The 243,793-nt window shown below is 36.0% G+C and overlaps 3 protein-coding genes across 6 annotated transcripts; 2 read left to right on the top strand and 1 right to left on the bottom strand.

Moving 5' to 3' along the window:
- The first annotated feature begins 292 nt into the window (after window positions 1–292).
- On the top strand, window positions 293–35,874 carry ERGIC2 (ERGIC and golgi 2). 2 transcript variants are annotated; one of them, XM_081311168.1, is made up of 14 exons: window positions 293–406; window positions 10,112–10,254; window positions 11,565–11,619; window positions 13,547–13,593; window positions 14,911–14,981; window positions 16,979–17,019; window positions 20,320–20,421; window positions 21,613–21,708; window positions 26,292–26,347; window positions 27,232–27,330; window positions 30,026–30,123; window positions 33,297–33,459; window positions 35,105–35,187; window positions 35,362–35,874. In XM_081311168.1, exons 2-14 carry the CDS (start codon window positions 10,149–10,151, stop codon window positions 35,422–35,424), a joined length of 1,080 nt encoding a protein of 359 aa, XP_081167294.1. In that variant the 5' UTR covers window positions 293–406; window positions 10,112–10,148; the 3' UTR covers window positions 35,425–35,874. The 2 variants fall into 2 exon arrangements, with proteins under 2 accessions (XP_081167294.1, XP_081167293.1); XM_081311167.1 differs by having other exon boundaries at window positions 11,511–11,619.
- Window positions 35,875–36,508: 634 nt separating this feature from the next.
- Window positions 36,509–191,714, bottom strand: FAR2 (fatty acyl-CoA reductase 2). 3 transcript variants are annotated; one of them, XM_081311165.1, is made up of 15 exons: window positions 191,564–191,714; window positions 157,284–157,620; window positions 147,670–147,827; window positions 146,712–146,848; window positions 84,745–84,973; window positions 74,189–74,364; window positions 70,963–71,142; window positions 60,105–60,282; window positions 57,616–57,660; window positions 55,679–55,797; window positions 54,879–54,946; window positions 51,588–51,759; window positions 48,227–48,356; window positions 43,223–43,350; window positions 36,509–42,360 (listed from the first exon to the last, which is right to left on the bottom strand). In XM_081311165.1, exons 5-15 carry the CDS (start codon window positions 84,931–84,933, stop codon window positions 42,198–42,200), a joined length of 1,548 nt encoding a protein of 515 aa, XP_081167291.1. In that variant the 5' UTR covers window positions 84,934–84,973; window positions 146,712–146,848; window positions 147,670–147,827; window positions 157,284–157,620; window positions 191,564–191,714; the 3' UTR covers window positions 36,509–42,197. The 3 variants fall into 3 exon arrangements, with proteins under 3 accessions (XP_081167291.1, XP_081167290.1, XP_081167292.1); XM_081311164.1 differs by lacking the exons at window positions 146,712–146,848; window positions 147,670–147,827; window positions 157,284–157,620 and having other exon boundaries at window positions 191,564–191,713; XM_081311166.1 differs by lacking the exons at window positions 146,712–146,848; window positions 147,670–147,827; window positions 157,284–157,620; window positions 191,564–191,714 and adding an exon at window positions 117,564–117,750.
- On the top strand, window positions 125,355–127,701 carry LOC308658329 (uncharacterized protein). The gene is made up of 2 exons (XM_081310884.1): window positions 125,355–126,127; window positions 127,639–127,701. Exons 1-2 carry the CDS (start codon window positions 125,825–125,827, stop codon window positions 127,681–127,683), a joined length of 348 nt encoding a protein of 115 aa, XP_081167010.1. The 5' UTR covers window positions 125,355–125,824; the 3' UTR covers window positions 127,684–127,701.
- Window positions 191,715–243,793: the final 52,079 nt, after the last annotated feature.

The following is a 243,793-nucleotide window of genomic DNA, read 5'->3' as shown; positions in this document are numbered from 1 at the left end:
AAAGACAAGGGACACAGACCACGCAGAGAATGGAATCCTACGCGTTAATATTGCTAGGGATAATCTGCGTCCAAAATTCTCACCAGAACTGAGGTCTGTTGCGTTCACTAGTGGAAACCAACCTCTCTTTTCCGGCAGGAGATTCCGGATTGGTCAAGCAATTACACCTAAAACGCGTCTCCGTCTCCTTTCAGTTTAGGCACGCCCCTTGCACCGTGACCACGCCTCTTGATTCACCAAACAATTCGTAAGCACAGGAATTATCGCGAGAACTCCACATGGTCTCCCTTCTGACGTTTTCAGTGGTGATAGTCGCTTTTGTTCTCGCGATATTTCCGGGTACACGGGAGCCCCGGCGGCCCGGGCTTCTGTGAAACATGGCGGTCGACTGGGACCGTAACACAAGGTAAAATACTGAAACCCCATTGCGTGGTGTTCCCTTGCTTGTTTCAGGGCCGCTTGGGCTTGAATGCGGTTAAGGAGACTGAGAGCTTGGCGTTAGTTTAGGTGCCTGTCTTCTTCTCTTTCTGGAGAGCAGGCCAGATCGAAGAGCCTCTCCACCTCTCCCGGGGGCGTTACTGGCAGGACCCTGGGCAGCGCTGTGACTAGGAGCTCCGCTCTCTCTGTTCCTGGTGTCTCCGAGCTTTCTTGCAGTTAGAAGTAGTTGCGGTGCTTCCTTGATAGCTCCAACCCTGACTCCTTGCTTCTCACAGTGCCAGGTGACTTCTTGCGTCCCCAGGCAAATAGGGTCCCGCTTCCTCAAAACCAGCTTCATAGTGTCCCTAGTTTCATAAGGTTTCTGGTTCCCTACTCTCAAATAAATACTACATTCTTGGTAGCACGGTACTCTTTTTAAGAAAGAAGGGTGTTTTAGCCACGCCTTCGCACGCAGCTTTGGAAAATGAGAAAGGGGCAGGACAAGGCAAGATGCTAGGGGAGACAGGTCCCAAAGCGTCTACTTTTCTCAATTCAAGAAACCTGGGAAGGTAAATTGTCCACTCGTGTAGAGAAAAGCAGTGGTTATCGTAATATAGAGTTGATCATTGTTTGAGATGAAAAAACACGTTTAAATAACTTTTACTTTTAGGATTTAGTGCCCTCAAAATTGAAGGTAAATTATGTTTGTTAAAATGTTGCAAGGCTGGCTTTCAGAAGCAATTAAAGATACAGTTAACAAAATTTTTCTTTTGTTTAAAATTATACCCTAGGGCTGGGGATGTGGCTCAAGCTGTAGCCCGCTCGCCTGGCATGCGTGCGGCCCGGGTTCGATCCTCAGAACCACATACCAACAAAGATGTTGTGTCCGCCGAGAACTAAAAAAAATAAATAAATATTAAAAATTCTCTCTCTCTCTCTCTCTCTCTCTCTCTCTCCTCTCTCACTCTCTCTTAAAAAAAAATAAAAATAAAAAATAAAATTATACCCTAGTATTTCAATTAATTGCTTAACCTGTTATATTGAATTTTACTGAAATTATAAAGACATGGGTCTAACATGTTCACTGAAGGACTAATTTGCCTAATTTGTTTATTGATATCTTTAAGTTAATGCAATTACTCCAGTATTCTTAGAAGAATAACATGAGAAACAGAAATTCCATTTTCCCCTTTTCTGTTTGATGGTAAACTTTAGAACATAACTGAGTATTGTCATAGCTTCATAGCACAAATTTTAAAAATATATCAAGTTTTCAAGATTTCTCGAAGGAAATCAATCTGGAACTAGGATAACAACGAATTAGTAAAAAACAAATTTTTCTGGGAGTTGATGACTGAAATGGAAGAAATGAAATTCACTTTTAATAGACATCACTTTTACCTTAGTCTATGCCCACTGTAAATTTTATTTAACAATTTTCCAGTGTTTATTTTATTTCTGTCTTTTAAATAATGGCTCATAGTGAGCCATTATTTAGCCTCTCTATGCCTTAGTTTCCTCCTAAGTAAAATGGGAATGATAATATACTTAATTCGTAAGGAGATTGTAGGATTAAATGTGTTAAAACAAAGCACTTAGACAATGCCTGCTATAGGGTTAACACCCGGAAAATGTTAACTCTTTGTTATTTTTTTATTTCCACTTTCTAACTTTTTTACTTGCAAATGTTACCTTGGTACTTAATCAAAATATAGACTGAGGAAGATACTTTTAAAAATTTCTTTCTGACTTCTCCAAATTGTCTAAACACTCTTCATTATATGTACATAATATGACCTTAAACTTTTCCAGTTACTTTCTTAAACTTCTTCTCTCTCAATTTCTAAGGCACAGATTATTCCTTTCTACTTCTTCATGTAGTTTTATTGCAGTCTAGGTTCCTGCTGCTTTTCTTGGTCTTAAAAGCATGCTTTTGCTTTTAAGAACATTCATTTTATTGTGAATATACTTATTGCATTGTTGACCTTCTTTCCTCGTTCTTAAGTTCCTTATACCTCCTTACTTTGATTTTGTATACTTTTTTAAAGTAGCTACTTTAGTGAAGCTGTTTTTTGTATTGATCTTCCTTTTATTGCCACTAGGTACTTCCATATTTCTGTTGCTGTGACTTTACAGTCACTTTTCCTCAGCTTTTATTCTATTAGTTTATATAGTTCTCTATGAGATTATCTACTTACTTCATATATTGTCCTACTTTCCTCTGAGTTTAGCATCTAAATCTCAAATATCTTGTTTTTCCTTTTTTTCCAATTAGAAAACATTGACTAAATGCCTCATTTTATCCTAACTAAAAATTATGAGGTAACCTCCCTACCTTTTGAAATAATTGTGTGTGTGTGTGTGTGTGTGTGTGTGTGTGTGTGTGTGTGCTGGGGATTGAACCTAGGGCCTTGTGCCTGCAAGGTAAGCACTCTACTAACTGAGCTATATCCCCAGCCCAGATGTAAAATTTTTGAGAGGATTCTGTAACATTGAGGCCTTTGCAAGTTTCTCACAGAACTAGTAAGTATGTAGATGACAATCTAGGTTTTTTTGGATTGAAACTTACATGTGTACCATCTTACTTGTCTTCCAAGTTAATCTTCTTATTACTGTGTACCATCTTACTTGTCTCCCAAGTACATCTTTTTATTACTAAGAAAGTTACTAGATTATTTGAATTATTTTGAAGTAAATAACTTTAAAGCATAATATTTAACTGGCATATCCACTGTAAAGAGAGACTAAGCTATTTATTTTATAAAATTGTTCTTACTGTATTCTAATACAGTATAGTCTAGTAATAAAAATTTGTAGATAGATTGTACTTTTATTTCTGAAACTCAATGGTAGCCTGGATAATATATCTCCTTTCTCATTTCTATTAATGGCTCATATTAGTTTTGGGTAGTAGTCTTTACAAACTACCATAAACTGAGATGCTTAAAGAAATTTATTCTCACACAATTTTGGAGGCTGGAAGTCTAAAATCAAGGAGTGGGTAGGGCCATGTTCCCTCTGAAGATTCTTGGAGAGTCTTTAATTGCCTCTTCCTAGTTTTAGGGCACTCCTTATAGACACCTTACTCTAATTTCTGTCTTTTTAATTTTAATTTTCTGTGTAATTTCTGTCTTTTTACATGGCATTCTCCCATGTGTATCTGTGTTTTTACATGTTCTTATAAGGGCATCAGTCTTTAGATTTTGAGTTACCCTAATCCAATATGATTCATTTTAACTAATTATATCTGCAAAGTCCCAATATCAAATTATGCACATTCACAGATAGCAGGGATTAGGATTTCAGCATCTTTTGGGGGGACACAGTTCTACTCACATGATGGACATATGTATTAACTAATTAAATATTTATCATTGTCAAATATATATTATAAATAGACATTGCCTTATAAAACTTGGATAGCAGACTGTCTCCTGTTTTGTTTGGAGAGGTAATGAAACTTGAGCAAACTATAAAAAGTTTCATGGATGCTGTGTTTTAATTTCGGCAAAGCATCTGGTATTTTGATTCAAATGAATACAATGATAAATTATAGGCTATATGACATTGCTTAAATTGAGTGTTGATAAAGTCTATTCTCATGTGAAAGGAAAATTTCTTATTATGCAATTCTTCAAAGTATTATCTTTATCTCAATGTCAGTGACTTCCTAGAGTTTGTTTTTGTATTGCTTTTTAATATACAAGATAGTTTAGGCAAGACAGCAAAGAAAATAGATGAGGTACTGGAGATGGTTAAGGTATAAATAACAGCACCAACCATTGGACAAAGAAGTCCAGTGTAATTACTCCTAAATTATTGGATTTTGATGACCAATACAAAAAAAGAAAAAAGCAGGGAGAAAGGCCTAGATTTGAGGACTGAGAATACATTTTACATTTTGCTAAATGAGGATATCAAAAAACAAAAAGACTCCTCTCCCTCTATATATACTTATGTATATATTTTTATGATTTTAGTGTATATATATATACACACACACACACACACACACCTCTCTTTACTTTTATCATTTCATAAAGGAAAAGGTATTTTGACACATAAAAAGGAAGACAATAATCCCAGATACCAAGGACAGATTTTAAAATTAAAAAAGTTTACCTTTTGAAAAATTTGCTATACTGTCCTTATGTTTTTCACTTAGGTAGAAATAACAAATTTTGTAACAGGATGGCGGCGACTTCTAAGAAGCATTTCTAAGTATATTTTTGAAAATGACCAAACTGAATAAAAAGGCAAATAGAGTGGGTATGGGAGCAATGGGATTGGGTAACTGGGAGGGATTCAAGGGTTTGAGAACACCAGTGAAAATGAAGAGCGTGAAGGATTATTTTTCATTCAGAGAGGAAAATAATATTTTGAATTTTAGAGGTGAAGCAATTGTAAGAGTTGAGAGGAGCCAAAACATGATCTTGCTTATGAGTGACTTTGTATAGATTAAATGCACTGGAATAGAAGAACAATTGAGTTTACATAGTAAAAAGATGTTATTGTGAATGAATGGCATAAGATCATGAGTTCAAAGGATATGATGGAATGGGGAAGAAGAGAAGCATATTGAATGACCAAGGTGCTAAAGTCATAAAGGAAACTATATAAACACTTGCAGATGTCAGTGGACCATGGCGGCATATAATGAAATAACAGCATATACTGTGGTTTGGAGCATAGATTTTGGGCCAAGCTGCTTGGGATCAAATCAATGTTATTACTGTCAGCTCTATGGGCTTGGGAAAATTATTCTACTGTTCTGGGCCTTAGTTCCTCACATCTAAATGAGAATGAGAATAGTATTATAGAAGATTAAATAAATGTAAAATACTTTTAATAATATCTAGCATGAAACATAAAAGTCACACTTTGTTGTATGGTGTTAACTTACCTTTTCAGCAAAAGGTAGACCTGAAAAGGGGAAAGAAAAGTGGTTGAGAAGTATGATAAAACACATTACTTCTTTATCCTGTGAGTCTATGAAATGAAGTGAAGGATTAGAAAGGAATTACCACCAGGAGAAAGTCAGGTTTTATAAAGAGAGTGGGTAAAAGGATTGATTTTAGAAAAACTAGAAGTTATTGAATAACTTGTTCATGTCAGAACAGTGACTTTATAGAGTGTTAAATACTAGAGGTAGAATGAATTTCTTGGAAGTAGGTTAGTGAATGAACATGAATGGGATGGGAAGATTTTCAGATTGGCAGGGCGCTTCATTCTAGAATGATAATAATGGAAAATAGTTTGGAGGAAGCCAGAGACTAGGTGGTAGCCAAATGGGGTATATAAGCTGAACTTTGAAGGGTAGAATACTGAATAGGTTGTGTGTGGTCTTAAAGGGTTTGTGAAATGAACCAGCTGCTTGCCATATTTTTATACTCACATATAATTTAAAAGAAAGCATTTACAAAGCTTATAAAAATATAACATAGAAACTTTTGGAAGTAAAATTTACTGTTTTATTCATTTGCTCAACAATGCTTTACCAACTATGTGCCACCCACTGGTCTAGGTGCTAGGGATACTGCAGTGTACAAAATTGAAAAATCCTCCTCCTATTGATCTTAGGTTTTTATTTATTTACTTATCTAAGTGTGACACTTGGTGATTTGAAATCTGTGTTAGTATTGGTGTTTCTCTGTTGAGAGCCACAGCTGAAGCGGCCCCAGCAAACTTCCAGCTGATTGGCTCCTCTGCAGTGATGCTCATTGGGCTGTTTCCCCATACGGGCCACCAAATGCCACAGTCTGGCTGGGCACAATTCATGAGCCACTTGTCAAGCAGAAACGAACTTTATTTTTAGAACACACAGCCACACCACATGAGCTCTTCAGGAATTCCCTCAGAGCCCAACTGCCACCACCGGCTTCTGGTGAGCCTCTCAACCCCCACTCCTCCCGCTCTTGAGGCTGATTGGCTGGGTTGCGTGGGCGGAGCCAAAAGAGTCCCCCAATGAGCAGCTCCGTGGTCTGAAAGGGCGGGGGAAACAGCCCAATGAGCATCACTGCAGAGGAGCCAATCAGCTGGAAGTTTGCTGGGGCCGCTGTGAGCCAATCAGCATTGGTGTTTCTTGGGAAGTTTCCTTCCTTCCCTCAATAAATATTTATTAAATAATTGCTGTGCTAAGCATTAGAGATACAAAGATCAAGTTAGACATGATTTCTGCCCTAGAAAATAGAAAATGAAACCAGTAATTAGAAATAGTGTGATAAAGGTATAGTGTTATAAGTACTCATAAATTTTGAGGGTTGCAGAAAGCTTTTCCCCCTCAATACAGAAATTTATAATAGACTGGAACTTGAGGAGTAAATAGTCAAATGAGAGTTGGGGAGGGAATAGAAAATATTTAGGGGAGAGAGAACAGCATATTTGAAAAGTATAATGTGATTTTTCTTGAAGCTGAAACTTGAACTGCTAGGAATTGAGTTTGAAGAAAGGTAATCAGGACTTGGATTTTGGAGGGATTTGTAAACTGTGTTAGGATAGAGTACATACTCTAAGTGCAATGGAACTTATCTAGGTATTTCAAGAGAAATATATGATCAAATTTATGTTTTAAAGGGGTAATTCATAGAGTATGGAGAATGAATTGAGGGGTTGAAGGTTAGAATTTGTTGAAGCAATGCACTAGATTGTAGCAGTTGGGACTAGGTTTCTACTTAGGAACTTCTCAGTGGACCCTCAAGAAGAGAGAATGGACCATTTTGAGAGAACTTTAGGAAAAGCCTAAGTCTAATGGTACCTGTTTCTAGCTTATGCAGTTGGATACATGGTGTTAATAATTAACTAGGAAGATATAGGAGAAACTGTTTTGATAGGATGAAATGATCATTTTTTGGAATTGCTGAGTCTGGGTTGTCTTTGGGATGTCTAAATGAAAGTGGAAGACAAGAAGATATATCTGTGCAGAGAGATTTGGGCTGACTGGAAAGATTTGGAGGATTCAACATGTAAATGGAAACTGAAGGAATAGGAAATTACTTTAGGAAAACGTGGAGGTTGGGAGGAAGGCCTAGTGTAGAGAATGCAAGAGGAAAATAGATCTGCAAAATTAGCCAAAGAGGTAAAATGAAAATCAGGAGTGCAGTATGGGTTGAGTATCCATTCTGAAGTGCTTGGAACCCAGAAGTGTTTCAGATTTCATGGTTTTTCTAATTTTGAAATACTTGGATGGTCTTTACCAGTAGAGCATCCAAAATACTCCAAAATCTGAAACTTTTAGAGTTGGCATGTCTGTGCTCAGAAGTCTTGAATTTCAGAGCATTTTTGATTTTTGGATTGGGTTCTCAATCTGTATCACTTAGGTCAAGGTAACTATTTCAAAAAGAAAAGAAGTTTTTCCCAGGTGACATTAGGTAAGAACTGAGATGTGTTCTTGGGCTTGGTACTAAGGAAGTTCTTAATGACCTTGCTGAGAGCAAATTTAGTTAAGAGTGGTGAATACTTTTCTGAAAAAGGGGGTTATCAAAGAGTCCCACAATCCATGGGCCACAGTTTTATAGATTCTCAAATGAAAAAAGTACATATATCCTATGAATCTTAACATATACTAAGTGAATCCCACCATTGTGTAAGGAAGTACTCATAATAGATGAATGGAGACAACTCATATGTTTGGTTAAAGATGTTGCCAGAAATCTATAGAGTTGGACTTGAGTTTAAGAAAGGGTTTTATTCTAAAGATAAAATTTGATTACTTTCTCAGAATAGAGCAAACTCAGGGGCATGACTTATGCCCAGCAGATACTCAAGAAGCTTAATTTACAAATAAATAAAAGTTTTATAATTGATATGGAGATTAGAAACTGCCATCTCTTGTTCACATCATCTATTTTACTAGATTTTGAAAAAAAATCATAATCTGAAGGTCACGTTGTAAGCAAGGAGTCAGCAATGGAAGTTGGATGTTTTTAAGAGTAAATGAAATTAAACTATTAATGCTTTCAACCCCACTTTACAGCAGTAACTCAGTGGTAGATTGGTCAAAAGTGTCCCTGGTTGGGGCTCTCTCTTTTGGGTGTCATTTGTGATAACTGCCAGTTTTTCTCCATGAATGCCCTTTCTGTGGCCTATTTATATATTAATTCTAGTCATTGGATTTCAGAACCAAAGTCTGTGTTCTAGAGATACTTTTTCTTACAGTAACTTCTTCAACCATCTAGAATTCATTCTGCTATTATGTGTTAATTTTACTAATACACCATTGATTTCTGGGAATTCTTTGTTATCACTTGTAGTATTAACACATGGATACAGCTGGCTGGGCATATCATGGGCTTCACATCCATGGATCAACAAACCTTGACTGAAAATATTCAGAGAAAAATAATATATTAACTGAAAATGTACAGACTTTTCTCCTTGTCAATGATCCTTAAGCAGTAATAGTACAACTATTTACCTAGCATATATATATTGTATTAGGTATTATTGATTATCTAGAGATTATTTAAGATATACAAGAGGAAGTGCTTGGGTTCTATGCAAGTACTACACTATTTTATATGAGGGACTTGAACATCTGAGGATTTTGTTATCTCCTGGGGACTCCTGGAACCAATCCCCCATGGATAGTGAGGGATGATGATATTATTAAAATTGCAGAATATCTAAGAATTAAGTTCTCATTTGTTTGACTTTATAACATTTTAGATATATATATCTATCTATATATATATATATATATATATATATACATTTAGATATAGTTGGCATATTGATCAAAAAGAATGGCAAGCAATCAAATTTTAAATAATATTTTATTTTAAAAGCAATTTTGAAACTTTGCAATTATGTAAAAAAATGAAAATCCTCTAATGATCTACTTTTAACATTTTTATGTATGGACTTAAGTTTGTTTCTTGTATCTTTTCTTGTCTCTTAAAATTAGAACCCCTAAGGCCTTTGAATCTTCTTAATGTATCATAAGTGTTTTCTTTTGTCATTAAATGTTTTCTTTTATGCTTTTTAGTAGTTATAGAGATTAAGACCAGTAATTTCACTATAATTTGTATAGTGGATACCCTGAGTTTAATTGTCTTGAATATTTCACACACAAAAATAATATAATAGCTCGGTGCAGTGGTTCATGCCTATAATCTCAGTTAACAAGTTCCGGGCCGGCCTCAGCAACTTAGCAAGACCCCATCTAGAATTAAAATAAAAAGGGCTGCAAATATACCTCAATGGTTGACTGCCCATGGATTCAGTCCCCAGTACCAAACAAAACAAAACACTATAAGAAATATTTTTGTAATCAAATTTTTGTTCTTAACCCAGATTCTTGCCTTAGGATCCATTTCTAATGAGGAATTCATTTAGTGAAAAAGGAAGTGATGACATTTATGTCCTTGTTAGCAATGTATGTCTGTCTTATTTCATTTTTATCCATTGCTGGGAATGTTTTATTTGTCAATTTAATAACAAAATCATTTTTATTTTGATTTGTATGTTTGAACATTACAGTGTGACTGAATTGTTTTTGTGCTATGTATTGTTTGTATATGTAAATTGCCCTTTATTAGTAGTTTTTTGTTAGGGTGGAGTGGGGAAAGGAATGGGTATGAGTATTATTTTCTCAAGGAAGGATAAGAACACTGAATTTCTAAGGACATCTTACCCTAAACTAAAAGAAACCTTTCATCATTTTATAGAATTCATTTAATTATTATTTATTTCTCAGCATGACTATATGAAGGAAGAGGAGGGTTTTCCTGAAGATGAGGCGACTGAATCGGAGAAAAACCTTAAATTTGGTGAAAGAGTTGGATGCCTTTCCAAAGGTTCCTGACAGCTATGTAGAGACTTCTGCCAGTGGGGGAACAGGTGAGTTTTAGTTCAAATAAAATTTCCTCAGTAAGTAGTTTCTGAGTGATTCAATCAAGAACATATAGAAATGTAGCCAAGAGGAAGAACTCATCAATGAATTGTGCAGTAACTTTGTAATTCGTTTGTCTGTCCTTGTGTCACTGTTGCCCTGGTTTTATTCTTGTTTATATTCTGTATAACATTGAACCAAATTCCACTCATACATTTAACATTGTCTGTTAATCAATAAATTAATGCATTTTTACTGTTTTGGTACTCTTCAGTTACGGTATTTACATTAACAAGATTTTAATATATAAATGGAAAAAAATTTCAAGAAATTATATAAGGATGTTGACACTGCCTCATTCCTATTTTGATTAAGTTAATATAAACATTGTAGAAATTTCTTAAATTTCACATTAGTGTTTGAGAGGCAGCATGAGGTAATGCTTAAGAACTTAAACTTTAAATCCAGACTTAAACTATCTGGATTAAGATCCCACCTCTGCTGCTTCCTATAAGGAAGTTACTCAAAACTAGTTTTATGAAGCAGGTATATCAGTATTTACTCACTAGGGTTAATGTATCGAATAACTTACTATGTATTATGCTTAGAGTAGTGGCTTACACAGATAGAAGGGTTTGTTAAATAAAATAGTAAGAACTGTAAGAATAATATGACTTTAATAATGTTACTATTTATTTTTCCATGAAGAGGTAATGAAATAACATATTTCACATATGACTCTATTTTATTGAAAAAAATGTGTAATAAAATGCTTAATATTTCTAATCTCTTATGATTTAAGTTTTGTTAATGAAAGTAATACATTTTTTGTTGTAAATTGGGCTATTTGCATAGATGCATTTTTTTTTAAACACTGAGGGGAATATTTTCAAATTTGGCCAGTAAGGATGCTTATTTTCATCATTTATTATATCTCACAGTGCTATATGTAACAAAATAGTTTATGTCTTGTAAAATTATAGCAAACCTATTTAGTGAGAGATGCCCTTAAAATTAGAGCAGAAAATTGCTTTCTCAGTATTCAGTTGTCTGTGTTCATATTTGTGCTTATTAAATTTTCATTTTAAATTGTTTTAGAAAAAATATATAGTAAACATTTTGAAGAAAAAATTTTTATAGTATTTATTTAAATGGAAATCATGTTAGACACATTTTTATATTGCTACTTTTAATCTCACTTAAAATAGTTTACTGTTGTGTATTTTTAAATTTTTTTTTAATTTGGTGGTATTATATTTCTCAGTTTCTCTAATAGCATTTACCACTATGGCTTTATTAACAATAATGGAATTCTCAGTGTATCAAGATACGTGGATGAAGTATGAATATGAAGTTGACAAGGATTTTTCTAGGTAACTGTTTTCTTTTTGAAATACTTTTAGATTAAAGTTATTTTAAAAGTGGATCTTTTGAAAAAATGTCTAACCTTTTATATTTGGTTTTAGTTTTGAAGAAATGGTCCTGAAAAATTCTTACTAATTACATGCATTAAATTGAAACATTTAGAATCATTTAGATACTGGTCTCTGATTAATTTGTACTTGTATACAAATTAGGAGAACATATGTTTTTCCTTAGATGTAAATAGCTGTGAGAATTGTTTGAAACTCTATTCTTTATACTTTGAAATATCTTACTGACATATATGGACTGAAACATAAATTGTGTATACTTATAACTTCTATGAATTATATCTAAGATAAATTTTGATATGTAGATTTACTTTTTAACCTTTGAAAACATAGTACTGTAGGAGATAAAATATACTTTTATCATTTATTTGGATTTTTTTTGGATTGCATATAACATATTTATAATATTAAGAGTACACTAGAGAAGAAGACACATTTAGTTCTCCATTTAAATTCCAGCTCTGTTATTCACGAGCTTTGTGACTTTAGGAAGTCACTAAATCTGTATCTGCATGTACTTCAGTTTTCTAATCGGTAAAAAAGAATAACATTTATTGTATCTTTCTCATGGAATTTATAATTAGGTCAACATATATAAATTGTTGTATAACCTTGACCAATTCATACAATTGACTACTTTTGGACCTGTTTCTGCATCTGTAACATGAGTTACTATTCTAGATGCCATTAGTTTTCAGGACTTTTTTTTATTGTTATTTTGTTTATTTATAGCATAAATTAAACCATTTTTATTTTCCAAATGTAGTCTAGATTAAGCATGTTATCAGTGTAGTAGGGGCACCCCAGAATCTGCTTATGTGGCCTCCTCCTCTGGTTCCTACAGTTTTTCCTGGAACTAAGCCTCAAACTTATTTTGAGCACAGTTTGAACTATAGACAACTTTAAGACACTATGAAGTTTTAAAATTTGTAATCCCTATTGAGATTAGATGAAAATTATTAGCAATAAAGTTTTTATAGGAAATGAAGGATTGAATTTGATGGTCTCATTCTACTATTTATATTGCTTAATTAATTTTTGTATTGTAAATTGATTCAAACTAATCATTTGAAAATAATCAAACCTTTTAAAAGGCCATACAAAACTTTAAGCATCAGATGTTTGTTTTCTGATAATTTGATTATATTTATCCTGAGTTATGCAGACCCAGTATGCCACTTTAGTAGTTATGTGATTTTATGCCAACATTAATGCTACTTTGAGTACTGGTGGTTTGTTAGAAAAAAGTTAATTGGAAGCCATTAACTTTATAGTTTCATGATATAGGATAAAAAAGAGGGCTGAGGTTGTAGTCCAGTGGTAGAACGCCTGCCTAGCATACGTGAGGCACTGGGTTAGATTCTCAGCACTGCATATAGATAACTAAAATAAAGACCCATTGACAACTAAAAAAATATTTTTTAAAAAGAAGAGAATATTTGTATATTACATTATACAAATATTATATTATATTACATTCGTAATACATGATGTAGGTAGAGGAAAAAAAACAGTATACTTAATTCTTAATTTTTGGTGTTTATATTCTTAAAGGAATATTGTATCCAAAGTTTATATAAACAGAGGTTAAAACTTTGGATTACTTATTGTTATCATCTATTATGGTAGAGTTGCTATTATCATTATCTGAGCAATTGTGTTAAAAATCTGAACTCAAGTTTTTGGATTAATCAAAATAGAACTTTTATTTTTAAAGTGCCTTTGTTTTGGCCATAAGAAATGCAATCTAAGTTCTAATTGATATATTTTTCTCTGTTTGAAATCCAGGTTTTTCATAATTGATTTATACTTTTGATATTTTGTTGATTAACTAATAGATACTAACATTTACTTTTTTGTCTTTTAGCAAATTGAGAATCAACATAGATATTACTGTTGCCATGAAGTGTCAATGTAAGTACATCTTAACCTGATGAATCTCTATGTAGTTTATGGCTCCATCAATTGCCAGTAGAAATTAAAAGCTATTCATTATATTGTAATCTTGTTTTTCCTTTATGAAATTAAACATTTTATTGTGATTTTATTTAATAATGAAAATAGTTTCACCTCGGTTTGTATTCATTATATTTCATCTTCATAAAGAGATTTAATTCACATAGTATAATTAAAATGAAGAAAATTGGAGGGAAGTTTTATCAGAATTCTAGAATAGACATTCTTTCTTGTTTGAAGTAACAGGTTCTGTACTCACATTCCACAAACATATCCTGTTTCACCATTTTAATTTGTCACATTTGCTATACTTTTATTCATATATTTTAAAATAGAAATTCAGTTCATTTAAGGGAATAGTGATGTTTACGATTTTTTTTCTGGCTTTCTGTATTGTCAGAAGTGGAAAAATACTAGTATGTCAGATAATGTTTGAATTTGTAGTGCTCTCGAAAATGAGGCTGCTTTTATATGAAAATGGTCTTTTAAGTTATTGCTTAAAAACGTGGAACCCAAGAAATCATTAGTTTAGATAAAATTGTTTAGTGTGAAATAGTCTTATCCAATGTAACAGATTAGTTTCTGGAAGATTTTATCTCAGAACAACTTTAAATCTCTTTTCCAGGGCTGGGGTTGTGGCTCAGTGGTAGAGCGCTTCCCTAGCAAGTGTGAGACACTGGGTTCGATCCTCAGCACCACATAAAAATAAATAAATAAAATAAAGGTATTGTGTTCATCTACAACTAAAAAAAAATATAGTAAAAAAAAATCTTTTTTCCGTTTATTTTTCCTTATGTTAGTAATTTTAAGAAATAAGGAAATACTTTATATCCCCAATTTTGAGTTATATAGTAATCTTTTCAAAATAAGGTTTTCTGTTTCTTGACTTTTTAAAGATTTCACAGCTTTAAGATTCCTTTTAATCTTGAAAATTAATTCTTAGTTAATATTTTGTTCAGCAGCCATTTATTACTTGTGATGAGGTTCTTGATGATTTTTGCAAAGCTTTTTAATTCAGTTAATAGTTATGTTATTTACCATGCACATCTTTGTCATCTACTTTTCTGAGCAAGAAATAAAAAAATCATTTTTCAGTTTTGGAATAATATCCACAAAAGCTACATTAATGGTACTATTTTAACTTTTGAACAAATAAACACTATAGGAAAGTGATAAGTGAGTTTTCTGTTAGTCATTTTAATTTGTTTATATCTGATGTCATTTGGCTCTGAGCATAGAATGTAAAAACTTCTAATTTTTTTCTTTTTAATGCAGATGTTGGAGCAGATGTATTGGATTTAGCAGAAACAATGGTTGCATCTGCAGATGGTCTAGTTTATGAACCAGTAAGTTTAATTCATGTAATTTTTGAAGTATACAGTTTGAGGAATTATACACTTGAAGACCAGTTTGACATTTGCTTTTAGTTTTCTCTGAGTTTTTAATGTAATTTTCCTTATTACATAGGTAATCCATATTTGTGCAAAATTTAGGTGGAGGGCAGGAGAGAAAAGTCTAATGTCAAAGACTTGGCATAGCCATCGTTAACATTTAGGAATGAGCCTCTAAAATCTGTTTTATGTTTAAACTTTTTTATATTTTTTGTTAATGCTTCCTAATAGTTTCCTTGTATCTTTGCTTTTAGTTGCCATAGTGATAAAATTTTCTGCTTTTTCTCTAATAATTTAGAAACTTTTATGTCCTATTCTACTTGTACAAAATTTTAGTCTTTAAAAATACTTGAGCTGAATTTCTCTTATTATCAGGAATGAAGCATTATCTAAGAGAAATTTCATAGGCATGTATTAATTCATACCTCATTTTCACTTCTCAAGCCTTAGGAAATGCTAACATTCTCTTAATATCTTCAAAGCACAGTTGTGCAAAACTATAATTGGTTTATCAGCAGACACATTATGGGGATAGGTACAGTGATAACAAGACCTAATCAGGATTAGCCCTAAAGAAGCTTCTGAGAAAAGGGATGCAATTGTCAACTACTTTGTAGTTGCTGACTGCCTTTTGGTGTTGTGGTACTTGTGTTTACATATGTATTCTACTCTTGAATTCTTTTTTGTTCACTCACCACTGGCACTTGTGAACCCTTCTTTAAGGAAAATTGCAAAATGATAACTCAAAGTGGTAAATAGAGGAAGACTTAAAGTAACTGAATGGAATTTTGATTGCTGAATTCATATTAGTTTTGTTTTTGTTTTTTTTTTATAGCAGCAAAACATGTACTTTTGGTGTACACTCTTTTAAGTAGAAATTTGTATAGAAAAGTGAATTTGTTATTGCTACTCTTTCCCTTTCTTCCTGACCTCTGTTTTCCTGCTGATACAATTGACTTTTTAGTAATTTTTACATGAAGCTATATACCTTTCAGTTCAGCGGATACTGTTACAACATATTGAGCTATCTGGAAATATTAATCCAAATGATTAGACACTTTAACATTTGCAAAAATGTTTTATACTATTGTAAGAATAGTTTTTAAAAAAAAAAAAATTTTTTTTTTTGGTACTGGGGATTGAACTCAGGGTCCCTCAACCTCTGAGCCACATCCCCAGCCCTAATTTATATTTTTATTTAGTGATGGGGTCTCACTGAGTTACTTAGTGCCTTGCTTTTGCTGAGACTGGCTTTGAACTCACAATCCTCCTGCCTTAGTCTCCTGAGCCTCTGAGATTATAGGCATTAGCCACCAGGCTGGCTAGTTTTTCAATTTTAATAATGTTTCATTGCTTTTAATTTTTACCATTCCTTTTTTTTTTTTGTCTTTTTTATTTTTGTCTCTCATTTTGTAGAGGGACTTGAGATTTCTTTTTTTGGCAAAAATATAGGGGATGATTTACAGACTATCATGAATTTCTGTGCCAGTCATGGAGGAAGCTATTTGGCCTGCAAATGCAGATTTGGCTGAGGAGAGAATTCTTATTGCCTCCTAGCAAGAATATGGGCTTTGAATCCTCGAATTTTACACTTAAGCTATATGCCTTCCCACTCACCACCGTAGTTGTTAGTGTCATCCTGCCGTGATTTAAATGATTTAAGTCCTAAAATACCATTTTATATCCTGATAGATTGACTATTTATATCTGTCAATAAAAACAGATAACTTTAACAGGAACCTATTTGTGATTAGTAAGTTTTATTCTATTTTTGAATAGAATTACATTAAAATTTTATAATTTGACTTATAGAAGATTAAATATAAATCATGAATACCTGTTTTTACTAACACTCTAAATTTATGTTTCTTACTCAGAGAATTTTTAAAAATTGTGTTAGAAAAACCAAGAATATTTGGCAATGCCAGTAATTATGTTTTCTTTTATTTCAGGTAATATTTGATCTTTCACCACAGCAAAAAGAGTGGCAGAGGTAATAAGTGAACAAAGTATTATTCTTCATAGAAATCTATATCATGTTTTGGTATTGTAGAGTGCTCTGTATGCATTTTTATCAGGATTTACTATATAATTGCTTCCAGAATTTTAGTATTAAAAATTATATTCACTAAACATCTGTGAACCTAATTCTTTGTGTACTTGTGTTAGTTTGTGTGTGGAAAATTCCTAGATATTATATTGAACATTTTCATAGGTGGTGGGACATATCCTCACAAAATATTTTGCTTATACTTCAAAGTTATATGAGAATATTTATTTCTGTACAATCTCATCGAAAATGGATAATAGACTTTTTAAAAAATGTTTGCCAGTTTAATGGATCAAAATTGGTATTGTATTGGTTTTAATTAACATTTTTTTATGAATCAATTGAATATCTTTGTGATTTTTTTTTCCACCTAGTATTTCTTTTTTATGAAACTACTTGGTTATGGTTTATGCCTATTTTACTTGGTTGGGTTTTTTTTTTTTTTTTCCCTTAAAAAGGTGTTACATAGTTTAAGATTACTGCAAAGGAAGTTTTTTAAGCCATTTTGTTTTTTAGTCTCCCAAAGTATGTTTCAAGGGTATTTCTTTTTTAATTTCTTATTTCATCATTTGGAGGAATTTTAATATGAAAATTGAAATTGAATGTGGTTGAACAAAAGCAGTAACTATTAGATGTCTTAAGGTTTCTAGTGTTCTTAGTGAAAAGCTATCCAGAAATGAAATATTTCACTTTTATCCAGGCATATTAAAATGAGATGACTCCTTTCACCTGGAATTTTATTTATTTTTAAGATTAGTAATAAGTGGAAGAAGAGATTGTTTTTATAAAGATGATAGAGTTTTTTCTTCATGGTTTTCTACATACTTTTCTATGTAGAATATAGGCTTTATTGATTGGTATAATCTAGGCAAAATTTACTTGAACACACACTTTATTGTCATCACTGTCTTTGGTCACTGCCTAGCATCAAAAGTTGATGTAGATCCACAAAAATGTGAAGCTGTCGATTTCTGCTGGGCTTGGATCCAAAGATATTAAGTCTTTAAATGTATGTATCTGAAGATGGGATTTTTTTGAAGCTTTTTAGATGATCATGTTTTGCTTCTAAACATATATTCTTTACTCTTTTTTTATTATTATTGGTTGTTCAAAACATTACAAAGCTCTTGATATATCATATTTCATGCATTTGATTCAAGTGGGTTATGAACTCCCATTTTTACCCCGTATACAGATCTTTACTTACTCTTGAATGGCCTAGAGATTTCCAAGACCTTATGTCTTCCAGAATAATGTACATATGAACTTGTTTTTTACCCTTATGTACCACATTTTATTTGTCCATTCATCTGTTGAAGGACATTTAGGTTAGTTCTATAGCTTAGCTGTTGTGAATTGGGCTGCTATAAACATTGATGTGCCAACTCTCTATATTATGCTTATTTTAAGTCCTTTGGTTATATGCTGAGGAGTGGGATAACTGGGTCAAATGGTGATTCCATTCCAAGTTTTCTGAGAAATCTCCATACTGCTTTCTATAATGGTTGCATCAATTTGCAGTCCCACTACCTTTTCCCCCACATCCTCACCAACATTTATTGTTATTTGTATTCTTGATAATTGCCATTCTGACTGGAGTGAGGTGAAATTTCAGTGTAGTTTTAATCTGAATTTCTCTAATTGCTAGAGATCTTGAGCATTTTTCATATATTTGTTGAACGATCATATTTCTTCTGTGAAGTATCTGTTCAGTTCTTCTCTAATTATTAGATTAGTTGTTTTTATAGTGTTAAGGTTTTTGAGTTCTTTGTATATCCTTCAGATTAATGTTCTATCTGAGGTGCAGGTGGCAAAGATCCTAAAATATTTAGGATCTCAATTATTCTCTTTTGTAAAAAAAAAAAAAAAAAATCAAACCCTGGTGATAGTCTTTCTGAATTTCTACTTTTTAAAGTCTGATTTAAAATTGTTTTTAAAAAATATCTATTTATTTATTAATTTTTGCATTACAATTCTTAATACACCATTAATATCATAGTTTATCATATTTCTAATTATATATAAGGTATCTTGACACCAAATTCACTTCTTCATACATATATTTTATATAGTGATGAGAGTCTCCTGATTTAAGATTTATTCTACACTAAATTTATAGTGTAAATATGAATTATTTTAAGTAGCCCTGTTATACCAGTATTTAGATGGGTGGTACATACATATTTTATCACCCACTTTCATTTCAAGAAAATGCTTATTTTATCATTTGGTGGAGTATGAATTATTATCAGATTTACATTTACATTTTTAAGTGCCTATGTTTATACATACCTTATTCAAGTTCAGTGATGCGCATGTGTGTGTATGTGTGTGTGTGTGTGTGTGTGTGTGTGTGTATGTATCAACAGACTTTTATTTTTTAGCATAGTTTTAAGTATACATTAGGGTTCACTCTTGATATTGTACATTCTGTAAGTTGACAGATGTATAATAAAACACATTGTGGAAGGAAAACTTCCACTGCCCTAAAAATTCCATTTTTAATTTTTATACTTGCTAAGTTTGAACTTTACTACAAATGACTTGGGATGTTAGTTATTTAAAGATGTTAAAGGAGATTAAAACCTAAGTATTTTTTTCTCAAATGAATGCTTTGCTTTCTATAATCCTATGCTTATATGTTGATATTACTTTTAAAATTATGTAGGAAGAAATATATTTTATTTAGAATGATCTTGTCATAGAATAAAGTTTAACTGTCTTGGGAAGGACACCAGGTAATATTTAAATGGTCTCATTATTTAGTTTGAAATGAAAAGTAGATGCTGGTGATGTGGGTTTATAGCCTAGTAATCTATCATTTCCAATTCCATCAAGTCTATTGTATGCCCTTATTTGTCTTGTTTTTTGTATCTGTGACACTTAATTCAATGCCTGACAAAAAGTTAAAATTTTGTAATTGTGGACATATGTATGAAAGATGAATTTAGATATTCAGGTAAGTAGAACTTTTTTGGTAATCCTGACTGCATGTTCATTATTGATGAAATCAGATGGATTTCTTAGTACTAGCTATTAGACCTCTAACTACCTCACCTCATTTTTCTTGGTTCCAAAGAAGTAAATAGAGGAAACTTTATATACTTTATTTTGGAATAAAATCTTGTATACTAAATATATATGGTTTAGCTAAGTCAGCTAACCATTGCTATTTTTGAATAACTATTGACTATCTTTGTTTACCTTACTATATTTCTAAATTATTATTTGTGTTTAATTTAGGATGCTGCAGCTGATTCAGAGTAGGCTGCAAGAAGAGCATTCACTTCAAGATGTGATATTTAAAAGTGCTTTTAAAAGTGCATCAACAGCACTTCCACCAAGGTGAGATGTGCATTTTAAATCTGCAAATTTCCTATACTTACTGTGAATTTAATTTGACAGTTTTACTATTGGTTTAGTTTTCTAAATCTTATTTTTTTTCTCAGAATGGAATAATTTTTACTCTGAAAATTTTTATTACTGATTATCATTATGAACCATTAATAATTCTATCATGAATTATTAATTATTAAAGATACACTGTTAAATATTAGTTTTTATTATTATGTATGCAGCCTGTAATTTTGATTAGGACTATTACAATATATTATTTCACTTTTATTTATTTACTTTATGTTATACCTTCATATAAAATTGTATTAGGGTCGGGCACAGTGGCACACACCTGTAATCCCAGCGACGCAGGAGAGTGATGAGAAGTCGAAGACAGTCTCAGCAACTTAGTGAGATCCTATCTGAAATAAAAAATAAAAAGGCTGGGGATGTGGCTCAGTGGTTAACCAGCCCTGGGTTCAATCCCTAGTACCTCCCCCTCGCCAAATTATTATTTTATTTATATATATATATATATATATATATATATATACACACACACACACACACACACACACACATATATGTATATATATATATTAAAATTAGGTTTTATGAACAAATTAATTGCAATTACTATTATGAGGATGCATAAATTTTGGTTAGGAACTTTGTTTACTTATTTTTCTTTTAAAGGTTAGAATAGCTGATATTAAGAAAAGTTATGATCATGAAAAGGATACTTTAAAAATATTCAGAGGTTTTACATTTTTTTAGGAAGAAATTGTTATTGTCTATTCAAAGTTCAAAAGGATTCCCTTTCCTTACCTTAGTTTTATTCCTGTTGTCCCCTTTCTCCCTCAGTGCCAGAAATATATGAAGAAAGTATATCTTTGGTAGGACTGTTTCTTTTGTTTTAATCTTCTGTCATTGAATTTAGTCCTCTGGTTAGATTTAAAGAAACATTTAATTTCAGGTTTGTGTAAACAGTAGACATGTAATAATTATGTATATATTTTTCTATTTTGTAGATGTATTGTTTTAACTTTGGAGACTTTAGGAAACTGCTATTTTTGACATTTAGGATATTATCTAGAAATTTATCTTTTTGGACTTTTATTCCTTCTATATGTAATTTTCTCACCACAGAATGATTAGCAAATGTATTTTAAGTAATCTTAATATATCTTATTTTAATAGGGAAGATGATTCATCACAGTCTCCAGATGCATGCAGAATTCGTGGTCATCTATATGTTAATAAAGTAGCAGGGAATTTTCACATAACTGTGGGCAAGTATGTTCTTTTCATTTACCAAAAATACTTTAGACAAGGTTGGAGCTTGGTTAAAAGTAATTTTTTTTTTCCCTAATAAGATAATATATAGCTAGCTAATAAAGGACTGCTTAAAATGTTGTGGGTCTATTTTTAATGTCTTGAGATTGTTTTGCAGGGCTTTATTTTCAGGACATAGAAGAATATACTAACTTTAAAAACTACCTCAGGACAAAAGTAAAAGTCATGTCATATTTTATATAGTAGAATAAATGAACTATTGGTATATACGAATTAAAACTTTCTGCTTGCTAAATTTTAGTACCCAGAGAACTCATATTTAGACATTTCATTAATTTGGTCATGTTGTTAAGGCTTTCATTTTGTTTAAAACCCTGTAGTATCCCTTACCAAAATTTAGTCCTTGACTAATTCTTTTTTTAATTTTTTTTAGTTTTAGTTGAACACAATACCTTTATTTTATTTATTTATTTTTATTTGGTGCTAAGGCTCAAACCCAGGGCCTAGCATGTGCTAGGCAAGTGCTCTACTGCTGAGCCACAACCTCAACCCCATAGTCCTTGACTAATTCTTGACAAATATTTTGATATAGTTAAAAGCCAGCAGTTTTCTGGAATAAAGTTAAATTAGGCAAAACTTAAGGAAAAATATCAGATCACACCTCTTATGAACTGCATTTAGCATAGAAGTTGTAGAATAATAAATTTTACATAATTTCTGAATGAATAAATAAATTTCCTCCCTCAGATTTTGTTATTTGTTTGCTATGGCCAGAACCCATTCTACCCATTCCAATATGTTATTCAGAACCTTAGAACTTCTTAATATCATAGAGGCAATGACTAAGCAATGACTATTAGTCATTGCCTAATAGTTGGCTCAAAGAAATTTAGAAGATTTTATTACACCTTTGCGTATATCCTAGTCCAATATGAAAACTTACACTCTCATGATGATAACATATATTTTCAATGAGAGAGGCCCCATGGAAAAGCATTTGGTTTGTATCTTATCAACTCAGTGGTGTCTTTATGTGAACACATTCCTAACTTTTTGGTCTTGGATTTGTCAAGTACACAACTGATCATTTTGAAAATTGTGTATTATCTCTCAAACATAGTGCCATTTCTAATTGTAATATAAGAGAGATTTATATTATGTATAATATAACATAATTTATAATATGTATTTCAGCATGCAAATGAATATACTAGAAAGTATAAGGAAGCAGGCAGATGTTTGCAACTTATACTAACAGATTGTGAAAGGTGTATTAGCATTTTTTGTCGATGAGATGTTGTTCTGGAATAATGAACAACTCTCTTTAATGTTGTGAACAAAACAGTATAATATTCACTCAGTTTCTTGGGAAATTTAGTGTATATTGAAATTCCTGCAAGTACTTTGTGAAACTAAATGGAATTAGGTTCTAGTCTAAGGTAATTATATATAGGTTTTTCAGGTATGTGAATGTCTCTTAAAGCATTTTAAAGTTAGGTAAGATGAAGAACAAAATTTTTTTTTAATTGATTTTCTTTGCAGTTTGTTTTGTTTTTCTGGCTGTTGTCCACAAATGCCAGTAGCAACCCCTTCCCAATAATTGTCACAATCAGAAATGCATCTCCCCAACCCCAATTTTCAGAATAACTTTTTCTCCACTGAAAGATCATTTGGGCTAGATTTCCTGTCTGATGGGGTAGAAATTACAGTGTCCAGGAAAGAAATAGGTAAATTGTTAGTTATCTAACTTCCCTAAGAAGAGCTTTAACAAGGGTCAGAGAACTGCTATCATGTACTTGGAATGATTTAATTTTATTTATCTATCTATCTATCTATCTATCTGTTTGTTTATTTATTTATTTATTTATTTATTTATTGTAGTTGGACACAATACCTTTATTTTAACATGGTGCTGAAGATCCAACCCAGTGCCTTGCACGTGCTTGGCGAGTGCTCTAGCACCAAGCCACAACCCCAGTCCTTTAATTTGATTTTTACCTTTTAATTTTTTAAAGGGAGATGTATATTTATGCTATTACTTTATAAATTTTTAAGTGTGTCTTAACAAAAATTTAAGAAGGAAATAAAAAAGAGGCATAATTTAAAATTGTTCTTTATTCCTCTCAGAATAAAATACTGGTTTGTGAGACTGTGTGAGAGAGAGAGACCATTGAAGTCAGATATGATGCTATAATGTGATTAATCAGAAATTTTCCTGTCTAAAAATTTGTTTAGAATTTTAGTAGGAATACTGTTAGAATGATATGCTTTGTGGGGATAGGAATAGCCTACAACAATAGACTTTGTTTTAATAGTAAATCTGAGGTAATATACATTACCCTGAACACACGGCACTTTACCAGACTAAACTATTAGTTATTTCAGTGCATAGGGAGTTGCTTTGTTGCACAAAATTTTAATTTTATTGGATGTTAACCTAACTCATTGAAACACAATGGTCAGAAAAATTAGAAAATAGAATATCTAGAAATTCTTCATAAAAATAAAATATGAAAGTGAGGTTGCAATTAAAGTAAGTTTCTGAGTGTCTCATCGGTTAGCCAAGGAAGGAAAGCTATGTACTGATAATTTAATGCAGCTGAAACAGTATATTCAGAGAAAATAAATTTGCTTTAGGTAATTAGCCTTCAGCAAGGAAAGTGCTATAGCAGTTGGACCTTCATAGCAGTAGCTAATAGTCAATTAAAAAAAAAAGGCAAGTGATTTTGAGTGGTTTTACTAAACAATTGATGAGTAGGTAGGAGTTACCAGTGGTGTTTGTTTTTTTATTTGAGAAGTCAATGTTGAGTTTAAAACAATTTAAAATTAGAATCTTTGATTAGTCTATGTGGAATAACTTAGGGAAGAATATTTTTAAAGGAATCAAGAAAGCACAAATTCAGTACAACATAAAGTGAAATCTGCTAAATGTGTTACAACTGATGATGTAAAAATAACATAATAGCAGGAAAAGATTTGCTTGAATACATTTTCAAATTGTGAAAATACAGACTTTTTTTTTTTTTTTTTTTGAGAGAGAGAGAGAGAATGAATCTTTCTTGTAGATGGACACAACACAATGCCTTTATTTTTATGTGGTGCTGAGAATCAAACCTGGATCCCGCCCATACTAGGCGAGTGTTCTACCACCGCTGAGCCACAATCCCAGCCCAAAAATACAGACTTTTTAAAAAGCTATAGTTATCCATTTTTCATCAGTATTTTACAGAAAATATTTAAATTTATCATGTATTTTTAACTGGTAGTGGTAAATTTAATTTGCTTTCATGGACTTAAATATTGTAATTTCCATGAATTTTTGTTAAAAATAAAAGCTGAATATTCTAACTTGCCCTACTACACAGGAATTTGATGGCTTAGCGAAGGTAAAATTTTATTCCTCTTTTTTTTTCTTAAGCTCATTACCAAGATGAAAATTTTTTTAGTGAGAAAATACCATCTACCACTATTACCAAACAGAGTAGCTTTGGAAATTTAGTTTTGTGCGTGCGCAGTAAGGTTACTTGATGAATTTAACCTAAAGTCATAAGGCAAAAACAGAGTTTATATATGAAGCTTATATTGTGGTAAAGGTTATTTTGATACAAATACTATTAAGTGATTTTTGAGTAATTTCTTTTGCTCTTAATGCTTTCACAGGTTGTGTTGTTAAAAGTTTAAATAGGAATTAGATTTCCATTCTTCTACTTGGATATATTTTCTTATCTCAAATTGTACTTCCAAAAGTGTTTTCAAGCACTTTTAAGTGCAAAGGAAATTTCTGTGTTTTAAAAATCCTTGTAACTATACAGTTGAATAAATTCTGCCTTAAATTATTAAGCTGTTATGTAATGAATGACATGCTTAAAAGCAAATACCCAGAATCTAATAAGTATTGCCGAAATACCTTCCAAGTAATGAATATGCCCAATTCAAACAAGTCATGGATTTATATTTTCAAATTTGAAATATGTAAGATTTCATTATAGATCATCATTAACAGATAAACATTTGTAATCAGTTTTGAAAATAGGAACACTAAGGAAAAAGTAGCTTCCCCGTTAAACACTTACATTACAAAAAAGTAGTACTAAGTTATTATTATTTTGAGTTTCAGCAATAAAAGTGTATGAGAATTTATATTCTATGTAATAGCTTTGATATTGTATCTTGGCCCACAGAGCCTAAAATATTTATTACCTTTTTCCTTACGGAAAAATGTTTGCCAACCCCAGTTCCTTATACTGCCAAGGTGATAAGACTTGTCTTCTTAATCATAAACCACATACATTCTTCTATTTGTACTACAAACAATTATGTAACCTGGGAGAGATCCACTTTCTAGTTTTAGTTAGTTTTATGTGTATATATATATATTTTTTTAAATTGTTTTTTTTTTTTTTTAGTTGTAGATGAACACGGTACCTTTATTTTATTTATTTATTTTTATGTGGTGCTGAGGGCTGAACCCAGTGCCTCACACATGCTAGGCAAGTGCTACACCAATGCGCTGTTACCCCAGCCCCTTAATTAGTTATATTTTTTTAAGTGTTATTACTTTAATTTTTTTTCCTTCCTTTCAGGGCCATTCCACATCCTCGAGGTCATGCACATTTAGCAGCACTTGTCAACCATGACTGTAAGTAGTTTCTGAAATTTTTTCAGTGTAGATGTCTTTGAAGAAAAAAGTGGAGTTTTTATTTGGTGTATGTTTTTGTTTGTTTTATTGCAGGTGCAAAGTAGGGTTTTGAAAGTAAGCTTTTTAAAAACAGATGTTCTTCAGAGGAGAAAATTAATTATTGAATTTTTTTACTCTAATCCATTTTTTGTCTTTAATCTGCTTTTACTTCAGTTTGCTAATAGCTCAGATACTTCTAAGGTTGGGAATGAAGGCCTAGATGTACTTTGTATCACTTTGTATGCAGTTCCACTAATTTTTATAGACAAGAGAATATATTTGAAGTTTAGTTCAATTTTTATATCTAAATGTGGCCATATTCATGTGTATGTATAAAGTTAGTTTGATATAATGATTGTGAGAAGAGTTACTTTTAAAGTCAGCTATAGACAACAAAATAAATTCTATAAAAATATAAGTTTAGTTACAGCAATGATGTATGTGAAAAGTATATATGATCAGCTTCATCATTTAGCCAGACGAACATCATCCCAATTCATGTAAAAACAGAATCTTGTAACTGTATAATTTATTGGATCAAGAAAGATGTAAATTTTTTTTGCTCTCAGGATTAAATGTAATACTGTTTCTTAGAATTTAATTTGCATGTAAATTATAAAACTTAAGACAGTTTTTTATCAGAATTTACTTTTACACATTTAATCCTGATGCATTTTCTCAACTTAATGTTGTTTTAAATAACGTATTATTATATTTGTAAAGTTTAGATATTTTCATTTGAGAATAGATAAAAATGTAAACCAATCTGTAACATGTATTTTTGAATAATATAACTTATCTACTTAGTTTTTGTTTTGTCTTTTTTTTTTTTTTTTGTCTCTTAGCTTACAACTTTTCTCACAGAATAGATCATTTGTCTTTTGGAGAACTTATTCCAGGAATTATTAATCCTTTAGATGGAACTGAAAAAATTACTATAGATCGTAAGTATTTATTAATTATTCTTGTAATTTACATGTAGGAAATGGCTTTTATAACCTTACTATTAGTATGTTTTTAATTATCCTTTTACCCCCTAGTAAAGATAATCTTTAAATGGCTGATGGATTATTTATGTAGAGAGAATTTGTCCTAGAATTGCACAAAATTTGAGTGTTAAAAAATAAGTTATAGTACAGAGCCAGGGTTGGTGGCACACACCTGTAATCTTAACTAAAGTCTGGGGTGTAGCTCACTGGTAGAGCATTTGCTTAGCATGCATGAGACCGTGGGTTCTATTCCCTGAATTGCAAAACAAATAATGTCATAGAACAGAATAAAGAAATTAGAGTTATGAGTAGGCAGGGGAAAGAGAATTTTAACAGTCAAAATATAGGAAAGGTTGATATGTTAATTGGGCATAAGTGCATTTTTCTATATTCACCAACAAAAAGACTTATTAATATAGTCAAAAGTACTACATTATAGGACAGATAACTTCTTTCAGTGTTTTTTTAAACATTGAATTTCAGTAAAAATATTAGTTTATTTTCCATGTTTTTCTGAAAATGTTTGATTGCCTTTTCTTTACTTATCTGGTCATAGTAAAAAATAAAGGTTGGGAAATAGCTCATCAACTGTACCTTTTAAGGACCTACCTTACACTTTTGGAGCACAGATAGTGTTATAATTGCACTAAATATTCCCATTCAAAACAAGCGAGGAAGGAGTGACACATGAGTCAGTGGTCTATAGCAGTTTTCTAATTCAGCTGGACAAATGTGACATTTCCCTGCTCTAGGAATGGAGATGTGCGTTGATTTTGTCCTATTCTGCTTCTAGGCAGGTTTCCCTAATTCCCCATGCTTTCTTCATTTCTCTTTGCTTTTTCCTCTGAAAAGTATTCCTACTTTCCCATATCTTTTTTGGCCGTATCTAAAGAGGGCATGGAGGATATCCCTTTCTTAGTAGCTAAACACCTCTCTCAGCCTACATCCAGTTTATATAAAAGTTGTGAATCCATAAGTTTTTAAATTTTTAGCTTAAACATGTATTTTCTTTTAATGCACACTCACAGACTTTGTTGGTCTTTAAGCGTATCATGTTTTCATTTAATTCTGTGTGCCAAAACTTACAGAATTCTTTGAGAAAAGCCTCATTTTATAAACTTAATTCTACAGAATTCGGGCTTATCAACCTTCCATGAAACATGCCTAAATTGCTCCAAATCAGTGAAGGGAAGTACATTCTGTTCTTGGTGAACTTGGGCAAAGGCAGGGAGGAAGAAGTGTACACAAACCATACTGTCTTCCATGACTCATATTTGCCTTGCGGGTTTATTTTGTTTGTAGTATTTTAAAATATGTTTAATTTATTACTACATTTGATTTTCTAAAGATCACATATGTAGATACCGATTCTTGGATTCTTTTTTAAAATAGTGCTTCTGGTATTACATGGGGATGAATAGATGTCCATTTTAAGTAGGATATGCTCTGTCCAGTTTGTGTCGTACCCTTCTTGAGAATTAAAATTGTGGTTAATTGACTTGTCTGAAACTGTAAACCTAGTAATTGGCAAAACACTGATTAAAACTCAGGTTACATTCCCACTAACTTTGCCTTATAGAAAGATTTGTTGAGGGTTCCTGTTACATAGTAATTTAACTCTTTATTTTTTACTACAATATGACCAGGTAAGTAAATATTTAGTTTTTTTTTAAAGTATTCTTGGGCTGCTCTCTATCACAATTATTGAGGTCTTTGTGAAAAGTGCATATTCCTGGTCATCTTATCCATTTAAATTAGAGTCTCTGGGGAAATGGCCAAGGATTGTGTGTGTGTGTGTGGGGGGGGGGGTGCTGGGGAATGAACTCACGCCTTGTGCATATGAGGCAAGCACTCTATCATCTGAGCTATATCCCCAGCCCTCAGGACTAGGATTTTTATTTTAAAGAAGCTATTCATCTGGTTCTTTAAAATTAATTTTAAATTACTATATTTATACATAGTTAGTTTTCAGAAGAAAATTACTATGCTGAGTGAAGTACATCTGTTTTCATTTGTACATAATGTGGCTTCATTGCTCATCTACAGACACACCTAATTTTTTAGAATATACCTAGAGAATGAAGATTACTTCATTACCAGTTTTACCAATTACTAAGTATTACCAATTACTGACAATGATGGAGCAGAATTTTAGAACTGAAAAGTTTAATAGATTTCTTACCTACTTCGTTATTTGGTATTTTTTGCTTGTATTAAACCTAGGCATGCCATAAAAATGACCCTCTTAATTTCACAGTAGTCATTTAGAAGTTTGTTAGTGTATCTTAAGATAAAAGGAGAAACTGAAAATTATGATGATTATACTATTGTAATTTTATTTTACTCATATTCCTGTACTACAAAGAAATGTTACCTTTATTTTTCCATGTTTCATATGAGAATGATAATGATTATAAGAGCTACCTAACTAAATCACTAGTTCATATTTTTTAACATTGTATGTTTGTGTATTGTGTGTGTATGTGTAAGAGAAAAAGAAAGAGCAAGAGAAAGAAAGTGCAACCATGAGTATATTTTCATTTTATTAGACATTAAATCAAATATAATATTAAATTTTAAGTTTAGAAGAAGGATATATCTGGTTCTATTGCTATCGGATTGATAAAAAAATAATTTGTTTTTATTTTAGACAACCAGATGTTCCAATATTTTATTACAGTTGTACCAACAAAACTACATACATATAAAATTTCAGCAGATACCCATCAGTTTTCTGTGACAGAAAGGGTAAGTTGATTCTGATTGGTAAAATTATTTTTAAATTTCTTTGTTAGTGTTTTATAGCCCCCCAGGTACAAGGTTCAAATTTAGTTGGTTTCTTTTCTCATTTTAAAATTTGTAGGAATTTTGAAATGAATTAACATTTTATTTTAAGCCGAAAATTTATCAGAAGTATTAGTATATTCTAGAGTGAGAACAGAAGTTTTTTAAAATCTGAAATGTTTCTATTCAATGAAAACTTTGAATCATTAAACTATGATGACATCACTTATTCATAATGTCTTTACTCTTTTTAACATGTTTACTTTTATAATATTTTTTCCTCTATATTGTTCTTAATTGGCCAGCAGATTTTCTGATGTCTTCGCTGTTTATTTACTTTTAATATTTTCTTTTAGTTGTAGATGGACACAATATCTTTATTTTATTTATTTATTTATTTTTATGTGGTCTGAGGATCAACCCCAGTGCCTCATATGTACTAGGCAAGCACTCTACCACTGAGCCCCAACTCAGCCTTCTGTTATTTATTTTTTAGTAAATGTTCCTACCATGGAACATATGTGGTTCTTATACATCAGATAGCAAATTTAGAGGGCTTGCCTCCTCTAAGTTAGTGCTTTGTAGTTATCTGATAAAGTGTTGTGGAACCTCAGAATAGTGTGGTTTTATAAATAAATACTGACAATGATGGAGCAGAATTTTAGAACTGAAAAGTTTAATAGATTTCTTACCTACTTTGTTATTTGTTTTTTGTGGAGCTGCATATAAAAATCAGGGCCTTGCACATGCTAAGCAAGTACTTTTACCATTGAGCTACATCTCCAACCCTTATTTTCTTGTTTTTATATTTAAGAATTGTAAACATTCTAATACTAACATCAAGAAGAATTGCAAGACAAAAAATAAGTGCTTTTTAAAATTTTCTTTTCTTCATTTGTAGTTTTCTTTTTGTATACTTGTAACTTATTATGACCAGGTTCTTAATAATTGTAGAATTTTCCATGTTCTGAAATTAGGTGGGTTTTTTTAGGGGTGAAATTTTGTGTCTAAGTTTTCAAGTGGCTCAGGGAGAAAAACCAAGTATATATAATTGTGTGTATTTGTTTATTTTTGTGTGTATATACAAACTAGGTAAAATGTATATAAGTATATATTGTGCTTTTCAATATTTCTGTAAGAATAGGGAGATATTTTTCACCGTAAGATTAACAAAACATCTGGAAGACACTATAAGCTTTGGAGAAAACAGACACATGTATTGCTATGGGAATGTAAAGTGTCATAGTTTCTGTAAAAAGAAGTTTAGCACTATCTGCACAATGATGTATGCATTTATCATTTGACCTAGCAAACCCTTTCCTAGTAACTCTTTTTCAAGATACAGTGAGAATAATACAAAAGTGTTGAGTGTAAAGGTTATTTATTGTATTGTTATTTATAATAATAAAGACTAGAAACAACCCAAGCTGTACATCTATATAATAGAAGAACATGTATCTTCAAAAGGGAAGAATGAAAAAGATCTCTATATACTGATATGAAATTATACCAGAATATATTTAAAAATAACAAATCCAAATAAAAAGTAAAAAAAATATAGCTGGGCACGGTAGTACCTGCTTATGATCCCAGCAGCTCCGGAGGCTGAGACAGAAGGATGGTGAGTTCAAACCCAGCCTCAGCAACAGCGAGGCACCGCGTAACTCATGAGACCCTGTGTCTACGTAAAATACAAAATAGGGTGGGAAACTGGCTCAGTGGTTGAGTGCCCTGGGTTCAATCCCTAGTACCCCACCCAAAAAATAGGTATATATTAGAATCTCAGAGCATTTAATATTTAGAGGGATGTGAATACTGATATGATGACCAAATTAGTTGTGTTTCACTTGAGAAAAGAAGTGATGAGTTGGTAAAGTGCAGGATTGAGGGGTAGGGAAAGAGGGCTGATCTTTGGTCTTAGAACCCAAAGTAAATCATTAGTCTTTTGTTACATGGACATCGCAGTCTCTAACATATCCATATATGTGGTAACTTCAACACGATATTGAGCATTTCAGAGCTTTAAGGTAAAGTCATTATTAAACATTTGATCAGTAGCTTGTAAGGTTCTGTTGTGCTAATAATAGGGGAAAGGGTTTTGTAATGCTCCACATAAAAATGTTTGAATTTATCTTGGTAAATAATTATATCACTTGTATTCCTAAAAGCATACAGTTTAGTTAAAACTTCTACAAACAGAATCTGGCACAAAAGTTATAACGACACACTATGGTAGCATAGTGTTTGGAGCCATAATAGAAAATTATTAGTTTCCAAACTTGAGTTTTGAAGTATAAGCAGGATGGAATGAAATAGTTTTTTTTTCCTTAATGTTTACACTGGTAGATTTGTGATTCTAGTGGCATTCCTTTTTGTTTGTTTGTTTGTTTAAATCCTTTTAAAACTGAAACAGTTGTTCAAATATTATCTTTCAACTTAGTGCATTGTCTTTTTTTCATGTTGTGTAGTTCAAAATGAACAGCAGAAACTGAAATTATTTGCTTTTTTAAATTTGATGACATAAATGACAGGAAAGAAATATGATTATTTTGTAAATTCCTAGCAGATAAATACTACAAAACTATATCAAAATATAAACTTAGTTCTTATTGTTTTGGTCAATGAGGAACATGCTATTCAGTTGTAAGCTCTTGGACTCAGTATAAAACTCAAATGTAAGCTGACCTATTTGAGAAAATAGGAAAGAATGAGCCAGGTGTGGTGGCACATGCCCGTAATCCCATCACCTCCAGAGGTTAAGACAGGAAGATCACAAATTTGAGGCCACCCTCAGCATTTTAGCAAGACCCTGGCTTAAAAGATAAAAGGCAGGGCTGGGGATATAGTTTGATGGTAAAACACCTCTACCCTCCACCCTGGGTTCAATCCCCAATACTGCAAAAAAAAAGAAAAACTATAAGAAAGAATAATTTTGATCTTTTGATAGTTTCAGAAGCTAACCACACAAAGAATACTGAATAACTGTGTCTGAAGAGTTTAATCTGGTAGGATAATTCATAAAGAATTTTGAATGTCTTGTATAGTAGAGTTGTACAACTTAATACTGTCGATATATGTTAACATTCAGGTAACAAATTTTGTTTCTCTCTTCCTCCTTTTCCTCCCCTTCCTTTTAGGAACGTATCATTAACCATGCTGCAGGCAGCCATGGAGTCTCTGGGATATTTATGAAATATGATCTCAGTTCTCTTATGGTGACAGTTACTGAGGAGCATATGCCATTCTGGCAGTTTTTTGTAAGACTTTGTGGTATTGTTGGAGGAATCTTTTCAACAACAGGTTAACAGTCATTTCTCTGTCTTAATTTCTAAAAAAGTGTCTATTAATTACACTTAAGATACTTCTCCTTAAAAGGGGCAATATACACATTCTTATGTTTTAATATTTGAAGAACTTTTTGTTTAATGTTAATTTCAAACCTCTAAAATTATATTGACTCACCATTAAGAGTAACTAATTTCACAGCATTCACTAATTGAAGGGATATTTGGTAAGCTACAAATATCCTGGGGGTTAACAGGAGACAGAACTAGAATTAAATCAGCACATTTTTTGGTGGTAGCCTTGAATGAGTCACCTACCTTTTCTGGAATTGTTTTCTCATCTGTGAAAATCACAATGAAAGATATAAGTTGTAAGTGTAGTATGGAGTTAAATGAGAAAATGCATAGAAATAGTCACTTAAGTTCAAATTTCCTTTTCATTTAAGCTTTATGCTGTGTAAAATCATATCTTATGCTATTTTCAACTTTGTAGTATGTGGGATTTTTTTCAATCAATAATGTTTTGATTTTTGGCCCCAAATTCTGAAATTCTTTTAAAGATCATTTGCAGAATTGTAATGATGAAAATTTGAGATTTAAGCATAATAGGTAAAGTAGAGAAAAAGTTCACTTCCTTTTTCATCTTTAGTTCCTGTTTGTATTACATGGAGTTGAATGGTTTATATACTTGAAATCTTTTTTTTTTTTTGATACTTGGGATTGAACCTTTGGGTGCTCACCCACTGAGCCACATTCCCAACCCTTTTTATATTTCTCATTTTGAGACAGGGTCCGGCTAAGTTGTTTAGGACCTTGCTAAGTTACTAAGGATGGCCTCAACCTTGTGATCATCCTGCCTTAGATTTCCAAGTCATCATTTTTTTTTTTTTTTTTTTGATACCCAGGATTGAACTAAGGGGCACTCAACCACTGAGCCACATCCCCAGTCTTATTTTATATTTTATTTAGAGACAGGGCCTCACTGAGTTGCCTAGCGCCTCTCTTTTGCTGAGGCTGGCTTTGAACTCCTGATCCTTCTGCCTCAGCCTCCTGAGCCGCGGGGATTACAGGTGTGCACCATTGCTCCCGGCAAGGCATCATATTCTTAAGCATATTTTTTTAAACAGATGAATTACTTTTCTATGTAATTCCTTGTTTTGTGTTTTATTTAAACGTGTTAATAATTTATTTTCAAAATTATAGGGGAAAACCTTGAAAAGATTATGTCAAGGTCATGAATTATATGGCCTTATGATTTTGAAAAAACATTAATTTGTTTTTAAATGTATAATTATCTTCTTATTTATTTATTTTTTTCTTTTTGGTACTGGGGATTGAACCCAGGGGTACTTAACCACTGAGCCACATCTTCAGCCCTTTTTATATTTTTTTAGAGACAGGGTCTTGCTAAGTTGCTTAGGGCCTCACTAAGTTACGACTGTTGGCTTTGAACTTGTGATCCTCCTGCCTCAGTGTCCTGAGCTGCTGGGGTTATAGGCATGCCCAACTGTGCCTTACTGTCTGTCTTAGTTTTTAACCATGAAAGAGAATAATACAAACAACTTTGTTTCCTTCCTTAATTTATTTCATTATAGTTGAGTTTTTTATTCATGTATAGCAATTTCAGAATAATTTAAAAACATAAACATTTTTTGTTACAGGCATGTTACATGGAATTGGAAAATTTATAGTTGAAATAATTTGCTGTCGTTTCAGACTTGGAGCCTATAAATCTGTCCATTCTGTAAGTGATATTATATACATGGTGTTGATCTCTGAATCATAATATCATTTCTAAATCTAAATAGTCACTTTTTGTGCCTAGAAAGAATTACCCAAAATACAGCTTTGTGTTTAGAGAAAATAGTATAAGGAATAAAACTAATGATTTGGTCTTTTTTCTCCCTTTTCCCTTTAGGTTCCCTTTGAGGATGGCCACACAGACAACCACTTACCTCTTTTAGAAAATAATACACATTAGCAACTCCTGAGGGAAGGAGATAAACTTTTTGCCTGAGACATAAAACCTTTTTTAATAATAAAATATTGTGCAATACATTCAAAGAAAAGAAAATATGAGTGAGAACCTGGAAACACACTTATTTTAAAAAAGAAAAAAAAAAAGGGAAAAAAAAACAACCCAAACTGAAATCCTGTGTATGTTGTGTCTGTTACAAATGTCCTAGAAGAAATTATGCAGCTAATCAGTGAATAAGTCCATCTGGAGTATTGGTTTGAAGATGACTCCTTCTGATACTTTCACAACAAATGGACAGTGTTGAACTCAAAACTTACTTCTTGGTAACAAAGCCTGAAGGAAGGAAATGAAACCACATCTAAAGGAAAAGGCATTGATAACTGCAAATGTTTGCGTCCTTTTGTTTTTAAGAGATATGATGTGAGAATAAAAATATGTAAAACATATGGAAAACTAGTCTAGACTTTAAAAAATTGTGATCAGTTCACAATGTTAATAAAGAAAACAGGGACTAGTCCCTATGTTATAGCCATATTAATGTTAAGCCATATTGACAAGACCATTTTATCCAGTATTTTGGTCTTATGAAAGTAACTGCTATTCTTTAATTCTTGACGTTTATAACCATTCAAGGTAGAATCTTAGAAGACTAAGGTGAAATCTCCCAAGGGCAGATATGTAAGTGGTATGATATGTAACAGAGATATCATTCACAAATTGTATAGTGGAGACTTTAGGGAAAAGAAAGCACATTCTTTTTTTAAGATGCTGTTCCTTAATCTGATCATTATTTATTCGTATATTTTGAGTGATGGGGGTGAGAAAGGAAAAGATCCACTTCTGATGACAAAAATTATTAGTTTGTTAATAATAAGAGGAAAACCGGAGTATTTTATACATGTGATAAATGGGGAGCAGGGTAAATTTAAATAAATTAGAAGTATGAAGCAAATTTTAAGTATGACAAGATAATGTCAGGTCTCAGAGGTGCCATATTGAACAATGTCCGTTAAACTAAAAGCTGGATTATGAAGGAAATATTTCATTCAGTATGTCCTGAATGTGATTGATTTGTGTTAGGTTAAGGTTGTTTTTTTTTTTTTCATAACCTTTTAAGGGTTGGTTTTAAATTTCTAGAATATAAAAGATTAAAATAATGAAAGGGAGCTATCACGTAGGTGCCATTAAAACCTATATTTTGAATATGCATGTCAACATCAGTTTTCTTTTTATAATACTTAATAAGAGTAGAAGAGTCATCAGTCATTTCCCAAAGTTTAAATCATTTAAGGAAATGGGGAAACAAGATTCCAGGTAGGTAATGAGACTAGCAGAAGATTTTAGTCCTTAACAAATAGACTTAAACAACTAGATTAAAAATGGTGGTTTTAGAGAGTGGTGGGTCACAAGTTATAGTTTTTCAAGTGAAAAAGTTTTAAAGATAAAAGCTGTTTTTCTTTTTTTAGAATCAGAATATTTTTTATTTTGGTTAGAAGTGGAATCAGTTAGTAGGAAGATAGACTTCCTTAAAAAGAGGGTAAACCATAGAGAAATCCAGGTCAAAACTATTTTGCAGTAAGGCTTATGTAGAATGATATTTTGGATAGTTTGCCTAAAATAACAGAAGCATCTTTGTTTAAAATATACAGGATCACAGAGACCTAATGTTAACTGATAAATATAAGTGACATGTTTTAAAAGATTTTTTTAATTGAAAGTCCAAATAATGAACAAGCCTTCTTTGTGTTTTTTATTTCTTCTATTATTATTTGCAACAAAGGTGGGCTAGAAACTAATACAACATTTCTCAAAAGGAGATTAATTGGAGAGAATTAGAATTTTTGCTACTGACTTTAGACTGGTTGTTGGTCTTCCTAACCTGCTTGTCAGAAAATTCAATCAACTTTTGAGGTTTTTTTTTTTTTCATTTTTTTTTTTTTAATGGGAGGAAAGTGCTGATTTAGGGTTACTCTCAGGATTATAGTTGTTAAATACCTTTTTAAAAGATTTTTAAAAATTATTTTGTATTTATATGATTTTTAACTATTTCCATGTTTTCTAAATACCACATTAAAATTTAAATGAAATTAATCTGTCCCATTAAAACTGACTATAAAGGAATTTCATTAGTTCAAAATTCTGCTTTGCCATACATCTTCAGAGTTAAGATTTTCATCTGAAACTTCAAATAGAGGCATATTTTTTGGCATTGAAAAAATTAAAATTCTGTCCAGCTCTTTGAATGATGAAGTATAACTATGTATTAAGATTCCTTAGGTGTTTTTGTCCTCCCCAAGTGTTTCACTTTCATCCTGGAAAGCACTTTTCTGACCTACCAGTCATGCAACTTTCTCTATCTGTGGGTCCCTCTAGCCCTGATATTCAACTTTATTACTTAGTCCAATCCTCCTTTTCATTGTGTATTCATAATCTATTATGTATATGTTCCAGCATACATATTTTAAAAGTCAGGGACCTCAAATTATTTGAAATGTAATTTTTTAAACTGTGTTTTCATATATTAGCTATGAGGAAGATTAAATATTTAGGTGAATAATTCACCTCTGCAGTATCTGTACACTTCAGAACTACCTCTTCAGAATAGCTTAGCTCAATATTAATCAGAATTATTATCTAATAATTATGTAATTCATAAAATTACTTCTGATTCTCAGATGATTAATATACATTATTCTCCTGCACATTTTTGATAGAAAGCATTGTATTTTTATAATAATTTACTGCCACAAAATTTATAATCTATAGTTTTAACTTTGGAATTCATAAAGAAATGATTAATATTTTAATATTGGAAGTAAAGATATATCATGCTTTTTAGTCTTACATAATTTAAGTACTGGATAGTAAATTTATATGTAACTCTTCTGCATCAAAATTCAGTTTATACTTGAGGTCAAGGTGTATTTTTTAACCATTCAAAAATTACTTAAACCTGGGATCTTTACAATCTTAGCATGCCATTTAACCTAGTACTTTCCCTTCTCTCTTGAATTCTAGCAAACCAAACGGAGTCAACCTTTTTCACCACCATCAAAATAAAAATGGTGGTAAACCATATGTTTACTGCCTTATGCTATAATGCCTATATTAATACTCAAGTATTCCCTTATTGTGATGATATGCTCAAAATATATATCCCCCCCCCTTTTTGAAATATTTCTTAATGATGAAATCACCTTACATTATTGAAAAAAACTGCCTTAGATTTTTAAAAAATTTTATCCCAGGAACAGAACAGGAAACAGTGTCTCAAGTGCAAACATTTGACCCTAAATAAAACTACAAATTATAAAACATTTTCTTTGTTTTTTCAATCTTAGAAAATTAAGATCATGTACCTACAAATAAACCTCAATTCCTTATATTTAAACCTTTTTTTCTCATAGATAAACTACATGAATATTTAAATATCACTTGGTTATATTTGCTTTTACTCTAGATGGAGCTAAACTGCTATGTTAAAAGTGGAAGAGTGACCAAAGTTGAGCTAATTCATATAGGTCTGTAAAAATTTGAGTACAGATAAGATTACAATTGATAAAATATAAAACATTTAAGTAATTTTGTTTTGCAACTCCAAATAATATTGGATGTTTAGCCAAAAGAATTAAGTTAACTCTTCCAAATAGTATAACTAATGCAATTTATGTAGTAATTTTAAAACTCAGAAGGCATAAGGAAAACTTACACATTAATGAAAATTTTTTACCTCAGCAACAGTTTACATAAATATGTAATGAATGTATTGCAAATTCTTTGTATTCTTTTTTCAGGTAGTTGTCACTTTAGTAACTACCTTTTTAGTTTTTAATTTTATTTATTTTGCAATGTTGGCAATCAAACCCAGGCCTCGGAATATGTTAGCCACTCCCTCTACCACTGAGTCATACCTGCCCCCAACCCCTAGCTTTAATTTCTTTAAGGTATTTTTTATAATTCATCCAAGTTGCCATACCTCACATCTCTCCTCTGATATTCAATTCAAGATTAAAATAAGTGTTTTAGAATAGGGATTCATTAAAATGTATATCAATAAAGATATTTCTGCTATTTAAACTCAATTTCAGTTAAGCTCCTTTGCTACAACAGTAGCTGTACTTCTAGGGGATTGCTGTCTCTCAAACCAATAACATCTTAAAACCAGCAAGTGCTACTCTTCATTTTGTTAGTTTATGGAAAATATTTTTTCAAAGTAACCTAGGCAGTGAGATTTTTAAAACTTTGTAGGCATATGGGACAAATATTACTTCTTATCATAAATAGTTGCTTATATATTTCCAGATATTAGAAGGACAGTTCTAGAAAAGTAGCCATTTAAAATTTGCATATGATTCCTGTTAATTTAAAAATTGGTGTTTCTGGAAAGTTTAGTTGATCTAATTTTTATATTCTTTGTGAGATAACATGCTCTGGCTATGAGATTATTTACCTTGGAATTTATTTAAATGGGATGTTAACTAGAAATTAGGTTAGCATAAAATTTCTGTGAAAAGTTTACTAAGTTGTGTACCCATTTTTAATTTTTTCTAGTATTTTATTCTAGTATCACTACTATATTAAGTATCATGTGGGTGTAGAATATAGGGATTACCAAACTTCCTTTTAAACATAGGTACTTTTACTTTTTATTTGCTCCCCAAAGTAGAAGATTCTTTCCTATTGCTCCGAATATATTAGACATTCAAGTTATTGTTAATTGGTCCTGATATGAACTACTTATAGGGATTCTCTGTCATGCAGGTACCTTTTACTGCTGAATCATCACAAGAGCACTCAGTATTCCTGTCATTTATCTGATGCCACTGATAAAACATTCATGTAAATGTAATCCTACAAAGGGTATCAGAAAAAAAGTGAAGTATTGTGTACCTGTATTTTTATATTCATCCTATAGATATTCCTGTGGTTTTATTTGTACAGAGTTCTTTGAAAGGTTATTTCTTTTTTCTGGGGTGGGGTGCAGAGTGGTGTTATGTGATGATCTGCTATCATCTGCAGTTAAATAAATACACAACACTAGAAGAGGAAGTTTTTAATTCAAAGTTTTATTTAATCAAAAGTCAAAATGTGAGTACTTGATCAGTGGAGTTACTGAATTGATGCAGCATACAATGATCAAAAGATAGTAAATGCTTAGAATTATTGTGTTTAAATCCAATCCATTGAACTTTATCTTGATTTCATATTTTTACTGTATCCATAGTTTGTATTACTGTAATTCAAAAGTATCATATAGACATCTCAAACTGGTGTTTTGTTTCAGAGCTGAGTTGTCTGCCATAGAAAGTAGTCCCTAGATCTTATGTCAAATTGGTAAAAATATTGCCCAGAAGAGTTTCCCCAAAATGCCCTTTATGATACTGCCGTAAGGCCTTATATATTTCAACTACCAGAATGTGCCTTTTTGAATATTACTAATTAATTATTTCAGAAGGTGAGCATAAATGTAACTGCTATTCTTTATTAACTTTTTCAACTAGTTGTGTGGTGATGATTACTTTTTAGATCCCAAAAGTCATATTTGAATAATATTGTTTTTAGCATGAAGAAAAGTAATCAACATGCACTCTCAAATATGAGAAAAGTTGGGATAACAGTTATGTGAGAGCATATAAAGATTTTACTAATTTGTATTATATAAAACATTTTAGGCAAAAAAAACCTCTCTAAACTTAATGAAATCCACTTTTCTGCTGTACATTGTACAGTCAACATTGTATAATTGAAATAATCAAGATACTAATAAATCCTCTGGTGATCACAGAAGAGTAATCTTCCCCACTTTATATAAGAAAACAAACTAGATTTTAAATTTTTATTTGAAATTTTGCTTTCATCAATGGCAAAGATGAGGTGACTGGGTTTTTAAGATTTTGGTCTAGGAATTTCCTTCCCCTTTAGCCACTCAAATAGATGCCTAATGAGTGCAATAAGCTTAAATATAAGGGCTTTGGCAATTTTAATCAATAAGCAGGAAACTCACAAGAAAAGATTATCCATAAAACTGGTGATTAAATAGTAGTTATCAAAATTTTATGAGATGTTATTATTAATGTTGACTTGAAAGCATAGTGAGACTCTCCAATGCAAATATGCTTAAGTCCTCATTCTATACACAATTATTTACACTTCTTGATTTTTTTTTTTTAGTTTTAAGAAGTGGATATAGTTAAGAAAAATGGTAAATGTGAACTCACTTTTCTGATTCTACTCCTTAACCAGGACTCTGTTACAGCATAGAAAAGAAGGAGAGCCACTCCAGTGAGGAATTGTTTAACTTACAGCATTTGTGAGGGTGTTGAGATGACAATTCCTCTACTTGTCTTGTGTTCAGACCTTTCTCCCAGTTACCCCAGTATGTTTCCAGGGTTAGTACTGCCTTAGCTTATTTTGGCTTCTCCATATGTTCTTCCTTGCTTATTGAGTTGAAATTAATCCTCTCAAAGAGAAAAGCTAAATAAGAAAAGTGGGAGCATTTTCACATTGAGTATACAAGAGCCTAGACTAGAGTGTTAGGAAATAATCTGGAAGTAATTTTTTCCTAAAATATGTATGGCTATAGTCTAGTTTGTGACTTTCCTTCTTTCATGGAAATAAAAATAGACAGTTAAGAAATAGTGATGAATATGTAACAACATATTTGACATATGTCAGCTTGGACATGTTCCTTGTTACTTCCTAATCTTGAGAACCACAGTTTACTGTTTTGAGAGGTATCCGAGAGGTTCCAGATAAAAGGTGAATGTTGAATGTTCTTAGATCTTTAGCGTTCTGGATGCCCTAAAGTAGGAGAGGAACTTATAACAGAAGCTCACAATGAAGAACCACATATTCCGGGCCATTTGAGATCTTGCAATGAGAAGGCACCAGATGATAAGAAAGAGGGCAGTATTAAAGAGGTAGTGAATATTTCGGAGCCTGGGGAAGAGACAGACATAACCAAAGTTAACATAGTACAAATACTCAACTGTGTGATCTTAAGCATAAATGTCTTTTCCTGGTTGTAATCAGCAAATATTAAGTAGAGTATGTGGCATGATTTGATGGCTTTTTGGTTTCTGTATCTTATTTCCACAACATTCTGAATAATCATTTCTCTAACTAGATTCTCTTTGCTCATCTCTATTTTTAAGCTATTTTACAAACATGACCAGTATAATCTTTCAAAAATATATTTGACTTTATTACCATATCATAAATCTTCACTGGTTCTTGTTTACCAGAGGATAAATTCTAAAGTTCTTGGCCTGCTTTTCAGATTTCCTTCCTGTTTATAATCTGCTTTTCCATTCTTATTATTTTCTGCATTGCTATTATTATTTGTACCTCCAGGATTATGGCTGAAAGAAATGTAAGGAAGTTGAAGGAACTGAAGAGTAGCTAAGTGATTTCTCTTGGATTACATATAATAATCAGATCTCTTGCCTTTGGAATTTTTTTTATATCACATTATGATAGGGTGTGGTAAAAGAAATAGAAACTTGAGTTTAAATCTGGCTCCTGTACTAAGGAGGTGTTACCACGGATAAGTTATTTGCCTCTTTGATCTTAAATACTTTCGTGATAAAAATGGGATAACGAAAATAATACCTGCCTCATAGGGGTGTAGTGAAGTCTAAATGAAGCAGTGTATTATTATAGGGCATAGTATGGAACACAGGACTTGCAGAAAGTGCTCAAGAAAAATTAATTCCTCCCTTTCCCTTCTCAAATTCTATCTGGTACAAAGTGACATACACAATAGATGCTCCATAAATATTACCTGAGTAATTATGCTTACCTTTTTAAGTGTTGCTTTGCTTCTGGGATCCCAGCCATATCTTCTTTCAATATGTATTTCTTAACTCCCAAAACATAATTTTCAATGTATTCTAGCCAGTTCAACTGGCTCACATCAAAATTGAATACCTGCAAGGCAAGAGAGATTATGCATTGCCAGAATTGCACAGCTGAATAGGCACTTTGTCCACTTGATGAAATTTCTTTTACATAAAGGAGTGACACTCAGTTATAAGAGACAGGTTGGACCCCCCCCCCCCACAAACCCTTTGATAATTTGGAGCTGTTACTCAAAAGAACTGATAATATAGAGCACCATTTACATAAGACTATTTAAACAGGGACCAAGCCAAAACAGTTGGCATTCAGGAAGTCTTGTGAGGAAAATTTAAAAGAACTGGTATTAAGTGTTATGGTTTTGAAATAAGATGTCCCTCCAGAGCTCTTGTGTTTCGACAGGAATATTCAGAGGGGAAGTAATTGGATTGTGAAAGCTGTAACCTAGCCAGTCCATCCTAGTTTGAACAAACTAGGTAGTAACTGTAGGCAAGAGAGACATAGTTGGGGGAGGTGGGACACTGTGACCCTGTCCCCTGCCCCCCTATGCTTCCTTTCTCTTTACCAGAAGCAGCTTCCCTTAGGAATGCCCTTCCCCCCATGAGACCTCTGAAAATGAGCTCCAAAATAACTTATTTAAGTTATTGTTGCCAGGTATTTTGATCACAGCAAAACAAAGCTAATACAATTTGGTGAAAGCTTATGATTGGCTTGGTATGCTTTTTCAAGTAAATGATGAATGATTATTATAAATATTAATGGGATGACATGTTAGTGACTGAAATATAACTTATATATCTTTCCCATACCTCTTAAATTTTAGCATTGTTCCCTTGGCCTACTATTCTTTCTTCCATTACTACTTCATTACATAGATGAGATTAAGTAACCCATTCCTTAAAGCTTTTTATATTTAAGAAGTTAGTGGTAAAAGAAAAGAGATGAAGGAAGATGGAGGGCAGAAGGAAAAGGAAGAGATTTATTTAGGGAGAGAGTGTTGCTACATAGAGATAGACACTGTAAATAACAATAAGGAAAGTTTAAAAAAGTTTTGCATCAAAGTGTATTTTCTATTTGGTTTGTTACTGAAAGCTAGTGTAAAGTTTTGAATTGCTTCCAACAGATTTTTATCTCTGCTCCATTTTGAAAGTAATGCTGTGGTGTGGCAGGATCATGAGGACCAGCTTCCTACAGACAGCCCTAGGATGGGTTGAGAAGGAAAACATCAGGTCATCCATGAGCCATCCATACATCTTTTCAAAATCTCCATAAAATGAGCTTAACTAGAAAAATAGAGGAAAAGAGCTTCAAATATAATAGATAATTTTGATTGAATATAAAGAATTTGGGGCAATAAAACAGCAGGAAGAGTGTCAGGAAGATTGTAGTAACTCTGGAAATATTTAAAGTGTTAGGTTCTTCTTGAGTGGTTTGAGTATGATCCTGTTGAAAAAAAGATTGCGTTAGATAATCACTGGTCTTCACACTGGGTAGATTTAATTTTGAAGGTTTTTATTTAGTATATTTGAGAAGAATGGCATGAAAAATGAACTTATGCTAGCATTAAAAAAAAAGTTCAATATTTTATAAATCTTAGCAAGTGGAGTTTCTTTAAGCAGTCTAGTCTTCCCCATAAGGAGCTTTCTCTTCCTTGGATGTATAGCAGTCTCAGATCACTTTTTGCTTAATAAAATCCTATTAGTAAAGAATTTTCCTCTGGGCAATGAAGCTGAGTTGCCTGATTAGATTTAACTGATTAAACTCCCATTGAGACCTCACTAGAAAGGACTTTAATCTTAACAGCAAAACATTTTAATTCAAATAAACGATGTTCCTGAAACAACAGCTGGCACAAGATGGGTATTCAGTAAGTACTGGCTGAATATATAAAAGAATTGCAGTTTAGTAAAATTAATGTTATTCTTTGTGTGTGTGTGTGTGTGTGTGTGTGTGTGTGTGTGTCGCTGGGGAGCAAAACTAGGGCTTTGTGCACTCTGCCACTGAATTACATCCCTAGCTCCTTAATATTAATTTTAAAAAAACAAATGTTCGGGCTGGGGATGTGGCTCAAGCAGTAGCATGTTCACCTGGCATGCACGGGGCACTGAGTTCAATCCTCAACACCACATAAAAATAGAATAAAAGATATTGTGTCCACCTTAAAAAAAACCTAAAAAGTAAAAAACCAAAGGTTTATTTTTGTTACATAGCATTTTTGTTTGTTATTTGATGTTTATATAAGGTTTCTATGAATATTACCAAATTAAACTTAGTTTCCTTTTTATTTTTAGACAACCTTTCCTTTTTTTCAACAGCCTTTAATGGAGGCATAGATTGTTCTAAATAAAAGGCATAAATTGTCAAGATCAAAAAACCAATCACAACTAAAAGTTGAGTTTATTGACTTTAAAATGGCCACAGGGGAGGCTGAGGCAGGGGGATCATAAGTTCAAAGTCAGCCTGGCAACTTAGTAAGACTGCCTCAAAAACAAATAAAAATTGCTGGGGATGTTGCTCAGTGGTACAGCACTTGCTTAGTGTGCACAAGGCATGCATAAATGAATGAATGAATGAATGAATGAATGAATGAATGAATGAATGAATGAATGAATGCCAGCTACCAGTTTCTGAAAATCTCTTGGGCTTTATGATTAGTGGTTTCCCTATATCTAGGATACAATAAAATTCTAAAGAAAATTAGTTTGACATCTTAAGGATTTAGTAGTTCTCTAGGGCTACTTAATCCTCATCTTTTATATGCAAATAAAAATGTTATATATTAATCACAGAAAACCATCTTAGACCTGGGAGGGAGGTGAGTAAATATTAATATCCTTAGTTAACATTATGAGCATTCAATGAACATTTATTTAATGAATGAACTCTTTGCTGATTTATTATCCATATTGCTTTTTGTTAATATTCTCCACTTTCACAGAGGAACATGATCAGAAATAACCTTTTCCCGGAGCTGTTACTATGTTTGCTTTAGAGATATTATCCATTATGTCTTAGAAAACCATGATAGGAAACCCTTTATAAACACTCGTTAGATATTAAATATAAGAGAGCTTTGCTTTAAACATTAGTATATTTTCACCTTTGGGACAAGGAATTTCATGTTCACTTTGTCACCAGAAAGCTCAAGAACAAATTCCCTGCCTCAAGAACAACTTCCCTAGCAACTTAGTAGGATCTAAAAACATTTTTGTTTTTTTCATTCTTAGCCATAACACTCTGACTTGTATTGGCTTGTATTTCAACTAGTTTGGTAGTTCATTTCATTTCTATTTTGTTCTTTTATTGTATGTATTAATTCAAGTTTTCACAAGCCTTTGTAAAATTTGAAGTGCTAACAAAGAGCACATGAGGTTAACAAGTTCCATAGCACTCCATAGACTTGTCCAGAAATTGAATTGCTTTGGGGCTGGGGTTGTACCTCAGTCAGTGGCAGAGAGCTTGCCTCACATGTGTGAGGCACTGGGTTCGATTCTCAGCACCACATATAAATAAAAAATAAATAAAGGTCCATCAACAACTAAAACAATATTTTAAAAAGAAGTTGAATTGCTTTCAACAGTAGTTCCATTATCACTTTGTTGAGTATGTTTGTGGTTATCACTAAATATTTATTCATTTATATAAATAGAGACTTTTATTTTTATACTGTTTCACACTACTGAGTTAGATTTCAGTGAAGTTCTAGTTCGGGATTTTTTATTCCATCAGCAAATCAAACTGAATTCCGAGCCACACTGGAATTCAGTAATTACATTTAGGATTATTACCTTTGTTAAAATATTTTGAGAGCATGGTCAAATCCACTGAAACTATTCCCATACACATTTTTAGTCATTTTAGGTTGAAACTTACTATTTCAATGCTGTCAAGTACAAAATAAATAGAAAACATTTTTAAAACAATTGTTTCTTAGGAGAAAATGCCAATCATTAGAGAGGAAGTAAAAACTTTTAAAAGTTTAGTTAAAACTTTAGTAATGTCATAAGGATATGCTCAGGGAAAATGAAACCTAGGACATGTACAAAGTACAAAAGACTTCTGCGTTTGTGAATTTTAGAATCTGCAGAGGTTTATCCTTTGTGGTTGTTAAGAAACTAAGGAAATAAGTGATGCTGATACCAAAAAGAGATGGCCTATCTTAAAAATTAGAATTGCATTGTGGAAGAAAAATATTGCAGGAAGGAACACTGAGTGTCAGAGATAGGGCCATACTGGTGGGGTGAAATTTAGATGAGATAGAATGCATAGTGTAGGGGTTAGTTTTATAAAGATAAGAACGGCTGGGCACGGTGGTGCCCATGTGTAATCCTGGCAGCTCAGGAGGCTGAGGCAGGAGGATTGCAAATTCAAAGCCAGCCTCAGCAACTTAGTGAGGCCCTAAGGAACTCAGCAAGACCTTGTCTCTAAATAAAATATAAAAAAGAGTTGAGGATGTGGGTCAGTGGTTGAATGCCCCTGTGTTTAATCCTCAGTACCAGGGAGAAAAAAAAAAAAAGAAAGGAACTGTAGCTGTGGAGATGCAGATCAATTTTAATTTGTCAAGTATAGTAGATGAAAGAGTTTATGAACAATAAAAATGAACAATAAAATCATTTTTTATTGACAGCATAGTACATAGGGGAAAGTCAGAGATAATGAGGGCTTGTGGTGAATATGACTGCTGAGGGTTGAAAAAAGAATTTCAGGATGGAAGTACAGTAGACGAAATACATCATTGCAGAGCAACAGTGGAAATCTAACTGAAGTCCAAGAACATAGGTTTCTTACCTCCATTAAACTTATTTCCTTTCACTGTGTCTGATTTTCTTAGGAAAAAAAATTATCTGTGTATATAACCAAAACTTCCTCCATTGACTGTATGAGTTGAATAATCCTAAATTCCAAATGAGTAAGATTCTCCTGTTGTCTGCACCAATGCTGTACTTACTCTCTGGTCCTCAGGACTCATCTCTGACATCAGCATTTCTGTATTGTATGTGCTCCATTCCCAACTCCGGTTGACGAAGTACTCCAGCATGGAAATAGTTCTTAAAAGCCGATCCATGAGCTTTGTCATCCTAAGGATGAGATCAATTAGAAGCAGATATCAGTGCACCACAGATGGCTACTATATTGGGATGACACTATATTGGGATGGATGACAAATTTCATTGAAGAAAAATCTTATCCCTCTTCTTTTTCTCCAATTCGTCATTAAAATTCTTAATCTTTTTTTTCTTCCATCTTAACTCTGTTGAATGAAGGAAAGGGAATGAATTTAAAGGAGATTCCTCTATCAGGCATTTTAATACCAAAGTCTTCTTTCTGCCATCTCTTTCCTAAGAGTAGCAAACTTACTTTTAACACAGCCTGCTATACCCCCCTAAGGACACACTGTTCATTTTTTGAATTCTGAGGGAGACAGTTGGAAAACTTATTTCTCTTTATTGTATGTTCTTGGATTTTTTTAAAATAAATAGTCTCTGAGATCTTAGTATATAACTCCTGGATAGAAGCATTGACCATATTAGCATCTGGGGAACTAAAGCATTTGCCAGTTGTAATGCAGACCTAAGGAGAAAAGAACCCACTCTTGATAACCTGAATTATGCACAGCACTGATACTTCTAAGAAATATTCTCTCTGCTATTTTGCATAATAGTATCTTTATGAATAAATATTTGCATTTTCATAAATAGGTAGCATAGACTTAAGACTGTGTCAAAGCCAATATTACAACTTAGTTTTGAACAACCTCCAAAAATCTCTGTGCAATCTCATAACCTTCTATCTCATCACTTGAGGTAATTTTCCAATTCCAATTCTTTGTGTGAATCTTCCAAGTTTAATACAATTAGCAAGAAACTTTCATATGTGTTATTATTTGATCCTCACAATACTACTACGAGGTCATCAACATTGATATTACTTATATTCACTTCATAGAAAGATTATGTTCAAAGTGACATTGCTAATACTCCAACTTAGTTCTTTGGATTATAAAGCATTTGATTTTTATCTTAATTAAACCAATCTTCATAATAGTGATTACTGTATTCAATGCAGTAATGAGTTATGGTGCTATTTTGGGGATTTGGTTTTATTTTTGGTTAAATTCTAAAGCCTGTGTACCCAATGACTCATGGGGTACTTCTCTCACTGTATTATGGAAAATTTCTTAAACAGAAGGTATATATCATTGTTCTTTGACTCAAATACCATAATAGAGTTCCATTTAACTGTAATTATATAAATCTCTGTCCCAACTCTGATACAATTGATGTGATTTTAATAGTTGCACTTTAATTCTAAAAAATAATAGTCATACATACAGTATTATCATTGTATATATAGGACTATATTGACCTAATGGTATTTATTTTTTTAGGAAAAAAAAGAATTTATCACTCTAAGGTAGAAAAGTTTTTCTTAATAGCTAAAATACAAAAATGGTAAAAGAAAAGAATGATTTATTTTACCTCATAAAAATTTAAAACATCTTCAGCAATAATAGAAATTATTATTCTAAACATTTTGATGTAAAGTCCTATAAAATAGATATGATCACTATCCTCTTTTTACAGAAGAGGAAGTTGGGACTTACAGAAATGAACTAATTTTAGGGCCTTTATGCCACAAAACAAAAGAACCCATTTCCCACCAAAATTACAGTTTGGTTTCTTGCAAACAAAACACATAAGGATTTTTATTGTCTTTTCCTCCTGTGTTTTTATTTTTTACATACTGAACTTTCTGCTATTTATCTAAGCCTTTTAACCCTGACTATTTTGAACGTTTTAGCATTTCTGCTGTAATTTTTTTTTTTACTTTTTATATTTAATAAGCCCCATTCAAGGGCTGAGGCTATAGCTCAGAGGCAGAGCATTTGCCTAGCATATGTGAGATACTGGGTTCAATCCCTAGAACTGCATAAAAAAATAAACAAACAAAATAAAGGCATGCTGTCCGTTTTTACCCCCACTCTCCCAACAAAAAAGCCCATTCAAATATTTCCCTTATAGTCACATGTCCTTATACTTCAGTAAAGAGCTGAGTTGTGAGCTCTAAATGGAGTCTCTGAAAATATGGACAAGCTACAGTGGCTAAGTTTGAGTCATTTGCTCTGTTAAAAAGGATGAAAATTAAGCACACTGAGAACCCCCTAACCCTAATAAAGGATAGTAAAGAAGCCAATACAGTTCATGGTCTAATTCTTGATCACAGGCTTGACTTGGTAATTATAATAATGATGACTTCTCATTACTCCAGTGAGACAAAGAGGTAAGGGATAAGTCCTCTGTCACACTGCTCATGGCTTAGCTTCAGTACACTTTGTTCCCCCTAATTCCTTCACAATTCACAATACTGGCAATTGAGACTCAGCGTTCTCTAAACCCTTCCTCTGACACTTCCTTTGAGACTATTCAAATTCTTCCCTTAGCTTCTCTTTCCTTGATTTTAAATTTGGGATGATGAGAATGTCTTCTCTGAGATGTGAGAGTGGAAATGGGATCATCATGATGCTGTCATCCTTCCCCCCAGAAGTGCCACACAGTAAGCTCTCAGAAATGATATTGTCGTCGTTACTGTGTATTTTAAAATGATTTACTTGAAACATTCCAGTGACAGAGTCTCCGTTGCTTTACTTTTAGTGTGGATGATGACTTGCTAAATTTATCAAGCAAGTTCTTATTTATTTATTTATTTTATTAGTTCTAATCAGTTTTACATGACAGTAGAAAGCTCTTCAATTCATCGTATACAAATGGAGCAGAATTTTTCACTTCTTGGGTTGTACGTGAAATAGAGTCACACCATTCGTGCAATCATACATGTACCTAGGGTAATGATGTCCATCTCCATTCCACCATCTTTTCCACCTCCTTGCTCCCTACCCCCCTCCCCTTTGTCCCATCCAAAGTTCCTCCACTCATCCCTTTTCCACCCACCCTGCCCCCATTATGGATTAGCATCTACTTATCAGAGAAAACATTCAGGCCCTGGGTTTTTGGGATTGGCTTATTTCATCAAGCAAGTTCTTTAACTTCCTTCATAATGGCAGGCAGGAGATTTTTAGGTTAGCAGTAGTTTATGGTTTCTCACTACTGCTGCCTTTTTGTCCCAAAAGTGTGTGTGTGTGTGTGTGTGTGTGTGTGTGTGAGAGAGAGAGAGAGAGAGAGAGAGAGAGAGAGAGAGAAAGAGATACATTCAGCATCCCCTTTGATCCTCAGCTGAAGCTGGGCTAGAGACTTTCAGGCCCTAATTTCCAGCGCAGTGACACTCTTAAAGCCATTTGCACAGCTGCTCACCTGGGCTCCCTTCCAGTGAGTCGCAGATAGAAGTCATAGATGATGGCAGGGGCCCGGTGGCTGACCGCATTCCAGCAGGAGGCTGTGAAGTAGTTGGTTGTGAAGTCAGCATTTGGCCTCCTGAATGCTCTCTCAAATGGGGCTTTTTCAAAAGTTGCCAAGACTTGTAATCCTGGCAAAAAAGGAGAGTTAGGTACTAAGTTTCCAAATATATAAACCCATTAAAGTGAAAGATGTTTACAAAATAATAAAGACTACGGATTTGCTGCAAAGAATCAAGAATCAAATTCTAACAAAAGTGAAGACTTTTATGTTGGGCAGATGGCCATCTACAAACTTAAACAATATGAATGGGTCAAGAATTGGCTCCTTTTCTTGAAATATTTACTCAAAACAAATACTTGGGGAACTAGAACTAGTTTGAGTCAATACAAGGAAGAGCTTCAATGTCAAGATTACTTCATCTCTTCTGAAAGAGAACCTAGGGACCACGTATTCCTTAGTTGAATTATTACTTGCAGAACCATCAGGACAGTTTCTTCCTTTCTTTCTTCTTTCTTTGGTGCTGGGGATTGGACCCAGAGGCACTTCAACACTGAGCTACACCCCAGCCCTTTTTATTTTTTATTTTGAGATAGGGTCTCACTAGGTTGTTTAGGGCCTCACTAAATTGCTGAGACTGGATTTGAACTTGCAATCCTCTTGCTTCCATCTCCTGAGTCACTAGGATTACAGACGTGTGCCACCACACTTGGCAGGAAAGTTTCTTAATGGGTTACAATTTCTCAAAGTTAAACTTTCTCAATAAAGAAAATATAAAGGTGGGATTCCCTTGCATTGGTTCACTTTAAATACTACAGTCTTACTTCTTTGGTATTCTACTTTGCTGGAAATATGTTAGATTTAATTTTCCACTATTGTCTCCAAGTTTTTTTTAATAAAAATCTTTTCATTTTACCTTATTATTTAGATTATACTTAGTTGAAAAACTTTGATGCACATTTGTCAATTCAATAGTTCTTCTCAAAAATATTCACTTAAATCCAATTTGAATTTATGTAGAGTTTTTCGAAGAATGTACCTAAGCTCATTATTCAATGATAATGAAGCTATCATTTATTATGGTAATGTGATTATTGCCTTTCTTCAAAAGATACCACCTAGAAATCTATATGAAAAATATACACCCTATACAGAAGGGAAAAATCGGGCCCATAGGCTTATTTACTTGAAAAAGAAAAATAAATAAAAAGGTCATACACATGTAGGATAATCTAATATTAACACCAACTTTCTAATCTACATATCCATATACATTTCCACTCAGATATATAATAAACATCCATAATTTTGTTTGTGTGTTTTGGTGCCAGGTATTGAACCCAGGGGCACTCAATCACATCCCCAGGTCCTTTTATTTTCTATTTTGAGACAGGGCCTCACTAAGTTGCTTAGGGCCTCACTAAGTTGCTGAGGCTGGCCTCCAACCTGTGATCTTCCTGCCTCCTGCCTTGGAAGAATTTTGATTGCTCTTATTTGAAACACAAATAAGTTTCAATTTAAATGTAAAATCAAATTAATCGGTAATAGTGTCCAGATATATTGTATTAAAAAGAATGCTAATACAGAGTCTTGGCACTGGGGGAAAAGGATGTTGTGACCAGCTGACGTCTGCCATGGTGTGAGGGGACGAGAGAAGGCACACATGCCAAGTATGTGTCATTCTTGGGAAGGCATTCTTCAAGTCAAGCCTATCATACAATAAGCCACAGCGTCTGGCTACTCTACAGTAATAATCTGGGACCACTCAATGGAATGTGTAGAGATAATGTCACTGATGGAACAGGGAAAGGGAGAGATGTATTAGTGAGGACTGAAGCATCCTTCAGGGTAGCTAAACCCACATTTCTTACCCTCTGCCATCATTAGATGTTTACATGTATTTCCATGGATTTTATTCATTGAATAGATCCAATCCCTTACATGTAGACCAATCAATAAAGTTTATTATGGGGCTTCTCACAGTGGATTTCCACACCATCAATACTCATATGGATGCTATTAAAAATATAGGTACCATGGGCTGGGGCTATAGATAAGTGGTAGAACATTTGCTTTGCACATGTGAGGCACTGGGTTTGATTCTCAGCTCTGCATATAATAAAGGTCCATTAACAACTAAAAAAAATTTTTAAATATAGCTACTATGACATTGTGACATTGCCTACGATCTTGTCCCAGGATCCAAGAAAACTGACGTTTTTTTTTAATCTCACAGAAATTCGTACCCATTTTTTTTTAAATTAGTTTTTAGTTGTGGTTGGACACAATAGCTTCATTTCATTTATTTTTTTGTGGTGCTAAGGATCGGAACCCAGGGCCTCCCAAATGCTAGGCCGGTGCTCTACCACTGAGCCACACCCCAGCCCTCATACTCATTTTTATGAGTTACTAGTGGAGTGGTTATTCTCACTGAAAAGGGTAAGATATGTTATTTGCACTGAAAGGGGTAAAAATGATTTAGATATTGTCTAAACAACTGTATATATGGTGTAAAGAGCTCTGATAATAGTAGGTAATTTTATTTTATTTTCACAGAAGTAATAACTTTGCAACTAGAATGGCACAACTGAGCACTCTGAATTAGAAATCAGATTCTAACCAATGAAATACATTTGATTTTTGCTTTTACTTTGTCTAGTATCTAAACAACAGCTAGATAGATGATATAAACTTTCAGACTTTCTTCAACATTAAAATTGAATCAATTTCAAGATATTTTCAGGATTACAGTTGCTGCACCCTCAAGAGAGGCAAGCTGCATAAACTAATGAGGAATATCATTGACTCAATAACAAAGGAATACTATTATTTGACTTTCCTATATTTTCTCAGTCACGGATTATTTTAAATTCCCAGCAATGCCCCAAGAGAGAAAGGCCTGTGTGGGTTTTTCTAGGAATTGCTTCAGCAGGAAAGAGTGTCTTATCCCTGACATTGTTTGTAATTGCCAACTTTTGCTAGGTTTTATTATTGTTTTTTAAATCTCTGTGGCCAACAGACCCCTTATTCCTTGGAATTGTGTTGGTGTTCCCACCGCTTACTTAGTACACCCCAGGATGTTCCAGAGAATGATGACATATTTCAAAATTGCAATCATTTTATCTCTTTATTAATTATTTTTATTATTTTTCTTTCTTCTCTTCCCTGACACATTTCATTGGTCTTGATTTTTTTCCCCCTCAAGCAAAGACTAGTAGTAATTATATAATTACATCTAGAGGCACTTACCCATTTTGCCCCAATTACAGGGATTGATAGTTCCTGACGTACAGTGGTAGATTAAGGTTGTCTTAGGTCTGGAAGATGAAATAAAAATTATATAACAACAAAATGCAGAACTGATGATACAAAGATAAGGGAAAAATCACATCAAGACAGGGTGCCTTAAAAATTCCCACGACTAAAGCAACCTATGCAATACTTTCATCTTTTGTTCTTTCTTTGGGTTAATACACAAAATGGAAGGTGACTAGGAAAATGTGTGTGTGTGTGTGTGTGTGTGTGTGTGTGTGTGTGTGTGTGTATGTGTGAGTGAGCTTGTGTGAGTGAGTGTGTGAACATGTGTTTGTGTGTGTGAAAGAGAGAGAGAGTGGTGTCAAATAGTTATGATATATTGTGGAGTACATGTGTCTGAGTTTACATAAAAATTTAATTCTGTGTATCCTTTACTAACAATACCAAATGTACAAGCAATCTATTTTTTTCTCCTTTGTATTCAGAAATTTCCCCACATTCTGTGGTCTGGACTTTTGGCATTTACCAAGAAACTGAGCAGTTCAGTGAAATATAAAATATGTTGTGATTTCATCAACATTTATATCTTTGCCATAAAAAAGAAAGCTATATTTTAGATGTCTGAATATAAAGTAAACATTTTTGGTTATCAAGAATTTCAGGACTAAGCTATTTAAAATGCGTATTACTTTATAATCAAAGGCACAACTTCTATAATAAGTGCCGTATTTTTCAAATGTGCCTAACATATTCACCCTCCTCATATCTTTGAGAGCCTGCTTAAGAGCCCATACCTGTGAACTGCAGTGTACCATCCTACCGCTAAGGTGAGATTGACAACTGTATCAACTGGAATTAAATCTGCCACAGCCATTGGGGTAGCTTTTATGGAACGAAGAAATCCTTTTCCAGCCTGCACAAGAAAACAAGTAAAATGATAACACAAATAAGACACATTAAGCCAGGACTTAAGTAGCAGATAGGACCAGCATATAAACACTAGTGCTGTTAGTCAAAATAGTTAACACTGATTCACTGCTTCTAAGTTATTGTCATGTTTGACCTCCCAGCCTATCCAACCTTCCCAGCCAAATTCATCTCAAGTGCCCACATCTCTGTGTGAGTGGTCCTTGGATTCCTTTTGGGTATAAAATTCCTTAAATTCATGAGAAATTAATATACTTAGTTAATTAACAAACACCACAAATAGTTTTTCATATAAAAATTAATTTGTAAGACATTTTAAGAATTTAGGTTTCCCAGATTTTCCACTGATATTTGTTTACCATTTCTTAAATGACTTTGGTTTCTGTTAGTCCTTATTCAATTACAAGCAAAAGCAGTCACTAAAATTAAAAAAAAAAAAAACATTTATCTGAAAAAAAATGAAAATGAAATTTTACCACTTAACAGAACAATTTTTTTTTGGCTTGGGAAAAGACACCACAATTATTTATTTTTTGTCCAATATTTTACTTCAACCCACAGATCATAGATGTTATATAGAAGCAATAATTAGAAATGTATTCATGTTTATAATTGATAGACTTCATGAAGTTGGTTTGCTTTACTTTGCACATTTCCAGCATTGATTTAAAATTATCAGCACTTTCTTATATTCCTAATTCTTTTTTTTTTTTTTTTTTGGTAACTAGTTCCCTTCCTTTAGATATAAGGAGGCAAGTGTTAGGAAAATTTTAGGAAATTTGAATAAATGTGCAGCTTTGCAATGTAATGAAACCCACTCTGGGCTCATGTTAAAATAATAATATTATGGGTGACCAAACATTCACCAACTAAATGGTAAGAAGGAAAGAGTTGAAGACAGATTGGGAACAGAAAGAGGAGCTGGTTGAAAATTTGGAACTCAGAAGGCAGTTCATTGTCACTATCTTTAAAAGTCGTACTTGATTCACTGTCTCATATTTATATTTTAATTCATGTTGGACTTAGTTTGAGGACTTGTTTGAAACATGTGATCCCTAATAAGATTTAAACTCGTTTAGATAACTGAATTGCTATTTAGTGCTCTGAAGAGCAAAGATGTAGTTCTGGTTCTAAAGTGTTTCGCTGTGAGCTGGGGAACACTGCACCTCAGCTGGGTCACTGTGAACTGCTGGGAGATGGACACCTGGACTAGCTGTGTTTCTCCTCTCCCAGGGGTTTGTGATTGAAAAAGCATTTCCCATGTTTGCCAGTTTTTACATTTGAAACATCTGCCACACCTTTTTGTATTAAAAAAAATAGTTACTGATACATATTTGTACATGTATATGCATAATATATTCTTTATATACACATACCCATAAAACTCTTGCATATTTTAAAGTCAATAATTCAATAATCTTTGAGGGTTAGGTTTTTACTGCATCCTCAATTTGCTGCACTAATTCAAGCCATTAATAAACAGCAGAGGAGGAAATATCCCCATCTGGTGGCAACTAAAGGAAAATTCTTGATGTTCAAAGGTTTTGCAAAATAAAACCCCTCAACAGTAATTGATGATGTCATATTACATGTTTTCCATATGATAAAATTCTCACGGAATGAAAGTGATTCCATATGGTCTCTAGTTTCCAATCAGTAAAACGGAGATACGTTGTTTCAATTATTAGTATAGTAAAATTTATGTTTTGGGATCAAAGAAGCTAAACCAGCACTAAGAATTTTGTTATTATTTCTCCACAACCTTTCAAGAAATTATACATAATTTCCCCTTCATTATACATACCGCAACAATGAGTCCACTAGGTCCATTTAGGTTATCAACCCAGCCCTAAAAAATAGAAGGTCTCTATTGGTTACATATTTCAGAAAATTGCTTTATCTTTGGAACATCTACAGTCTAATCTTAATACATATCAAAGAAGAACATCAAAACCCCAGCCAAAAGAATATTTTTTTTTATCTTTATAAATATTTATTTTTATTATTTAATTACTTGCTAGAATAACAAAAACCATCTGTGCTAATTGACCAGACCACCTTAAACATGCAACACTTTTCAATAGTTCTCAAACTATTTCAAATCCCATTCTTCGTTTGCAAAATTGATATTTAGAATTCAAGAGTCCCTTTAATCATTTTCTTCTGCTATAAATCCTCAACTTTTTCCTCAATTTAAATTTCAAAATTCAATTTTGAAGAGGTCATTGGGAGGAAATTTTTCCTTAAAAGACTTAAAATCTTATAGTCTCCTTTAAAAACTATTAAATTGTTGGCCTCTGTTAAATATGGGGGTACTTTTTTTTATAGGTAGTTAGTTTGGGGTATAAATAAAAACACACCCAACCAAAAGGTGTATCCTAAAATTAAAATATAGCATTTGGGTTTTCTTATTTGTAGCTCATCAAACCCTGCCCGTTTTTTGTTTGTTTGTTTTTTTGGCATCCAGTTCTCTGCAGTAGATGCATTTCTAGGCGCTTCAGAATAAAATAATGAAATTTAAATTCTGTGAACTTGCTAAATATGGGTTCTTGGAATCCTGGTGACCATTAATCGCTGGCACTTACAGAAACTTTAGAAACTCTTACCAAAAGAATATTTTAATTCAGTATTTCTAAGATTCCCCAAAAGATCAAAGCACTGGCAAAGCATTGACTACTTTCTACACTTTTTCTGATTCTGCAAGGATTAAAATGTTGCAGGTATTGATTTTTCTTTTTCTAAATATTTATATTGGTGCTTATAATTATATGCAATAGTGGAATGTGTTGTGGCATATTTGCACATGCACATAATTTGGTCAATTTTGTTCCCCACTACCTCCCTTTCTCTCTCCCTGCCTTCCATAATTCCCTTCCTCCACTCTATTAGACTCCCTTCTATTTTCATGAATTTCCTCTGCTTCTCCCCACTCCTCTCTCTCTAGCTCTGACATATAAGGGAGAATGCAACCCTGGTTTCCTGAGCCTGGTTTATATCACTTAAAATCATGCTTAAGTTCCATCCATTTTCTTGCAAATGACATGATTTGTTCTTTGTAGCTGAATAAAACTCTTTGTGTGTTTATACCACATTTGCTTTATCTATTCATCTGTTGATGGGCACTTAGACTGGTTCCATACTTGGCTATTGTGAACTGTGTTGCTGTGAACACAGGCATACATGTATTGCTACAGTATAACACTGATTTTCATAACAAGGAGGTATGGATGTTTTCCTGCAGTTTCATACTGTCTCATGAGCTAAACTGGACCTTGTCTTCATATAGTGATCCGCCAACCAGTTCATCAAACACAACTTTTTTTTTTCCTCATCTGAGGTTGGATTCTAAGCTATGTGAAAACATTTCAAACATGAACTGTAGGAATGACCCATTTCTTGGAAAAGTTTTAACAGCTTTGGAGTCCATACCACATATATATTTTTATGTGTTGGCCTGGTTGGAGGTGTTACAGGAAAGATTGTGCTTGGGAAGTAAGGGAGAAATGTCATTTTCCCAAGCCCTAAGCAAGTCAGTTTGACCTTATTATGTCTCTTTCTTTATCTGTAAAAATCAAAATGTGTGTTTATAATAGAGAGGGAAGAGGAAGAATCTAATATTTATTGATCTTTTTCTAGGACCAGGCATTACACAAAACACTACTCAAGCATTGCCTCACTTAATCAACTCTCCAAAGTGAGTCAAATCAACCATGATTTATAGATGAGACAATTCAAAAGTTTGCATTGCTAGTAGGTAATGGAACACCCAGCTCTGAAGCTTCAAAGAGTTTCTCTGAAGAAGATGATATAGTTAAAAGTAACTTTTGAAAGGATATAGCAATAGAGAGAGGTTAAAAAAATATTATTCTTAAACTGAGAAACCGTGGGCTTTGTGACTCCTTTTTACCTTGGAAATTGCAATACTACCCATTTGGCCATAAAGAACATTCTGACATATTGAAACCATAGTGGGAAAGCCAAGTAATGAAACTATCTCCCTGGAATTTTGAGACTAGAGTTAGTGAGAAGCAATTTAAGATCTCTACCCAACTCTTGGACAGTCAGAGTTAACTCCCAAAGGAGCCTCATGCTGGGTAAATCCTGACGCTAACATGGAATTTGCTGTAATAAAATGAACTTGTGTTTGATTTGCTGCACTCAGCTATATACACCCGGAGAAGGAGGAGGAGGGAAGGGTGGGGGAAAGGAGAATACAGGAAGGGGGAAGGGGAACATCAGAAAGAAATGGTGCTGTGGTTTGACAGCTGAACAGAGAATCCAGAGTGAGCTCACTGGGAAAGGCTCCTGCCAGGTGGCTCCCACGATGGAGGGCCGGATGATGGCCACGTTCAGGTTGCTGCCCTCTTCCTGCACTACCATCTCTCCCAAGGCCTTGGTGTAGGTGTAAGTATTAGGCCGACCGGCAATCAGCTTGGGAGTGATCTTATCAATGATAGCATCATCTAACCACCTGAAAGTAGAGAAAAAAAAATCTAGGAACATATGTTGCACAATAGACCAAAAGGAAAATGTGAGATACAATAAAAAATGCTTCCATCTTCTAGTTTGACTTGGGGAATTCAGAACAGTCACAGTATAGCAAGGATGAGTGTACCTGTTCCAGTCATGAATTACAGATGAGCTCTTCACTCTCTTCTAGCCTAGTCTTAGTGAAGTTCCACTTCCTCCCACCCAGATAGATAGATTAACAAATTAGACAGATATGCAATCTACTATTTATTACATATAACCTCACATTATCCTCACTTCTCCAATAGGTTCACAAAGACGGTCATTGAACACGTTTTTGAGTACCATTCATGTGCTAGCTGCCATATTCCTGGACTCAAAGCCTCCCTGATCCAGTGAACTTCGGTGGCAGCCCCACTCATTCAGTGTGGTCCACTGAAAACCTAGTGAACCAGACCAGAAGCCTTTCAAGATTTTACTCAATGCCTCAACAAACAAAGCAACTACATTTGGCAGACTTCTCATATGTTTAAGCAAATGTATAAAATGTATTTTCAAAAGTCTGTTTAGAGCCTAAGCAAATAACGTGATAATTATTTCTGGAGATCTCTGAACAGAACTCTGAGGTCTGTCAAGGGGAGTGATTATAGTACCCTGAAGCAGTGTCAGTAACAACTATTGAATATTCCTGCTTAAGAGGTGACAGGGGTTGTGAGTAACTGTGCCTTATAACGTCAGCCTCATCCTTTTGAAAACTATGGCAGAACCATTTTGATAATCCAAGTCTATCTACACTTCTCTATAAGATTAACAAAATTATTGTCAATTAAATATGTAATGCTTCTCTTAGCTAGATGACCTGTTACAGACCATAACCACACTAAAAAATCTTAACTGTTACTGCTTTGAGCACAGCACAAGTTCTTGAGTATTTAAAATCTGTTTGATGTTAAGACTGATTCACAATCACAGCTATGAATTTTAATCACTTTCATTTAACATTTTGGTGGAATGTAAAGATCATCTATAGTATTAATTGTCCTTGCTTTGCTTCTGTTAGTGCTCAGTGTTTTCTGTGTACTCAACTACCTTCTGATTTCAGTTGAATAGGGGAAGGTTGAGAAGTTCCTAGAACTAAAACAACTCCAAATACATACAGAAATAGAGATATTTCAACTATATGGACGCCTGGAATTTGGGAGAGAGTGGGGGATAATGCAGGTGCCTCTCTGTGTTTATAATGATACAGCCATCCTCTGGATGAGGGTGTGGCTCAGCAGCAGAGCTCTTGCCTCACATATGTGAGGCACTGGGTTTGATCCTCAGCACCACATAAAAATAAATAAACAAAATAAAGATACTGGGGGCTGGGGATGTGGCTCAAGCGGTAGCGCGCTCGCCTAGCGTGCGTGCGGCCCGGGTTCGATCCTCAGCACCACATACCAACAAAGATGTTGTGTCCGCCGAGAACTAAGAAAAAATAAATAAATATTAAAATTCTCTCTCTCTCTCTGTCCCCCCCCCTCTCTCTCACTCTCTCTTTAAAAAAAAAATAAAGATACTGAGTCCATGTATAACTAAAAATTTTAAAAAATAAACAGCCATCCTTTGGTATCTGAGGAGGATTTGTTCCAGGACCCTTGTAGATACCCCAATTCATGGATGCTAAAGTCTCTTATATAAAATGGTGTAGAATCTATATATAAACTATACACATTCTTTTGTATACTTCAAATCATCTTTAGATGGCTTATAATATATAGTACAATATGAATGCTATGTAAGTACTCGCTACACTATATTGTTCAGGGAATATTGTTTAGTGACAAGAAAATGTTCTTTACATGTTCAGTACAGACACAGCTTTTTCCCCAGACATTTCTGATTGGCAGTTGGTTGAATCTGAGCTTGAGGAACCCTCATCACAGAGGATACAGTGTCTAATCTCATTTGCAAGTGAAGAGTGAGTCTACTGACCTAAGATCACTCTCTCTCCTCTGCAAAAATATGCAGATTACAAAAACCAAGTTCAGAAGGGCCTAATTTCAATAAGTCTGTAAAGAAAAAGATTCTAAGGAAACACTAGAATCCAGCAACCACTGGGAGTCTGTGTCACAGAGCTGCTGTCAGTGATGTTAGAGTACCTGGAAAAGAGGACACAGTGGGCTTTACAAAGTTTGATGAGTAGCTTTACTTAGAAATACTGGCTTCAAAGATTTCTTAGGACACAAGTACAAAAGAACTTGTAGCATCCTGTGGATGGCCCACCTCTACTACTCTTAGCTCCACCTGTGTTCTGTTGGAGTCCCTCCATATTTACTTGTGAAAAGAGGCAACAGTTCCATCTGTTCTAAATTCTCAGGTTATCACCAGGACAAACAGAAATCTTCACAACTGCACTTAAAGCTATTTGATGAAACAAAACAAGTCAAGGAAACTAAGGCATTCTTATTTTAAAAAATGAAACAAGCATATATCTACATAGGTAACAGTGGTTTTAAGGTAGGTTTTCTAATCCCACCCAATGAGCCATCTATGTCTAGTCTAGTTGCTTCCCAGGTTCAGAGAAGATTAAAATGACATGTAGCACGTGGTTGAGTGGAGGCTCTTGTCAGGACCTACACTCAGTTCAACTCTGCTGCTACTGTTCTCCATTTGTTCTTAAAGCAGCCAATAAATCATCATGGAAGAAAATACTATATAAATCAAAGTACATTTCTGAAAGTATCCAAATGCTCTTCACTATACTCAAGGCAATATTTTAAACCCATGGGTCTCAATTCTAAACTTCTACTGCAAAAGAAGTGTGAAATTATTGAAAATTTTGGGAAGCAATATGTGTGTGTCTATATGCACATAAATGCACAATCTCTTCTAAATTATACTATCATTTTTGCTTTGAAACAGTGCTTCAACATCACGAAAACATTAATAATTTCATTACACACACACACACACACACACACACACACGTACTAACTGAATGAAAAAAACAAGAGAAATATATATTTCTCCTCTGATTTTCTAATGTAAATGCAGGGCAAGTCTAGAAGAATTTCAGGAAAAGCTTCCAGCAAAATCCATGGATGCACTGCTTCATGATAATGTTTGCTTCCTCATCCTCTAGTCCGGGTTATGTTCTTTCCTTGATTACAATTATCATGCTGTGTGTTTGCTTACATGGATAGTGAGTCCAGGTGAGCAGGGTTACACTGTGTTTGTGTCTAATTGCCTTTCTGCCCTAGATCTGGTAAATGGATGCTCTTCCATGTGGTGGTCTTGAGCAGCCAATTTATATACTGTATAAGGTTTTTGGAAACAGAGATGGATAAAGACAGGAGAGAGCAGCTGAACTCAGAAGGAGATCAGGTTGTAGGGAGAATGTGGGGGAACTGGCTTAAGAATAAATGCAAACATTTTATTTAGAAGAAGGGCATTTTTTAAAAAAATGTGAGATTGAACTCATTGAGCCACATCTCCAGCCCTTTCTTATATTTTATTTAGAGACAGGGTCTCTCTGAATTGCTTAGGGCCGCACTAAATTGCAGAGGCTGACTTTGATCTCTGATCTTCCTGCCTCCACCTCCCAAGCCACTGGGAATACAGTCATGCACCATCACACCTGGCTGAAGAGGGAATTTCTGAGCCTAAAGCCTGAAGCCTCTTTATTTACCTCCAGATATTTATTGAGGACTTATCTTGGTCCAAACCTGGACTGACTGAAAATTATTCTTGTTTGGTAGGAAACAATTTAACTGTTCCTATTTGCATTTAAAGTCTACACTATTAAAGTGTGCAAGATTTGCCTTTTTTGGCATCTAGATGCTTGGATGCCACCTTGAGGCCGTGTCTTCCTGAAAATAAAGGCACAAGTGCTAGAATTCATTTTTTACACTTCCCCTGAATAAATCACATTTTTCAGTGTTAACAACAGGTCGTTTAACACAAAGGCAAAATCTACTTTCCAATATCTGACCTTCTTTCAGGCTTCCCAAGAGGCTGTTAAGAGGGTCATTGCTAGTGGCTGCAGGCAGCTTTATGTCCCTGCTTCTCACGCACCACCCACCACACCTGTACACTTGCCCAGCTGACTGCCAGCAGCACTTGATCAAGAACTCCATTTCTTATTTATATGGATGATTAGCTGTGTCTTCTGGTGCCTGGGCAGCTTCAGAAATATGATTTTTAGCGGATGCAAATCTACCGGGAATTTTCATTCAATTTGAGCATGTAGAAATCAAAAGACAGCAGAGATGAGGAGAGCAGGCAAAAGAGGGTGCATGGATTGTTAGAATACAAATGACCCCCATTTCAAACAAAAACTGCTCAGTGAAAAATCTCTTTAAGGCCCTACTCCTCAAGCTTTCTAGCTCACAAATAAGAATTTCACAAGGCCACTGATAAGAATCTAGGTTCACAAATACTATCTTAGAACCACTAAGTCAATCTTCAAGGGCAAGAGTCTGATACTCTGTTTTTAGTAAACTCTAGAAATTCTTTTGTTAGGCAAAGTGGGGTACCACTGATTTAAAATTCCTTCACCACAAATATAAAGCATTAATTAATAATGATTTGAATACAGTGCTTCTTGGAGTAAACATTTCAACAGAATTGGGCTTTAAAAAATTAAATCCCTTGTATTAGAATGTAAGATGTGACAATCCTGCCTATTCTAATCTGGCTGCTCATTAGATATGTACCCCCATATGCAAAGCAGTGGCCATGCCCTATGGGGTCTTCCTTGCAAACAACATATACATGTTTTTTATGTCTGTTGCTGGACCCTAGTTCTAGTCTGTCACACCGCTCCATCTTAATGATGGGTTTTCCTACCTGTGGCTACTGCCTGTGCTAATCCACTGCCTTCCCTCCTCTCCCTAGACCATGATAATATTCTAAAGCCCACTTTAATCAAAGGCTTTTCTTGATTAAAACAAACAACAAACAACAAGTCGCGCGCATACACACACACACACACACACACACACACACACAGCTTCCCTTCAATGGATGCCCACTGCCTAAGAATTAAATACAATGTTTCTGCTTGGTATTCAAAATCTCCTGAGGGTAGCCCCAGCCTACCTTCCAATTTGATCCCTAACTGCCTCACTACACATAGCACACGTGCAGCTATGATAGACTTCTACCATTCCCCAAACATGCTTGGGGGTTTCTTGCTCCAGTTGCTCTGCCTGGTGTAAGTCCCCCACTTACTCATCCACACGGGGGCTCTCCTCTTCCAGGCCTATGTCACATGCTTGTCCTCAGACACTCTTTCTACCATCGCCTCAACTCCAGGAGACCTAGTATGTCCCATTTCTCCCACCACACCACATATGTAATTCTACCCACGTTCTATGTGTTGGATGCATGCTCCTTGAGGGCATAGTCTGTATCTTACAAGATCACCTGTAAGTCTCTGGCACCACCAGAAAGACCGTGGCCTTCAGGATCATGTGGCCGTGGGTCAAAAATTACATCTGCGATTTACCAATTGAGAGACTTTCAAAGTGTTACCTAGTCTGTCTGAGCTTTCTGCCCATTCCTTAGTATGGCAGTGACGACAAGATCAACCTGGCAATGCTCCATTGAGGAATTAAATGTCCGTGTCTTGTTCACATAGCTGCTTGGTAGTGGCTCATCTCCCTGCCTTCCCTTCCTAATGCATATTTACTAGTTTTATTGTGTACGTTAGCCAAAGCAGTCAGTATTGATGGATCCGTTATTAAGTTCCTAACTCTAGTTACTTCAGGTTTTTACACAAGTGCAAAAGCCTCTTTTTTTTTTTTTTTTTTTTTTTTTTTTTTTTTTTTACTTCTATGCTAGTTTCATTGAGATAGTTACCTTGACCTGAAAACTATGGAAAACACCAACCACAAAAGCCTATCTTTCCTAGTCAGTCATGTGCATTTTTAAAAAGAAACATTCTACTTAAGCTGTTATTCTGGAAAGCTCAGATTTCCCGGGCAATTCCTGATCCTTTATACACACAAGTTTCTAAAGGTAAATATCACGAAATATCTAGAAGCTGGTATAAAGGTAGAGTTGAGCTAGAATGGTGACACACGGTCCCACGACAATGTCTGCAGGGATAAGGGGCAGCAGAAAACAGCAGGCAAGAGGGCTAAGAAAACTAGTTGCTGGTCACTGACTAATGGCCCTGCCTGTCATGCTAATTAAAAGTATTACTAACTCCTAGTTAAGTTTTATTAAAAACATGTTTATACTGACATGCTGAAGTTCTTGTACTGACATGATCAAATTTCATTTTTCTGGAATGGTCCAGGACCAGAGTAATTCTGGAAGTTTCCAGAAAGGGGCTGAAGGAAGGGAGCTAAGGCTTCACAGTCCATCGCTGTTTTTTGGACAGTAAAAGGGGTGAATTGAGTGAGGAGGGACCTGAGATGGTGAAGGGTGGGGCAGGGTGGTAGGTGTGGGGGTTAGGCTCCCACCCCACTTCCCTTTCTTAAAAACCCTGAGCTCTGTCACTCTGGCTTAAACAATTGGGAAAGCTGTCGGAGGGGGAGAAAAATGCAAATTCTCTTTTATTTCCCAGAACTGGAAATAGAAACCTAAAAATTTTGGAGAATAATTTTCTTTTAACAATTACTAAGTAGAGAAGAAATCAGAGAGAAATTTCTTAAATCCCACTGAATCTGAATTTAGATGAATTAATATAGGTTGCACATCCCTAGTCCAGAAGTCTGACTATGAAATGCTCCAAAATCCAAAACTTTTTGAGTGCCAATATGATGCTACAAGTAGAAAATTTCTCACCTGAATTCATGTGGTAGGTTACAGTCAAAATGAAGACACACTAAATGTATTGTATAAAATTACCTTCAGGCTCTGTGTGTAAAATGTACATGAAACATAAATGAATGTTGTGTTTAGACTTGTGTCTGATCTCCAAGATAGCTCATAATGTAATTGTAAATATTCCAAAATCTGAAAAAAAATCTAAACTCCAAAAAAACTAGGATCCAAGTATTTTGGAGAAGAGATATTCCATCTATATTTACTCAGAATAACTTTGATGACATTTGTTATTCTAAAATTTCAAAATTTTCATGTAATATAGGAGTTGTTGAAACAGTCACACTGAAAGTTTTGTTGTTCAGGGGTTGCTAGGCTTCATTTAAAGTATTATTCAAAACTCACAGGTAGGTTTAATTAAAAGTGTAAGAAGAAAAAAAAAAGCAATCCAAAACAGGGTGAAGTATGGAAGTAGAGATATTTTACACATAACCTCCACATCCCAAATATTAGCTTGTTATGCAATATTGTCAATTCTTGCTTCTTTCTAAAAAACAAGAATCAGGGGCTGGGGATGTGGCTCAAGCGGTAGCGCGCTTGCCTGGCATGCGTGCGGCCTGGGTTTGATCCTCAGCACCACATTACAAACAAAGATGTTGTGTCCGCGAGAACTAAAAAATAAATATTAAACATTCTCTCATTCTCTCTTACTCACTCTCTCTCTCTCTCTCTCCTCTCTCACTCTCTCTTTAACAAAAAAAAAAAAAAAAAAAAAAAAAAAGAATCAGCCAGAACAGTGGGAACGATGATCATCTAATGCCATGGAAAGCTTTTCATTCATTCAGGAAATATTTGAGCCCCTACTATGTGATGGTACTGGAGGTGCAAAGAGCAACAAGAGAAACTCTCTTCCTCTGAGAAGCTCATTGTCTAGTGGAGAATATAGACAAGCAACCAGATGTTTGTAAATGACTGTGTTAATGGCAATGATAAGGAGGAGCCCTGGGTCCTATGTGAAAGAAGCCTCCGCCAGGGGGCGTCGGGGGAGAGCACTGGGGTGCCAGTAGGACTCACCAGGGAGGCAGAGAGGGAGCAGGCTCTAGGGACAGAACCATCACAGAGATGCCTACCTATCTCTATCTATCTATCTATCTATCTATCTATCTATCTATCTATCTATCTATCTTGCTGCATTAACTTTGGGCATCAAACTACACCTGCCTTTCTCCAACTATCCTGATAAACTTTGGACTCTGAAATATCCCTTTGCACCAGTGAAGCAAATCATCACTTATTAGCAACTTCAAGTAACCTCCAGATCCTTTAGATGACTTTCACTTTTCTTTGTCCTGGATATTTTTAAGTGACAGGTAAAAATATCTGTTCTCAGACCTGAAAGAGATAAAAATGTTTGCCCTGAGGGAATGAACTTTTGATTTAGCTAAAGTTTTTAAATATATATATATATATATATATATATATATATATATATATATACATACATATATATATATGTATATATATATATATTTGAACATAAGTACTGTATTGTATGAAGTTATAATGTGACAAATTCACTGTAAAATAGTCATTTTTCCCTGCTTTAATATTTTTTATGTAGAGTTTTTTAAAAAATGAGTTAAAGATGATAAAATGGAGAAGAATGAAGAAATGGAAAACAGAAATGGACTTATTTTGACACTGGGGCAGCATCCTAAGAAGAAAGTGGTTTCTGTCAGTTGGCAAGAGAAATTCTAGAGACTGCACAATACAGCAGTAAAGAGCCCATCTCAGATGAATATGTCAAGAGACTGTCACCTTCAGCCAGATCTTTGAGGAATTCCTATTCTTGATTAGTTCTTCTTTACTAAGCATTTGGCTACACTCTAGCACTGTAATTATTACTTTATATAACTTAACACATGATCGCAACTATAAGATAGACCCGTGTTACAAAAGAAGGAACTTGGATTCAGAGAACCAAGGAATTTGCTCAAAGTCACACAGCTACTATGTTAAGTTGAACTCATACAAGTCTGATTACAAAAAATTTTCTCCTGAACTTTTTATACTGTACATTATATTTCCTTTAGCTAGTGACAATACTGGTGTTATTAAGAAGTGAGAAATCACGTCTATGGTATTCCCAAGTATCTTATGCAGTGCTAAACTATTAAACAAAAGGTTTCTTTAAGAATTTTCTATCTCCTTTCCCCTTCAGCAGTATAATCCCTACCAGGGAATAAAGGAACTAGCAAGGACAGGAACATGTTTTTGTGTGTGTGTGTGTGTGTGGGGGGGATACCAGGGGTTGAACTCAGGGGCACTCAACCACTGAGCCATATCCCCAGCCCTATTTTGTATTTTATTTATAGACAGGGTCTCGCTGAGTTGCTTAGTGCCTCTCTAAATTGCTAAGGCTGGCTTTGAACTCATGATCCTCCTGTCTCAGCCTTCAGAGCCAATGGGATTACAGGCGTTCACCACCATGGCTGGCTTCAAGGATGTCCCACTTCATTCAATAATGAAAGATGATAAAGAATCAAATAGATATATGCCACATTTTTTTATCCATTCATCTACTTAAGGGCATCTAGATTGCCTCCATAGTTTAGCTATTGTGAATTTTGCTGCTATAAACATTGATGTGGTTGTGTCCCTGTAGTATGCTGTTTTTAAGTACTTTGGGTATAGACTGAGGAGAGGGGTAGATGGATCAAATGGTGGTTCCATTCCAAGATTTCCAAGGAATCTCCATACTGCTTTCCATATTGGCTGCACCAATCTGCAGCCCCACCAGCAATATATGAATGTACCTTTTCCCCACATCCTTGCCAACACTTACTGTTGTTTGTCTTCCTAATAGCTGCCATTCTGACTGGAGTGAGATGATATCTTAGAGTAGTTTTGATTTGCATTTCTCTAATTGCTAAAGATGATGAACATTTTTTCATATATTTGTTGATTCATTGTATATTCTCTTCTGTGAAGTGTTAGGTCCTTGGCCCATTTATTGATTGGGTTATTTGTTTTTCATGGTTGGAATTTTACTCAGCAATAAAAGAGAATAAAATCATGGCATTTGCAGACCTATCTACCCCTCTCCTCGGTCTATACCCAAAGTACTTAAAAACAGCATGCTACGAGGACACAGCCACATCAATGTTTATAGCAGCAAAATTCACATTTGCAGGTAAATGGATGATGCTGGAGAAGATAATGCTAAGTGAAGTTAGCCAATCCCAAAAAAACTAATGCCGAATGTTTTCTCTGATAAAAGGAGACAGATTCATAGTCTAGATGAATTCTAGATAGGGCAGTGCCACAGTCTGGCTGGGCACAAAATCATGAGCCACTCAAGCAGGAACAAACTTTATTTTTGAAACTGCCACCAATGCCCCATACGCGCCCGGGAAGATTGCTGATCCACACACGCGGCGTTCTCCCAAAACCCCAGAGGAAGTTCCTCCCCTGGAATTCCCTCCTACTGCACTTCCCCAACCAATGGGAACTCTCCAGGAGTCCCTAGCAGGCCGAGGTGAACAGCAGGAGTCCAATATCCATATGAATGCAAATCTTAACATAATCATATCATCTCCATGGCTAGCTGGCATCACGTCACCTTTCAACCAAAAATGCCATGCATCATATTACTTGGCTGTGGCTCTTAGCAGGGCAGGGGAGTGGGAGGGAAAGGGAAGAGGCAGGGGGTTAGCAAGGATGATGGAATGTGATAGACATCATTATCCAAAGTACATGTATGAAAACACGAATTGGTGTCAAGATACAACCAGAGATAGGAAAAATTTGTGCTGTATTATGTGTAATAAGAATTGTAGTACATTCGCTGTTATTTAATTTTTAAAAAATAAAATAAAAACAACCAGCCCACTCCTCAATCCCTTCCATTGACCCAACTTACTCCATGGATTGGATGATTTTTTTTGGCTCCACGGAGCACGGATAGATGACTTCGTCGATGTGCTTCAGGTTGCAGTTGGAATAGGCAGTAGAGATGTGTATGAAGGCTTCAAGCTTTGGCATCTGACTGGCGATATGCAAGAGCTGCTGGGTGGCAGTGACGTTAAGTTGCACAGCATGTCTGGAAAAGATTAAGCAGCAGGACACATGATGAATGACACAGCATCCCCCTGCTGTGATCGTGCCTACTCCAATAACTAGCATATCAACAAGGCAGCCATGGAGGACAAGGAGGGAAAGGATGGGTCATGGCTACAAGCTGAAGACACTGGTTGGTCCTGCTAATGCTGTGATTTGTTCCTTGAAGCACGGAACATGTTGTGCTTAGGGGTTACTTGGTTCTAATCAACCAGAAGGAAGATCATGATCCTCTGAATTCATAAATGGGCTTTTACAAGCAGCCATTAAAAGAACAAAAGTACATAAATTAAGATCTAATTCAAAAGGTTAGATTACAAATAAATTGTGGATTTTTTTAATGAATAATGTAAGTTGCTACTGTAAAGATCCAGGTCAGACATGAAAATTGACGTCAAAACCATAAATTGTAGCTAATAGAACACAAAGCTCTATAAACACAGTATGTGGTGATAGTGACATAGTCACTATCATAAAAAATAAAAAATCACTATCAGAAGCACATGGTTTATCTAATATCAGGAAACCTATTACTCTAATTTAACTCAAAGAGAAAACAACTATATAATCATTTATATATATTCTGAAAAGTCTTAAATTGACATTTAATATCTATTCTCTATTTAAAAAATTTACTAAAATGGAAATAAAATGATTAAACAATGTACATCTCAGTTTGCTGGTCAGTGTCCTGCTTAATGGTGAACAGGTGGGAACACTGCTTTAAGGGCTAGGAAGATGTCTATAATCACTCCTCGTACTTGATATTGTTGTGAAATCCCAGCCCTGCAGTTAGAGAGGAAAATAAAATCAATGAACAGATGTAAAGGTTTGAAAAGGCAGTCATAAAAAATCACTATCAGGTTATATAATGGCATATTTGGAAAACAAACAAAAAGAGCTTTTTTAGAAGATAATTCAATAAAATGTCCCCTTATAAAAATTATATAAAAAATCATTAGCTTTCCTATATATGAACAAAACTTAGAGACAACAATGTAAGAAAGGGACACATTCAAACTAGACATTTTTTATTAAATCAAATTAATCAGAAATAGATATATAAAGAAAAGGTTAACATATCATTAATGGGCTTGATTGCCAAACTCCTGTAATCCCAGTGATTTGGAGGCTGATTCAGGAGGATAGCAAGTGTGAGGTTAGTCTGGGCAACTCAAAATAAAAAGGGCTGGGGATGTAGCTCTGTGGCAGAGGGTCCCTGGGTTCAATCCCCAGTGCCACAAAACAAAACACAAAACTTAATTAATGAAGTAAATGAAAAGACTATTTTAAATAGGTGTTCTAAATTAATCTATATATTCAAGTTAGTGCTAATTAAACTCCCCCAAATTTTTTAAAAACTTGTAAAAGTTATTTTAAATGTAAACATGAAGTACAATCAATTGAAAATAGTCAGAAAATTCGATTTAAAAAGCTGTGCTCTGGGGTGCTGGGGATGTGGCTCAAGTGGTAGCCCACTCGCAGGGCACCAGGTTCGATCCTCGCACCACATAAAAAAATAAAATAAAGATATTGTGTCTGCCAAGAACTGAAAAATAAATATTGAAAAATTCTCTCTCTCTCTCTCTCTCTCTTTGAATAAAGTCTATCTTAAAAAAAAAGCTGTGCTCTGGAATACTTGCCCTAATATAATAAATATTACAGTAATTAAAACTGTGTGGTATTGGCAAAGAAAGCCTAAGAAAGATTCTAAGGAATTGAGCACAAGAGTTTCATTTCAATAGAATGTAAATAAATCATTTAATAAATATTGTTTAAGAGCTAACCATCTGGTAGAAAAAAAATAGCAACTCTACCTTCACATCTACATCATTTTTCCATTTGTAGATTTTTTTATTACTGTATATAGTTAAATTTTAAATGGATCTAATATCTAAATGCAAAAATAAAACTAAAAATACAATAGAAGAAATTATAAAAATTGTACAAATAATAAAGATGTAAAAGACAAATGAAAAATTGCTAAAATATTATGCTGAATTTTCCAGGAAACCTCAAAATTAAAAAGAAAAATGTTTCAGTAGAAAGCAGGAAAAAGAACATGAATAGGCATGTCACAAAGGAATAAAATGTCAATAAGCCTATAAAAATTGTCGAACTTTCCAATCATCAAAGAAATAAAAATCAAAACATACAATACCATATCTACTATCATAGTTGCAACATTAAAAAAATTAAGAAATCATATTTTGAGTATAAGAAACAAGCATTCATGTACACAGGAACAATGTTAGGTTTACACTACCTTTTGAAGAGGAATTAGTGTTATATGTAAAAATGTAAACTTTTCATAACCTGGAGACATCTAATATGTATCTGAAAATTCTACTTCTATAAATTTACTCCATAGAGAGTACACAAAGAGTTAAAAATAATCTATACACAAATATATAGACAAATATACATACTTATAAACAAAGATGTTCACTACAGAGTTGTTTATAATAATGAAAAATTAGAACAATTAGTTCATCAATACAGAACTGGTTGAGTATATTACATATACATACAATGGAATGTCATAATCATTACAAATTGTAACAACTTTTTTTTGTGGTACTGGGAATTGAACCTAGAGGCAATTTACCATTGAGATACACCTCCAGTCAAGGTCTCCTTAAATTGCCAGGTTGACCTTAAACTTGCAATACTCCTGCCTCAGTCTCCCAATTATAGAATATTTATTGAAAATGAAAGACATCCAAATTATAAGTAAATAGATTGCAAAATATCATTCTCAATAGGATGCCATATTTTTGTAAAGTTAAACATCATATAATAATAGATGTAAAAAGAAAAGTTGGACTGTATGTTCTCTACAATAGGTGGTTGTCTCTGGATGATGAGATTTTGGAGATTTGCTTATTTGTGTATATAATTTTTTCATCGAACAGCTGGGTTTTTTGTTATTTTTTTAAATATTTCTTACAGAAACCATAAAGAAACTTACATGCACATGTGTACATGCACACACACATGCAAGCCATGAGGGGGAAATGGGAAGGTACCTCAGTGGGTCGTCAAAGCGTACAGTGGCCGCGCAGTGGAAGATGATATTGACAGAGGACAGGAGTTCCTTCATGTCCTCTTTGCTGATGGCTAAGTCCTTCTGATTGAGATCTGCATAAATAGGTTTAATCTTCTCATGCACTTTTGGACAAACTTCTTTGACTTTCTCAAATAGCTGAAACATAAACATAAGTCAATAGACAAAGATCATCATCATCTTCATCACATCATTCTTGTTTGCACTGACTTGTTTTATTATAGTTCTCAAAAACTGGTTTTAGTCATAATGTTAACATCACCCAAGGAAGGTGTCTGCCTGCTCAAGAGCCATCTGTTTTCCTTCATGCAGTTCAGTTTAGCAAATTCCTGCTTCTCTTGAGAAATATTTGAAAAGTCAGTTCCATTACCAAGAAGGTGTGTACTTTGAGCTCTTCCTGGGGTGGAAGGAGTGACAGTAAGCAGTTATCATCCATGTCCTGCCTTGATCGTTCCCATTTCTGGCAGCTTCAAGTTTACATGTGGTAAAACTTTTAACTTTGGCTGGAAAAATAATTGTTTTCAGTGTAAAAATTACCAGCCTGTATCACAGCCTTTATAAATAACTAGAATAATTACCCAGGACTTGGTTAACTGGCTCAGATTAACAAGATGTCTTAGCAGCACAAACATGATTAGAAAATAAGAAACCCACCAAATTTGTAATGAGTGAAAAATCTTATGTAATCTTTTTCTAATATAAATAGCAGCTAATGTCTAGTAAGAGAATTACATGAGCTCAGGTACTTTGTGGGGGATTTTAACAAATTTTTTTAAAAAATTCTAGTTTTTTTATAAAGGGAAAAAAGTAGTAATTTTGGCTTTTATTACATTATCGAAATGGAACAGATTCTCTTCTTTCCCTTCTACACAGATTCTTAGATTAAATTGGTATTTTCCACTTTCTCAGAAACACAATTTTAATAAAAATGATCTTTCTTCTGACTTATTTTGATAAATGGGATTTTACTGTAGTATCTGAATGGCTAAATGTTTAGAACAGTTAAGAGTAGAGAAATTGGTCAGTGGTTTTTAAACATAATGTAGTAGTAACAGACACAGTCCTCTTCTCCCCTTTAACTCCCAACCTATGCTTTCATCTTGGTAGCAGGCTTCTCCCCTCCATTACAGATCTATCCCAGGATGGGTAATAAAAAATTGAATCAGGTCGTTAAAGAAATCACATCTCATTTGTATCAGGCAAGAGCAGGTTCAGAGACCATCCTGGGAACTCAGTGAGGATGACTAGGGAAAGGAGTCAAATCTGTATGCTGCCCTGGCTGGTTAACACACTTCTGTCTTTGAGCTAACATTTTTCTACACTGTAGAATCAGTCCTTTGGTGTTACTGCAATTCTGAAAATAATTTAAAAGTTAGGTCAATCCTCAGTGGGGTTTTTTGACATCCGGGATTGATAAGATTATTCAAGTATCCTAGGCACAATTTCAACAAAGACATCATTCTGGCTCTTCCAGAAAGATCTTTAATGGTTCCTTTAATCTTGATCAGCATACTAAATTTGTACTTTCATGGTCAAATGTTGACTGTATGAAAAACACATGTTGGATATTTTTGGATAAGTGCATGTGAAATTTGTACAATTTCTCTTTTTTGAAAAATTTGTAGAAAGCTCCTTTTGAGCCGACATCATAGATTTTATTCACTGGACATTTGTTTAAGGTTCTGTGAACTCCTTCAACTTTGGCTTGTGATGAATCCCTGCACTGGAGAAGGATCAAGAACTGGGTGAGGGATGGAGGTATCATATTTCTATAATGCTTTTAAAACAATGTAGAGACCTCGAACTTGGATTCTTAGTCAAGTAGTTATCCACATGACCTCACTTAGGAAGAATCACAGGCATCTACTTTCTGGGGATCATCGAAGGTAATTATTCATTTTCTAATCATGAAAGTTTTTCATTTTACAGAATCCCAGTCTTCAAATGTAACTATACTATTTAGTCCTAAAACACACCAAAAACTTGCTTAATATTTTTGTTTTTTGAAAAAAGGATAAGATACTTTCAAATTAAAGCAATCTCCGTGGAATATCTGGTGTTGCAAAGTGAAAGAGACTGTAACAGAATTTTTAATGTGCCAAGCACCAGCAAGCAAATCAATGGATTCTGTAAATTGGCTCTAATCCGAGAACAATTAAACACAAATAAGTACATGTACATCAAAGCAAAACCTCATTATGCTCAGTGTACAGCAAAATTTCAAAATGTTGGGATTGTGCTAGTTTGCAATTAATTCCCATAAAATGTAAAGGATTAATCTGGAATTTTTTATTGCTTCAGTGAGGACCATTTCTATAAGACCATAAAGCAGCATGATGTAGTAGTGTTATTGGCCTTTTCTTTGCAGGTGTTTAGTTCAAAGTGATTTTTTTTTTTTTAGTTCAAAGTTAATTTGTTTAAATGAATTGGTGTACCTCTTAGGGATTAATTTTATGCCTTTATGAACTGCTTAATAGTGATAACCTTGAAAGGACTCAAACCATTTCATAAAATGTTATGTTCGATGGTCTGAAACTGAATCATGTTCTGTGAATGGAGGTCACAGTGTGTAACTCTGCACAAGTCATTGTCCAAAGCTCCCCACTGTATTTCATAGATGATTTACTTCAGGGGAAACCAAGCGCTTATTGAGCAATTCACATTTTTCCAGAAAAGATGATGTGAAGAGTCCAGTGCAACCTGCCAAGCTTTGCCTGCTTATATAAATCCACTTCCTGGTGACATCATTCAAAAAACTCCTCCTCTTCTCCCAAACCTTGAATTTTGTCTGGCATTCTCAGAATTTGCACTGCAAAAATGGTACAATATAGTTGTAGACCTTCCCTTATCTAAAGACTATAGCTTAATGGGAAAGCCCAACTATTTCTGATATGCTCTCAATGAAAACTTTCTTTTTTTTTAAGAATCTGATCTCACAATCATTCTTAATTAACTATTAAGAGTGATGTAGTTAATTAAGAGTGAAGTTTTATTTTCCAGGTATGGATATTGTCTTCTTGATGTTATCTCAAGGAATTACTCAGAGTAGACTATTAGTGATTTAAGTGATTTATCCTAAATGAATAAATATGGGCCATCATTGTTGTAAAAAGAAACACCGTTAAGGCACTAAAAAACCTCAGAATTTCTTTGGACTTCACAGCTGAATGATTTATTTATAATTTATTATCTGTTACAGTGGCAAAGAGCCACTGGGTCTTTTGAAGTCAAGCCATATTGAAGATAGCAATATAGAAAAATCATCAATCTTATTTAGATTTGTTTTTCTTTAAATATTTATTTTTAGTTGTAGTTGGACACATACATTTATTTTATTTATTTATTTTTATGTAGTACTGAGGATCAAACTTAGTGCCTCGAACGTGCTAGGAGAGTGTGCTACCACTGAGCCACAACCCCAGCCCCCTAGATTTGTTTTTGATACAATGGAAAGCTGATTGGCTTATCATTAAGTGAGCACATTTTTCATAACTAAGACACTAAGCAGGCAGTACCTACAAACCCTGAGTACCTACAAATCGAAGAGCACTGGTCTGTGGTCAGTGAGCATGTTTACAAGAAAACACAGGAAATCTGCCATGGTTTCCTTAGAAGCTCTTTAGATTTTTTTAAAAAATATTTTTATTAGTTGCTGATGAACCTTTATTTTATTTATTTACTTACATGCAGTGCTGAGAATCGAACCCAGTGCCTCATATGTGCTAGATAAGAGCTCTACCACTGAACCACAACCCCAGCCTAGAAGCTCTTTAGATTTTGTGAAATATTAGAAGATAATTGGAAGATATTAGAAGATAATTGGAAGATATTAGAAGATAATTGGAGGATATTAGAAGATAATTAGAAGACAAATGCATGGAATCAAATTTCTAATAAAGTCAAATATTTAGCTCTGATAAACAATTTTGAAACTAAAAATGAACTGAACTTATTGGCTGTCATAATTTTGAAAAATTCATGACAGCTTTGTTGCCTTATTTACTTGCTTTTTAAAAAGACAGGTGTTTCATTTTCCCCACCATAACAGTATAATATGTTCATAGTAATTGTATTTGGAAAACTGGAAATAGATTACTGTTTTTATTTTTTTCACTATTAAAGAGAGTTCTTTTTCCCTTACCATAAAAGTAGTATGCTTATTATAATTGTAATTTGAAAATGCCAAAATATAAAATTAATCCAAGATTAATCTGAGCATTTAGGGTAATTAGTTGAGATTATAGTGAATATGGATATGCCTCCTTTTTTACACTGAACATATTGCAAGTATTTCCTCATGCCATTTACTATTTTATAAAACATGATTTTTAATTCAGGCCTACTAATCCAACACATGTATGTATTGTTGTTTGTTTAATCATTCCTCTGTTATAGAACATTCAGATTGGCTCCAGTTTTTGTTATTATAAATAATACTGAAATAAATATATTTGTATATTATTTGTGTGTTTCTGGTTGTTTTCTTAGAGTGCCACCTTAATTATCTTTGATAAAGTCCTCAAGAATTTATCATTAATTCAGATACTTCTCTCTCTATTGATGTCTCTTTAAGTGCTCAGAAAATACTTCAGAAACTTAGTCATAAGTATGAAAATGAATCCTCTTTTATTATTCTTGAGTCTCACTTCTGTGTGGCAAATGGATTTTTTTTTTAAAGTTTGTTTCCAAAGTATCTCATTCTTAATTGTCTCTCTTTGAAAGCAAGGAAACAGGAAGTGAGAGGTGGTGAAAGGAAAAGAATGAAGCAGATGTATGAATTTTGATAAATAGAACAGATGTCTTCTTGATCATATTTCCTGAGGACAAATTGGTAACATTTTTGTTGATTATATTTGAAAGAAAAATTTGCAAGCCTCCTATGCCTGACAACAGTATGTCTACCTACCTTTAGGAGCATTAGCGTACTTATGTTGAGTTAGAATTCACTCATTACTATGGATGACTGGGGAGAAATATTTTTTGAAAGCTATACTAAGGGGGCTGGGGCATGTGTGTGGCTCGGTAGTAGAGCACTTGCCTACCATGTACAAGGCTTGGGTTCAATCCAGCACCATGGGAGAAAAAGAAAGCACTACTCCAAGGACCTACTTAGAAATAAGTTATACTCAAATCACTGTGTTCATGTCAAAATAGTCAGTTAAATGGCATTTTATCTAAACCAGGCCTTAATTCATATTAAATACTCAATAAATATTTGCAGAGTCCAAAGCCTCCCCGGAGAAACTAACACAGATAGGAAAACTCTTCAGAATTAGAATGAACAGGAATGAGAATGGTACACCAGAAATGTAGTTTGATTGGACCCAGACAAGACCTCTGAGTAACCTCCACACATAATGTTGTGGAAGTAGATTTGTCTGAGACTAAAATTCGTAAGTGATGTGAAGGCAATGTCAGAGAAAATCTCTAACTCTTCTGAACTGCTTGACATGTTTCCAATCATCATGGGCTTCATTCTGGTGAGTATTGCAGTATGGTGGATTCTGTCTTATTTTATACTTTATTCAATTAGAGTTGGAGGAGGGGGCCAAAGTGCAGATTGGTTATTCCAAAAGTGGGCCGCTCCAATCAATTTTCCAATATAGGATTATTACTTAAGGGCATATACACATAAAAATTTCATTTCCTAGTAATTCTGTTTTATGCTTTCTTAATTTAACACTTGGTGAAAGTAAGAGTTTTAAGTGTGGCAAACATGACAATGTTTTTTCAAATGGAAAACCAATAGCACACTACCTACACCATTTTCTCTTTTTAATTAGATATCTAAGAACTTTTCAGGGTCATTACTCTCATGCGTTACTGTGATGGCCTCCACATTTGGCATAGTGATGACACTTAGTAAGTACTCGACCAATATTTGTTGAATGAACAAACTTAATGAATTTCATTTTTTTGCCAGTGTATAGATGATTGTGTACCTAACACACACTCCTTCTTCCTATCATCTCTTCATTAATCCATTCTCTCATGTCTTTCATGTGCAACAAGCTGTCATACTGTGTGCCTGAATCAGGAATTTCTTTTTACTTGGTTCTAGACCTAGGCTCAAGAAACAAATAACTTTAAACCTGAAAATTCCATTGGTTCCCACACTTACAGTTGCAGAATGAGTTGTGAAGGTGTGAAGACATGGAGACGAGTATATCCGACAGCCACTTCAGAGGTACAGTCAGTGGATAGGAGGCAAGGAAAGGCCTTCCAAAAGGTGAAGCCGTTGGCCACAAAAAAGTGATGGAAAAGAGGGTTCCTTCCAGAGAATAGATTTGGAGGCTATTTAAGGACCCTACTAACCCACAGGGAAAGGGAGCCTTCTCAATTCATGCCAAATAGGATCTCCTAATAGTTATAATCACTCTCTTACATGTTATTGAACACATTCAAATCTTCTGAGCTTTGTTGACACCATCTCTGAGTCTTCTTCTAGACACATGATTTTGAAGCATGTCCTTGTTATTGATCTCTCTCTCTCTTCTTTTTCTTGTAAGGCTTTTCAAAATCCTTACATATATATTTATTTCTTACAAAATGTCTATTTCACTGGACTATCATTGAGGTCAATCACCAAGTCTGTGTTATTTATCACTTTATCCCCACTTTTCCTCTGGCACAGGGCAAAGTGCTTGGCATGTACTTGGCTCTTGAAATATATTGGCCAGATTCACATGCTTGTTTGACTGCTTCTAGAAACTTTCTTTTCATTTTGAACTTCTATGCATCTCCTTTGTCTCTAGCTCAGCCGTGCATTCAGATTATTTTATAAAAACACATTTTACCTAATATGTTTATTTGTTCTGCATCAGAAGGTATTTTTCTGATTCCCTATGCCAGGAGTTGGCAAACTTCCATAAAGGGCTGCACAGTAAATACTCTCATCTTTGTGAGCCATATGATTTCAGTTTAATTTAACTAATTGAACTCACCACAGATCTCACATATATCTTTCCCATCCTCACCAGCATCACTTGAGTACATTATTATTATTATTATTATTATTATTATTATTATTATAAGAAATAATCTCACTGGCAGAGGACTAAATAAATAAATAAATCGGCCCTTAGTTGGAGTGCCATGCTATAAAAGCAGAACAAAATTCTCCCCCACATTTGACTAAAAATATGGAAAGCTAAGTCCTTCCTAGGGTCCAGGCACAATTCTAAGTGCCTTTCCAATATTAATTAATTTACATCTTACCATAATTCAAAAGACAATGACTATTATTGTTTCAATGTGGAACCTGAGGTTAGGATACATAAAGTCACATTGCTCAGTGGTGGAGAGTTGATGCCAACTCTGTCTGGCTTCAGGAACAATGTGCTACTCGGGATATTTATCTCCTGACACTACTGAAGATATTTATCTCTCTTCCACCTCTCAGAAAGTCTCGGTTATCATTATTATGCAGGTATTCTCCATTCTTCAGTAGCTACTGTGCTTTAGAAGATGATCTCATCTTCAGGGAAAGGCTGACTGACCTAGAGACACTCATCTCTGAACAGTGATTGTCTTACCTCAGAGGTTTCTGAACATATCAACCCATGGCACACCTCAGGTCACAGGGGTTAGCTAGAAATGGACATGCAACTCTGCCCTGACAGATGAGAGATGAGGGACAGTCACTGAGGTTTTCTAGAAAAGAAGCATCATCAATCTTGGGAGACCCAAGAGAAAGCCACCTCTTATCATTCAAAGATTGCCATATATGTATGTGTGAAGCCTGAAACCATGGCAACCATCTCATTCCTAAGGGCATCAAGCCACAACAAAGTGGCAGAGCTGAAGGCACAGATGGAGGCAGCCAGAGCCCTGGTTAAGTCACAGTTGCTCACCGCTCTAGTCTTGGACTTTTCATCATATAATCAATACTTTTGGTTTTTAGACCAATTTCAATTATTCAAGTCTTTCAGAATCTGGCCTCAGCATATTTCTTACATGTCTGCTCTGAGACTTCACTTGACTATGTAATTTTTGTCTTCAATTTTCTTTTTACCTCACCAACTAGTGGCACATGGTAAGCACTTCAATAAATTTCTGCATGCAAATCTGGATGACAATATAGTCTTACTCTACAAGATTCTCAATCATCTATAAAAATGCTATCTGATAAAACTAAGCCCTAAGCAGCTCAGTGGGACCCTGTCTCAAAATAAAAAAAAAAAAATAACAAGAACTGGGATGTAGCTCAGTAGTAAAATATCCCTGGGTTCAATCCCAAGTACCAGAAAACAAACAAACAAACAAATAAAAAATCTATATAATTTAAGAAACACAGTGTTAGCTTACTTGTCTTTATTTCAAATTTTCAGTTTCAAAGTAAATATGGGCAATAATACCTTGCATTTCACAGATGGCCAATAACTACTTGTTAGGTAATTCCTTATTTTCACAGAGCTTTATCTACAGGCAGTTGGCAATAACATCCTTATATTCTGAAGCATAATGATTCATGTAGTGGACAGTGTTGGGATACCAAGAAATGAAATCAAGTACATAATTCTTTTCATGGAAACTTTTTACACAGATTCCAGATAGTGCCAGTAAAGTGGTGCTTGTGTAACTAATAGCTTTTTTTTTTAATATTGTCAAGTGATAGATTCTGTTCTTGTTTCCATGCAGACATTATTATTCGTGGTAAATCACTATGTCTACATGCCCATGTCACATTGCTAATTGATAGTGCTGAGATTCAAACCCAGGTCAGCCTGACTTTGAAGCCCATTGTCTTCAGCACTATCTGATGATTACTGACAGTTCCCAGATTATGTGATGCACCTGATCTTGGGGACCCACTTTGAGGATCATTGTTTAGAAAAGGTAACAGCTGATAACAAACAGAGCAACAGTGGAAACAAGTGTGAGGATTTGCAAGGCAGTTTCAAGATGTTGTACCTAGCATAGCCAAGATTTCCAGAATAACACTAATGTTGCTGGGTTATCAAATACAGTGCTTTGAAAGGAGCAGCAAAAAAAAAAAAAAAAAAAAAAAGCTTGTGCTGACCACAAGACTGTCTGCCACAAGATTTCTCTAGAAATGCTTAGCTGGCAACAGAACTGAGTGAACTGATGAAGGGTATGTCCACTATGTGATGAAAATAAAGTCCATTGGGGAGATATATATATCTGAGTAAAGCTGTGAAAAGAGATCGGGAGTTTAGTCTAGGTTTTGTTTTTATGGCATATCACCTTTTTGGTCTATTCTTAAGAACCATTAGTTATGAAGGCAGTGTGGGTTAGGAGGCCTCATGGAGTCACACTGGGGCTTTTAAAGTCTGACTTGCTTATATACTAGGTGAGTGGATTTTGGTAAATTAATACATTAAGCCTTAGTGTCTCCATCTATAAAATGAGGATATTAATGGCTATTCATTCACAGCATTTTTGCAAAGATAAAGGAGGGATGGCATGAAAAAACCTTGGAACAGTATACAGTAGATGTTAGCTATTATTATTTGCACCACAGTGGACTCAGACCATGAGATAAGGAGAGAACTTCCCAGTTCACTGGATAATGGTTTATGCTGAAATCCTGTCCTGGTGCCAGCAAAGAAATTTGATCATCAGTGTTTCTGGGCCATCTATAATGTGCTGTGCTATTCAATATACAAATACATATATTGGTTAGATGTCAGTATTTGCACACACTGGAGATAATTTGAAAAACAAACCAAAAAAATTGTCAACAATTCTTTAAATCTTCCTTATGCATAACCCAGGTGATTCTGTAAATTCCAAAGGATACTATCAACCAGAGAGACATGTAAATTTTCTCATTTGATTCCTTGGTACATAATTGTTGTCATTTCTATTTTAAACATTGCAAATCTGAAGTTTACCAGGTAATTACAACAAATTGATAAGTCAGAATTTGCACTCAATTTACACTGCCTTGAAATTTAATATACATAACATATTTTTGGAGGAGAATGAGGGTTTGTTACCTATATGCTCATTCATAGGAACACAATATTTCATTTCCAAAGTTTTTGACTTAGAAGAATATATGAGATAATAGAAAATTTAAGTTTTCATAGATATAAGAGCTAAATCATTTATTGTTTGGATAATTGAAAGTACTATTGTCTGGCTACTTATTATCATATTTGCTTCATACATAAAAGAAGAGGACATCATTGAATATCCAACATTTGGGGAGTGGGGAAATCACCTCAAACTTAGATGAAAATCAGTGAAGAGTTCAGATGAACTTGTGACTGACAGATTTCAAGCCAGGAACATCCACTCTAGGAGTTTTAGTGTTTTGCCTATCAGTAATTTTCAGAATAAGATGATATCCTCACCGTCCTGGATGGAATCTAGCACTCTCTTCCCTCTTTTGGGAAAATATCACAGTCGGTTGCTATCTTAGTGTCTCCTTGTCTCTGCCTGCACAGATATTCTAACCCCACATGCAGTTTGGGGCTAGAAGGGAACACACAGGGAGTCACTGTGCCCTAAGGCATTGCCCACGCACAGGGATCTTCCCCTGAGGCATACCTTACTGTTGAGGATCTGGAAAACCCTTTGCTGCAGGGTTTGGCCAGCCTTGGGTCTCACAAGGATGTAGATGACTTTCAGGTCAGGGCTGGTGCGGAACAGCTTCTCCATGAGCACTTTGCCCAGGAAGCCTGTGGCCCCGGTGATGAGGATGGACTTGTTGTCATAGAAAGCTGCAATCATGGACATGATTCCTCTTTTTCTCTTTTAGAACACTGAAAAGGGGTTCCTAAAAAGGAAAAGAAATAGCAAAAGATTACCATTTTAGAAGTTCTAAAACTCAAACATCACTTAAAATATTTCCTCTGGTAGAGGAGCCCGGGGCTGGGGTTGTAGCTCAGTGGAAAAGCGCTTGTCTAGCATTCGTGAGGCACTGGGTTTCAATCCTCAGCATCACATAAAAAAGTAAATTAAGTTATAAAAAGTATTTTAAAAAGAAGAAAAAAACAGAAAAAAAGTCAACAAACTGCTTTCTCAACTCTGGTCAAGATCCCTATATTAGTAACTACTTAAGAATAATGATTTTTCATAGCCATAATTTATATTTTGAAGATGTTGGGGGCTATGTTCATAGGCAAAATTCTTCACATTCATGGGATTCGTTCATTCATGAATTTACACAAAAACTAATTTTGAGCACCAGCTATGCCTGATTCCATGCTAAATTCTGAAGATAAACAGAAATAACACATAAGATTTGCTTTCATTCTTGCAGGGGAGGCCTGTGACACAAGACAAATAAATTCATAAACAAGATAATTACAGACTGATACAAATGGTCTGAAGTAAATAAAACAGGGATTAATAAACCACCAATGCTATCCACTTAAGGAAATCTGCATTTCAAATCATATTACCTATATTCACAAAGTTATTATTTAAGCCTCTCTTTTAGATGGTTGATGTGAGAAACATTATTTTGTAAAACCCATATTGTGCCAACAGCAATTAATGATGTTTTTTGACATATTATAATCCACCCACTGATTTCTTAAGAATTTTGCACTTAGAAAAGATATTGAGTGTTCTTGCCTTCCTGGCTTGAAGCTCAGAAAAGTTGTGTCACCATGTTTAGAAGGCAGTAGAGTATCCTGGATTAGCATGTAAATTTCAGCAGGACTCCGAGAAATCAAATCCCAATTCTAACACCTATGAGAAATGTGGCCTCAGGCAAATTATTAAATTCTCTAATGCTTCAGTTTCCTCATCAAGAATATGGGGATTTTACAAAAAACTTCTCTTAATAGTTCCATGGTAAAGATGAAAATAAGTTAACTCATGGAAAACCCTTAGAAACACAATTGCCTATATCATGTACTCAGGAATTGTCTAATAGTATAGTCACTGGTTTCAAAAATTTCTTCTTAATGGTTTCTGCCTTTCTTTTGGACACTTATTTATTATGTATTTTATGTACAATCTTTTGGAAATAGATGACTTATAATTCAATCACTCATAAGAATCAAGTAAAGTATTGTCACCAAATGTGACTTCCTCTTACCTCTTCCTTTATATATCAAATGTTTAGGTAGCCTGATCCTTTAATACGGTAATCGGCATAAATGGTCATGGGTGGCAGGGAAATGCAGGTAGAAAACCGAAAATATACTGTTATTATATTTTTCTCCAAGACATAGTTTTGCAACACAGAATTTATAGTTTTAGAGAGAAAATAAGATATCTTTAATGAGACTACTTCTTTATGCTTTCTTTCTTTCTTCTTCTTCTTCTTCTTCTTCTTCTTCTTCTTCTTCTTCTTCTTCTTCTTCTTCTTCTTCTTCTTCTTCTTTTAATGAGTCTATTTCTTTGGTAAGAAAGAATGGTTCAATATGTCCCCAAATAAAAGAATTTGCCTCTTCTGTCTATAGTCCAAATACTTCTTAAACACAACAAAATCCATAGGAGAATACATTGAGGGCTTGAAAGGAAAAGAAAACATAATCCTAGCCCTCATCATGATGACGTGGTAGAGCAGTTGGGGCCATGATTCTAATCAATTCAAATGGTTCTGAAAAATGTCTAAGAGAATTCATTCTTTTATTTCTTATTTCCAATCTGAATATATGGGTTGATTCCTCAGAAACTCCTATACAAAGCTATCTGTAGTCCCATTCCCTACATTACAATTTTGCAACATTTAGGAGTTGTTAACACTCAATATAATTTGTTAAAAGTGAAATTAATTATTTCTAAAATTGAAATAATTTCACACTCAGTAATGGAGTGCATGCAATGCTAGGATGAGGACTGTGGTTAGAACAGCATACCCTGCCTTTTACACCTTAGACTACCAAGGCAGAGAGCAAAGGATACTTTCTTATGCCTCATGCTCATGATATGGCTTGGGAAAAGGACAAATCAAGATATTATCCTTCACAATCATCCTGAATAATTCAAGATATCTTATGTTTAAAAGAAAAAGAGAAGGGACTGATGGTATTCAGCCTGTGTATTTTTATTGAAGATCTACTATATGCCACACACTGTCTCAGCACTAGAATTAGCAATAAATGGGCCTTATATAACTTATCTTTGTTTTTTTAAAATTTCTGTTTTAGTTGACATATCCAGCTGGGATCCTTCATTTCTATTCTGGAGCATTTCTTTTCTCCTTATGATCATTAGTTTTATGATCAGAGTATAGAAAAATAATTTTCACTCTCCCTTTGGTAGTAAAACAGGACCAATCTCATTCCTAGAGAATAGATGTCAAAATATTGAACCATTATAGCTGTATCAAGTTACATATCTGTTGCAAGTTTCAATGTATGGGAACTTTTTTGGGGAAGGGTTCTTAAATTAAGAATTTTAATCCTAGGAATCCTGCATAAGGCCTGTTTCCAGTTCTGAGACAGTGCCTGGCATACAGTAGACAGATAACAAAAACACGCAGCCTGAATCCCATCACTCCCTTCTCTTTCAAACACTAGATATCTTGCATCATTCAGGATGATGGGGAGGGATAATATTCTGACTTAGGCATATCATAAGCCACTTGAGGAGACAAGTTTATCTAAATGTCTTGGTAATCCTTTGGGAAGAAATTTTTTTTTCTCCTTTAGTAAGTATTTACTGAAATTCTGCCATATATTAGGCCCTGTGTTAAATATTGAATTAATTCTACTGCATCTTAAATCCTCACACTCCAACATGAGTTATCTTGGATGTAAGAAAATAGCACTTGCATCCATCCCACATCCAAGTCACAGAACACAGTCATCTTTGAAACTTTCCTCTTTCATATTTTCCTAGAGCTAATCATGTCACTATGTTCCAAAAATTCTACCTCTTAATATGTATCAAGTTGTACCCTCCTCTCTATTTTTACATGGTTATTACAGGCCTCCATGCTTTTTCAATTTCTTATTCAATTAAAATAAACTGAAATGGTTTCTTTCTCTTCAGACTTGACTTTTTCTAGTCTAATGGCTTTTCAAGCCATTAGTGCATAAAATTTGTCTGGAGTACGTATGAAAAATGAAGATCTCCAGTTATCATCTCAAACTGACTCTGAAAGTTAGTCTTTTTTTTTTTAAGCACAGGAAGTGATTTTCCTGTAGGGTATGAAGGTCCACATTTGAGAGAGTCTGTCTCATTACTGATACGGTCCTCCTTTCCAAAAGCAAATGTTACCAGTCATTATCTTCATTGTTAGGAGAGAAATATTTTTATAAGGAAACAGGGCACTTTGCCTCTTGGATACCTTTCTCTTGGTTAGGGTTTTTCAACCTTGGTGCTGCTATTGATCAGATAAATCTTTATTGTGCAGGCTGACCAGTGCACTGTAGGAGGTTTAACAGCTTCGTTGTCCTCTAGGAAATAACTGCCACTCGGTTTCCCCTACCATCCAAGTGTAAAACCCAAAATGTACTCTAGACTTGGCTAAATGTGCCCTGGAGAGAAAATCACCCCCTTTCAGAGAGTCATTGTTCTAGAACTTTAAAATTTTTATATTGTATAATATTCAGCACATCCTTTTAAAAAGTTCAAGTTTAACGCTTAAAATTTTTGCTTGGTAGGCTAAATACAAATATGATCCATCATCAATACTTATTTTTCCTGTACTGAATAATTCACAGCTAATTACATGTGCCCAAACAGATTACATGTGGGTGGAAAATCTTGATAGTGTTCAAAGTGGAGAAGGAAGAATTTTCCAGAGAGAAGTCTTTTAACTTTAACCAAATTTTTAATTTAATTTTTAAATTTTAACTGAATTTTAAACACAGAAATTACTTCAATAATTATGCTATATTAAGGAAAATAATATACAAAATCATATTCAAACCTGTATAAAAACAATGTCCATTACAAATCTCCAGGATTTCATCAGTGGCAGAATTTGGAGGGGAATGCAATAAATAATAGTAGTTGTATAGTAGTGTGATAAGATTAAAGTTGAAGAGTGTTGTTTCATGTCTGTGATATCTTGTCATGATTTTAAGAAAGGTAATTTAATAATATATACTTTAAAAAGAAGTGTTTGGAAATTAGTGACAGTAATGTATAGTCTCCTCTTTTGCTATAGGTTATAGAAATGTAGAGAAATTTGCAAAACAAATTCCTTGGAGTAAGGTCTTCTGTGATTTTAAAAAGTGTGGCCCAACTGACATTATCTACTGTTAGGGGCTGAACTGTGTCTCCTAAAATTGAAGTTGAAGTCCTAACCCCAATGTGTTGGTATTCGGAGACAGGGAATTTGGAAGGTGATTAAGGTCAAGTGAGGACATGAGGGTAGAGCCCCAATCTGATAGAAGATGTCCTTATAAGAAGAGGAAGAATGATCAGGAGCTCTTTCCAAGCAGGTGCACAGGAAAAGACATAGGAAAAAACAGTCTGCAAACCAGGAAGCCAGGCCTCAGAAGAATCTGATTGTTCCAATGCCTTGATCCTGGACATCTATCCCCTGTAACTGTGAGATAATAAATGTTTGTTGTTTAAGTTGCCTGTGTTGTGGTATTTTACTAGGGTAGCCTGAGCTAACCAATGCATACAAAAATACACATCAACAGGAACTGTGTTAACTTTTGACTAGAGAGCAAAAATAACTCTTGACAATAATTCATATCAACTTTGAAATTCTGGAGTAAATATTTACAATGAATTAAATGCATTGGCCTCATTTTCCTATTTTATAACATAAAAGTACAATGTTGGTTCTGAGTTTTCAAACATTTGTGAAATGACAGACAGGTATTTTATGATGAACTACAGAGACCTCATTGATCTTAGGTCTTAAAAGTTTATGTCAGTCACATATCTGTTTGTCAAACAGTGGGGGGAAAAAGGTTTTCATCAGAAATATCTTTCTTTTTATTGCTTTAGTTTCCTGAGTACATCCTGAATTATGCAACTTAGCAGTGAACTTAGGTGCCTTTCACTGTGAGCTTAATTTTTAAAGTTTTTCTGGTAGAAAACTTGACACAATATTAACCTCCAGGATTACTTGTTGGCAGCTGTTGGGAATAGGCTTTACTAATTGGATTAGTGGTACTCCATAGTCAAGAAAAACCAATTTGGAAACAGTCCCAGCTGGGAAGGAAGGTCCAGGCTGGCTTCAAGAACACCAGATTTAGCAGTCACCTCAATACCTTCTTCCAATTTGTTTCTGTTAGCTTATTAGTAAGTCTTAAAAAAAAACACGTATAACTGAAGTGAAAAAGACATGACCCAAATCCATCATTTCAATATAATTGATTAAACACATGTGTTGAGTATCTATGTGTGCTACATACTGTTAGGTGTGAATAATGAATAGGCAAACATACTTGCTAATTAATTGGTAAGGCATTATAAAAGATGCAAAGTATTATTGTTTCTAGGAAATGAGTTTAACATCTATCTGCATATAAAGATTATAAAAGGATATTAATACAGCCACAATCAAATGTAAATCTTGATATGTCCTATTTCCTCTTGCTTTATAAATTGAGGCAGATTACAAATAAAAGAATAGTTGACATACTGACCCAATGAGAACAGAATAGAAACCCCACTGAGTGAATAGAAAGCCAATAGATTTTTTTCAGACTTTGCTTAGAGTAAGACTCTTTAAAAGAGATGACATAGATTATTGTTGTATTATAGTTCTCCAGAAAAGAAACCAACAGGGTGTGTGTGTGTGTGTGTGTGTGTGTGTGTGTGTGAGAGAGAGAGAGAGAGAGAGAGAGACTGAGTGTGTATAGGAATGGGAAAAGATAGAGAAAAAAAGGAGATTTTTAAGGAAAGATTTTAAGGAATTGGCTCACACAATTATAGAGGCTTGGCAACGTCAAAATCTTCAGGGTAGGCCAGCAAACTGGAGATCCAGGAAATATCTTCCGCAGGTAAGATTCAAAGGCTATCTGTTCTTCTTGCTCTAAGGACATATGTCTTTGTTCCTTTTCAATAGGCTAAATGAGATCTGCCCACATTGTGGAGTGTAGTCTGCTTTACTCAAAATCCACCAATTTAAATAGTAATCCCACAAAAAGTACCTTTATAACAACATCTGTGAATGTTTGACCAAATATCTGGGCACAATGGCTCAGTCAAGTTGACCCAAAAAATTAACCACAACAAGTCCACTCCTTGCCAAGTTGACAGCCAAATGCATCTCTTTTAACCATATATAAGCTCTAGTTAAAAACAATAACAATGTCATAATCTTACATGGGACAAAGTCCTGAATCTAAATTGCAATCTTTCCCCAAAAGAAGGTGCAAATTTCTTGGTTGGTGTTTACTTTTTTCCTTGATATTTCATGACATAAATACTAAGATGGAAATTAACAGTACTTAAATATTGCAATGGAAAGCCAATTCATTTATGTTACCTATGGGTATGAGAGAGGGAAGAAAACAGACATCTGTTATGCGTACACATGTTCTTAATAAAAGAAGGAAGAAACGCTCATGAAAATCACAGTCCACATCTCTGTCACAGATGGTATTTACACCTACCTACTGGTATTACCTATTCCCTGTTTCCTTTGTCTTCAACAGCCACCTCAGCTGGCCATGGTTCTTCACTTGGTGAGGTAATCTAAACCTTCCTGGAGGGTCTGGGCCACAGTGGTCCCGCCTTGTATTGGGTTTTGTTGTATTTTTCCATTGACCTGAATTGTAGGGTATGGTAATAGTAAGAGACATTCTTTCTGGGATCTCCTGTATTCCATGCTCTTTCTTACCTCTACTGTAGAGTGGCAATCCAATTTCCCTTTAGTAGTCAGTATCAACCACTCTACCGAGCACAATAATGCCCTTTTCTGCCTATTGATTTGGTCTTGAGGAATCTGAAGTGGGCAGGCAGCAGTCTTAGTTTCTAGGTTAGTGAATTTATTATTTTCTCTCTTGCTGGAAGTTCCCTCTGGAAGGAACACTTCTAGTCCAGAAGAGCATAAAGTCATAGGGAGAGGAAGCAAAAAGTTTGCTGGTGGGTCACTATGGGTAATAGTGAATGATGCCATTCTCGTGTCTATCCCTTGACCCTACACACAGGAGTCCTGTCTATGGGAGAAACAGCATTATATAATAGACATGGATTCAGAGTACACTCGGCCTTCTGGAGAACCTTGCTCCAGTGCTGCAAGGTATCACCACCTCACCGGTGCTAAAATTGAGTCTTTGATAGGCCATTCCACTGTTTTATCAAAGTAAATGCTTCAGGATGATAGGAGATATGGTAAGATCAGCGAATTTAGTGTTAACTGGCCACCTGCTCACTTTGCTATGAAGGGAATGATGGTAGTTAAGGTATCCCAGAAATCCATGGAGGTAGTCTTGGTAGGAGCATTCTGTGCAGGAAAAGCAAACTGGTACTGTGTATTCCAATAAGAACAAAACACTTCCCCTCTCATATAGAAGCAGTCCAATGTAATCAACCTGCTGCCAAATAGCCAGCTGATCACATGTGGAATGGTGCCATCAGGGACACAGTGTTAGTTTCTGCTACTGGAAGATTGGGTTCTTGGCAGAGGCTATCAGCCAGAATGGACTAAGTGAAAAATGTGTTCCAAATCTGAAGAGGCCCATAACATCTTGTGCCTCCTTTTTAATTTTAAAAGGGGCCAGATTTGACAACATGTATTCTTTATCTTAGAAGGAATACCTTAACCTGCCCCACACTGTTCCTTAGCCCATGCAAATCTTCATCTCTGCCACCATGGTCGGTTTGTTCTTCAGCTACTGGGCTATGACAGGAGTAGCGGGAGAAAGAGATGGACTGATATCCATTGAACAGGTCATCCTATTCACCGGACTATTAACATTTTCTGCTGAAGTCACTTTGGTTAGTAGTCATATGGGACACAAATATATTCATGTTTTTCATTCAGAAAAGTCTATCCATATACATTTTTCCCAAATTTTCTTGTCCCTATATTCATTCATATTCCTTCCAAGTGCTTGACCATCCAGTCAAATCATTGGCCATTTCTGGCCATTTATACATCCAAGCAAAATGAACAACCAGGTCCCCAAAGTTTGGCCTATTGGGGGAGGGCGAATTTTCCTTCATCATGTTCTTGAGGGGTGTGTTAGAAAGGGGCTGTATTGATGCAGCTGTTCACTTTTTGTGGTGTCTGCATATCATGTACCACTATCCATAACCAGGCCCACATATTTTATTCATGTCACCTAATCATAGGGTACTCCCCATGAAGCCATAGGTACAGACTGGAAGAGCGAATGCAGCATAGTAGGGTGGGGACCATGGGCATTTTTGTTACTTCTTTTTTATGTAAATTTTTTTATGTAACTTGTTCACGCCTTCAATTTCTGCTCCAGCTCAATCAAACATATACTACCTCCATTTAATAATGGAGCATTGTTACACAAACCCAACTTTATAGCTTGATGGGATAACACTCAGTTCATGATGGCCAGCTCAGGTCATAGTAACTTGGTGGCCCAGGGTTAAGTATTCAGTCTCTACTAAGGCTCATTAGCAGGCCAACATTTGTTGCTTAAAAAGTGAGTAGTTGTCTAAAGATGATAACAGGGCCTTGCTCCCAAATCCTAAGGATCTGCACTGTGATTAACCTACAGTGGACTTCCAGAGGTGTCAACCAGCATTCCTGTCTGCTGTGGACACTTCAAACACTATTATATCTGTTGGATCCTATGGGCCAAGTGGCAGAGTGACCTGCATAGCAGCTTTGACTTGTTGCAGAGTTTTCTCTTATTCTGGATCCCATTTATAACCAGCAGCTTTTGGGGTCACTGTATAAATGACCTGGAGGAACATACCCAAATGAAGACTGTAATCCAAATCTAAAGAGGCCCATTACATCTTGTGCCTGCTTTTTAGTTATAAGATGGGCTAAATTGAAAATTTATAGCCTTTTCCTTAGAAGGCATATCTTGACCTGTCCCACACCACTGAACCCGTAGAAATTCCACTGAGGTACAAAAGGCCTGAATTTTTGTCAGATTTCCTATTCTCTGACAGGCAAATGTCTTACAATTAATCCAGAGTGGTTGCCACTTCTTGCTTTCTAGGCCCACTTGTCAAAATGTCATCAATATAGCTGACCAGTGTGATACCTTGTGGAAGGAAAAGACAATCAAGATCCATGCAAATTAAATTGTGATATATGGCTGGAGAATTGATACTGCTGAGGTAGGGCATTGAAGATGAATTGGTCTTACTAAATGAAAGCAAACTGCTTCTGGTGATCATTAATAATAGGAATAGAGAAAACAGCAATTGTCAAATCAATAGCTGCATACCAGGTACCAGGAGGTGTGTTAATTTGCTCAAGCACTAAAGGAGCATCTGGTACAGGAGAAATAGTTAGGGTCCCTACTTGGTTAAGTCCATGATAATCCACTGTTGTTTTCTAAAATCCATCTCAAATGGGGATATGGTAAGGAACATAATGCCTGCATCCTTGATGGTGGCACTGATTTTCACAATCTCTCCAGATATGTGGTACTGCTTTTTGTTTAATATTTTTATAAACAGAAGTTATTCTAGTGACTTCCACCTGGCCTTTCCCTCCATAATGGCTCTTACCTTACAGGCTAGGGAACTCATGTGAGGATTCAACCATTTGTTGAGACTATTTACTCTAATTATCCATTCTGTAACTGGGGAAATGACCACAGAATGGGTTTTGGGGTCCCACCTGACAAAATGTGAGTAGGGCCTTGAGAAAACTCCATTGTTATCTGACCTCTATAGCCTCCTACTCTGACTAGAGAGTCATAGTGATATTCAGCTCTCCTGGAACTAATGTTAGTTCAGAGCTAGTGACCAAAGTCTGATTATTTCCTTTCCCTAAATGCATAGTTTCCTGGGTAAAAGATTATAAGTGACAGGGAAGCTGGAAGAACGATTAAGAGTATAAATTTTTGGCAGGGTCCTTCCTCAAGGGGATCTGGTCTCCCTTCTTTCAAGGGATTCTGGGTCTTCAGGCTGGCTCAAGTCTAGGAATTGATTAAGGGACTGTGACTCTCTGTTTTTTATGATTCAAACTAGATTTTTGCTCAGTTGATCAGGCACTTTTTTTTGCTTATACAGATCAAATAACATTTAGTAGATATCCCATCTATTTTGTTTATAGAAACATTATGACTAACTAGCCAATAGCATAGGTCTCTATAAGTCAGACTCTTCTGATTACTGCTTTGACTCTACTGTCCTAATTATGGTTAACTGCGTGCACCTTGCCTTTAGCAAGGTGTTTAAGTGATACCCCTTATTCTTGTTCTCCCATGGATCAACAGTCTTTTCAGTATATTGAGTTCAAGATATACCAGGATCCAATTACTTCCACTACATTTAGGTTGCCCAATTCAGTGGCAGCAATTGCCACTTTCAATTCTGTGCTACAGGAAGAGTTATCATAGGACTCTTCAAGGATGCTGAGGCTCCCTTCACAAATGTATCCCTGTGGCCCAGTCAAGTTTACATAAAATTAATTGCATTTTTCTCCTACCAAATTCACCATATGTAGGATTCCTCTAACGGTTTTAATAAACAAAATTTTTGCTTGATCCTTGGTTGCTAAAGGTAAAATATTTGTTGTAGGAAGAAAGTTTTATTAATTTTATTTGGAATTGTTTCTTTGGTTTGTTTTTCAATTGAATCGTTCATTACTGAAATAATTTTATCTTATTTAAATTATTCTACTTTAAGACTGCCTCAGCTTACATAATGAAATTAATTGTATGAGGTATAGTACAGACATGAAGAACACTGATCTAGGAACTAGAAAACCCCAACAGTAAATCTGATCTGTTGTTAACTGGTCACGTAACTCTGAATCTTGAATCCTGACAGCTCTGAGAGTAAAGTTTCCCTCTTTTTGAAGAACAACATTCTTCTTACTTTGCATAGGGGTTTTAATAATCAACCAGGACAGATGATTGCTCCACATAGTCATAGCAGTACATAAAGATGTCTTTTATATTCAGGATGTTACATGTTAAGACTATTAATTCTACTTTGACTCTGAATCCAAATACCTTGTGATTATGGGTTAGTATATTGAGGACACATCTTGTTAACTCTGAATAGCTCATATAACACTTGAAAGAGAGTCTATATTTTATACATCAGTCCTCACATGCTGGCTATATAGCATAGTACCAAGCAATGAAAAGTGGTGCAATAAATATTGTCAAGCCAATGAACAAATTAGTCAGGACTGATGATACAAAGAGTCAATAGATGGTTCACAAATACTAGTGGGCATTGAGTAATTTGAAGATCTTGTTTAAAATGCTCTTTACTAGACTCCATTTTCTGAGATTCTGATTTAGAAAGGCTGAGATTGGATCCAGAAAGATGCATTTCAATGAGCATGCCCATTGATTCAGATGTAAATGGTAAGGGGAAAGCTGGCATAAGGAATTTGATTCTCTTTTAATCCTAGATCATACCTTGCACCTTAGACTATATCCTCAATATATAATGGTCACTATGATTCCCCTTTTTTCCTAAGTAACGCATAGAATAATTGGCTTACTTGAAAATTCACATTCTAATACTAGTAGAATATAGATACACAGGAAGCAGCAGAGCTTGGCTCCATTTTAGCCAGAGCATAAGTTTTTAATGATCTCATGTTGCACTAAGGTAATTTTCATGGATGATGGAACTTTCTATGTATTTCCTCCAGGCATCAGAGCTCACATAAGTCCCCCCAAAATGCATGTATTGGAAGAGGTGAAATAGAGACTTGTCTTTTCACATAAATAAATAAAACTTCTAAAAATTATTTTCTCTGGGTTTCTGCTTTTCCATACTAAAACTTGAAACAAATAGTTACTTAAAATATTTTAAAAATATAATGAAAATGCATACAAAGATTATACAATAGCATAACAATGATTAATAAACATACTGTATTACTGTGGAATGAAAGGGATATATGTCAAAGCAGGCTAATTTCTTCTCACAAGATACAGTCATTTCCTTTGCTTCCCACATGGGATAAGAGATGTAGTCAGATTCATTCAAGTGGAATTTAGAAATAAAGTTTGAGATTTCTATTTCCTAGTCATAGATCTGTGCCTCAACCTTTTATTCAACCAAATAAACTAAAAACAAAATAGTTGGTATGTATGAAGACCTTTAACAAGGCCTTGATTAAAAAGAGATTGATTTAACATCATGAACTCAATATTCTGAAAAGACTATTGATCCATGAAAGAACAAGAACAATTGCTCTATCACTGAACAAATTATTGCTTGCATCCAAAGATTATACCGTTTATATAGAAGAACACACTGTTCTTTTGCACATACGTGAGTTACCAGAATTTGTTAATGTCAATGATTAGACATAGTATTTATTAACTATATCCAGTGAAAGACAAAATATCAGTCTCCTCATCTAGTGAGATTCCAAGAACTTAGTCATTGCCATATATTAATCGCTGTTCTTGAACCATGTAGGAACTTTAATTTTTTAAAAGGCTGTTATAATATATGCAAATCATTTATAATACATGCAAATTATTTATAAGCAGATCAATATAATTTGGTAAACTGGAAATCCTTATTTCTTAATGTAAGTTATTGATCATAACCAATGTCAATAAATTGACAGTATCCCAAGAAACATCTGAATAAATACTAATATAGTATTTGGAAATATGCACTTAGGCCTTTAGGAAGAACTAAGTTCTGAATTAAAGCTGATATTTCCCCTATTGAAATTCTCTCACTAGGACCTTGTTCCATGTCAAAAGAACATAAGCCACAATCACATTTATTTTTCTTTGAAGAGGGACAATGAATTCTATTAAAAAATCAACAAAGATTTTAGACATTTGTCTTTAAGAGAAGGTACTTACAGATCAGAGAAAATTACTTCGTATTTGTACTAAGCTGTGGGTGGGCAGTAGCTTTATAAAATGAAAAGGAAAATACAGGTTTTATACAACAAAGTACAAGCTGTCAGAAAGAAAGCCTATCAAAGCTACGTTTGGGACAACTTCTATGTCTAATGGTTTGATATTACTTGAACAAAGAACAAAAGCAATTGTTCTCTTTTTTGAGTTAGTATGTTATTTATATGTATATTAGCTCCATTTGAAACTCTCTTTTATAATGCTAATTAAGATAGACTATCCAGTCACATTTTTCATAGCATTACAAGTGAAATTGTAAAATCCATTTTCATTTTACCATGGACAGAGATAGACTATTTCTTACAATATTAAGCTTGACATTTTATAGTCTAACCTCTGCCATTTAGTTCTTAATCTGAACCCATCGATTCCGAATTTATAGTCCAATATAATTTATTATAACCTGTTTTGTATCTAGGGCAAACACGCGACATTTACTCATCAATCAAAAATGAATTTTGGCTTCTTTTTGATTATTATGTATCCCACCTTAAACTATTAGAAGACTGTTAAGAGAAAGAGAAAGGATTCTCAAGATAGATGAGATTCCTGCCTGTCTTCTAAGGCCTGCCGCCAATCAGGAAGAACATGAATGTATCATGACAATAAAAGGAAAAAGTTGGCAGATATGTGCATAAAGTTGTATAAAATATGATTTATATAAAGTAACATTACATATGTAGCAATCTAAATTATGAAAATATTAAAGTAACTTCATTCTGGAGTTCTAATCATACTTCTTATTCTAGTTTTAGAATAAGAAGTATGATTAGAGATGCAAAAATTGAAGGCATCTGAGATGGCAGTAGTGATTAAGCAAGGGGACAGGAGGAAGTGCAATGTGTATTCCAATTGCAAAGTATGACTTTAGAATAAGAAAATAACTCTTAAAAAGGAGGCAAGGAATCTCAACTAGAGGAACAGATGGAAACATATTGTACAAGCTTCAATGTCTAAAGAGGTAGAGTTCATAGGGAATGAAGATTTCTGACCAAGGGAAAGAGAACAATCAGAAGAGGCTGAGAATGGAAGAGGAAAAATCCTTTTGGATTTTGTTCAATGGTCCAGGCCAGGGCTAAAGAAGAGCTAAGCCAGGGGCAATTCTAGTGGTTCTTACATTGTTGTGGGAATCAGAACTAGAGGTCTCCAACTTTCACCCCACTGTGATTCTGTAGATCTGGAGGGGCTTACTCATTGGTTATTTGTGGAAAACACTAATATAATAAAAGGGATTCAGTTTCATTTTGATGCAAATGGATTTCCAGTTTTCCCAGCACCATTTGTTGAAGATGCTATCCTTCCTCCATTGCATGCTTTTAGCCCCTTTATCAAATATAAGATAGTTGTAGTTTTGTGGATTGGTGTCTGTGTCCTCTATTCTATACCATTCTAAACACCCGCCTGTTTTGGTACCAGTACCATGCTGTTTTTGTTACTATTGCTCTGTAGTATAGTTTGAAGTCTGGTATCGCTATACCGCCTGATTCACACTTCCTGCTTAGCATTGTTTTTGCTATTCTGGGTCTTTTATTTTTCCATATGAATTTCATGATTGCTTTATATATTTCTACAAGAAATGCCGTTGGGATTTTGATTGGCATTGCATTGAACTTATAGAGAACTTTTGGTAATATCACCATTTTGATGTTAGTTCTGCCTATCCATGAACAGGGTATATTTTTCCATCTTCTAAGATCTTCTTCTATATCTCTCTTTAGGGTTCTGTAGTTTTCATTGTATAAGTCTTTCAACTCTTTTGTTAGGTTGATTCCCAAGTATTTTATTTTATTTTTTTTGAGGATATTGTGAATGGAGTAGTTGTCCTCATTTCCATTTCAGAGGATTTGTCGCTGATATACAGGAATGCCTTTGATTTATGCGTGTTGATTTTATATCCTGCCACTTTGCTGAATTCATTTATTATCTCTACTAGATTCTTTGTAGACCCTTTTGGGTCTGCTAGGTATAGAATCATGTCATCTGCAAATAGTGATAACTTAAGTTCTTCTTTTCCTATTTTTATGCCTTTAATTTCTTTTGTCTGTCTAATTGCTCTTGCCAGTGTTTCGAGGACTATGTTGAACAGAAGTGGTGAGAGAGGGCATCCCTGTCTTGTTCCAGATTTTAGAGGGAATGCCTTCAATTTTTCTCCATTCAGAATGATGCTAGCCTGTGGCTTAGCATAGATTGCTTTTACTATGTTGAGGTATGATCCTGTTATCCCTAATTTTTCTAGAGTTTTGAACATAAAGGGATGCTGTACTTTGTCAAATGCTTTTTCTGCATCTATGGAGATGATCATATGGTTCTTATTTTTAAGTCTATTGATGTGGTGAATAACATTTATTGATTTCCGTATATTGAACCATCCTTGCATCCCAGGGATGAATCCTACTTGATCATGGTGTACAATTTTTTTGATATGTTTTTGAATCCGATTCGCCAGAATTTTATTGAGGATTTTTGCATCTAGGTTCATTAGAGATATTGGTCTGTAGTTTTCTTTCTTTGAAGTGTCTTTGTCTGGTTTAGGCATCAGGGTGATGTTGGCCTCATAGAATGAATTTGGAAGTTCTCCCTCTTTTTCTATTTCCTGAAATAGCTTGAAAAGTATTGGTATTAGTTCCTCTTTAAAGGTTTTGTAAAACTCTGCTGTATACCCATCCGGTCCTGGGCTTTTCTTAGTTGGTAGTCTTTTGATGGTTTCTTCTAGTTCCTCAATTGTTATTGGTTTGTTTAGGTTGTCTATATCCTCCTGACTCAATCTGGGCAGATCATATGACTTAAGAAATTTATCGATGCCTTCACTATCTTCTATTTTATTGGAGTATAAGGATTCAAAATAATTTCTGATTATCTTCTGTATTTCTGAAGTGTCTGTTGTGATATTGCCTTTTTCATCCCATATGCTCGTAATTTGAGTTCTCTCTCTTCTTCTCTTCGTTAGCATGGCTAAGGGTCTGTCGATTTTATTTATTTTTTCAAAGAACCAACTTTTAGTTTTGTCAATTTTTTCAATTGTTTCTTTTGTTTCGATTTCATTAATTTCAGCTCTGATTTTAATTATTTCTTGCCTTCTACTTCTTTTGCTGTTGTTTTGCTCTTCTTTTTCTAGGACTTTGAGATGAAGTATGAGATCATTTATTTGTTGGTTTTTTCTTTTTTTAAGGAATGAACTCCAAGCAATGAATTTTCCTCTTAGAACTGCTTTCAATGTGTCCCATAGATTCCGATATGTTGTGTCTGAGTTTTCATTTAACTCTAAGAATTTTTTAATTTACTCCTTGATGTCTTCGAAAACCCATTGATCATTCAGTAACCTATTGTTCATTCTCCAAGTGATGCATGATTTTTCCTTCCTTCTTTTATCATTGATTTTCAGTTTCATTCCATTATGATCAGATAAGATGCATGGTATTATCTCTACTCCTTTATATTGTCTAAGAGTTGCCCTGTGACATAATATATGATCTATTTTTGAGAAGGATCCATGTGCTGCTGAGAAAAAAGTGTAACTGCTTGATGTTGGGTGGTATATTCTATATATGTCAATTAAGTCTAGGTTGTTAATTGTGTTATTGAGTTCTATAGTTTCCTTATTCAACTTTCGTTTGGAAGATCTGTCCAGTGGTGAGAGAAGTGTGTTGAAGTCTCTCATGATTATTGTATGGTGGTCTATTAGACTCTTGAACTTGAGAAGAGTTTGCTTGATGAACATAGCTGCTCCATTGTTTGGGACATATATATTTATGATTGTTATGTCTTGTTGGTGTATGGTTCCCTTGAGCAGTATGTAGTGTCCCTCTTTATCCCTTTTGATTCACTTTGGCTTGAAATCTATTTTATTTGATATGAGTATGGACACTCCTGCTTGTTTCCACAGTCCATATGAGTGATATGATTTTTCCCAACCTTTCACCTTCAGTCTATGTATATCTTTTCCTATCAAATGCGTCTCCTGTAGGCAGCATATTGTTGGGTCTTGTTTTGTGATCCATTCAACTAGCCTGTGTCTCTTAATTTGTGAGTTTAAGCCATTAACATTTAGGGTTATTATTGAAATGTGGTTTGTTCTTCCAGCCATATTTGTTTATTAATGTTACTAAACCTGATTTGTTTTCTTCTTTGATTATTTTCCCCCCTTTATTGTCCTACCTCCCACTGTTGGTTTTCATTGTTATTTTCCATTTCCTCTTCTTGTAATGTTTTGCCAAGGATTTTTTGAAGAGATGGTTTTCTAGCTGCAAATTCTTTTAACTTTTGTTTATCGTGGAAGGTTTTAATTTCATCTTCTATCCTGAAGCTTAATTTCGCCGGATACACAATTCTTGGCTGGAACCCATTTTCTTTCAGTGTTTGAAATATGTGATTCCAGGATCTTCTAGCTTTCAGAGTCTGTGTTGAAAGATCAGCTGTTATCCTGATTGGTTTACCCCTAAATGTAATCTGCTTCCTTTCTCTTGTAGCTTTTAAAATTCTCTCCTTATTCTGTATGTTGGGCATCTTCATTATAATGTGTCTAGGTGTGGATCTCTTATGATTTTGCACATTTGGCGTCCTGTAGGCTTCTAGGATTTGGGATTCTGTCTCATTCTTCAAGTCTGGGAAGTTTTCTCATATTATTTCATTGAATAGATTGTTTATTCCTTTGGTTTGGACCTCCCTGCCTTCCTGTATCCCAATGACTCTTAAGTTTGGTCTCTTTATGTTATCCCATATCTCTTGGATGTTCTGCTCATGGTTTCTTAACTGTCTTGCTGAGCTGTCTATGTTCTTTTCAAGTTGAAATACTTTGTCTTCATTGTCTGATGTTCTATCTTCTAAGTGTTCTACTCTGCTGGTAGTATTCTCAATTGAGTTTTTAAGTTGGTTTATTGCTTCCTGCATTTCTAGGATTTCTATTTGTTTGTTTTTTATTACCTCTATCTCCCTGTATAATTGATCCTTTGCTTCTTGGATTTGTTTATGTAGTTCCTTGTAAAAGTGATCTTTCATTGTCTGATTTTGCTGTCTCATGTCTTCCTTGAGACTCCAGATCATCTGAAGCATGTATATCCTGAATTCTTTATCTGACATTCCATCTGTTACAGCTATTACCTCTTCTAAAGTTGAGTTGACCTGCATTGCTTGTGGTCCTTTCTTGCCTTGTCTTTTCATACTGCTCGCGTTTCTTTCTGCTTGGTAAAACTGTTATGTTTTTGAAATTTTCCCCCTATGTATTTATATTGCTCTTGTATAGTTGAAAAATCTCCCTTGCAGGGCGGGTAGTGGCTGTGCTCCTCCTCCAATTGGGGTGATCTGTCTATTACGCTGGCAGGCCGCTAGGCCTGCTCTGCCGGTTGGTCACAGGTCTGCCCACCCTGCGGACGCGGGTGGTGGCTCTGCTCTGGCCCCACACCAATTGTGGTGACGTGACTACCACGCCCACGGGTCGTTGGGCCTGATCCGGATGCGGGCGGCGGCTCTGCTCGGCCCCTACTCCAATTGGTGTGACGTGTCTACCACGCTGGCAGGCCTCTAGGCCTGTTCCGCTGGTGGGTCGCAGGTCTGCCTACCTTGCGGGCTCGGGCGGCAGCTCTGCTTGGCCCCCACTCCAAATGGGGCTACCTGACTGCCACTCCAGCGGGTCGCTGGGCCTTTTCCGGACACGGGCGGCGGCTCTGCTCCTCCCCCACTCTGACCAGTGTGACGTGTCTGTCTCGCCGGCCGGCCGCTGGGCCCGTTCCGCCTGTGGGCCGCTGGTTTGCCTACCTTGGGAGCTCGGGCGGCGGCTCTGCTCGGCCCCCACTCCAAATGGGGTGACTTGACTGCCACGCTGGTGGGTCGCTGGGCCTTTTCCGGGCACAGGCAGTGGCCCCGCTCAGCCCCCACTCCAATCGGTGCGACGTGTCCACCATGCTGGCAGGCCACCGGGCCTGTCCCGCCGGTGGGTCGCAGGTCTGCCTACCTTGCAGGCTCGGGCGGCGGCTCTGCTCAGCCCCTACTCCAAATGGGGTGACTTGACTACCACGCCATCGGGTTGTTGGACCTGATCCAGGCGTGGGCGGCTGCTCTCTTCGGCCCCAGCTGCAGTTGGGGTGACGTGATACCACGCCGGCGGGTCACTTGGCCTGTTCTGGGCGCAGGCGGCAGCTCCACTCTGCCCCTCTGGCCCCCACAGCATCCAGCAGGACCCAGACCGAGAAGCAGTTTCCGCGGGATCCCCAGCCCAGGGCCAAAGCAGCTCCGGGAGCCAGAACCCGGCCGCCCAGAGCTCGGTGCACGCTCTGCTGGGAGCAGGCTCCAAGAAGCAGTCTCCGCGGGTTCCCCAGCCCTGGACCAAAGCAGCTCCGGGAGCCAGAACCCGGCTGCTCAGAGCTCGGTGCACGCTCTGCTAGGGGCGAGCTCCAAGAAGCCGTCTCCGCGGGTTCTCTAGCCCTGAGCCTGAGCTATCTGTCTGCGAGACGCAGGCAAATAACAGCTTGAAATCATCTGTTCTGTAGCTGAATGAGCTGAGATCAGTAGAAAACAGGGATGATTACGTCAGCTCTCCAAGATGGTGGCCGCTGGCCTCCTCCGTGGACTGACCGGTGTGGAGAACAGAACTGGACCGCTTCCCTCCTCTGTCTCAAACCCAGAACTAAGCACTGAGCGCAGCCATTCCACCGCTGGCAGAAGCCCACAGAATCCGCAGTGCTGCACCTCCTCGCCGCCACCTCGCCGCTTCACAGCGCGCGCCGCAGACTCCGGCCGCGGGGCAATCCGCCAAACAAGCCGTGCGACCGTGACCGAGCCCCCGCCGCCGATCCTCATGCGATGAAAATCCCTCCACTAGATTCTGGAGCACCTCAATTTCGCTGGAAATTCCCAACAAGACAGCCTTCAGCTGTTTTAACTCGTCATTCTCCCACACAGTGACGCAGCACATGGGGGTGATGCACTCCCTTCGCCGCCATCTTCCTACCCAACATTTCTTTATTAGAAGTTCACAAGAGCATTATAACAACTAGACTTTAAATATACTGTGAAATTTCTAGTGCTTTAAAAGAAATGTACATGGTTGTCCATGATTAATGATGTAGTTCAGTTACCCTTTTCAGTGATGTCATCTCTGGATATAATTAATAAATACTGTGTCTGTGAGGAGCAAGAGAGCCTGAGGATGAGGGTGGATGACATCTCTGAGAGACTAAGAATGCTGATGAAAAAATGTGGGCTGTGGATGAAGAGGCAGAACGGTGAGGTCAAATTTTTAACTAAACAAAAAAATCCCATTCTGTGGTGTAGATTCTTTGTTACCCTGCACCAGAAAAATCTGCTGTGCATTCATGTTAGTGGTACTCTTGGGAAATGGAGTAGTATTCATCACTGGAAGCAGAAAGGAAAGAGAAATTGCGTCAAGGGTGAGCACATCAGCAGGGAAAGAAGAATCCTGAGAAATTCAGAAGGAGAGTGAGGCTAGACACCTGCCAGGGATCCTTGGAAATGTGGTTATAAATTAATGGATTGGGCCAGAGCTATGCTATGCGCACATCAACAATAAGGTCATGTTAACCAGATACCTGGTATAAAAATATCTGAAATTATGCTTTGTTTATGCAGTGGTAAAAGTGAACCTCATGCAGTATACTGTTGGAAGCTGGAGTCAGGGAGATGTGAACAATTTGTCTTTTGTATAGACGAAGAGTGATTTTGGAATCTCTTGAAATGATGGCAGAGGTGGAGTTGGGGCAATGGGGCAGAGGATACTGTCACAAACACAAGACACAAGTAACACTGAAGACAACAACTAATGCCAAGGGAAAACAATACATAAATTATGTTTCCATTTGAAAACAACAATATAAAACTATTTGCATGTTTCAGAGCAATCATAAATGAAATATTCAAAATATAACAGTAAAATCATCCCATGTCATTAACAAATAAGTCAAAGGGGATGTGTGATAGTCATCTTTTTAGGAGAATTCTTAAAACCTGAGTTCACAAGTATAAAGAATTCACCAATTTTTTAAATTATAAGCATATACCATTGAAGTGTAATGCTTCTTCTGGCTTTTCACAATTGAAGAGTTATGATAGCTTTGTTATGATGACTTTGGTGGGCATTTGTTTTGGAGCTTCTCAGACTCTCTTCCTCCCTCTACTAGTTTTCACCTCCATTGCGGGCAGCACTTCTCTTGCTTTGTGGAGCTCTCTATGAATATACTTTACACTTGGTGAAGGGATAGGATATTCAATTTTGATAAAGGTGCACAACAATACATATGGAGTTGATTCATCTAGCTGTGGCATGTTAGCCAGGTAACCTTGTCAATTAATGCTTGTCTTCTTGGTAGAAAAAGTAAGGCTTTGATAGCTCTTAGGACTTGGAAAAGCATTTAAATGTTCATTCTGAGACTGGTCCTTCAGCCATTTCTTTGACTCTATGGCTACCCACTTTACTTGCAAGAAATTTCCTATTCATCTAGGTAGGCAGAGTTCTGAGATGACTACCAATGCCCCAAGCCCTGTATAATCCCCTCTTCTTAAGAATAGACAGGGCCTGCAATTTGGGAATCAATACAATATGGAGAGTATGATGATATTTCTATGATTATTATCTCATTTGACAAAGGTGAGAGAATTTTACAGATATTATTAAGGTCCTTTATCAACTGACTTTATCTGTTTGGAAAGGGGGACCTGATCTTATAAGTTGTTCCCTTTAAAAAAGTGACTTTAAAACATTTTCTGAAGAAAAAGAGTTTTCTTTGAAAAAGTAAAGTTCCACGCATTCTACCACATGGAGTCTGTGAGATAATAATCACCTGATATTTTAAGCTAAAAAACTGTGGTTTATTTATTCTATACCAATAGAAAACTAGTAAAGTTGTCGTTGGTTTCTTTGGCTTTCAAAGAACTTTGATAAAATGCTGGGTCTTTTAAAAAAAATGTGTGCTAAAATCTGTGAATCCTATTTTAATCAATAAGCAGTTATATTTCTTTGGAATTAAATGTCACAAAATATGATGGTTTCTATTTACCTAAAGTTTAGCATGAGTGAAATGGTCCTCCCTTGCCGTGATCAGCTAAACTAGCTATTCTTGCCTATTTTTATCCCTGATCTTGTGCCCTTAAAAATTACTGAATACCCCAAAGAGGTTTTATGTGGTTATATCCACTGATATTTAGTATATTAGAAAACAAAACTAAAACATTTAAAAATTTCATTTGTCATTTAAAACCTACTAAATGTTAAAAGAAATAATATTTTTTAAAAAGTGCATATTTTTCCAAACTAAAAAATACATTTTTTAGAAGAATTGGCACTGATTTGCATATTTTCAAATATCTTGCATGTCTGCTTTAGAGAAAACAAATAGATTTTCATATCTGTTTCTGTATACAATCTGTCTCTCTATAATATTTTGGCTGAACATATAAGGAAAACCTGGCCTCCCATAGAGATTTAATTGGGAAAAGGGAGGAAATATTTAAAACATTTTTAGATAATTGTGGATGTTTCCTTTTGATATTCTTTCCAAAAATTAGTAAATTGTAGTTTCTTGAAGTTTAGTCTAATGTTCAATCTAAACTAATGAACTTTTCATAGTTTGCTACATTAAAATCTACTGGTCTGTTTGCTGTTTATATGGTCTTTTATTCATCCATAATTTTATACCATGCATTGGTAATTTGGAAAATAATGGCTCCCGAGTTATGCCAATCTTCCAACTGTTGACACATTTCATTATATAATATCATAAAAATCACATTTGGGAAGATCACCATGAATCTCACCAGAAGTCTTAAAATGATAGGATGCTGTCAAGCTCAATGGTGCCTGATACTAGTCTTCCAAAACTCTGATTTCCATTCAATAACTCAGTTTATCATTAACAAAATGCTTTCAGTTATTTTCCTTGGTGACAGATTCACCTAGTTTATTTTCAGAAAACATCTGCCAAATACCCAAGTCTGAATAATCACAGTTTGTCTGTCAGTCATTCTTTCAGGTAAACATGCTTTCTGTGCAAACCATCAGCTTGGTTCAGTTCCCCGCTGGGTCACACAACGTTTTTCTTCCACACCAGCATCCTACTGTTGTGTGCAGCAGGAGTGATTCCTGTGTACTTTGAATTACTAAAAATGCGTGCAAAAGTTGAAATATGCTATTGCTGATATTATTTCATTGAAAAGAGTGTGCATTCCTTTGATTTGTATCTCTGCACCTTCATCTATCCCAATAAATTTTAAATTTATTTATTTTTCTTCATGTTATCCCATAATTCTTGGAAGTTCTGTTCATGATTTCTTAACATTTTTTCTCTGTGGTCAACTCTGTTTTCAAGAGTATATATTTTGTCTTCATTGCCTGATGTTCTGTCTTCCAAGTGGTCTAGTCCATTGGTGTTGCTTTCTATTGAATTTTTAATTTGATTTATTGTTTCCTTCATTTCAAGGATTTCTGGTTTTTGTTTTTGTTGTTGTTATTGTTGTTGTTGTTATTTGTCTCTCCCTAAACAGTGAGGTACTGGAAACCTTCAGGAACACTATAAGTCCACAGGGTAGAAACTCTACTGCCTCCGATGCATACTGTTAGATGGGTAGACACACAAAGAACACTAAAAAGCAAGGGAAAAAATCACCCCAGGCAAACCAAGATAGAATCTATCAACACCACAATAACAGAACCCATCAACACCACAGTGGAAGAAATGTCAGAGGAGGAGTTTAGAATGTACATGGTTAAACTGATCTGTGATGATGTAAGGGAGCAAATACAGGTAGCAAAAAATCACTTTAATAAAGAGACAGCTTCTGAAATAGGCTGTTTCTAACAACTTCTTAAAGGACATTTTATTTCTTTTTCTTCCTTTCTTTCTTTCCTTCCTTCTTTCTTTCTTTCTTTTTTTTTTTTTTTAGAAAAACTCAGCATTTGACAAGGAATACAATGGCATTTTGGAGCCTCTGTGTCAATTCACATTTTGCCCCTCTGCCCTATTGTTTTTCATCATTAGTGCAAATATCAACCTAGTAAAAAAGGCAAATAACATATTAGCATTTTTATGAAAGTAGTTTTTGTCCAGTTGGCTCCTCAAAGGTCTGGAGACCTCCAGAGGTCCACAGAACAGCACTTGGGAACTGCTGATCCAAGCTGTTATATGGAGGGTCGATTCTAGCATTTAGCTCAAGGTAGGTTTAATAGTGTTTTTAATTTAATAGTGCTTTTCAGCTTGGGCTTAGAACTCTTTAGGTATTTCCAAGACAAAAGGCACTGACAGTAGTGTTCAAGAGCATGGGAATCCTTGTCTCTAACTTATTACAAAAATATGCAAAAATATGACAGGAAAGTTTTCTTCACATTTGAGATGGGAATCATGATCAGCAAGGATAAGAAATCTATTCTATCATGACAAATCTAACTAGTTTTAACTAAAGATGACAATATATCTTCAGTTTAATGTAGCTGGTGTTGCTCTGATTTTCCTGTTTCAAAAGTTTTGGGGGCCTTTTTAGTTTGTTGTCCCCAACCCAGAAACTAAGGCCCAAAGTTATAAAAAGGAACCAGCAGCCCTCCTTTTCTTAGCTATGTCCTAGTTCTTCTTTGGTTCAGGTTATACTTTGGTGCTTCAAGAGGTTAATGGCAATTCTTTCTGAAGGTTAAAGTTTTTGTTATAAAAGCATATCTGGGGCTGGGGTTGTGGCTCAGTGGTAGAGCGCTTGCCTAGAATGTGTTAGGCATTGGGTTCAATTCTTAGCACCACATACAAATAAACAAAATAAATGGCCATCAACAACTAAAAAATATTTTAAAAAAAGAATATCTGTTCTACTAGCCATGTCTTTCAACTGGCAGATTGATTCCATAAAAGTTTTCCTGTTTTTTAACTCAACCTAGAATTTAGTGAAATTATTTGAAGAGCAACATGGTATTGACTAGCAGTATTTTCTTTCCTGGCCAAAAAAAACAAAAAAACCATGACCTTTATCTCATTTGCTGCCATCTCTGGCTACAGTTTTTCCCCAGAGCTGGGCCCAGTCCCTAATACAACACAATGCTTTGTGCATTGTAGATGTCCATTATTGCCGGTGGAACTGACTGGGATGTGTGCCAGTGAAAAAATGATAACATATGGTGAAAAGTTCAGGCATGGGTTACAAGTTTATTGCAAGAGAAAATAATCCAACCATTGGTCAATGTGCCTTTGCTATAGGTTTCTTTTCTTGCCATAGCTTGAACTCCTCAGTGTATCTCTTTATTGACCACATGCTTCAGGATTCATTAGAGGAAATGGCTGAGTAATAGCCAATTTTCAAATGAAGGGAATGTGGAAAAACACCAAGAGGTATGTAAAGGTACATTTCCACAACACAAAGAGCTGCTAAATGGCATTCCCAGCATGTACTACAGTGAAATATGATGGGATTTTCTAATTGGCACTCAAAAAATGCCAACCATTGTTTGAAATGTCACTATGATTTGAATCTTTGCTTTCATTCTCGTCTGTTAATATTATCTAGTTTCTTTATGAATATCTTTCCTATTTCCTAAATATAATACCACTCATTCATTCAGGCATTCATTCAAGAAGTATTTATGGAGTGTCCATTATGTCACAGTCACAGGGTAATAGCAACAAAGAAGAAAGGTTGATTTCTGCCCTGCGGAAACAATGGTTACCGAAAGGGCTAAATGAATCAATGATTGCAAAAAATTTAGAACAATCTTTGGCACCTAGTGAACACATGTACAGGTTATTATTATTATTCAGTTCACATTCTGAGGGAGAAACATAAACTCAACAAGTTATTTTAATAAAATGTGAAAAGTGAATGAATAACTGAAGTGAATGAATAACTGAAGCACAGAAGATGAGTAATTTAAACAAGTGACAAATAATTGAAATACCTAGTAAGAGTTACAAAGACACCTTAGATGGAGGCTTAACAGATATTGAGGGTGGGGTCATGGAATAGTCCCCTGAGAAAAGAATATCTGAACTGCATCTGAAAGGATGAGGAGGCTCTGGGAAAAGAAGGGTGAGGTTATTCACACCTGGCTTCCGCACCCGCTACCGGAAACTGCATTTGTTTCCTCTGAGGGATAAGTGTACAACCTGAACTCTGTCCTTGACACTCTCCCAACCCCCTGGAGAGGTGTCTTTATTTTCTATTCATTATCACAGACCATTCTGTCATACCCATATTGCCTCTGAACTTTTGAAAATCTACATTCCAAAAGTCTCCATGTGTGCATCTAGCCAGGCCCAGTGTTCCTATAGTTCTCATAAACTCTTTTCTATTGCTGCACTTGTAGAATGTGTCATATTTGTGAGCTTCTTGATGGTGAGGATTATTTTTTTTTACATTTCCATAAGCCCAGTATTTGAAGATGCATGCAGTGTATGGTAGATGCATGATAAGAGTTGTTGAATGAACGAATGGATAAATACAGGTAAATCTCCTTGTACATGCATCAACCTTTTCAATAGAGGAAAAAACTGTCCCTCTTTGTATCTGAGGCTTACATCCACATTTACATTTGAATTTCATTCTACCCAGGCTTCTCAGAGAGCTACAGGATTGACCAACCATTTCATCACTTGCTTATAAATCTGCCCCTTTGAAAAGTCTATTTCCTTTCAGTTTTGGATTATCTCTCACAAGTTAATCCCTGCTGCTCAGACCTCACCCTTGAGTTTCGGACCACAGTAGCTACACAACCACTTCCTTGATATTTCCCCTGGGATCTCACAAAGGCACTTTAACCTTATAATTGATTCCCCTCAAGTCCTATTCTAGATTTTTCTGTCAAACGTGGATTAAATCAGTGGATTAAATCACTGTCCATCCTGTTGTACAAACCAGAAAGTCAACAATCGTCTTTGACACATCCTTCTTTTTCACTTCCATATCTACCCATTGTTGACTCTTGACATTCACCTCCTAAATATCTCCTTACTCCCTGATATTCATCTTAGCCTTTGTTTTTCTTCACAGTGCTTAAAGCCAGCTGACATGCCTGGTAATCTTAGAATAGTGATGCCTGTAATCCCAGTGGCTAGGGAGGCTAAGGCAGGAGGATCTTAAGTTCAAAGCCAGCCTCAGGAATTTAGCAATGCCCTAAATAACTTAGTGAGACCCTCTCTCAAAGTAAAAAATAAAAAAGGACTGAGGATGTGGCTCAGTGGCTAAGTGCCCTTGGGTTCAATCCCTGGTACCAAAACCAAAACCAACACATCAGCTGATGTGGTTTATATTTATTTGGTCATTTGTTTATGATCCATTTCTCCCTACACTAAGTCATAATCTCCATGTGGGTAGGGAATTCGTGGTGTTCACTGCTGTATCCTCAGGTATAAGAATAGTGCCTGAAGGTGTTGAATGACTGTGTGAAAAAAAACTGTTTGTTCCCTTCACCTGGAGTCCAGCCCATCTTTGATTTGGCAACTCCCAGTCCTCTCAAGTGTCAGTTTAATTGTCACTTCCACAGAGAAGACTTTCCTGACTGCCATATTCTAAGTGGCATTTAAGCTCTTTCCATGTACCTTTCCCTGTTAACACTTTTCACAATTGTGCTTTTATTCTTATTTATATGATATATTGATTACAATTGCTCCCCCCAGACTTTAAACACTATGAGAGTAGGTGCTGCAACTGCTTTTGCTTACACTATTTCTTCAGAATTTAATGCAGAGCCCAACACTTAGTAGATACTCAGTGAAGATTTCTTGAATGACTGACTGAATGAAGAAGTTTCTGACATATTTAATTCACCAACCAATTTCTTCTTGTTCCTCAGAGTTATTTTTCATTTTATTTCCTTTGAGTTGAGAGATGAAATTATCAGCAGGAGCATCATGAACTTAAAGAAGGATATAGCTAGGATAATGATTCCCATTTGGATCACCCACAGAGCTTGTTTAAAAATCAGATTTTCCAACCCTTACAATTCAGTTTTTCATATGGATCTATTAATAAATACCATATATGTTTCAGGAAGCTGATACCTTAATTTATTTTGTTTCTCCCTCATTAGAATAATTAAAAGCAGATTATAACTCCAAAGTATCCCAATTACCCTACAACAGGTCAACTGTAAATTGGAGATAAGCTTGCTATAATCAGTGGAGAATATAGGCTTCAAAATACATTATTTAATGGGGAAAATACTTTTAAAAGCAGCCATTGTTAACCTGCCTACAAAGAGTATCACAACTGTACAATTACAGAAAGGATATCATTGAGTTTCTGCACACCAAGGAAAAGAAATCTTTAATAGTCTTTGTATTTTCCTTCTGCCTGAGACATTCTCTTGATGATTTTCATCTGAATATGCAGAATACCAATCAGAGATGTTCACACTGGAAATTAATATCTACCTGAATCTGAGAAAAAAATTTGAATATATCATCATAAAACAATCAATTATATAACAACTTTTTCAAAGAAAATGTTCTTATATACTTCAGTATTAAAAATGACAGCTTGTTTAATATGTAATATTTTAAAGCAAATCTAGTTCTAAGATATGAAGTTCCATTTTCCAGAACAGAAAATAAAGGCAAAGACAGCATCTAATACTTTAAAACAAACAGTCCTATTTTTTCTTTCATTTGGAAACAAAAAAACAAACAAACAATATCAAAGCATGATGTAGGAGTATTAGAGTATTTTTCTGGGCAAAACCATAATAAATATAATGAATTTTGAAAAAAAAGCTACTTTTTAAAAGGAAAAAATGGAATTTTTTTTAGCTCAGTGAGGTATACTAATGAAATGTACACAAATTTTGGGTATTATTCTATTCTAATAGAACATAGTAGATTTTAATTTCCCTGTGAAACTACAAGGTACATAAAAATTCTTAGGAAAAGAATATTTTCCTGAAGTTAAGAGAATGCTGCTTTTTTAGATTTTTTTCCATGACTGATACTAAAATCTCTAATTTATTGTGGTTTTGAAAAATCAAAGATTAATAAGGCAATCTGCCTGCCTAAAACTGCCTGGAGACAATCAGTTGTAATATCCTTGCATAAAAGATAAAATGAAAAAAAAAATGGGTGACAGAAACTTTGGGGCAATTGATGTAAAACATGCAGAATGTGGTCAACAGAAAAGCAAATCATGAATGAGAAGGGACCTGCTTCTTTCTCATAAATTAAAAGTATCATTCCTTGCTTACTAATCCTAAGAAAGGTGAAAGAGAATGCATATTACAGAGAAAATAAGGAGCCATCCGATCAGGAATAGTGAATGGACCACTAGCCATTCACATGGACAAGGTCTTATTTCTTATTTAATATAATGTTTCTATTTCCTTTCATTTAAATCCCTTCTCAGAACTAATACCTTCTTTTAAACTTATCAATATAAATGCCTTCTATTTCCATCCAACAAAGGAGACAAACTGTTGACAAACACCAGAATTGAGAAATAGAATAATGATAGGCCATAAGGTACCCTGCAGAGATCTGAGTACCAACCCACTCTAAGAAGTCTCTCATTTATCTAAAAGATAGAAAAAAGGGCCTCCTTATAAAAGCAGAAAGTGACATTTTCTTTGAATTTTGTTTTGAAAGATATCAGTACAATAAGTTTTCAAAATGCATTGAGTATGTCCTGTGTTCCCTGAAAGATACCATCTCATAGTATTTTGATAGACATGATAGATCCTCCAGCTGGATATCTCCACCAACTTCCCAAATGGCACCATTTTTCTCTAGAAGAATTCAGTAGTGTTCTATACCATTATACAAAATTCCTAGTAAGAGGAATTTAGAGACTCCATACACATGCTACAAGCCAGGGTGGGACAGGGACTAAGGTGATTTCAAAGCAGAATAGAAAAAGCATGAAAAGTAGATACATATCCAAACTCTCTGATAGGAGAGACAGAGGGTTATAAAAATATCTGACCATTCCATAATATGAAATCAGAATTATTTGGGTTGGATTAGATTTTCATTTTGAAAGTAATTCACCATCATAAATAGGTTTACTATTCCAAAGTAATTTGGAATTGATTCCTGCCGCTTAAAACTTTTTGTTCCCCAGAGTATAAATATGCATATGAAGTTTTTTCTAATTAACTCCTTAGAGGTACTTTAGTAATAAAGATATTGCCCCAGGACTTTGTGAATCTTCACTGTTAAAAATGAAAAATACAACAGTTTAAATTCAAAGATAATTCCCAGATCCCGTTATTAAATTCATAAATAAATCAAGTACAGAGGTCTTAAATATGGGTTTGGGAACAAGACTTCTATTCCCCTTTCTCCTGATTCCTTTACTGTAAGCCAAATAACTCAGGGAGGAAACTGTATAATGAAACCACAGCAAATCTTCACCAAAAAGAATAATGAGAATCCCTAACATTTATTGACACTTATTACAATGGCCCGTGTACTATACAATTATTTTTTCATATAATCTTTACAATAGCTCTTTGAGGTAACAAATGAAAATGTTCAGCTCAGAGAGTTGAACTTGTGAAGTCCCAAGTTTTTAATTCTGCAAACATAATTACTTCAAAATTACCATAGTAGCATATTTGTTGCTTAATTTTTTTAATAGGTGTTCCATATCTAGGATGATGGGACAAATGGGTTAAGTGCCTTGTGTAAGTAGGAGAAAGTTCAACTCAGGAACTCAATCTCTGGAGCCATAAGGTTTCCTTTTATAAGAAGCTGCTGAGATGATCCTGGCTAAGCATTTCCTAGGATGAACAGCCTGCACTTTAACCTCCACACATTATTACTCAGTTTGGAAATAAGAGAAGCTGCAATCATTTTTGGAAATAAAACAATGTGAGGATTTGAGGTGACTGAAGGTGTACTAATGAAACTACTGTTGAGCAAATCTGTGATAGCCACAGTTAAAGGTGAGTACAATTGCCACCATTAACCTTTGCTGCTTGTTTGTCTTGGAATATCCACACCAGTATTTGTCCTACTGTCTCATTGGGTAGTCAGAAAGGCCAGGGATCTATGAGTCTTGATCTTTCCTTGAGATATATTCCTATAAGATATAGCATTATAGAAAATTCCACAGTCCTTTTAGCCGAGTTTCCCACTGGAAAAACGAGCATTATGTAAAAGTGCACTCCTGTGACTATCAAGTTCGATGGACAATCAAATAAACTGTAGCAACAGTAACAATAGCTTGCACATTTGTGCCAAGTCTTCTGCTGAGAACTTCACATGTTTTATCCCATTTGATCTTTTTTTAATATTTATTTTTTAATTGAGGATGGACACTATACCTTTATTTCACTTATTTATTTTTTTATGTGGTGCTGAGGACTGAACCCAGGGTGTTGCACATGTGAGGCAAGGGCTCTATCGCTAAGCCACAACCCCAACTCCCCCATTTGATCTTTATAACAAAACTAGAAGGCAGGTAGCATTAATACAGATTAGAAAACTGAGGCTCCAAGAAGTTAAGCAACTTGTCCAAAAGTCCTTGATTTACAAAATCAACTAGTTGTTTGTTAGTTCACATTATTTTCATGTTCCTTTGCTTTAAAAATAGGGCATAAAGCAATTAATACTCACTTGGCAACTCTTCTATATAATCAAACATCTTTCACGGTATTGCAATAATTTCACTCTGCAATTTAAATACACTATTAATACCTTTTAAAAATTACTGCTAAATCTAATAAGTCACTATTTCAGTATGTTAAGATTTGAGCATGCCCCATAAAGAAGCCAGATGAAGAAAAAAACAGATGAAATGTTCATGGAATGAAGGCCCTGTTCCAGTTCCACCATACTCAAAATATTTAGAATGATCAATCTTCTCAGTACTTTGGAGTTAATTAACAAAAAAGAAAGAAAAGAATCCTATTGTCATGCACAAGCTGGAATATATAATCTGAGCTCTGAGTATGAAAATTGTTTTTTAACTGATTTTTCTAGGCAAACTCAATAAAATGATCAAATGCAATTGAAATATCATATTCTTCCCGAGAGCTCTCAAGTTCCTTTCTACTTTAATCTATGTTTGAATCTCATATGAAAACTCTTAAGACTATAAATATGCACCAGCTGTGGCAAAGCAATACTTGATGATGCACATACAGCAGAATTGAATTTCAGAGACTGGAAACAACTATCCCCTCCGTGCCCTCCCTCTAGTCCCTCACCCCATAGGAAAGTTCAGCATTGCATGTCGTAGTCTGAGTGAACTTTTTCATCTTTTTAAAAATTCAAATGCGTAAATCAGTTGCAACAATTATTTGGTTTGGATTTCACAGCACGAGGTGAAACCAAGTATTCTCTTTTAACCAATGTAGAACACTGCAGATTTCTTGATTATACTTCACAGGAAATTAGACATTGATTTCTTGGTAAATGAGTTCTGCTGAGCTATGGTAGAGACCAAAGAAAAGTGTAAATGAGATGAAAAGACCAGTCTCTCACCCTGAAACTCATTCAGCTTGTTACTTCTATGAATACAGCTTTAGCAACATCTGAGTCTCTGCACATTGCTTGGTTTTTCTCTTACCTTTTCTTCTGATTTCTCTGACTGCGTATTTCTCTAAGACCAGAAGGTATGAAAAACAGCTGAGCAGAAAGTATGGCAGAATTTAAATCAAGTCTAATTAGCAATGAGACTGGCTCTCACAGCATCCCAAGACCAGCAGCTTTTCACCAGGGAGTTCCACAACCTTCAGAGGAAAGGTGCGTGGTGCTGTTATATTCCCTGGCCTGAGGTCCAGCTCACCCTGAACTGAACCTGGAAAGCTCTGTGGGCTGGGCTTCCCATGGACAACTGCCATGGTCCTTGTATTATGACATACAGACAGTGCCTTCTGGTCCTAAAGTGTTGTCATTGCAGATCAGCACACCGGAGTTTGAGAAACATTTATCTTTTTGGTCATCAGAAATTAAATATGCAGTCATTTCGTCAATTCACTCAGTCAGTAATTTAGCTGAGGACAAAAATTGCCCATGCCCTGCTCTGTGTTAAGTACTAGACTAGATTTAGGAAGGAAGGAGGTCTAAATGCAAAGAATGTGCCTAAAGGTATGGACTTCCACAACTCTAAGTCATTCTACATACCCTTCACTCACCTTCTGGTTCTATGTGTTTGTTCAGGGAGAACCAGGAAAAGAGATTTTATAGGTGCAGGCAGGCACAGTGGTAGAGAACATCCTTTCAATAGTCAGATTGCATAGGTTCTAATTGCAACCTTGACATATCTAACTTGGGTAACTTTGGACAAGCTTTGTAATGGCCATGTGCTTCTGTTTCTCTGTTGGCCCCAGGATGGATATAACAATAGCACTTCCACTAGAAGACTAGGTAGGATTGAGGGATTAATTTAGGTAATTGATTAGGGCAGGGACTAGCAAATAGTAAGTACAATATAAATATCACAAATATTTTCATCATCTTATGAGATTGATAAGATTTCCTATATTTCATGGAACAGATTGAGTGTGTGTGTGTGTGTGTGTGTGTGGTTTTGCTAAAAGATTTCATTTGAATAAGACAGCTTGTGTCAGTCATTTATAATAGTATTATAAATAATGATGAAGTTTATTTTCCAGGCCTAAATAAAAACCAGCACAGAACCTTTAGCACTCTTTAAAAAAATTATATTTTAGGTGTAGATAGACACAACATAATTTCTTTATTTTTATGTGGTGCTGAGGATCAAACCAGGGCCCCACCTGTAGCAGGCGAGCGCACTGCCCCTGAGCCACAATCCCAGCCCAGAACTGCTAGCACTCTTGATTGGCCCTTTTTAGTGGGTGAATCCAAGTTTAGAAAAATGAAAGATAAAAACTTTTTCTTTGAAAAACTTTAGTCAGCGTGATCTGAGACCTCTTCTGGGCTAGGCTTTGACCTTGCCCTACTGAGACCAGTTTTAGCAAAGAATCCTTATTAGCCAGTTTATAGAAAATCTTCCACACCTTTGATATCTCACATCCTCCTTCTTGTTATCTTAAACAACTTCCTCTTAGTAATTTTCCATCTTCTCCCCACAGCCTCTAAACCCCCATTTCCCCTTTTTGGTATTTGAAGTTGAGTTCAATATCTTTCCCATATTTCAGTAGTCTTCAATAAAGTCTTCTATGCTCTTTAAAAAAATCTGAATAATTGCTCTTTAATAATAAAAATACTAAAATATTCTTAAGATTGAAATATGATTAATTCTTTACATAGGGCAATGGGGAAACTTTTTTAAAGATTGGAAAAGTTTATGGTGCTCAGAGACAGATTTTTTTAGGACAGTAGGGTTCTGATTATGAAAACTGACGTATGAAAAAAGCAACCACAGAAAATTTAAAGTACTTCGATCATCTGTAATTGTACTATGCATTAAAAATAAAATTCTTAAAGTCAACTCAGTTTGACCCTAAAGCAAAATTGGTGGTAATAATAATGATAGATCACTCTTGCCCATACAGCATCATGCTTGGCTGCAGGATTAAATGGTGGAGAAAATTGGCTATGAGGTAGACCACTTAGCAGAAAAGGAAGCATCTGAAATAATATGACAAACTGGAAAGGCAAGAAATCAAATATGTGGCATACTTAAGCTAGTTAAATTTCAGCTCAGTTTAAATATGTATACTAGAATATGTATATTTATTAATTAATAAGTAGCTATGATATTTGTGTTAATTAATAAGTAGCTATGATATTTGTATTGAAAAATACAAATTGAAAAATAACCCCCTAGTTTTCAGGCTTTATCAATCAGATTCTAGAAACTGTAATTAGGAGGTGAGGGCTATTATAGAAAGAAAAAATTGATAAGTGGCAAAAATGTCCATTGGTATTAATGATCATAAATTTTTGTCACTTAATTTTTTACAGGCAAATCACTATAGATAGTCAAAAGTCCTTGGTTTTAAGTTCAAGTTGTAGATTTCTCCATACTAATGTCAAATTCACCCATTAAATTAATAGAGCAATGTCTCAAATCATTTATGAGAAACTTCACTTTCTCTCTAGTGTGGGAAGCCATTTCTGACACGTGATTGGGTGGCTCCCATTAAGGGTCTGAGGCGCTTTGGCTGTGTCGAAGCTTTCCCGGCCCTTTCCTGATGAGAGAGCCCATCCGTGTGGGGGTGTGCCTGACCACTGACCCCGGGGACCCAATCACTGACCCTGACCTTGGAGTGCAGCCCCCCCTCAACCTTCATTGGATGGAATTCTCCCCTGAATCTTTTGTTCCCCAATAAAAGGCTACTCCCAGGCGTGTTCACTCTCTCTCTCTCTCCTGCTAGCCCTGAGTAATCCTTGCACCCTGCTGGGCGGTTAGAAGAGGAAACCAGAGAAGGCAGCCATCTCGGACCTGGCAATATAAATAAGGTAACTGAGTCTGTGTGTTTTATTTCGATCTTATCTATCTAACTTTATGCCTAGAACCTCATTAATGAAACCATTGTGCAGGCCGCGTGGTGGAATTGGCGCCCAACGTGGGGCATTCTAGATTAGTTAGATTGAGTGGGAACGCACTATAAAGATAAGGATAAAAATAAAGATAAAGGAAGAGGTGACAAATTGGGTCACAAAAGTACCTGGAGATATTGAAGGAAAGAGACGTTAAATTAATTAAAATGGGAAATTCAACTTCTACGGATAAGGAAATGTATCTGACTATTTTAGACAGTATAATTAATCAGAAAGGAAAACAGATAAAGAAAACTCAGTTATTACAATTCTTAAAGATTGTAGATGAATATTGTCCTTGGTTTTGTGACCAACAGTCTCCAAATTTACTTACTTGGGAGAAATTAGGAAGAAAGTTACAGAGAGTCTGTCTTTCTAATGAACTACCTGGAGGCATAGAAAATATTCAGAAAACTTGGACGGCTCTAGAAGTTTGTCTTTTTGAATATATGGGCCAGAGTTCGTGGCCCCCTGAAGACCTTTTAAAAGGCATTTAAAGAGCTGTTAAGTCTATTCAAATGGAAAATCAGCCTGAGGCTAAGTTAATTCCCTTTCCCTTAAGCCGTTTAAAAACAAAGGCACTAGGGACCAAGCCAAAGGTTAAAAATGTGAACTTAAACTCGAAAGATCAGGCTAGCCCGCAGGCAGATTATATAGAGCAGCATCATACAGGATAAATATCCGTAACCTTAGAAAGTCCGGAAGAGGTAGACGATCTTCCTAGAGAGGAAAATACGGAAGAGATTCCTAGAGGGGCTCAGGGTTCTTCTCAACCACGTGGTTTAGAAACCCAAATTCAAAATGGCGATAGTGCAGAGTCCGACCAGGCTCACAGTCTGAGGAAGAAGAATCAGACGTTGAAATTCAGGACATAGAGAGAAATTTTAATAGGCTGCATTTAACACCGCCTGCCCAAGCTATTCAAATTCGACCGGTACCTGCTAAAAGGACAGAATTTAACAGGTATGCTGGATTAAAAATGACTTTTCTTACCCCAGTCCAGTGAGGTATTAAGAAGGCTCAGGAATTGGGAGAAGATACTAGTGGTTTTCACCTTTTTCCCATTTTTGAGCAAGTTAATGAGCAAGATCAGAGAGTTAGAGTTCATGCTGTAATCCCATTTAAAACCACTAAGGAACTAAAAAGTGCATGTGAGACGTATGGTCCAAATTCTCCTTTTGTACAGAGCCTGATAGAAAATATTTGCTCACAACCCCTTCCTCCTAGCGATTGGATTTCTTTAGCCAGATCTTGTCTGAGCGGGGGAGATTTCTTACTTTGGAGGACTTATTGGAGTGATTTTTGTACTGAACAGGCAGAAAAGAACAGAAGACAGGGCATAGAAATGCCAGTGGAGATGTTTCTAGGGACCGGAAATTTCGCTGATTTAGAAAGACAGTTAAATTATGATTTTGTAGTATACAATCAAATAACTGATTGTGCAAAATGTGCTTGGAGACAGATTGTCTCCAAGGACCAATCCAATTTAGTTCTTACCAAAATCAGACAGGGTGCCAATGAGACTTATTCAGATTTCGTAGCCCGATTGTATCAGGCTGCAAACAGGTCCATCGGGGACCCGGGAGCGAGCGAATTTATTGTTAGACAATTGGCTTTTGAAAACTCGAATAAATTTTGTCAGGATATTCTCCGGCTGCATCGTAAAAAAGGAACAGTTTCTGAGTATATTCGCCTGTGTTCTGACATAGACTCCACCCAGTTGCAGACGGTAGCATTAGCTGCGGCATTAAAAGAAACTTTGAGGCCACAGGATTTAAGACAAAAGTCCCGCGGGAGATGTTACGTTTGTGGGAAAAATAATCATTTTGCGCGCAAGTGTCGCATGCGCAATTTTAAGTTCAGGGCTCCATCTACTGATGATAATAGATATTGTAGGACTCAGGCCCACGCAGTGGATTCAGATGGCGCGGATCAGCCCGCCTTCTCGCTGCCGTCATTTCCTCCTAGCAGGAGGACAAAAAACTTCCGTTTGGCCCCTCCCCGGGCCGGGCAACAATACGGGGAATTTCAGGGGAGGTCGCACAGTGTGACATCACTGGCGCCGACCAGGACAGCCCGCGATTTTTACCGGGACAGGGACAGACATCACAGACAGTTTTCTTAAGACCTTCAAAAACAGTTGAATTAAATCCTGAAACAGGGCCAGAACAAATCCATACTGGGATTTTTGGGCCGCTTCCTGATAATACTATAGGTTTAATTTTGGGACGTAATAATTTAAAGGGAGCCATTGAGGTGATACCTGGTGTGATAGATTCAAAATTTAAAGGACAGTTAAATGTTACTGTAAAATCCAATTATGCCCTAAGGCTCACCCCAAAGGATACTTTTGCTCAATTAATATTACTGCCTTGTGTCTCAGAAAGGCACCTGCCGGTAGATTCAGTTTCTAAACCGCCGGACAGAGTATACTGGTCACAGTTAGTACGTCAAGAACGCCCTTTATTAAAACTTAGAATTAATAATAAAAATTTCCTAGGGATAATAGACACAGGGGCTGATATCTCTGTATTGTCTAGTAGATTCTGGCCTAGGAACTGGCCTTTGCATGTAGCACCAGCTAACCTAGAGGGAATAGGACAGGTGTCACAGCTTGCTCAAAGTGCCAACTATCTCTGTTGGGAAGATTCCGATGGGAACAGTGGAGTATTTAAGCCTTATGTATTAGAGTCTTTACCAGCTAACCTATGGGGAAGAGATATTTTAGCCAAAATGGGATTGTTATTAGTTACTCCAAACTCTATAAGGTCAGTTGAGGAAGTTAATCAGAGGTATTTTCCTGGAGATGATAAGGAGACCCTTCAGGAAGAGTATCTGCTTACAAGCCAGGCTCTGTGACAAAGATTAGTAAATGCTCCAAACCAAACTAGGGGCCCTGAGTACTTCCCCAATCCCTAAGACAGCTGAAAAAATCACCTGGCTCACAGAGGAGCCTATATGGATTTCTCAGTGGCCCATCTCAGGGGAAAAGCTTAAAATAATTCATAGATTAGTTGAGGAACAACTTCAGGCTGGTCATATTGAACCAACACTTAGTCCTTGGAACACACCTATTTTTGTTATTAAGAAAAAGTCAGGAAATTTGAGATTACTACAGGATTTAAGGGCGATAAATCATGCAATTCAGCCTATGGGATCATTACAGCCAGGACTTCCCTCCCCCACAGCCATCCCTTTAGATTATAGCTTGATGGTAATAGATTTAAAAGACTGTTTTTTCTCTATAAGGTTACATCCTGAAGATTGTGAAATATTTGCTTTCACTGTCCCAGCAATTAATTTTAAGAAACCTGTTAAAAGATATTGCTGGAAAGTACTTCCTCAGGGAATGCGTAATAGTCCTACACTGTGCCAAAAATACGTTGACTAGGCAATAGATCCCATAAGAAATAGCTTTCCTGATGCATATATTATTCATTTTATGGATGATATATTATTGGCTCATGCTAAGCCAGAAGTACTTTCAGAAATTTTTACTCAGTTAGAGACTTCACTTACAGCAATGGGTTTATGTATAGCTCCTCAAAAAATTCAAAATATCTTTTCAATATCTAGGTCAGATAATTCAAGGATGTACAATCCGTCCTCAAAATCTTCAGATAAGAGTTAAGGAGTTACATACCCTTAATGATTTTCGAAAACTATTAGGAGATATTAATTGGCTGAGGCCATCCTTAAAACTAACTACTTCTAAATTAAGTCATTTATTTCAGATATTACAAGGAAATCCTTCTCCAACCTCTCCACGTCAGCTAACCTTGGAGGCTAAAACAGCTTTAAGGAGAGTGGAAAATGCAATTAAAAATGCACAGATTACTAGAATAGATCCTAAAGAAATAGTGTATTTATTAATATTTCCAACTGCGCATACCCCAACAGGAGCCATATGGCAAAGATTAGGAGTTATTGAGTGGATTTATTTATCCCTCTCCCCTCAAAAAACATTAATTCCTTTTCATGATTCTATAGCTCAATTAGTAATTAAAGGTAGAACTAGGATTTTACAATTAATTGGATCTGAGCCTGATATCATAATTATTCCATTTTCTGTTCAACAGACTAATTGGCTTTTTCAAACTTCTAGCTCATGGCAGATAGCTTTTGCTGATTTTCCCGGCCAGATAGATAGCCATTATCCTCATGATAAGATTGTACAATTTGCATCATTAACGTCACTTATTTTTCCAAAGATTGTACATATTCATCCAATAGATGAAGCTTTATCGGTGTTCACGGATGGTTCCAATTCATGTAAAGCAGGTTTCTGTAGCTGTGTTCACACAGAAGTAATACAAATTTCTTATACTTCTGCCCAAAGAGCAGAGCTTCAAGCTCTGATTTGTGCCTTAGATTACTTTTCAAATGAGCCTATAAATATTTATTCTGACAGCTTATATGCAGTCGGAGTTACCAAAAATATTGAAACTTCAATTATTGGGTTTATTTAATCACAGGAGTTATTTGAATTATTTCATAATTTACAAAAGACAGTGCTAATGCGAAAGTACCCATGTTTCATAGGCCACACACGTGCCCATGCTAATCTTCCTGGACCTCTAGTTTCAGGTAATGACAAAATTGATAAGTTAGTAGCTTTTTGTCAACAGATGTCTTCGTATGACTGTGCACTAGCTTCCCATTCCTTGCATCATCAAAATGCTTCTAGCTTACGTAAAAAGTTTAAAATTACCAGAGAACAAGCTCGTCAGACTGTAAGCCAATGCCCTAAGTGTGTTATTCACACTACATCTCTGCCATCAGGGGTAAATCCCCGTGGATTAAAACCAAATCAAATATGGAAAATGGATGTAACTCATATTCCTCAATTTGGTAAACAATGTTATGTGCATGTCATAGTGGACACTTATTCTAGATTTATTTTTGCCACAGCACATACTAAGGAAAATACTCAACATGTAATTTCTCATTGCTTAGCAGCTTTTTCCATTTTAGGGTGCCCTATGCAGATTAAAACAGATAATGCTCCAGCTTACGTAAGCTCTTCTTTTCAACAATTTTGCCAAGAGTTTAAAATTAATCATAAAACAGGAATTCCTTATAACCCCCAAGGTCAAGCCATTGTGGAACGAGCTCATTTATCTATTAAGCTTCAATTACAAAAATTAAAAGGGGGGAATAGGATAGTGACTCCCCAAAATAGCCTTAATCATGCCTTGTTTGTTTTAAATTTTCTAAACTGTGACGCAGAAGGTCACACTGCTGCTGAGAGACAAATGTCTCCCTCAGTAACAGGCCCCTTAGGCAGAGTTTTGTGGAAAGATTTACAGACTGGTCAGTGGAAGGGTCCAGACCTGGTGATAATGTGGGGCAAAGGCCATGCTTGTATCTTCCCAGAAGGCTCTTTCCGTCCTATTTGGGTGCCTGAACGTGCTATCAGACATGGAGGAGATAGAACCCAGATTCAAGCGACTGAGGATCGACCCAGAGGAGCCACTACCCAGAAGGAGGAGATATCGGAAAAAGATGAAGAAAGACCAGATTGAACCAGCCGAAAAGCTGATTTCATGGGAAGACGTGAAGAAGCTAACAACCCAGGCTTCCCGAATACTTCGACGCCTAGGAAAGAACAGGACCCCAGTCTTGATGGTAGCAACAGTAATTGCCCTACTGGGCTGTCAGGTAAAGGGGAATCAAGTAGACACTTATTGGACATATTTCCCAGATCCACCCCTGGTACACCCAGCTGTGTGGACTGGAGAATCTATTCCAGTATTTACTAATGACTCATTCATGATGGGAGGATTTACAGATACTCATATTACTCCCAATCATGTGACTAGATTTAATTATTCTGGCTACAGTGCCCAATTACCTTTGTGTTGGTCACATGATAAACATGCTGGCTGTCTGAAAGTATCATTCGAAGAAAAGACAGCGATTGGTAGACCTAGACTGACAAATAATTCTATTTATGGGGACTTAAAACCTAATACTAGATCAGTAATTAAGATGGGACTTTCCATAACAAGCCAGTCATTTCTCTAAAACCTCCACCGATACCCCACTGTCCAAATAGTTCTATAATTGAGATCAGCACCTTTCCTAAATGGATGGATTGTGTAAATACCTTTCCTGTACAACATAAGGTGTCTAAAGATAGTGGGTATATTTTAGACTGGTCTCCAAAAATTGATGAGACAATTACGAAGAAATTCTGCTATGACACCTACAGGATTTTTTAGTAATATTTTGACTTATAGTGAAGGAGGTGTTCAAAAAGATATTTGGCGTTTGATTGCTGCCTCAGAATATTTACATTTTCCAGATAAACCTTTGCCAAAATTTGTCGGCAAGAACTGTAAAGAGGGATCTTGCTATGGCTTAAGAGCTTGTGTCAAATCTCCTTATGTTTTAATTATTGGAAATGTAAAAGTTAAATGGATAGATGACAGATATATTGTTACTTGTAATAAGTGCAACCTAACCAATTGTATTACTACGTATAATGGAGGAAAAGGAGTGCTGATACTTCATCAGCCTCTTTCGTTTTATTACCTGCTAATATTTCAGAGCCATGGTATGCTGATGCTGGTTTACAAGTCTTGCAGCAAATTCATGCCCAGCTAACAAGACCTAAACGTGCTATTGAAGTCATAATTGTTGGTGTGTTAGTGCTGTCTCTGCGTCTCTGACATTGTCGCAGAATATTCAGCTTGCAAAATTTCTTAATAATTTAGCTCAAAATACTTCCAAGGCTCTGCGTAATCAAGTAAATATTGATGAAAGGATTGAAACTAAATTAAACGCCTTAGAGGCGACTGTTATAGACATAGGTAATGAACTTTCAGCCTTAAAATTTAAAGAAAGGCTTAAATGCCATGCTAATTATAAGTATGTATGTGTTACAGCTGCCAAGTACAATGCTTCTCTCTGGGATTGGGAGAAGGTAAAAAACCATTTATTAGGTATTTGGCAAAATAGTAATAATAGCTTGGATATTCTGGAACTTCATCACCATATCCAAGACATTCAAAATAATACAGCTGATTTTTCAGATGCTTCTTCTTTGGCTAACCAAATATTGAAGGAGTTAAATGGATTCAACCCTGGAAATATTCTTAAACACTCCGCTTGGTACATTATTGGATTATTCTCTTTGCTGTTAATTCTCTTTTGTGTTGTAACTATAGGATGGCGAGTCTTCCAATCAAGAATCCAGAAACTCCAGAGAGTGAACCGCCACCTCATTGTTAAGAAAAAAAGGGGGAATATGTGGGGAGCCATTCTGACACGTGATTGGGTGACTCCCGTTAAGGGCCTGAGGCGCTTTGGCTCTGTCGAAGCTTTCCCGATCCTTTCCTGATGAGAGAGCCCATCCGTGTGGGGGTGTGCCTGACCACTGACCCCGGGGACCCAATCACTGACCCTGACCTTGAATCTCTTGTTCCCCAATAAAAGACTACTCCCAGGCGTGTTCACTCTCTCTCTCTCCTGCTAGCCCTGAGTAATCCTTGTTGCCCTGCTGGGCAGTTAGAGGAGGGAACCAGAGAGGGGAGCCTTCTCGGACCTGGCAATATAAATAAGGTAACTGAGTCTGTGTGTTTTATTTCGATCTCATCTAGCTAACTTTATGCCTAGAACCTCATTAACGAAACCATTGCGCAGGCCGCGTGGTGGACTCTAGGACTACTATAAATTACAGTCTTTCCTATGATACTCATAGGATTTCTGAAGCTTTCAATTTTGAGGAGAAGATACTAGTGTGTGCCTTCCACTATCTATTCCCAGAAAGAGTTTTGATGCTGCTTAAAATCTGCCTGACATCCATTAGCAGGGAAAACCTAATAGAGAACAGACATGGATACAGGAAGAAAAGAAGGTCCTTAAAGAAAAATTGACAAAGCCAGAGCCATTAAAAACAAATCTTGAATATCAAACAAATCTTGAGTGGGTTTTAGCCTCAGTCTTATTTCTAATTAGCACTGTGACCTCTCTGGGATTAATTCGATCATTTGTAATTTGCAGGGATGGTGATCTCTAAGTATCCCTCTGGCCCTAAAACTCCCTTGATTTGTGATGTGTAGTAAGTTCATGATAAAAGGTTTCCTCCTAAACACTTCAGTCTTTTAGGCTTCTATATTTGACTTCAATGTTTCTCTTTTTTATCTAATTTTTCAGCCTTCTCCAAAAGGAAACATTTTCTGTAGCTCAGTGATAGGAAAGACTAAAGTTGAAGGATAAGAGAAAGAAATGATGTTATTGCTCTGCTCCTTGGGATCTTTTGAAAGTAAAAGAGCTGATGTCTGCACCACAGACATAAGCATTTGCAAAATTACTTTTTTTCATATAAACAACCTTATTTCAGTTTTTAAGATTTAAATTGGTCCAAATTTTAATTGTTCTTCTTCTTTTTTTCCCTTGTCACATATATTATAAATTACTATTGGAAAAAGATTTTCACATATCCATGTTGTGCGCTAATTTATAGATGATCCAGGCACTCTTCCAGGTACTGAGATACAACAGTGACCTTAACAAAGTCCCTGTTCTCCTGAAGCATATCTTTTATTAAGTTGTCCTGTTTTAATAATATCATGAGTTTGTGATTGTAGAAAAGTATGAAAAAGAAAATAACTACCATATACATTACACTGATATTGTTGCTTTTGCTTTAAGAATTTTTTTCCCAAGAAAAATTATAGCAATATTAACTCACTGAAGCCTCATAAACCTTGTGAGGTAGGTAATAATAGTATCTACTGTGGGTATAAAATATTAAGTTGACAGGTTTTTATTTTCAGCATTTTAAAGACGGCAACCCATTATCTTCTGTCATTGTTTCTAAGGGAAAGTCATTCATTATTCTTATTGTGATTTTCCTGAATATAACTTTTCTATTTTCTGGCTACTTTAATGATTTTCTCTTTACTTTGTTTTATACTAAGTTAAAAAAAATGTTTTTGTGAATTCATTATAGTTATACATAATAGTGGGATGCACCCTGCCATACTATACATGCATGGAATGCAATTAGCTCCACTTCAGTTCCCAGTATTTTCTCTTTCCCTCCCTCCTTTAGTTATCATTTTCTTTTCATTCATCTTGCTTTGTACAACCTAAGGTTTTTAAATATTTAAATAGATATTTTTAAGCTCAATTTTTTAAATTCTTGGTGGTATTTGTTCAAATATTTCTTCTGCCCTGTTCTTTCCCCTGTTTTTCTTTTTCTAGGACTTCAATTACACAGGTGTTAGACTCTTTGGTATTGTCCCATTTGATTTTTTTATTCACTGTTTGTCACAGGGTCTTATAGTCAGAAAGTTTTTTGCTGAAAGTACCAGTTCCTCACTTGGGACTCAAATATCCAATGGGTAATTAACAGTAGGATAAAACCTTGGCATCGGGGCTGGGGATGTGGCTCAAGCGGTAGCGCGCTCGCCTGGCATGCGTGCCGCCCGGGTTCTCAGCACCACATACCAACGAAGATGTTGTGTCCGCCGAGAACTAAGAAAAAAATAAATAAATGTTAAAATTCTCTCTCTCTCTGTCCCCCTCTCTCTCACTCTCTCTAAAAAAAAAAAAAAAAAAAAAAAAAACCTTGGCATCTCTGCCTTCCTTCTCTCTCTCTCTCTCTCTCTCTCTCTCTCTCTCTCTCTCTCTCTCTCTTCTCTGCTGTAAACTTTTGGTCAGATTCCCTCTCATCCCTCTCAACTCTGCCTGAAAACATGTTAATCATCTAAGAAGTATCTGTCTAAAAACTGGTAATAGTATGTTGTTTAGTCCTAAATTTACCTAAACAATCTCAATTCCCTTTAAGACTGAAGGCACCAAGATAAGCATAACTAAGGCATTTTCAATATTTGCAGGGACATAGTAATCAACAGATTATCAATTGCCGGCTTTTAAAACATCCTGTTGTGGGCCCCTATGACAATGCTTAGAAGTACAGAGTCAGTGCTTCAAAATTGAAGAAACTTATCCTGCCTTTCTGACTTATCCTTTTCTCTAGCAGTCACTTTAGATTCCAGAGCCTTGCAGAAGATCGCCCCATGATGAGGTGATCTAATTGGGACCAATTATCCCAAGATGGAAACTGAGGCTGCTCCTCTAAACAGGTATAATTATTGCATGATAGGAAATCAATTGCCTCCTCAAGCAATAACAAATTCTCTAGGACCTTGCAGAATCCAACTTGAGATAGCAGCCAAACAGACCACAGTTTGATGCACAGTGCTTAATTACTCATACCTTTTGACCTTCCCTACTTATGAAATTCTTTCCCTATTTAAACCTGAAGCTCCTGTCTGTACCCCGAAGACAGGGCTGAAGACACTAGTCTCAGAATGGCTATACTGAATATTAAATTTCTTTTCTACTTCACCATAACTTTTGCCATTTGATTCTGTTTTGCAGCGAGTGGCTGGACCTGGTATATTGGAATTCCCTGAGGTCAGGCACCACTGGCCTCGGGGGATTATTAACACAGTTACCACGTTCAGAGTCACCAAGTTCAGTTTTTATCTTTCATCTCTTTGCTTCTGTTTGAATAATTTCTATTAGTATGTCTTTGAGTTCACAGATCCTTTTTTCCTTCGGTGAACAGTGTATCATTAAATCCATGTCCATTTTGTATATCTGTCATTCGGTTCTATAGTACCCATGTTTCTTTTCCTTCTCTTCTTCCTCCTTTTCTTCCAACTTTTCTTGATTTCATTTCTCTTATGCAGTTCTGCACCTCAAATCTATTTCATAGTCCTTTTCCATTAATTTATTCAACATATTTGTCACAGTTACTTTTAAAAGGCTTTCTTATAAATTCCAACCTCCTCTGAGTCTCATAGGAACTATTTCTATTGATCCATTAAAACCTAGCCTTGAATGTCAAACAAAACCCAGGTTTTTTTTTTATCTTGATGATGGGAAGATCATATGACTTGTTTCATAAGTGTGTATGTATAATTATATATGTACATGTATAAAAATAATGTCCCAGCATTTATGTATGTGTGTTACACACACATACACACACACACACACATACACACACACGATTTTTTAAAATGCTGAGACATTTTGTTTAGAAGAATCAAAAAGACTGGAGTAAGATAGGGCATCTAATAGATGAAGGCTCTGTTAGATAGCTAGGGAGAGGTTAACCACTTTTAGACAATCAGGAATTGAGTTTGGTTGAGGATAAGTTGACATCTTGGTAAGTTACAGCTTACATCTGGTTTTGAATAACTTTAGGATTTCCTGTGTGTGTTATTGTCTTGTTCCTCTAGCATCGCTTCAGGCTGTAAACTCCATGAGTTAATGGAAGTCTTTCTCTGCCTTTCTCAATCCACCTCCAGCTTCCACTACTGCTTCCTCTGTGAATACAGGGAGTCTCATGAGGGGATCAGGGCAGCCAAGAAGAATTAGCTCTGTGTCTAGGGTTCAACTCTTATGGGTTTCCATCTGTCATATGACTAAGGTTGCTGTTTATTGTTCTACTTGTTTCCTCTGCTCTTCAGAAAAGTCTGCAAAAGTCCAGCCAGATTCTGTACTCTCCCATGCTTTCAGGAAAGTGGCCTTCAGAGGGTTTATCCCTCTCCAGATTTTAAATGTTTTAGACCACACTCATCTTCTATTTTCTGAAGTTTTAAAAAAAAAGTATATATAATCTACCTATTTTTTCCTCTGTTTAGCCAGAAAGTTTCAATCTCCTATACTTTAACCAGATGACTAGTAGAGGTCAGCTTTACTGAAGAGCACACATATTTTTAAAATGTGTCCTTGTTTTAATCTTTAAATGCTAAGCAGTGATTAGAGATTCTCATCTATGTCCTTTGCTTGGCCTGCAAACTGCTGTGGATACCTTAGAGAACATCCTGTATGGCATATGAAAGTACTTTGTGGCCCCTTTGATAGTTTTTCCTAATATGATTTGGGAAGTTTAAGTAATTTGGAATTGCTAAAGGAAAAGATTGAATTTACTTGTTGGTATATTTGGGGAAGTCTAAAATATTGAAATGTCTGGAATTAACTTGAAATGCTATCTGTTCTGAGATTTCAAAAAGAACATACAATCTCTGAAAGGCTAACATTTATCAGTCTTTTTTCCTGCTGTTTCTTATTACCTGCAGGTTGTTATGATGTAATGGTGCAAAGTGCAGGTGATGCAATTAGGAAGAGATCTTTTTTAAAAAATTACTGGAAACTTACATGTAAAGTTTTTGTAAAAGTTCTCCCCTTTGAATCAGACTTAAATAATAAAGATTGTGAGCTCATAGCAGCATCTACTATTTACATGAGAACAATAAGAAATTTGCAATTTCCCAACAACATGGTAAACTGTGTATGACTAGAATCATAATGGGTGGCAACCAAATAGGATGAATTTTTTTATAATATAAAAACATAAATGCATCAGAAAGGATATTTAAAGAAATAGTAGTCATTGGGTAGAACATTCTGAATAAGACTGCTGAAGGAGAGGAATTTTAAAAAGACCTTCACCAAAAAAATTATTATATAGCCTGTAGATAAGCAGTATCAGAAGAGAAATGTTTCTAGACTAATTAACTTAAACTAGATCTGACACTCTGGAAATTGTCATGGTCCTATCAGAAAAGTTTCATAGACTTGTTTAAGATCTGAATAATATTTTGCTTATTCAGAAAGGCAAAGAATTTGCAAATTGTAAACTGAGCTTATGTTATATATCATGGAAAAACCCAGCCCAGGGAATGAAATTGTGGTTCCCCAATCAACTGACAGCTTCTTGAAAGACAGACTGACAAAAAAAGATGGGAATCTCTTTGATGATGAAATATGCTCAAATATACTCAGATGCAATAGCATTTGTGAAGGCAACTTAAGAGAAACTTTGAGCTAAGAACTTAAGTAATCATGACATGAAACTTCAGATTGTATCTGTTATTAATCCAAGGCTCTCTGATGTTTTCTTTTTCAAATTATTGGTTCTAATCACTCTGCCATTAACCGACACTGAGTTTGCCACCTTGGGGTTATCTGAGTAGAGCTGGTAAATTCAGTTGATGGGAAGTTCATTCAATGGGGTCAAAGTGTAAATGATGGAGATGGTTTGGTTGATGGAAGCACAGATTGTCTGAAAGACAATGAGCAGGGATAGCACAGGGAGGATGGGTGGAGACTGATTATAGACAGACTTATTTTATTGTGATCATTTATGGAAGGGCACTTTATGGCTTCTTGTTCATATATTCCCTAATTTTATGTTGCTACTAAAGTTCTAGGGCCCCACTCGTTTCTGACATTGGATGTTACAATCAATTGGTTCTACACATAGTAATTCTATTCCAGCAATGAGTATCACTAAAGTTTTATTCAACTGTTTGTTCATAGCTACAATAAGTCACATGCTAAGGGGTCTAGATTTTGTCACTTTGGGGTGAGGTAGGACACCAGATGCTTCTGAATGAAGGAATTATGAGATAGAGAGATGTTTCAGAGATGAAGTTGATGAAATATGCACTGTATCAGGAAGAGAGATTGAAAGACAAAGGACCAATTAGTATGTTATTGTAATTGTTAGGTAAGAGACAATGAAACCTAGATAACCGTTGTGTTCTCATGGGAGGAAGAGGGACAAATGAAAATGACATACAAAAGAAAAACAATAATTATTTATTTAGCACTTAATTTGTGCCAGTTAACTGTTTTTTACACATTCCTATTTTGATGATAGAGGCATATGATGTTAAGAAATGTGCCAAGAGCTTTCAGCTACTAGAAGCAGGACAGAATCCAAACCCTAGTTTGACTCCTGTAAATACTATATTCTCTTAACCATGTAGCTATACCAGGGGATTCAATTCTTAAGAAGGCAGAAGTAATTAAAGAAGTTTAAGCAATAAGAATTGGGAATGCAATTTGGGGGGGAAATGTGTTGTTTGGATGTTCCAAGTTTGTAGTATTGGTTAGACAGAGAATTGCAGATTAGTCAGGTATGCAGGCAGGAAATTCAGGCCTGGGGATCTGGAATGAAGTTAGGAGGTAATGTGCATTTGGGATAGAATACAAATGGATAATTTTGCGAAGTGACAGAAAAAGGGGAACATGAGAGAATCAGGTAAAATATAGCATTCTGAGGAACCCTAAGTATAGAAGATTAAAAATAGGACACAGAGAAAGCGGTTAGAGAAGTAAAAGAGAATCCAAGGGCAGAAGGCATAATCATAAAATGGAACTATCAAGGATGATGATTAGGGTTAAATGGAACAGGTTGGTCAGCAAAAATAAAGACTAGAAATGGGTCATTAGATTTAGCAGGGTTTTTTTTTCTTTTTTTCTGAGAGAATACATCATTTCTTTTAGTTTGAAGCCAGAGGTAGAAATAGAAGCCAGATTTTTTTTTTGATACTAGGGACTAGACCCAGGGGGCACTTAACCACTAAGTCACATCCTCAGCCTTTTTAATTTTTAATTTTTTTTTTGAGACAAACTCTTGCTAAGTAGCTTAGAGCCTTTCTAAATTGCTGAGGCTGGCTTTGAATTTTCAATATTCTTGCCTCAGCTTCCCAAGCCACTGGGATTACAGGCCAGATTATGAAGTATTTGGCATTATGCTGTTTCAGCATCAGATTAATATATTTTTATTTGAAGTATATTCTCAAGTATGTATTTATTTTCAATAATTAGAATAAAATATTTCTGAATATACCTTGGGAATTTCAAGCTGTCATTTTCTAAACGGTTAACCAAAATATCACTAATACAAACAGAGGATATATCAATGATAGATTGGCATGTATTTTTTTTACTCAGATCAAGTGAAGTCTTATTGACAGGTCTTTCATGTTTTTGTTAGAGCCAGGGCACCTTTGCCAACAAACAGAAGGATGATTCTGGGAAGGATTTAATGGCAGGTACAGTACATCTTTGATGTTCTCTCACTTCCCACCTTGTACCCATTTTCTTTTTAAGTATCATATTCCTAAACCTGTCCCCAGAATCACTCAGATTTTTCCATTTTTTTAAATCATTTTCCAGGATATGTGAAAGTTGTTCCTACGTTCCATAATTTTCTGTTTTCCTTAAAATTTTGCTCTTGTTCATCATTGCATTGCTTACAATAGAGAAAAAACTGGAAATAAATATATTAACGAATAAGTTTAGCCATGAAATGAAAACTTACGAGGCTATTAAAAATGGCTGGGATATAACTAAAAATAGAGAAAATGTCAATATATTAAATGAAACTGTGCAAACTGTATTCTGCTTCCTAAACTAAGAGTAACTTATGGAAATAATAGAATAGAATTTATTTAAAATTGGATTTCCCTGAAAATAACACGTGATAATAAGCACCATATTAAATAGCAAGGAGTCCCATAATATGTCAGAATATTCTACAATACAGGCAATGTCCTATAGGAAGATGCTGCCAAAGTACTATATAAGACTCACTTTTTATTTGTGTCATTTGAATAATTTATAGAGGATGTCATGTCTCAACACAAAATTTAGATTTTTCCATTGGGAGATATAAAAAACAATCAGGCTGGTTTCTTTCAGAAGAGTTGAGTAGAAAATTCAAAGCCAGCCTCAGCAATTTAGCAAGGCCCTAACAAAGACAACATGGAAGCCCTTCAATCAGGTTCAGTATCATTATATGGGCTGTATGGTTAGTTGATTAATGTGACTTGATTATATGTCACTAAAAAAATTATATGTCACTAAAATAAAGTAAAATATGCTCTCAGAGCATATTTTTATACTTTGTTTTAGAATTTGTGATAGTTAAACAGAAAATTGAAGATTTACTTATGTTTCATTTAATAAGAAAAAGCTACCATGAAACATCCTCTTTAAAATGATAATTAAATAAACTCAATAGTAAAGCAACTAATAAGAGAATAAATGCATGTCAAATCAAGAATTCAAGCTATCTGAAATATTTCTTGTGAAACAACTTATTTACAAAATAATCCAAAACAGTGATATTTCCTAGTACATACAACATTCAAGTTGTTGTTAATACAATTGTCTTTTAATTCATGTAGCATTTTATAAATACACTCCATCAGCCCTCTAATGTCCCTGTGAGTCAAGGAGAAGGAAGAGTGTTTTTTTTAAATTTTATATATACGATATCTACACAAGATATCAACGACTATTTTAGGAGATTAATTCATTGGGAAAATGGAAATAGAATGCAGCTCACACTCTTTCTTTACATTAAGTTAAAATTTGGGGTTGTTTTACGCATGAAGGCAGAAAACTGATCTCAAAAGCCACTATGATATTACTATAATTATTTTAAAAAGGGGACTAATTATAGCCTTTTCTCATTAGAGTTGAAATCCAAATGATATGACTGTGAAAATATGCATATACACGTGTATACAGAACTTGCTAACACATCTACACACACCACATAGTATGTTTGCACCATTATTCAGATGAAGAAAGTAGAGGATCTCAATACTTTTCTGGAATATAGAGCACATTTTTGTTAAACAAGTCTTAATATGACTATTTCCCTCATGCGGTTTCAGTTTTGGTTAGAAGCAGTTTGCAAACATAAGAAAAATCTTTTTTGTATATAAGATATGTGATGAAAGGTAGAAATCTTAATTGGTAAGAAGGCATTTATACTCTGGCTGAATTTAAAAATAAAGTATAAGTTTCTCTTTTGGGGATTAAAAAAAAAAAAACAAAACCGAAAATTTTGGAGGGATGCATTAGTATCTGCAGACATGTGTTCATTCATTCATGCTGCTACTCACAGGCTCCTATTACATACAGGTCTCTATGGCATTTGGTGATCAAGTCAGAGCTTAGCTTCACACAACTTGTCTAGAGAAAAATATGATGAAAAGTTTTGAATTAATTTTAAATTAAATCTAGTAAAAATATTACTGCATACTCATGCCCTTCAAAACTAGGGTACAATTGTTGAGGGATAGTATAAAAAATAATGTGTTTAATTGTCTTATTTAATTATAAGACAATTAAAAGACATTTAATAATAATGTACTTCTGTGACATAACCAAGCTTTGGGTATTCCACGGGAAAAAAGATCTAATAAACTAGAACACATTTGATGGAAATGATCATCAAGGTTAAGAAACTCCAAACTATGTTATAAAAGTAGTAGTTCAAAGAACTCGAGGGCTAGTTTGGGGACTACATGACTCAGAAAGGATAAGACATCATGCAAATATTCAAAGGACTGATATGTGAAAAGAGAATTAGATCCATTCTTTCTTATTTTAAGGAACTGAACTATAACAAATGGGTGAAATCTACACATACAGTTCAGTTGAATAAAAAAATCATATTTTAATCATCAGAGTTGCTAAAGATAGCACAGGTTACCTTGGAAATTAGCAGATATATCCAAGTAGAGTCTGAAAACTGATATAATGTTGAAGATATACTCAAGTATCTGATGGATATTTAAGCTATATGACCTGATCATTTCTTTCCAACATGAGTCACTGAATCTGTGATGCAAGTTAGGGCAATTTTAGGATCATACTAAATTTCTTTATCTTTATAAAGTGTTTGAGTCAAGAAAGAATTTGCTCTCTAGGTGATCTTAATTAACATGGCTACTTAGAGGAAAATGTTAAGCTCTTGGTGTCATAGTTATTTTGTCTTCTTGTACTTATTGCTCCATTTCTTACTGTTAGTTGAGTTGCTGTAGCAAACTGTGTGGCTTATAGCAACAGATATTGTCTTGCAATTTTGTAGGTCAGAAACCCAAAACCATGGTGTTGGCATGGTCATATTCTCCTGAAAGTACAAAGGAAAGATCAGTTCTAGGGCTTTCCCTTAGCTTCTGGTATTTCCTTGACTTGTGACAACAAAACCCAGAATGCACATGCTTTTCTCATGCATGCACATGTCTTTGTGTCCAGATTTCCCCCTTTGATAAGGAGAATACTCATACTGGATTAGGGGTCCATTGCATTCCAGTGTGGTCTCATTTTAACTATGTATATCTGTAACAACCATGTTTCCAAATAAGGTCACATCCTGGGGTACTGGGTTTAGGGATTCCACATATGAATTTTGGCAGGATATGAACCAATTCTTAACACAGATGTAATACCAAGTTGTTTAATGCATTTTACAGCTATGATTAGGGAAGTTATAGGGGAATTGATTCTCACAGTTTACCATTACAGCTAGGTAAGTTCAAGGGGTCAATTGCTTATTTTTGCTGGCACAGCTCCTGCAATAGGAATGGAAAGCCTGGATTTCAATCCGGGTCATCCAGTTATTAGCCATGTCACTTCACTTCTCTAAATATAGTTTTCTAAACTTGTAGATATACTTAATGATTATGAAATACTTGTGTGACAGTGTCATTATCCATAAATATAATCATGTACATACATTACATAAAGTAAAGCACTCTGAAAAGTCCTTAGAAAGAGGATAGGCAGAGATTCTCTATCCTTTTGACTGGGTTATTTGAGAACATTAACAAGATATTCTGAAGAAGAATGTGATTCAGTAGAACTCAGATTACAGATTAGCTCACAAAGATCTAACCTGCTCTATGAAAACCTACACACACACACACACACACACACATACACACACAATATAGGCAAGAAAGTAGTAAATGACTTTCCCTTCTTTTATGAATAATACATTTTTACAAGAGTTTTTAAAAAGTCAGATTTGGGATTGCCATTTTAGTACTCTGCCACATTGGTATAAAATGAATATTTAAAAAGAAAACCTAACTAGCTGTAGGAAATCCAGCTATTCCTGTTATAGCCGATGTACCCGGTGTCTATTTTTTATTTATATTTTTAAATTTATAAAGGCCAAGCCATTGCCAGCCACAGGGATGGCCACCTGTGGCATGGCTCTACCTGAGCCTATGTACCACTGGTAGGTGTGAGTAGACATGAAGAACTTCTACTTCCAGATCAGTCTTGGAATAGACACTTGCCAATTCCCTGCACTGGACAGTGCTTTGAGTTTTTGTTTCCTTGATTACAGTATCTATCACATGGAAAACACTTATAAACCACCTATCATAACAATTGTTATGATACTGATGAGATGAAGTGAAACCAGTATAAGAAACAAGGAGAAGTCACAAGGTTTGTCAATCTCAAAAAAATCTGTGTAGGGAGATCCAACATGGCGGCGGGCGTGGAGAGATCAAGTCTCTGACCTCTTCAGCTGTGTGGGCATAGGGAGTCGTAAACAATCTAAATTCTGTTTGCTCAGGATCACTAGGCAATGCTGAGCTGACATGGATCTGGGGCAAACAGTCTGGGCCTCTCAGAACACATACTGAGCCCGGATCGGCTGAATTCAAGCTCCTGTTCGCCTGCTTCCTGCAGACAAACAGCTGTGACTCAGCACTAATCCATCCCACTGAAACAACTGGTCAGCCCTTCTGATCCTATGGAGGTAAATGCCAACTGAGCCTTCATAGGTAGTGGCCACAGGTTTCAAACGGGGCTTGGGAGAGACAGTAAGGACACACCCGTTGCATTGGTCACCCGGCAAAGGGAAATGAACTGTCGCCATTTGCAAGAGATACCACCATGGCAGAGAACTGACGTCACCAGACTGCGGCGGAGGATATAACTTCATTGAAACCTGCGGCTACAGGTGTGTAATCCCCTAGACTTCCCTCTCCACACATCGGGGAAACCTTAAGGGCCCCATCCAGATCTCCCGCGAGCACGATAGCCAGACCGAGGGAATCAGAAGTGGCACGGGACCTGCGACGCGGAACTCCCGGCCACCACTCCCACCAGTGCTGACAACTGAGGTCTCTTGCACCAGCTACCGGGGGCGTGGCTACAGGAGGGCAAGTAAAATTCTCTGAGGATTCTCAGCCCCAAGCTCTACAAACTTAGGGTCTGAGGGAATGGCAAACAGGGAGAGTGTGCCTAGTCGTTCATGAAAACAGGGCTCCCGGGAGCAGCAGACCTGGCGTGTAGCCAGTATTGTGGTGAGCGTCACCGGTGAGAGGGGCCTGGCTAGAGGAATAGTGGGGAAGTGACTAGACACAAGAGGAGGCCCTAGGCACTCAGGATTGGAGACTCGCCCAGTCTGGGAGGAGGAGCTGCTGCACAGTGATTGGTTCCCGCGTACTGACAGGAGAAGCTTGGCCTGGTGGGCACAGCTCCACCTACTGGAAGAGAAGTTAATCAAACTCTAAGACTGCATTTATTAGTTTTTTTTTCTTTTTTTTTTGATTTGGGTTTTTTTTCATTTTCATTTTTCTTTCTTGTTGTTTTTTAAATTTTTTAAACATTTTTTTAAATTTTTTTCTTCTAATTTTAATTTTAATTTTTTTTACTATTATTTAAAAAAAACATTTTTTTTCTTTTTTTTATTTCCTATTTTTTTCTTCTTTTGTCTTTTCATTTATTTTCAATTTTCTTATTACCCCTTCCTTGAATTCTACCTGCTTACTCTCATTCTCTTTAGTGACTTCTTCCCTTCCCTTCTAATACCTTTCCTCCCAAGCATCAAATAAATTTATAGGAGTAAACAGTAACTCAGCAGTCAAACAGAACAAGAAGTAACATGAGCAGCATGAAAAAGCAAGGAAGAAAAGGAGTACAAACAATGCAGGACAGCCTAAATATTCAGGAGGACCTAGAGTCATAAGAAAAATGGTCATATAAAGAACTCAAGGAACAACTTAGACAGATGGAATGGAACCTTAAAGAGGATATGAGACGGCAAATTCAAACAGTGAAAGAACACATTGAAAACGAATTACATAAACAGATAAAAGAAGAAGTTAAGCATCTTTATCAGGAGAGAGATTATTAAAAAATCAAACAATAATTCTAGAAATGAAGGAAACGATAAACCAAATTAAAAACTCAATTGAGAGTATCACTAACAGAGTGGAGCAAGTAGAAGCCAGAATGTCAGATAATGAAGACAAAATATATCATCTTGAAAAGAGTCTAGCCAACTCAGAAAGGCAGGAAAAAATCATGAGAAAAAAATCCAAGAGATATGGGATAACATAAAAAAACCAAACGTAGGAGTCATTGGGATAGAGGAAGGTATAGAGATTCAAACCAAGGGAATGAGTAACCTGCTGAATGAAATAATTACAGAAAACTTTCCAGAAATAAAAAAGGAAACGGATATACAAATTATAGATGCATACAGGACACCGAGCATACAAAATCACAGTAGACCAACGCCAAGACACATTGTTATGAAGATATCCAATATACAGAACAAAGAGAAAATATTAAAAGCTACAAGAGAAAGGAGGCAGATTACATTCAGGGGTAAACCAATAAGGTTAACAACGGATTTTTCATCACAGACGCTGAAAGCAAGAGGGTCATGGAACAATGTATTTCAAACACTGAAAGACAATGGATGCCAACCAAGAATTCTGAATCCAGCAAAATTAAGCTTCAGGTATGACAACGAAATAAAAATCTTTCGTGATAAACAAAAGTTAAAAGAATTTGCAGCCAGAAAACCAGCATTGCAAAGCATCTTGAGCAAAACACTACACGAGGAAGAAATGAAAAACAATAACCAAAACCATCAGTGGGATGTGCCTCGGTAAAGACAGATGGCAGGGGGAAAGATAATCATGGAGAAACAAACTAAATTAGAAAAAAAAAGATAAATAATCAAACGTGGCTGGAAGTACAAACCATATATATCAATAGTAATTCTAAATGTTAATGGCTTAAACTCTTCAATAAAGCGACATAGGCTGGTATCATGGATTAAAAAAACAAATCCAACAATATGCTGCCTCCAGGAGACACATCTGATTGGAAAAGACATACACAGGCTGAAGGTCAAAGGATGGGAAAAAATATACCACGCACATGATCCTTGTAAGCAAGCAGGGGTGGCCATCCTCATATCGAATAAAATCGACTTCAAGACTAAGTTAATCAAAAGGGATAAGGAAGGACATTATATACTGTTAAAAGGAACCATTCACCAACAAGACATAACAATTATCAATATTTATGCACCAAATAATGGTGCTGCGACATTCATAAAACAAATTCTCCTCAAGTTCAAGAATCAAATAGCCCACAACACAATAATTATGGGTGACTTCAACACACCTCTCTCACCATTGGACGGATCCTCCAAACAAAAGTAGAATAAAGAAACTATAGAACTCAATACCACAATCAATAACCTAGACTTAACTGACATATATAGAATATATCAACCATCATCAAATGGATATACTTTTTTTCAGCAGCACATGGATCCTTCTCAGAAATAGACCATATATTATGCCATAGGGTAACCCTCAGTAAATATAAAGAGGTGCAGATAATACCATGCATTTTATCTGATCATAATGGAATGAAACTGGAAATCAATGCTAAAAGAAGGAAGGAAAAATCCTACATCACATGGAAAATGAACAATATGTTACTGAATGATCAATGGGTTACAGAAGACATAAAGGAGGAAATCAAAAAATTCTTAGAGATAAATGAAAATACAGACACAACATATTGGAATCTATGGGACACAATGAAAGCAGTTTTAAGAGGGAAATTTATCGTCTGGAGGTCATTCCTCAAAAAAAGAAAAAAACAACAAATAAATGGGCTCACACTTCATCTCAAAGCCCTAGAAAAGGAAGAGCAAAACAACAGCAAATGTAGCAGAAGGCAAGAAATAATTAACATCAGAGCAGAAATCAATGAAATTGAAACAAAAGAAACTATTGAAAAAATTAACAAAACTAAAAGTTGGTTCTTCGAAAAAGTAAATAAGATCGACAGACCTTTAGCCATGCTAACGAAGAGAAGAAGAGAGAGAACTCAAATTACTAACATACGGGATGAAAAAGGCAATATCACAACAGATGCTACAGAAATACAGAAGACGATTAGAAATTATTTTGAAAACCTGTATTCCAATAAAATAGAAGATAGTGAAGACATCGATAAATTTCTTAAGTCATATGATTTGCCCAGACTGAGTCAGGAGGATACACACAATTTCAACAGACCAATATCAATGGATGAAATTGAAGAAGCAATCAAAAGACTACCAACCAAGAAAAGCCCAGGACCGGATGGGTATATAGCGGAATTTTACAAAACCTTTAAAGAAGAATTAATACCAACACTTTTCAAATTATTTCAGGAAATAGAAAAAGAGGGAGCTCTTCCAAATTCATTCTATGAGGCCAACATCACCCTGATTCCGAAACCAGACAAAGACACCTCAAAGAAAGAAAACTACAGACCAAAATCTCTAATGAACTTAGATGCAAAAATCCTCAATAAAATCCTGGCGAATCGAATACAAAAACACATCAAAAAAATTGTGCACCATGATCAAGTAGGATTCATCGCTGGGATGCAAGGATGGTTCTATATACGGAAATCAATAAATGTTATTCACCACATCAATAGACTTAAAGATAAGAACCATATGATCATCTCGATAGAAGCAGAAAAAGCATTCGACAAAGTACAGCATCCCTTTATGTTCAAAACATTAGAAAAACTAGGGATAACAGGAACTTACCTCGACATTGTAAAAGCTATCTATGCTAAGCCTTAGGCTAGCATCATTCTGAATGGAGAAAAATTGAAGGCATTCCCTCTAAAATCTGGAACAAGACAGGGATGCCCTCTATCACCACTTCTATTCAATATAGTTCTCAAAACACTGGCCAAAGCAATTAGACAGATGAAAGAAATTAAAGGCATAAAAAGAGGAAAAGAAGAACTTAAATTTCACTATTTGCGGATGACATGATAATATATTTAACAGACCCAAAAGGGTCTACAAAGAAACTACTAGAACTAATAAATGAATTCAGCAAAGTGGCAGGATATAAAATCAATACGCATAAATCAAAGGCATTTCTGTATATCAGCGACAAAACTTCTTAAACGGAAATGAGGAAAAACACTCCATTCACAATATCCTCAAAAAAAATAAAATACTTGGGAATCAACCTAACAAAAGAGGTGAAAGATTTATACAATGAAAACTACAGAACCCTAAAGAGAGAAGTAGAAGAAGATCTTAGAAGATGGAAAAATATACCCTGTTCATGGATAGGCAGAACTAACATTATAAAAATGGTGATATTACCAAAAGTTCTCTATAGGTTTAATGCAATGCCAATCAAAATCCCAACGGCATTTCTTGTAGAAATAGATAAAGCAATCATGAAATTCATATGGAAAAATAAAAGACCCAGAATAGCAAAAGCAATTCTAAGCAGGAAGTGTGAATCAGGCGGTATAGCGATACCAGATTTCAAACTATATTACAGAGCAATAGTGACAAAAACAGCATGGTACTGGTACCAAAACAGGCAGGTGGACCAATGGTATAGAATAGAGGACACAGAGACTAATCCACAAAGTTACAACTATCTTATATTTGATAAAGGGGCTAAAAGCATGAAATGGAGGAAGGATAGCATCTTCAACAAATGGTGTTGGGAAAACTGGAAATTCATATGCAACAAAATGAAACTGAATCCCTTTCTCTCGCCATGCACAAAAGTTAACTCAAAATGGATCAAGGAGCTTGATATCAAATCAGAGACTCTGCGTCTGATAGAAGAAAAAGTTGGCTCCGATCTACATATTGTGGGGTCGGGCTCCAAATTCCTTAATAGGACACCCATAGCACAAGAGTTAATAACAAGAATCAACCAATGGGACTTACTTAAGCTGAAAAGTTTTTTCTCATCAAGAGAAACAATAAGAGAGGTAAATAGGGAGCCTACATCATGGGAACAAATTTTTACTCCTCACACTTCAAATAGAGCCCTAATATCCAGAGTATACAAAAAACTCAAAAAATTAGACAGTAAGATAACAAATAACTCAATCAACAAATGGGCCAAGGACCTGAACAGACACTTCTCAGAGGAGGATATACAATCAATCAACAAGTACATGAAAAAATGCTCTCCATCTCTAGCAGTCAGAGAAATGCAAATCAAAACCACCCTAAGATACCATCTCACTCCAGTAAGATTGGCAGCCACTATGAAGGCAAACAACAAGTGCTGGCGAGGATGTGGGGAAAAGGGTACTCTTGTACACTGCTGGTGGGACTGCAAACGGGTGCGGCCAATTTGGAAAGCAGTATGGAGATTCCTGGGAAAGCTGCGAATGGAACCACCATTTGACCTAGCTATTGCCCTTCTCGGACTATTCCCTGAAGACCTTAAAAGAGCATACTACAGGGATACTGCCACATCGATGTTCATAGCAGCACAATTCACAATAGCTAGACTGTGGAACCAACCCAGAAGCCCTTCAATAGATGAATGGATTAAAAAAATGTGGCATTTATACACCATGGAGTTTTACGCAGCACTAAAAAATGACAAAATCATGGAATTTGCAGGGAAATGGATGGCACTAGAGCAGATTATGCTTAGTGAAGCTAGCCAATCCCTAAAAAACAAATACCAAATGTCTTCTTTGATATAATGAGAGCAACTATGAACAGAGCAGGGAGGAAGAGCAGGAAGAAAAGATTAACATTAAACAGAGACATGAGATGGGAGGGAAAGGGAGAAAAAAGGGAAATTGCATGGAAATGAAGGGAGACCCTCATTGCTATACAAAATTCATATAAGAGGTTGTGAGTGGAATGGGAAAATAAACAAGGAGATAAATGAATTACAGTAGATGGGTTAGAGAGAGAAGATGTGAGGGAAGGGGAGGTGGGATAGTAGGGGATAGGAAAGGTAGCAGAATACAACAGTTACTAATAGGGCATTATGTAAAATTGTGGATGTGTAACCGACGTGATTCTGAAATCTGCATTTAGGGTAAAAATTGGGAGTTCATAACCCACTTCAATCTAATGTATGAAATATGATATGTCAAGAGCTTTGTAATGTTGTAAACAACCAATAAAAAAAGAAATTTCATTTGCACTGAAAAAAATTTAAAAAAAAATAAATATTCCTAAATGAAAAAAAAAATCTGTGTATGTGAGTTTGGTGGGGCAGGGTTGAAACTGAAATCAGCTTATTTAATTTTGAGTTCACCGATTTTGAGTTCTTTTACACTTTGCAGTGTGAGTGTGCCTATCTTTCTTTGTAGCAGAAAAGACAATACATTTTTTAAACTAGTGGAGAGGAAGCAGGCCCACACCATTCATTTCTACCTGGTCGTCCTAGCAACCTCAACTTCCAGTTTTCTGCCAGCAGAACTGGACTTTCTGGGGGTAGCAATGACTTCCTTCTTCTCAGAGTCTTTGGTGGGGGTCACTATTCCCACTACTAACTCCACTGACCTGCATCAATTATTAAAAAGTATCCTCAAGGAAGGCATCACATCCTGAACTGAAAGGGTTCACTTCCAGATGACTTGGAACCCAAACTAGTCCAGACTCAAAATAAGTCCAGTGATGATTGTCCTGCTCCACTTCATCTATGGAAGAAAGAAAAATGTAGTGAGAGAAGACAATAAGCATAAGAATGCACTTGTAAAGTCAAAACACATTTCTAAAGATAGAAACTCCTGAAAATGCTGAAACCAGAGGAAAACATTTCGCTATACATGAAACTGCATGATCTCCTTTTTGATTAGAAACATTATGTGATCCTCAGAGCTTCCCAGTGAATCCCATTTGGTCTTCTCCTTTATCCTATGTTGTACTTTGACCTCAGCTCAGGTCCAAATTACCACCTGCCTAAATTTCTGCAATATCCTCTAAGCCTGGGCCTGACTTCTGGCTGGCCTTGTTCTCCCCTCCAGAAAATCAGTGTATTTTTCTGTTTTGCCACAGCAAGGTTGCATTTTGTCATTGGAACATTCTTCTATAATTTTGCTCATTTTCCCTCCCACTACCAAGAAATTAAATCCTACTCATTAGTCCAATCTGATGTTTCAGAAAAACACATCAGTACACATGATGGATACCTTTTCAGAACCCACACTGCAGCTGTTGTAAGTAGCCCTCCCTTCAGTGTTCGTTTGCTCTCTCTAACTAGTTCATGGTTTATAATTTTGTCTCTTCCAGTGCTAGATGGGCCAAGACAGGACCTTTTTTCTTCTCCTTTCTTTCTTCTTTTCTAGAACTCAGCTCAAGATCAGAGGTCTCAATAAACTTCTCAATAGCTGAATCAGAGAGGATTACATTTCTTCTTCTGAAACCCACAGAAAGCCTTTTAGTAAAATCTGATAGTAGAAATGTAAAGGATGAATAAACAAGATAACAATTGTGATATTTTTGAAGTCACATGATGCACCTTGTCAGGAAAGGCCACAGAGAAAAATCAAGAGATAACTGTCCCTTTCTTTCTGAGATGAATCTTCTCTTATTCCAATGAACCAGGTAGCAGGGCTGGAGGTCCTGCCTCACTGGAGTTCAGCGGAGAGCAGGAACTGAAGAATCCCATAGGGGTCACTGGAAAAGTCCATGGTTTTAAACTTCAGTACAGAGAAAGCAGCACAGGAAGAGAAATTCAGTTGCTATTAGCATTTTTTTCTCCTTGCAGAAGAACTACAATTGTGCTTGTGGGTCTTGCCCTGTCAGGAAGTGCTGAACTTCTTGTCAGCTGTGAGGCAATATATTTCTTTTAATGCTAAAACACACACTTACTTGAAACAGTACTTTAAAAAATCTCACTTTTAAAATAAGCAGAAAATTATGATTCAGGTGCTGTGTTCAAGTTCCTAAATTAGTGCAGTGATGTGAAACATATTTTCTTTTAAAGTTTGCAGAATTTTATCTTCAGTCTTACAAAATGCCAGCCTATAATTGAGCTATTTCCTTCTAGATAAGGCAGCCCTCTTCAAAAAAACCCTACCCATATCTATCTCTCTATTTGTGCATCCTTGAACCCATCCAACTTGTTTCGGCATGTTATTATCCATGATAATGATAAGAATTTTACCCAAGCTCACCCTTAAAGAGAAAAAGAGAGAAAAGCAGAGACATAAAGACAAAACAGAAAAGCAAGCCACAGTGACAGCACCTTAATTCTAGAGCTGTGAGCACCAGGTCCCTCATCCTGCTGAACTAGATGAGAGCTGAGGGTGGCTGCTTCACCTTGTGTGTGAGAGATTTGCTGCCTCCCTGGTGACCCCTCCTGGCTGTAACCAAGGGGAATCCCACACAGCAGTTGAACTACCGTTTGTGGATCATAGCCATATATAACAGCCAGGATCCTGTATCTAAGCAAATAAGGAACCTGTGAGGTATTAACATGTGTCTACACTTGCTTTCTGTCAAATTTAAGTTTCCAACCAATGGGTGAGCATCAGCTGATGATTGGCTCACAGCGGCCCTAGCAACATCTAGCTGATTGGCTCCTCTGTGGTAATGCTCATTGGGCTGTTTCCCTGCCCTTTCAGACTGCCAGCTGATGATTGGCTCACAGTGGCCCCAGCAACATCTAGCTGATTGGTTCCTCTGCAGTGATGCTCATTGGGGGACTTCTTTGGCTCTGCCCACGCGACCCAGCCAATCGGCCTCAAGAGCAGGAGGATTGGGGGAGGTGGTGAGGCTTGTTTTTAGGTGAGAGGCTTGTGGGAAGCCGGTGGTGGCAGTTGGGCTCTGAGGGTTTTTCCTGAGGAGCTGTTTTGTTTGGCCTGTGTGGTTCTAAAAATAAAGTTCATTTCTTTTGACAAGTGGCTCCTGAATTGTGCCCAGCCAGACTGCGGCAGGTGAGCGTGGACAGAGGGAAGTTACGTACTATGGAGGAAATTCTAACATTTCTGCAGCAGTAAGTCAGGTGTTCTGACTGAATATGCCCCATTGTTCTTGAGCAGAGGGAAGATGGCTAAATATGTTTCCAAAATTCTTGGCCTGACCTGCAAGACTATATAAAAATCAGATGAAAGCTGACTTTTCTGTCTTTACTCTTTTTCTCCTGAGCCCAACTTTTGATCACTACCAAACAAGGTTTGGTTCTTTAATCTTCTTTCCCTCTTCTGGGACCCCCATGTCTTTACTGCCTGCTGGGGGTATCTCACCTTGAAGTTTTTAAACCTCCCCAGATGGCCCTCATGTCCAGGGAAGTTTGAGGACAACTGACCCCTCCCAGGTCCAAGTCAAATACTGTAACAGCAAATTCTGTAACACCCATGACACCTGCCTAGGTTCCTCCAGGTGTGTCTCCTTCCAAACCCACTATGGTTACAATTATGTCAATCCTTTGGATTTCCTTATGTAAGTTCATAGGATTATCTTCTTTTATTCTTATTTAGCATGTTTGCTATTTTTCTCCTTCCTTAAATAGTCTTGTATCTCAATTCCTCGATTAGAGACAGAAACTGTGAGGGTTGAATTCCATTTGCACCCTCCATTTAACTAGGAACTGATAAATATTTTTGATTGCACAAAAGGGACTGAAGTTAAGGGACTGGGGATGTGGCTCAAGTGGTAGCGCGCTTGCCTGGCATGCGCGGCACTGGGTTCGATCCTCAGCACCACATAAAAATAAAATAAAGATGTTGTGTCCACCGAAAACTAAAATAAATAAATAAATATTTTTAAAAAATTCTCTCTCTTTAAAAAAAAAAAAGGGATTGAAGCGAAGCCAAACCATGACTTTACCCATGGCAGTCACAGACGAGCTTTGTGGGAAGGTTGCCTGTGCAGTACTGTGGGGCAGGACTCTTTGAGCCTGAGGCCTCGAGCCAATGTTTAGGAATTCTCAGCAGTTTCTCAATTAATCTGAGTCTAGAAGAACCAAGTATTTGTGCCAGGTAAACTTTGGTATTTCTTTTTGAATAGTATCTTAATTGCTCCTGGTGTCAAGTCTGGTTAGAAGCATTGCATGATATGAAAAATTTCAAGTGAACTAAAGAAATCAGTGTAACCCCCAAAGCCAGCTGCTCAGCTCAATTCAGCACAAGGGTGAGAACTGCTGGATCCCTAGGTGGTGGTTACCCAGATCATGGGAAACCAAGTAGGCAAACAGGTGCAGCAGAAGTGTTCTCCTTGGCTGAGGACAAGCTCTCTCAGAACATGACTGGATATGCTGAGAATCCAACAGGAAATGAACGCAAAGCACCATTTAGGAAACTCCATCTTCATTATATTTCTCCTCCCACGAGATGGCTTTCTGTAAGACAGAATGTCTAGCCTCTAATCAAAGTAGAGTGTATTAATTTTTTTGCTTAAAAAATAAGCTTTCGGCTGGACATGGTGGTGCACACCTGTAATCCCAGTGGAGACTGATGTGGGAGGATTGTAAATTTAAAGTCAGCTTCAGCAACTTAGTGAGACCCTGTCTCAAAATTAAAAAAAAAAATAAGAAAGGCTGGGGATGTGGTTCAGTGGTTAAGTGCCCCTAGGTTCAATCCCTGGTACCAAAAATAAAAAAAAGGAAAAAAAATTTTACAGTGGACATCTGACAATATAGGATCCATAAAAATAAAATACAGAGATTATTTTTTTAAAGACAAGTAAAGGCTTTTAAAGACAAAGAACAAGCTCTGGGCCACTGAACATTTAATAGCTGCAGCCTCCTTTTAACCTGTAGCCATTTGACACACTTGCTATTTCCTAGAGTCTGAGACCTCTGACACTTTTGAATCCCTGAGACACTGAGACCCTCACAGAAGCTCTGTATTTTCCCTTCTACATGAGAATCTTTAAGTTTGGTTCCTACTATTATTTCATTCAGATTTAAACCAACATGTAAAGATTCTTCTCCATTTCATGGGCCTCTTTATCTTCAGAGCCTGCTCTGTAGCTTTAGGTAGCATTTAGCTATACTTACCAAAACAGCAAGAGTTTAAAATATGGAATAGATTTTAGTTTCCACATTTCCTTCAAATTTTTTGTTTTATTTAATAACTCAACAAACACTATGGAATGGAAATTTTTGTTCCTTCAGATCAGCAGAATAGGTAGATAAAAAAGCAAATGTTTGTGTATCTCTTCTGGAATACTGCAAATTGTCAGACCTGTTATTTGCTGAGAGCAGAAAGAATAGTATTTTATTCCGATTTGATAGTCCTCTCTCCACAATCCCTGAAAATCTGTAATTCAGATCTGGTGGGGGACTGACAGAAATTTAGTGTACATAGTAAAATGTACAAACTTCTACTACAATACCTAATTGTAGGTACATGGGGTGATTTTCAGGGGCTGAAAGGAATGAATACTTCCAAAAGGAATGTTTCATTGAAGAGTTCAGTGGAGAACCTCAGATTTCTCCATGAAACAACAGCAAGTATTGGTGAATATTTAATGATAATGAAGGAACCATCAGAAAGTGTCAAGAAAAACAGACCCTTTAAAAACATGCAGCAGTTGAGAAGGTACAACTCAATCTCTCCTCAGGGCCTAGGCAAAGCTGCTCCCTTAGTCAAAAGCACTTCTCAAAGTTGTAATGGGTTGGATGGGCATGGTGGCGCATACCTGTAAATCCCAGTGGCTCAGGAGGCTAAGACAGGAGGATCACGAATCTCAGTAGCAGTGGGTGAGGTACTAAGCAACTCAATGAGACCCTGTCTCTAAATAAACTATAAAAAAAAAAAAAGAGTGTGGGGGAGGCTGGGGATGTGTGTGATGTGTATGGCTCAGTGCTTCAGTGCCCCAGAGTTCCATCCCTAGTCTCAAAAAAAAATTGTAATGGGTTGTACCCCATTTATGTTTGTCAAAATTCACCCTACTGTTATGTATATCTAAAAACAATAAAAAATAATTAATTATTTTTTAAAAAGACTTTTCAAAGCTAGTTTCTGCCTTACTCTTTAAGTCAGTTCAGATCCCACAGCACCACAGAAGCCCTCTAGAACACCCTATGTTAGCAAAGGAGTCCTCATTTTCCTGTCAGGTTGGTGTTAATTTCCTTTATTTTATTTTATTTTATTTTTTTTTATTGGTTGTTCACAACATTATAAAGCTCTTGACATATCATATTTCATTTAATTTCCTTTATAAAACTTATAGCAATTGGTCATGGTTTCATTTTGTATGGACACTTTGTCAGTTGCCCCATGAGGGCCCTGTCTTCATTGTCCTTCTGGGACCTGCCTTGTCCTGGCATTTTGGAGGTACTTAAGAAAAATACTGTGAAAAAGCTGACAATTTGCATCTCTATGGAGAACAAGTTTATTCTGTTCTGCACTCAGGCACATTTCTCATTTGCGGCTATACTCAGGTCAATCACCGTGAGGTGACTGTGCTGTTTGCCAAGTTATTAATTACAAAGTCATGCTGGGTCTTAACCATTTTGAAACCTATGGAAAAACTACATTTTACCTCTGATATGTTTTCAATCTAATTCAGAATCCCCTGCCATTTGTGAGGTGCTGGTGGTTATCAAAGGCCCCATACAATTACAACCTTTATTCCTACACTAAAATACAACAGTTTTTCACAAGGGTAAAATAATTCTGTGGGGAAAAAAATGGCTTCAGTAACCATGAAAACCTAATATAATGTTATGATTTTGAGATGTCCTTGGGCCCAAGTATAAGTACGTGGACTCATCTCACTAATGAAGATTCACACCTTACTTCTGAGATTCTCCCGTATGAACCAAAAAACCTAGGAAACCTCTCATTTAGGTGATCATTTGCAAAGGAGGGTAGATATGCAGCACTTTTCCCTGAAAAAAATGATGAAGAAAAAAGTTAAACTGTGATGGGGAGAGTTACTTTATTTTCTGTATGTGTGTGTGTGTGTGTGTGTGTGTGTGTGTGTGTGTTTTCCTGGCTAGAATGTCACACAAACCAAAGACCACAACTTTAGACCAAAACATGAGCAAAATGGAATTTTGTAAGATGATTCTCTTCTCTGTAGAATATTAAACATCAAGTATCAGTTCTTTCTTCAGAAATCATCTTTACATTGAACTACAAAACCACTTGTACTATATTCTCAAATTCTCACGTATAAAATTTGTCCAAAAACAACATCAATCTTCTGGAAAAATATTACAGATTACTTCTTTTACAATCCTTGGATTTTTCATGAAGGTAAATTTGGAATGGATTTGGGACCACTGTTTGATTGGACTTCTGTCAGACTTGGTTTTTTGATGGCAAGTAAATAAATGACAAGTAAATTCATCTATTCATTTATATTGGTAGTGACAACTACCAATACATTCATTAGTTAAATAAGTAAATTCAAATTTGAGAATACAGTCATTTGAGGAATCTAGAGGGTTCTGCCATCTCTGCTAAGTGCATCCTAATTATCATGCACCATTCTTACATTAATTGGAGAAAAGACAATTTACCCCTATGGTGATATTTTTTGCAAAGTAGTACTGAATAATAAGACTGTGGACTAGAGAGATATGAGTTTAGAGTCTGCCATTTGTCTTCTCCTTGCCCTCTTATCTTCATTTGTAAATTGATGATGATGATATAGGATTAATGGAGACCAATTAAGATAAATTAAGTAAAGCACTAGGAACACTGTTGATGCTGATTGAAAAGTTAATTTCCCATTTTCTCAAGTTATCATATAAAATAAGCAAAAAACAAACACAAAGATCCTCTATGTGGTATAAGAGGAACTGTGCACTATTGGTGAGGCACTCACTGATTTTCTCAAAGTCATGGAGCCAAGAACTTCCAGGAACAGTCAACACTATTTTGGAGCAGCAAGGTCCAATAAAACTTTGTGTGACAGTGGCAACATTCTATACTGGCATAGACTAATGCGGTAGCCATAGGTGGCTACTGTGCACTTGAAATGTGGCTATTTGACAGGGCAACTAAACTTTTCTTTTTATTTCATTTTAACTAATTAGTTTTTGTTTTAAATAGCCATGTATGTTTAGTGGCTATTATGCTGGATTGTTCAATTCTAGTGAAATAACGGACCAAGTTTGACCCAGGGAGAGCAAAACCAGCATTGAAAATTTTAAGATGAATAATACCATACACATGTAACTCATGACAAACCAATTCATCTTATTACAAGTCTCACTATAAGAATGTTGAAAGTAAAGTTCTTTTCTTGATTAGTGTATTGCTTGAGTCGTTTTTATGTATCTAGCTCCATTCTACATGTAGATTAAAAAAGCAGAAATACTTTTTTTTTGATACTGGGGATTGAATTCAGGGGTGCTCAACTACTCAACCACATTCCCAGCCCTTTTTATTTTTTATTTTAAGACAGAGACTCCCTAAGCTGCTGAAGCTGGCTTTGAACTCGTGATCCCTCTGCCTCCCAAGCTGCTGGAATTACAGGTTATGAGCCTAGCCAGAAATATCTTTCAAGGGACCAGATAGTTTGAGATGATTTTCTGAACTTAGGCTAATAAAAATTTTCATACCCAAGATGATAGTGTATATGTGTGACCTCAAATTCCCTTTTATCCCTTGTTCAGCAGTATCTGTATTCAGATATTAATGCGTGTTTATAAGTATATCTGGAAGGCAATGCATGTCTATGAAAATTGTGTTTAAATAGAATGCCTTGTGAAGTCCTAAAAGGAAGACTGAGTGCTTAGAGTCAAGTGGAGGTGATTGTAGATGTGAACAATAAGGGGAATGCAAAAAATAATACTAATAATAAATAAAATGTATCAAGATCCAAAATAGGAGCAGAGAAATCCCTTGAGAAAAAGGCAAAGACAAAGGACATGAGGATAAATCCCAGTGTATCCAAATGGTTGAAGGGATGGAAACAGGACAGTCAAAGCATCTTCAGGTGGCAGGAGAGAGGACATCCAAATGCAGGCTGGGTAAATGCCTTCAGACCACATGCACTTGACTTCTGGGTCACAGGTGGTGGTGTTGAGATTCTAGCCTCTTTATTTCTTGATTTCTTTTCATCTGCCTGGTGGCTCCTGCTTAGTCTCCTTCTCAGCTGACTGACCATGTCACATGGTTAAGGGAGGCTGTGTACTGTTCAGCTCCGAGGGTGTCATTCACATCATAGGTATCATAAATTGTGATTTCAATATTGTGACTTTCTGGCTGATGGTAGCCAAGGTGTTTTTTTAGATCACACAAAGGTATCTTATGGCCTAGAAGTCCCCCAGTTTAGCCTCTAAGAAGGTAAGCTGTTCCTTGAGAACCACCTTAGGCCCTTCTTTATCTTCATTTTTAATGTAACTACCAATGACCTCCTTCATACATAGGACTTCATCTACCTATATGTCATTTTCAACTCTTAAGTCATCATTTTATCCATAGACTACATTTTTTTTTCCTGAATCCTGAACTCATATCTAATTGGGTTTTCCATAGCTCTACTCAGATTTCTCATTGGCACCACTAACACAACATATTAAAAAAATGAAGTAATCTCTAGTCCAGATTAATGCCACCCACCTCATCACTCAAGCCAGAAACATGAGATTTATTGCCACCTTGCTCCCTCCTTACGCAAGATTAATCTATAAACTCTGGAACTTCTTCTGCCTCCACCAACTCTCTTGTGTGTGTCTCCTCCACACCCTTGCTGCAGGTGCTTGGGACCTCCCACTGCTCTAATTCCCAGATATCTTTTCTGTGAATCTTGTGCATTCTGCTTCCCATTGCGGCCAGAGGAGTCTTTCTAAAATGTGTGTGTTATTATGCCAGTCTCCTGCTAAAGTTTCTTCCATTTGTATATCTTCTTAATGTGATTTAAGATAAAGTTTGTACTCCTAATCATGGCATTTAATATGGCCTATGTGAGTTAGTCCCTGTGTGCTTTTTTTTTTCAAAGAGAGAGTGAGAGAGAGAGATAGAGAGAGAATTTTAATATTTATTTTTTAGTATTTGGCGGACACAACATCTTCGTTTGTATGTGGTGCTGAGGATTGAACCAGGGCCGCACGCATGCCAGGCGAGCGCGCTACCGCTTGAGCCACATCCCCAGCCCGCTGTGTGCTTTTCCATTTGCAACTTTACCACTTCTCCTAGCATATGTCTGTGCTTTGGTGATGCATATTACCTTTGGCTTCCTTAAAAGCCCCAATTCAACCACATAGATTGGGTTGACGGCCTTTACCTTACAGGGCATCTGCCAGAGACAATGCAATAGTTCCCAAATCTGTCTTCTCTTGCAGACTTCACCTTGAGAACAGGAATATGATTTTATCTTTGTATCTCTACCATCTGCCTCATACCTGGCACTCATTCGTAATAAACATTTGACAAGTACATGGAAGAATTCGTAGGTCAAAGAGAAGAAAAAGGGAGAAAATTAACAAACTTCAAATGCCTCTGAGTGATCATGAAAGGTGAAACTGTCAGCAGGTGGGATAGGAAAGAAATAGTGGCTGTGATGCAGAAAGTACTTTAAAGTCCAAAAAATCCCTCTTTCTCCTCCTTTGTAGGTAGAAAGGTAGAGTTGATTATATCATTATTTCAGAGAGATCTAAAATTTTATGCCTCCATTTTTATTTAAAAATCTACAAAAATAGAAATAATACTTCAGAACATTAATACTTTTTATCTATGGCAAATTATCTATGGCCTTTTTTATCTATGGCAAAGCTCTGGGTATTAGTGATAAACATTAAAGAAAAGGGGTGCCATTTAAATGCAGAGAATAATGGAGATAATATAAATATATTGCCTTTACACAGAACTATTTCAAAATAGCAAGCATAAAAAGAAATTCTTCAAGCATATTTTTCTCTTTTGTTATTTTTTTCTCTTTAAAAGTTTGTCATTTTGAAAGTCACAGCTGTTTACAACTATAAATAGAGAGATAGTAATGTCACATCTATTTGAAATAGAGTAGTCCCTCAGTGCATGCCTGAAACCGTGGACAATACCAAACCTATGTAAATTATGATTTTTCTTATATATACATACACCTATGATAAAGATAAAATTAAAAATTAGGCATATTAAGAGATTAGTAATAAGGAATAATAAAATGGAACTGTTATACTGTAATAAAAGTTACATGAATTTGGGGTTTCTCTCAATATATTGTACTCACCCTTTTTCTTCTTATGAAGGTGTGAGGTGAGGCAGTACCTATGTGATGAGATGAAGCGAGGTGACACAGGCATGTGACACAGCATTAGGCTACCGTACACGAGTTGCTTGAACAAAGCACTGTAATAGTTGATCTGATAGCTGTGGAAGCCACCTCAAAAATGGATGGGCAGTGCACGCAGCGTGGATATGCTGGATGAAGGGATGACCTGCTTCCCAGGTGGGACAGCGCAAGAGTTCATGCTAATCAGAATGGCATGGAATTTAAATTTTATGAGTGATTTATTTCTGGAATTTTCCACCTAATATTTTCCACACTTCAGTTGGCAAACAGGTAACTGAAACAACAGAAAGTGAAAGAAGATAAGGGGGGACTGTTGCACATTTAATGCCATCTTTTAAGTTATGTTGATCATTTTCTATACGTACAAACCAGGCAGCTGAGTCTTTGGTTCACAAAAGTTTTATTGAATTACATCTGATATTTTTCTTTATTTTTAAGATCAAATATTTAAGGTGTGTCTGCTCGTTTGGTTGCCATGATCAACAGAGCTTATGATGAGATATTTCGTTTCTTAAGTCATCACCCAGAGTTTTGGGAATAGTCAACTTTGCATATCATTGATTTGGAGTATAAATTAAACTAAGTCCAGAAACTGCATTTTGTATTTTTAACCTAGACAGTTAAGAATTTAGTTTTTTTTAAAGTTTAGTTTGTAAACATTTACTGAGTCCATGTTTTACTTCAATTATCTTCCTCTAGTTGTGTCAGAAGGTGCTTACTAATTACTAAGGCAAATTATTTAACCTTTCTAAGTCTCAGTTTATTCGTCAATGAACTGGGATAAATACCCATATCTTAAAATTGTTGGAAGACTAAGTTAGTTTGGGCTTTGTACTGTGCCTGACAAATGGGAAAATGCTCCGTTGAAGGCTGTTATAGTTATTTGCGTATCTGAGCTTTGAAAACCTTGCTTAAGAGGTCTTTTTATTCTCAATATTCACCTAGAAATATGGCTATAGATCTACTATTTCATTTAAAAAGATGGAGCATTTGTTGAGCAATAAAATATAGAGACAGATTATAGACAACTTGGAAACTCTAAATGAGCATAGCTAGTCAGTAAAAAGTACCACCTCTAGTTAGTATTGAGCCTATGAAAAAAATCCTGTCCTCTGGAATAACTTTCATCTGCCTACCAGCCTAAATTTAGTATTGAAAAGCCTAATGCATATTTTTAGGTCAAATGAAAGTATTGCTTCATGTGAATTTTCTCTCCACCAAGGATTTTCATTTATTCTCATATAACTCGATGTCTCTAAATAGATTAAGAACCACTTTCCTAGACTATTGGAATCACAGAATCACTTTGTTCTTCTACTTATAAGATTTTAAAATAAACAGTTTAAAAGACACCTTTGAAGAAGAGTTTTTTCTCTAGATCTTCCTTGCTTTTTTGCTGATGCTTTTCAAGTGGATTCTAAATCTTTTCTGTTTCTCTTTGAGTATATTCTTTTTTTTTTCTCTCCCCAGCAGAAATACAGAACAGTTGGTCACAGTCATTCTGAATTGATTCAGCCTTGCTACTTTATTCTTCGTGTATCAAATAGTTGTTTATGCAAAGGTTATCTGCTGTTACCTATATTCCACAATATACTCATTATTTTCTTTTTAAAAGACAATATGAGAGAATAGGATCAGAGCCCTACAATATGCAGGATGAGACTTCACATGTAATACAAGGAAGATTCACCATCATTTAGTCAGTAAAAATTTGAAGTGGTTGTAGATGGTGGTGAGATCAGTTTCATTAGAGCACTATCCATCCAGATAGTCTAATTATATCTGAAAAGGATGGTCTTGGCTAACCAAAGAAATCACCTAAAAAAGTTGTGTTGATTCCCAGACTAAAGTTCAAGAAGGACTAGGAGAGAGGACACACTGACATCTCTAATGTCGAAGAATATTTTTGAAGAAGGAAAGTCTCATGAACAGAAGTCAAGAACTAGAAATTTAATATAATAATATTATTATTTTTCCCTAAGAGGGATTAAAAGGAGTGATACAAAATCCTGACATTCTGGAAGCCTGGGGAACATACATGATTCCGTGAAAGAGATTCCACTTGGACCGTAATATACCTTGTTGAATCATTTCAATAGTGTTCACTGAACTTCATTTCAATCCTCTGTAAACTAAATAATCTTTTTTTTTTTTTTTACAAATTTGAAGACTCAGTGTAATAGAGTGTTTGAGTTTTTTTTTTTTTTTTGCTGTTGTTGTTGTTGTTGTTGTTGCAGATACCTTTTAAGCCTCACCCCTTTCTCTTCCTCTTCTTCCCTATATCAGGGCAGGCTTATAAAAATGCCAGGTGCTCTCTCTGTTACCAGACGTAAGTTTGAATCATGTACTGCAACCTTCACCCCAGCCTTGTCTCTGACCACCATAAAAGAGACCCAGGTCCCTTTCCTTTACTCCTTTTGCAGCTCTGCCATGGCATCTCAGATCAGTTTGAGAGGCCTGTCTCACTTGCAGAGAAAGATTTAGCATGGGAGTAACAAGCTGTTAACCCTCTTGGTATGCCATGGCACCCTTTGTATGGAAATCCAAATCAAATTCTGGATTTGAAGGTCTGCTCCAACTCTACAGACTAGCCACAAGACCCAATCAAAATGATACTAGAATGAGGGGCCCTTAACAAACTGGGATTCTAGTTTAAAAATAAGATTCCCCCTCCCCATGAGTTTTTCTTCCAGAAATCCATTCCATTGAATCTAATCAATGTCAAAGCAATGCCAATACTGAATTTCAGAACCTGAGAAGTTGAAGTTTGGAATTTGGTAACCCTCACAATGGACTATTAGTAGAGCATTCTCTTGTATTACAACCTAGAATTACCTGGCTCCATTACATTGTCCATTGAGAAACTATACTGTTCAAAAGGCAGTGTTACCACTACACACCTATTAAATTGTTAACAAAGTAAGAAGAAATCTCTTTTTAAAAATTTACAAGCGACATAAATTTAACACTTAACAGTCCTAGAGACTCAGAAGTTCAAGAACAAGTTGCCAGCAGATTCAAGGTCTAGTGAGGCTTTACTGTCTACCTCAGAGAGATGTCAGAATCTATGTTCTCACATACAGAATATCTCTCGATATTACAATGTAGAATATAACTAACATATTTGTATGTAAGTACAAAAATAGTGTCACTGAAGGAACAAGGGCATTTGTTTGACTTTCTCTTGCTTTCTATTTCCTCTTTCCTTTTAATATATACTGACCAGAATGTTACGCTTTATTAACTGTTATAAAAGCTAATGCTCAAATCACAGACCTCATCCCTTACAAAATATTTGGGCATACTAGTTGCTGTTGTGTACAAATGAAATATTTCATGGCTTCTTTGAGCTATTTGATAAACATACAACAAATATTATTTGCTTAACTAAAACTATGAAAATATACAGATGTTGCTTAAAGAATGCTGAAGTTCAGATTAATCCAAAAATAGATTCAAATACTGTGTTTGCCAGTTTCTGTGTGACTTGGGAAGAGTTGGTTACTGTCACCTGTAGCAAGAAGACCCCTGAAGATAAAAGGAGATTGCATCAGGCATCCCTGATGGTTCCCAGCACAGCTGGAGTTTAATGAATGTTAATCCTTTTCTTTCCAAGTTAGTCTCCTTGAGTCCCTCAAAGGCTTGTAGGGGCTTTCTGTGCCTGATAGTTCATTTTTACTCAGGATATCAAGTTTGCATAATCCAAAAGAATAATTTAATCAAAAAGAACACTTTAATCTGTGGAGGTACATTAACAAAATAACGAAGAAAATTATTCACTTTGGTGCATTCTTTTTAAATTTTTTAATCTGAGGTAATGGAGAAGGTAAGAGAATTAATGATGGTGATTTCCCACACATGGCTACTCCCTGGGCCATTACTATTTCTCTTCTTTTGCTTTCTTTAAGCCATGGGAAATCCATTTGCTTGGGGGCCCTAGCCAAAGCTGGAATAAATCAACACAAATAGTCAGGCAACTGACTTTCTGATAAATAAGGAGTCCACTATTTACTTTAAAGGAGCAGTAGTCACTATATGAGAATTTATTACTTAACCTTGAAAAGTACTGTTAGAAGGGAATTCCATGAAAATAAACTCTGATGTTAGGAGTAGATAAGATTCTGAAAGGAACAAGTTTTCTGCTTTCTCCTTTCCAACAATCTTTAGTTCAGGTTATTGTCCTTGAAAGCCTAAAACAAAGCTGCTTAGGTAAATGTACCAGGTAAACCCAATAGCCTGTTAATGCGGTGTTACCTTGGAACATGTAAAGGTATCAAAGGTTGAGTTTCGTTACAGTTCCCATAGCAATTATAACTTGGCTACTTCACACTTCAACAGTTACCATCCACAGAGTATCCACAACCAGAGGAAGCATTCCTGCAGTAGCTCTTGACTCTTCTGTCATTCAAGTTTTGGTTATTACATTGTATTTAGGTTTGGTACATTTCTAAAAAATCCTATTTAACTTCTGCCACAGAAAGCTCTTCACTGTTTCAATGGTGATAGCTTCACCCATATGCAATCTTGCAATTATCCATTTTTTTGCTCATAGCATTATAAAAGCATGCTTATATTTTCATGAAGAAATGGTGAATTGGAAGGCTGTTTTTACACTATCGTGAAAGCTGAAAAGTATGAGAATGTTTACTACTCAGCAAATGAACACATATGGGAAATAGATACAAATTAAGGGCTGACAGCCAGAAGCTATGGACTCAAAGTTGAGGGTGAGATTTTACAGAAACTACTAAAATAAAACAACAATATAAACATTGGATACACTTTGTTTTAAAAGCAGAGGTATAATCGCAGGGCCCAGTGGCGCAAGCCTGTAATCCCAGTGGCTTGGGAGGCTGAGGGGGTGGATCGAGAGTTCAAAGCTAGCCTCTCAGCAAAAAGCGAGATGCTAAGCAACTCAGTGAGACCCTGTCTCTAATTAAAATACAAAATAGGGCTCAGGATGTGGCTCAGTGGTGGAGTGCCCCTGAGTTCAATCCCTGTGCCAATAAAAAAGGAAATGAATATTTATTTTATTTATTAAATAAATAAAAAGCAGAGGTATGCATGATTTGCATAATGAATGTCGCAGGAGAACTAGAAGGTTAATAAATGTAGTTTCATAATCAGACAGGAATCATTAGTCCCTGAATTTTTCTTCTTTGTATTCAAAAGTGAGTATAACAACTCAACATTATGCCAGAATCATGATGGGAGATGGAGTGGCTAATTGATACCGTCAAAGTAAAGAGAGTGATTCTGGAATATTTAGGACAAGGGCTGATAAACTGCAGCCCATGGGCCAAATCCAGCAGACAGCCTGATTTTATAAGTGAAGTTTGATTGAAACACTGCCAGGCTCATTAATTTACATACTGTCTTGCCGTTTTCATGTTACAATGACAGGCAGAGTTGAATAGTGGTGACAGAGGCCACTGGGTTGGCAAAACCTAAAATATTTGCAATCTAGATCTTTACAGAAAATTCAGTCAGAAAGCTTAGACAATAGCAGACATACAGCCTCGTTGTCCACAACTCTCCATTTTGGTTAGGAAGAAACATAGAAAACTAGAACACAACATCAGCAGAAACATAGACAAACTAGAAAAAAACTATTTCATTCGGCTTTCAGGGCAGAATGTTTCAAATCCCAGCTAAATTATCAATAAATCATTTCTTCAAAAATTTTGAGACAAGATGACATGATTTCCTCATTTTCATAATTAAAGTCACTGAAGTATAGGTTCAATACACACATATTTAACCTCAAGGATATATATCTTAATTTAAAGTAAAATAAGAATCAAATGAAAAATAAGTATATAATACCCCAAGTAAAATATTACCACTTAAAAACCTAGCTCTAGAGAAATGAAATGGGCAAAATAGTTATATTCAATACAGCCTAAAAAATGCCTGAAGGTGCTCAGTAATACATAAAATTGAACTTGCAAAACAGAATGGATAAGATATAAATACTTTTATTACCTGGAGGTATATGGGAATATGTATGGAAGTTTCAGCAAAAAAAAATTAGGCAAATACAACAATAAAAAACAGAGCCTTAAGTACTAAAGTACTAAACCATATAAGATTCTCACACACACACACACACACACACACACACACACACACACATATATGATTCTGACCAAAAAAAGGCTAGAAACTGTGTTGAGGTACAATTCTGTTTGAATAATGAAAGTAATTATGGCAAATGGCAAAGAGATTACACACTTTTCAGAAAAAAAAGGCAAGCTTGAAATTATAAAATGGTCAATTTAGTTTCATACCTAAAAAATACTCAAATGACTCATCTAGAAATCAATTTTCAACTACTTAGAAGACCAGAAGATACAAAATGATAATCACATGACTTTGGTCTTTTGCAAAATAGTCTGACTAATCTCACTTCTGTTTGTAACATGGTGACAGGAATAGTAGATGGAGTCAACTGGAGTCTTTCACCCAACTTGCTGCTTATTACATGACTCTGTAAGAAAGATAGACTGGTTCTCCTGCAGCAGCAATGTAGAGGACATGTGGGTATTAAGCACTTGAACTGTGGCCAGTGTGAATTGAAATGTGCTGTTAAGTGTGAATACATACCAGATTTCAAAAACTCAGCACCAAAAAGACTTTATAAAATATTCCATTAATAATTTGATATGGGTTATATATTGAAATGACAACATTTGGAAGATACATAATATCTCTATATATGGAAATATTATATACATTTTGGTTTATAAAATATTTGACTGTGGCTGTTAGCAAATTTTAATTTTATACATAGCTTGTGTTTGTGATTCACATGCTATTCTTGTTTGATAGCACAGTCTGAAATACAGACTGATGCTATACTCAATGGAACATCTCTTATCCAACACATGCATCAGTTTCTCTTATGTAATGGGGGTGGGAAGGCTGAGAGTTGGCAGGTAGTACAGGGGCAGGATATCTTTGTTGGGCTGGTATGTTTCTGCATTGCAGTATGTTTAGAATTTCTAGTTCCTACAGTTCCCTACCTCTAGTCATGACAACCAAGACACACCATTATTGTATTTCCAAATGCTCCTGGGATCCAATATCTGGAGCAATCTTATTTCATATTAATAAAAAACAATGAACTAGGAGATAACAGAGGTCCTTTCTAGAAGTGCTGAATTTTTATAGTTCTACAATGGGATTTTTATGATCCCCTTTGTTTTCTCATTGATGAAAATGACTTTTTATTGACATGTTTACTCAATGTCTGACAGCCTACTTGAGGTCTGAACTACAAAATCATTCTGAGTGTTTACTCTGAATAATGTTCTAAGTTTGTATGAAATATGTCTTTCTGGTACTGGACACTTGCTGCTTCTTAGTTTATTAATTTGTACTAAAAGCGGGATCATGAGCTCTGATGGCAAGAACAGTTTCTTAAACATTCTCTTGGACAACAGATGGACAGTAGATACCACTGAAGTGAAGGGATCCAGTGGAAAGGATTGCTTTCTGGATTAGTTTAGAATCTGGTGTTATTTAATATTTTCTGCATGGGCTATGGTGGTGGGATATATCATTTGAGATTCAACCATATGCTTAATCATAAATATAAAAATTTCATAGATTTAAATTTGATTATTCAAATTAAATAGGATCCATTAAGAGTTGAGAATTATGTCTTACTAGGGGGTCATAATTACATTTAAAATAACTGGATGATGGACACTTTTTAGTTTAGAAATTGAAAGAACTCTATGAAGCGAACATTATCATGTACATTCTAACTAAGAGGAAAAACTGAGGTTCAACGATGTTGGCAACCTGATGATGGAAGGGCCAGAATTCAAACACATAACTTGAATTTGGGTTACCTGATGCCTCGGCTGATGGGTTTTGTGTCCTTGCCTAGCAGTGGATATGTTTTCCCTTGCATTGGTGCCAACTTGAATTCCCACAGAAGTTGACCTGAGAAAAGAGTTTCAGTGGATATTTGGGGAGGTGCAGAGAACATATAAAGGAGAGTGGGGATGCGGTACAGGGAAGAGAAAGCTTACAGTAAGGTGCATGATGTTAAGCCGGTCACCACTGTGTGCACTGGGCCTCAATCTCTCAGGGAAGCACTGGAGATGGTGTAGAACCCATGTGTTGTGGACTGAATTGTGTTACCACCACTTATACACCACCAGATTTATGTGGAATCTCTAGACCTCAGTATCTCAGATGTGACTGCATTTGGAGACAAGACCTTAGAGGAGGTAATTAAGTTAAAATGAGGTCTTTAGGGTAGATCTTAATCTGACCTGGCTCAGATCCTTATAAGGAGGAAATTTAGACACCAGGGATATGTACACAGAGGAAAGACCATTCGAGAATGCAGTAGGAAGGCCAAGGAGAGAGACCTCAGGAGAAACAAAGTCTGCTGACACCTTGATCTTGGGTTTTTATCCCCTGAACTGTGATAATATGAATTTATGTTGTTTAGAACACCCAGTGTGGCACTTTGTTGGGGTAGTCCCCACAAACTAGTTAGTACACCAGCCTCAGAATTTCCCCTCCCAGGTAGTGAGGAGTTGGAGTAGTAGAATCCTTTGTACTCATGAGACCTTGAGTTTTACCCTCTGTACTTATGGATCTCACTGGGTCTCCTTGCCAAGCTAAAACCTGTGACTGGGCCTGTGACTTGCAAGCCACCTCAAGTGTCCTCACCTGCTTGCTGTCATGCATAGAGAGCAACACATTTATTTTCATCTGAATAAAATATTTGAGGATAGTTTAGGACTTAGGCTTCAGGTAGGACTTAGGTAGATAGATGAGATGCTTTGGAAATAGCATCAGAATTCAAAAGAATTGGGAGAGTTGGAATGAAGTGTATGAAATAGATTTTAATAAAAATAAACACACAGAATTAAGGATGCTTCAGAGAGACAACAGCCACTTTATAGGCAGATTTAGAATTCAAACTGATCCTTAATGCAGAGTATAGTGAAATAGCAAATATTAATATCATTATTATAATTAAAAAATCACAAGGCTGACAAAGAACAAAGAGGTGTGAGTGTGAAAGTCCATCTTAATTCATTACCCCAGAGGTATTTGATGGAATTATTATGTGTTTGTAGAACAGAAGGATAGCATGCTGGAAGAAGAAAATAATTTTTCCAGTGTGTGTCTGCATAACAGCTGAGTCAAGTTAGGAAGCCTATTAAATGATGTAAAAATGGAAATATTGAACAAGTAAATAATAAAATTTGTTTAAAAACATCTTTGAGGAAAAGCTTCTGAAACTTGGAGGATGAAGATCAATGACAATATTGAAAATTTTGTAGTGGTATCTGCTAGATTCAGATTACTCATTACTTGTTTCTGCTGGGAATTTAACCTAAGAGGAGTGGATTTTAAAAGCTGGTGGGAATATTTAACTAAGCATCACAAACTGCAGGTCAGAGCAAGATAATAGAAAATGCCACCAAAAGTGAATAAAACTTCCTCTCTAGGAAACTTCAAGAACAATGATGGATTAAATTTTACAATGGACCCAGAGCCAGCTCATATAACTGATCACAGTAGAAACAAATAATTTGAATGAAGTGTGCTTCTTGGCCTCTGAGTGATATCTAAGAATCCAGCAATAACTTGTTTACAGTTTCTTTATTTAGAGTTTGACTTAATCTCTACCAAAACTGGAGATTCAATTGATTTCTGAGACATGGGTAGATACTGATCCTGGTGGAGTTACGTAAGATCCTTTATGGAGGAGAAAGATTGGCCTCTCAGAGGTTTTGGACATCTGTTTTGCTATTTTTATTGAGGTAAAATTCATGTATTAAAATATCCATTTTAAATTGTACAACTAATTCAGTGGCATTTAGTACATTCACAATGACATGCGGCCATTATATTTGCCTGCTTAAACAAATGATAACAGAAAAGTTAGAGTGCTATTGACAACCAAAGTCAATAGGTGGAGAATGTTCTAGGGGAAAAGCCTACCTTTTCATTTTAGTTTATGGAGAAATATGAAAGTATGTTACATTCCAAAACACTATAGGTACATTTCAAATCAAATTTTATCATATTAACTGTAGAACTTTCTGTCTTTAGTGGGTGAGTTTTGTACATGTTTTGAACTTCAGGAAAACTATTCTCTCTCTCTCTCTCTCTCTCTCTCTCTCTCTCTCTCTCTCTCTTTATCAATTGTTTTATTTAAAAAATTGCAAACAATATGATAAATAGTCGTTATTGAGTCAAGTGGTATACAATTCTACATTTTGTAGATAAGCCCATAACAATTAATGAAGATTTAAGGTTCTGATTATGAAAAATAGATACATTAGGGAAAGATAAAAGAAGGAGCTTTCTTCTTTCTTCTACACCAAACATGGAGAAAGAAGATAAACTACAAACCGATCCTCTTCCTGTACACAGAATTAATAAAAGAGAAAACCAAATGCTGTCTCAGAAAATTCAGAGGTTTATAGCCCTTTGTATTTTGTGAGTATAAATAGAGGTCACAAGTGATTTAACGGTTAATGGATAGATGGATGGATGGATGGATAGACAGACTCATTAAATAATATATGTAATTCAGACCAAGTATCTCAAGAAGTTATTCTGGTGCCTGAAAATACTATTACAAAAGTCTGGGAAGGGTCACGTATCAGAAGGCTACAGAGCCTCTCCAACTGTTTTAAGAGATGAGTAGAATTGTAATTAGATAAATTTAGATGGGAAAACTCCTTAACATCAAGGATGTGGTGTGGAGGGCTTCGTTGGGAAAGGGCAGTTTGGAAGACCAGACTCTGAGCATTAAAGGGCACTGAAAACTCATCTTAAAAGAAGCAAAGAACTCCAGAGGGATCTGAACATCCTTGAGTGTCTTTATGACCTACCCTAAAGTTGGTGGATCTATCACAGAAAAGCCTTCTTAAGACAATCAATCAGTTAGTCATTGCTCTGCAGAATACTGAGGGTATAATGAGTCACATTTCCTGTATTGAGAAGTGATTTATTTTTTATTTTGTTTTTGTTTTGATCTATAGCTTTGTGTAACCATTCTCCTATTATTTCACCAATAGTGACTTTGCCTTTTGTTGCTATACCTGGCACATCTACTGTTGGTAATATGACCCTTTGAAAAAAGTTTTGTTGAGTTTGGCTCTTCTGAAGCTAGCTGATTTCAGCTTTCTTGATTGACCTGGTAACTACTTAATTGCCTCTAAGTTGCTCCTCAAGAGAATTTTCCATTTCAATATGAGATAAACACCAAAATCTTAAGTAGTAATACTCCTTAGCCCACCTACTTTGGAAGGCATGATTTTCTTCCCATCAGCCACTCTTTTTTTCCTGGTAGCAGTCATAGTGGAGTTTTAAATCATATATGGAAAATGACCTGTCCCTCCTGTCAACAATGGTTCCTGTTGCACACTGAGTGAGTGATTCAGACACTGGGTGACTGAAGTAGAAGAGACAGATGGGGTCAGCCTTAGCTTGGTTCTCTATGGGTCTCAGTTTTCCACTAGTAATAAGAAAAATGTCACTAAAATTAGATCCTATAAGCTAGAACAGCCATGGATTGCCAGATGAGGATCTGAGTAGACAGGTGTCACTTTGGTGTTGTGGAAGGTTATCAAGAGTCTTACTCTGCAGAGAATGTGGAGAAAATGGAACACTTTTTATAATGTTAGTGGGATTATAAATTAGTACAGCCACTATGGAAATCAGTATGAAGGTTTCTGAAAAGACTAGGCATGGAACCACCATATGACCCAGCTATCCCACTTTTCAGTATTTATCTTAAAGAATTAAAGTGAGCATATTATGGCTATACATTCACATCCATGTTTACAGCAGCACAATTCACAATAGCCAAACAATGGAACCAGTCTAAGTGTCCATCAACAGAAGAATGGATAAAGGAAATGTGACATTATATATACAATGGAATTTTATTTAGTCATAAAGAAGAATAAAATTATATAATTTGAAAGAAAATGGACAAAACTTGAGAATATTATGTTGAATGAAATAAGATAAACTCAGAAAGTCAAGGGTCATGTTTTCTCTCATATGTAAAGCTAGAAAGGGAAAAGGAAATGAAAAGTAAGAACATCATGAAAATTTAAGGGAGATTAGAATAGAGGAAAGGAACCAGGTGAGGAAAAGAGAAAATGATATTGTCCAAAGTATATTGTTATATTTTGTGCAAATACAAATATGTAACAATAGGGCTGGGGTCCTGGCTCGGTGATAGAGTGCTCACCTAGCACTCGTGAAGAACTGGGTTCTATCCTCAGCACCACCTACAACTAAAAGATAAGTATTAAAAAATATGTAACAACAAATCCCACTATTATGTACAATTATAATGCACTAATAAAAAATATGAGGAAAAAAAGAAGTAAAAGAAAGTCTTACTCTGATAGACTTGGGTATGAATGCCAGCTTAGAAAAGTATGAATCATCTCTGCACTTGTGTTCTGTCTTCTGTATGTGGGAATCATGCCTGGCTTGATGCTTCATTGAGAGGATTAAAGAAAATGCACATATGAGTTGCTATGGGCTGCATTGTGTCCCCAGCTCCCCCGTCTCCACTGACTCTACCCCATTCATATGTGGAAGTCCTAACCTTCAGAACCTCAGAAGGTGACAATATTTGGAGACAGGATCTTTACCTAGTATTACATTTAAATGAAGTCTCTAAAAGCAGGCTCTAATCAGATCTGACTGGTGTCCTTATAAGAAAAGGAAACTTGGTCACAGACACATAAGGAAGGAAGATGGTGTGAAGACACAGAGAGAAGACAGCCATTTACAAGCCAAAAAAGAGAGACCTAGAACAGATCCTTCCCCAGAACCCTCAAGAGGAACCAACTTTACCAACATCGTGATCTCAGACATTTAGCGTCCAAAATGGAGAAAATGCATGCCTCCTGTTTAGATCACCCTTTCTGTGTAACCTTTTTACCGCAGTGCTAGTAAGTTCACTTCATGAATTAGTGTCTGCAAATTCAATAAACAGGCAAGTCAAACCATATTTTGTCAGTAAAGAAAGCGATCTTATCAATAAAGCCCTAGCACAGGGTTTCTCCAGTTTTCCTAGACTCTTAAAAAACAATATCAAGGAGCCTGACCTCTCCACACTAGAAAAGCTGTGCGCTTTTTATTTCCCTAAGAAAAACATTTTTTATACTTTAAAAATATCATTTCATGTAAATTTTAAGAACACAGAAGAGGGGCAATATTAGGAATATATTTTATTGGTAATTCTTTGTTATAATTACTTTATTATTATAATTGTTAAAACAGACCTACATCCATTTTAGACCACTATTTCTGAGGGCCATTAATTTTAAACCATCAGATGAAAACTGTCAGTTTGCATGCAGCAGACCATAAGCACATGTCTCATAGTAGACACCATGGATTGCATCTGAAATTTGAGAGGCAAGATATAGGTTATCCACTGTTTCTATATTGTCATAGAAATCTTTCACATCAGATAAATGAAATATTTTCCTTATTTCTTTCTGCATAGTTGTTCACAATGGCAACCTGTCTTCTGGAAAGAATGTACAGTTGCTGAATATTTTAGACTTTAATCCAGTTACTGTGTTAGAGTGATGTCATTTAAAATAAATTCACATTTTTTTATCATTTGAAAATATCTTGTTACTGTTGTATCTGTAATACAAAAACTCTAGAATAGCCTTTCTTATATCAGTCACAAGAAAATTGGTTATATCCCAATTTTTAGCTGGAAAAATGCCATTGGAATGGTTAAATTATGCTGGCAGAGTTCCCAGTGACATCCTTCTTCTGTCCACATTTTCCCACAGAAGTATTTGTATAATAAAATGTTCTAATAAAGATGGGAACAGAAGCAGAAAAGAGCATTCTTTTAAAAATCTCAAATGAAAACCTCAGTTATAGCCAGCCTTTACTTACTCTGTAAGATTATTTGAAATTTATGTAGCAGGTCTCCACCTGCATTTACTACCCTGGGTCCAGTCCAGCTGGTATAGATGGGAACAAGACTGTTGAGATTTGGGTCAAGTGTCTAAATGCTTGGGTGTTGGATCCTAAGGCATTAAAATATCATCTCTCAAAGATTTGGCTCCATTCACTGTTGCATCATTCACAAACTTCCTTAGGCTCTTAACCTGGGTTATTTGAATTGATTGCGCTTCAGAAGTCTTTTTGGTGCTAGATAAGACTGATCATTGCTTCATTTTGTGAGACAAACACTGGGCATCCTTCAGTCATAACCCAGTTGGTGAAGATGAGAGGTCAGTATGGCTAAGTGAAATGTGCTGGTGGTTTATGAAAGAATTCTAATTTAATCAATATTTTCTGCCTTCTTCACAGATAAACCTATTATTTTTTCTGGGAAAAAGTATCCGCATGACTTACATAAAGCACACCTCTCTCCCTCTCTCTCCCTCTCCATTTCTCCACCACATTGTAATGGCTAAAAGCTTGAGCGAACTCACAGCAGCTGAGGCAGACACAAACACTCAGGAGCACAGCCAAAATGATTACAGATATTGGTCAAGGGTAACACGTCTATGTTTTGTTTATATGTATTCACAGCATAATTTCCTCAGCCTTGGTTGTAAGGCACTGTATAATTTTGATCTTTTGTTCAAATATCATGACAATTGTTAATATAAGCATGAAAGTTTTAGCTCTAGTTTCTATTTCATTTTCTTCTAAATGACCTTTCAACTGGTTCATCTAAATTTTATTTTCTCTAAGTGAAAATGAGTGTTTTTTCACTCCTCTTTTTCCTTTTCTAGGTTGAAAAAAAATAATGCAAACTAAATAAAAATGTCCAAATGTTGTCTCTGCCACTGGTAAATTACCTGTTTTCACTGTTCTCAAACTCAGTTGGAATTCCAATTACTGGCTATCACAGGGCTTAGTGGCAGGCTGGTGCCCCTAATGACAGTGAAACACACCAGATTCAGTAAATTAACTAAGAAAAACAAATGGACACCTTGCTTTAGTACACATAATTGTCTTTGCAATTATTGAAAAACAAATATTTTTTATCTATTAGGAGTTAAACCATGCCTTTAAACCAAGATTGCTATGCATTTCTTCAAAACTCCCATCAGAAGAAAGAGCAATCTTGTGGGTTTAAAATTAAAATTTGATAATGAAGAGCTTTAAAAAAAACCTTTTATGTTCAGCAATTTTGAAAACTTATATAACAGGCATTATAAAACCATAGGAGGACAATATTTGAAATTTACATACTTCAAAGTTTCATAAGCTGACATCACCTGGATTTTAAATTTTGGTACATTGCTTTTTTTTTCAATTTTTGGCATTTTAATAAGGCAAATACTAAATTACTATTATTTGCAATTGAATGTCTTGCTTCTGGTTTCTTCCTGAGCCTGTTCTTTAGAAAGGAGCTTTGGAGACAGCTAAGATATGCACTAAGACAGCTTAGACATGCACCAAGTCTGCTACCTCAAAAGGCCTGGTCCATCTGTAAACACACTGCCCTCCACCCTCAGAAACAAGTTGACCAGGAACACCATCAGGGCAAACTGACACGGTAACAGTAAAAGTCCCCCAAGTATCTTCACAGTACCATAAATCTCAGTAATATCTGCCAACAGAAGCAAGGGCTCATCTCATTGAACTCTTTCCTTTTACAGAGCAAGAACCAAAGTTCAGCAACTGCCAACTGGCCTCTGGTTTCATGCCAGAAAAAAATGAACAGGAAGGACCTCCCCTGGCATCTGTGAATCCTGCATAAGAAAATTATTAGTATTGAAGCTGTGAGAACATGCATGTTGATTTTGACAACACTTTTTATTTGTGATGCATCATCTAAGAATTTCATATTAATAGCTGATAACAAGGATTCTTTTCATAATTCCCATCACTATGCCTAAAGTTCTTATTTCTCACATAAGATTTAACAGTGTTCTGATATCTCTAGTCTTTGGTCAAAGTATCAAGTTATGGTCACATATTCATTTAAAGCAAACTTCCTTACTGTGTAAGTCAATATATGTCAACATAGAAGAAAGTGACTAAGTAAAGCACCCAATTGTCAGAATAACTTAAGAACTGTGTTCCAATTGTGGTATTTATATAACAACAATGTGGGCAGATGACTTAATCAAAACAGTAAATTACCTCTGGGAGACATGAAAGCATAGAAGAGTGCTACCGGGTGATGTGGTAATAATAGAGGCTAGAAGGATGTCAAAATAAGAATGTGTATAGGGAGCTCATTTGTTAGTGAAATGAGATGTTTGAACATATCCATGATCTGAAAGGAACTGGCAGAAAAGAAGGGAGAATAAAAATAAGTGAACTGAGGTTCTGGGGAAGTTCAAAGTGAATATAATTTGTAGAAAAGATGAAGTGGTCAGCCTTGAACAGGGGAAGGTCATTTCATCCTCTAAAAATGAAGGGCAAGAGGTGAAGGTGGGTGGGAGGGAGATAGAGCTGTAGATTGGATCAGAACATGAGATACAGCTATGTTTACTTCTCTATTCTCTGTGGTGTATGAGGCAAGATTGCATGATGTCTGTTAAAGAGCATGAGTAAAGGAATGGGTTCTGGAAAGCAGTAAGTATTTGTAACAACTCCTCCAAAACCAATCAAACAAACAAAACTATATAGAAACCAGCAAAGAAACTGAATGTAGCAGAGTGTCCAGTTGAGGATAAAGATGGATTTGCAATGTCCCTGTTTAATTCAAATATTTCCCTGGTTTTCTCCAGTAATACTTGACTATCTGTGTGTGGCTGGAGCAGGGAAAATAGATTGTTGGCAAAACATGAATTTGGGAGTGGGGTACAGCAGATGGAAGAGGGTAGGGAGTACAGGCTGCTGGCAAGGTAGTTAAGCTAAGCTGCACAGCAAAGGAGAAAAGGAACTTGGATCATGAGGAACCCACTGATGGCGGGGAGAGAGAAAGAGAAAGGGTTGGGGAGTCAGATGAATGAAGGTCTGGCTGACCTGGATTAGGGGGAGAAAGAAACAGAGAGGGATGAAAATAAAGAATGTCACTGTCAGATTTAGAGATTTCAGATATGGCAGTCGGGAGCAATGTTGAAACTCAAGGACTGGACTTAGAAGTAGATTTCTAAAAATAGGGTACTTTAGTGTTCAAAACGAAAGCTGACAAAGATGCAAGGTCAAGGCACTAGAACGCTGAATGCTCATCCACATGGACTTTGAAGTTAAGGCTGCTTGCAGAAGTTGGAAAGGAATGGTCCTATGTGAAACACATATTTGATAAACATCAAGGAATGATCTGGAGGTGACAGGTAACAGCAGAACAGGTTGGTAAGATAGGCAGAGCAACACCTAGCCCACCTCTCAGGGTTATTCTGGGACTCATATATAAAAGTTATACAAGGGGTGATAAAATATAATTTAAATGGAAATGATTATGATTATATCTAAACTTACACAGTTAGGCATTAAAGCCTATGCACACACATGCACATGTTCACAAGACCTTATCAGTCTTATGGGCTATCAGTATCACCTACTGTCAACATCAGCAACTCTCATCTTATACTTAATATCAACAGCTCTTAAAGCATTTCATAAGCACATTGCAGTCAGTGTGTTTTCACAAAAACCCTGGGAGGTAAACAGTATACATTCTATTAACCACAGATGAAGAAACTGGGGAATAGAGACATTTTAGTGATTTGGTTAAAGCCAGTGTCAGACTTCAATTCTGAAGGAAGAAACTGAAGTCTTCTAAGTGCCAAACATAATGAGAACGCTTTCCACCAGGTGCTCATTTGCTTCCTGTTTTTCCTATATAACATCTAGGATGCTTGCACACCTGACAACTCGATTCTGTAGTTTTTCTTAACCATCACATATCAGAATATTAGAACACTGGAAACTTAAAAGTATTGACTTTGCAAGGAGATTCTAACCTCAGAGCTCATTTCTTCTTCAAGGCTCCCAATGTTTACTTACTAGTAAGATTATATTCCAAACTGTCTCTTAGTAGTACAAACAAACCCATGATTCTGTTTTTGAGAAATTCCTTCATTAAAAACAAATGTAGAATCATTGATTTTCAGGAAATATGGGTGCTGCTTTTAATACAATCATGTCTACTGTATACAAACAAAACGGGGGTATTTTAATAACAAAAACATTCTTCAGGCTACCTCTCAAAGGATGTTTTGAGTTGCAAGTCCCTTCCAAGTTAAGCTTTAATAGGACTATATTTTAATGAGTTAAGCTTTCATAGGACTATATTTTAATGTTAGTGATTTCCTAGTGACTACTTTAAACTCCATGGGCCTCAGTTTCTGCATCTGTATAACATATGATCTCCAGGAGTCATGGGATACAGTTTTTGTAAAATGCCTAACACAATACATTTCATTTGTCAAATATTTGCGAAGTAGTAAGGGTGATTTTAATCAGCTATAACCTGTTATCCCACGTTTCACTGTTAAACTACTTCCTTCCTTTGTGTGAAATGTGTCACTAGAGTGACACCGATGAGGGGAAATGGATTATTGCAGTCTTCAGTTTGAAACCACAGTTTAACTTAGGAGATGTTCACAAACTAATGACTTAAGATGTGAAGCAGTTAGGAAATGATCTCTTTAATGTTTGGAAAAATCACCTACACTAAGAGTAAGAACTTCTGTCTCTCAAAAAAAGCATACACACACACACAAAAGTGAAAAGACAAGTCACAAACCAGGACATATATCCTGACCCAGCAATGTGAATCAATGTTAATATATGTGTGACACTGAGCAGGAGCCAGGAAACAGTTTTGTAAGAACTGCAGCAAGTACTCTTTTTAACTCTGACTCAGAAGAGGAATATTTTTAGTTTTCTTTTTCACTACTTCTCTAAGATATTTCCACATCTCAGTTCATGCACAATTGAATTTTCATCACACCAATACCTGCTGAAGATCATGCAGCTAGAATATGGTTCCTCAAATGCTACAGATCCTCCTTGACTCGCTCCCCAGCTCATGGCTTAGAGCTGAAGTCCCTTTCACCTTTCTCTCAGTTTCCCTCTCTTCTGGGTTTCTATTCAAGACTCTTACATATCTTATAACAATGGATGGCCAGTATAGTGCCAATATCACACCATGTGGAACACGGAAATCAGGCCCACCAATGCCATTGGCTAAGTGGGGGAGGGGAAATGGGGGAGGAAAAAAGCAAAAGGAGAAGTAGCTAGCTTCAACCCAGGATTTTGATGTTAAATTTTCCCTTAGAGCAGAAATTGATGCCTACCTAAATGAAGGTACTGGAAACCAGCAAAATGGCAGTGGGTTCTAGCAATGAAAGTGTACATGATTGTACCTTTATAAACTAATTGCCTAATCAAGACCTTATGCCTGCCTGAACTGAAGAATGAGAAAGAGGCCTAAATAGGCAATTCCTAATTGCGCTCCCAAATTATACTTGGTACAATTTACTTTAAAACATTCAAATGGCCTTAATAATGAGGGAAACACTTCCATGGCCCTATATTATGTGTCAATGACTGTCCTAAGCAGGTGACATACATCAATGATCTCTTTAATGTTTGGCAAAATCACCTACACCTACTCATTAATTTCTCAGTACAACCCCATTTGAGAGTGTCTATTATTAGGTTGGACCATATGAAATTGCAAAACTTAACTATTTTTCCCTGTAAATGGTAACTGTGCCTGATTCAACCTGCATTTTTGTCTGCATGTTATAGATAAAAATTGGATGCAGAACACTTATGCAACTTGCTAGTAAGAGGCAAATTTGGGGCCAGGTAATTTGGTTTCTGTTTCTATTGTTATTATTAACTACTGAAATATCTGTCTCTCTACCACACTGAATTAAAATGACAGAAATAACGAAATTTTTTCTTTAAACCTTAAAATGACATTAAAATCTGTGTTGTATCATTCTCAGTCTACTCTTATCACACTCTTCTTGACTCTCCTAATTCTTTTTTCTTTCTTTCTTTCTTTCTTTCTTTCTTTCTTTCTTTCTTTCTTTCTTTCTTTCTTTCTTTTTTTCTTTTAATACTGGGGATGGAACCCAGGGCTACTACCACTGAGTCACATCCCCAGCCCCCCCTCTTTTTTTCCTCAAAGACAGCCAGTGATTTTTATTTATTTATTTTTAATTTTAATTTGTTATATATGACAACAGAATGCATTACAATTCATATTACACACATAGAGCAGTTTTTCATATCTCTGGTTGTACACAAAGTAGAGTCACATCCTTCGTGTCTTCATACATGTACTTAGGAATGAGACAGGGTCTTGCTAAATTGTTTTGAGACTAGCTAAATTTCTGAGGCTGGCCTTGAACTAGCAATCCTCCTGCCTCAGTCTCCCAAGCTGCTGGGATTACAGATGTGTACCACCATGCATGGCCAGACTTTCCTGTTTCTTTTGAAATGATATCACTGCTCATTCAGTCACTCAGCTGGAAAACTCCAAATTGACCTTGATTTCTTCTCTATTTCTCTATGATGAGAATCCAAATAATATTCATCAAATCTTTCTCAGCAGGAACTGTAGAAACAAAGTACTTGAGAAAAGAAACTTTCAATATAATGTACCAATGGTCTCTGATTTTTCAACTTTCCAGTGGTGTGAAAGTAATATGCATTCAGTAGAAACCATATTTCAGATTTTGAATTTTGAACTTTTCCTGGTCTAGCAATACATACACAATATTGGGCTTTCATGGTGAAAGTTCCCAGTCAGCCATTCTATCATAAGAGTAAACAACCCACACTCTGCAGTGCACAGTGTTGCTAAGCTACGACGTTCATAGGTGAGGCGTATTAAATGCATATTTGTCTTACAGTATTTTATTGGGACATAACCCCATTGCGAGTCAAGGAGGATCTGTAGTTGTTTATCTCATGCAGATATAGTGACTGAGTGAGCTGGTAGCAAAAGCACAAGAGCTGTGCTGGTCATTGCTCTATATTCTCCTTCAATTATACAAGGCCTCTCTCATTGGATTAATACCATAGATAATAGCTCTCTCAAGAACTTCAGGACCAATTGTCATTCTCTAACTCTCATATATGGCAATAGCTCAATTCATTGAACACTTTACTCTGGACCAACCACTTTTTTTTAAGTAAAAAATCCAGTCAATATAATACTTCTATGGTATTTACTATCATAAACCCCATTTTACAAATAGCAAACTAAGACAAAGAGAAATTAAAGTGACTCACCTACAATGCACATCCTCTAGACTAGCTTTAGAAGCCATGCCCTAGACCACTCTCTCATACGTCCTTCACCCCCACTACCCTTCATTGGGCAAAGCTCAGACTTACATACTCTGGGAAGTGCTTGCTAATTCTCCTCTCACTCTGGGATAAGTTGAAAATCTTCTCCACCTGTGGCCCTTGTTCATATCACGTTTATATAGTTGACTACTTATTTGTCTATTTTCTCCACTGAATTGCACTTACTTTGGGAGCAATGACTATTCTGCTCTTTTTAATGTTCACAGGATTTGAAACAATACCTGATACTGAGATAACTAAACAAATACCCATTGAATGGTCTTTTCCATTAATCTTCCTCTTCATTCCATCTATTTTCCATCTTGAAGTGAGCTGGAAAAAGCAGTTTTGTGTATAAGTTCAGTAAAGACAGGTCATCCCTTCATTTGCCTTCATTAATAACTGAGATAAGTCTTTTTACTACAGTTCTTCAAATGTTTGGACATGAACTTTTCACACTATTAACAGAAAATTTTTCACCCACAGTCACTATATCTAGAATCAGATTTGTTTTAAATTTTATACTTTGATTTTTTTAGAGTGAAATTATTCCATGAAGGTGCATTCATTTCTATTATTTTATTTAAGCTCATAGATCAGAAATTTAGTTTCTGCAAGGAGGTTAGAGAAGTATTTGGCCTTAACAGTGAATATACTAGAACATACATAGCTAAAATGGGCTTGAGAAGTTGTTATGGTGAGATATGATTTAAATGACTTTATGTTTAAATGTGCTGGTTTTAACGGAAGTGTCCAGACTGCTACTACGTCCTCTGATGTAAAGTCATATGCAGAGTTCTAATAAATGATGTTAAGTTAGATGGATATCCGATAGAAAAGTACACTTTCATATTTCACTTCATTTAAAAAAAGTAATTCTGCATGAAGAGCAGATGTTAGTGTGAAAAGCAAAACAATATTTTTTTAAAAGAAAATATCTTTCTGATCTTTGAGTAGAAAAAAAACAAAAGCCCACTAACTATAAAGAATGATACTAAAAAATTGAACTGTATTGAAACTAAGAATTTGTGTTCGTTGAAAGAAAAAAGAATGAAAAGGCAAGCCATAGATTTGAGAAGACATTCATAAAACATATCCGGCAAAAGAATTAGATCCAGCATATATGTCCCACACATCTTTATGAAAAGGTAAATTATTCAATTATCTGAGAGGAGGGAGATACCCTATAGCCACAAGAAATCAATAAACACACGAACAGTGCCCCATTTTTCAGTGTCCAGAGAAACAAATAAATCCACTCTCATATAATTTACTCTCCCACCAACATAGCTAAAATCAAAATGACAGAAAATAAGAAGCACTGTCAAGAATGTAAAACAAGGGGAACTCTGGACTACTGTTACTGGGAGTATAAATTGAACAATCACTTTGGACATCTCTTTGGCAGGTTTTTATTAAAACTCTCTACCCAAAGTAATCCCACACCTAGATATACCAAACAGAAATATGTACATATGTTCGACACAAGGTATTCACAAGAATATTCTCAGCAGCATTATTCCTAAGAGCCCCACCACGAATCTGTCCAAGACTTCCCCGAACAGATCAAGTGTGGTTTATCCACCCTATGGAATATGACAATGAGAATTAATAATCTACAAAAACCACAACAGTGTGGATGGATCTCACAGCACAATGTTAAGCAAAGAAATCAGACACAAAAGAATGCAAACTATATGGTTTCATTACTAAAAACCTCCAAAAGCTAACAAAGCTACTCTGTATTTTTATCTGGTTAATCTGTGAGTTAGAAGTCAAGGTTGTGGTTACTTTGGGGGCAATGGTGACTGGCCCGGAGTGTGAAGGGGCTTCTAGGTGCTGATAATATTTTTGTTTTTGGAAGCTAGAACCTGAGAGGTGCTTAAATATGTTAACAGTCTGGTATTTATGATATAATCACTTTTCCACAGGTGTGTTGTACCTAATATAATAATAAAAATCACATAGCAATGAGTGCAGTCAATGGCCATTGCTTATGTTTATTATTAGCCCACACCTAAAATGTATGTCAGTTTTTGTTTCTTGAGTACACAGAAAGTACTTTGTTTCATCACAATGTTCTACTGTGATAAGAAGGAATCCAGTATTAGTTTCATGGGTTGAATTGTGTCTCCCCACACCCATTCTTATTTTGAAGTTCTAAATTCCATGAACTTAGAAGTAATCTTCTTTGTAAGTATGATAATTGCAGAAATAATTAGCAAAAATGAGATTACACTGGAATCAGGTGAGTCCCTCACCCAACATGACAGGTGTCCTTAAAAAACGAGGAAATTTGGGCACAGGTAAGCACAGAGGGAAGATAATGTGAAAACCCAGGGAGAACACAGTCATCTGCAAGCCAAGAAAGAGTGGTCTGGAACAGATCCTTCCCTCGCAGCCCCCAGAAGGAATCAATCTTGCTGACATCTTGATCTCAGACTCCCAGCCTCCAGAACTGTGACACACCATGTTTATGTGTTTAAACCACTCAGTTTGTGGTACTAGTTACAGTAGTCCTAGCAAATGAATATATTGGAAAAATGGAAAGATTACTAAGTTTCCTATGGACACTCTCCAGAAAGCAGGAAGGGAAGGCGATGCTGATGGATCCTCTGCCCTGGAATGCTCACCCCCCCATACTCTGCCTCCATTAGCATCTCACACGCTGGGTAAGGCTACTGTAGGGAGTGGGGGGCGTGGAAGCTCACGCAGGGGAATGATAAGACACTTTCTCTGTTTTGGAAGGATGTCATGCTCTGAATCATGCAATATACTGAGACGGCACATAAAATTCTAAGCATCCCAAGTGGCCATAAGGTCCTCAGAGAGGAATCCTCAGAATTTCCTGAGCTGGCAGTGGCCAGGGTCTGAAGTAATTAAAGGAACTAAAATGGTCCACTTGATCGTACCTGAAGCAGTGGTTCCCATCTTGTTTGGTCATGACCTCTGTGAGAATCTATTGAAAGTTACATATCTTCTTATGAGACAAATGTCTATGTCACCCTGATCTTTAAGGCAGAGAATTCATTTTGCTCCTGCTTCCAGAAATAAAGAGGTATGGCTGAAGACAATGGGGTTCCCCTTGTCACCTCAGAGGAAGTTGGCTTCATTAGATCCCATGCCAAGACTCAAAGGTACCATTGTGGAAACTTTGTGACTTCCCCACATGGGTTATTTTTGCTCTTTCCCTCTCATATTTCCCATAGTGATTAGCAGATAATTAGAACACAAGAGATTATGTGCCTATCTTTAGAGACAGAAAGGAAGGGGAAAGCCGAAGGATGCATGTGTTACCCAGCCAGATTTGGGGAAAGAGGAGACAAGTGGGGAGAGTGAGTAACCAAGAGGAGAGGGCACAGGCTTTTTGGTAAGTTAAAACAAAAGCCATTGCTTTCTTAGAAAGAATGCTCATTACCTTTCCTGTGGGATTCCCAGTATTTTATTTAAACTCCATTTTCCATCACACCATTATCAGTGTTAGCTGCTAGGGGTATGAGCAAGTATATCATTGATTAGGCCTGGTTAGTAAGGGAAAGATGAGTAAATAAAGATATATAGCACTTTATCTGTTTACACTGGAGTATGTTACTGAAAGATTTCATAAACTCTTGAATTGTAAGTTGCCAACATGCTCAAAAAGTATAGGGTGCTAATGCTTAAGGACAGGTAGTATAACTTATTCACCATTATATTTGCAAAACTAAATTGTCTCTCTGGCACATAGTAAATACTCAATAAATAGTATGAGTAAATAAATGAATAAGTGGGTTGGAATGATCATGGGATTTGTGTCATAAATTTGGATACAAGTCTAGATGTGACCATTAAATAGATGTGTGACAATATCTTTAGGACTGACTTCTTATTCAGCAAAATGAGGAAATTGGGCCAAATATAAATATGATACTGAAACATTCTACAATTTAGAGTATACTCAGTAAAACAAGCTCTTTGCAGTCACTGATATGTATTGTAGACAAGATGGTGTGATACATGCCAACATATAGGAGGTCTAGAAGTTAGGAAAGTCTAATTTGGAAAAAAAAAATCTTTTTTTTTTGTTCTGTCCTTAAAGAAACTGAGACCTAAATTTGCCTAAAGTGAAATCCTGTGATCATCAATGCACTCAGCAGCACTTGCATAACCACTGCCTTGGGCAGGACTGGACCAAAATAGTAGGAGAGAAAGAAGGGAGAGACAGTGTCACAATCCTACAAAGGAGAGAGTTTTGACAAGTACAAGTTGCTGGAAAAGAAGCAAACTGCTCCTTTGGTTGAGAGAAATTAGCATTTTCAAGCCATCAGAGATTCCTGCAGCTTTGAGATTAGTCCTATTAGTGGATTTCAGTGCTCTGAAAGCTCTTTGGTAGGAGAACAAGTGTCCATCTTTGAGATTATGTGCTTATCTTCAGGAGACAGAGTATAAACAAAACCCAAGAGAACTAAGACTGAACTCACACTAAGGGAATAGAGTAGGATGGAAATAAAAATAGACTGACATAATCTCTATTTATTATTAATAATAATATTGTTTTATTAACATTTAATAGTATTTACCAGGACAAAAATACTAATTTTGGAGGTGGGTACTGGGGATTGAACTCAGGGGCACTCGACCACTGAGCCACATCCCCAGCCCTATTTTGTATTTTATTTAGAGACAGGGTCTTACTGAGTTGCTTAGCACCTTACTTTTGCTGAGGCTGGCTTTGAACTCATGATCCTCCTGCCTCAGCCTCCTCAGCTGCTGGACAGCAGGCATGCACCACTATGCCCAGCAAAAGTATTAATTTAAGTGAACTGTTTCCTCTTTAACTTTTAGACGAATGGCTGTGTTTCATTAAACTAATATGACTCATCTTTAAGATGTTTTTATTACTTGCTAAAACCATGCTGCTACCATCCACAAACCTTTTAGTATTAAATGTCCTTTTTTGAAACTCATAAGCAAAAATCTTAAATATCTGTGCACACGGAATTATTACAGCTTCTTTTATTCAGTCTATCCACTTCTTCTGGCAGATTTTGATTTCTTGACAGTATTGTGCATCAGTGGATCTAATTCTGCTTGAAGTGCTTAAATGGTTTTAAATATATAGGGATCAGACACACAATAATGATCTTTCTAATTTCCAAGGATCCAGCCCTCAAGGATTCCTGGGGGGTTCTGCTGACTTTTGTGGACTGTGTCCTCTCAATGACCTGTGATTAAAAAGTGCACCATTTTTAAAATGACCTAAAATGTGGGGCATTTTCACAATGACTTTCTCATTTTTTGGCTCAGGCAATATTTCTCTTGCCTCCTGTTGTTCACCAGTGAATGTTAGTGACCTAACAACTCCTCAGATGAGGTGGAAGGATAGGAAAGAGGATTGGAGAGGCCCTATTTTTGGCTATGCTACCTAAATTCCCAGGGAGGGCTTAGCTTTCCCTTTCTCCTTTCAAGAGTTGTGCTGCACTGTTTGGGAACCAGATCTGCAGAAACCTGGGAAGTTAAGTGCCTTGAAAACAAAATAATAGGACATCCAAAAGCCATAGGGGCACATTTTACCAACTGCAGCTTGAAAATACTTTTGCAGGACTGAAAAGGTTAAGGATGCAAACTTTTAAACATGACTGAAACAATGAACAAATGTTACTCTAATGGTCTGGCAATTACAGTTAGTCTATGTTTTTTTCCACACTTACTTAGTCACATTATTGGCTACACAAAGAAATACATAATTGTCTTTGATACAGGTGTAGAATAAATTTGGAAAAATGTCTATTAAATGAAGATTGCATTTGAAAGCAGTTCTCTATTTAAAGCCAAGTCTCATTATAAAGTAAATCTCCTAATCAATACTGCTGGTAATGAGTCCCATATTACATACTGCTTGATCTCACAAAACATCCTGATCTGGTAAGATTTCATGAGAACTGTGATAGAACTAAGTACCAAGTCTCAAGTATCTATTTTTCTAAGTCCCATGGAAGTACTTAGAATGGCTATACCCAACTTTTGTACCTGTTCTATGCTATAAAACAACTGGGGATCCTCACACCAAAGATTCTGATTCAGTAGATATGAGGTGTTGACAACAAAGTGTATTTCTGTCACCCAAAATTAAGACTGTCACCTCTGAACATCACTCTTCACAAATGTGTTAATAAAAAAAATAGATTTGCCTCATTATTGAAGTAAAAAAAGAGGTGAATACTCACAGGAAATACATGCTCAGAGGAAGCAAATTTCAATAGCTGAGTAATATTAAGGTTAATTGCCTCCTCTACCTTGTAAGGCTTTGGTATATTTATCTGAATGCTCATTGTTTATAGATGAGTTCAAGTGTTTGAATAGTTTAAAAGCTCTCACTTTGAAGACTATTTCTGCTCTTATTATTGCATGTAACCATTAGCTATACTAGTCATCTGGGAAAAAAAAGCCTTTTCCAGACTCTAATACCAATAATATTTGAGGAGCTACTAGGAAATCAGCTCATTTATTTATATTTCTGCCACCTAATATATGAGACCAATGAAAAGCAAAACAATTAATAATACCTGTGGCTGGTGGGTTAATTGCCTAGAGTAGGGGTTGGTGACACATTTCCTTTAAAGGGCCAGATGGCAAATATATAGCCTGTGAGGGTCAGTTACTCATTGGTTAGAGCACTAAGGCAGCCACAGCCAATATGATTTAGCTGAAAGATGCTGGCTGATTTCCAATAAAACTTTACTTTAGATGCTGAAATCTGAATTTCATATAATTTGCCCTTGCCATAGAATAATAGTATTGTTTGCATTTTTCCAACCATTTAAAATACAAGAACCACCCTTAGTTCAAAGGATGCAGAAAAAGTCAGGTGCTAGATCTTACCCTCAGATGGTATTTGCCAGTCCCTGGGGTAGAGTGCTGAATAGGTTAAACCACATTTGGATCCACAGCTGTGTGAACCCATTTCTTCTGTTAAGCTCTGTTGCATCATTCTTTGGTCAAAGACTGGAGTACTAACTCCAGCCCACCACCAGACAAGTGCATGGGGAACCAGGAAAGTGAATGTGTAAGATGCACTGTAGAATCATTGCTCCTACAGACTCCCTAAGGAGTCTGTGTTGCCTTGCAGGAGATGGACTACATGCATGCAATAAGGCCCCAAACATGAGAGCATGAACATGGAACACAAGAGGCCTCAGAACTCTCCACTGTTTATGCTTTGGGTTTCTCACCTCGTAAATCCAGGCTTGATAGAGTGCACCTCAGCAAGGTCCTGTAGAGACTTACCAGGAAAGTGAAACCAGTTTGGTTTTAATAAGACTACAGATCTTGCCTGGGAATCTCTCTTATCCATATAACAGACCTGTTTTCATCATCAAGTTAATGCCTATAAGCAGAGTCAATTTGATTCTCCTACTTTCTCCAACTAAGTAACACTAAGAGATAAGAGAAGCTTATAGCTAATAGAGAGCTGTGGATGTTAAAACGTTTAATCTATTAATATAGGACAGCATTTCCCAAAGGATGTCATGCTAAATGCCGACTCTGTTAGATGTTCTGCTAGAAAAAAGCATTTCAAGGTCTAACAAGTTTAGGATACGTGACATAAAATGTCCCTCCTTTTTTGATGATTCTTAATATGCATTAGTATATTAAAGGCTCTGAGGATTCCTGCAATAAAACTGCTTTTAGGTTAAATCAAGTGTTTTTCAAAATTAATTTTTCTTTTTCCTTTACTTAACAGTTATTAATATCCCAAGAAAATAAATGATCCACAAACTACATTCTGGGAAACACGGCTGTAGACAAGGAAGAAGGAGGGAGAGGTTTTAAGCAGGGGAGTGGATTATGTTTTAGAACAATCCTTTTGGGGAAGATCAGATTTTCTCCCCTAGTTTTTGCCAGTTTAGGAAACTATACTATATTGAACCCACAGCCTCAAGTCAGAAATACAGGAACTCTATCTCTAGAGGTGACAATATTTTTAAAAAATTAAATAATGCAATCATGGTTTTAAAATGACTCAAACCTTACAGAGGACAACATGAAAAGCAAATGTTTTCTCACTCTTGGCCCAATAGCCAGTACACTTTCTAGAGGGATCATTTTCTGCTTCATTTTTCAGTTCTTCTTATGGCAAGTCTAAATTACATGCACATGAGCCTATTGTTTCGGATTCAAAAGTTAAGTAGTATATACTGAAGGAACTCATACTTCTTCCAGACTTGCCCAGCCTCTATATTCAACCTGTCACTCACTGCATCAATCCTACTTTGAAGTTATATCTCAAGTCTCTGCACTTGTAGGGCCTTTCCTTGTCAGCAGGCTTGCCTGTACCCTGTTCCTAATTGTTCATCCTACTTCTGAGCCTTCTGCCCTCCAGTCCATTCTCCTTACTGACTCCAAATAGACTTCCTTAAAATATCATTTAGGACAGTCTCTGGCTTAAAAGTCTTCAAGGCTTAACACTAAGATGAAATTCAAAAGCTCAATGAAGACCTGTGGAGTTAAGTGGGATCCACATTCTCCCCACCTCCCCACACTCTCATGCAGCAGCTCAGACACCAACTCACACACTCCAGCCACATTTGCTGTCTTTGTACCCTGAACACTTTAGCCTTTTTTTCTCCCTTGGGCCTCCCCATCTGCAGTTTCCTCTGCCCAGATGCTTCTCTTTCTCTGTGTCTCTTGAGTCAACTCCTATGCTCCTTTCTAATATTTCTTTGTCAAAGAATCCTTCCCAGAGTGCTAATCAATACCAGTTTTCTGTCCTAGCACTCTATTCTTCTCCATACTACTTCCCACAATTTGTTACTATACATTTATTTTGTAAATGTCTGTAAATTCCAAAGGGGAACTTAACATCTGCTTTGTTTTCCACACTAAATGTGGGAAACTGCCATGGTGTCTGGTCACAGAATGGCTTTAATAAAAATGTATGACATGCATGAAGGCAGCTGGGAGGGATTTCAATTAGTTCTAGGTCCTGACTTCTCCTTACCTGCAACTCTGGCTCCATCTGACTTCTTCTTTTTTACAAACTTATCATCCAAAAGTTTCATTTGTTCATCTCTGTGAGGACCAGAACTTTAACAGTCATCTCTTATACCTCTCCATTTAGGCCTTTCTCAGCATTTCAGTTTATATTTCATTCTCTTCTGGGAAATCCATTGCTCTTATTTTCTGCACCACTCATTTGGTGCCTAATGTTCTCTTTCCCTTCAATACTTTATTTGCTATTGTTAATTAATACCTTATATTTGCCTATTTTGTCTTGCTAATGATGACATAGGTTTATTGTATGCAGGACCTGGTAAGTACTCTCCTAATGTACAATGCATGCTCCTGCCTAAAGTGGGTGCATGAAAGAAGTCATTGTTATCCACCACTCTTAGTTGCCTCTATTATTAGATCTTGTGATGGGAGTTTGATCCATTTTCTTCTACTGTGTTTTCTTCAAGAGTTCTGACTGCACTGCCATCATGCTGGAAAGGAAAGGTGGGATACAGAAAATTTCTGACAACACAGAGAAGGACTCAAGGGAGAAGAGTAGACACAGTGGACTGACCTGAGTTTTCTTGGTTCCTCCTTAGCAGGCACCAGAGATACAGAGATAAGAACAATTTGGTAAGGAACAGGTACCCTTTATTGATTATATATGTCCTAGAATATTTACGATGGTGTCTTGATCAAGATTTTGAATGTGTTGGACCTTTAGAATTAAACGAAGCACGGAGAACTACCTCCTAAAGAAAACTTCAATTATTGACTCACTTTCTCATTGTTTAATTTGTGGATGATTTAGATGCAAACATTAATTTAATTCAGGAATTGTCTTTGGGATCCAAGAAGTTATTGTTTACCTTCAGTTGCCTGTTCCAATCTTGTACAAATAATAATATTAGGAATATTTAAAATACTGAATACTACTTAGATATTTTGTTTTATTCTATTTTTACCAAAATATAGGGTTATAAATGCTTTGAAATGCGTGTGTGTGTGTGTGTGTGTGTGTGTGTGATTTCTATTAGTATTTAAAACAATCCTGTGTGGAATACTGAATAGCTAATATTATTACCATCTTATAATTGATAGCTCTGACACAGAAAATTTGTGACTTATTAAAGGTTATGAAAAGACTTAGTGATAGTCTCAGAACATGAGCCTGTGTATCTTGTAATATAAATTAAGAATGATTTCTGGTACACTGTACTCCAAAAACTTTATAAGGTACTTAACCTATCTTCCTAAAGCTACTTCTGAAAAATGGAGTAGAAAGGGTAAGCCTGTAATAATGCCATCTTTGTTAGCATGAAATTATTTGACATCAGTAAACATTTTTATAATTATTATCTTTTTACGTAAGATAACACAACCACCTCTAAGATAAACAGAATAGAGTATCATCTGTTGTCTTTATTTTGTCAGTGGGGAAACTGAGATAAAGACAAGCTTAATGACATGCCTGAGCGTATCTAAGCAAGCAGAGGTTAAATTCCAGGTTGTGGTGGTGAAGTCACCTTAAAAATGGAACTGCTGTAAGACGATGTTGTTATTTGGTAAGTTCTGGAATGAGATTGTCAGCCTGGGTTCATGGCATAATATGCAGGACCCAGTGCAAAGTGAAAATTTAGAGTCCCTCGTTTGAAAAATAAGGTAGCAGACAGTGGCAGCAAAATATCAAACAGATTGCCCTCTTAAGTGTAGGGTTCCACGAAACTAGACAATTTGATAAGGAACAGGTGCCCTTTATTGATTAAATATGTCCTTCCACAAAGCTGGTCTTGCCTGGAGTCCCTGGATGTCTAGAATGTGGGCGTTTGAACGTTACAAGGTTGTGAACTCCTCAAAGTGTAAGCAGAATTCTGTGTTAATGTGCACGTTTGTTTTTTATATTCCATTTTAACCCATACTCAAAAGAGGTCTGTTAATGAAAGTAGGCATTAAGACCATTTCCTCAAGAATGATGTATGATCCTACAGAGACTACAATGTCAGAATGTATTGGCAGGAACAAGCGTGTGGCGGTTCTAGGTATGATCCTCCATGAGAACGTATTTGTGAGTCAGTGAATTTTTGTGAACACTTGAGAGTTAATACAAAAAACAAGCAATTTTAAGGCTAGAAGTTACACTCAAGAAGGCATCTTCAGAAAGGCAATGGAGAGACGGGATGGTTCAGATGACCATATTCTTGATATAACTCAGTGATACCCACAGATGAACTATTTATTTTTCAGCCCTTAAAGAAAGTTTCTTCATCTTCTTCTGAGGCTGGGTTATGTTTAGCTTCCTTTAAGGGAAAGTAGATTATCACATTAATTTTTTCCACTGATGATAAGACTTACCAAATCATGGTGATTTATTAGAACCAAATATTAGAAATCAGAGTAAGGTAGGAATCTGTTGACAAAACAAGTGAAGTGCAGAAGATGTCCTCAAAAAATGGGGAAAGACTGGGGCTGGAGTTGTGGCTCAGTTGTAGAGCCTTTGCCTAACATATGTGAGGTACTGGATTCCATCCTAAGCACCACATGAAAATAAATAAATAAATAAATAAATAAATAAATAAAGGTAAATTTTTAAAAAGCAATGGGAAAGACCTGAATTATTAGAAACACTACAAGTAAAAAAAAAATGTCAGGACACTTGACTCTTTGCCAGTTAAAATTTCTTGGCCATCTCTAGAAACCTCAAATACAAATATCCCTAGAAGTTTGTTAAGATGTCACTCTTATATTTTGACAGCCTGCCTTACGTTTTTATTTAGTTCCTTTGTCCTACTTTATGGTTTTTGTACTAAATATGCACCTGAGTCAAATCTCCAACTCACTTTATATGGAAATATAGAGAAGGATAATTGAAACCACAGGGTAATTCTCAAATTTCCATTTGCACAGTGTCAAACTTCTCTGGACACAGCATCTAACCAGCAGAAAAACACCATCCACTTGGGTTTTCAGTCATTTTGCTATTCCCATTATGTCCTCCTTCATGCACATGACAGAACTAGTTGCCAAAGTCTTGCAGATTCAGCCATAACCTTGGATGCTCACACTAGGTAACTCATACATGGCAGGAAAAAAATGTTCATAATCCTACTTGCCAGGAGAAGTGACAAAGTAAAGATACTGGAAAGGCACATTCCTATAATTTCTAGAATAAGGCTGGGCAGGAATTGTATCTAATTGACCCCAATTGCCCCGCGGGTACTCTTACTAGCTGCAAGCGAGCAGCTTTCCAGAAAGCCATCTACTTCAGTTGGAGTCTTCAGGAACCCGTTCTGTTGCTCTCCCCGCGCTGCCCCAAACACAGGAAGAGGTCAAAAACTTCCAACAGCCACAGACCTCACTTTACTGCCCCGGTGATTTTCAGCCTCCGATGAGCTACCCTGGCTAGTCCTGAGTGGGAGGGTCCGAACGTGCACAGCGAGGGGTGGGGCCAGGGGCGATCGAGGACGCGCTTCGGGCCGGGACAGCACGCCCAGGCTGTCCCGGGGCTGGAGGGGACCAGCTGCAGGCGCCGCTCGACACGTGGCCCCAGAATTTGCGCGCGCTCTCCAGGAATAGCGCCAGGGGCCAAGGAGGCCTATGTGGGACCCATTCCGACGCCTCTCTCCCTGGTCCCTAGCCACCATAGCGAGGTCCTCCACATTAACCTTTTCTGGCCCTCCCAGGCTCACCGCCGTTTCACCCCGTGAGCACCCGACCTTGGCGCTCTCCGCCAAAGCCAAACGTGCCTACAGGCGAGTGGCGACTGGGGTGCGGCTGGGGGCCGTTTTAGGGGTCAGAACCACTGCAAATGCCTCTCTCCTCCCACCCGGCTTCATGCCCACCCTCCTCGAGGTCCTGCAGGGATCCGCCCCTCCCTGCTCACCCAGCCGATCCCTCCCTCCCGGGGAGGGCCACCCCCAGCCCGGTCTTAGCCTTCGGAGCGCGTGGGCTCAGCGAGCGGAAGGGCAGGGACCCTGGAATACCTGCTCCTCCAGCACAGGGGTGGGTTTCAACTAGTGGTCCGCTAAATCCCGGTCCTTCCCCGAGGCTACGGGAAGTACTCCAGCCACAAGGAAACTGCTCTGGTCTTTCGGCTCCCAAACGTGACACTGTATATATCCGGCTCGGAGACTGGGTGTGGGGCGGGAGGAAACCACCCTCCCTCGACCTTCCCTGTCGTCGTTGGGCGCAGAGCCTTCGGCAACCTCTGCCCGGGGCGGGAGGAGGGCTAGGGGCCGCGAGGGCCCTACAGTCCTCCGGGAGACAGCATCGTGGGCAGGGCGGCTGTGCACGCAGGCCCGCCCCGCAGCCTCCATTCATTGAGCACCAAGCCGATCCACTCGCTATTACTCCAGGGTTTTTGTGTGGGTTCCCCCCCACCACCACTCTTTTTTTTTTTTTTTTTTTAATTCGGTGGGTGAGGGGAAAGTTAGCTGGAAAGGCGCCCCTTCCTGGTCTGGAAAAGGGGAGTTCTCTTGCTTTGAAAGAGAAAGATTGGGGCAGGGGGGAGGGAGGCAGAGAAGAGAGGGTGGTTCTGGTCTGAACGCTTGGAGGACAAACCATTCCCCACCCCCTTAGCAGAGAAGGCAGCCACAGATTCCAGTCTACCCAGCCTGTCTTCTTCGCACACCCCGTGGAAGGATGCTCTTGTACCTACTCCAGACGCTGCGGAGGCGCCCTGCAATGACCGACAAGCTTTTTAAAAATCCAGGGGCGGGAGTGTAGGGAGGTGATGGGGAGGACGGGAGGTTTACTCATACTCTGGGTTTGAAGAGCAGATATCAGGCTCTGCTTGCTTGTGGTGCGGGTGGGATAGGTATGTGGGTAGGAGACTAGGAAGGATCACAATGCGAGCTGCAGGAACAGCAGCCGGCCAGCTGCGCCCAGCAGCACTTCTCCGGATTTAAAATGCTTTTTTAAAAAATTATTATTAGCCTGATAGCTTTAAAAAAAAATTTGGTCATTGTGAAATTCTAAGCAGAAAAGCTGGAGCTGTCGAGAAAGACTTGTAGAGGGAAGGACTAGCACCGGAGTGGAGCCCTTGCCCTCAACCAGGAAGTGCAGAAAAATGGCCAACGCCCATATTAATTCCCTAGACAATATGTAAGGTAAATCTCTAAATAAATATGCTATGTTAAGAGAAACCAAAGGAATATTGCCCTATAAGTTGTTCTGATTCTCATTACAACACTTGGCTTTCAATTAAGTAAATTTTGATTCATGAAGGTTAGCATTATTGAAACGAGCAACTTCATGCATTAAAAAAAAAATCACAAGGATCTTGAATTCTTTAGGTTAAATAATGTAACCTAAGACACTGTGACTCTTTCCCTCTGGTGACTGCCTGAAAGCAAGAGAGAGAAAAAGTTAGGACCAAATAAATCTACTCATCATTGCTTCTTTGTCCCCCAAGAGTAAATCTGAAGGTGTCCTCAAAACATGTGACAGTCCTTGAAATGATACTGTCAAATGCTGGTGAGAAAACATAGAAATCACTCATCACATAGCACATGTAAGGTAATTGTTGGAACTCTTTGGAAAGCAATTTAGCAACACATTTTCTTTTTGTTGTTCTAGACCTTTTGATAAAAGATTCCCCTTTCTTAGAATGTATCCAAAGGAAATGTACAAAATGTGAAATGACATATGGACAGAGTTACATATTTGTTATTGTTATATATAATGTAGAAAATAAAAGCCTACTGTCTGTGAATTATTCATAGGTAAAATGCAACATTATTATAAATTGAGTATCACCATTTAAAATGACATTTATAAATGTATATGTCTCAGTGTAAGCCACACAAAATGGGTGGCTTACACAAAAGAAATTTATTATCTCACAGGTCTGGAGGGCTGAAAGTCTAAGATCAAGGTGTTCAGAGTTGGTTCCTTATGAGGACTGTGAGAGAGAATGTGTTTCATGCTTCTTACCTATTTCTGTTGGTTTCCTGGCCATCTTTAGTGCTCCCTGGTTTGTAGAAGCAGAACCCTGGTCTGTGCCTTCTCTTCACATGGCTTTTTTCCTGTTTTTATGTCTGTGTCCAAATTTGTTCTTTTCACAAGAATACCAGTTGTATTGACTCAGTCAAATGACCTTATCTTAATTTAACTAGTTACTTTTGCAACAAATAAGATCACATTCTGTGCTAGTAGTGGTTAGGACTTCAAAATACGAAAACACAGGGGAGAAGGGGAAAATGATTCAACTCATGACAGACAATAATAAAAGGAGACAAGTTGAATGGAGGCCCTGAAAAGATAAGTACAAATCTCTGCAATCCTTGAATGGGACTTTATTTGGAAAAAAAATATGCATATGTAATTAAGTTACGGATCTTGAGATGGGATCATCTTGGGTCATACAGGAAGACCCTAAATCTAATGGCAAATACAATTATAGAAGAAAGATAGAAGGAAATCTGAGAAACACATACCTTGGAGAAGGTGATGTGAAGACAAGATAGAGACTGGAATGAAGTGGAACATTAAGAAAAGCTCCAGCCACCAGAAGCTGGAAGAGTCAAAGAAGGTTCTCCCCATGGCCTCTGAGGGTAGCATGGCCTTCACCTTCATTTTCTACTTCTAACCTCCTGAACTGTGAGATAGTGAATTTCTGTTGTTCAAGTCATTCCATTTCTGGGATTTTTTTTATGTCAGCCATAGGAAATGAATACAGGTAATTTGTCTGGGGTGGAATTCTGTGTATTCACTTTTTTTTTTTTTTTTAAGAAGTGTGTGGTCCAAGACCATTTCAAGTTGTTATTTTAATAGGGCTCTCTTAAAATTCCTAATCTACTTTTGAAGGGATGAGCAGAAGCCATGCCAAAAATTTCATCATTTTACAAACCACATCCTCCAATGGGTGAAATACAGTGAAAGCACCCCAAAGGTGCTGGTCCTATGCAACAAGTTCTATTGTTTGGAGTTCTCACACAGGATGTATTTGCAACTTCCACAAATTCAAACTCAACTTCACATTGATTAGATTAGAGGTCAGTTTCCAAGAATTTACCTTAAAACCTTGCTGCTCATGGTCAATGTGAAGAAATAGATTATTGTAATAATTTATACTTTCAAAGTCTATCTTCCCTCACACCCTTGCTCAATAGCTAACCGTTCCATTCAACCCCATAACACAAACCTTTCTTTGTATATCTGCCTGGAATTTAAAATTTAACACATAATACAAACGATATGTGCCAGACCTAAAATAATCTGTCCGTTCATTCTAATAACACCCTCAAATTGCAGGTTGTGAATAAACAGTGTTCCAAAGGAAGGTTGTCCTTCCCTAGTGCTACATGCTTAAATAAGTGCTATCAATTTGTTAACTGATAGTACCACAGAAACAGAACTTTGATTTTTATCTATGATAGAATCATAAAAATAAAGTGTTTTATAACTAGAAAACCAGTAATTTGGGCTTACTATCTCATTTTATAGTGGAAAGACTGGACTTTATCTCTTGTTCAAGATCACTGTGTTTGTCTTCTGTTGTTGCATCATCAATTACCACAAACTTGGTGTTTTAAAACATGCTCATTTATCATCTGTAGGTTAAGTATTCAGGCATGGCACGCGGGCGGGTTCTTTCTCATAAGGAGGAAACCACAGTGTCAGTTCAGGCTGTGATCTCATCTGTGACTTGGGGTGCTTCTCAAGCTCCTCATTAGTTGTGGTTCCTTGCAGCTGTAGAGCTGAGGTCCTCATTTCCTTGCTGGCTCCTGGCCAGGGTTGCTCCCAGTTCTGAGACCATCCTCAGGACCAAACACTGTGCCCTTTCACAATATGGGTTGTTTTCTCCTCTAAAATTGGCAGAATAAATTATTTTTCTCTCTTCCAATCTCTGACTCCTTTTTAGACTGATACCCTATTAAGTGAGGCTTATTTAGGATACCTTCCCTTTTGATTAACTCAAAATCAGCTGGTGTGGAGCCTTCACCTGCATCATATAACACAATCACAGCAGTGAAATTCATCATATTCACAGTTTCACTCCATTTAAGGGGAAGGAATTCTACAGGGTATATAAACTATACCGTATAATATTGGAGCCCTCTTAAAATTCTTCCTGCCACGATCTCTTACTTAGATGATGGGTGGTAGCAGTATAAGTAAAGTGCTGTTTTCTACCTTATTAAGGTTTTTTTTTTTCTTTTGCATAAGGAAACTATTTTTCAGTATCTGGCCAATTTGTGAATCAGCTAATTTTGGATTTTTACACATTTTTTTCTTACCTTCTTTTCCCTATAGAGATATATAAGGTTTTGAAATTATAGAATTTGCTTACTGACAATTGTGAAAGTGTAACATGTGAATGTGAAGACTAAACCCAAGTTTCCTGATTCCAGGAATGATGCATGTTGAGCAGATCATTTTCTTAAATCCTGGATAATAACACCAACACTTTTTGACAATGTTAATGGAAATGTCTAGAGAACTTATATTGAGAATACAGTAGGGTTTCAGCTTAATCAATCTAAAGCTATATGCTCCCTATTGTCTATTATGCAGACATTAAGTGAATAAGTTAATGTCAGCTGAATTACACTAACTTTCAATAGATTTGGTTGGGGAAGAAGGTAACATGCTGAAAAACATACATAATATGATCTTCCTATTAAACCATGTCAAATAACTTTGAACATATGTATGTAAAAACAGATATATAGGTCTGTGAAAGAAAAAAATCATGGAAGGATGCATATTGAATTACTCACGTTACCTGGGTTGTTGGTAGAGGGACACCAATGCATGTAGAGGAAGCAAGAGGGGTCCAGGCAAAGGACAAAGAAAAAGAAAGACTGAAATATAAATCAAGACATCATATGGTACTTATGCATATATGCATTACTGTTGTCCCCAAATTGGAGAAACAGACAGATACAGGGAAATCACAACTTACCAGAGTAGAAATTCATGAGCAGAAACTTCTGTGGAAATCAGTATCAAGGTAGAAATGCCTAAACTATAATTGATGAATTGCTGGAGGCTCAATATTGAGAAGTCAGAGAGTTATAAACTCCCGAGTCCAGGGTGCCCAGTCACAGGAGAGCTCTCAGCACTTTCTGAGAGTTTTACAAGCTTTATCAGCTTCTCACAGTGAATATCAAAGAAAAACCACTTGTACTTCCAGCAGGGGGAAGGAAAAAGGAACTATTTTGAATTATAGATAGAATGTTTGGTTCTTCTTAATAAGATCTGCTTTGGGTTGAGACTGTTTTACTAGAGCTAATTTGTTGGGTTTTTATCAGAACCTACCAAACTGGAAGAAGAGGAAATACAGGAAATATACAATTTCGGCAAGTTCTAGTCACTGTCCCACCTTCAGAAAGGAAAAGAAACTGAGAAGCACTGGTGAAGGTTACAGCCTGGGGCATAGACTCAACAAAAGATGGAGACCTAAACACAGGACTGTGCATGCTTCCCTTTGCTGTGTACTTTACCACTACATGACCAAAGGGTCTATTTACTGAAGCTGCTTTTACTCAGTACATCATGTGCATCTTTCAATAAAAAAAATACAAGACATATAAAAAGGCAAAAAAAAAAAACCACTGTGTGAAAGAATCATCAGGTGTCAGAACCAGAGTCAAATATGGCAACATACTGGAATTATCAGACCAGAAAAAAATTAAATCTGTGACTATAATACTAAAGGTTTTTAATGGAATAAGTAAATAGTGTGCAAGAACAGATAGATATTATAAGCAGAGAGATGGGAACATGTAAGAAAAAATCAAAAAGAAATGTTAGAGATTAAAAACACCATGATAGAAATGAAGAATGCCTTTGATGGGTCACTAGAAGATTGGACACAGATGATGAATGACTCTCTGAGTTTGAGACATAACAATAAAACCTGCCAAAACTGAAAAGGCAAAAAAGAATGAGTAAAGAAAATAGAACAAAATATCAAAGAACTGTGACCTCAACTACAAAAGGTATAACATACACATAATGGGACTATTAAAAGGAGAAGAAAGAGAAAGGATCAGAAACAATAATGGCAGAGAATATCTTCATATTAGTATCGGGATGTTAAATTTCAGATCCACAAAGCTCAGAGCACATTAAGCAGAATAAATGACAAAAAAGAAAACTACATCTGTCATATTCAAACTTTAGAATATCAAAGATAAAAACCTTAAAGGGGGCTAGGAAGAACTAGGGGTAGTGTTGTGTCTCTATAACCATAGCTCCTGTGGAGGCTGAGGCAGGAGAATCACTTGAGCCCAAGAGTTTGAGGCCAGATTGAGCAACACCTGTCTCAAAAGACAGCAAGACCATGTCTCAAAAAACAATCCAAAACAAACAAACCAAAAATAAGTTAAAAGGGAACAAATACTTTAAAAAAATAAAAGAACAAAAATAAGAATTACATTTTACATTTCCTCAGAAACTCTGTAAGAAAAAAGAAGCTAAAGTCAAATACTTAATATATTGGTGGGAAAAAAATCCCACTAACTTTGAACACTGTGCACTGTGAAATAACTTTTCTAAAGAAGGGGAAAAATAAAAATTTTCTCAGACTAAAAAATATTGAGGGGACTTTTTGTCAATATACCTGCCTTACAGGAAATGTTAAAAGAAATTCTTCAGAAAAGGAAGACAGGCCAGAAATTTCAACACAAAGAAAGGAAGAGCATCAGTAATATGAAGTGAAGGTAGAATACAACTTTTACTTTTCTCACTCTTAATTGATTTATCGGATATTTTGTTTTAGATATTAGCAATATATACAAAACCTATGGATAGATGTGTATGCCTGTTTGTTTCATGTATGTGTGAAATGAATGACAGCAGTGATGTAAGGGATGGAGGAGGAATTGAAAATATTTTGTTATTATAAACTTTTCACTACATGTGAAGTAGGATAGTGTTATTGGAATATGTTCTTGAATTATTTGTAGATGTATGTCACAAACTGTAGGGCAACCACTAGAAAAGTGGGGGGAAGGGAGAAGTAACTTTGGGAAAAGCTCAGTATGTTTTTCCTGTTCTCACACATTCAACAGTATACTTCTGACAGCAGATGTGAGGTTCCCCCCCCCCCAGCACATGAAGCAGTTCTCCAGCAGACGCCAACTGAGTGTTCGACAATTTAATTCTAACACCATCTTCCTGGTTTAGAGTCAGATCCCATATGTTAACAGATCAGTTTCCTATAAGAATACCCACCCCCTACGTTGGATGCCAATTTCAAGAAGTTATTACCTGTACTCCTGATTGGCCAGCTATAAATTCAGAATTCTCATGATCTTCTCCTTGAGTTTCATTAATTTGTTAGAGAAGTTCATGGACTCAGGGAAACATTTTACATATATATATATATATATATATATATATATATATAATTTTACTAATAAATTATATAATAAAGGCTTCAGATGAATAGCCACATGAAAAGACACACAGAGTAAGGTCGGTAAAGGTCTCTAGCACTAGAGTTTCCGTCCCCATAGACCTGGGATGTACCACACTTACGACACAGGAATGTCTTTTGCCACCAGAAACTCTCCAACCTCAAAGGTCAGAGATTTTTAGGGAGGCTTTATGAGGTAGGTATGACTGATTATTAACTCCATTTCCAGACCGCTTTTTTATCCAGAGAATGGAGAAGGGGTGGGGCTGAAAGCTCTAAGCTTATTATCATGGCTTGGTCTTTCTAATGAACTCTCCTATCCAGAAGCCCACCAAGAGTCACTTCATTAGAACAATAGATGCTCCTATCACCCAAGAAATTCCTAAGGAGTTCTATGTTAGGCATCAGGTGAAATATCAACTGTTAGAATAAAAGATTCTCCTGGAACTACTACTCAGGAAATTTCAAGAGTCTTTGGAGCTCTGTGCCAGGGACGGGGACAGAGACCAATATACATTTCATATTATTTCACAGAAAGTCTAATAGGTAGATGGACTTCAAGAAAGGAGAGAAAATGGAATAAATGTGAACCCTAATGTAAATTATGCACTTCAGCTGATAACACTGTGTTAATCAACATAGGTTCACTGACTGTAAGAAATATTCTGCTCTGGTGTATGATGTTGATAATTGGGGAGATTGTGGGTGTTGGACAGACAGTGGGTTTAGGAAACTCTCTGTACTTTCTGATCAAATTTCTGTGAACCTAAAATCACTCTAAAAATGATTTTACTAATAAAAACATAGAATGCACCTGGAGAATAGCAGATATGAAGAAGATGGATATGTTTTGTCAAGTGTGAAATGAAATCAAAGACGGTTTTGAAAATTCATGAGCTCTAGGAATGAACAACAACAACCAAAAATGAGAGTGCAGAATCCCTAAGGAAGAAAATTGGTGGCTCTTCTCTTATTTTATCCTCCCCAGATAAGAGTAATTGCTTTATTTTCTAAAAGAAAAGGGTTGTAATGCTAACTAGAATTAGAGTGTATGAGGTCATCAAAGAAATCTCCCTCACATGTCATGATATCATGGGACAAAAGCATGTGAGAGCAACTGCATTCCATACAACAAATAAATATGCACATGATGCTTGCTATCTCTTTGTTTCTTCCCTTCTGTCTTTCCTTTCTTCCTTTCCATATTCTTTGCAGTAGTGGGAATTGAATCCAGGGCTACACACATGCTAGGTAAGCCCTCTATCACTGAGGTAAAATCCTAGCCTCTTTGTGTTCTTATAGTAACAATGTGTTAGTTTTTTCATCACTGTAACAAAATGCCTGAAATATGTAACTCAAAGAAAGAAAGATTTATTTTGTCTCATGGTTTTAGAGGTTTCAGTCCATGGTAAGCTGGTCCCATTGATTTTAGTCCTGTGGTAAGGCAGAAATATCTTGGTAGAAGAGTGTGATGGAAGAAAGTGGCTCACCTCAGAGCAATGAGAGAGAGAGAGAGAGAGAGAGAGAGAGAGAGAGAGAGAGAGAGAGAGAGAGAGATTAGTACAGTTCGCATCCCAGGAAATACTATCCACATCACTTGCTACTTATCTTCAAAGCACACTATCACTGCATCTGAATGTCATGAGAATCTTGGAATGTGCCATTGCCAGAGTCAGAAAGAGATATGGCTTTATAGTGTAAGGAAGATTTGAATGGCAAAGTATTTAGGTAACAGAAAAGATTTTTAAAAAAGAAAGAAAAATTAAACATCAAATCCTGCATGTGGTGTGTCATGAATATCATGAAATGAATAACATGAATGCTTTTTTCTTTTTTTAATATTTATTTTTTAGGTGTAGATGGACACAACACAATGCCTTTATTTTTATGTGGTGCTGAGGATCCAACCCGGGTCCCGCCCCTGCTAGGTGAGCGCACTACTGCTGAGCCACAAGCCCAGCCCCATGAATGCTTTTTTCTTAAAGTTAAAAGTCAAATCTCTTAGTGTTCCAATTTATGGTTCCACATCTGTGTAGTTTTGCTTTTCCAGCTCAGGTAAATTCTGCCATATTCAACAATCCATTGGGTTGGGTGACTGCAGTTCATTCCACAGCACCAATTCTGCTATCAAATGACCCACTACACACTTTTGTTCTTCCAGGGGGGAGTATACCTGGGATTCTGGGAGCCCTCTGTTATTAGCCTCCAATTATTGGTTAGAATTTGAAAACAGGTGCTGAGGAGAAAGGGTGAAATAGGCTGGTCCTGCACCAAGGAATGTTATTCAAGCATTACAGTGAATATATTCTGATTTGGGCCCGAGTTTTTCCTTCTAGAATTCCAACAGACAATTGGCTACCAATGTAAGTTGTTACCTTTTGTCTTCCATAATTTAGGTCTGGTTTGCTAATCCAAAGAACAAACATAGAAGAAATGTGAGTTGAGATGATAATGATTAGGATATTTCTTATTACCATTTTTGCTTTGTTAAACTAAGAGGCTTTGAAACTCTTTTACAAAGTGTACTAGGTAAAGGAGCAGCATCGGTCTATTGATACACTTAGATTCTTAAAATACCAGAATAAACTCAACTGAAATCTGAATAGCTAAAAAGAGTTTAAAATATAGATACTTTTTCTTTCCCCCCTTTTTGTTGCTTAATAAAATTTTTGGTTTTTCCAGAACAAGAACATTATCCAAAGCCTTGAGTGCTTTTGAAGAAGGCACATATCCCACAAGGACCCTCTGTTAACCTTAAGTCAACTGGTTAGGATTAAGTCATCTTCGAATGAAGCATTAAATCTTTGCTCTTAAGCAATTCTGTGCTTCTTGGAAGAACTCGGGAGTTCAGTGGGAGGAAAAGATGTTACAAATCAAGCATTTAACTATGCTTAGGCAGAGTGAATTCTCCTTGAGAAATATGTGGAAGACAAGGGTCTGGAATCAAATGATAAATCTAAAGTTCAAGGCAAACACTGTATTATCTCAATTATTTCACTTTTAATGTGGAACTCATTGTTCATAAAAATGTGTCCCACAAAGTTTTTCTAATTTAATATGAACTGGCTATAATAGTCCAGGAAAAGTGAAAAGATCCTAGTGTATCTTCTTCTCTTTCTTTCCTGTTTGCTTGCTTTATTTTCTCACCCTTGTTCTCATCATCTTCTTTTTCTCATCAATAAAATAAGGACAAGAATGTTCACCCTGTAAACGGGCAGTGAAAATTAAATGAGAAAAATACATGTAACAATGGATATGCACAGTAGATAAACTATAATAACTTTTCAATGAATATTTCTCTTTATTGCTGGCCAATTAAAAATCATAGCAAATAAATTGTGCATGAGTTTATGATATAATTAATTTCTAATCAGGAAATATATAGCTTAGATAAAGAATCAAGATGCTTCGTATCAAACACAAAATTGGCTTATGTTTAAAAAAAATAACAGACACATGTCAGTAGTTGTTTCTTTGCCTTGAAATATATTCTTTAATTTATGATTGATGTTCTTGGTAGGGATTATACCAGATTTGAATGATATTTATCTCCCTGCAATTGACTTTAAAACCAAAAATACAATGTGGGTACAACTTGTAGATTTTTTTAGATCCACCAAACCTAAAATGTATGTAGTAGTTCTGAGGGCCAACACTATGCCAAACAGAAAGCTTAACTACTGGCTCAACAGAGAAATTTTCTAGTCTAGGTATAGATATGGCAATTGGTTACCTTTAGCTGTGATTTATGTCTGAAGCTAAAGAATGTCAATCTCAAGATTCCTCTGAGTGAATGGGTCAAAACAAGTCAATTTAAAAGAAAAAGCAAACAGCTTATTTTACACTTAATGGACATATACATGATGTTTATTTTGTTTCTGGCTCTAAAGACAACATACATATTACTTCATATATTCTTCAAAACAACCTTATATAGAAGGTACTATGATTATCCCCACTTTGAAGAATAGTAAAGTGAGGCACAGAGAAATGAACTGTTTATGTCATCAATGACTGGATTTTGTTTCTGAGATGAGCTTGACTTAGACTTTCATCTTCCCACTTGCTTGTTAGGAAATGTGCTTAGAGTGACTTGTGGTGTTTCAGGTTGCAAAGAAGAGACCTGCCCATGCTGTAGGAAATCCTGAGGGCTTGTGAGGATTACCAACAAGTGAGAAAGCACCAAAACCTATGTTAGCAGCTGTGGAGCTAGGCTAGGCCCCAGGTTGGGGCCAGAAGGTACATACAGCAGATGTCAGGAAGACTTGAAACGATGACTCATTGCTGATCAAGATATAGCAGCTCCCCAGTAATCCAGTCATTTTATGTTCCCTCAGAACAGTTAATCCCATTAAGTCATCTGCTTTCTCCGTATACAATTCAATTCCAGCAGATCTGACTAGGGGCATTTTAACACCTTCCCACGTAAAGGCATTTAGGATTGGGGTTTGGTACCACTGTGCCTCACTAATATCATGGCTGGTTTGGGTTTGGGCACCAACTCCTGGCACCTTTGGCCATGACTACAGTAGCAGTGTCATATTCTCTAAGGTTTTGCGCTTCATAAATAGAGACTCAACAATGGCAAAGTTTCTTCAAAGGGAGCTCCAGGCAAGACAGACACTTGGAATGTTATAGGCTCCTGTACATTCACATTACAAAGTCTCACTTGACCTGACTGGCCAGACTGACTGCTTTAAGGGAAAAGATTAGGTTTGGTGCCTTGTTTTGTAGTTTCTGTATTTCTACACACTTTTGGACTCTCTCACCATGACAACACTTCTAGTTTTCCAAACTTACAGTTGTTCTCCCCAGACCTGTTCTTCTTCCTCTATAATCCCTCCAGTGTGTGTGTGTGGGGGGGGGTGAGATTTTTAGATTACTCATTTTCACTATTCATTGAACTTTTCCTCCATTAGTTCAGATACTTTGTTTCTGCTTCCCCTTTCTTTTCTTTAATTTATGTCACTATAATATCTAGCTTGTGGTTTCGGTATTTTTTTAAATCCCCCAGTCACAACTCTTTCTAGAATTATTTTTCTAAAACAAAAATGTTATCCCATTTATCTTCTAATGAAAACATTGATGCATTTCCAGAATTTTAGTTATTTTATGCTTGTACGTATAGTTCTTTGAGACCTGGCCTCAAGCTGCCCCTTTCACCACATTTCCTGCTATTTTTCCCTTCTGCACGCACCATTTTATGTAGCCCTCTGGAATCATCTTCACATTTATGATAAAAAAGCATTACATATTATGCAATGAGCCTTCACAAACACTTCTTTCCCTTTCTGGAACATCTGCTCCAACTTCTGGGTCTTCTTCACCTTGCTAACCAAGAGTGAAGCACTCACTTCAGGTGCAAAATTTAAGGGGGTGCCTCCCCAAAACAAGCAATCAAGATAAACAGTATATGAATACACTAATTTTTAAAATATTCAATAATCTTTGATAAACAAAATGTTTTAAAAATTGACCAAATTATGCTATGTCAATATATGTTAATGAATCCCATTTTAATGTATAATCATAATGCATGAATTTTTAAAAAAATAGAAGGAAGACCAATGTAGTAGAGGAAGAGAGAGGAGAAGGAGAAGGAAGGAAAGGGAAGGGACTGGGGAACAAGATAGATAAAAATCATGCTATGTATATGTATGGTTATGTCACAATGAATCCGTTTTATGTATAATTACAATGTGCCTATAAAAACCATTAAAAACGATTCACCCATATTGAAAAATAAACTTTTTAAAAAGGATAAGACAGGATCTAACGGTGCATTTCCATGACCCTGCCTCACTTACTTCACCTTAATATGGCCCTTGTTCCAACAAAACTTCACAAAAGTATGCAGTCCACCTGCAGACTACATTTTGCCCTGACACTTTTAAAAAGCTTGCATTGGTTCATCACTTATATTGATTACTAAGGATTGGGTAACTCCTTACACTTTGTGTCTTAGCAAGGGCTTCCCTCAAGATTCAGCTCACACATGGCTTCACTTAGAAAAACCTGTCACTTCCCAATTTGATGTATGTGCCCTCCCTCCATATTTCTATACCCTACCCATATCACAGGACTTTCCTATAATTGTTGGCTTACTTGTGTCAGTGTCCCTTCTAACTGGTGTATGTCCTTTAAGTACATGGGCAGCCATGTTAAATTATCCCCAATTTACTAGGAATAAGAGGTTCTGCATACTGTACTCTGAACTAAGAAATTACAATTTTATTTCCAACCCTCACAATTTGTAGGGTAATAATTTTACCCCCATTTTATAAGTTTGGAAATAGGAACACATAGTGATTAAGTAGTACCCAGCCAATAATGGATTGATGGAGACAATTTTCAAACTGGAATCTCTTTGCCTGTAGGTCTCAAGTGCTTTCCAATAAACAGTTCTTCTCAATTTTTCTCTTAAAGGGGCAACTGAGCAGCAGCCAGCTCAGATTCTACAGATGATGGGGAATGAAGGTCTTCATGAAGGTCTTAAGATTTTGCTCCACGAAATTTTGTGCCATAGTGGAGAAGATTGCCTAAGAGTCAGAATGTGCTGCTGTGTGAGGGCAGAACTTCTCACCCTGAATGGGCAAGCCCCTAAAGGAATTTGTCTAGGGTGGACACCACTGTTAACGTGAATGGAGGTAGAAGCTACAGTGTGTGGCCCAGGGAGTAGCTTTCTCAGCTACTTTCAGGTGTCTTCTGAGTTTGGTTGTTTTGGGAAAACTCTTTAAGAAAAACTATAAAAAAAATCAAGAATGCTCACTGAAAAAGTTTTTAAAATGCAGTACATTGTGAAGTAAAAATAATGATTGACCACACCTCTTTGAGACAAGTTCTGACAGTTGGCTATAGGTACATATCAACAACTCTTCATTTCTCAGGTTAGCATAGGTACCAGGAGTCTGGCTCCACTTTCATCTGGTCACCCTAACTGGTTAACTCTTTCCAATTCCTCTTCCTTATTCTTGTTCTACTCCATATCAGCTCCATATCCATTCCCCATCCTCCAGCTCTCTGTAGGCCTCTGATTGGCCTAATTAAATCCAGGTCACATATGGCCTTAGAATATCATCCTAAGAGTATACATATTCATTTTAAAAGTAATGCGAATAGATTTTGACTATTCCCAAAATACCTCCCACGCACATTGAAAGTTCAACATAGACAACTCTAACCTCACTACATAATTATCTTTTTATGGAGCAGAACTTCTTTTTTATACTACTTGTACTCCTCTTAGTTATTGGCAAGATTGGTTTGATTTCCTAGAGCCCCTGCTTTCATGTCATCTGAAATGTGGGAAAAAGTTACAGGTAATGTCTAGCTCCTGAAAACTTTTGAATAATAACTAACCCTTAAATAAGACTTGCTATGGACCATGTCATTGTAAGTACTATTCATATATTTCCTCATTTATTCTTACAACAGTCTTACAAAGTAGGTACTATTATAATTCCTACTTTAGAGCTGAAAAAAACTTTAAAAAATTAACTAGAGAAATTATATGTAGGAAAAAGGATTCATAATTGAAGGCAGTGGAGAATAGTAGTAGTATCTTAATTTAAAATAGTGTGTGTGTGTGTGTGTGTGTGTGTGAGAGAGAGAGAGAGAGAGAGAGAGAGAGAGAGAGAGAGAGAGATTGTGAGTGAATATGAGTGAAACTGCATTTCCATATTCATAGTTTTGAAATACTTGATCTCTTGGAAAACGATTTACAATTTTTCTTATTCCACAAACATGAAATGGAAGAGAAGGGTAATCTAATAGAGCAATTAAATTAAAAATCAATTCCTTTAAAACCAGATCCTTACATTGTTTCTTCTGCTGATGTCTGATTCTGACTGCATTGCCCACTTGGGATTTCACAGTAACAAACAATGAAAATGGTTAATCAACAGGCTGGGCTTCTGTTGCTATGAGACCTTTGGCATGAGATCAGGGAGACATGGGTTCCAAACGTCATACTTCAGGTCTTGAGGACAGCAGAGACTCTGTAGTCTTTATTGCCCATTCGAGTTCTATTCTTTTTTTGTTCTATTCCCCCAACTTCACTCTGGAGAGTTATTTTTTTTCCTGATTGGCAAAAAGGAAGATGAGTAAACCCTTCAATTCTAAGAATTCTCTTTATTCATCATGAATCAGGAGTTATTCATGTCAACAAGGTTGGGAGATTCTTTGGCAAGTTCTTTGGCAACAAGCCTTTCAATAAATCTTAAAGTAATATTATAAATGGAGGAACTCAATACTTGCTTGTTGAATGAATAAATTGAAATTAAAGTCAGCTGATTTGGCTTCAACGTCTGAAAAGAATCTAAAATAGCAGGTTTTTACTTTAAAACATTGCTTTCCTGTTCTTTATTATTGAGTTATCAAAATAGTTTGATTACAGGCAGATTTTCACCCAAGAAAGCTGACACATGAATAAGTGATTTGTTACAACCCCAGTTTGGGTTTGAATTCTGGCCTGACCATTGTGTGATCCTAGGCAAGTCACCAATCCCCAAGCCTCATTTCATTTGTGTACAAATTGAAGTTACTATGAAAGATAATGAGACTTCAATGCAATTTGCAGAGAAGAGGCCCTGGTGTTACATAGTGCTCAATAAATGTTAGCCATTATTATCCCATAATAAAGAGAAAAATAAAAAAAATAGGTGATGTAGTGGGGAATGTCAATGACATTCTGGACAATCTAACTACCTGTTCCAAACTAATACTATCAGAATGATTGATTTTATTCCAGTAAGAATTTAGCAAACATCAACAACAAAGCCCTATCAGAGTGAAAAAGGTAAAGGAAATTCAGTTGTTTTCCACAAAATAAGTTCTGACCTATTGACACCCAGCTTCATTTACAGTCTGAAAAGTTTTATAATGGATGTGGTCTTGTGTAAAGCTAGATAGAGGAAAAATACAAAAAAAAATTGGCATCAATATTTCTACAGTGTATTCATTGAGGATGAAAAACATGTGATGTGGTCAGTAACTATAGACTCTATCAGCATTTGAAAAACTTTAATGCCCAGAAATGCCTAATAAATCCCACTTTTTCTGACTGGCATTAAAAAGATCTCACAGTATCTTTCCTTGTCTGGGTGATGACAATGGAAATATAGATGTAAGCTAATTTATTTCATTCAATCTATTTTTTATATATTTAATCTTATTTTAAACACTTTAATGTAATTCAAATTTGTAATTTTGTTTTTTATTGAGACATATGCTTGTCCATCTTTATGGAGCATAATGTGGTTTGATTCATGTACACAATGCATAATGACCAGATGAGGTCAGATGAAGGTCATAAGCACTTCTATCTTCTCAAACTTGAATTATTTCTGTGTTTTGGGATCTTTATCCTCTTCTAGTTAAAATATATCACAGGGCTGGGATTATAGCTCGGTGGAAGAGCTCTTGCCTAGCACCTGTGAGGCACTGGGTTTGATCCTCAACATCATATACAAGTAAATAAATAGAATAAAGGTATTGTATCCATCTACAACTAAAAACATATTAAAAATACAAAACAGATTGCTATAGCCAATAGTTACCCCCACTGTCCTGTAGAAAACCAGAACTATTTCCACCTTTGTTTTGATGCCCATCATCTAACTCCACCTCCCTAAGGCCTCAATTTCTAGTGACCATATCTAATGCATTCTTCTGTGAGAATGGCTTGTCTCCTAAGTAAGTGAGAACATGCGGTATTTGTCTTTCTGTGTTTGACTTATTTCACGTATAACAATCCCCAGTTCCATCATGTTGCTGTACATGACAGGGTTTAATTCTTTTTTGTGGCTGAATAATATTCCATTACAGATGTATGCCAAAAAAGTTAATTTATTTGTTAATGTTTCAAAGTACAGAAAGTATTATTGGAAGTATAGAACACTATAAAGAGAAAAGAGTCAGCTATATTTCCCAAAAGCCCAAATACTCTTATGATAACCTTGGAAACTAGCCTGTCAGACTTTTATTCTTGACAGGTGATGTCCCCATTCACTTTCTGTACTCTAGTATCCTCCTGCTCCAACTTGAACTGTCCTAGCTTTGAAAATGGGACCTGAGCAGTTATAGGCTCTTTGGTACAGTTGATCCTTTAGTTGTTCCAAAGATTATAGAAATCATAGGACACTTTTTACCCAAAAGAACATCTATTACTATTATGAAGATAATAGTTCTCTATAATTTTAGTTCCCTGTAGTATATTTTTAACTCATTCAATTAATTGAAAGGAAATAGAAATTGTTCCAAATAAAGATAATCATTTTTTATACATAAGTGGACTGAAATAATCAAAAGTCATAGAAGAAAGCAGAAAATAATTGGTTAGAAAAGCTGGGCCAGAACACATTTTTAATTTCTCTTTTTTAAGCCAGGAATTTTCAGATGTCAGGACAGACATAATAGGAAATAGCACTATAAAAAATGATGTGTTAAACACAAAACTATAAAACTTCTAAAAGATAACATAAAAAAAAATCTAGGTGACGTTGGTTTGGCCATGGCTCCTCAGATACAACACCAAAAACACAATGTGTGAAAGAAAATAATGACATTTTAGACTTCATTAAAATAAAAAGAATTCTGTTCTTCAAAAGAGAGCATCAAGAGAATGAAAAGAAAAGCCACAGACTGGGAGAACACTTTTGCCAAACACATATCAGATGAAAAACTGATATCCAAAATATACAGAACTTGTAAGTCTCAACAATAAGAAAATAAACAACCTAATTTAAAAATGGATAAAAGATCTGAGCAGAAACCTCATCAAAGAAGATATCTAGATGGTAAAGAGGCTGTGAGGAGATGATCTGTATCATGTTATCAGGGATTTGAAAATTAAAACAACGAGATATCTTACATTCCACCAATCAGAATGGCCAAAATACAAAACAAATCCTGGAAATGATGTGGAGCAACAGGAATTCTCATTGTCAATGAAATTGCAAAATGGTATGACCTCTTTGGAAGACAATATGTCAGAATCTTACAAACTAAATATACTCCTTTTGTATCATCCAGCCATTATGCGTCTTGGTATTTACTTAAAGAATTTAACAACTCATGTCCACACACACACACACACACACACACACACACACACACAATTGCACCTGAATGTTTACAGCCTTCTTATTCACAATCCCTAAAATTTGGATGCTACCAAGATTTCTTTTATTAGGACAACATGTAAATGAAAAATAAATTGTGATACATCCAGACAATGAAATATTATTCAATGATAAAAAGAAGTCAGCTTCAAAACCAAGAAAACACAAGAAGAAAACCTAAATGCATATCACAAAGACAAAGAAACCAATTTGAAAAATCTGCATCCTCTGTGATTCCAAGTATATGACATTCTGGAAAAGGCAAAACTGTGGAAATAATAAAGAGATTAGTGGTTGCTGGGAGCTCTGGCTAGGTTGGAAAGATGAATAGGTGTAGAATGGGGCTATGTAGCCCACTGAAAAAATTATTCTGTAGGATACCTAATGGTAGATATATGTCATGCAGGAGGAGGACAAGGAGGATGAGGGAAAAAAAGGAGTCAGGGGCAAGATATAGTACCACCAAAGCATGTGCCCAGTGATCTACTTCCTCCAGCCAGCCATGCCCCACTTGCCTACAGTTATCACTCAGTAATCAGATTATTAATCCATTAAGTGGATTAATTCACTGATGAGTCTACAGCCCTCACAATTTAGTCATTTTCTAAAAGTTCCACCTCTGAACTTTGCTGCATCGGGTACCATAAGTTCAACACATGAGCTTTTAGGGAGACATTTCAGGTCCCAACTGTAACAAATTCCACATCTGTACACTTAGAGACTGTACAGAAAGGGAGGAGAGAGTGTACCATCTCTTAGGCAAAATACACACATTCTTGATACTTTTATATGAACTGGTTTTTCCCCATAGAGAAAGCATAGAAACTTAATTTAAAAAACAAATCTGAAGACAAGGCAAAGTTTCTATACTCCTTTACATACTAATGGTTTAACATTTTAAAATTTTAAATAAAAGAGGCCAACTAATACATTTGTATGCTCCTACACATAGGCATAACTTTTGAAATGTGTTAGAACAAGAGAAAAGGGTCCAGATTGAGGAAAATCAAAACAGAAGATATTGTCCGCAATTTAGTATAACCTTATACCAGTTCTTATGAATAATATTGTGGACTCAATTCTCCCAGGACCAACTTGAATTCTATGGGTTCTTTTCTGAATTTTCCAGCCTTAAACTGTGAAGCATGTCAGGAGAATTAATGATCATCCAGCAGTGGAAGATATTTTATGGAGAATTTTAGATCTCTGAATAGAGACTTGGAAAAAGAGAAAGTTCAGTTATTTTTCAAATCTTAAGTCAGATGGAGCCATAATTCTGGTGCCTAAAAAACATTAGTATAACAGTGTGTAACTATGATTGTGGATTAATTTCTTTGGAATAACATGAAATATAAAAGAAGATTATCTTTTCATGGTTTTTCAAAAGTTGTATAAAATATCTACAACATAAACTTTACCATGGTAATAATTTTTAGGTATAACTCACTGGTAGTAAATACTTCTATATTATTGAACAACCATAATTACCATCTACCTCTGGAAATTTTCTTCTCAACCTTATTTAAATAAATGATGTTTGATATATCTATATGTTGTGAAATGATTACTATAATCAAGCTAATCAATATTCCATTACCTTATGTATTTACCATTTTTGTGTGTGTATGATAAGAAGACTTGAAATGTACTCCTTGGCAATTTTGAATATTCTATAGGTTATTATTAACTGTATTAAATGTGCTGTAGATTTAGCTTCCAGTTCTTATTCCTTTTATAACTGAAGGTTTGTACACTTTGACCAATATCTACCCTTTTTCATCCCCCTACCCAGGCTATGGTAATGATAATTCTACTGTTACTATGGATTAAGCTGTTTTTTTAAAAAAGATTCCACTTACACATGAAAACATACAATATTGTCTTTTTCTGTCTGATCTATGTCACTTAGCATAACATTCTCCAAATTCATCACCATATTGTTGCAATGCAAATGGAAGGATTTCCATGTTTTTACAGGCTGAATATTCTATCACACACACACACACACACACACACACACACACATCACATCACATTTTATTTACCCATTCATCTGTCAACAGACACTTAGGTTGATTCCATATTTTTGCTATTGTGAATAATGAGGCAATGAACATGGGAATGTAATATATCTTCCAGATTCTGATTTCATTTCTTTTGGGTAATTTCTCAGAAGTGGGATTGTTGGGTAATGTGGTAGTTCTATTTTTAAATTTTTAATGACTTGATTACTGTTCTCCATAATGGCTGTACTAATTTACATTCTCACCAGTAGTGTGTAAGAGTTCCTTTTTCCCAAAAATCTCATCAATACTTGTTATATTTTTTATTTTTGGTAATGGCGACTGAAGAGGTATTTGGTGATCATCTCATTGTGGTTTTCATTTGCATTTCTCTGCTGATAAGTGAAGTTGAATATTTTTTTCATATTAGTTAGCCATTTGTATGTCTTCTTTGGAAAAAATTCTATTGATTTTTTTTTGTTCATTAAAAATTGGATTATTTATCTTTTGCTACTGGGATATAATCTCCTTATACATTATGGGATATATGGTTTACATATGTTTTCTCCTATTCCATAGATTGCCGTTTTATTAATTGATTTTTTTTCTTTTGCAGTGCAGAAGTTTTTAGTTTGATAAACTCAATTTGTGTATTTTTGCTTCTGTTAATTGTGGTTCTGGTATAAAATTTGAAATATCATCGTCAAGAACAAATTAAAGTCATTTTCCCTCATTTCTTCAAGAAGTTTTATAAAGTTTTATATGTAGTGAAAAAGAAAGAGCCTCTTATTTTGTTGTTTCTGCATTTATTTAGATCTTTTTTTATTTTTTTCATGATTGCTTTATGGTTTTCAGTGTATAGATCTTTCACCTTTTGGTTAAATTTATTCTTAACTATTTTGTTATTTTTGATACTTTTATAATGGATTGGATTCTTAATTTATTAATTGGACAGCTGACTGTGAGTATATAGAAAGGTAAATGATTTTTATTATAATTATTAAGTCATATTTGTTGTACAAACTAATAAGCTTCACTTTGACATTTCCATACATACACCATCATGTCTGATCATGTCCACCCTCACTTCAACCCTCTCTTGCCCTCCATTCTCTCCCTGCTCTCCACAGTTTCCTTCCATTATAGTCTCACTTCTTACTTCCAAGTCATTTTCTTTTATGTGTATTTGAGTTTACACATTAAGAAAAAAACATACAATATTTATCTTCTTGTATCTGGCCCATTTTGCTTAACATATCCTTCAATTCCATCTGTCTTCCTGAAAATGACATAATTTCATTCCTATGGCTGAGTTATACTTTAATATATAAAGTATATCTTTTATATCTTATATATTATATTTATACATTAAAATATAGAATGTTTATAATATATTTGTAAATTGTTAATATAAGATAGATAAATAGATAAAAGGTATATGTTGAATTAAATTTTCAAGATACATTCTATTGGCAGAGGGTGTTTCAAGATGGCAGAATAGAGAAGACAGCTTTCCTGGATGCTCTGTGGCATAAAACCAAGAAAGCAGACAGGTAGCTTCTCAGTAAGGGGGATGAACAAAATAAAAGGCTGGGGAAAGTTTACTGGAATTTAAAACTGGGCATTCAAAGCAGATCAGGGACTCAGGAGGTTGGATATAATAAAATAAGGAAGAAATCCCCAGAGCAACCAGCCAGAGCCGTCCCTTTGTGAGCCAAGTGCAGGGTTAAGGGCATTAAAGGGACCCACATTTTTAGGAGGCCTGAGGTGTGTCTGAGTATGGAGAATTCAAGAACAAAAACATTGCCCCACTAAACTGAAAGGCATGCCACACAATATCCTTGGGTGGGAAAGAAGCCTCCATATTTTCCTGTAGTGAGCAGAGGACAGAGGAAGGAACCATTTTGCAGCCATGGTGTTGGGGCTGGCAGTTGGGAGAGCTGATTCATAGCAAACCCCAGGTTGGCCTAAAATACAGGCTGGGCAAACCTACACTGCAAAATTTAGAGTGTGCCTAAGTGACCAGAAGAAAATCAGGCATACATATAGGTTTACACAGGGGACAACTAGTCATGGAAACCCACCTGGCTCTCCCCTGCCCCCTCCAACCTGGCCGTTTCCAGGAGTGGCTGGTAGAGATGTACCTGGCTTAGAATTTGAAAGAGTGAGGTTGAGAGAGATTAAGTTTGGAGACTGAACTTAAGACCAGGAAATATGGGGTTCATATGTGATATAATGGACTAAGAATTGGCTCCTCCACCATGTGAGTGGAATCCAGGGGAGATCCTTGGGGTGCAGGGATCTTCTCGCATGGACCATCAATTGCTGGGCCCTGGAGATGCACTGATTTAAAATATCTGGTCCAATTGGCATTCAGTGGAGAGCCAAGAACATACCTAAGCCTAACCCTTATCTCCAGGAGTTCTGCTACTCTCTCATTCCAGCAATCTAGTCAGAGGGTGGAGCATCACACTCCAGATGACCCCACCTAATGCTGCTGAGAAGAGAAGCTGAGAATCTTTTGAACTCCAAGGGAGACAATTCTTTAACTTTTCAATGAGATTTATTTTTTATCTTTTTCCTCCCTTTTTTTCTTTTTCTCTTCATAATTGTGACCTTAATGGTTTGTGGACAGTTATACATACTCATATTTGTTTTATTCCCATTTCTAGCATTTTTAAAGCCAGTTGTTTTTTATGAATCAAATAGAACACAGCACAATAATACTGGGTGATTTTAACACACATCTCTCACCACTGGATAGATCTTCCAAACAAAAAGTAAACAAAAAGCTACAAAACTAAAAAATACAACTAATAATTTAGAGTAAACAGGCATATATAGAATATTTCATCCATCAATGACTGAATACACTTTCCTCCTAGCAGCACATGGACAGTTCTCCAAAATAGACCATATCTTATGTCACAAAGCAACTCTTAGCAAATACAAAAAAAAATAGAGATAATACTTTAAATTCTATCAGATCATAATGGAATGAAATTAGAAATCACAGATAAAATAAGAAATAGAAGCTATTCTAACTCCTGGAGCCTAAATAATATGTCCTTGAATGATCACTGGATAGCAGAAGAAATCAGGGATGAAATAAAAAAATACTTAGAGGTAAATGATAATAATGAAATAGTATCAAAATAATATCAAAATCTTGAGAATCATAGCCTCTGGAATGGAAGTCCCTGTGTTTCAAAGCAATGAAACTTCTTTTTCCTTTTTCTCAAAGCCATGTTCATGTTATTGAATTGGCATCTGGGACAAGGACTGAGATTCCAGTAACAAATTGTTACCCCAGGTGGGACCTGAGAGCTGCCCCCACTTCAGCTTTGTTGGGCAGGCCTGGCTCTACAAGGAACCCAACTTCCATGCTGAGGATGCAAGGTGGCTGGTGAAATTGTTGAGATTCAGCTGCAGGAAAGTTAGGAGTTTACCTCAGATTGAACCATAGGATCTATTCTATTGAGTAAAGAGAGGTACTGAGGCACCATCCCAACAGCTGCTGAAGCTCCTTTTGGTTTGGAGAATGCCCACCTTCTCTCCCTGATTGATATAGGTTGTTCCATTGTGATCCACTTTGAGGAAAAAAGAACTGAACTTGGTAAAGTCATGACAACATTGGCCACGTGGTAAGTCCCCCAGTTTGCATGCTGAGACCTTTAATTCCACCCATGTGGTTCCTTTTTATAGGAATATGTGGTCCTTCTTTATGGTGACATCAGTGGTGCCACTGGTGTAGGAGTCATGGTTAAGTGGCACTCAATATTATCTAAGGATATTTACTCCTTTCTGGTCTGTTTTAGCTTCTCATCTGTTTATTGGCCTTGGGCTTGGGGATTCCCTTTGGTCATCTGACTGTGTGTTTTTGTTTTGTTTGTATCAGTTACTGCCCTTTTAAGACATGGCCAATACTGCATTGATCCTATAGGTAATCTCTTGGGAAAGATCTTGGCTGGTCAATTTAAAGGTTTCCATTTGTTGGCCATGGTTTTTGTTGTCTGTTTGTGCTTCTCTTCATACAGTCTTGCAATGGAGTTGGTCTATTAGAGTTAAAGTAATTTTAAGAAAGGGCCACCTATAGGTACAAGCTTTTCTAAAATAAAGATAGTTTACTGTAACACAATCTGGCCTCTGATTGGTTTTCCTGGATTATTATACAATCTTGAAGTTGACATTGGTTTGTCAGGTGTAATGTATATGAAAGAGATTCTGTATGTATAGGCATTTATGCAGTTGCATGATATGGGATCTGAACAGTCAGGTACAAAATTGAAGATGCCAAAAGTCACTGCCTTTGGTGTGCAAGGAGAGCAGGACACCAGAAGAAAGGGTTAAAAGATTTAAATCTTTAAAACCCAGTCCTGGAAGTCCTTGCACTGTTTCTTAGGCTGGCCCCAGGTTGGCACAGATTATCTCACTGTGGATCAAGGATACCAGGCCTACACTGGGAAAATAAATCCCAGAAAAGCTTCCTGGGCTGTAGAAAAAATGGCCAAAGAGAACCTGTCCTCTGCCCTGCCCCCAGCTCCTTTTGTCCTGAGGTGTGGAGGCTGCTTGTCGAGAGCCATCCATGGGCTGTGTGTGAGCTATGCCCATTTGAGCAATATGAGGGGACTGGTATGGCAATGCGCTGCTGTGTGACATAAGTGTGCCTTTCCTCTTGCTCTGCCTGTGATCCCATACAGCACCTGAGATGGGTGTGACTTGCCAAGATCTCAATCAATCTGATGACCACAAGACATCACAAAGCAAGACTCCACCTTTTGAAACCCTATCTCTTGCTTTCCAGTGTGGAAGAGGACCCTTGAGGTCACAGAGCAGTCCCACACTCTACCTGAGAAACTCATGTCTGTGTGTTGTGTGGTTTCTTCACCATTTTCTTAGTTTAAGATTGCAGCCAGCTCTTTTGAACCCAGCTCATCTCCCCAGCCTGGCCAGCTGGTGGGAGCTGCTGGCCACAAAGGATGTGGCAGTAGGTTTTAGCACTTTCAGTTTATGAACTGGAGACAGGAATAGTCTCCCCTTTTAAGATCTGACAGGACACCCCATTTGGCCAGTGAATATCCATCACTTGGGCAAAGCAATTCTTGCTATAACAGTATCCCATCACACTAAATGACTGGGGAGACTGGCAGAATGAACAACTGCACCCAGAAGGTAAAAAGACAGAAACTAAGGCCAACCTGTGTTTTGTTGGCAGCCTCTGCAAAGGGATCTTCAGGGAATCCTAAAGAAAAGGACAGAAAGGGCTCCCTCCATTGAATATCAATATGCTTAGTGGAAGAAAAAGGCCCCAAAGGAGCCTCTGGGCAAAATTGACAGTGGGGAACTCACTTAAAGTTGATGGCATTGTAATAACAATAAGAGAGACAGCTCAGGCTCAGAAATATCCTGTGCTACAACCTCTTGAATATAACCTGGGATAGAAAAAAGATTAAGGCACACTTTTTGTATATGGCAGATTGTCCAATCCTCTCCTGGGATAGAATTTGTTGTGTAGATTAAATTTACAGATGACATCTATAAGAATTGTTTCAGAATATGAATTTAAGAAAAGTTCTGAAACTAGAAAAGATGAAAGTTATAGGTATGGAAATATATTTTAGTACCAAAAAATTAGAAAGTAAAAGAAATGTTTCCAGATGAAAAAAGTACTTTGTCTGGTAAAGTAATGTTGTTTTGCTAAAATCCAAGATGAAAGACAGGATAAAACTAAGGATCAAATAACGTTGTAAATGTCTAAGTAAGCCTCAGAAGGTGTATAGGATGTAAATCTCAAAAATTTTGCATTTGTGATTAAGTTGACTATAATTAGTCCAGCCAAAATTATTTTGAATTTTAATGTACTGATATAAGACAAAGTCTAAAACATTAATTGGCTCTTATCTGTCAAGATAATTTTCCTTCCTGTATCTGTTAAATTTTATTACTTAAGGAAACTAAGTCTTATGGGAATTAGGGTTTGCACCTATTTTAAAGTCTTTTAAATGATTACTTTGTAAATAGTTAGATAAACAACTACTATTTTAGGTTATAACAATATTGTTTGCACCCTAAGTATATATGTCTAGATATAAGTATACATTTGAAAACTATATCTGTCTGAGCCTTTTCTGAGTGTTATGGAAAATTTTATAAAATGAAAGTTTATCTAGGTCTATTGGCAAGGTAATAGATAAGTGCTCTCTTTTATACATTGTCTGACATAGAAGTGCCACACTCTCATTTAAAGACCTGTTTTATATCTGTTTGTTCTTACTGTCTATTTCTGTTCATTAGCACTGTTTCCTAAATGTATAATAGATTTAAGGCTATCCTTTGAATTTTGCTAGTACTGCTAACCCATGCAGACCTGTGATTATTGTTACCATATACTATGGATTCTAAATTGTACTGTAAAAGTTAAACTTAGTGGGCTGGGGTTGTGGCTCAGTGGTAGAGTGCTTGCCTAACAAGTGTGAGGCACTGGGTTTGATCCTTAGCATCACATAAAAATAAATAAATTAAATAAAGGTATTGTGTTCATTTACAACTACAAATTATTTTTTATAAAGTTAAACTTAGTTAAATGTAAACCTTAGGGGAGAGCATTTTCCTCCATTTGTGTTTTCCAAACTAAAATTATCTGTAGAAATAATCTTAGATTTATATAGAAATAACAAATTTTGATTGGTATTCATGTCATTTGATGTTTTATAGCTAGATACAGTAACCTGTTGTCAATATATTATATATACAATTTTGCATTACTCTTCACACCAGAATTGGAATTTAAATATATTTTTAGAAGGTAAAAAGGAAAGCTTGATCTGTTTAAAAATGACCTTGTAAAACATGGAAGCATTTTGTCACTTTTGCCACAAAAAGAAAGTTAAAAGTGCTCAGCCTTTGTTTGATTCAAATTTCAAATGTAATGTTGTATTGTGTTATTTCTCATGAGCTCTACCTTACTTGAGATAAGGCTTTGCCTCCCACCTTACTCCATGTTAGAATTTTCCAACATTGGATAGACTTCAGCTTGTTTAAAATTATGTTTAAAAGATCGATTTTTGTTTTAAAGATCACTGCCATATAAGGGGTATAATATATAATGAAGTCAATGTTTAAGATTATAAAAATTGTTTTTCTGGATTCACAGCTATTGCACCAATTGAATAATTTTCTGCTCTGTTAACTTCATTCCTTGTAAACTTTTAAACTGTTTCCTGTTAGTGTTTTTCAAAGATACTGCTTCTAATAAAACAACTTGAGTTAACTTGAAATAATAAGCCATAAACAATAAGACAGTATATAATGCTGACTTCCAGTAGTACTACTAACCCCAGTTAAATGGAAGGGGTATCTATAAAATTATAGACATTGAAGTTATCCCTGTTATTCCTTCTTTAAGACTGGTGAAATTGACTTGCTGGAAGTTTAAAACCAAAACTTGGAGACAAAAGTGAAGGAAGTAAAAGATCCAAGGAAAAATCAGCCAACATTTGGCCCTTGCCCTCTAAGGTCAGCCAGAATCCAGAGAATGATAGGACCCCTCTCTGAACCCTTTAACTCTAGGGAGTCATCTGATCTGATGATCAGGGAGATTGAGAGGGCCTAGAGAACAGGAAGCCAACCAGTGCACTTTCTGCAAAAAGGAGGGTCATTGGAGAGTAAAACATTTGGATGCTTCAAAGAGAAGCCACATATGGTCAACAAGAACTTTAATCCATTCTGGCAAATGGCACCAATGGTAGACAAAAGCTGAAGTAGCCAAGAGGCTTTGCATATGTCCCCAAGAGTGATCTCTGAGGAATCTCAGCTGACTTTTAAGAGTAATAGGAACAAGATCAGTTTTGACTAACTTGATCTTAAAAACATGATAGTGTATAGCCTAAACACAGTCCTACATAAACATTTTAAAAAATAGTAATTGTTTTTAATGTAACTTAAGAAACAGCCCTACCAAAAGTAATAAAGCAGGAGATTATAAAGGAAGGGTTCTTGTGTGGGTGTGCCTAATAATATTGATCACAAAGTTGCAAATTTGTCCTGAGTTAATTTGAGCCTGATCTCATAGACCTATAACCTAACCTCTTACATTGATAAACTTGATTTGTTTTTCACTGATAAAGTTTATGAGTTACCATCTCCATGGTTTTCAGAGACTGGCTGAAATTCTAATTGCTTTTATGCTCATTATTTACAAAAAAGTAATGCTTTGCTGTCTTATTTATCTTAGCATGATCCCCACCCTATGTATGCCTTGTCCAGTCAACTGCCATCTGTCACTGTGATCCTCTGAACTGCTATGATGCTGAATACCCTTAGCAGTTCATGCCCCACTTGATAGAGAACAAGGACTTTGGTTTACTTACCCCTCTTTCAGCAGGAAAGAGGCTGGAGATATGTCACAACTCCAGTTTTCCAGAGAACTGGAACATAGAAATTGACAGTTTGGAAATGTAACAGTGGTCTACTTTATGTTTTTAAATACAGCCCTTGCTGCTCTGCTACTTCAACTTATTTTTTAAATAGACAGTTTTTTTCTCTTCATCTCTCCCTGTTTCTCCCTAATCTCTTCCTCTCCATAATCTTAGTAGAAAGAGGACTATCTTTCTTCCCTATTTTAGGCAGATTTATCTGTCCTCCAATACACACTACTTCAGGAATGAGGTAATTCAGACTTTGGGGATGGTACCAGAAGATCTCAGAATTGACTATCTCCCAAATTAACAAGTGAATTACAACTCCAACATAAAACTCGTAGAATGTAGCCTTTGAATCTCCTCTTTAAACAACTCCCTGTTCATGCTAATAGGCAGAATAACACCCTCTCTGGAACAGGAGTCCCCTGTGTTTCTCCTTTGCTAGCAAAGCAATAAACTTTCTTCTTTATTTTTCTAAAAGAAAAGAAAGAAAGAAGGAAAGAAATCACTGGGATATTATGAAGATAGTGCTAAGAGGAAAGTGCATTGCATTAGACTCATTTGTTAAAAAAATAGAAAGCCAACAAATAAATACCCTAATATTACTTCTTAAAGTCCTAGATAAAGAAGGACAAATTAACATCACATAATTATAGATGATAGGTAATAATTAAAAATCAGAGCTGAAATCAATGAAATTGAAACAAAAGAAATAATCCAAAAAATCAACAACAGCAAAAAGTTGGTACTTTGAAAATATAAATAAAATTGATAAGCCCTTAGCAAAGTTAATGAAGAGAAACAGAAAGAAAGCTCAAATTACTAAAATTCATGATGAAACAGGAAATATCACAATGGACACACTACTGATTGATATGCAGACAATAATCAGAAACAATTTTGAAAATGTTTACTCTAATAAAATGGAAAATCTTGAAGATATTGGTAAATGTCTAGATAAATATGACCTACCAAGTTGAATCAGAAGGACATAAAAAATTTAAACCAATCAATTTCAAGCAATGAAATTGAAGAGGCCATCAAAAGACTATCAACCAAGAAAAGCCCAGGACCACACAAATTCTCAGCCAAGTTCTGTCAGACTTTCAAAGAAAAATTAATACCAATCCTCCTCAAATTATTCCATGAAAAAATAAAAACCCATTCTATGAAGCTAATATCACCCTGAAAACAAAACTAGACAAAGTTGCATCAAGAAAATTTCATATCAATATCCCTGATGTACATAGGTTCAAAAGTTATTAATAAAACACTGGCAAATCATGTACAAAAACGTATTTAAAAGATGTTGCACCATGATCAAGGGGATTCATCCCAGGGATGCAAGGTTGGTTCAACGTTTGGAAATCAATAAATGCAATGCATCACATTAATAGATTTAAAGACAAGAATCATTCGAGTATATCAATAGATGCTAAAAAGCATTTGAGAAAATACAACATCCATTTATATTCAAAACCCTAGATAAACTAGGGATAGCAGGAACATACCTCAACATTGTGAAAGCTATATGTGCTAAACCCAAAGCCAACATCATTGTATATGGAGAAAAATTGAAAGCATTCCCTCTAAAAACTGGAAGAAGACAAGCATGCCATCTTTCACCACTTCTATTCAACATAGTCCTGGGAACTCTAGCCAGAGATCTTAGGCAGAATAACAAAATTAAAGGGATATGGATAGGGAAAGAACTCAAACTATCGCTGTTTGCCAATGACATGATTCCATATTTTATAAGACCCATAAAACTCCACTAGAAAACTTCTAGAACCCAGGAATTCAGGAAATCAGTACAATATAAAATTAACACCCATAAATCAGTTGCATTCTTATACATCAGTAATGAATCCACTGAAAGAAAAATTAGGAAAACTATCCCATTCATAATAGCCTCAAAATAAAATTGGGAATCAATATAACAAAAGAGGTGAAAGACATCTACAATGAAAGTTACAGAACTCTAGAGAAAGAAATTGGAGAACACTTTGAATATGAAAAGATCTCTCATGTTCTTGATAGGCAGAATTAATATTGTCAAAATGGTCATACCAACAAAAGCACTATACATATTTAACACAATTTCTGTTAAGGTTCTGATGATGTTCTTCATAGAAATAGAAAAAGCAGTCATGAAATTCATTTGGAAAATAAGAGGCTCAGAATAGCCAAAGGAATCCTCAGCAAGAAAAATGAAGCAGGAGGCATCACAAGACCTTAAATTATACTTCAGAGCTATAGTAACAAAATCGACATGGTATTGGCACCAAAACAGACATGAAGATCAATAGTATAGAATAGAAAACAAAGAGACAAATCCAAATAAATACAGTTATCTCATACTAGACAAAGGCACTATAAACATTTATTGGAGAAAAGATAGTCTCTTCAACAAATGATGCTGGGAAAACTGGAAATTCAAGTGTAACAAAATGAAATTAGACTTTCATCTCTCACCCTTCACAAAACTCAACTCAAAGTAGATCAAGGACCTACACATTAGACCAAAAAGACACTATGCCTACTAGAAGAAAGTAGGCCCAAATCTCCACCATGTCAGCTCACAAAATGAATTCTTAAACAAGACTTCTAAAGTGCAAGAAGTAAAATCAAGAATCAACAAATGGGACGGAATCAAACTAAAAAGCTTCTTCATAGCAAAGGAAACTATCAAGAATATGAAGAGAGAGCCTACAGAATCAGAGAAAATCTTTGCCACCTGCATCTCAGAGGATTATCTCCAGGATATAGAAAGAGCTAAAAAAAACTTAACACCAAAAATCCAAATAACCCAATCAATAAATGGGCAAAGGAACTGAACAGACACTTCACAGAGGAAGAAATGATTGGTCAAAAATATATGAAAAAATGTTGAACATCACTAGCAATTAGAGAAATGCAAATTAAATCTACACTGAGATTTCATTTCACTCCAGTCAGAATGGTAATTCTCAAGAATACAAGTAATGATAAATGTTGGCGAGGATGTGGGGGGAAAGGCACACTCACACATTGTTGGTGGGTCTGCAAATTGGTACAACCACTCTGGAAAGCAGTTATGGAGATTTCTCAGAAAACTTGGAATGGAACCACTGTTTTACCCACTCCTCACTATATATCCACTGTTCTTAAAATCAGCATACTATAGTGATGCAATCACATCAATGTTTATAGCAGCTCAATTCACAATAGCTAATATATGATACCAATTTAGGTGCCTTTCCACAGATGAATGGATAAAGAAAATGTGGTACATATACACAGTGGAATATTACTCAGCCATAAAGAAGAATGAAATTATGACATTTGCTGGTAAATGGATGGAACTGGAGACTATCATGCTAAGTGAAATTAACCAAACCCCAATAAACAAAAATCTGAATATTCTCTCTGATATGTGGATGACTCACAGTAGGCAATGGAGGTGGGTTCACTGGATTGGACATGGTGGAGTGGGGGGAAACAAGGAAGGGTGGGAATGGGAAGGACAGTAGAATGAATTGGACATAACTTTCCCATGATCAAATATGAATATACAACCAGTGTAACCCCCACATAATGTACAGGGAAGTTATAATCCATGTATGCACGATACGTCAAAATGCATTCTACTGTCATGTATAACTAAAAAGAGCAAATAAAACACTTTTATTTTATTACATATATTTTTTATCCATTCATTTCTTGACAGGCACCTTGGCTGGTTTTATGTCTTGGTTATTGTGAATAGTGTCATAATTAAAAGTGGCTATTGTATGCTGACTTCATTTCCTTCAAATACATATGCAGAAGTGGTATACCTGGATCTTATGGTAGTTCTAATTTTAATTTTTTGAGGAATCCCCATACTGTTTTCCACAATGGCTGTATTAATTTACATTCCCATCTATGGTGTATAAGTGTCTCTTTTTCAGCACATCACCACCAGCATTTTGTTGTTGTTATTTTCTTAAAAGTCATTCTGACTGGGAAAGATTTTATTGAATACAGTTTTGATTTGCATTTCCCTGATGGCTAAAGTAATTTTAGCCAAAGCAATTAGGCAAGAGAAATAAAAGGATGTAAAGAGAAAGAGGAAACAAATGATCTATGTGTGTAGATGATTTGATTCTATACCTAAAAATAGTGACATTAAAAATATATTTATTATTCACTTGTGCTGCTTCTTTGGAAAAGTGTCTAGTCAGATAATTTGCCCATTTTTTGATTGAGTTACTTGTTCTTTGGTTGTTTAGTTATTTTTTAGTATTTTATATATTCTGGATATTTCATATGTTCTGTTAGATGAATTGCTGACAAATATTTTCTCCCATTCTTTAGATTGCTTCCTTTGCTGTCAAGAAGCTTTTTAATTTGATATAATCCCCTTTTACAAATTTTGCTTTTGTTTTCTGAGCTATTTGGAGTCCTATTCAGGAAGCTGTTGCTTGTGCCAATGTTTTTAAGTGTTTCTCCTAGGTTTTCTTCCAGGAGTTTCAAAGCTTCAGGTCTTATATGAAGGTCTTTGGTCCATTATATGTTGACTTTTGTATAGAATAAGATATAGGTGATTTTTGTATAGAATAAGATAAAGGGCATCTAAGTTGGTTCCACATTTTAGCTATTGTTTCAATCATCTATATGTGGATAACCAGTTTCCCTGGAACCATTTGTTGAACAAACAGTCTTTTCTCTAAGGTATTTTTGGGCACTTTTGTAAAGAGTCATTTGGCCAAGAATGGGTTTATTTTTGTATTGCGAATATTTGATTCTTTATTAACTCTCACGTACTTATCTACTCTTCTGTTGAAATTTATTCTTTCTGCTGCTCTCATGATCAGGCCTGTCTTTCTTCGTTTTCTGCTATAGATTTCCTTAAGTATGTTCTATAAGGCTATAACTGGCCATGAATTCTCCTGGTTTATGTTTTTATAATGAAAAGTTTTTATTTTTCTTTCTAGTGTGAACTATAGGTTTGCTGTGTATAGTATTCTAGATTAGCAATTATTTTCTCTCAGAGATTAAAGTACATTCATTCCCTGCTCTCTTGGCCTTCTGATGTATTTGCTGTTAAATACCACTTGAAATTACTCTCTTGCAGCTTCTAATGTTCTTTCTTTGTTCTGTACTTTGGGAAGTTTAACATATTATGGAGAGATCATTTACTGGTCATTTCTATTCGGGGTTCCAAATATTTCCTGCACCTTCCTGCCCATGTCTTTCTCAAGATTTGTGAAATTCTCTGCTATTATTTCACTGAATAGGATTTCTGTGCTTTCAGCGTATAGTTTCTCTCCTTTATGTATTGTGAATATGCATAATTTAGTCTTTTAATAGAGTCTCAGAAATATTTTATTATCTGTTCATCCTTTCTAATTATTTTATTACTGTCTAAATTTGATAATTCTTTAACCTTTTCTTCAAACCCCGATAGTATTTTTTCTGCTTGGTATAGTCTATTGGTGAGGCTTTCAAGTGAGTTCTTTTTTAAAAATTTTTTATTCTCATTTATTACATATGACAGCAGAATGCATTACAATTCATATTACACATATAGAGCACAATTTTCATATCTCTGATTGCATACAAAATATATTCACACCATTTATGTCTTTATACATGTACTCAGGGTAATGATGTCTATCTCATTCCACCCTAATTTCTCCCCTCATGCCCCCTACCTTCCTCTCCCACTCCTTTGCCCTATTTAGAGTTTGTATAATCTTCCCATGCTCCCCCTCCCTACCCCACTATGACTCAGCCTCCTTATATCAGAGGCTGTTGTCAATGGATAGTTTTACTCATTTCCTTGTCAGAGGATTTGTCACTGATATACAGAAATGCCTTTGATTTATGGGTGTTGATTTCATATCCTGCTACTTTGCTGAAAACATTTGGCATTTGGTTTTTTGGGATTGGCTAACTTCATTTAGCATTATCTTCTCTAACTCCACGCATTTACCTGAAAATGCCATGATTTTATTCTCTTTTGCTGCTGAGTAATATTCCATTGTGTATATATACCACATTTTATTCATCCATTCATCTACTGAAGGGCATCTAGGTTGGTTCCACATTTTAGCTATTGTGAATTGTGCTGCTGTAAGCATTGATGTGGCTGTGTACCTGTAGTATGCTGTTTTTAAGTCATTTGGGTATAGACCAAGGAATTGGATAGCTGGTTCCATTCCCAGTTTTCCAAGGAATGTCCATAAAGCTTTTCATATTGGCTTCACCAATTTGCAGTCCCACCAGCAATGTATGAGTGTGTCTTTTCCCCCACATCATCACCAACACTTATTGTTGTTTGTATTCTTAATATAGCTGCCATTCTGACTGGAGTGAGAGGAAATCTTAGAGTAGTTTTGATTTGCATTTCTCCAATTGCTAGCGATGATGAACATTTTTTCATATATTCTTCAATGATTGTATATCATCTTCTGAGAAGTGAATGTGCAATTCCTTGGCCCATTTATTGATTGGGTTATTTATTTTGTTTTTTTTGGTGTTTGGCTTTTTGAGTTCTTTGTATGCCCTAGATATTAGTGCTCTAACTGATGTGTGAGGGGTAAAAATTTGCTCCCAAGACGTAGACTCTCTGTTCACCTCATTGATTGTTTCTTTTGCTGAGAAAAAAAAAACCTTTTTAGTTCGAATCGATTCCATTTATTGATTCTTGATTTTAATTCTTGCATTACAGGAGCCTTATTAAGGAATTTGGGGCCTAATTCAACATGCTGGAGATTAGGGCCTACTTTTTCTTCTATTAGATGCAGGTTTTCTGGTTTAATTCCTAGGTCCTTAATCCACTCAGAGTTGAGTTTTGTGTATGATGAGAGATAGGGATTTAATTTTATTTTGTTACATATGGATTTCCGGTTTCCCCAGCACCATTTGTTAAAGATGCTATATTTTCTCCAATGTTCATTTTTTTTTTGTGTGTTTGTCTAATATAACTGTAGTTATATGGATTAGACTCTGTGTCCTCGATTCTATACCATTGGTCTATCAATCTATTTTGTGCCAATACCATGCTGTATTTGTTACTACTGCTCTGTAGTATAGTTAAAGGTCTGGTATAGTGATGCCACCTGCTTTAATATTCTTGCTAAGGATTACTTTGCTATTCTGAATCTCTTATTTTTTCCAGATGAATTTCATGATTGTCTTCTCTATTTATATGCGGAATGCCATTGGGATTTTGATTGGAATTGCATTAAATCTGTATAGTGCTTTTGGTAGGATGGTCATTTTGATAATATTAATTATGTCTATCCAAAAGCAAGGTAGATCTTTCCATCTTCTAAGGTCTTCTTTGACTTCTTTCTTTAGGGTTCTGTAGCTTTCATTGTATAGGTCTTTCACCTCTTTTGTTGATTCCCAAGTATTTTATTTTTGAGGCTGTTGTCAATGGAGTAGTTTTCCTCATATCCTTGTCAGAGGATTTGTCACTGATATACAGAAATGCGTTCGATTTATGGGTGTTGATTTTATATCCTGCTACTTTGCTGAATTCATTTACTAGTTCTAGAAATTTTCTGGTGGAACTTTTTGGATCTTCTAGGTATAGAATCATATCATTTGCAAGTAGTGCCAATTTGAGTTCTTCTTTTCCTATGTGTATCCCTTTAATTTCTTTCATCTGTCTAATTGCTCTGGCCAGTGTTTCAAGAACTATGTTAAATAGAAGTGGTGAAAGAGAGCATCCCTGTCTTGTTCCAGTTTTTAGAGGGAATGCCTTCAATTTTTCTCCATTTAGAATAATGTTGGCTTGTGGCTTAGCATAGATAGCCTTTATGATGTTGAGATATGCTCCTGTTATCCCTAACTTTTCTAGTGTTTTGAACATGAAGGGGTGCTGCGTTTTGTCAAATGCTTTTTCGAGTCTATGGAGATGATCATGTGATTCTTCTCTTTAAGTCTGTTAATGTGATGAATTACATTTATTTATTTCTGTATGTTGAACCAAACTTGCATCCCTGGGATGAATCCCACTTGATCCTGGTGCATTATCTTTTTGATATGTTTCTGTATTCCATTTGCCAGAATTTTATTGAGAATTTTTACATCTATGTTCATTAGAGATATTGGTCCAAAGTTTTTTTTTTTTTATTTGATGTGTCTTTGCCTGGTTTTGGGATCAGGTTGATATTGGCCTCATAGGATGAGCTTGGAACTGCTTCCTCTTTCTCTATTTCCTGAAATAAATTAAGAGTACTGGTATTAGTTCTTCTTTAAAGGTCTTGTAGAACTTGGCTGTGTATCTATCTGGTCCTGGGCTTTTCTTGGTTGGTAGGCTTCCGATGGCGTCTTCTGTTTCATTACTTGATATTGGTCTATTTAAATTGTGTATATCATCTTGATTCAATTTGGGAAAATCATATGACTTAATAAATTTGTTGATGTCTTTGATATTTTCTATTTTATTGAAGTACAAGTTTTCAAAATAATTTCTAATTATCTTCTGTATTTCTGTAGTGTCTGTTGTGATATTATCTTTTTCATCACGTATGTTAGTAATCTGAGTTTTCTCTCTTCTCTTTGTTAATGTAGCTAAGGATCTGTCAATTTTATTTTTTTCTCAAAGAACCAGCTTTTTGTTTTGTCATTTTTAAAATTGTTTCTTTTGTCTCAATTTCATTGATTTCAGTTCTAATTTTAATTATTTTCTGTCTTCTGCTGCTTTTGGTGTTGATTTGTTCTTGTTTTTCTAGGGCTTTGAGATGTAATATTAGGCCATTTATTTGTTGACTTTTTCTTCTTCTTCAAAGGAATGAACTCCATGCAATTAACTTTCCTGTTAGTACTGCCTTCATAGTGTCCCAGAGATTTTGATATGTTGTGTCATTTTTCTCATTCACCTGTAAGGATTTTTAAAATCTCCTCCTTGATGTCTTTTGCAACTCATTGTTCATTCAGTAGCATATTATTTTGTCTCTAGGTGTTGGGGTAACTTTTATTTCTTATTTTATCATTGATTTTTAATTTCATTCCATTATGATCTGATAGAATGCAGGGTAGTATCTCTAGTTTTTTTTATATTTGCTAAGAGTAGCTTTGTGGCATAATATATGGTCTGTTTTAGAGAAGGATCCATGTGCTGCTGAGAGGAAAGTGTATTTTCTTGTTGAAGGATGAAATATTCTTTATATGTCAGTTAAGTCTAAGTTATTGATTGTATTATTGAGCTCTACAGTTTCTTTGTTCAGCTTTTGTTTGAAAGATCTATCTAGTGATGAAAGAGGTATGTTAAAGTCACCCAAATTATTGTGTTGTGGTCTATTTGACTCTTGAATTTGAGAAGAGTTTGTTTGAATGTATGCACTTAATTGTTTGGAACATATATATTTATAATTGTTAAGTCTTGTTGGTGCATGGTTCCCTTGAGCAGTATGTAGTGTTCTTCTTTATCCCTTTTGATTGACTTTAGACATGATATGAGAATGAAAACCCCTGCTTGCTTCCATGTGAGTGGTATGATTTTTCCCAACCCTTCAACTTCAGTCTGTGGATGTCTTCCTATCAGATGAATCTCTAGTAGGCAGCATCTGTTGGGTCTTTTTTTTTTTTTTTTTAAATCCAGTCTGATAGCCTATGTCTTTTGATTCTTAACTTCAGGCAATTAACATTCAGGGTTATTATTGAGACATGATTTGTATTCCCAGACATTTTTGTTTATTTTTGGTATTTAACTTGACTTGGTTTCTCCTTTGATTAGTTTTTCCTTTAGTGTAATACCTCCCCTTTGCTGATTTCCATTGTTGTTTTTTGTTTCCTCTTCATGGAATATTTTGCCAAGGATATTTTGTAGTGCTGGTTTTCTAGCTATAAATGCTTTTAACTTTTGTTTATCATGCAAGGCTTTTATTTCATCATCAAATCTAAAGCTTAATTTTGCTGGATACAAGATTCTTAGTCAACATCCATTTTCTTTCAGATCTTGATATATATTGTTACAGGATCTTCTAGCTTTCAGGGTCTGGGTTGAAAAACTCTGCAGTTATCCTAATTGGTTTTCCCCTTTATGTAATCTGATTCCTTTCTCTTGTGGCTTTTAATAGTCTCCTTATTCTGCATGTTGGGCATTTTCATTATAATGTGCCTTGGTGTGGATTTATTGTGATTTTGTACATTTGGTGTCCTGTAAGCTTCTTGAAATTTGGCTTTCCAATTAATTCTTCATGTTTGGAAAAATTTCTGGGCACCTGGAAGTGAGGTGTGGCACCCACCAGTCCCTGAAGGGAGACTGCGTCTCAAGGGTCATTTTGTGGATCCACTTCTATGACTTGAGCGCCCAGTCCTATATCCCTATCTTTCCAGAAGATTTCCCAGATCCTGGTCTCTCTGTTACTCTCCAAACTGTTGTACCTTCTTCTTCTAGGAGCCTCTCTCACTGGGGCTCCTATGCCCTGGTAGCACTGCATATCCATCCCACTGAGAGCTGTTTTGTGTTGGGTAGTTACTGTTCTGGGTTTATCGGCTGCTAGTGATAGGGGGGAATTGGAAACCAATAGCACTGGAAGTCTGATCTGAGAGCTTCCCCCACCAAAGATGAGGAGGAAGGTGTCCCAAGAAGCAGGTGGGCCCTTCCTGTGCAGGGGTGTCGGGTGGGGTGGGGGGAGCCGGGAGATGGTGGTTGTGCAAAGTGGCATGCAGTGTTGGGACTTTTGGTCATCTTCAGAGCCTGTGGGATGTCCCCAGGTGCAGGCAGACTACTGCTTGAAGGGGATGATTGCAGGGTCGCAAGATGGAGGCAACAGGGGGAGCCCCATGTTGGTAGATGGAGGTCCACAGGGGAGTGGCAGCCAGAGTTCCTGAGGGTGGGTAATGGCTGATTGGCCTGCAGAGGGGCGTCTGGCAGGTCTGCAGCTGTGCTGATGTGGTGATCCTGCTAATGCACTCACAAACTCTACATGGGCTAGTTGTCAGGAGTTGGGTGCGGGGAGTTGGGTGTTGGGAGCCAGGAGTCCTGCTCCAACACTGAGGCCCAGAGCCCTGTGCGCAGGCACAGTGCTGGTAATTTCTGTGTGAGAACAGCTGTGTAGAGGTCCTCCCTCTATCATTCTCAGAGAAGCAGTATTCCCACTAGTTGAGACCCTGGTCACGTGAGCATTACAGAATGCTGCCAGGCTCTGGCCTGCCATCTTGGATTCATTCCTCAAGTGAGTTCTTAATCTGACTTATTGAGATTTTCATTTCCAATATTTCTGTTTGGTTCTTTTTCAAAATCTCTCTCTCTATTGCTCATTCATATTCTCTATTGTCTTCCTTAATTTGTTCAGCTATTTATTTCTATTCCTTTGGAATCCATTGAGCTTTTCAAAAATTATTCTTTTTAATTCTTTGGCATTTCATTCTGTTCAATATTTTTGGAATCAATTACTAGACACTTATGGATTTTAAAAGTGTCACATTTCCATTTTTTTCCATACTTCTTAGGTTCTATTTTGAGATCTGTGCATCTGTTTGGATGGATATTTCTTCCATTTTTATGCGAGGGCCTTATAAGGCACCTTATCTTGAATATGTGCCCCAGGATACAAGTTTGTTGTGTAGAGTTGAATCTAATCGCAATTGGACTTCATAGTATGGTTTCTCTATGGATTCTTTGGATGTGATTAGTGGATTTTGACACAATAATTACTGTGTCAATACCTGAAGGACTTTTCTTTTCTAAGGAACTGTTTCCCTGCAAGATTAGGGTCCCTCTGATACTTCAGGGAGATGTGGTGTAGGCAGCAGTGGGGTGTACCCTCCATAGTTAATCTTACAGTTGGAATGGAAGCCCTGGACAGGTTATGGGGGTTTCCTTGCTTGTGTTGAAATTGGCTTTGTTATTTGAAAGTAGTTCTTCAATGGCTGTTACAACTGTGGTGACAGACCTGGAGCTTTTATCCCTGTTTAGATACTTTTGCATTTCTTCATGGGGAGAGACAGAGGCCAGGATCACAGTTCTATCTCTGTGGTACCTCCAGTCTTATGAAATATGTGATCTGATAGGATATGGGAGTAACCAGTGTTAGGTGTCCTCAGGTCTGATAACCAAAACACTTATGTTATTTCTCTCTGCTATTAACTATGATTGAGTGCCCAAGAGTGAGATGAGACTCTCCCGCTTTGGGATATGCCTACTTGGGAATGGGTTGTCTGCTGATTTTTTTAAATCTCCCTAATATTTCAAGTTAAAGTATCCATCTATGTTTGAGCAGTTTTGGGTAATAGCTGAAACAAATTGCAATTCCTCTCTGTTGGGCCAGGAGAAAATAAAGCTCAGCAGCATAAAACCTATTCAATTTGTTCTATATTTCAGGCTCAATATTCAGCACTGCAAGAAAAAGCAAACAAACAACAACAAATGAGATAAACAAACAAACAAAAAAGGCAAAAGCAACTATAAACAATAATAGCAAAACCATCAACAATTGAAAAGAGAAAAAATAATATAGAATAAAATTAAAAGTTTAAAATAATCAAAATAAATTTAATCAAATGAAAAATTAGCAAGAGGAAAGTCAAAAAGTGAGAAAAAGGAAAAAGAGAGGGGGAAAAACAAGACAAGAAATAAAGAGAAAAGAAAAAAAGTATTAACTAGAGGATAGACAAGAAAGAGAAACAAACAAGCATAGAACATCAAAACTTTTAAAAACCTAATAAAATATTTAAATTTCCTCTCCTGAGGTGTTTGAATGAGTGGATGATAGTGGAAACTCACAGGCTATGCCAATCAGAGCTTTTCTCCATGTCTTCCTAGGCTGTGTCCCCCTGGGACATAGCAAAAGCTGGGGATGATTCACTTGCCTCTTTTTTTCCTTTGTGGTGTTCATCAAGTGACAAGCAGGAGTGAATTGTGGCTAGGGAAAGTTGGAACTCTCAGCTGCTTGTACACTGGAATGAGTTAGAGAGTAAAGTAAAGCTCCCTTGAGTGCATTTTCTCCAGAGATTTTTATATTGTGCATTTTGAAATCAGGGTAGACCCTGAGCCTGCAGTTGTCAGAACACAAATCTCTCCAAAGCTTCTTTCCTGAGCTGTGACACTCAGAAGGCCACAGCAGTTCTGCAGTGTGGTCCTGTGCACATGAGAGGGCATTGAGAGTCTATAGAGTCTCAAGGATGTGTGTTGAGAGGAATGGGTTCCATACAATCCACAGCCCATGGTCCTCGTGTTCCCAGTCCTGGCTCCTTTGCATTGACACATGTTATGGCATACTTCCCAGACTCAATGGTTGACTTGACAAACCACTATTTTCAAAGACAAGTGCTTTCTGCTTCCTCACGTGCTGATTCCCTAAGCAGTAATTTCAGACATCAGGGCCCTTCTTGAGATGGTATCCACACTGTACACATGTGCTGCAAAGTTCAGAGTTCTCCAGAGCCAGCTCATTGTGTAAATATTTGGACTATTGTTTGTCTAGACCATCTTTCTGTGGGGCACTGAATATTGTGCCTGTGGTGTTCACTGGGACTCTCCCATTTTCTCCTCTACTCAGGCCAAAGGGACAATCCCACTCCCTCTGCCACACATCCATGTGGTAGTTGCTAGGGTGTTTCACTCTCAATCCCACTATTCAACATCTCTGGGTTTCTCCAAGTCTCGGAATGTCCATTATTGAACTGTAATTTTTGATATCAGGGAAATTCTACCCTTGTAAAATATATTTGTGTGTTTGCTCCTTTTCAAGATTTTTTGGGAAAAGTTCGAGAAGAGTTTGTATTAATTATACTGTAAATATTTGATAGAATTCACCAGGGCAGAGATGTGGTACTGGATTTTTTGTTGTTGTTATTATTGGAAGATTTTCCATTGCTAATTCAATCTCTTTACTTTTCATTGGTGTGTTCTGATATTCTATTTATTCATGATTCACTCTTGGTACATTGTCAAAGGATTTATTCATTTCTTCTATTTATCCATTTTTCAATTATATCAATTCAATGGTATATAATTACTTATAGTAGTTTTTATGATCCTTTGTATTTATGTGTTATCAGTAATGATATTTCTTCTTTCATTTCTGATTTATGTGGGTCTTATCTCTCTCTCTAGTTTAGCTAAAGTTTTGTCAATTTTGTTACCTTTTAAAAAATGATTCTTAATTTATTTGATGCATTGTTTTCTAAGCTCTACTTCATTTATTTCTTCTATGACCTTTGTTATTTCCTTCCTTCTATTAAATGTGGGTTTAGTTATTTTTATTCTAGTTCCTTAAGTATAAATTTAGGTTGTTTATTTATTGACTTTTTTGGTAAATATAACTACTTATTGATATTCATTTCCTGCTTAGAACTCTTTTCCTATATCTCATAAGTTCTAGTAGGTTGTGATCATTTTTGTTCATTTTAAGATACTTTAAAAGTATTGTATTTTGACTCATAGGTTGTTCAGAAGAGTCTTGTTTAATTTCTACATATTTGAAATATTCTATGATTCCTCCTGTTATTGACTTCTAGTATTATACTATTGTGACTAACAAAGATACTTGATATGAATGCAATTTTCTTAAATTTGTCAAAACTTGTCTTGCAACTTAACATATAATCTATTCTGGATAAGGTTCTATGTGTATTTGAGAAGAATGTATATTCTTCTTCCATTAGATAAAATATCCTGTATATATCTGGTATGTTCATTTGGCCTAATGTGTACTTCAAATCTGGTTTTTTTTTTCTTATTTTTTTTCATCTGGATGATCTGTTCATTGGGGGCATTTAAATCTCCTCCTATTAATGTATTGCTATTTCCCCTTTTAGATATTTTAGTATTGTCTCATATATTATTATGCACCAATGTTGGGTGTATATACTTTCCCCATTGCTTTTTGCTCTTTATAAATTGATCCTTAATTGCATATTTTAATTTATTCATTGTTATTTTTCAGCTTCAAAATCTGTATTTGGTGCTTTTTCATATATTTAATATTTCTTTGTTGAAATTCTCATCTTCTAGTTTTTTCTGATTTAATTAAATGTTTTTATTAACTCATCTACTTTAGCACAATTATTATAAATTCTTTGTCAGTGAATTCATGTATCTCTGTTTCTTTGCAGTCAAAGGAAGTTTATTGTGTCCCTTTGGTCATGTCACCTTTCTCTTATTTTCATGGTTCTTATGACCTTACACAGGTGTCTGCATATTTTCAGAAGTAGTTACCTCCTAAAGGCTTTATGAACTTGCTTCTGTAAGGAAAGACTTCACCTGGAGAAAGAGGTAGACATGCTAGAGTGTGTTGTAGTACTGGGTCTAGTGTGTGGGGTGCCATGTGGGGCTTGTGACAGTTCCATGTCTGAGGGATTTGTTGACTCATCAATTCAGGCATTCGGAGTCCATGATATTCACAACCTGTGGTCCTTGGCAGTAACAGTTGCAGGATATTTAGGGTAGTGGTAAGAGCTGTTGGGGTCCTTAGGTCTATGTCTATGGCAAGGAATGGTAGAAGGTAATCATGAGACCTGGAACCAGCAGTGTGCATGTATTTTGTTTCAGGGTCTGGATATAGGCACATGTATGGTGGTAGTGGGTGGCTGCAGACACATTGATGGTGATGAAGGCTGGGGCCGGGAACATAAGCTGGGGCTATCTGTAGATTCACATATGGAGGTCTGTGGTATATATGCACATATGTATAGAAGTTGAGGTTGGAAGTTTGCATGGGCATGACTATGGGGGGATCAGTATAGACTTGTATTAAGTAGTGGGGACCAATGGCAGAGGTCAGGTAGCAGGGATCAATTGCAGGTGCAAGCATAGTGATGGGTGTTGGGGATGGAGGGTAGGGCCAACTGAAAGTGCATTATGCAGCTGAAAGGGCCAAGGCTGGCAATAAGCATGCACATGGCTTCATAAGTTAGCGGCATATGCATACATGTCTGTAAGACTTGTTGAGAGTTAGGACCAGCTATGCACATACACATATACACACGATTGTGGGATAGGCCATGGTTGTACAAGCATTGGTGGCAGGGGTGAATCCTGTAACAAGGGTGCTGACTATTTTTTCTCTGTGCTATGTGGCTGCAGTAGGTCTCTTGGCGCCCCTGGTAGAAGCTGCTTAGGTGGCTCCAGAGAGTGGGGGAAAAGAAATACAGCAACGTAGGAGACTGCAAAGGATAACCTGTGAGTTTCAATGAAAAAAGTGAAGGAAATTCTCGTTGACTGTCTTTGCTATTGGTTTTCTCAATGGCAAAACTCTGCAGTCTTCTGCAGAGATGGGATTTGCAATGGTGAACTGTCCGGGGTCCTTAGCAATAAAACCTATAAGTGGTATATGTTCTCAAAAGCACAAGTGCTATTTGAGGTCCTCAGTAGAGAAATTCCTGGTGTCTCCACCACATGTCTGATTTTGATAGCTCCCACCTTCTTCTTGATTTCCAGCTGCAATCGGATATCCCACATATGTTGTTCTCTCCAGTAATTTGTGTGGGTTGAAATTGAGTAGAGCTATTCAGGCAGTGCCCATGAAGGCTGGAAAACTGATAGTCACTCCACTCTATTTTAGCCTCTCAGGAGAACACAAGAGCTGTGTTTGGCAGTGCTGCCTGGGATTGGGATAATGCAGGTAAAATGAAATGAAATTATTTTTCTCATCTTTTTTTGTGCAGTTATTTTTAGTTTTTTTTAAACTGAATTGTATTGCTGTACCTTTTAAAATAGAGTCCTGGGTTCTTCCAGAGCAGATTTTTTAATAGGTAGCTGTCCAATTGTTCTTTGGGGAAGGGAGTACAAAGACCAGGATGTCTTCTTCTGTCATCTTGTTGACTTTCAGGACTCTTCCATCATCCAAAATTGAAGCCCCATTAAATAACGGTTCCTTATTATCTTCTGTTTCCAGACACTGGCAACCACTATTCTACTCTACTTTCATTCCTATGAATTTGACTATTCTATGTACCTTGTATGAGTGAAATCATATAACATTTGTCCTTTTGTACCTTACTTATTTCACTTAGCAAAATATTTTCAAAATTTATCCATGTCCTAGCATGTATCAATAATGATTTCTTTCTTTCTTTTCTCCTGGTACCAGGGATTGAACCCAGGGGTGCTTAACCACTGAGCCACATCCCCAGCCCTTTTTATTTTCTATTTTGAGACAGGGTCTTGCTTAGTTGCTTTGGGCCCTGATAAGTTGCAGAGGCTGGCTTTGAACTTGAGATTCTCCTGCCTCAGCCTCCTGAGCCACTGGGATTAGAGGTGTGTGCCCCTGTGCCTGGCTATTTTTTTCTTTTTTAATTTTAATTGACTTTATGTTTGAGCAATTTCAATTCCACAGAAGAATTGAGTGGAACATACAGTTTCCATATATTTCTGCTTGCCCCCTCTATAATCTCCCTTTCTGTTAATTTTCTGCACTATAGAAGTAGCTGTGTTTCAGTTAGTGAACCTACGCTGACACATCATTACCCAGTACATAGTCACATTAGGGTTCACTCTTGGTGTTGTGCATTGCATGGCTTTGAACTAATGTATGGCATGTATCACTGTTACAGTGTCATACATAGTGTTTTCACTGCTGTGAAATCCTCTGTTTTCCAACTATTCATCTCTCCCTTTTAGCCCATATCTTTTCACTGTCTCAATGATTTTGCCTTTTCTAGAACATCACATATTTGGAATCATATAGTATGTGGTCTTTTCAAATTGGCTTCTTTCACACAGTGATAGGCTTTTAAGCTTCTTCCATTTAGTTTTGTGGCTTGATAGCTCATTCTTTTTAATCATTGAGGAATAATCCACTTTCTGAAATATCATGATTTATGTATTTATTTATTTACCTATTGAAGGATATTTTGATTGCTTCCAAAATGTGGCAATTATGAATAAAGACTCTATGAACAGTTGTGTGCAGGTTTTTGTATGGATGTAAATTTTTTACACTTTTGGGTAAATATCTAAAAGCATAATTGCTAGATCACATAGTGAGAGAATATTGTTTAGTTTTATAAGAAACTGCCAGATTGTCTTCCAAAGTGGCTATGTGATTTTTCATTTCCATGGCAGTGAATGAGAAATGAAACTGGGATGTTGCTTCACATGCATGACAGCATTAGGTGTTTTCATTGTTTTGCGTTTAGATCATTCTAACAGGTATGTAGTGGTATCTCATTGTTTTAATTTCCTAGTCCCTAATGACATAGGATGTTAAGCATCTTCTCAGGTGCTTATTTGTCATTTGCATATATTCTTTGGCAGAGTGTCTGCTAGGACTTTTTTTGCCTAATTTTTATTGGTCATTTATTTTTAAAAATATTTTTTAATTATTTAGTGTCATTTCGTATCCTTGTCCTATCAGATATGTATTTTATATTTTCCAAGGCTGTGACTTATCCTCTCATTCTGAAATGTCAGAAGTCCATTTCTTTAAAAGGTAGTTTAGTGTCTATATATACCACATTTTGTTTACCTGTTCATCTACTACTCTGAGCGTTTGGACTGTTTTCATGCTTTCAGTTCCTTTGGGTGCAACCCGGAAGTGGAATTGCTTTTGAATATTCTTCAATAGTGAAGTTAAGTAATTATTCTCAATTCTTACTTTGTAAGAAAAGTAATCATGTAGTATTCACAACAAGGCACCCAGTTTTGGTGTCTGTGCAGTTTTGCCAGATCTTGTTAGTAAGTGAAGAATGAATCAGCAGTTTGCCGGCCTCAGGAAAATAACTATGATCCTTGACTACAAATAGTTTTGGCCCAAGGAAAGTGAAATGAATGGAAGCAAATGGAAACTTACTCATAAAATATCTTTAAAAATAAAGAGATGCCCCATTGTTTTAGTCAGCTTTTGGTCTGCTGTGACCAAAAGACCTGACAAGAACAATTGAGGAGGAAAAGTTTATTTGGGGCTCATGGTTTCAGAGGTCTCAGTTATAGATGGCTGACTTCATTACCTGGGGCTTGAGGTGAGGCAGGACACCATGATGGAAGAGTGTAGTGGAAAGAAGCTACTCAAGACATTATACAAGGAAGGAAAGAGAGAGAGAGAGAGAGAGCTAGTTCTTCTTAACAAAGACAAAATGTAAACCTAAAGGCACACCCCCAGGGACCCACCTCCTCCAACCGCACCCTACCTGCCTACAGTTATCATCCAGTTAATCCCCATCAGGAGAATAATTCACTGATCAGGTTAAGGTCCTCATAACCCAATCATTCCGCCTCTGAATGTGCTTGCACCATCTCACACATGAGCTTTTTGGGGACACATATCTAAACCATAATACCCATTGTTTCCAATTGTAAAGATAAATGCTGGTTTCAAATAGAAGCATGATAAAAGTAGATTTGAATTAAAAAAAACTGAAAAAGTATCATAGAGAATAAAAATGAAATGGATATCTCCTTGCTTTTGAAAACTCTTTAAATATGAAATCTCATCTTTGTTTCCTCATAACCTACAAATGCTGAAGCAGCAGCCATTCTGTATTGTATTTTTTGGCAAAAAGAAAATCTACTTTTCCATTTTGTACTCAAAATTCCAACAAATATGGAAAAGCATCTCATAGAGATTTCTAATCTCAATACATTAAAAAAAAATTCCTTTTGGATATGTAGGGCTTTCCTTAGAGTAGCCTTTCATTAGCAAAGTAGGTATTCATGGTATTCATGGAGGCTGCGTTAAGTGAGTTTATGACCTGAATATAAAGCATGTGTTTTTATCTGGTGTCTAGAAAAACTTATGACACTTCCACTTAATATCTTCTTAGAATAAAAATATACTTAAGCAATATATATTTTTATTAGTTAAAATTTATATTAAAAGTACCATTTTTTTGGTCAGATTATTGACTATTATCTTAGTCTAAAAATGGTTAGAGGTTTACTTTCAAGAAACAATGGAGGGCATTTTGACTTTACTGCAAGTTCTTTTAAGCTCTTAAAGAGTTTTATAGAAAAAGATGAAAAAAACAAACCAATTTAGCTGAGCATAAATATGGTACCCAAACCTAACAAAAGTGCCCATAATGGAGGATCATACATATGAACACAGTTGAGGAATTCTGGAGCTAAACACTCAACAAATGAAAGTGGAATGAAAGAATAATTCACTAAAACTGGTGGGCCCTATCTCAGATATGTTAGTCAGCTGTCTGATGCTATGAAAAAAATACCTGAGATAAAAAAAAACTTAAAAGGAAGAAAGTTTTATTTGGGATCACAGCTTCAGTCCATGGTTGTGTGGCCCCATTTCTCTGGGCCTATGGTGGGACAGAATATCAAGGTGAAGAGTACACGGTGAGCAAAGCTGCTCACCTCATGCAGCCAGGAAGGAGAGAGAAAGAGAGAGAGAGAGAGAGAGAGAGAGAGAGAGAGAGAGAGAGAGAGAGAGAGAAGATCACTTTTGTAACAAAGCTCCTCTTCAAGAATCTATTAAACTATGAATCCATTAATCCACCAATGAGATCAAAACCCTCCTCATTCAATCACCTCCCGAAGGCACCACCTCTGAACACTGCTGCACTGGGGACCAAGACTTCCAAACATGAGCTTGTAGGGGCCATTTGAGATATAAAACTTAACACCAGGGATAGTGTAAAGTGATAATATTATTAATATCATATGTCACTTTAATAGTTTGACAATAAGCAATCTTTTCAGTAGAAGCTAGAAAGGGCATATGATAAAATTCAGTATTTATTTCTTGTTTAAAAACATTCTTTTAACTCAGAATTTCTGTTCTTTTTTTTTTTTTTGGAAATACTGTTTTAAGAAGAAAAGCCTTGATTTGACATATTAAGAAATTAAAATTTGCAGCAAAGTGTCCATTGCTTTCTGTGACTTGCATGAATATACTTCTCACTCAGAAATCCAGAACTTGTCTAAGGGCAAATCAGTAAATCTCATTTTGAGTATAGCTCAAAAAATTCTCCTCTCTGCTTTTATCTTCTTTCAAAGCCGTGTTCTTAGACTAAGTAGAAGATTCAGAGAGAGGCATTAAAAATATTCTCCAATTCTGATCTGTGGTTCTTCTGGCTGGTTTTCAACAAGAGTTTAAACTTGTCCTGTCTTATTCTCAAACCCAAGCAGCAGTGGAAACATTTAAGAATTTGATTTTGCAACATGATTCTCCCAAAGATTGAGTTTCCTTTTGGGTCCAAGAATCATGGCACATAAAGTCAAAACATTTTCATCAGACTTTGCAGAGTCTTGTTTAACTACTTTATGTGATGAAAACATCCACCAAGGAAGCAATCTTCTATCTTCTTTTTAAAAAATCTTCAAGGCATGCAGAAAAATCAATGCTACTGCCTTCCTGAAATTGCTTTTGAAATTTATCTTCCAACTCAAACATCTTGTTGAGAAGTATTTATCAGCTGAGCCCCCAGACTTGGGTGTGTAGCAGGAGATTCCTTTGTCTTTAATCTAAATCTCTGCATTTGTTTCCCTTGGTTAATGAAGTTAACCATTTAGCATTACCCAGAGTATTTTTAATTTCATTTTCAAGAGTATTCGACATCAGAAACCCTCCAAGAAGAAAGCAATATGTTATGATAAAGCCAGCTTTCATATCTTTTAATGAGCTTATCTTCAGTTGAGACTAAACAGTTCACATGGTAACACAGAATTTTTGTTTCTACATGAAGACAAAACATTGAATATATCTTGGGCTTTTCTTGTTCCAGGCAGCTCTTACAGAATAATTTATTGAATTTCACCAGTGGCTACAATTTTTACAAATACTACACATCATGGCATTTATTGGCTAAATCTGTTGATATACCAAATTAGAGAGCGAAGCTATTGTTCTACAGTTTATTACAAAGTCTCTGGAGTTTCATGTGACATATGATCAATACGTTGACTTATTATCCAATCAGGGAGTAGAACCTTTTCAATTTCCTCATTCTGTCTCTTGTTAGAACATTGTATTCATTATAATTTCTTAAATTGGCTTTATTTTCCTTCTAGAATTCAGTCCTTATTCTGCTCTCAGGCAGGAGCTCCCCTTGTGGCAGTAAAGTAGTTACTAGCAATTACCAGAATTCTTCATTCATATGGAAATAAAAGATTGAAAAGTTTCCTCTAACCCATATGTTGCCTAGAAGTAACTGCCTCCTTCAAGTTGACTAACATAGGCCACATGATGTCCAGTACTGAACCAACTGTTGTGGCTGCAACATTACCCATAGAGATGAGGGTGGGATAATTTTCTTCCAAAGCATTTTGATTGCATGAGGGCAAGAATTGTTGACCTCTTATTTTTTATTGCAAGAAGGGGAAATGGATGTCAGGCAGCCAAAATCAGCAAATGTCTATAAAAAAATCCTATCCTCTTCAGGTCTTAATAGAGATCACAGGTTCCTCTATCACACGGAGGACTACTCTTAATCTCTTTTATTGGGTAATTATTTCCTTCCGGCAAAGTGTGCTCTATATTTGCCTTTTGCTTATTGTGGTTTTTTTTTTTCTTTTTCTTTCCTTTTGGCACAGTTTTTACATATCAGTACTATGCTGGCTTCTGTATAATTTGTATTAATCATCAAAGGGAAGCCGGACACTTGCAAATACATACATAAATGCACACGTATGTCCATACTGTGGTGAAGAGTGACAGAATAATAGCAAAGTATTTTAAGTCACTAGCTCTATTTCACAACCTGTGTAAAACTTCTTTCTCTCCTTCCGCCACCCGACTTCACCTCCAGAGGTCTCTCTTCGCTAAAACACTGCATTATGAGTCTTCCAGACTTTCTTTCCTCTTCTCTCCTTTTTTTTTCCTCTTCTCCTCTCCTCTTTCAGTCTCTGTTCCTGTCTCTGCCTCTCACACACACTCACACAACTTACCTTTTTCCCACTCCTCAGATATATTCCAATCAGCATGGTTTGTCCTTCTGTGGATTTCCTGTGTATTCTAGGATGTCCCTCTGAGTCTCCTAAAGGGAACATCCCTCCCTCCCTTCCCTGTGCCCATGGATTCCCTACTCACATGGAGCTCAATACTATAATCAAAGGATTTTTTAGGCTGTTGGTGACATGAACTTTTAGGGAAATTAGTAATCCTGGTCTAGATCCTAGGAGGCAAGGGTGGCTGTCCGGGCTCTTGTCTCTCATCCTCGTCTAGACTTCACAGGGGTTGGCAGATATGCCTCCTCATTTGTGGCTTGCGGCTGTGTCCTTTTCCATGTCTCACTGAAGATAGATTATTTTCCCTCACTTTTTTTGTGTTTGCTTTTGGTGGAGTTTGAGGGAGTAGAGAAGAGCAAAAAAAATCTTCTACTTCCCCTTCTTAAACCAAAAATCTTCAGAACGATTTTAATGTGCTTGATATTTTCACTTGGATGTCCCCCAGACACATCAAAACTAACATGTTAAAAAGTG

This window comes from Spermophilus citellus (genome assembly GCF_964194105.1).
Source record: "Spermophilus citellus genome assembly, chromosome: 10".
Classification (NCBI taxonomy): domain Eukaryota; kingdom Metazoa; phylum Chordata; class Mammalia; order Rodentia; family Sciuridae; genus Spermophilus; species Spermophilus citellus.
This window is presented reverse-complemented; position numbering and strand designations above follow the sequence as displayed.

Coding starts and splice junctions, on each gene's coding strand:
- ERGIC2 (XM_081311167.1), top strand. CDS start 10,149: ATGAGGCGACTGAATCGGAGAAAAACCTTAAATTTGGTGAAAGAGTTG. Junction 14,982..16,978: donor ATGGTCTAGTTTATGAACCA/GTAAGTTTAATT, acceptor CTTTTATTTCAG/GTAATATTTGATCTTTCACC. Junction 30,124..33,296: donor AGTTTTCTGTGACAGAAAGG/GTAAGTTGATTC, acceptor CCTTCCTTTTAG/GAACGTATCATTAACCATGC.
- FAR2 (XM_081311165.1), bottom strand. CDS start 84,933: ATGTCCATGATTGCAGCTTTCTATGACAACAAGTCCATCCTCATCACC. Junction 60,283..70,962: donor AAAATCATCCAATCCATGGA/GTAAGTTGGGTC, acceptor CTCTACTTTCAG/GTGGTTAGATGATGCTATCA. Junction 51,760..54,878: donor CTGTAATTGGGGCAAAATGG/GTAAGTGCCTCT, acceptor CTTTTTTGCCAG/GATTACAAGTCTTGGCAACT.
- LOC308658329 (XM_081310884.1), top strand. CDS start 125,825: ATGCTTGTATCTTCCCAGAAGGCTCTTTCCGTCCTATTTGGGTGCCTG. Junction 126,128..127,638: donor TTGCCCTACTGGGCTGTCAG/GTAAAGGGGAAT, acceptor TTGTAACTATAG/GATGGCGAGTCTTCCAATCA.